This window comes from Melanerpes formicivorus, unplaced genomic scaffold, assembly GCF_026170545.1.
Source record: "Melanerpes formicivorus ecotype bairdi unplaced genomic scaffold, bMelFor1.0.p_v2 SCAF_12, whole genome shotgun sequence".
Lineage (NCBI taxonomy): Eukaryota > Metazoa > Chordata > Aves > Piciformes > Picidae > Melanerpes > Melanerpes formicivorus.
The window spans coordinates 8,322,205-8,579,690 of NW_027142364.1; the positions used below are offsets into that span (position 1 = coordinate 8,322,205).

At 55.2% G+C, this 257,486-nt stretch overlaps 20 protein-coding genes and 2 non-coding genes across 45 annotated transcripts; 8 read left to right on the plus strand and 14 right to left on the minus strand.

Annotated features, from left to right (window-relative positions):
- The first annotated feature begins 13,253 nt into the window (after nt 1-13,253).
- POLR2H (RNA polymerase II, I and III subunit H) lies at nt 13,254-15,603 on the plus strand. Its single transcript, XM_068145708.1, has 5 exons — nt 13,254-13,384; nt 13,851-13,934; nt 14,636-14,729; nt 14,870-14,953; nt 15,069-15,603. Exons 1-5 carry the CDS (start codon nt 13,312-13,314, stop codon nt 15,184-15,186), a joined length of 453 nt encoding a protein of 150 aa, XP_068001809.1. The 5' UTR covers nt 13,254-13,311; the 3' UTR covers nt 15,187-15,603.
- Nucleotides 15,604-15,841: 238 nt separating this feature from the next.
- Nucleotides 15,842-18,022, minus strand: THPO (thrombopoietin). The gene is made up of 5 exons (XM_068145709.1): nt 17,845-18,022; nt 16,993-17,120; nt 16,820-16,906; nt 16,445-16,609; nt 15,842-16,346 (listed from the first exon to the last, which is right to left on the minus strand). Exons 1-5 carry the CDS (start codon nt 17,882-17,884, stop codon nt 16,164-16,166), a joined length of 603 nt encoding a protein of 200 aa, XP_068001810.1. The 5' UTR covers nt 17,885-18,022; the 3' UTR covers nt 15,842-16,163.
- Nucleotides 18,023-25,202: 7,180 nt separating this feature from the next.
- On the plus strand, nt 25,203-33,061 carry CHRD (chordin). 3 transcript variants are annotated; one of them, XM_068145711.1, is made up of 23 exons: nt 25,203-25,371; nt 25,658-25,761; nt 26,298-26,421; nt 26,847-26,987; nt 27,069-27,186; nt 28,067-28,163; nt 28,264-28,405; nt 28,481-28,621; nt 29,157-29,239; nt 29,330-29,477; nt 29,577-29,683; nt 29,768-29,884; nt 29,973-30,129; nt 30,215-30,456; nt 30,543-30,656; nt 30,900-31,100; nt 31,198-31,291; nt 31,389-31,445; nt 31,543-31,646; nt 31,826-31,928; nt 32,058-32,212; nt 32,360-32,453; nt 32,620-33,061. In XM_068145711.1, exons 1-23 carry the CDS (start codon nt 25,236-25,238, stop codon nt 32,685-32,687), a joined length of 2,847 nt encoding a protein of 948 aa, XP_068001812.1. In that variant the 5' UTR covers nt 25,203-25,235; the 3' UTR covers nt 32,688-33,061. The 3 variants fall into 3 exon arrangements, with proteins under 3 accessions (XP_068001812.1, XP_068001811.1, XP_068001813.1); XM_068145710.1 differs by having other exon boundaries at nt 25,204-25,371; nt 26,295-26,421; XM_068145712.1 differs by lacking the exons at nt 29,973-30,129; nt 30,215-30,456 and having other exon boundaries at nt 25,204-25,371; nt 26,295-26,421.
- A 2,106-nt stretch (nt 33,062-35,167) lies between these two features.
- On the plus strand, nt 35,168-47,351 carry CLCN2 (chloride voltage-gated channel 2). Of its 3 annotated transcripts, XM_068145128.1 has the most exons (24): nt 35,168-35,253; nt 39,580-39,736; nt 40,223-40,354; nt 40,471-40,599; nt 41,064-41,197; nt 41,275-41,352; nt 41,479-41,557; nt 42,129-42,254; nt 42,324-42,408; nt 42,523-42,624; nt 42,705-42,789; nt 42,867-43,022; nt 43,486-43,555; nt 43,743-43,853; nt 44,111-44,324; nt 44,411-44,544; nt 44,663-44,814; nt 44,897-45,002; nt 45,071-45,144; nt 45,525-45,575; nt 46,108-46,146; nt 46,347-46,451; nt 46,525-46,611; nt 46,683-47,351. In XM_068145128.1, the coding sequence occupies exons 1-24, from the start codon at nt 35,203-35,205 to the stop codon at nt 46,884-46,886; spliced, it is 2,661 nt and encodes an 886-aa protein (XP_068001229.1). In that variant the 5' UTR covers nt 35,168-35,202; the 3' UTR covers nt 46,887-47,351. The 3 variants fall into 3 exon arrangements, with proteins under 3 accessions (XP_068001229.1, XP_068001227.1, XP_068001228.1); XM_068145126.1 differs by having other exon boundaries at nt 42,129-42,408; XM_068145127.1 differs by lacking the exon at nt 45,525-45,575 and having other exon boundaries at nt 42,129-42,408.
- LOC137444449 (heat shock protein beta-7-like) lies at nt 47,301-49,077 on the minus strand. Its single transcript, XM_068145129.1, has 3 exons — nt 48,886-49,077; nt 47,997-48,148; nt 47,301-47,659 (listed from the first exon to the last, which is right to left on the minus strand). The coding sequence occupies exons 1-3, from the start codon at nt 49,010-49,012 to the stop codon at nt 47,471-47,473; spliced, it is 468 nt and encodes a 155-aa protein (XP_068001230.1). The 5' UTR covers nt 49,013-49,077; the 3' UTR covers nt 47,301-47,470.
- Nucleotides 49,078-49,258: 181 nt separating this feature from the next.
- Nucleotides 49,259-55,376, minus strand: FAM131A (family with sequence similarity 131 member A). Its single transcript, XM_068145131.1, is given in 7 exon segments — nt 49,259-51,275; nt 51,664-51,792; nt 51,983-52,165; nt 52,410-52,503; nt 53,401-53,525; nt 55,187-55,230; nt 55,232-55,376. Coding segments are annotated over 7 exon segments (1,077 nt in total). The 5' UTR covers nt 55,288-55,376; the 3' UTR covers nt 49,259-50,829.
- Nucleotides 55,377-56,685: 1,309 nt separating this feature from the next.
- EIF4G1 (eukaryotic translation initiation factor 4 gamma 1) lies at nt 56,686-76,031 on the minus strand. 10 transcript variants are annotated; one of them, XM_068145136.1, is made up of 35 exons: nt 75,958-76,031; nt 74,794-74,854; nt 73,345-73,453; nt 73,157-73,243; nt 72,833-72,865; nt 72,201-72,221; nt 71,392-71,565; nt 70,930-71,029; nt 69,117-69,229; nt 67,963-68,055; nt 67,815-67,881; nt 66,578-67,456; nt 65,348-65,436; nt 64,957-65,143; nt 64,456-64,589; nt 64,068-64,187; nt 63,702-63,875; nt 63,426-63,623; nt 63,017-63,163; nt 62,681-62,917; nt 62,495-62,599; nt 61,962-62,115; nt 61,758-61,858; nt 61,555-61,657; nt 61,332-61,434; nt 60,586-60,842; nt 60,375-60,490; nt 60,052-60,224; nt 59,798-59,923; nt 59,626-59,707; nt 58,769-58,867; nt 58,513-58,647; nt 58,344-58,425; nt 58,129-58,269; nt 56,686-58,013 (listed from the first exon to the last, which is right to left on the minus strand). In XM_068145136.1, the coding sequence occupies exons 3-35, from the start codon at nt 73,417-73,419 to the stop codon at nt 57,832-57,834; spliced, it is 4,887 nt and encodes a 1,628-aa protein (XP_068001237.1). In that variant the 5' UTR covers nt 73,420-73,453; nt 74,794-74,854; nt 75,958-76,031; the 3' UTR covers nt 56,686-57,831. The 10 variants fall into 10 exon arrangements, with proteins under 10 accessions (XP_068001237.1, XP_068001236.1, XP_068001233.1 ...); XM_068145135.1 differs by having other exon boundaries at nt 61,332-61,422; nt 64,068-64,205; XM_068145132.1 differs by having other exon boundaries at nt 64,068-64,205.
- On the minus strand, nt 63,952-64,028 carry LOC137444754 (small nucleolar RNA SNORD66). Its single transcript, XR_010988263.1, has one exon. It is a non-coding gene; the product is annotated as a small nucleolar RNA SNORD66 (small nucleolar RNA).
- Nucleotides 65,226-65,302, minus strand: LOC137444755 (small nucleolar RNA SNORD66). The gene has a single exon (XR_010988264.1). It is a non-coding gene; the product is annotated as a small nucleolar RNA SNORD66 (small nucleolar RNA).
- Nucleotides 76,032-76,908: 877 nt separating the features above from the next.
- Nucleotides 76,909-84,595, minus strand: PSMD2 (proteasome 26S subunit ubiquitin receptor, non-ATPase 2). Its single transcript, XM_068145143.1, has 21 exons — nt 84,432-84,595; nt 83,719-83,775; nt 83,165-83,329; nt 82,799-82,920; nt 82,217-82,441; nt 81,976-82,134; nt 81,549-81,693; nt 81,288-81,348; nt 80,852-80,998; nt 80,568-80,674; nt 80,048-80,175; nt 79,880-79,967; nt 79,328-79,490; nt 78,792-78,893; nt 78,558-78,703; nt 78,286-78,369; nt 77,986-78,154; nt 77,792-77,886; nt 77,492-77,618; nt 77,285-77,403; nt 76,909-77,203 (listed from the first exon to the last, which is right to left on the minus strand). Exons 1-21 carry the CDS (start codon nt 84,564-84,566, stop codon nt 77,021-77,023), a joined length of 2,727 nt encoding a protein of 908 aa, XP_068001244.1. The 5' UTR covers nt 84,567-84,595; the 3' UTR covers nt 76,909-77,020.
- Nucleotides 84,596-86,029: 1,434 nt separating this feature from the next.
- Nucleotides 86,030-94,463, plus strand: ECE2 (endothelin converting enzyme 2). Of its 2 annotated transcripts, XM_068145144.1 has the most exons (19): nt 86,030-86,105; nt 87,802-87,888; nt 88,250-88,394; nt 88,585-88,800; nt 88,899-89,023; nt 89,168-89,314; nt 89,392-89,457; nt 89,643-89,831; nt 90,205-90,347; nt 90,496-90,610; nt 90,848-90,958; nt 91,153-91,251; nt 91,340-91,417; nt 91,626-91,729; nt 92,051-92,161; nt 92,519-92,586; nt 93,221-93,411; nt 93,493-93,588; nt 93,686-94,463. In XM_068145144.1, exons 1-19 carry the CDS (start codon nt 86,064-86,066, stop codon nt 93,860-93,862), a joined length of 2,310 nt encoding a protein of 769 aa, XP_068001245.1. In that variant the 5' UTR covers nt 86,030-86,063; the 3' UTR covers nt 93,863-94,463. The 2 variants fall into 2 exon arrangements, with proteins under 2 accessions (XP_068001245.1, XP_068001246.1); XM_068145145.1 differs by lacking the exons at nt 93,493-93,588; nt 93,686-94,463 and adding an exon at nt 92,761-92,819 and having other exon boundaries at nt 93,221-93,295.
- Nucleotides 94,464-95,121: 658 nt separating this feature from the next.
- On the plus strand, nt 95,122-102,694 carry LOC137444672 (uncharacterized). Its single transcript, XM_068145683.1, has 5 exons — nt 95,122-95,305; nt 95,675-95,814; nt 96,038-96,125; nt 96,207-96,327; nt 101,526-102,694. Exons 1-5 carry the CDS (start codon nt 95,122-95,124, stop codon nt 102,229-102,231), a joined length of 1,239 nt encoding a protein of 412 aa, XP_068001784.1. The 3' UTR covers nt 102,232-102,694.
- Nucleotides 102,695-103,225: 531 nt separating this feature from the next.
- CAMK2N2 (calcium/calmodulin dependent protein kinase II inhibitor 2) lies at nt 103,226-107,145 on the plus strand. The gene is made up of 2 exons (XM_068145159.1): nt 103,226-103,498; nt 105,742-107,145. The coding sequence occupies exons 1-2, from the start codon at nt 103,330-103,332 to the stop codon at nt 105,810-105,812; spliced, it is 240 nt and encodes a 79-aa protein (XP_068001260.1). The 5' UTR covers nt 103,226-103,329; the 3' UTR covers nt 105,813-107,145.
- Nucleotides 107,146-107,237: 92 nt separating this feature from the next.
- Nucleotides 107,238-112,346, minus strand: EEF1AKMT4 (EEF1A lysine methyltransferase 4). Its single transcript, XM_068145158.1, has 3 exons — nt 112,126-112,346; nt 110,971-111,257; nt 107,238-108,463 (listed from the first exon to the last, which is right to left on the minus strand). Exons 1-3 carry the CDS (start codon nt 112,295-112,297, stop codon nt 108,161-108,163), a joined length of 762 nt encoding a protein of 253 aa, XP_068001259.1. The 5' UTR covers nt 112,298-112,346; the 3' UTR covers nt 107,238-108,160.
- A 46-nt stretch (nt 112,347-112,392) lies between these two features.
- ALG3 (ALG3 alpha-1,3- mannosyltransferase) lies at nt 112,393-115,539 on the plus strand. The gene is made up of 9 exons (XM_068145151.1): nt 112,393-112,588; nt 112,942-113,041; nt 113,140-113,287; nt 113,475-113,635; nt 113,781-113,901; nt 114,187-114,392; nt 114,631-114,707; nt 114,907-115,051; nt 115,156-115,539. The coding sequence occupies exons 1-9, from the start codon at nt 112,438-112,440 to the stop codon at nt 115,334-115,336; spliced, it is 1,290 nt and encodes a 429-aa protein (XP_068001252.1). The 5' UTR covers nt 112,393-112,437; the 3' UTR covers nt 115,337-115,539.
- Nucleotides 115,540-115,892: 353 nt separating this feature from the next.
- Nucleotides 115,893-130,753, minus strand: VWA5B2 (von Willebrand factor A domain containing 5B2). Of its 5 annotated transcripts, none has more exons than XM_068145146.1 (24): nt 128,931-130,753; nt 128,432-128,505; nt 127,202-127,282; nt 124,243-124,401; nt 123,679-123,840; nt 123,167-123,392; nt 122,878-123,035; nt 122,318-122,449; nt 122,069-122,193; nt 121,753-121,929; nt 121,560-121,670; nt 121,235-121,437; nt 120,714-120,828; nt 120,447-120,632; nt 120,184-120,343; nt 119,811-120,100; nt 118,486-118,711; nt 118,055-118,399; nt 117,838-117,975; nt 117,650-117,760; nt 117,348-117,425; nt 117,077-117,146; nt 116,786-116,894; nt 115,893-116,524 (listed from the first exon to the last, which is right to left on the minus strand). In XM_068145146.1, exons 4-24 carry the CDS (start codon nt 124,379-124,381, stop codon nt 115,916-115,918), a joined length of 3,870 nt encoding a protein of 1,289 aa, XP_068001247.1. In that variant the 5' UTR covers nt 124,382-124,401; nt 127,202-127,282; nt 128,432-128,505; nt 128,931-130,753; the 3' UTR covers nt 115,893-115,915. The 5 variants fall into 5 exon arrangements, with proteins under 5 accessions (XP_068001247.1, XP_068001248.1, XP_068001250.1 ...); XM_068145147.1 differs by having other exon boundaries at nt 127,202-127,313; XM_068145149.1 differs by having other exon boundaries at nt 123,179-123,392; nt 128,931-130,752.
- LOC137444457 (uncharacterized) lies at nt 130,722-135,222 on the plus strand. 4 transcript variants are annotated; one of them, XM_068145155.1, is made up of 2 exons: nt 130,722-130,999; nt 133,270-135,222. In XM_068145155.1, exon 2 carries the CDS (start codon nt 133,294-133,296, stop codon nt 134,494-134,496), a length of 1,203 nt encoding a protein of 400 aa, XP_068001256.1. In that variant the 5' UTR covers nt 130,722-130,999; nt 133,270-133,293; the 3' UTR covers nt 134,497-135,222. The 4 variants fall into 4 exon arrangements, with proteins under 4 accessions (XP_068001256.1, XP_068001257.1, XP_068001253.1 ...); XM_068145156.1 differs by lacking the exon at nt 130,722-130,999 and adding an exon at nt 131,619-131,674; XM_068145152.1 differs by lacking the exon at nt 130,722-130,999 and adding an exon at nt 131,685-132,807.
- A 162-nt stretch (nt 135,223-135,384) lies between these two features.
- On the minus strand, nt 135,385-140,782 carry LOC137444458 (PHD finger protein 13-like). Its single transcript, XM_068145157.1, has 5 exons — nt 140,581-140,782; nt 138,522-138,614; nt 137,767-138,379; nt 137,409-137,447; nt 135,385-137,294 (listed from the first exon to the last, which is right to left on the minus strand). Exons 1-5 carry the CDS (start codon nt 140,719-140,721, stop codon nt 137,068-137,070), a joined length of 1,113 nt encoding a protein of 370 aa, XP_068001258.1. The 5' UTR covers nt 140,722-140,782; the 3' UTR covers nt 135,385-137,067.
- Nucleotides 140,783-141,370: 588 nt separating this feature from the next.
- On the minus strand, nt 141,371-152,598 carry ABCF3 (ATP binding cassette subfamily F member 3). Its single transcript, XM_068145160.1, has 21 exons — nt 152,450-152,598; nt 152,081-152,228; nt 151,927-152,006; nt 151,535-151,590; nt 149,686-149,783; nt 149,447-149,569; nt 148,662-148,928; nt 148,386-148,466; nt 147,777-147,836; nt 147,437-147,493; nt 147,240-147,262; nt 146,561-146,616; nt 146,212-146,412; nt 145,967-146,043; nt 145,684-145,728; nt 145,220-145,352; nt 144,555-144,643; nt 144,260-144,351; nt 143,543-143,675; nt 143,097-143,184; nt 141,371-142,289 (listed from the first exon to the last, which is right to left on the minus strand). The coding sequence occupies exons 1-21, from the start codon at nt 152,520-152,522 to the stop codon at nt 142,131-142,133; spliced, it is 2,139 nt and encodes a 712-aa protein (XP_068001261.1). The 5' UTR covers nt 152,523-152,598; the 3' UTR covers nt 141,371-142,130.
- A 1,839-nt stretch (nt 152,599-154,437) lies between these two features.
- On the minus strand, nt 154,438-184,051 carry AP2M1 (adaptor related protein complex 2 subunit mu 1). 2 transcript variants are annotated; one of them, XM_068145163.1, is made up of 12 exons: nt 183,949-183,965; nt 176,907-176,966; nt 171,337-171,449; nt 165,700-165,965; nt 163,968-164,050; nt 160,406-160,541; nt 160,168-160,309; nt 157,831-157,950; nt 156,919-157,054; nt 156,112-156,209; nt 155,865-155,976; nt 154,438-155,551 (listed from the first exon to the last, which is right to left on the minus strand). In XM_068145163.1, the coding sequence occupies exons 3-12, from the start codon at nt 171,408-171,410 to the stop codon at nt 155,417-155,419; spliced, it is 1,302 nt and encodes a 433-aa protein (XP_068001264.1). In that variant the 5' UTR covers nt 171,411-171,449; nt 176,907-176,966; nt 183,949-183,965; the 3' UTR covers nt 154,438-155,416. The 2 variants fall into 2 exon arrangements, with proteins under 2 accessions (XP_068001264.1, XP_068001262.1); XM_068145161.1 differs by lacking the exon at nt 176,907-176,966 and having other exon boundaries at nt 183,949-184,051.
- A 584-nt stretch (nt 184,052-184,635) lies between these two features.
- On the minus strand, nt 184,636-218,253 carry DVL3 (dishevelled segment polarity protein 3). Of its 2 annotated transcripts, XM_068145164.1 has the most exons (16): nt 218,009-218,253; nt 197,484-197,553; nt 193,682-193,803; nt 193,177-193,283; nt 192,469-192,604; nt 192,145-192,238; nt 191,674-191,743; nt 191,243-191,382; nt 190,987-191,063; nt 190,482-190,549; nt 190,077-190,127; nt 189,806-189,955; nt 188,835-188,966; nt 188,409-188,576; nt 187,325-187,537; nt 184,636-187,035 (listed from the first exon to the last, which is right to left on the minus strand). In XM_068145164.1, the coding sequence occupies exons 1-16, from the start codon at nt 218,173-218,175 to the stop codon at nt 186,611-186,613; spliced, it is 2,190 nt and encodes a 729-aa protein (XP_068001265.1). In that variant the 5' UTR covers nt 218,176-218,253; the 3' UTR covers nt 184,636-186,610. The 2 variants fall into 2 exon arrangements, with proteins under 2 accessions (XP_068001265.1, XP_068001266.1); XM_068145165.1 differs by lacking the exon at nt 190,077-190,127 and having other exon boundaries at nt 218,009-218,251.
- Nucleotides 218,254-221,926: 3,673 nt separating this feature from the next.
- Nucleotides 221,927-242,037, minus strand: EIF2B5 (eukaryotic translation initiation factor 2B subunit epsilon). Its single transcript, XM_068145166.1, has 16 exons — nt 241,853-242,037; nt 240,554-240,678; nt 239,279-239,464; nt 239,005-239,182; nt 237,948-238,028; nt 237,129-237,206; nt 236,737-237,049; nt 235,905-236,050; nt 235,258-235,396; nt 234,555-234,653; nt 233,196-233,303; nt 232,216-232,306; nt 231,339-231,462; nt 226,816-226,941; nt 225,231-225,341; nt 221,927-223,661 (listed from the first exon to the last, which is right to left on the minus strand). The coding sequence occupies exons 1-16, from the start codon at nt 242,003-242,005 to the stop codon at nt 223,596-223,598; spliced, it is 2,124 nt and encodes a 707-aa protein (XP_068001267.1). The 5' UTR covers nt 242,006-242,037; the 3' UTR covers nt 221,927-223,595.
- Nucleotides 242,038-257,486: the final 15,449 nt, after the last annotated feature.

Consider the following 257,486-nt stretch of genomic DNA (forward strand, 5'->3'; position numbering starts at 1 on the left):
GGCTGGGCACGCTTGAGGGGCTGGGTGCTGCGGTGCAGGGGCTACGGCAGTGAAAGGGTGTCTCTTAATCCGGCAGCAGCTGCGGGCCCTGGCTTGCTTGTTCAAGGGATATGGCAGCTCGGTCAACAATTCCCCAGCCCGTTTTGGGGGGATTAGCAGCCCCCCAGGGAGGGAAGGGGCCCACATGAATATTGGGCGGGTGGGAACACAGCCTCTTGGAAACAAAGCTGGTCGGGGAGGCAGCGGGAAACAGGCACCCGCTGTCCCAAAGCGTCCACGAGACAGGGGATGGGGGGTTTGGGGACCGTCCCTGTCCCCATCCTGCTCTCACACCCCACGGTGCTGACAGGCGGGAGCTCTGGTTATCATCCCACACTGCCCCAGTGTGATAACCTTCTGCCAGTGCCAGGGCAGACAGCAGCCTCAGCCCACTCCTCCCTTGACCCTTCCCCCCATCCATCCCCATGTCCCTCCACCTGGAGCCCTGAAAGGAGATGAAACAGAAGCACCCAAATGCCCACAGCTAGGAGCTCCCAGTAAACCATGGCAATTGTCTAATTAGTCCTTGTTTGTCACAGAGTGGCCAGCTGGGAGGAAATTTAGGCTGAAGGAGGCCATGGGGTGCAAGGTCAGCCTGACATGAGGGACTGAGGGAGATTTTTTTCAGCCTTTCCTGCCCTGGCCCCTGCAAAACACCCCTGAGTTCAAACTGGGAGGCCCTGTCTTCTGTTCAAGCAGCAGCTAGGGCCCCGTGGGAAAGATTTGCCTTGGTGGTCTCACATCCCATATTTTTTGTGTGCTCAGCACCCCTCCATCCCCTCCTGTGTCCCATTCTGGAATCCGGTCTGAGAACCCTCCAGCCTGTCTTTGCTTAGCACTTGAGGTTACCAGTGTGCACGGTTCCAGGGAGCGGCTTAGAGCCCAGCCCTTCGGCCATGCCTGCCCTGAGCTTATCTTCCCAGGGAACAGAATCCCTCTTCCAGGGCCGCTTCCCTCAGGGGCAGTGGGGTTCCCCGCGGTGGGTGTGTGCCCCTGGGGCTATGAAGGCAGGAAAAAAACAGGGCATGCACCCACGGAGGCGTTCTCAGTGTTTGAGGTGCTAGGGGAATGAGTTCTCACACAGGGGGTCATGTGTACGGGTATGTGTGTATATGCTTAACTGGGTGCTCCCGTGGGTTCCCCCCAGGGCCCCTCACCCTGCTCCCTGCGGGTGCTGAGCAGGGGCCGCTTTTCTGCTCGGTTAGCCATGGCTGTGCCGGCACATAATGACATGGTAATTGCGAACGGAGGCCTGGCCACACGCACTGCCCGGCTCACTGGCCAGCCCTTACCGCACCCGAGGTAAGCAACTGCCGGGGGGTCCCACCGTCTGCTCCCCTCACCCACCCGGGAGACCCCCGCATCCGGCTCCATCGGGGGTCTGCCTCAGTGACAGTGTAGGAGGGAAGCCCCCCCAGCAGGCTGCAGTCACCTCCTCGCCTGGGAGCTGGGAAACCTGTCCTTCCCTGTGGTGTTTACACGGGTAAGAGGGGTCCTCCGCTGCTGCACATCGCATTTTCTGCTTGGTCACTTCCATCTGTGTCCCCGCATAATGATTTTTTCTGGTACATTAATTTAACACACTGCGGCGAGCCGAGGCGCTGGGACCCCGGGCTGCTTAATTGTGTCAAAGGAAACGAAAGGCTCCCGGCTCCCGCTTTTATCAGCGGACAGGGCTGCTGCGGCGTAGGTGTCCCTGCAGGGGGGTGGGAAGGGACTCAGGGTGGCCGTGGGGTCTGCAGAGAGACAGTGGTTGAGGGGTGTGGGGTGTCACAGGGCTTAGCGTGAGCCGTGCATCCTGCGGCAGGTCCTGGCTCGGGGCATCCCCTGAGTGCTGCCGGGTGGGGCGTTCTGGGAAGCCTGAAATACCCCTTCCAGAAAACCTCGGCACTACGGGACATCCCACTTCATCCCTATGGATGCTGCAGAAGGATGGCAGTGGCATGCCCGGATGGGTGTCCGATGAGTTGCCTGGAGCCGGCCAGCCCCTGCACCCCAGGATGGTGAGAGCCAAAGGGTTAAGTGCTGTGTTTGTGTTTGCTGAATGCAGCAGGAGCCGAACAAGGCCCCCACAAATGGAGGTGAAGGGCTGCCCAGACGGGATGTGACAGCCCGATTTCAGGGCTGTCAGACCCGGCATGGTGGGCATTGAGCAGGGACATTCCTCCTCGATGCTCCCTGCTCCCCTGGCTCCCATGCTGGGGCTGCAGACAAAGGCAATGGGCAACTCCTGCCTGCTGCAGTTCCACCATCTGGGGTGCCATGGGGCATCTATGGGGCACTGCCAGAGCTGGGCTCCACGCCTGTCTTTGCCCCCCTGCTCCCAGCTGAAGGGAGATGCCAGGAGCCCCCCTCACTCTCCCCACCAGTGGCCCTCACCATAAGTGGCCTCCAGTATTTGCAAACATTGTGGCTAGGGGCTGGGAAGGTCTCGGCCCACCCCAGCGGGTGCCTTTGTGCCGCATGGACCCCTGGGGACTCATTTCCATCCTGCCCGGGCGCTTGCCCCGCTCCTTTCAGCCCCACTCCTTGCTTTTGCCGGCATGCTGGATCCTAGCAGAAGCAATGTCAAGCTCACAGCTGTGCCCCAGCCCAGCAGCTTTCTCATCCCTGGGGCTCGCACCCGCATCAACTGGCATGCTGTGCTGTTGTGTGCACTGCTGCTGAGCTTTCCTGGTCCCTCAAAACCCACCCAGGGTCTCTGTGTCCATGCATGCTAGCACAAGCATCTGTGCACACCTGTGCCTGAGCTGCCACGCCTAGAGGTATGGATGCACCCACTCAAGTACACCCACCACAGCTCCCTCTTCCCTTGCACATCCACCTGCCCCATATCCAGCCATGCACACTCACTGCCCTACCCTCAGGCTCCCACAGATCCCCCCATCCCAGCTGAGCAGGGTACACCGGGCTAGCAGGTGGCTCTGCCTGGCCTGGCACTGCCAGTCCTCCCAGCTCAGGGATACCATGAGCAGCTCTGGGCTCCCACAGCTCCCAGGTTCTCCAAGTGTACCCAATTGTGGGATCCCCACAGCCCCTATGAGACAGATTGAGAGTTCACCAAAGCCACATCCCCTATCCAACCACAAGCACTCGGCCCGGTGCCGTGCGGACGGAACTCGGGCAGCGTCGGTTGGCCATCGCCGGTGGTTTATGGCTGTGCTCAACGCCCGCAGATCGATGCCAAGCCCCATTTTATTTGCTTTTGGAGTGATAAAGGTGAATTAACCCAGCTGCACCTTCACAACCGCTCTCCTTCGCTGCCAGGTGCAGGTTGGAAGGGTGGGCCGGGGATACCAGGACCCTAAAATACGGTGCCTGCTCCTAGCCATGAGGGGAGTGCCCGAGGGAGCTGGGGTTGCTCTTTTCTCGCGCTTTTTGTGGATTGTAAATCTCCTCGGGGGCCCCCGGCGGTGACCTCTTCCTGGGCGCAGCCGCTAAACCCTTTGTAATGGGATTTTGTGGCAGAACCGGCAAATTAGGGGCGAAGTGAATGTGTTAAGCTGCTGATTTCTTTCTGGTGAATTCCTCCTCCCTGGCCCACGCCAGCCAGAGCCCGAACAAAGGCGACGAGTTCTGCTTTTATCTCCAGCTCTTAGAAGTCGGAGCTGTACAGGGCTGTGTCCTCTCCTCCAAAACGGGCAAGCTGGGACAGGGATGGGGACAGAGACAGGCAGAGCCTGGGGCTTTGGGAAAGGAGTGTGGAGGAACTAGCTGGGAGTGAGTTGTGCCAAATGGAGGACGTGGGGGCATTTTGGGGAAGATGGGGGGGAAAAGGGCCTATTTCCAGGCCAGGGGGTTGTGGCACCAAGGGGTCCCCCGTCATAGGACTCCTCAGCATTCAAGCCAAGGCATAGCACTGGGAGAGCAATTAAGACGGGGCAATAGCTGAGGCTGCCTTGGCATAGGGACAGTCCCCAGATGATGCTGGGGGGATGTAGTGGGAGAACCCTCCTCTGCTTCTGAGTTAATATTGTTCCAGTGCAAAGACTTCATTAACACTGGCAAATACAAGCCATAAATACTCATTAATTTTCCATATCACTGGTAACTTGAGAGCTGGTGTGTCCCCACTCTGCCTCATGTTCCCCAGCCATCCCAAGGAGATGGCAGGGGATACTGGCTGCCCCTCAGCAGAGAAGAGAGGGCATCACCCAGCTTGGGGCACTTCCCCTAGGCATGACCCTCCTGCCCAGCAGGTCTCCTTTTAGGAGTCTCTTGGCACCCACAAGAAGGAGAGAAACGCCTTGGGACTGGGTAGGGATGGGAGGGACCCCAAAACTCCCCAGCTGCAGGCAGGGGACAGTGTGCTGCCCCTGTGGCCCCCATAAGGGCCTGATTTATTGCTGTGAAGGACGTCATTTAGGGAGCCGCTAGAATGGGGAGCACAGCTGCAGGAGCAGATCAGCGCCTGATTAATGTTGGGCAACTTGTTATATTGTCAGATAATTATCCCCAAACTGTATGACTTTTCTGCTAAGTGGCAGCGCTTAATTGCATTTTTAATTACACCACCATCACCGCAGCCCCTCCATGGAGGAGGCAGGCATGCCAGGAGCTGGCCAGGAACTGGGTAGGGGGCCCAGGATGCCTTGCTAAGGGCATTTCGGGGGCATCCCGCTCCCACAGAGCCCCTGAGGTGTGAGGCACCAGCTGCAGCATCACCAAGCTGTAGCTGCCAGGGGCAGCGAGGTTTAGGCGTAACCGTTGTTGGCTATCACCAAGGCAGGAGGCACATGGGGTGCAGGAAAAGGGCAGCGAGGCAGGGTGCTCCCCCTTGCCTGTTGTGGTCTTTGAGGGCTTACCATTGCCCGTGGCCCCCCTGGCCCCATCTGGCTGGGGGCAGACCGGGCTCTGGCTTCCCCTGACAGGCAGGGGCAGGTCAAGGGTCAATGCATTTAAAATTCCTCCTAGCTCTTAAACTCCAGAGAGTGGCTAGGGAGGTGGGTGGGGGGCCACGGCTGCGTGGGGAGCACCCCCTGGCACCCCGGGCAGGCAGCACACGTGCGCGGGCAGGAATGTGCACGTGTGCGTGTGTGTGTCCTTATGTGTGCACATGTTGGGGGGGTATGCACTCAGGGGGCTCTTACATGAGCATACACAAGTGTGTGCAGGAGTGTGCACATGGGGGAGCGTGGAATCTGTGTGCACACCTGTGCATTTCCGTGTGTGCACTCACAGGGGACTGCGGATACGTGTGCCAGTGCACGTGTGCATGCTTACACTCCTGCTGCTGTGTCCATCCCCATGTTTGTGTGCACACAGAGGTGTGTGCAGGTGTGAGCACATGGAGATGTGTGCCCACAGAGGTGCCCATGGGAGCACCATGGGCACCTCTGTGTCCAAGCATGCAGCCCAGCCTGTGTTTGTTCCTGTGAGTGCCTGTGGATGTCAGCACTGCATTTCAGGGTCTGTACATGAGTGTGTCTGCTCGTGCAAATGTACACGGGCAGCTGCATGCCCATGTGGGGTGTGGGGATGCCCCTGTGCACCCACCTGGTCAGCTCTGGCACCTAGAGTGGTCAGGGCGGGTCCTGGCTCTAACCCCTCTGCCTCAGTGAGGATGACCTCCCAGGGAGCCCTCCCTGGATGACCCTGTAGGGGCCAGCCCTCGGTGAGAGGTGGCAATGGGGACAGGATGCCTGGGGCTTCAGGTGCAGGAAGCACCTGTCAGTCATAGCAGCCCCCCTTCCTTGTCCCTCCCTGGGACAGTAATTGTGAGAGGGGCATAGCCTGGGACCCACACACACTACCACAGTGCTAGACCACCGCAGTACCCCCTAGGTCCATGGGGACAGGGTACTGTGGCCAGGCAGCCCCCCCACAGCAAAGCCCTCCCTACCAGCAGGATGCTGGGCAGTACTAGGAGGAAATCCAGGCGTTATCAGGTGGCTGGCTGAATCCCTTGACCCTGTTGTGGCCTCTGGCCTGAAATTTCCTGGCATGGCCATCCCAAAAGCATTATCCTGGGCTTTTCTTTCTCCACTAAGGAGTGGGGCCCAAGCTAGCAGAAGACACAGCTTCTCCATGACCTGCAGGGGTGCGGGAAGGGTGTGGATCAGGCCTTCCAGGTTCCCATCACACCAGTTGCAGGGAAGAAAAGTAATTTTGATGGGAAAGGAGCCAGTTTTCAGCTTCCCACTTGGTGAGGGTCTGTGCCTCTCGCCAGCACAGGATGCATGGACTAGGGTGAGGATGGGCGCTTGAGGGGAAATAAGCCCCCTGCAAATATAGCCTGACCCTCACCAGCCCCTATCTTCATGGCAGCCAGATGGGGTGTCACCAGAGAGGCTGAAATTTCAAGGAAAAAATGTAAATAAAAGTCCCTGTCCCGCCTGTCAGCCTTATCTCAGGAATCCGGAGCGCCTCAGCCCCTGCTCCCAGCCGCATTTCATCTCAGCCATTGCCGCTGGCCACAAACCAAAGTGGTGACAATGGAGATGGAGAGAGGCTGTGACTCAGAGCCTGCCAGGACCCTGGGACATGCCAGACTGCAGCCACCTTCCTACCCATGGTGCCGAGGGCGTCATGGGATGGACAGTGGGGCTTGGTGCTTTGGACCTCCCCACATGCCACCCAGCCACAGGGACACCAGGATGGGGATGCTTTTGGTCCCTGTTGTCCACCTGGTGTCCCTGTGGGCAGCAGGATGGTGGCTAGACCACTTCCCCTCTCTGCTCCAAGATCAGCTGCTAATGATGTCTCAGGACCTGCTCAAAAAGAGTGTAAATTATTCAGCTCCTCATCAGGGCAATTAAATTAACTCATCATTGTGGGCCATGAATATTTCAGGGGAGCAGAGACCAGGGGGGCAGCAGCCAGGAGGTGCAGCAAGCATGTCCATTCTCAGCCCATGGGGGCCAGAGCAGACAGGCAGAGGGGTTGGGGATCTCCAAGCAGGGGGTTTGTGGATGGGTGCCCAGCAATCTGGGTCCCACATAGCCCCACCACCACTGGCCACGTAAGGAGGCCAGGTGCTGGCAGCCCCCATGCAGTTCACTGAGCACCTAGTGCACCTCCTATCTCCCCTTTTGTCTGGGAGAGGATCTGAGTTGGTGGCAGTGCAAGGGGCTGCCTCTACCCGAGGGACCTTAAATCCCCCCTGCCCTCCCCTTGCCCTGGGCTGTGCAAGTCCCTGCCCGCTGCCCTCCCCAGAGCCTGCAGGGTATCCGTCAGGATTTCTCTTTCCTTTCTTCCTCGCACTGAACAATTAATAATTTATCCCGTAATAAAAGAGGAAACAGTTAATGAGATGAAAACAAGCCAGAAACATCTGCTGGGGCTTCTTTCATCGCCTCCCTGGGCCGCCTGCACAGGAAGCAGTGGGAGGGGGCCAGGGGCGCCGGCGGGGGCCGCAGCAGCAGGAGGCCATCCCCCGCACCCAGCCTTCCTCACCTCGGCCCCGTCCTCCTCGGGGACCCCCTGGCTGCCCTGGCTTGGCACCCTCTTCCTGCTGCACCGTCAAAGCCTGGCTGAGACATGCTGGCCTTGAGTCACAAATAGTGCTGAGGTTCCTGCTGGGGAGATATAACCCCAAAACGGGCAGTGAAGCCTATTGATCTGGCACTGCATAGTGTTCCCAGAGAGGTGTCTGGCTGATGGAGGGGGACAGGGTTGTTCCATCCATTCCCTATGTCCCCAGCCCCCCGTCCCAGATGTTGTTCATTACTGGTGATTCAATTTCCAGTGAGTGGGGCTGCCCCAGGGTCCCAATGCTATCAGGGTGGCAATGCAGCCCCAAACCCTCCTGAGGGGATGTGGGGGGACATGAGGACTGGGCATGGCACCCTGCTAGCAAAGGGGGCTGCAGCACTGCCCCCTGAATTGGTGCTTTGCTGGGATTTACAGGGCCCCAGGAGGAAGTTTGTTTGGGGACAAGGGGATGTAGCTAGGATGTGTGCAGAGATGTGGGGTGCTGAGAAAGAGGTGGATGGGATGCAGGTGGGGATGAGAAGTGCTGGGGAAGGGAAGGGCAAGAAGAAGGGGCACAGAGAGCTGGAAAGGGACAGGTAGTGAAAGGGAAGGGTAAGGCAGCAACATATGGCCAAAACCCAGCCTGGAGGGAAGAGCCTGCCCTGACCACTGGCTTGGACACAGATGGCAACCATGGGGACCCCAAAAATGCTGGCAGGGTGTGGACAGGCCAGAAAGCTGCAGGGATGGGGTGAGGATTTGGGCAAGGGGGAGTAGGGTTTGGGCAGGATGCTGCTGCTCACCTCTGCTTCCAATTTAGCTGATCCTTGCCCCAATCCCCGTAGATCTCTAATCTGTTTGTCTTCCAAAGCCATTAAGTTAATTCAGAGCCTGGAAAAATCTCTCAATTCTAATCCCAGCCCACCCTCCAGCTCAGCTGGGTTCAGCTCAGTGGGTCTGGCCAGAGTATGGCCAGGTATGGCCAGGACAGCAGGCAGCTGCCAGATGCTGTCCATGCCCGATGCAGAGCCTGCCATCCTAGTAAAGGAGGAGGGACCAGGTCCTGCAGACTCCCAGCCCCAACTCTGTCAGCCCCCAGGTCCCTCCAGGGGCCGGGTGCCACTAAGGGCCATTGTGGGGACAGGCGGGTGTGATGACAGCTGGGAAGATGACCTGCCCTTCCCACAGCCCGGACAGGCACCTGGCCCAGCTCCAGAGAGGTGGCACGGAAAAAACGACGTCAGCATCAGCCCAGAGGAATGTGGCTATCCCGGCCCATCCCAGCCGGGGATAGGACTGGGACAGGGACAAGGCCCTCTGTATGCTTCACAACAGTATCGAGCAGGGCAATGGTGGGGGACCTACAAGCCCCATTCCTTGCTGTCCCCCTCTGCAGGGCTAGTAGCAGCATCCCTAGGGTAGAGCCATCTCCAGGCCCTGTGGGGAGGTGCCCCTTCATGCTCTGAGTGCAGAGAACAGTCAGCTCATGACACTGATGGCATTCCCTGTACCAGCCAGGGACAGTAGTTGTGGTTTATTTCCCCAGAAGCTCATTTCTTCCACCCAGGGCCTCAGTAGAGGGGGAAGGGGCTAATCGCTTCCTGAATCTTTCAGGGCTCCTGTCATGGCCGTGGCCCCCATCTCTTGTCCCCTCCATCCTCCACCCTACAGGATATAGCTGGCAGCCCCTCGGAGGGACAGTGGTGGAAAGTGATGGGGAAGCTATCCGGACATGATGACACCCACAGCTGCCCCCATACTGGAGACCCCGGCATCCTGCTCCCCTCCCCCAGCCACATCACCCTTCATCATCTCCTCAATCCCAGCCCTGGTAATTGGTGGCCTGGTGACAGACGGGCTCATTAACAGCTTAATTTCGGCTTTGTCTCTGCCTGCCCGACCCCCAGCCCAGGTGGGGACCAACTCAGCAGGGTGTAGGGATGGGCACCCCGAGGCCACCGCATCCCATCACTGCACCCCAGAGGGTGCCCCAGGGAGCTGAGGTGTGCACACACCTGCAACAATGCCCTAATGGGCAGCACTGCCCTGGGCGGCCCGTGGCCTTAACTCCCCAACATTGGGGTGCATGGCAGGGACCCCATCCCCGGCCATGGGGATGGTGCCACTTTGCCCCACAGACCTGATGGGAAACTGCCACTGGGGCAACTCCACCAGGCCAGGTGCCCACAGGTGCCGGCGGCTGCCCACCCTCCCGGCCTCACCCAGCCTGTGTTTGCTCCTGTAACGGTGGCAGCGCTTCGGCTCCTTTGTGCCGGCACATAACAGGGGCAGCCGCCTCTGAAGCACCGGCCAGCACCGCGGACATCCCAAAACGGGCAGCGGGCAGGAGTACGCGTGAGGGGGGTGGGCAAGGGGTGCAGGCAAGAGGTATGGGTAGGAACGCAGGCGGGAGGGGGTGGCGGAGCAGGCAGTGTGTACGGACACGAAGTGCAGGAAGGGTTTCCAGCTGCATTGCTGCTCGTGTCCACATGGCAGCACAGACGCCTGTCACCAGCAGCCCCTCACCAGGGCAATGCCCAAAACAATGTCTCTGTCCCCCCTCTCCAACGGAGGGAGCCCACAAATGGCTGATGTTTGGCCCCGGAAGGCCATCCTGCCGGATGGAGGCCTGGCTGCCTCTCAAAGGCACTTGTGTTGTATAATTTATCATCAGAAGATAACAGCCAAGCAGCTAATGACAGGGGGGAGGCTGCACCCTCACTCTGGGAGCCTGGCACTGTGGGCATCAGGGCTGCCAGGATCCACCATGCCCGGGCATGGTGGCTCCTCCCCAGCCATGGTGGGACAGGGGTACTCCCCTCCTCCCCCAGGGGTCTCATTTTGCACCGTGATGTTCTTGGGAGTGTCCCCAGGTGGGGACAAAGATGGTGACGCATCATGCCCTGCTTAGGGGGTACCAGCTTCCCCTGACTCAAGGTATGCCTGCCCCAGTCACCCCGATATGTAGAGTCCTGAGGGGCTATGCCATGACCAGAGTGAGGGGAGCTTGGGGTCCTCTTTTGGAGGGCTCTTCACTCCAGGGACTCTCTCCCAGTACCCACTCCAGGGTGCCCCTCACAGCCTAGAGGTGGTCAGTGGGCACAAAGGGGCTCTAGGGACGGCTGGTCTTATGGGCACAGGGGCAGTGCCTGGTGCCAGATCTGGGGAGGGTTTGTTTAATCCCAGATAAAGAGCTGACGCCAGGCACCTGGCTGGCAAACAGGCACTACCCCAGCAATGGCGCCAAAGGCAGTGCCGACCCCCCAGCACCCGCCAGTGCTCCAACACCCACCCCAGGACCATCTGCTCACCGCTTGGCAGTACAAGGTTGGCATTAGCCAGGCTAAGGCAGTACAAGGTTGGCATATCCCTCTGGCTACCCCACACACCTGTGGCACAGCATGGCATGGGGTCAGCAAGGCAGAGGGCACATGAGCAGAGCCAGGGCATATGGGGATGTAGTGCAGGAAAAATCAAGGTGCCACATCCTCTGCCAAACTCAGGTGGATTTATGCCAGAGCCATCTCCCCCAGCCCATCCTGCCCCATGGACTGCCTGGGCACAGGGCCAAGGAGGGGGCTTTGGGCTAAGGAAGAGGTTTGGCACTATGGCCTTGCCACACAGGCAGCACTCAGGGTTCAGGGCAAGCCAGGTTCCTGCTGCTACACTGGCCCTGTGGCATCTGGGGTGCAGCTGGAAACCTGCCCTCCCCTTTCCCCACCAGCTGGCCCTATGGGTGGCTGTGTGCCCATGACCTCCGTGTGGGGCCATGCCCGCCTGCACCCAAGGTCGGGGCTCAGGTGTGCCCTAGTCCCACAAGGGCAGGGAGACAGACGGCATGGCTGGCGGGACATGGGCAGCAGCATCTCTGGGGGGCTGTCTCAACGGCTGGTGAGTACAGTCCTGGCTGCCTGCTGGCCTGCACAAAGTGTGCCAGGTCTCAGCAGGAGTGAGAGGGAACAGTCGGGTGGAATAAGCCCTTTGTGTCACCCTGCAGTGGCCCTGAGAGCATCCAAGCAGGGGGCACAGCCATGCCAGGGCCCCCCAGCCTTAATTGTGCCATACCCATGAGCACAGTGATGGGGTGTGGAGTGTGAGGGCGTGGGGGGGTGAGCCGGCAAAAGAGGCCAGCTCTAAAATACAGCCATGGGCCCCATACCACCCTGGTCCACCCACCCAGCTGCAGCCTGGTGGGTCACAACCCTCCAGGTTGCTACCCTGGGGATGCTGCAGAGGACAGTGTGAGGCTGGCTGGGGTAGAGGGTCCCCACTTACCGAACACCCCCAGAGTACTCTGTCATGCTCAGTGTGCTGCTGCCACCCCCTGGCAATGTGCACCGCCCTGGGTGCCCCTACGCAGGGGTGCCCAGGTCCACCACGGTCCAGCCCCACTCTCCCCACAGCAGGCAGGAGCACCCTGGAGTGCAGGATGCCAGGGAGGGTGCTGGGAGCTCATGAGGGGCGTCCACACTAGGAAAGGAGCCTGGTCATGGCCCCTACACTTGAATCTCCCCCCCAGGTCTGGGAGTGGGCACAGGGCTAGGCAGGGGGAGGGGTAGTCCACTCACATGATGATGATGATGAGCTACAGTTACCTCCCAGCACATTAATACTGTCTCCTCTGAGCGCCGCCACTGCGAGATGACCCCGCCGTGAACTGCCTGCACGCTCACCCCCGCGGGCCACCAGCTCCTTCTCACCAGCCCACCCCATCACAGGGGACACACGCTGCGGAGAGGTCACACCTGCCCAGCGCCGGGTACCACAGACAACTCGTGACAGGCATCTCAGTACAGACGCTGGGGGCACCTGGGCTCTACATACCACCCAGGGCCACATCCCGGAGATCTCCAGGAGTATCTCCAGGGATGGGGCCTCAACTGAGCTGTCAGGCTCTCAGAGACAGCAGGGGCTATGTCCCCTCACAGCCTCCACACCACAGGCACGGGTGCCCCTGCTCATGGCCTTGTGGTCCCCAGTGGGCTGCTGGCACGTGCCAAACACACGGCCCACACCACTCATCCTCCTCAGTCCGCATCCAACCTGTCCCTGCCCTCCACCTCCATGCCAGTCCCCTCGGTGCTATGTCTGGGTAGGCGCTCTCTGTCCAGAGAGCACACAGGGTCCCCATTGCCACAGCTCGCACAGGCCAGGGAAAAATCGGTTAAGGCAGGGTGGCGGTGGCATTCGGGAGCCAAGGTAGGGAGGGTCAATGCTGAACTCTCGACCCCAAGTCAGTGGCTCCCGACCAGATGCCAGGTGTGTGGGCATCCTGTGGCGCCCCAATGTGTGAGCCAGCTCCTGCTGTGCCAGACCACCCCAACCCACCTCCCTCCACCCTCACGGTTCATCGGCAGGCCACAGGTGATGGCCGTCGCTTGTCCCTCCCCCACGTCGTTGGCGTGGGAGATGGAGAGGCGGTGGGGGCTGCATCTCCTCAGCTTCAGCCTTGGCTGAGTCAGCGCAGCTCATCACACTAATGTCCCGCTGCGGCCGGAGGTCGGATGCAGCCCCTCGGCCTCATGCCTCAGGGTTGTTGGGGAACCACAAAGCTCTCGTGGGGCATCTCGGCCCTTCCTACGTGGGAGCCGATGCCCGAGAGGGCCCCGATACGGGGACCGTCCATGGCCGTGGGCTGCGCGACCCCGCGCGGTGCCATCCACGGCCTCGCAGCTCCCCCTGCCGGCAACTGTGGCCGGCGGGCACTAGGGCCGCACGGAGTCCAGCCGCCGGTCAGCAGCGGTGCGCAGGCGCAGGAGTAGCCCCGCCCGAGCCCCGAGGCTACTTCCGTCCCGTGGCGTCAGGCAGTGGACGTCATCGGTGGGCGCCGGGGCGGGAGCTGGACGCAGCGCTGCCGCCATGGCGGGCATCCTGTTCGAGGATATCTTCGACGTGAAGGATATCGACCCCGAGGGCAAGAAGTTCGACCGTGGTGAGTGGGGACCCGCACCGCCTCTTCACTGGGCCTCAGCCCGGGCCTGCGCTGCCTGCGCCTCGGGGTCCTGTGCCCTCCCTCAGAGGGGCCTGTTCACCTCCGCCTCTCCCCCTTCCCTGTCTGCTTTCCGTCCGTGGTGGCCCCAAGTCCCCCTTTCCCTAGCCGTCATCTAGCACTGGCCTCGCCATGTGTTGCTGCACCCGGTGTGCCCGGCTTCTGTGCCCCTACACGCTCCCGCGCTCGCCGGTGCGCTTTGTTCCCCAGCATGTTCTTCCTGCCTGTGTGCGCCTCAGTCTGCTCTCAGGCTCCGGCATCCATCCCCAAGCGCTGTGCACCCCTTCTTCCCAAATAGCTCTGGTGCAGGCCTGCAGTGGGGTGCGGATAAAGACCTGGCCTGGGATGCTGCTCCCATCAAGCCCCTGGGACAGCTTCTCTTTGTCACTCACTCTGCCACTCTTTGCAGTGTCCCGCCTGCATTGTGAGAGCGAGTCCTTCAAAATGGACCTTATCCTGGATGTGAATATCCAGATCTATCCTGTGGACCTTGGTAAGTTATTTGACCGCTAATCTAGAGCGTGCTAGGATGGAGTGAGGTTAGAGGGGTCCTTGGAGAAGGATGACTGAGGTTGCTGCAAGCAAGGAATGAACAGTGTCAGCCTTCCTTGGGTGCCTGTCCTGTCCCTAAGTTCAAGGAGATAGTGGGCACTGTGTGCTGGGGCTGATTTGGATTCTGGTCCACCTTGCTGTATTTATGCTTATTTCCTGACAGCTCCCCAGAGGTGCTGTCTAGTGCAATTGCCTCAGGTGGTGGTAACCACACTTTAAGAGACCTTTTAAGGTGAGCTTTATGGACTAAATGTACTAAACAGGTGAGAAAGAGACTTTTACCTTCAGTGAAGTGCAGAAGGGCTGGAACTGCTGCTGCAGAGTCTTGTGTACTTGCCCAGGACTCAGACAAGCCTTCTGGAACTCTCCCTGTAAATCTCCTGCTGCATCCTATGAAAATAGCAGCAGTAATGTCCTGGTGACTCTGGGCTCCTTCTGATCTCCAGCATTGATCATTCTGGTGATCAATGTCTTATGGTGAGACAAGATCCAGTGTCATCTTTTCCTCATTCCTTGCAATCCTGTTGGAGGACTTCCTGTTGGAAGGGTAGTTCCTTGCCACTACCTCAGAATCTGTTTGGGCTGCTGCTGCTCTGGCTGTGTGCCTTGCCTTCTCACTGCTCTTCTGCCCTCTCCTTCCAGGGGACAAATTCCGCCTGGTTATTGCCAGCACCTTGTACGAAGATGGCACCCTAGACGATGGTGAATATAACCCCACAGATGACCGGCCATCCAGGTACAGGGGTCTACGTGGGGTGGATGAGGGAAAAGGTGAAGTGCTGAGGGGTTGTGAGGTACCTTCTGCCAAAGGGTGCTCAGCTTCTGGAGGAACACCCAGGTTTGATGCTTCTCTGAACTCCTGGCATCCTGTCGCAGGGCAGACCAATTCGAGTATGTGATGTACGGCAAAGTGTACAGGATTGAAGGGGATGAGACTTCCACAGAGGCAGCCACACGCCTGTGAGTGCCTGTCAGCAGGAGGGGGAGGTTCTCTGGCATGGGGGAGGCACCAGTATCTCATCCTGGGCCTCCCATGGGATTCCCCACACTCACTGCTTCTCTCCTTCTGCTCCAGCTCTGCTTACGCATCCTACGGGGGGCTGCTCATGCGGCTGCAGGGAGACGCAAACAACCTGCATGGGTTTGAAGTGGACTCTCGAGTTTACTTGCTGATGAAGAAGCTGGCCTTCTAGAAGACCTGCCTCTGTGGGCTGCCCCAGAGACATTCTGCTGGCAGAAAGGAGCGACCAGGAGCCCTCTGACCACAAATCCTGGCCCAGCACTCACGCTGTCTGGCCTCTTCAGAGCTGGGAGAGGAAGGTGCAAATTGCCTCCTCCTCATCCCAGCCTGTTCTGACTCCTGCTGGGATCTGCAGTCCTATCTCCTTTATGGAGAGAGTTGCCTGACAGCTGAGTAAACACCATGCTGGGTGCCCTGTGGTCCTGCGTGCTGGGCATCTCCTCAACCCTGCCTTCCTGTGCTTCAAAAGCATGTGCAGTCTCAGCTATGGTCCAGGACAGCTGCCTGTCTGCCTCAGGGATGGGAACCACTTCCTAAGGAACTGAGCTAGTCTGGGCTTGGTTTTGATTAAACTGGGATGTTTTTTCTATATCTGACTCTGCTGGCTGAGAGATGAGGTTGACAGGGAGTAAGTACACCTGCAGGGGAGGCAAAGGGGTCCCACACCACTTCCCAAAGAACAGGCAGTCCAAACCTTCTCTGGGTTCTCTCATGGTAGCTCCTGTGCCTGGCAGCAGCCACCTGGCCTGCAGAGCTGGCGACTGCCGCAGGAGGGAGCTGGGTGCTAGGCAGAGACCCGCAGCAGGTCTCCAAGGGGCTGCCTCTTGCCGAGGCCCCTGAGGGTGTTCGGTTGCCCTGCTAGGGGCACAGCAAGGGGGAAAGGATAATGCAAATCACCGTCTAGAAAAATACCTCTTTAATCATAAAGCATTCACAGTAGAGGGGCCTGCCTGGGTGGGAGCAGGGCCTGTGCTCACTGGCACATGAGTGTTGCTGCTCTCTGCCTTCGTGGCCTGCCCAGCTGTCGAAGGCTTGAGGAGAAGGAGCCAACCCTTTCCCTGCAGGTGCTTTTCCTGGGCACCAGAGCACAGCTCAGTGTCTGGCAGAATTGCTCTGACCTGGGACCAGGAGAGAACCCTGTGCACAGCCTCACCTGGCCCCACAAAGAGGCTCTCTACCACCCCCCTGGCCTTGCTTGCACAAGTCTTTGGCCAGATCATAGAAGAAGAAGCGCAGCTTGCCCTGCACAAGCTTCCGGTAGGTGAGGAAGATGCTGGGGACGTGGGTCTGCTCCATGGTGCGTGGGGAGCAGCCTGGCTCCTGGGGTCCTACCTGAGGGGCAAGAGTGGGACGAGAGATGTAACAAAGCTGTTGGGCTCAGCACAGCTGGCACCTGTGCTAGAGTGGCTTGGCTCATATGGCAGTCTTACCTCCCAGCTGAAGGTCTGCAGGAGTAGAAAGAAGAAGTTGGCATGTTGGTAAAGCTGGCTCAGCTGCCTGGCCCCACACTCATGTGCCACATGGCCCTGGGCCTCCACCACAGCACCCACCACCAGTGCCAGGTCACAGAGGATCTCCTGCCGCTTGGTCTCGTTCTAGGGGAGCAGGCAGTGAGTAAGCTGACTCTCAGGCCCACATTCATTCCTCTGCCCACCCTAGGTTTGGATGGGGTCCTCTACCCCTGTGCCACCAGATGTGCCCTATCCACAAGTTATCTCCTTCAGTACTCTTGGTGCCTGTGCCAACCCAAGCCTTCCCAGTCCTGCAGGCATCCTGGTGCCAGCACTCTTCCCAGCCCCTCTCACCGATTTGGATTTCCACTGCTGGAGGCTGACGTCCACCGAAGGCAGTACTGCAGGACAGTCAAGTGTAGGCAGTGCCTGGCACTGGCCCTGGTGGGGAGAGAAGATACTGAGCTGAACGACCAGGAGCTGTGTTTGTCCCTGGCCTTGGGTTTCGGCAGAGATTGTATGCTCACCATTCTTTTCTCCATGTCCTTGGCCTCCATAATGTACTTCTGGATGAGTCTGTTGTCACAGACCAGCCGTGTTGGGCTGGCATGGTTGTCTTCCACTTGGAGGAAGAAGGATGTGAGGAGAAGCAGTCCTGGGGAAGATGGGGTTACCTTTGGCAGCTCCAGCTGGGAGCCAGGCCTGCAGTAGTCATCACTCAACTCAGCTTATTGCTGGCCTTGATGACTGTGGGAGGGGTGGAGGGGGATGTCTAGGGCAGCTGAGAGGGCATGGTGCTGGTGGGGGGAGGCAGGGGTTTTGTGTAGGTGGTGTGTGCTGCGGGTCACACAGGCACATCTGTGCCAGGTTTTACAGCTCCACTGCAGGCAGGGAGCAGAGCAGGGCCAGCCCTTCCCATGTGTGCCAGAGGCAGCTCTGGGCGTCACGTGTGCTTTGGGGAATCCCTGCCTGGAGCATCCCGCAGCTAGAGTCTGCTCTGGCCAAGGGCTTGCCTGCTGGCATGCCACCACCCCAGATGCCTCTCGCTGCCCTTCCTGCCACCAGACATCTCTCCAAAGGCCCTCTGCAGCCACCTGCCTTGCTGCCCACCTTAGCACTACAGCTGATCCCAAAAACCCTTGGTGCAGCCTCTTTCCCGAGGCTGGGCACGGAATGATGCTCAACTGCTCTCGTTGTGTGCTGGTCGTGGCTAGGTCCAACCAAACCAGAGCCACCCCTAGGGTTTGCTGTCCACCTGTGGGGCTCATCTCTTGATGTGCCCATGTGGGGGGCCCTCTGGCTTTGTGGACGCAGTGCTTGCTGCTGATGCCGTGCCCCTTCCTGTGCACTCCCGTCCCCCCTTTTAGCCGTGCACTCACTGGTTAACTCCATGCTCAGCTGGGGGCTTCGGCCCTGCATCTTCCACCCTGGGGCCAGCGGCTGCTCCCCGGCTCCCGTCCCCCTTCCATGGAGGGCGGCGGTGATGTGGGCTCCCCGTGAGCCCCCCAGCCGGGACAGAGGGCCGGGAGCACCCCCGGACGGCACGGCTTGGCGCGGCTCTCTGGCTCCGGCACGGCTGCCCGGCCGAGGCAGCGCCGATTTCCTGTTGTGTCGCCGCTGACCTTCGAGCGAAATCGCAGCGGGGGCCCCGGGCCCGGGAGAGGCTTCCTGCCTCCGGCCGCTTCCTCCCTTGGCTCAGGGTGCGGGAAGGGCGTCCCCGGTCTGCTCACCTGCCCCCTGGCCTGAGCTCTCAGCTGTCAGGACCTGGGCGGTTAGTTCCTCGGCCGTGCCTGTCCAGGGGGTGACGGTGGCTCTGCAACCTGCAGAAGAGATGGCATTAGTGACTCTGACCATCAGCCCCGATGGGGTCCTGTTTCTGGCTGTGACAGTCAGGCATGAAAGCTACCAAAATCCCTCACCTAGAGGTAAGCTCCAACCCCTGTGCCCCTCATTCACAAGTGGACCTCATCCCTGGTCAACTTCACCCACAGTTGGAACCTGAGCACTATTATCTTCACCCAGAGGTGAAATCTGACCCCTGCATCTGTCACCCTTAGTTGCTACTCGGGGGGTGGTGATCCCCGTGTAGCTGATGCACTGGGAAACCCACCGTGCTGGAGAGTGTGATAGAGCACAGAAGTCTGGGCTGGTGTATGGTTTCCAGGGCTGTTTCACTGGGGGTATTGGTTGGGAGTGGGACAGATGAAGCACCCACAAATGCCTCCTTTTCTGGGTAGGAGAAGTACCAAGCATCAGCCCAGCACCAGGCCCTGGCATGATCATCACACACCCCAGCAAAACCAGCCTCTCCAGGGCACTCTGGCTGCTGAGGTAAGGGGTGCACATACCCCTACCTGTGCATACATGCACGTGTGTGTTCCTATGACACACGTGTGCCCTCCCTGCATGCACACACCTCCCATGTGCACCTCAGAGCAACCTGTGCACATGCATGCTTCCTGCAGCACACATCAGGGTGCACGCTCAGATAACCCCCACGGCTGAGCAGCCCCCCACATTCTTCCTCCTCACACCCCTGTTCTGGCACACTCCCTACCCTGTTCCCTGCAGCCGGCAGTTCCCGGCAGCGCCTGGCCGGATGACAACAGTCAGAGTAAACACCTCAGCCCTGCTCAGATTGCCCCGTGCCCTTTTCAGCCCCTGGCAGCCCACCTTGCAGGTCACGGGGTGCCTGGACATGGGGTCCAGCAGGTGTCACGGCTCTGGGGATGAGGCTGACAGCCTGGCAGCTGATGAGGCTTGAGGCAGCTGGAGCTGGGAGCAGCGGGGTCAAACACCGCCGGTCTTCCTCTGTGTGGCCGTGTCCCGTCTCTGCGGACGTGACAAGCTGCAAATGCGCCCACAAGCACCCTCGGCCCCTCTGCCAGCACTGGCCCTGCTCCCACCACCAGCCCCTTGCCAGTCCCTGCTAGGCTCCCACCATGCCTGGATCCTTGTTCCTCCGTGGGTGCAAAACCACTGAAGATGTCAGGCTGGAGATCTCTGGTGCCTTGCACTCCCTCATTGCCTTCATAACTAGGCAAAAGAACCTATCAGGGGAAAGCAGAGGGCAGATGGAAACTGGAGGTCTACTGGACCCCAGTGGCCACCAAGGCACCCCAAGGTGCCTACAAGAGTCCCTTCACTCCAAAATGCTCCTTTTCAGCTGTGTCAGAAGGTGGTGAGCAGAGCCTGTGACGGTGAGCAGCTGGGTATTATTGAACTGAAAAGGGCTATGGCTGGGGAGGTAGAAGGGGCCATGATGTTTCTCCCAGCCCAAAACCGGGGATGCTGCATGCTGTGGAGGAAGACGGTGTGGGGGCAGTGAGGAAGTCTCAGGGACCCTGGAGGGGCTTGGGGCTCTGGCTGAGATGAGCAGGGCTCTGGCAGGAAGGGGGGGAGCAGTGGGGCTGCACAGCTGGCCGGATCCTAGTGACAAGTTTCCCACCTTTCCTTACAGGGTGCAAAGTGCCAGGAATCCCACTGCGGGGGGCAGCCGTTCACACCCACTTCACCAAGGTGCTGAGGGCAGCTGGAGGTGCCAGGCAGTGGGGAGGGGAAGGGGGATAAGCGCGTGGATGGGTGGCACAGCTGTTGTCCCCACAGGCCGGCCAGATGTGCTCAGTGGGCACCCCCAGGATGTCGGTGCAAGGCAGGGGGGGCATGGGAAGCAAACCTGGGCTTCCAGGGACAGGGAGGGGGGGATCCCAGCCCTCTTTGAAGCCCCCATAAAAGGGTCCGGCATAAAGGGTGGAGAAAGTCAAAGGAACAAAGAGAGCAGCTAATCCTGGCGTGAGCAAACACCCGCGTTTGCTTAGGGCCCAGCTGGCTCCGGGGCCAGGGAAAGGAGAACAGCAGGGTTCTGGGGGTGCCAGGCAGCAGGGAACCCTCTGCCCAGGCTGGCCCCTGCCCCAAGGACAGGCAGCCTCTGGAGCTGGGTGCTCCCTGCCCCCTCCGGGCCTCTTTTTACATTTGCAAATTTCCAATAAACATCCGTGGGCAAATCCTGCTCCCCACACCCTCTGCACCCTGCACTGCTGCCCACAGCCTGGCCCAGAAAGGCACTGTGGTGCTGCTGGGCGAAGGGGCTTGCAAGAGGATGCTGCAGTGTGGGGGGTGAAGGCAGGCTTTGGCAGGCTTTTCACCACTGTTTCTGATTCCCAGCAGGCCACGCTGTCCAGCACCCCGGCACAAAACCCTGCGTGCTGACCAGAGGATGCCCATGGGCAAACTGTCCAGCCTTGCACCAGGACACCTTGTGCCAGTGATCCCACTGACATCTGCGGTAATCCCATCTCTTTCTCCATCCTCCTGTTTGGCCCATCTCCCCACCCCAAAAGCAGGGGCACAGGATGTGCCAAGGGGGCATTTCATTCCTCTCTCCATCTTGCAGGGCGATGAAGGGGTTAATGCCAGGCAGCCGAGCCGCAGGTGGGCGCAAGAATGAAATTCCTTCTCGCTGTCCTGCGAAGTCTGGGCACAAATATTTGCCTGCATGTCCGGTGTTGGGGAGGGGGGAGACCACCATCACTCTGGGAGCTTGCTAATCCCCATACCAAACACAGCCTCCCTATGCCCCACATGCCCCATGCCTTCCTCTTGCCAGGGTCACCCCACAAGGTCTTTAAGAAGGGGACATATGGGGTCAGGGGACACCGGCGCCTTTGGGTGCTCCTATAAGCAGGGTGCTCTACGCAGTTGACGGGGCACTGAGAGCAGGCACAGTGACCCAGAGCATGGCCAGGAACTACTTGTCATGGTGTACGAGGCTGCTTTTGGGTCTCCATCCTGGTCCCTGAGCTGTGCCTGCTGCAGTAGTCCAGGATGAAGGCAGGAGCCTCAGCCATCCTGCTATGCCAGAGTCCTCCATAATAAACTCCATGTGTTTGCAGATGGAAAGCAGCCACTTTTCCCCCGCTCCGTCCACCCCACCAAGCCGCATCCCCCTCTCTTACCTGTCACCCCCAAAACGCCCTCCATCCCCAGACCTCCCTGGCCTTTGTCTGGGGCTGCTCAGCCCTGCAAGCCGCCTACCAGTTGTGCAAATATTGCCGGAACGGCTGTAATCCCCGTGTCCAACGTGAATTATGAGATATTTCCACCCATTACGACAGCCCCCCCCTCCCTGCCGCGTGTCTGCGGGGCCGGGGGGATTAGTCATGGGGCAAACCGCGCTCAGCACAAAGCTTCAGGGAGCCTGGTGGCTCCCCCTGCCCCATGACAAGGCAGGGGGGTCAAGGGTGGGTTTTTTATGAAGAGAGAGGGTGCCTTCTGCACCTTCCTGGCTTTGGGCTCGTGCCTGGCATGGGGGCAAGGAGGGGTTGTTGGGGTGTCCAGAAGGCAGTGGGAGGCCATGGGGAGGAGGCTGGGGTATGTGGGTTTGCCTCAGTCTCATCCCTGGGGAGCGAAGTCTCCTTTCTGCTGCCCCAGGCCTGGCTCATTTTCAAAGCCATGAACAGGCAGCAGTTAATGAGGCCAGACAATAGGGAGCTGTGTGGGGCAGGAGCACTGGCATCTATGCCTGCCATAATGCCTTCATGCCAGGCATGCCACGACCCTGATATTGTGGCCCACCAGGACCCTCAATGGGACCCTTGCTGCCTGGCAGGGCACGTGCCCACGGAGGTGCAGAAGCACTGCAGGCTGTTCTGGAGGGTGTCATTGGGTCATCCCACCCACATTGTGCCAGGACAGCATCCCACAGGGCTACCACCTCCCTGCCTAGGGCCAAGCTGGACAACCACTCCTGGCAGAGGTACTGGAGGGGTGCCAATGTCAGACAGGGTGGCTGGGGATGCTGATGGACAGCTGACTCCATCCCAGTGCAGCTCCAGCTGTCTGCAGTGGGCAGCCCCACTGGGCAGCAGAGTGCCTCAGAACCACCTTTGTGCTGGGTGATGCCAGCACACATGTACAGGTGCTGGGAAACAGCTAGTGGAACTGGAACACTTTCCCAACACAGACCCCAGCTGGCACCAGCCCTTCCCCATGAGCACAGGGACCCCTGAGGCTCTGGTAAGCTATCTCCCTCACCTGGGGGTAACCCCTGGCATTTTCAGGAGCAGACAGGGTGGTGGATGAGGGATGCCCAGGCATGGCTGGGGCATTCCTTTCCTCCCTGCCTATGCTCCCCCACTGCAGCGATGCTGCCTCATCTCTGGGCAGGGATGCCTGGCACCCTCTTGCCCTGCCAGGCCCCAGTCCCAGCCTGATCGTGCCAGAGCACTTTCACAACCCCCCTCTCATTCACTGCCACAGTTTCCCCCATGCCAAGGGATGCAGCCAGGCATGTTTCCTCATCTCTCTTTCCTTTCCCTGGGAAAGGGGAGGGCGCTTCCCTCTTTGCTTCCCTGCTCCCATAGGCAAGCCAGGAGACTGTGACGAGCTCTGGGTTCCCAGAGCCAGCACTGGATTCCTGGCACTGGCGGGGCGGCTGGGAGCCATTGCCTGCCTCCTCCCTACTCAGCTCTGCTCGCATCCCACTGTCCTCCAGGGCTGCTGCTGTGCCACAGCAGGCTCCACACGACAACGCTGGCACAGCCACGTGAACCCCAGCCCTTCCCTACCCACCGCACTGCTGGATCCTGGACCAGCAGGGACGTCGGGACAGAAGAGAGGGGACAGGTCAGTGGCAGGGACGTCGGGACAGAAGAGATGGGACTGATCAGTGGCATTTCTGGGAACAGTGAGGAGGGCAATGGGACTGGGGATGCCGTGCTGCCCAGGGCCCTGGCAGTGTCCATCCCTCCAGGAAAAGCCCAGCTGTTCCTTGCTGCCTTGCACCAGTGCTAGTTCCTGCCACAGGGCAAGACCCCAGCATGGCTATGCCCCTGCACCCCACTGCCCTCCCTGGGAGAGCTGCTCACTGCATGGGGATGTCTGCCAAGCCATGATCAGGAATGGGATGAAACAGCTGCAGGCAAGCTGGGGACAGGCAGCTCTATGCAGTCTGGCATCGGGGGCATGGGGCAGTGGGCTGCAGCCCCCCAGGCTGCTCACGGGACTGCAGGACAGCCCAAGAGGAGCTTTCTGGGGAGGTCGGGGCCTGTTGTGCTCCAGCTGCGCCGTGTTTCCCTAGCTACACCGCACAGCTGGCCGGGTGTTTGTACCGCCCGGAGTTGATTTTGGCAGCCCTGTGCTTCCCCCTCCTCCCCTCCCCACTCTCCTTCCCCTGTCCGGGCGTCGGACGGCCACACACCCGCTATCTGCCCCCACTGCCTGCCACCCTTGGTGGGAATGGCAAGACAGGGACATGGGTGGCACATGCTGGTTCCCCCTTGCCCCCCTGCCCCACCCCACAGTGCGTGCCTCAGTTTCTCCAGCTGGATGACGCTCTCCCCAGGCTTTTCTGTGGTGCCCGCTCACTGCCCGCTGCTGCCGTTCACTATCCCAGGCACATGCAGGTGAAGAGTGGAACCAGTGCTGGGTGCTGCACTCTCAACCTCTTCCACAGCTGCCTACTCCCTTCCCTGGATAATGGAGCCCAGGTTCCTGTACTACCACAGCCACTGTCTGGTGTGGACCTGGGGTCCTGCTCCAGAGCCTTCCTCTGCCCAGGGAGGGCAGTAGCTGGAGGGATTTGGGGATGTTAAGGGCACAAGCTGTGGGGTACATGTGACTTTGCAGTGTTCACTGTAGATCTGGAGGGCTGCGCATGCTCTGGGGGCCCATGTTCAGGGCTGCTGAGTGGATGGAGGATCTGTATGTGCTGAGAAGGGGGGTCTGCAGCGGGTCCATGGGATACAGGGGACTCTGTGGATGGACAATGCCCTGCAGTGTCCCATGTCCTGGGATGCCGAGTGACCTGGAAGGGGGCTGAGTGGATGGAGGAGTCCCCAGGATGTCCTCATGCCTGGAGGGGCCCAATAAGCCCTGGGAGTGCTCATGGCAGAAAATGGGCTGTGTGGATGGAGAGCCACTAGTACACCTCATGCCCTCGAGGTGTCCCATGCAGGTGGAGAATACATGGATTGAGGAAGGAGGTATTTGAATGGGGTGCTCCACAAATGCCTTATTCCCAAGGGGCTTATGAGGGGTAGACTTATTCTGGGGGGCAAATGTAGATGGGAGCATACCCAGGATGTCCAGCGCCCAAAACCACTCCAGGTTCTGTGGAAGAGCTGTGGATAGTGGTGGTGATGTCTCCACAGTGTTCTATGTCCCAGTGGGTCTTGTGTGAATTGGGAGAGGTGATGTTCCCAAAACGTCCAGCCCCTGGCTGTGCTCCATGCTCTGAGGCAGGGTATGTGGATGGAAGCTTCCCTCAGGTACCCTGTGTCCGGGGGCTGGAATGTCAGCAGGGATGGTCTGCACCCTGAGGTGCCCCGTGCGCGGGGGAAGAGGGGACAGTGGATGGGGATGGTGTCCTGGGACGTCCCAAGTCCGGGGGTACCTCATGCCCAGCGGGGCAGCTGCGTGCCCCGGGAGTGCCGCAGGGACGGCCCGTGCCCGGTGGGGCCGGAGCACCGGGACGGGGGGTATCGGAGCACGGCTGGCGAGCGTCCCGTGTCCGTGTCCCAGTCCCAGTCTCTCCCGTCGTCCCGTTCCCCCCACCACCACCCCCACCCCCGGGCCGGCCGCTGCCTGCGCCTCATTAGCGGGGCCTTTGTTTGCACAGGGCTCACAGCTCCCGCTTGCCCATGCCGCCGCCTATAAAGCGGAGCCGGAGCCGACGGCCGGGCAGAGGAGGCGGCAGCAGCAGGCAGCAGCGGCCGCCCCCCCCTCCCCGCCCCCAGCCGCGGACGTCTGCCCGCCCCGGCCGGCCGGCACCATGCGCACCGCCCAGCTCTTGCTCCTCGCCCAGCTCCTGCTCCTTACCCAGCTCCTGCCTGGCCGCGCTGCCCGCCCCAAGCTGACCCTGCCCATCCGGCCCGACACGGACCCGCTGCCACCCGGGGGAGCGGCAGGTAGGAGACACCCACCCCTCTTCCTTCCCCTACGCTCCGGGCACCCCCTGTCCTATACGAGCCGCACCCTCACTTCGTGCATTCTGCTCCGTGCGCTGCCCTCCCTGCCGCCCTGCACCCCCGTCCTTGCACCGCACGCCTGCATCCCACTCCCCTTTTTGTTGCCACCCGTCCCAGGATGACCGAGAGCGGGACTGGCACCGGGAGCGGGATCGGCCGCTGGCCGGGTGTTCCTGTCCCAAAGGTGACCGGTGGTGGGGGTGGGGGTTTGGGGGGTTCTCTACAGGCTGTGCCTTCGGGGGTCGCTTCTATGCCCTGGACGAGACTTGGCACCCGGACCTGGGGGAGCCCTTTGGGGTGATGCGCTGTGTTATCTGCCACTGCGAGCCCGTGAGTGTCCCCGCACTTCCCAGTCCCCGGACTCCTCCTTCCCTCGGGAGATCCTCCTGCCGGGGAGGGGGTTGGCGGCGGTGGGGAAGTCGACCCCTTAATTCCATAAACCTCCACTCACGGCAAAGGGAAGCGGGATCTCTCCAGCCAGCCGGACACCTGGATGTCGTCCCCCTCCCCGCAGCAGCGGGAAGAAGGGGGGTTTAAAGGATCAGGCTTCATTCCTCTTCCCCCTCCTCAGGGATGGCCCCCGGCTCCCTCCCTCCCTCCAAGCAGCCCCTCGAGGCCGGGGCTGGCGGAGCTGTGCACATCTGGGCAGGGGGCTGGGGGCTGTGGGGAGGGGATGTGGGGCCGGGCTTGGCAGCTGTACAGGCAGCTGGGGGCTGTTCAAGGTGTCTGGGGGGCTCTGGATGGGCTGGGATGGGGGCAGCCAGACCTTGCCGGGGGAGCACACCTTAGAACGGTTTGGCACGCTTTACCATGGCTGTTCCGGGCTCTTTCCACCCCCCACCCCCTCATGCCCCCCCCCGCAGCAGAGGAACCGCCGAGGCAAGCCAGCAGGGAAAGTGAACTGCAAGAACATGAAGCAGGACTGCCCTGTGCCCACCTGCCCCCGGCCCACACTGCTGCCTGGGCACTGCTGCCACACCTGCCCTAAAGGTGAGGCCCGTGGCTGCCTCACTGCAGGGAGCCACTCTGCACCCATGGATCCCCCATGGGCGTGGGAAAGGGGGCACTGTGCACACACCCTCCAAACCAGCTGCTAGCTTTCTTGCAGAGATTGCTTGTGCCCTCTGGATACCTGGGAGGTTGTGGGAAGGAGGAAGCCCTGATGGGCAGAGCTGTCCCCAGATCACCCTGGGAGGGGTGCAGAGAGGGTGCACAGGGCTCAACACCTGGGCTAAATACCCTGCCTGTCCATCTACCTCCACCCAGCATGTCCCCCCCTGCCCCAGTGCGGAGCTCCACGATGATCCACAGGGCACATCTCAGTTTATCTTGGGAGACTTATTGCCCCCCACTCCAAGCTCTTGGACACAACCAACCTGGTGCAATGCTCTCCCCCTGTGCCCACCCCATGCCAGCTTTGATAGGTCCCCCAGAGAAGAGCCCTACACTTGACACCTTTGAGTACTTTCATGACAAGGAGGACAACCTGGACAAGCCCTACAACGACCGCTCCTACCTCAGCTCTGAGGGGCTGGCCCGTGACGACGCCCGCACAGGTAAGTCACCCATGTGGGTGGCCAGCAGCAATGTGGGGTACCCCTGCATTCTCCCCGCCATCACTGTCATCCCCTCCCCAGAGTTTGTGGCCTTGCTGACAAGCGGCCCAGAGCCCTGGCACCCCACGTCCAGTGCTGTGGCCAAGGCTCGCTTCACCCTGCTGCGCTCCTACCTGCTCTTCTCCATCAGCTACGAGAGGTGAGTCCTGTCCCCTGTCCTTTGCCCAGGCTGGCACAGTGGGCACCCTCCAGAAAAGGGAAGGATGCAGAGGTGTTTGTTGCTTGGTTTTCCTTTCAACCTCTCCCTGCAGTGCTGTAGCCTCTCATTGGCAAGGCAAGAGTTTTAGGGGGGGTGGACAGTGCACTGGGGGTCCAGCCCAGCAGCCGGAATTTCGGCACACCCATGGTGACAGGCCAGCCTCACCCCTTCGCCTCCAGCTCTGGAGTGGGAACAAACGGGAACAACTCCAGGGCTCGACAGAGGACGTGGGCCCAGCAGGACAGAGGTGCCATGCTGCCTTGCAGACACTGCCAGCAGGCACCACTGCCAGGGTCCCCCGTCTTCGCTCTGCCCTTCCCAGATGCCCACCAGCAGCAGAGCCTCTCCTCTCCCTCCCTTCTTCCCACTCCAGTTTCTTCTGTTCTTCCTCGCTTCCAGGCCCCTTTGCATAGTAAAGTGGTGACTAATTTCCAGCTCCGACCGGGAGAGCCAAACAGAGCCGAAAATGCTCCTAATTTACAGCTGGGCTGGAGTGCTCGGCCCTGCTGCCTTTCCCGGCAGGGATCCCCCTCCTGCTTGCTGCCAGTTTGGCACCACTCTGGGGCAGGAGAGCCCAAGGTACCTATGCCAAGCTGGCACCTAGCAGGATGCCAAAATTGGGACAGTCCCAGCATGGGTGGGCAGAGCACGGTGCTTGACACCCAGGGGAGGACATTGTCCTTCTCTTGCCCACCCCAAATCGCTGGATAGCCCCCTGTGCCCTCCTCAATGCATCCCTGTGCCTGCTGCCGAGCAAGGGTGTTACCAGGGCAGGAAGGTCTGGGCAGGGGGTCCTTTCTCACTCCCTGGGTGCCTGCAGGCTGGGCCAGCCAAGCCGAGTGCGTTTCAGCGATCCTGAGGGCAATGTGCTGTTTGAACACCCCGTGCAGAAGAGTGCTGCCCCTGCGGATGGCATGGTGAGAGGGGCCCAGAGGGCAGGGGGGCATAGCACCCCTCCTCCTCCTGCCTGGGTATGTGGTGCCCCCAGCCCCTGCACAGCCTTGCCCTTGCCTGCAGCTCTGTGGGATGTGGAGGACAGTGTCCAAGGCCAACGTCCAGCTGCTGCGGGGGGAGCAGCTCCGTGTGTCCCTTATCACCCGGGCACAACCCTCTGGAGAGGTCCATGGGCACATCCTCAAGCACCGGGCACTCTTCGCAGGTAAGTCCACCTTCTGCATGCCCACCCAGTGGGTGCCCATCAAGATGCCCACTCATGCCCTCTCTCCCTGCACAGAGACATTTGGTGCCATCCTGACCTCATCGGACCCCACACACCTGGGTGCTGGGGGCATGGCCATGCTGACACTGAGCGACACTGAGAACAACCTGCACTTCATTCTCATGGCCCGTGGGCTGCTGGAGCCTGGCGCTGGGGGTGAGAGGCCTGGGACTGCCCAGGGAGGCACTGTAGGGCTGGGTAGGACAGTTTAAGCACCTATGTGGCTTCTGTTGTGTAGCTGTCAGCATTGATGGAGTCAGGGTGGGTGCATGGGCTGGGATGCAGGGCTCAGAGTGGGTACAGGGGCTGTGTGTGGCATGAGTGGGGGTTAAGGTATGTGTAGGGGTCAATGCATAATCTGGAGTGTGGGTGGGTCGGGGGGGTATGTGGCACCTGTGGGGGAATGTGGGGCCATAGGGTGCTGGAGGGCATATGGGCTGTGAGGGTTGCTGCAGAAGGATGGATTTGGAATGTGGGTTGTGCAAGGATTTATGTGGATACATGGGAAACAGAGAGAGTCATAGTGCATGCAGAGGTCCTGGCACACAGCACAGGACAGACAGGTGTTGAGGAAGTGGAAAATAAGGTGCAGGGGTGTGGGGCCTTTGGGTACAGAGGTGTGGGTTTGGGAGAAAGGACAGTGATTATAAGCTCCCAGTTCAGCAAGTCCAACCCCCTCTGCCACGGCCAGAATCCCCCTGGGTCCCACTGCGGGTCCGCATCCTGCACCAAGGCCAGACACTGCGGGAGGTCCGTGCCAACATCACTGCAGAGGTAAAGCCATCTTCTTCCCCCAAGTGCCCCAGCAGCCACAGTGCCCACCATGCCAAGGCTAATCTGTGGTACCTTGCCCCTCCCTGGCAGGACCCTGACTTTGCAGAGGTGCTGAGTGAGCTGTCTGTCCAGGAGCTGCAGTGGTTGGTGCAGGGGCAGCTCCGCATCGTGGCTGAGACAGAGGGCAGGCATGTGCGGCAGCTGGCGGGCACCATCACCACCCGCCGCAGCTGTGACAGTGAGCACAGGGCGGGCAACCCGGGGTACAGGGGGATTGACCACGCTTTCTCCCATGCCAACCTCACCCCTGCTCTGTGCTTCTCTCTCTGGGCTGAAGCCATCCAAAGTGTGCTGTGTGGAGCAGACGCCTTGCTGCCAACCAAGACGGGGGCCGTGGGCTCAGCCAAGCTGGCGTTGCATGAAAATGGCACTCTGGAGTACCAGGTAAGCAGGGGACACCAGCCTCCCAACTGGGAGTCCCAGAAGGGTCTCTCCCCATGGAACTGCCCCTCAGCATCTTCCTTACAGGTGCAAGTGGTTGGCACTGCCAGTGAGGTGGTGGGCATTACACTGGAGACCAAACCCCGACGGAAGAGCAAGAGAAACGTTCTGTTTGACATGACACCCAGCTACAAGGATGGGCTGGTGAGTGCTGGGTTGCACTGGGAGGGAATGGCAAAGGGGTTTGGGGCATGTCCTTATCTCAACCCATGTGATCTCCTGCTGCTGGCAGGCCCAGGGCACCTGGCAGAGCCCCAGCGCCCGTGACGCCCACATGCTGCTACAGAACGAGCTTTTCCTCAATGTGGCTACCAAGGACTGGGCAGAGGGGGAGCTGCGGGGCCAGGTTATCTCTCTGCCCTACAGCGGGCTGCTTGCCCGCTACACAGGTACCTGGGGGGCACGAGGGGTGACGGCAGGAGCGGTGTGGCAGCCCCCTGCCCACCATCTCCCGTGACCCCTTTTTGTGTGCAGAGATGCCTGTGGCGCTGGCGGGGCAGCTGGTTTCACCTCCTGTGGGTAGCGGGGCTGGAGGGCACGCTTGGCTCTCGCTGGATGAGCACTGCCACCTGCACTATGAGATCACAGTGGCAGGGCTGGGCCGCCCGTCTGATGGCACCGTCAGTGCTCACCTCCATGGAGTGGCTGAGCTGGGCGAGATGGGTGCCCATCCCCACCAGCACAAGCGCCTGCTCAAGGGTTTCTACAGCACCGAGGTGAGACCGTCACCTACTTGGGGCACTGCACAGTGGAGACCAGCCCAGCCCTTATGCCCACCCCCGTGCCCTTCTCACCTTGACAGGCTCAGGGAGTGGTGAAGGACCTGGACACCGACCTGCTGCAGCACCTGGCCCAAGGCACTGCTTTCCTGCAAGTCAGCACCAAAGCGCACCCCCACGGGGAGATGCGGGGATGGGTAGGTCTCTGCCTGGGCAAGGTACCCCTACCCATCCCCAGCACTGCCCAGGGCCTCCAGCCAGGTAGCACTGCTCAGAGTTGGGTAGGAAGGGGCACAACATGGCATAATCCTAGCAGCAAAACATGGTCTGTATTGTGGTCATCAGCGGTTCCTCATCAGCCCTGACCATGGAGGGCAGCTGATCATTGGCATGGGAAGTGACTATTGGTGCCAACCCTCCTGCTCTGTGCCCACATCCAGGTGCACATCCCCAACCGGTGCCACACAGGAGGGACTCGCCTGTCTCCAGGGGAGGCTGAGGTCTCTGAGGGCACCAAGACCAGGGATCTGGAGGAACTGAAGAAGGACCCAAACTCCTGCTTCTTTGAAGGCCAGCACCGGGCACATGGCACTCGCTGGGCACCTGACTATGACAAGAAATGCTCCATCTGCAGCTGCCAGGTATGGGCCAGGGAGGAACAGGTTGGGGGACAATAGATCTCATGGTACCCCCTTGTAACGAGCCCCTTTTAACGAGCCCTGTACATCCTGCCCCCAGAAGCGCACAGTCATCTGTGACCCCATCCTGTGCCAGCCCCTCAACTGTACCCGCCAGGTGCACCCTGAGGATTTGTGCTGCCCCATCTGTGAAGGTATCTGGGGGCTGGGGAGGTCCTGGGTCGGGGCTGGGGCAGCAGCTGGGTCCCTCTGAGCCTCTGCCCTGCTCCATGCCCCCTTTCTTCCTTGCAGAAGAGAAGACAGGGCAGGAGGACATAAAGCTGGAGCGGGCACGGGACAGCAGTGAGGGTGAGTCTCAGTAAGCACAGGCTGAGGGCGTAGCTCTGCTTCTCTGGCCTCCTTGGCACCCTCTGCAGGCTGTGTCCACCTCTTCCTCCTCTCCCAGGCTGCTACTTTGACGGGGACAAGACCTGGCGAGGCTCTGGTACCCGCTGGCACCCTGTTGTGCCCCCGTTTGGTCTCATCAAATGTGCCATTTGCACCTGCAAGGTAAGGGTGGGTCCTAGTCCCCTCCAGACCCCATCCTGGCCTGTTGGCAGAGCTGCCCCTGCACCCATGGATGCCCTCAAGATAATGGGCACTGTAGAAGAGGCTCAAACCAAGAAGGGAGTTATGTGCCTTGTGCTGGCTGCTCTGTGCCCCCCTTGAGCCTACAATGCTCTCCACAGGGCACCACCGGTGAAGTGCACTGTGAGAAGGTGCAGTGTCCTCGCCTCACCTGTGCCAACCCTGTGCGCGCCAGTCCCTCTGACTGCTGCAAACAATGCCCAGGTACCTGCACCTCCCCTCCTGTCCTCCACTCTCCTAGCACCCCTGTCACAGCCCCTGCACTTCCCCATGCCACCATCAGTGGAGTGCCCTTTCCCAGTGCATGCCTCCTCCCCGTGCCCTTTCCTGCAGCCCCAGAGAAGAGTGTCCCTGCGCTGGCTGACAGCATGCAGGCAGATGGGCCGCGAGCCTGCCGCTTTGGGCGCCGCTGGTACCTCAACAACGAGAGCTGGCACCCCTCCGTGCCACCCTTTGGAGAAATGAAGTGTATCCTGTGCTGGTGTGTGGTGAGTGTGGCAGGCCTTGGGCAGGGGAGGCAAAAGGAGGCCCTGTGCCTGTCCTCAGTGCTGTGCCAATAGTTGGGAGAGCAGCCCAGGGTACCATCCTGGGGACCCACTGAGGAGCTCCCCCCAAACCTTCTTTCTGCCCTGTAGTCAGGGGAGACACACTGCCAGCGCCAGGAGTGCCCGCCAGCAGCTTGTGCCAGCCCTACCAGGAAGGATAACCCCTGCTGTGCCAAGTGCCACTGTGAGTGCCAGTGCTCACCTGTGGGCACTGCTCCCCCCGAATTCCCCCTGTGGCCCCCAAACCTCCCCATCTCTCTTGGGTGCTGAACCAGAGCAGCAAAAAACCCAAGCACCCTCCTGACACCTACTATACCCATCTCTCATCCCCACTTTCCCTCACCCTGCAGCCCCAGATGCCCCCTCAGATGTGCGGGAGAAGGTCCACGACAGCAGGGTGGAGGTGTGGAGCCGCTGAGCAATGACCACTGCCTGGAGCCGTGTGAGACCAGGCAGATGTAAGCAGGTCCTTGCCACTCATCACCCCCACACAGGGCTGGGGGCACAGAGGAGCATGGCACGGCGCACACAGTCAGGCACCCAGCCTGAGCACAGCCACAGTGATGGGGCTGCCCTGTCCGCTCATGCCAGTGAGCAGCGGCCAGGCTAACAGAGGCTGGAGCACCAGCTGCCCCTCCTCTCTGCATTCCCTCATCTGGCAAGCACAGCGGGCATCATGCCCACCTTGTACATAGTGTAAAATCCCTCTGGCCCTCGTCTTGGCCGAGCTTCTCAAATAATTTATGGTGCCCACTGACAGGGGTCCCGATGTATTTATTAAAAGCAGAGATATTGTCCATCCCGACGCCCGCCTCTTCCTAGCAGCAGCAGGCGCAGGGCTGTGACCCTGCACCCCATGACAGGCTCTCATGGAATTTGTGGGACCTGACTTTGCTGGGTTTAGGGATGTGTATGCTGGGGGGATTAGGGGCACACAAGGTGTGGGAGCCAGTGCTAGGCTGGAGGCACCCCAAGTGTGCTGTGGGGTAGGGCTTGTAGATTGGCAGTGTACAAGACTAGGGCAGAATCCCTTGGCCATGGCTGGGGCTGCTATGGTAGCCATTCCTGTGCCCATGGCAGGGGCTAAGGATGCAAAGCCTGGTGATAGTGCCCTATGGCACAAGGAGAGCAAGGCTTTGTCCCCAACACCTCCTCAGTGGCACAAAAAGCCCAGCCCAGGGCCACAAGCCAGCTGATGCCCATGGAAGTGCCTGCCCACAGCAAGCTGATTGCCTGTAGCTGGATATGCCACATGGCAACTCCCACCAGTGCCAGGACAGACCACATCACATGCTTTGGGGCAGCACTCCCCCAGTCACTCTGGTACAGCCACCCTGGGCTAAAACCTCACATGGCTCGTGGGGCCTATGGAAGCTCCAGTGCTGCCATTTGATTTTTTTTGTCCCCTAACACAAGGGACTGAGGCACCTCTGGTGACATCACTGTGCTGCGCTGGGACAGCACCAAGAGCCACACTGGAAGGCTGGACTCTGTGGGGACAACACTGAGGCATGGTGGCACACCACCACCAAAGTGGGACTGTATTAGCCTATACTGGGGCTGCACCAGAGGCAGCACTGGACTAGGGTGTGTCATGGTAGGACAACAGGAAAATGGCACTGCGCCATCCCAGGCTGGTACAGAGCCCTGAGTGCAGAGCCAGGTGTCTTGTCCCACGCATGCCCATGGCCCTATGAGTGTCTGTGCCAGCGGGGTGGCCCGGAGCTGTGCACACTGGTGGCAGCAGGCAGAGCGTACGTCCTGGCACAGGGCTGCCCCTCCGGATGAGTGTCCTGGCTGCTGTGGGGCAGTGCCAGGAGCTGACAAGTGAAGAGGGAGCTCCGTGCCCAGGGACACAATGAGCAGGCAGCTTATTTTATCACCACCCTGCCTCAACCCAGTTTGCGTCCGGCAATGAACCCTCCCAGCCTGGCACAGGACATATCCCAGCCCCTAGCTTGGCCATCATCACCCACCATTGGAGGTGCCAACGTCAAAGCAGAGGGTGGCACCCAGGCAGTGAGAACTAACCCATTCCCCATCCCACAACGCCAGCCCGACAGTGTCACAGCTCTGTCTCTCCCTGCACCCAGTTCTTGCCGCTAAGGTGCCCTGCGGTGCCCCGGGGAGAAGGGCGAGCTCAGCCCTGCCAGCTGCTCCTGAGCCAGCCATCCTGCCATGCCGGAGCACCTTGCCCAAGGATTGCTGGTGTCATGCTTTGCTCGTGTGCCCCTCTGGAGAGGGCTGAGCCACTGCTGCCCAGCGGGTTTGTCAGCGAAGAGCAGAACCCAACTTCCTTCCCTGGGGCTGGCAGTCCAGGGATACTGAGCAGCACCACGGTAAGGACAAACTCCCTGCCATCTTTGAGGTACCCCTGGCAAGTCCCCACCGTGCAGAGGTTCCCAGCCATCCATGGGCATCTGCAAATCTCCTTGTGCCATCAATGCCAAGACCTTAGGCACTCTGCCTCCCCAGATCCGACCCCTAGGCTGTGGGCTTGCTGCCTGCACTACCCTCATCGCCCTGCTGCCCACTTTCCACCGGGGCGAAACCACGGGTAAGCAGGGACCGGTGGCAGTGCCAGCAACTTGTGTCCGTGGGAAGAAGCAATGCGTCCCAATGGGAATTGTACCCGCGGGCACCCCACGCCAACTTTTACCCCCCACACTCGCGCACACCGGCTTCCCACGGGTGCCATCCTCAGCTGGGAAACCTACGGGTAAAGCCCATGGGTGAGCAGAGCAGAGTCCCCCAGCCCCATCCGGGCACCCCCTTGCCCCTGCCCGGTGCTGGATGCTCGGCGCTGCCGGCAGAGGCGGAGCACGACCGGTCCCTCCCCTGGGCAGTGCCCCGGGCCCGCCCTGTACGGCCCGGGAGGAGCCGCCGCGGGCACCGACACCGGCACGGCCAGGAGCGGAGACACCGGCGGCACCATGGCCTCCGAAAGCGAGGCGCAGCGGGCGCTGCAGTATGAGCAGACCCTGGTGAGTGTGGCCGGTACCGGGCCCCGGGGGGTACCGTGCACTGGAGGGACTCGGCTCACGACGGGGCGCCTGGGGCAGATGGGCGGTTTGGAGGGCTGCCCGGCTCAGGGTGGCGATGCTGCTGAGCTCTGCGATGTTCAGTTTGGGGTACCCATCTTCGGGCTGTGGCTGGGGATGGCTCCCGGGGCAGGAGTGCCACCCCATAGCCCCACCAGCAGTGGAAGTGCTCAGCTGAGCCCCCCACTCCCTGCGGCAGGACTCCTGACCGTACGTCATTCTCCCCCAAACCCCTCATCACTTGGGCAATGATGCCCACACTGTGTGGGCTCCCAGAGGCACCGCGAGGGCACCCTTCACTCCCTAGCCCTCTCCTCCCAAGATAGCATATCTCCTCCGCCTGCAACCTTAGCCCCATGTTTACAGCTCCTTCCCTTCTGGGGCCTCCCCACTGGCACCTGGATGCCCTTTCTGTCCCCGCTGTCCTCCCTCCCCTCTGCTGCCTAAGGCACTCAGACGTCCGGGCAAAGGTGCTTCCCCCTGGTCCCTGCTTGGGACTGTGCCTAGGGCAGCTCGGCAAATGGGTACTTTGCCCTGGCATTCCAACAGGCAGTGCCAAGAAGGTGGGCAGGGAAGCAGGGGCTGATCTGCTGCAGGCTACCCGTGCCCATGGCAGCCCAAGTCTGCCAAGAGTTTGAGCTAGTTGCTGTGAGTGATGCCTGCTTGGCAGGGCTGAGCCAAGGAGCAGCTGGGGCCACAAGCAGGCACCATCAAATGTGAGCCGTGGGGGTGCTACTCCTCCCTGACCCTGGCACCGGACTGCCCTCCTGGGTGCCGTATCTGTGGTGGGTGGGTACAGCCAGCCTGGCCAGGCACCACGGGGCGGAGGAGCCTGCGGGCAGTGCGTGAGGGGAAAGGCACGTTGGGCTGGCATCAGGGCAGCCTTGCATGGCGCCAGCAGACTTTGCCCTCCTTTCCTTCGGGCGGGGTAGCACCCGTGCCCCGGGTGCCCCAAGGCACCCATCCCCGTGGCCTCTGGCTGCAGCAAGGCTTGTGAAACCACCTGAGGCTGATGGGTGAGGCTGGGTGCGGGCTCCTGTCCCACAGCTTTACACCTGGATTTTGGGAGCTGCCTGGGCACGTGCCAGGCAGGAGGGGTGCCCAGCCCTCTGCAGTGCATCCAAGCTACCACCAGCTCCCGCTAGCACCTGCCAGGAGATTCAGGATCTAGTCAGAGCCTGGCACAGGTTGGTCTGAGCTAGATTGCCCTCAGGGCAGCCCAGGGAACAGATCTTGCCCATGCCCACAACCAGGGCATCAGAGCTGGGCTGCAGGGTTGTGCCTAGTTGTGCCCAAAGAGCCCTGTTTCCACCCTACGTCCTTAATCTCCTCCCCCCTAGATTTCACCAGCCCTGGGATGCTGTAGCCATAGTGCCACTTGGTGCTGGCACAACCCCACCCTTAAATATCTCCGACGTAATGGCATCCCTCCCTGTGGACCCCATGCTGAGCCGGTGCCCAGGAGAAACCCCAACCATGCTAACTGTGCCAGGATGCATGCCAGCCCAGGTGTCCCCAGCATGCCAGGCTGCTGTGATGGGAAGCAAGGGGCCTTCAGGAGGTGGGGGTGGGATTAAGCTTGACAAACTGCCCTTGTTCCCTGTGGAGCCGCTCAGGGTGATTAAAGCCCAGCTAAGACGGGCAGCGTGACACACTCCACAGCCTCTGCCTGCCTGCTGCCACCCCAGAGGACCCCCTGCCTTTAAAAAAATGTGCCCCAAGATCATGGTTTCAGGGAAAAGGTTGACTGGCATTGGGCATGAGGAGGTGGGCTCTGCTGCAAGGCAAGCTCAGTGCTATGGGACAGGGTGGCACAGGGACACAGCAGCGCCAGATGCCAGTACCCGCCCTAGGCACAACATCACCCGGGTGCAGTGGACATCATGGGCTGGCACTGCCCAGGGAGCTGTGGCACAGCTAGTGCCCCCAGTGCAGCAGCCCAGGACCGACATAGCAGCCTTGGCCCATGCCTGTGTCCCCGGGTGCCCCCCACCAGGCTCTTCCCCCGTGCCCGCTCCCTGCCTGCCCAGCACTGTGATTGTTCAGCTGTTTTGTGGCGGAGGCCGGAGTCCCAGGGCTGTTTGTGTTTCAAAAGGCCTTTGTGGAAAAATAACCCGAGCGGGAGGAGGAGGAGGAGGAGGAAAAGGAGGAGGAGGAGGAAGGAGAGAGCCCACCACTGGCCTTCACTGTGTCCTCACAGCCCTGCCAGGGCTGTGGACACACTGGCTGCACATCAAGGGGCACCCCTGGGGTCCCATGTCCTGCCTGCAAGGTCATGGCATGGGGTAGAGCAGTAACACAGGCTAGCACTGGGTGGCAGGTGGCAGTGGGCTGGCACAGTCCCTTCACTTAAATCGCTGTTGTTGCAAGTGGGGTTGGCTAAAAACAAAGGGAGGAGGAACAGAATCCCACCTCACCCACTCCCCTGCAAGCAGGCTGGACCCCTGCAAGCAGGCTGGACCCCTGCAGCTGGACATCCCATTGGGTGTCCCAACAAACGGAGGGCAGCATGGCAGCCCCTGCCACAGCCCCATGATTGGGCATGAAGCTATTTCATGGGGCTTTTAACCTGAGGTTACTCTGATCCCAGCCAGGGCTGACCATGGGCAGCAGTGAGGCTGGGGGAGGAGGGTTCTTGGCAGGGGGCCAGCACTTCCTGGGGCGTCCTCCCGTTTCATCTTCCAGAGGAAACAAGCTTCACCCGAAGGGAGCCTTTGAACTCAGGGACCCATGCAGGGCCAGGGTCCTCCTCTGACAGATGCCAGATCTGACCACCCGAGGTGGATGTGTCAGTTCCCTTCCTGCCCCCGGCACACTTCCACAGGGCAAGGGGTTTCTGAGCCCACACTGAGCAGGAGTATGGGGGAAAATCCATGCCAGGAGGGGCATCAGCAATGGAAATGAATGTGCCCCCCACTCCCTGCCTGCTTCCCCACCCTTCCACCTGCCACTGAACACAACCTGGTTATTAGACAGTGGAGAATCCACTCGGCGCCACTCTGGCTGCTTTCTGCTCCCTGCCAAAGGGACCTGGGCAGGAGTGATGCCCCGTGTGAAATGCACCTTCACACCGTGCCCCTGGGGGCTAGCACATGCCACCAGGCTGAGGGGTGCATACAGGACCCAGGTGTCCAGAGTGGGCATCTCTGTCAGCAGCCAGGGCTGGGCTGCCCACGTGCCACGCATGGTGCCCACCCATGGTGTTGCCCCTCCATCAAGCATCAACACAGGCTGTGCTGAGGAGGGTGACTGTGCCCCAGCCACGTGCTGCACTGGCATGGCATGGCGGGTGGGCACTCCATCGGCATGGGGCTCACGTCGCTCCGACGTGGGAGCCTGGCAGGGCCCCCACAGCCCTGAAGCCTCCCTTTGTGCCGGGCAAACCTCTGGCACTTGGCATTCAGGTCGTGCTGGAGGGAGTGAGTCGGAAACCAAGCAACCAAGTCCTTGGCAGTGCCCGCCAGCATGGGACAAATGCCCCCAGCTTGGTGGGGAGGACAGGCACAAAGAGCTCCTGGCCAGCACTAGGGGCACTGCCAGGGCCACCCCCCCACACCCTGGCCAGGCCACGTGCCACAGTCAGGCAGGAGGCACCCGAGGAGGAGGGGATGCCTCCTATGTGGGCACAAAGCCACTCACCTCCTTGCTCCCCAGATTTCCTCCTCACAGCTCAAGGAGCACCCTGTGCCTGATGCTATGCCCCCTCTCCCCTGGGCTGGGGATGTGCCCTGACCCTCACTGACCTTCTACCTCCCTGCTGCTGGCAGAGACTGGCCAGCTCATGTCACTTGTAGCGTGCCAACGCTGCCTCCCATGGGTCACCCCAGCCCTGCTCTTAGTGATGCTGAAGGGAGCGGTCCTGCAGAGCACCAGCACAACCCCAATACCAGCCCTCAGAATCTCCTGGCCAGGCTGGCTGTGTTCCCAACTGGAGCTCCTTCCCCACCTTTCCCCAGCCCAACACAGCGCCTGGAGCACCTGGGCAGGGCCGGTGACTGGCACCACACAGAGCTGCCTGCCTGTGCTGGGGTATTGGGTGAAACAATTGTCATTGATCCCCAAGCAACTTTTCTGCCCAGCCCCTTCCCACGCCCTCGATGGCAAGTAGGGACCCACAGAGCCATTAGGCACTCTTCCCCTGAGGGTGTCTGGCACTGCCCAGTGCTGGGAGGCCATGCCAGCATGCCCGTTGCTCCCTTGCCTCAGTTTCCCCACTCGAGCTGGTGTTCCAGCCTGCCGTGACAGCCCTGCCCGCTCCTTCTCCCACAGATGTATGGCCGCTACACGCAGGACCTGGGCACCTTCGCCAAGGATGAGGCAGCTCGGCTGCGGCTGCAGCAGAGGCACGGAGAAGAGGGCACCCACCGGCCCCGCCGGCCCTCTGAGCTGCTGGAGTACACCCAGGGGCGCTGTGCCCCCTGCCGTGGTAAGGGCCACCGGGGATGGGGACGCCGGAGGGCGCAGCCTCATGGCAGCAACCGGTCTGGGCAAGGCCGCCCACCCTCCTGCGGTGGCGGCGGGTAGGGTTTCTCTGGCTGTCATGGGACACCGGCGCCGAGGACAATGCCACCTGCCCGCCGGGCAGCAGGGACACAATGGCCCAAAATAGCCAGGCACGCCGCCGGGACTTGGGGCCCCCAGCCGCTCTGCCTGGGGCCGTGCCAGGGGGGCCGTGCTGGAGGGAGGTGCATGCCCAGCAGTGCCTTGTGCAGGTTTGCACGGCTGGAGCCCACCATTCCTGCCCATTCGTGGCTGTGGCATGGCTGTGGTGGTGCTCCTGTGCTGGACGGTGCCTGCAGGGCTGGGTCAGAGAAGCTGGTTGTGAGCACTTGTGTCCCTGCCAGCCTGAACCCACTGCCTGAGCAGCCCATCCTCGGGGTGCCTGGCACTGAGCCTGCCCTTGTGCCTGCAGTCTGTGCCTTGCAGTGTCAGCGGTTCCTCATCTCCAAGGTGGGTGAAGACTGGGTCTTCCTCATCCTTCTGGGGCTGGTCATGGCACTGGTCAGCTGGGCCATGGACTTCGCCATTGCCACCTGTCTCCAAGGTAAGTGGGCACCAGCGGGGTCCGGGGCCATGGCATGCCAGCACGGGGTGGTCATGCCACAGGGCCATGCCATGGTCCTCACTACCTGTGACCCACCTGGCTGGCTTTGCCCACAGCGCAGAAATGGATGTATGGGGGCCTGGACACCAATGTGCTGCTGCAGTACCTGGCTTGGGTCACCTACCCCACTGTTCTCATCACCTTCTCAGCTGGCTTCACTCAGATCCTCGCTCCTCAGGCTGTGGGTAGGGCACTGGAGGGGCTGGTTACATCCTAACAGAGTGTTCCCTACCTGGGGCTGTGTGCTGGGAGTTGTCTGGATGACCTCCTGAACTATGGGGTTGGGGATCCTGAAGGTCTTCCATGGGCTGTGGTCTGGTCTGGTCTTCAGAGGGTCTCCTACGAGCTATGGGGTGGACAGCCTTCTAGGATATAAGGTTGGGTGTCCTGGGGATCTTTCTAGGCTTAAGAGTTTGTCTTCAGAAGGTCTCCTGGGGGCTGTCACATTGGAGTACCCCCAGGGGTATGGGCTGAGCTGTTCCTACATGGCCATGGGGCTGCTCCTGCTGACTGTGATGCGGGCAGAGATGTTTCTGGGGTCACATTGAGATGTGGAAGAGTCAAGGATTCCCCCCAAGAACTATGGGGCAAGGGGTCCCCAGTGGACTCCCTCGATGGACTTGGGTCAAGACTGTCTCCTTGGTGTCAGGTTCAGGAATACCCGAGATGAAGACCATCCTGAGGGGTGTTGTGCTGAAGGAGTACCTCACCTTCAAGACATTTGTGGCCAAGGTCATTGGCCTGACATGTGCCCTGGGCAGTGGCATGCCCCTGGGCAAAGAGGTGAGAGCACTGCCTGGGTCAGGACAGGCAGAAGGCCAAGGAGGGCACCATCCTCAGCCTCCCCACTATCCCCACAGGGGCCCTTTGTCCACATTGCCAGCATGTGCGCAGCCCTGCTCAGCCGCTTCCTCTCCCTCTTTGGAGGCATCTATGAGGTGAGCAGGGCAGGTTGGCCCAGGGAGGGCTCTGCTTGTGCCCTCCATCAGGTTTGGCAGTGCCTAGGGGCACTAGGGGCCTAGGGGGAAGGGGGCAGTGCCCACTCACCCCTGGCTCGCCCACAGAACGAGGCAAGGAACATTGAAATGCTGGCAGCTGCCTGCGCTGTTGGTGTCGGCTGCTGCTTCGCCGCCCCAATCGGAGGTAGGGTCACCCTGGGCTCCCCCAGCCTCCATACACCTCCCACATGGGCACCAGGGTCTGCCTGGTGGGGCAAGAAGGACCCCAGGTCAGCTGGCATGGGAAGAGGGAGGAGCGAGCACCATCCCCCCAGAAGTGTAACGTCTGCTCTCATCCTTTTCCCTGTTGCCTTGCGCTCCAGGGAGCTCCTTGCTCCAGCCCCACTGAGCCCTTCCTGTAGGTTGGTGATGTGTCTGACTCCCTCCCTGTCCTCTGCCTGCTGTGCTGCCGCATCTGCCCCTCCGTACATCCGTGTGCACCCCACCCCAGTGCCACCCACCATGTTGTTGCTCACATTCCTGTGCTACCCTCTTGCTCCCGCTGACCATTTCTCCGCAGTGCCCGCTGCGGCCAGCTGGGAACCAGCCATGTGCTTTGCCAGGGAAGCCCTTGAACCACCTCATAGAGTGTCCATGGGGCTGTCCAGAATCTGCAGGCCATGCTTGAGGGTGGGCTTGGGGCAAGAAGCATGCCAGGTGCCAGGGGCCCACTTGGGTTTCGCCGCCTCCCTCGTGCACTTCCCCCCTGGTGCCAGGCGTCCTCTTCAGCATTGAGGTCACCTCTACCTTCTTCGCTGTCCGCAACTACTGGCGTGGCTTCTTCGCTGCCACCTTCAGTGCCTTCATCTTCCGTGTTCTTGCCGTCTGGAACAAGGATGAAGGTATTTCTGGCAGGGTGGGAGGCCCAGGGGCCCTCCTGCCCAGCCCTGCTGATCTCTGCCACCCCCCAGAGACGATCACTGCGCTGTTCAAAACCCGCTTCCGCCTTGACTTCCCGTTCGACCTACAGGAGTTGCCTGCCTTTGCCGTCATTGGGTGAGTGCAGCCACCCCAGTGCCCATCCCATGACCCCAGGGGTGAAGTGGAGGTGCTGGTGGTTGCAGTGGTGGAAGCAGGACATGTGTATGGTCAACCTTTTCCTCTGTCCAGGATCGCAAGTGGCTTCGGGGGTGCACTCTTTGTCTACCTCAACCGCAAGATTGTGCAGTTCATGCGCCGCCAGAAGACCATCAATCGCTTCCTCATGAAGAAGTAGGTGTCCAGTGGTTTGCAGCACTGGGCTAGTGGAGTCAGAGCTGCACCAGTCACCCCTTGCCCTTTGTCACCCGCAGGCGTCTGCTCTTTCCTGCCCTGGTGACACTGCTCATCTCCACGCTGACCTTCCCACCCGGCTTCGGGCAGTTCATGGCTGGCCAGGTACCCACCATGGGGTGGCACAATGGTCCCCACCACAGGGCCACCACCAGCTCCACCTGACTCCTGTCCATCCCCAGCTCACCCAGAAGGACACTCTGGTGACACTGTTTGACAATCAGACATGGGCCAAGCAGGGGCTCAGTGACGAATTTGAATATTTGGGCATCCTGGAAGCTTGGCGTCACCCTCGCTCCAATGTCTTTGTCACCCTCGTTGTCTTCATCCTCATGAAGGTGAGTAACTCCTGCCCCTGCTAGCCCTGGAGTGCCACCAGACAATTCTGGGACAGGGCTTCTGGATGCCACTGGGTATGTTTTGGATGGTTGCTAGAAAGGTGGCCCCAAGAGGCACTGTGTGGCTCCTCCCAGAGGCCACCAAAGTGTTGGCTGGTACTGCCAGCATGCCATCAAAGAGATCTTGGCTAGGATCCACTAAGGTGCCAGCAGGAGGTACTGGAGGGGTAGCCCAGGTGCCACCAGGGAGGTCTTGGCCAGGCGCCCTCAGGTGCCACCAGGGAGGTCCTGGCCGGATGCCATCAGGCACCACCAGGGAAGTTCTGGCAGAGTGCCCCCAGGGAGGAGTAGAGTGCCCATGCTCTGCTCCACAGCAGCTACCTGCTGTGGGGCACAGCAGGGATAGGAGGCAGGGCTGGGTTGGGGGTGGGGTAATTAACAGCTGTCTGTACCCCCCATGCAGTTCTGGATGTCAGCCCTGGCCACCACCATCCCAGTGCCTTGTGGAGCCTTCATGCCTGTCTTTGTCATTGGTGAGAGTCTGTACCCTGTCTAGGCATGGTGGAAGAAGGGAGATGTTTGTCAGTCCGCACTATGGCACTCATGACTGTCCTTAGCTGTCCCTTTCCCTGGCAGTATCAGGGCAGAGGGAAGGGTGCAAGGCTGGGTCAGGTTCTGGGAGAGCCCTTATACTCAGTCCCAGCCCCTCTCTGTGGACAGGGGCAGCTTTTGGACGCCTGGTTGGAGAGAGCATGGCAGCCTGGTTCCCTGATGGCATCCACACCAACAGCAACACGTACCGCATAGTGCCAGGTGGCTACGCTGTGGTGGGTGAGCACCGAGCCAGCACGGGCACACCATGGTGGGCATCACTTGGAGATGCTCCAAAGGAGCCAGCAGGCTCCCCGGGGCTGATGTGGTGTCACCAGGAACTTGAGGTGACACCACCAATGGGGATGTCTCCAGGAGGCCTCAAGGGTTCTGGGTGTAGTGGATGCCCTAGGGGTGGGGACCCAGGGGTAGGGACCCACGGGTGGGGACCCAGCCTGGTGGGTAGCAGCTGACATATTTTCCATGGATGGGCACAGGGGCAGCTGCACTGTCAGGAGCCGTCACCCACACAGTGTCCACTGCTGTCATCGTCTTCGAGCTGACAGGGCAGATCTCTCACATCCTGCCCGTCATGATCGCTGTGATCCTGGCCAACGCCGTGGCCCAGAGCCTCCAGCCATCCCTCTACGACAGCATCATCCGTATCAAGAAGCTGCCCTACCTCCCTGAGCTGGGCTGGGGCCACCACGAGTGAGTGTGTGTCCCCTGCTATATCCCCAAGCCCCCCCAACATGCAGAAGGGGAGGGGTAACATCACCATTTCCCTCCTGGCGCAGGAAATACAACGTGCGGGTAGAGGACATCATGCTGCGGGACATCCACTATGTCACCCCCAACTGCAAGTACCGCGACCTGCAGCACATTCTGCAGAGCACTAAAATGAAAAGCCTGCCGCTGGTGGAGTCTGCTGGTGAGATGTGGGCGGGGGGCTCTGCCGGCACCCACCCTAGCTGTGGCTGTGCCAGGATGGCAAGGGTGGGATGGAGAAAAGGGTGTCAGGAGCCAACGCAGCTCCCTGCTGCTGGCAGAGTCCATGATCCTGCTGGGCTCCATCGAGCGGGCACAGGTAGGGGCTTTGCTCAGCCAGCAGCTCAGCCCCCAGCGCCGGCTCCTGGCCCTGCGGCAGAAGGTGCTGGCTGAGAATGGACACCGGCCTTCCGATACCAGCATTCGCTTCCAGGTGAGTGAGATGGCTGCCTCAGGGGATGCCCCGACAGGCTGCCCCCCACCACCATCCCACCATCCCCTATCCCCCACTGCAGATCAGCACAGAGACCTCCTCAGGTGCCCCCACCCGTGTCTCCCCCCGCAAGCCCCTGAAGCCAGCACTGAAGCGGGTGCCCAGTGCCCCAGTCGAGAGCCTCACCAGTGAGTATGCACCCAGCCCCTCCAACCCCAATTGTGCCCCTCTGCTGACACCTACTCCCCATCTGCAGCTGGCATCACTGACCACTCTGGCATTGCCCTCAAGAACCTCTTCTGTGCCAACACCACCACAGAGCCCACCGAGGTGAGTGCCTGGCCCTACCTAGCCCTGTCCATCCCTGCCTGGCCCATTCTGACATCCTTTCCCATCACTCCCATCCCTTTTCACTTCACACTCCTGACCACTCCTGCTCACCTTTTCGCATTCCTACTTAGCCCTTTCCATTCTTTCTCATCCCTGTCCCATCCTGCCCATCCTTGCTCATACCTTTCCCTTCCCTTCCCTTCCCTTCCCTTCCCTTCCCTTCCCTTCCCTTCCCTTCCCTTCCCTTCCCTTCCCTTCCCTTCCCTTCCCTTCCCTTCCCTTCCCTTCCCTTCCCTTCCCCTTCCCTTCCCTTCCCCTTCCCCTTCCCCTGGCATCGCTGCCATGCCCTAACACAGCTGTCTCTCCCCATGTGGTGCTAGGCCCAGGGCATGGCCTATCGCAAGGCCAAACACGTCCGCATTTCCATCGTGGTAAGCTGCAGCCAATCACAGGCTGGGCACAGCTCCTCTCAGCCAATTGGAGGCCAGCATGGATTTTCTGAACCAATCAGGGGCCTGGCAAGATTCTGCTTGGCCAATCATGTTCAGCCTATGTCTGTGTGGCCAATCTCAGACTTCCTGATTCTGCTCAGCCAATCACGGTGTGCGTTCTCCCAATCTCAATCTTTTGTGGCCAATCATAGTGTGACCTGGGGGCCTTGGCCAGTCACAGCCATGGATTTACCCCACTTTTCTCAGCCTATCCTAGCCCAACCTGCATTCCACCCAGCAATCACAAGCTGGGCTTGCCCCATCTTGGCCAATCATGGTGTGGCCTTTGTCCTCTCAACCAGTCTTGTTACCTGACTGGTGCTCTCCCCACATGCTGCCTGCACCCTGCCTGCATGTGCTGCCTTTGTCCTGCCTGGGTACTGCTGCCTGCGCCTCGCTGCACACTCCCTGCCCCTCTCTGCCACCAGCTTGCTGTCCTGCCAGCCTGCCCATGTTCATCCATCTTTTGCAGGAGGAGATGGATCCAGGTGACAGGATGACCCCAGCGGAGGTGAGGGTTGGGCAGGTGCAGGCAGGACTCTCCTGCCCACAGGGACCTGGGAGATCCCAATGGGGTGCTGAGGTGTGAGGTGGAGGCAGCACTGATGGGTGACCTTAATGTACCCATAACAGTGGGTGTAGGGGCAGTGGTTTTCTGGCACCTTGCGGGGTACACACCCCCTCACCCTGCCACATGACATCCCCCATCAGATCCTGGAGTGGGAGGAACAGCAGTTGGACGAGCTGGTAGATTTCAGCAGTGCCAAGATTGACCCTGCACCCTTTCAGCTTGTGGAGCACACCTCACTGCACAAGGTGAGACCTTGCTTCTTTAGACCTCAGCCCAGTTTCCCCTCCAGGCCTCCAACTCAGCCTTTTCTCCCCGCAGACCCACACTATCTTCTCACTGCTGGGGCTGGACCACGCATACGTCACCAGCATCGGGCGCCTGGTGGGCATGGTGTCCCTCAAGGAGGTGAGCAGGGGCTGTGAGGCATGGGCCAGAGCACCCAGAGCCACCAGCTTATGGGTTTGGGGTTCTTGCAGCTGCGCAAGGCCATCGAGGGCTCGCTGACAGCCAAGGGGGTGAAGGTTCGCCCACCACTCGCCAGCTTCCGAGACAGCACCGCCAGCACCAGCGAGCCTGACACCACTGCCCTGCGCCAGCTCTGGGACCGCCACCAGCACCACGCCATGCCCCGCGAGGCCGGTCCCAGGGCTGATGAAGACGACAACACCCCCAAGGGCTAGCGGGATGGGGTGTCACCCATTGTGTCCCCAGGTGCTGCAGGGACCCTTGGCAGATGCCAGGGGATGCTCACCCTGTGCCCGGTCATACTGGGCTTGGCTTAAGGGTGGGAACTCTCAATCCAGTGCCTCTGACCCCTCTCTGTGCCAGGGGCTGGCCAGGTGCCCCCCAGCCTGCCCACGCTCCCCACCTCCCTGTCACCTCTTGGGGCTTCCCACTTCACTACCTCTTCCCACCTCAGCCCCTAGTGTCCTCTAGCACGGCCACCACCTTCACCCCCCCTGCCCACAGGCACCACAAGATCCCTGCTCAGGGTGGTGTGAACACATGGGTGGGCACTGCCCCCCTCCTCAGCGCCTTATGGCTGGGAAGTGGGGGAGGTCCTTCTGCCTCTCCCTTTCACACCTCTCTCCATGTAAATACAGAGATTTTTATATTAATTTAATAAAAGGACTTTATAAACAGAGCAGGCACAGAGGGTCTGGAGGTGGGCAGAGGCCACAGCCAGCGGGCACCAGCCAAGCCTCCACACAGTGCCAGGGTTGGCATCACTTGAGGCAAGAAGCCTTTTTTACCCAGGGCCAGCTCACAGCGTGGCCTCACTGCGGTACAGCAGCTGCGGGGGCTCGCCGGGGCGGGCACCAGCACGGCGCCGGGCAGTGATCACCAGCGTGCCAGCCTCGGTGAGGGCACAGCTCACCGACAGCGGGTCCGTGTCCTCAGGCAGCTGGCATTTGTGGGTGAAGGTGTCACAGATGGTGCCATCCTCGGCCACCTATTGGGAGGCAGCACATTCTGTTAGCCTGGTGTTATCAATGGGGCAGCTCCCAGCCACCACAGCTCCAGCAAGGGAAATCAAGAGGGCAGTGACTCAAAAGGGCCATTCCCAGTTTCCCTGCTGCCAGTAGGGAGCAGCTCACAGTTACCTCAGGCTTGCAGGGTGGGATAATTTCCACTTAGCTCCATGACAGCCTGTTCCAAATTGCCTCACCCCACAATGGGGCAGGTGCTACCCCAGTGCCATCAAGGGCAATTCCCAGTTACTATGGGGCAGGACCCTATCACTCTATGATGTTTGGGGCAGGGGATTCTGCCTCCCTAGGGGGCCTCACCTTCTCAGCCTGGATGGCGACGTGGCAGTTGGAGGTGGTCACCACGATATCAGGGGGCTCAAACTGGCTGACGTCAGCTACCACCTGGTAGGTGTCACCCTGGACACGCACCCAGGTGCCCAGGCTGCAGGGGTACATGGCACCTGGAGACCCTGCAAGCATTTGGGGGGATGATGGGGACAAGGGCATGGCACTTAGGGGCTGGGGCGCAGAAGGGGATGTGGAAAAGTCTGGTGATGCTGGGGAGGGCAGTTCAGGGTAGCAGTGGGGAATTGCAGGGAGAACTGGGTGCCCTGGGGATATGGGAGGTATTGAGTGGTCTGAGGTGGGGATCTAGGGGTAGTAGGAGGCAGTGGGAGGTCTGGAGGCACTGGACAATTTGGGAACAGGGAAATGGTGCAGGAGGCTGGAGACAGAGGGGACAGCCAGGAAAGGGAGTGGATTGGGGTGGGTTCTGGGATTACTGAGAGGTTCTGGGGGCGTACAAGGAAAGTGGCAGGCTAGCAGGGGACACTGAAGAGTCTGGGGCACAGGGGATGCTGAGGACATAAGGGCAGCTAGGAAGATTTGGAGAGGTGGGAAAGAACATGGAGGCGTCTGGGGACAAAAGGAGGCTGAGAAGGATTTGGAGAGAGGGAAGGTGGAGGCACAGTGGGCCTGGGGAAGGCAGGGACAGTGGGAGTACTGAGGAATTTTGGGGGAGGGCAGGGCTGGAGGACTGTCCAGAAAGCCAAGAGGCACCTCAGGCATAGCTGGGGCTCCCCTCCCAGCCCCCCCACTCTATGTTGGAGGGTGCCATGCTGCACCCAGGCACAGGGCAGCTGGATAACCCTTGGGGGAACACCCTCTGGGGTAGCGGGGACCCCCCACCCCCTCCAATCCCCAGTACCTGGGTACCCAAAGGCCTCGTGTGCCCGTGCCCCAAAAGGCCGACGCCGCAGGTCGCCCTCGAAGCAGGGCTCTCCATGCCCTTGGCTGAAGGCACGGTACGTGGAAGCTGAGCCAAGCGAGGCCATGGTGCCTGCTGCCTATGCTCCCCAAAGCCTCAGCCACGGGGAGGGGGCTGGCCGACTGTCACCACTGCCACCACGATGCCCATAATTAGGCACCCCGGCCCCAGGAATGTGAGATAAGGGCTGAAGCCTCACCGTCACCCTGTGGGGCCGTGAAAGGGGACATGTTGCTGCCGCCCACCTCAGCTCTCCAAGGAGAAAGGAGGAAGAAGTGCCCCCACCTGCAAGAAGAGGGGCCTGGCACGGTGCTCACACAATGGACTTTATTGGAGACCTGGCAGGACGGAGGAGGAGGGGTGCCAAGGTGTGGGCACCCCATGGGTACCCCACTGCAGCGGGGTGGGGGAGCTCAGGCACATGCATACCTGCTCCCAGGTGTGCCCTCATGCACACACACGCAGAGCAAAGCTCCCTCTGCGGGCACCTCAGATTCCCCAGCCCATCCCAGTGCCATGGGGTGCATCCACTGTCCCCAGAAAGGGGATGGTGGTGGGTGTCAGGGAGCCCATTGGGGTGGCCTGATGCCCCCTGAATCCCCTCACAGCTTGGCCATCCAGGGAGATGGGAGCCAACCTCACACCAGGCACCCCACAGCAGAGAAGGGGAACAGGTGCTGTACTCAGTGGGGGTTGATGGGGGGTACTGGAGAGGTGCAGGAGCACGGGCTTAGAGGATGTTGGGGGCACCTCGAGGGGTGGGTCTGGCAGGCTGTGGCTGGGCAAGGAGCAGCATGCAGCTGGAGAGTAGCCCCAAGAGAACACATGCCATGCAGGAAGGGGGGGGCAAGCGTTGGCAAAAACTGGCATTCCTCCCACAAACGACGTGCCCAGAACTCTGGCACAGCCCTAGGGAGCCCCCAAGCCAGGGTGCTACCCCCAGCCAGGATGGGGGGCTGGTCGCCCTCCACGTAGGCACTTGGTTCCCTGCTAGGGGTGAGTGACTCAGGGACGGAGGCATCAGTTCCACCACCTCCCCCTTCTCTCCACCCCGTGTTGCCCAACGGCAGACTTGGGGGACCCTGGTTGGACTGAGTCCCCTGACACAGGGCCGGCTTGGGGCTGTTGTTGCTGGTGGCCCAAAGTCCCCAGCCTGGGGGCTCGTGGCCACTCAGCCCCCACCTCACAGTCCCCCTGTGCCAGCCCCACATGAGTACAAAAGTATAGAAAGCCCTGGCACCATGGCACATCTGCAGACACACACACACCCCCAGCCCCCCTGGCACCCCCACCTGCCCCATGCCCTGAGGCAGCAGTTCACAGTTTAAAACTCGGTCCAATAAAAGCCGTCTGGTGAAAGAGGAGAAAAGCCCTCCTGCTCCCCTAATGCCCCCTACCACCCTGAGCTGTGGGTGCTGGGCACGGGGCGAGGGCACCCACAGGATGCTCAGAGAGGTTTAGCCATGCCAATGGCGGGGGGGGGGGGGGGGAGGGACACCCATGCCCAGAAGGGGAGCCCAGGGCAGTTGGAGGGGGGAACATGCGAAAAACCAGCCCCACTGATTCAGTCCCATTGATTTTAGGGGGCACATATGGGCATCAGGGCAGGGGTTGGACCCCCCCAAGCCCTTCCCTACGCCCCTTCCCCGCTTTCATGCAAAACTCCAGGAGGGCAACAATGTGGCCAAGCGGGGCTTGAGCATGGTGGGGGCATAATGCTGGGGGGGACTGTAGCAGCCCCCCCAACCTCCCCCACCCCCGTGCCCAGATAATGAGGGGGAGCAGCGGCAGGGCCCATCCCTTGCCCAGCAGGGAATCCAGCCGAAGGGCAGCAGTGGCAGGGCTGGACCCCCATCAGGAGATGCAGGGCACCCCAGTGGGGCATCAGGGCTCTTCAGCCTCCTCCTCTTCCTCCAGCGATGCCACCCCAGAGGACGCGACGTCAGAGACTTTCCGTCGGAGTGGGAAGTCCTTGCTCAGCACCACCTCGTCCTCAGCAGGCGAGAGGCAGGCTTCAGCATAGGACACGGAGTAGAGGGAGTCCTGGCACCGGAGCCGTGCCAGGCCCCGCAAGGCACTTTGGCTGGCCGGGGGGGGCAACTTGGGCAGCAGCAGGTCCTCGCCCCCAAGGGTGCCCAGCAGTTTGGCAGTGAGTTCAGAGGGGGACACCATCTCCAGGCTGCAGAGGCTGGAGCAGAGGGTCTCAGGGGAGAGGGTGTGTGAGGAGTCACTCTCAGGTTCACAGGAACCATGCCGCACACCCAGCTGGCACAGGTGGCCCTGCAGCAGGTCTCGGAGCAGCGCACTGGCAGGCACTGTGCTGGTCAGCTCTGCAGGAAAATTGGATGCCTGGTGTCAGTCCAGGGTTGATGGCACTGGGGCCTGCCAGCTTCCCCTCAGCCTGTATGCCCCAGGTTGGGAGCAGTGGGATGGGAGTAGCACTGTGCTCCCTTTGCCCAAATTGCTGCATGTGTGGCACTGGCAACCATCAAAGGAAAAGTAAAATGCACTCTGGCACCAGAGAGGGTGTCACAGTGAAGCTCTTCCCCATCTCTGACACAGGCATTGCTTGCCATTGTGTCAGGCATGAGCACTGTCCCATAAAGGGGTGTCCAGGCACCAGGCAGCCTGCTCCTCCAACTCTTGGCACTAGTAAGAGGGTTCTGACACCAGGACAACTTGCCCCCCTGGCAGGTGCCCAATCCCCATGGCACTCACCAGTGGGCTGGGAGCTCTCCGTGGAGGGCATGAAGTCCTCATCGTAAGACTCATCATTTGAATCGTCCCCATCCACTGAGGACCAGGCTCTCAGCTTGGCCTCGGCGATGGCAAACTGCTCTGCCACTCCTGACATGGGACAGACATGGGTCACTGAAAGGTGCCCCCAGAACCCCCCTGCCCCAGCACCTCTGTACCCACGGTGCTGTAGCATGCATGCATGGATGGATGGATGGATGGAAAGAACCCTCTCTGCCACCCCTGCCCTCAGCCATAGTGGAGAAGTGTGCCTGCCAGCCGTGCACCACAGAGTGCCCACCAGCAGCGAAGCGTGCCTCCTGCTCGCCCTCGCTCAGGTGGCAGTAGGAGCTGAAGGCGCTCTCCAGGGCAGTAGGCGACTCCACTGGTTTGCACCAGCCCTTCCACTCGATCAGGTGGGCGACCCGGCCCTGTGCCATGGCTGTTGGCTTTGTCACATGCTCCTTCACCACCTGTGAGATGCCTGCAAAATGCACCCCCACCATCAGCACCCCCTGGGCAGCCTAAGACACCTCCACAGAGCCCACAGACCCCCACCCCCACAGTCCCACACCCTCCTCTCGGGTGCCGCTAAGGAATCCATGGGAGCCTCCCAAATCCCACAGCGTCCTCCCCACAATGCCCAGTTCCCTCACCCAGAGGAGAGCCCCCCTCAACTTCCCTGCCTCTGCCAGGCCCCCCAGGCCCCGGGCTGGACAGGCAGTTACCGTGCAGTGAGGAGCGGGCCAGGGCAGCAATCTCCTGAATGGTCAGCGCGCGCCGCGATTTGGGCAGCATCTCAACAGTGTCCTCAACATTGACCTGTGGGAGCAGGCAGAGGCATCACAGCCTCCAGCCACCCTATCTGTCCCCTGCCACCCCCCTACCCCAGGAGGGGTCCCAGGGCATCTGTGCACACTCACATGTTACAGGCACACGTGTGTGGAGAGACGGTTACAGCCACTCCACCACACAGTGGTGTGCTGGACAGGCACACAGCCGTGCCCGTGTGCACTCTGCCTCACTGTCAGCACAACCACACACTGCTGCTGCACACAGAGCTGCTCAGCACACACTCACCTGCTCACGTAACCACGTGCACACAGCCGGGTGCTCGTGCACACACCCTGGCCACGCACACACACACGTGCACTCGCTGCACACATGAGCTGCAGGCAGGATCTTCCTCACACACATGCTGCAGGTAGGGTCTTCCTCACCATGCACACACAGAGTGCTCCCACACACACACACGCTTGCTGTACACACTGTGTGTGCACATACCCTCCCTAGACACCTGCAATGTGCACACACCCGCGTGCATAGCCTGTGCTAGTTGGTGGCACCAAGTGTGTTGTCCCCCAGCTTGCATGCACACACATGTGCATGTAAGGTCACAATGGCTAGGCTCCAGAACCTGCCATGCCATAACACCCTGCAGTGTGCCCCCATTGCCCATCCGGGCTACACCAGGCCCCAAGCCCACGGCCACGGGGGAAGTGATGTGGGATTTGGAGGCGCGCAACAAATTGCATTGCCATGGCAACGAGGCACCGTGGACTGATTTCTCCCAGGATACAGCCCTGCTCATGGCTGACGTCAGAGCAGCCCCAGAGCCGGCTGCAAGCTGGCAGGACCAGGCGGGCAGCAGAGCCCCGTGCAGCCCTAGCTGGGGCCGGTGCCCCACCATGGAACGTGGGCATGTGGGCACAGTGGTACCTGGAGGAAGTCCTGGCTGTCGAAGGAGGCCTGGCGCACCAAGCGGGGCAGCGGGCGGGCAACACTCAGCGGTGACAGCGCTTTCACCTCCTTCCACTCCACGCACAGCGTCGTGTCCACAGCCACTGTGGGAAGAGCCTGGGAGGTGTCAGCACCCTCATCCCCCTGGCAACCCCCTCAGGTCCCTCCATCCCGGGGCAGCAGCTTCTTGCCCAATCTGAGACTAGACACAACTCCTTGTGGGGACGCTCTGGAGCAGCCAGTGCTGCGGCACGGGTGACTCACGCCTGGGCAACTCTTCCACCTGTGTCAGCGGTAACGCGCAGCCCCAGCCTGGCACCAGGGACTGGGTGCCCATCCCGGCTTGGCAGCTATTTTGAGAGTGGTGGGGGCAGATGGACTAGGCTAGCAGGGAGCAGACTGGGACAGGCACTGCCTGCATGCAGGTATGTGGCACTGGGCCATGCTCTGGGGGGCTGGCACTCCTTCACCATCTCCAAAATCTCCCTCCCCACTTCTCCATCTCTGGGGCAGGAAGAAAAAAAGTAAAAAGCAATAGAGGCAATAAAAGCATCAGCACCCATCCTCCACCCCAACAGCCTGAGCTGCTAGCACTGGCACCCCGGACAGATGACTCCCCAGTCCCTTGGACTCTGACTCCCAAGCACTCTGGCCAGAGAGGGTCCCCTTCACTGCAGCTCCCACGCCATGCCAGCCCCTGAGAAGCCTTTTTCCCCATGCACCAAGACGGGCCCAGCTGATGAGGTAAAGCGGAATATGGGGCTGCTAAGCAGCGCTTCCCCAAACCTCTCTCTAGGGGTAGCTTCTGGCTCCTCAAGAAAATGCTTATAGCATCATGAATCACCCCTCACTCCTGGCTGTGGACAGGGGCACCCCATAGTGGTGTCCTGGCATTGACACCCCTACCCCTGTAGCAACATCCCCAGAGCTCCCCCAGCATGTCTGCACCACCCCCAGCACTGCCTGAGCCCTCACCAGGCCCAGCCCCCAAAACACCCCTGGATTATGGCTGCAGCCCCCATCATCCTCATCCCTCCTGCAGCACCCCCAAGACATATGCGACACCCCCATAGCACCCAATTGGCACCCTACAACACCCTCCTACAAGCCTCCATGGCTCCTCCAACAGCCCCTCAAGCACCTCTACCCCCTTTCATAGCATCCCCATACCCTCTTATACCTCTCTCACCAGCACCCCAGTCTCCCACCACCTTCCCAGTCCCCTGCACCACCCACCCACTCCTCCAAAGCTGCACCCCCATCTCCTCCCTCCCACCCCCTACCTGTCTTCACCTCCCATATCTTCCTCATACCTCCTGGGCCATGCAGCTGCCCCAGCATAGCACCCACAAGCCCCAAACCCCCACCTGCCTAATGCCCCCATTCCTCTCTATGTGCCTGGGACGCCAAAGACCCTCAAGCTCTCTCTATTCCCCTCTACTATATTTAGGCACCCTAACCCTCTGTGCCCACCTTCCTATCTCCATACTTCATCATATCCCCAACCCCCACAGCCTCAATAAACACCCACATACATACAACCTCAAGACCTCCTCAGCTCCCCCATAGCAGTCCCCCCACAGCCCTCAAAGCCCCCAATACCTTAATTGCACACCCCCCCATCTCCTCCCTCAGTAGCCTCCCCACAGCCCCCGCACTCTCCATTCCCAAAACCCTGTACTGCCCTCGACCCTAAACCCCTCTACGGATCCCAAACCCCCCAAGAACGCCCTTCCCTGCTCTCATCCCAGTGCCGCTCACCCACCGATGGTGGTTTTGGAGCCGATGCAGCCCATGCTCCCGGGGGGGCCCCGGTGCGAGCACTACCGTCGGCTCCGCGCAGCCCGCATCGCCCCCCGACCGCATGGGCGGCCCCAGGCAGCGGCCGCGCACCACCGGAGGCTGTTACCGGGTCGGGCCGCGATACCGGAGCCCCGAGAGGTGCCTGTGTCGGGCCGGAGATCAGCACGTCCAGAGACGTCACTGCTGAGGGAGGAAGAGGAGGGAGAGGGGAAGGCGGGAGGGGGGAGGGAGATGGGGAGGAAGAGGAGGAGGATAGAGAGACGGAGGGAGGAGAAGGGCTGAGGAAGAGGAGGGCAAGGGGAATGAAGGATGAGGGAGGAAGGAAAGGGAGGCTAGGTGAGAGGGAGGCTAGGAAGAAGAAGACAGAAGGGGAGGATGAAGGAAGAAGGGGACTAAAGGAAGAGGGGGTGGAGGAAGGAGGGAGTGAAGAGAGGAAAGATGGAGGAAGAGGGGGCTGAGGAGAAGAGGAAGGCCGGTCACCGCGGAGAGCGCCGTGCCAGCACCGCGGACAGCGCCGCCCCGCCCGGCCAGGGCCCCCCACCTGCGAGCCCCAGGCGAGACACGGGACCCTCAGCAGCGTGGCAGCCCCAGCACTGCTCACGAAAGGGGATCCATTCCGCCCTGCATCGAGGGGCTGCTGGTACGGACAGGGGCACACAGCCCGTGACAGAGCTGGGGGTCCTGCCTCGCTGTGGCTGGGTTTGGGGCAGGTGGGGGCAGGCTTTGGGACATCACATCTGACAGTACCACAGCGACCTCCGCTGCAGGAGATACAGGCCAGCAGGGATGCCAGGCTGCTGGGTTAACTTGCAGCCAGAGATCTGTTAATTCTGAAACCTAATGACGGCAATTAATGCTGCAGCACCTTTCCCTGGCACAAAGGAGCACAGGAGGGCACTGTCAGGGTGCCACCCCACTCCTTGGCAAGCAAAGTAGCAGAGCAGCCCCAGGACCTCCCTCTTTACTCACTCACTCCCAGGCAGAGAGCTCCTGGCCCGTACCCCACACAAACATACAGGCCCTGCTGGCCTTTCCCTGCCAACCACTTCCCAGCATTAGTGCTGCCAGGGCTGCGGCTCAGACGGATCAGCCTCTAATCTAGGGAACAGCCTCCTGTTAATTATTCTGTACCCTCTGGGCCATGGCCAGGGTGACTCAGCACGAGGCAGCCCAACACAAAGACCAGCCCTCCCCACCTTGATGGGGTCCAGCCTCTATTCCCAGACGAGACACCCCACCGGGGACCCCCAGAAGTAGGGCTACGGGCAGCCCAAGGTGGGTAGATCCAGCCTTCTTCCCAGCCCCAAGGTGGGGGAGGGACAACTACCATCTTGCCTTGGGGTACGAGGGCAGGCTGGGTCCCTGCCCCGGGGGCTGAAGGCTTGGCACACCCCCGCACCAGCCCAGGCGCAAGAAAGGTGGGAGGGAGAGGGTGGGCGGCAACAGCGGCACACGGGGGGCGTTATTTAGCAATGTTCTTTTATTTCCAGTTTTTAAGGTGAAAAGATGCCTTTTAAATCTTCAATTAAATACTCCATAAAGAAAAGAAAAAGAAAAAGGGGGAGGGGGGGGGGAAGAAAAAAAAAAAATTACAAAAAAAAAAAAAAATTGGGAGGGGGAAAAAAAAAAGTCAAAAAAAAAAAACAAAAACCAAACAAAAAGAGGAAAAAAAAATACTACTAATTATTTACAAATTCACGTGACCAGTAATTGAATCCTTGCTTTAATAATTACACGTGCGGCTCGTCACATCCGGCGCTCTATAAATACAGGGGACGCGGATGCGGGGGGGGCCGCCCCGTCACTTGCCCAATTGTGGCCTTAAACGTTTGGAAAGGAGGATCTGGGAAATGGGGGGGGAGGGGGGAAGGGGGGGGAGGGGAAGGGGGCTCTTTGGGAGGGAATTGGTGGTGGGGACAGCCTGGCCCAGAGAGAAGGGGTCATGCCCCCCTCTCCCCTCCCTCCACCCCGCCCCCCGCCTCCTCTCTTGCCCTGACAGCCTCTCCCCAGGTGTCAGAGCAGGAGCTGGGGTGGGAAAAGGTTTATATTTAAAATAAAAAACCGGGGGGGAGGGGTGGGGGGGAGGGGTGGGTGTCCAGGCAGTGATGGAGGAAGAGAGAGGACTGGGGAGAGGAAGAAATCAGGCTCCTGTCCCCAAACCAAATTTAATAAGTTTATATATATATAATCTCTCTATATTTCAGCAAGAAGTGGGGAGGAGGAAGAAGAGGGGGGAAAAGAGGGGAGATAATATCCCCATCCTATCCCCTCTCCCCATGACACGAGTCTGGGGGTGCTCTGACCCACTCCTGAAGACCTGGTGTGCCTGCGCTGGGAGGGAGGGGAGGACGGCAGCAGCCGCCTCCATCAGCATCCGTTTATTATCATCGTGACAAGCTAGTACAGGCCTCTCAAACAGAACCGGGACAGAGAAGAGAGGGAGTGGAGGAGAACCAAAGAGAGAGGCCTTTGTGGGGCACAGAAGTCCCTTGGCCCTGGCATCAGCAAGTCCAGGGATGGGGCCAGGGGTGGGAGAGGATGGAGTCACTCCCCCAGGTGTCCCACTCACTCTCCCCACTTCCTCCTCCTCCTCCTCCTCACAGCTGCTCAGTTGTTGTCGGACTCATCCTCTGCTTCCCGAAGCCAGGTGAAAAAGGCTGTCACTGATTTGAGAGCCACCCCTTTGCCCTGCTGCTCAGATGGGTCCTTGCTGGACTCCCACTTGTAGAAAGCTTCTTCCTTGATGACGTCCTCATCATAAAGGGCATCAAAGAACATCCGCAGCAGGTCTAGGTAGGGGGGAACAAAGGGGTACCCTGATAATCCCCAGCCACCAGCCACTCTGGCTCAGGTGGGGATGCATCTGCCACCCCTTCTTCAGCCCACCCATCCCACAATACTCACTGGGAGGCTGGTCCAACTTCAATACCAATGCCTGCAGGGCATAGAGCGCTTGGAGCTCCTTCTGTTCGTCCCTCAGGTACTTCTGCAGCAGCTTGGCCTGGTTGCGGATGACCATGGCATCCACACGGTAGGGGTTCTCAACTGTGGGAGATGGGATGTAAGACAGGAGGCATTGTGGGCCGGGGGATCCCTTCCCACCTCACCCTGGTACTCACAGATGATGGCTGAATGGCACACAGATGTCATCAGGGCCCTGATAAATGTGTTAGATGAGACCTGCTGCTCACTCAGGTTGGCCTAGAGGAGGGAAGGTTGAGGGGCTGTGAGGTTGGTAAGGGCACTGAGGAGTTCCCGGGCCCGCAGGTGCTGTGCCCACACACTCACCTCAATCCAGTCATGTATTCTTTGGTTGTTTGGGTTCTCCTTCAGCAGTTTATCCATTTGTTTGCACAGCTCCTCTGAGGTTAGCTCCTTGCGGCTCGGCATGTCCGAGCTGTCCCCCATTGTGTACTCCAATTTCTGGGGGGAGTGGGCAGAGATGTTAAAAGCAGCACAGGGGAACACCATGCTCCTGGCAGCAAGACCCCTCACGGTCCCCCTGCCACAGCTTGGTTTTGTCTTGCTACTACTGGGCTCCCACCTGTTCTGTGACAAATTTGTTGACATCCTGGTCTTCGGGCAGGAATTCCTTCCAGCTCAGACCCCCATCCCGCCACAGCTTTCCTACGGTCTTCTGGCTCTGCAGGACAGACAGACGGCATCAGCACTGCACGCCCTCTGTCTCCAGAGGCAGAGATACTGTGGCTTGGCTATGCCATCTCCACGACCCAGGCATTGCAAGACATCATAGAATCTCAGAATGTTTTGAACTGGAAGGAACCTTAAGTATCATCCAATTCCAATCCCCCTGCCATGGGCAGCAACATCTTCCACCAGCTCCATCCAGCTTGGTCTTGAACATTTCCATGGAGTGGGCATTCACAACTTCTCTAGGCAACCTGTTCCAGTGTCTCATCACCCTCACAGTAAAGAATTTCTTCCTTATCTTTAATCTAAATCTACTCTCCTTTAGTTTAAAACCATTACATTGTGTCCTGTTGCCACAATACCTTGGCTAAGAAATCCGTCCCCATCTTTCCTCTAGACTCCCCTTAAGTACTGGAAAGCTACTATAAAGTCTCCCTAGAAATTTCGCTTCTCCATGCTGAACAAACCCGAACTCTTCCACAGCTTGTTTTCATAGGGAACGTGCTCCAGCCTCCTGACCATCTTTTACAGCTCTCCTCTGCTGCTGCTTGAGCAGTCCCACACCCTTACACTGGGACCCCAGAACTGAACACAGTAATCAAGGTAATCCACAGCAATCCACCAGAGCAGAGAAGGATGCCCCCTGCCACCCCCTCTGATGGCAGAGGGGTTAAAGCCCTGTATTGTCCTGAACAAGCTGCCAGTTCCCCAAGGCAGCAGGCAGCAGCTATGTGTGCCCCATGCACTTACCATGGTCTTGCACAACAAGCCCAGCACCTCAACCAGCAGCGTGGTGGCCTTCCCAATGGGGACCAGAGGCTTTGTTATCTCTCTGTGGGGCACAACAGCACTGGTTGAACTATCTGCCCCAGGAGCCTCCCTGGGACCCCACAGCATCCCCACACAGGGGTACAGCCCCAACCTGAACAGCTCCTCCATGGGGATGCCTTCCTCTTGCAGAATGGGGGTGATGAGCTCAGCCAGGTACAGCCATATGTGTGGGATGTCAATTTCCATGTCTTCTGCAATCTCCAGGATCTCCCGCAGCCTGCAGAGGAGAGTAGGACCATTGGGATCCAGCAGCTCCCAAGCCCACATTGGTAAGGGACTTCAGGTCATCTCAGTGACAAGCCCTGGTCAAGGCAGCTCAGGGACCAGGTGGCTCCAGCCCCTCACCCTTTGTAGTACTGCTCCTTGGATAGTGTGCCTGCCTTCACCAGCTGGCATAGCAAGATCCCCATGTGTTCGCGGGAGATGGTGCTCCTCTCCAGCGTGGACTCAATGCCATTCTGCACGAAGATGTAGAGCAAGGAGGGACTGCCCAGCTCCTGCACACACTGCAGGGCCTCCTGCAGGGAAAAGAGGGGGTCAGTACTGTCCCATGGCCAGCCCCTCTCCTTCATCCAGGCACCACCTACACCCTGCCCAACCACCCAGGGAAGCAGATGGTGTGTTAAAGGGGGCATGTGATGCTGTGCCTGGCTGCTCCTTCCTCTCACCTTCATGTCATTGATATGCAGGTACTCCTCTATGATTGCCTTGGATTTCTTCTCCAGCTCCTCTTCTGACAGTGCAGGCTTGGAGGATGCTGCAGGAGGTGCTGGCTCTTGCTTAACTGCAAGAGAGAGAGCAAGGGTCAGGCACTGCCTGGGAGAGGCAGAGCCCCAGGCTACAGCCAGACCCCCAGGATACCACTCCTCCCCAGCTCACCAGTCTCTCGGCTCCTGTCCCGTTCCTCTGTCATGCTAGCAGCCTTGCGCACGGCCTCAGGGCCGCTCTGCTTCTCTCGTTCTCGGCTCCTGTCCTCTGTCTCTCTGCTGAAGCTCCTCTTGGTGAGGGCAGACCTGTTCCTGTCTGCTCGCTCCCCCCGGTCGGGACGCTCCAAGCGGTCACTGCCCTTCTCTAAACGTGATTCCCGGTCTCCTCTGTCCCCAGCCTTCTCTGATCTGTCACGGCTGGAGCTGCTCCTGGGTGGGAAGAGACAGATGCAATGTCAAGAACCTATCACCACCCTCCCTGACCACAGATGGCAGAGCTCTGTAAGGCAAAGCTGTCCCACTCCAGTGATCCCTTCTTACACCTGACCACCCTCAGAGGCAAACACTTAACCCTGTTTCTCCCCTGTTCCAGCTCACGCCCTTTACTTTTCACTCTCCAGCTTGGCATGGCTCAGACGATTCTGGCCAAGCACAGCCACTTCTCAGCAAACCCAACTGGACATGGTGCTCCAGTATCCACAGAACTCGCTCCAGTTCATCAAATGTCCACCTGGTCCTGAGACCTTCTTTAATGCAAAGACTCAGACAACGAGGTGCCCTAAAGACCAGTCTTGCCACATGGCATTATTCCAGCCCAGGTGCCGTAGATTTGCCTATGCACTGACTGACCACTGCCCATTTCAGGGGCTTCCTCCCTGAACTGCAGACCCACACATCAAAGCAGGGATGGCCTCTCACCTCTGCACCACGCGGCGGGACTCCATGCTCTCAGCTGGCGTCGACTGCTGGAGCGCTGAGAAGCGGTTCAAGGTGCTCGTGGCTGGTCGCCCTGAATCAGATGCTGGGCGTGAAAAGAGGGGAGTCTCAGAGTTCAGCACCTCCCCAATACAGGAATCACCAGGGAAAGGATCCCCTGCTCCCACCCTGTCCAACAGCACCCAGCCAGTCTGACACTGCCTACCTGAATCTGCAGGCTTCGTGCCAGATCCTCCACTGCTACCTTTGCCCCAGCTCAGTCGCCCACCTGGTGCAAAAAGCTGGTTGTTGGAGTCAATGGCTCCAGGCTGCAGGTGGAGAGACAAGAGTCAGCACTGAACCCTACACCAAGCTAGAATCTGGGCCAGGCAGCCAGCTCAGCCACCCACTCTGCACCCTCAGCCTCACCTTGGTGATCTTTGTTAACCGGCTGGTGTCAATGGGTCTGTTGCCCTTACTGATGGGCACTGTGTTCCAGCCATCATCTGCAACTAGGCTCCCACGTCCACCTGGACACAAGGGGGAGAGACATAAGGTGCAGTTTGGCTTCAGTGCCCAGCAATAGCAACCCACCCCTAGCAGCCTCAGGTGCCCCCAAGCTCAAGGACTTACTGCTGGAGGATGGCCCAGGGGGTCCTCTCCTCTTGTCCTTTGACATGAGCTGCTGCACTTTAATGTGTTCCCGATGCTCCTCCATTTCTGCTTCCTTGTGGATCTGGTCAATGGTTTTGGGGCCCTGGTCTCCTCGCCGTGGTACCCAACTATTCTGCAGTGGCCAAGGAAGAAAAGAGGGCACTGAGCTGGCTGGAAAACTGAGGCAGACACATTCGCCTTTCTCAGCCATCCCACCCTCAAAGCCTCAGGCCAGTCTCCTGCCTTGGCCATCACAGCTCCCTGTGTGCTGTGGCAGCTTTTGGCACAAAAGGACTCAGTTTCCAGAGCCCTCCTGCATTAAACAGCTGCCAATTACTGTGTGCCCAACTACCACTACCATGCTAGCCAAGGGTTGGGAGCTAGCATGGTGTCTCTGGGGCTGGCCATATCTTACAGTCACCTCTACCTTCCTGGAAATAAACAGACTGTTAGCACTCAGAGGACACAGGCCAGCAACTCCATGGGACAGAGGACAATCCCCAGGCACTTACCCGTCTGAGGTCAATCACATCCTGCAGCATGAAACGGATTCGGGATGATGTCTTCTTCTCTTTGATGATCTTCTCCATCTGATTGAAGTACTGGTCCATTCTAGGCTACAGAGGGACAGAGACACAGTCACCTCCCTTCCAAAGGCAAGGGCAGAGCAAGGCAAGGCAGAGCAGAGCAAGGAGTACCTTGGCCTTCTCAAAATCCAAGTCCTTGCCAATGGTGGTAAGCAGGCGGCAAAGGCACTCAAGAGACTCCTCATCATGGTTTTTGAGCAGCTTCACCACACAGTCATGCATGATGGCTTCTGTCAGCATCTTCAGTTTGAAGAGTTCTCCAATAAACTTGATGTTGCCCAGGGATCGCCGGCGGGCCTTGTCCCGCGCCTCCTCCAGCTCATCCTTCATGCGCGCCTTCTCCTCGGGCTATGGAGGGGGTGAGTGACACAGCAGGGCAGCTCAGAGCCTAAAGCTGCTCCAAGGACACCCACACCCCCTCAGCAACAGCCTCCCACCCCAACTTACAGCACTGGCATCGTCCATCTCCTTTTGCCGCTTCTCAAAGATCTCATCATCGTCCTTGTCCTTCTCAAACTCCTTCTGGCAGCGGTTGAGCAGCAGTTTGCGGAAGTTCACAGTCACTGTGGGCTTGTCTGTTGTGGGCACTTTGAGCTGCAGGGTGAGGTACAACCCAAGCAAGAAGCGTGAGTCACACACCTCCCAAAATCTGGTCAGCTAAGATCCAGGCACTCCTCAAACCAGGAAAACACCACCCTACACCCTTGAGATGCCCTGCTCTGGACTTAGATCTCCCATCCACACAGCCCAGTTTCCACATCCTGTACAGAAGGACCTGCACTCTGCTGAGCTCAGTCAAGGCCCCCCACATAAATTCCTGCCAACTCTGCAGGAGACTTCCCCAGGTCCTGCTCACCCCCATAAGGCAACGGCACATATTAGCATAGGCAACAGAGAAGTTTGGCTCCGAGATGGCCTTCTCGAAGACGAGGTCGATGACACCCTTGAGCCGCTCCTCCGTGTCGATGGACAACTCCATCACCTGCTTCATCAACTGCTGGAACATCTGGGGTGTCAGCTTGTTGAGGATGCTGCGGACACGGCGGAGCAGTTCCTGAGAGGATAGCAGAGTCAGCAGGAGCCGAGCACATACTCCCCTGCCCTCCCAACACCCACCTGTCCTGGCTCTAACCTGTGTCTTAATGTTCTCAGGATCCTCCTCCTCGGAAGCACGCTTGCTGCTGGGTTTCCAGGCCTTCTCGGCCTTGTTTAGCTTGACATCCTCATTGAGGGACACAGCAGCAATGATTTTACGGGGTTCCTTCCTCTGGCTCTGCTGGGAGCGGCGAGGACCCAACCCTGAGGGCTGACATGGTGAGAAAAAAGACTCAGCTCCTTGCTCTGTGACCAGCCAGGCCAGCTCCCAGAGTGTTTCCAACCGCCTGCTCAGATCCTCAGCTCCATCACAGATTATCAGTGGCCCAGACACAGTGGCTCAAAAGCTTGATCATCACAGAGGCGAAGGGGTACAGCATGGGTGGAGTAAGCAGATACTCACCAGGCCCCGGTTGCCCATGACAGGCCGGCCAAGGTTGGCAAAGGAAGGGGTGAAGTCAGGACTGCAGTTCATGCCACTGAGGCGGATGGGGTCTAGCGCCCGCAGTGGGGTCTTGTTGGCCTGCAAAGGTACACAGGGCTGAGGATGCCCGGGGGCAGAGGAGCGGGACGGATCCATCCCCCAGCCTCAGTGCCGGGACAAGGAACTGGAAAGAAGGCCCAGAGGTGCTCCCACACACCAACCCCCAACTCAAGGCTCATTGCAGAAGCTGCAACAGAACCCTGAGCACCAGCAGATGAATTCCTGCCCTGCCTTGACATGGCACAGAGGAGCCAGACTCCCACCTGGGTACCGCCCATGCTCCCCCAATTTCCAGGGCCGCACCGACCTTGTCCAACACCACATCTGTGATCTGGGGCAGCCCCTCAGGTTTCTGCATGCTTGCAAAGATGAACTGGAAGCCGAGCAGAAACTCCCGATCATATCGTTTCTTCTCCTCCGGGTTCAGTGGCTTCCATTGTTCTGAAGTGGAGGGCAAGAGAGAGATCCTGATGTGGCCCATCCCATAGCCTCCAACCCAAGCTATAGCAGGTCTGGACCCACCCAGGGACTAGCAAGGTGGAATGTAAACAATCACATTGCTTTTTCCAGCTCGGTACACCACAACCACAATTCTGCTTGCTTAGACAGAAAGCTCAACGTCACTCTGCCTCCTGCCAAGACCCTTGCCCTGAGGCCTCTTTCCCCCATCCCATGCCAGACTTAGGGACAAAAGAGGAGGGCAGCATGAAGTTTAGGACAGCTGGACCATGCCACCTCCACCCTTCCTACCACCAGGTCTGGAGGCAGTGTGGCTCCCAGTAGAAACCTGGGCCAAGGCATGGCTAACCTTCCTTGTAACGGTACTTCTGGTCAGCAGTCTTGCCCTTCTCTGGAGCCAGCTTGTCCTCCTTCTCCTCCCACGTCTCCTCTGACTCCTCCTGCAGACGGGCAGGGGCCGCATCCTCCACTTCACAGGCAGGGGCGGATGCTGGGGGCTTGTTCTCCGCCTCTGAGGCACTGTCACTGATCTGAGACTGCATCGGGAAGGACAAGGACAGCAGTCACCTCTCGAGCCAGGTCTTGCCCCCTCCACCTCAGAGCCAGGTGTCCACCCATTTCCTCAGATCCTCATTACCATCATGGAGCATCAGTGGCCCAGACACAACGTCATAAAGCAGAATGCATCACAGGAGGAGACGGGACACAGGGTGACCCCTAGACACCCCTGGGACACTCACCTCTTTAAAGGCATCCAGCAAATCGCCTACTGCCTCCTTCTTGTTCAGCTCCTTCATCCTTCGCTTCTTCTTTGGCACTGACACGGCGACTGGGAGGAGAAGCAGAGACGTGAAATGAAGGAACCCTCCCAGCTCCCAGTGTACTGCAGCATCAGCTCAGGGGCCACCAGCTATACCCCAGTAACACCACACAAGCTTCAGGATGGGGCCACAAGAAGCCACGGGGATGTGCCATGCCAGCACAGCCCGTCCCCACTGTGTACCCACTCAGGCATCTGCAGCCCTGCAGATCATACACACAGCCTACCAAGCTACCCCTGCCCCCCAGGCATGCACCCCAGAATACACCCCACACAGACACACCTCTCCCCATCTAGTCACTGCATCCCAGATTACCCTGTGCCTCTCCAAAGTGCTCCACACCTCTTTCCTAGTATAGAGCTCCCCATCCTCTTCAAGAGGATCCCCACAGGCACCAGCATCTCTCTGCAGGGCAACCCTTATAGGAAGGCCCCCAAACACATCTCTGCCTCCATACATGATCCCCTGTCACCCCTACACACCACTCCACACAGAGGTGCTTCCCAGAAGTACATCTGTCCCCAGGCTAACCTCCTATACCCCTCTGTATCCCTGCACAGGATACTCAGTACAAACATATCCTATGTACTCCCCTCCCTTATCCTCCCTCCAGCACCCCTACCTAACCCTCACCCTCCTGTGCAGGATGCTTCAAAAAGAAAAGCAAACAGCAAAACCCAATATATCATCACTTCAGCACATCCTCAGGACACTCCACTACACCAAATGCCCCATACAGCTAAAGCTCTGCATTGCCCCTGCCATCCCTTCACCTGCTGCACCTCCCTATGCCTCCAGACAGCTGGGGACAGCCCTCACCTACAACTGAAATATACCTGCCCAACACCCCCACAGAAGGCACCACATAAAACATACTTCTTCCAGAGCACCCCACAAACTGCACATATGCCCTATGGTCCTGCATACAGATGCATCCTGCAGGTACCTCCCTCCATGTCCCCAAACACAGGAACCATGGCCCCAGCAATCCAGCACTCCACACCCATGTCTCCTGGCTCATCTAACCTCACCCCTTCTCCAATACTCTCCCTGTAATCCATGCCAAGTACCACGCCTGGGTGACCCTTTCTACATCATCCAACACCCACCCTGGGGCACCCTGCTGCCCCACACCCCCCCAGCCCCAACCTTGCGTGGTCGCCTCCGAGGTCTGTGAAGGGGCAGGGGTCGGGCTTGAGCTCCGCTCCTGGGCCTCACAGGGGCCTTCGCTCTCCTCCTCTTCCTCCTCCTCCTCTGCTGGTGGGGAGGCAGGGGTGCCAGGCTGGGCTGGTTCCTCAGGCTCTGAGATGGGGGTGACATCTGACTCAGGCTGCTCCTCACTCGGCTCTGCTTTCCTGGTGCCCTCCACTCCATTGGGCAGGGACAGCTCTTCAGGCTGGGCAATGGGAGAGTCCAGGGTGGGCACAGGCACCGGTGTGGGCACCGGCTGGCACACGGGCACCTCGGGGACCGGCTCAGGCGCCTCTTCTGAAACTCCGTTGGCCTCGGTGGCGGGCTCGGCAGGAGGCTCGGGGCAGGGCTCTTCCCGGGGTGGCGGTGGGCTGGGGGAGGAGGGTTTGGCGGGCGCTTCGGGGGCCTGTGGTACAACAGGTGGTGGCGACGGCACGGCCGGCACCGGGGACACAGCTGGCATGGAGGGGACAATGGGCACCAGAGGCACCTCAGGGAGCACAGGTGCCTGTGGGGCAGGCTCTGGAAGGGAAATGGCAACTTCCTCCTCCTCCACAGCCACCGTGTCCATGACAGGCGTGGGTACAAGGGGCAACTCCACAGGCCCTGGCACTGTAGTGATGGCGCTAAACGTCTTGTGCGGGTCGGGCGGCGCCTCGCCCAGCTCCACTTTAGTGTCCACATCCACGGGGGGCTCCACTGCCATCACTGTCACTTCTGAAAGCACCACAGGCTCCACCTCGGGGATGAGGGGAGGAGGAGGTGATGGGGATGCCGACTTGCTGGGCTCCAGGGAGACAGGCTTGCTCACCACCAGCGCGGGTTTTGGGCGGTCATCTGCAAGGTAGGCAGCATTAATAGGCAGTTCTCCAAACCCCTGCTGACCATGCATCCTCCCCCAGATCCCTCTGTCTGTAGGAGAAGTGCCAACCCACATCACAAATGGGAGGAGGGACAGTGGGGGTTCTCCAGTGCCTAGGGGACAGCTGGAGTGAGCAGAAAGCCCCCATGAATTCTTCTGGGCCCAACATGAGGACAACAGTCCCCAGGTACATAGAGAATGCATCTGACCCCACAAAGCCCAGGAGAACCAAGGAACAGCAGTACTGGCATCTCGTACCCTGCAATGGCAACACAGAGACCCTGGCATTAACCATGCCAGCTGGCACACTCGCCCCCCAGCGCAGGCACTTACCGGGTCGGACAATAACAGCTACATGGGGGGTCTCTCCATTGGCCTGGGGCTCTAAACCGCTTCCAGCCTAGTGGGGACAAAGAGAGTGATCAACAGGGCCCTCTGCACATCCCACTGCCCCATCCAGGGAGGCAGAAGGTCCCCTTACCTGTGGAGGGGTGGGGGTAGATGAGGTCCTTGCTCCGGACATGATTTCTTCAGTGATGTCTTTGCCTCCTTGGTTGGGGTCTCGTATCCGGATCTGTCCAGAGGTCAGGGCACAGAGGGGAAAGTTGTCAGCAGGGTGAGGAACACAGCACACAGGACACTCTCCTCCCCTAGGCCAAACACCCCTAGGACACCCCTTTCTCCAAGGACAGAGACAAGAAGCTCATTCAGCACTGTGCCTGCTCTGGGTATACAGAGGAGGACCAGCAGGTGCCACCTCCCTCCAACAGGGCACAGCACCCCACAGACAACAACCTGTCCCAATGCTCACCACGAAGGGACAGTGTGGGGCAGGGAGAGTCTTGCAAGCCATCATGCCAGGCAGTTAGAGCCAGTGGCATGTCTCCAGGCCAGCAGTCATCTCTAGGGGTCAGGAGATCTCAAGGCATAACAACCACAGTGGCACAAGGCAGCAGTGACCACCCTCCTGCCTCAGACATAGCACAGAGGAACAGCCTTAGCATGACAAAGTCACAGTGAGCTCTATCTCGCAAAAGGCACAGCCCATACACCCACAGCCTCACTACCCCTGTACCCTGCTGAGGAGCGAGTGAGGGGTGCATGTGGATATGGGATCCCAGTGGCAGGGGACAGTGCAGCCCAGGATCCTGCTCTCCCCACCCTTAAGCATGACCTGCTCCCAGAGCAGCAAACAGAAGATACAGGGTACCAAGGCCCCTCTGTGAGGAAATGTCAGCACCTCCCACCCCCTAGTTTGGGGCCATGACAGCAGCTGCCTGGCTCCCCACTATAAATAGGCCCCACGCAAGGCCTCCAAGCAGCGGCATCTCCGGGAGCAGACAGCAGTTGGCAACCAGGCGCGGCACACACACACACACAGCCCTCTCCTCCCCCGCCAGCCCGACGCCGTGACTCAGCACAATGCTGCTCGCTGGGACAGCCAAGGTCGCGGCACCCACCACAAAACCTAGCCCCCCTGCCAAGCCCCCCTGCCGGGGGGTAGTATGGCTGCATGCTACCCTTCTTTCCTGCTGTAGCACAGCCCATCCCACATGCCACGGGCACTCAGGGCTGGCACCATCCCCTCCTGCACACGATCCCCCCACACACAGCTGAAGGCATTCGACTCCTTACCGTCTTGCGTTCTCGTTTTGGGGGTATCGGCGGCTGCTGGCTCACAATGACCTGAGCAGTGGGCACCCCCGCTGGAAACTGCTGCACCCCCTGTGCTGGGTAATAAGCACCCGCTGGAGGAGAGGAGAGAGCGTCAGACTGCTCAGCTCAGGTCCTCTGAGCTCGTTCTGGGGTCCCCCTGATCCAGGAGCCCGGGGAGCCCGTGCTGCTCTGCAGCGATCCCCCATCGCATCCGGCCCAGATCTTCCCAACTCGCCTGACTGGCCTGACCGAATTCCTTCCCCATGAAGCAGAGCGTCCCCGCGCCACCCCCACGCCCAGCCACAGCCCTGCAGGCGCCCGCCATGCCCACCGGCTCCACGCCACTGATGGCCTTGCTTGGACATTCTGCCATGCCCAATATGGGTGTTCATGCTCCACGGGCAGCTGCCTTCCAGTTGGTGTCCTTATCTCCCCACAGCCAGCACCAGCCTCAGGGCGGCACCAGCCAGCTCTGTCCACACCCTCCATTCACACCCAGGTCGAGGGGTTCCAGCTTCCTGAGCCCCTGGCAAACCCAGTCCAGAGGAGGGAGCTGTGCAGGGGCCAGAGGCAGAGCTGGATCCCATCCAGTGATGGCACAGACCCCAACTCCTCCCAGGGCATCCCCAAGCATTACCTCCAGAGCAGTACAACGAGAGCATGTAAGGGACTGGACAGGCACAGCTGAGCCCCAGGCCCTTCTGGCTCCAATGCCTTCCTGGCTGAACTGAGCCCTGAACTTGTCCCAGGTGCTCTGTGAGCCAGAGAATCCTCTGTCTGCCTAGCGCAGACAGGGTCACCATACAGACCTTATCTCAAGATGGGCTAGGCACAAGGAAATGGAGGGAGAGCCTGAGGTACCCAGCCTTGTGGACTGGGAAGGCCAGCCTGGGACATGACCTGCCAGGCAACCCACAGTCTTGTGGGCAAGAGGCACACCGCTGCCAGTTCCTCTGGGAACAGCTGCAGTCCCAAAGCAGAGGTTGGGAGCAAACTCATCCCAGGACCCTGCAGAGACACCCTGATGATGCCCCAACACTGGGCACAAAGAAGCAGCTTGCCTTGACCCAAGCACCAGAGACAGTCTGTCAGGGGCCACCTCCTTCCTTCAAGGGGCCAGGTGGGACCCAAAACAAGAGGGAGGGAAAACAGGCACGTACCTGGCTCAGAAAAGGCCCATCTCTACCCTGACTACACTTTGCTGCAACACTGGGGCTGGACCGGAGGCCTCCGCTCACATTTCTGTGTCTGCCAGGCCTCCCAGGAGCAACTAAGTCTAAATATAGTCACAGCCTGGGTAGCCAAATGCAACTGGAGGGAACACCAGGGGGCTGCCCATACCATAGCTCCCCAGCGCCAGGAGAGGGCAGCCACAGAGCATCCCAATGCCCCCAGCTCAGATCCTTGGGGAGCAGAGAGCTGAAGAGGGATCAGCAAGCACAAAACTGCTCACCAGCTTGACAGTGAGAGACAGGGAGTAGGGGATAAAGTCTGCCCTGGCCGTTGGCCAGGAGAGTTAAACATTAAATGGCCCAAATTTGGAAAAGGGTGGGGGTGGCTGCACCAGTGGGACAAAATGCACAGCCTTTAGTGCTGCTGGGAGACAGGCAACATCCCCTGCACCCCAGAATAGCCTGTAATGGAGTCACAGACACAGCCCCAACAAGCTGACAGAGGGGTCTGTGCTCAGCTCCTAAACAGAAGGGGCTGCAGGGAAACCAAGAGAGCAGAAAAACAGGGGAGTGCTGGGGCTGAAGAGCACTGGAGAGCAAAGCAACCCCCCGTTCTGTACCGTAAGTCCCAAACTCTGTAGGGCTGGCTCCAGGGTAAAAACTAGGGGCACCAGGCTGGACCGGGTACTGTTGGGTTGGGACGACGTACGTGGAGCGACCCTGCAATGGGGGAGAAGAAAAAAGGTCAGTTACCGATGCTGCAGGGCACGGATGGACCCCCCAGATCACTGACATACCCCCAGAGCTGCCTGTGAACCAGCTGGGCACCAGGGCAGGGAGTAAAATGCAGGCAAAGGCAGCACCAGGTGTCTCAAGGGCCTGCCAGGGAGGGTGACCAGCACTGCCTTGCTGTTTCTCCACAAAGCCAAGCAACACCCGGTTCTAATCACTGGGTGCCCAGAGAGCCTGGGAAACCCCTTCTGCCCTCCTAAAAAGAGACCTAGGCTACAGCCCCAGCCAACAACCCCCTCACCGGTGACCACCCCAGTCCCGTCCTGCAGCGTCCAGGGCACGGCCCTCACCTGTCCAGGAATGTAATAGGCTCCTTGAGAAGGTGTGTAGGATATCTGGGAGGGTATCATCATCACCTGGGAAGCAGCCGGATACACATGGGCAGGGGGGCCGGGGCGGGCCGTTGTGGTACTCGGCACACGGGAGGCGCTGGCGGGAGGCTGCGCCCTGTTCTGGTAGAAATGCTTGGGGAGAGATGGGGCACAGCGTCAGGCAGAGCACCAGCACGCCGACCCAGCACCAACACACCCAGGGTGGGACACCCCTGTCCTGCTCACACCAGGAGGAGCAGCCTAGCTGTGCACCTCACCCAAAAAGTCAGCCTAGGTAGGCACAAGGAATAGCTCCACAGGAAGAAGAGGGAAGGACATCCCACCCACCACCGGGAGAACACTCAGCTCCCCACCCCCCCGCCCCCAGCACTGTCCTGTGTCCACACACCTTGGGGACCACCTGGGTCCACCCGACCCAGCTTATGCCTGGTGTGGGCTCCTCCCAGCCTGATGGGGGCCGCCAGCTCCAGTGCCCGGAGCCGGCCACCGCCACACGCAACTCAGCGGCGGCAGGTCCCAGCGTGCTCCGCGACGGTCCCCGGAGCTCGCACGGAATGCTGGGACCTGTAGTCCCGTCGTGCCCGGCCACACCGCAACCGGACAGCCAGCCGGCCGGAGTCAGCTATTCCACCTTGGCCCACGTCCTTCATCCCAACCCAGCTTTTCCAATGGGGAGGCGCATCCCTGGGAGCGGCAGCTCAAAGCCCAGCAGCGAGCGGGCAAGAAAGGGTCCACGCACACACCCCAGAGCAAGGAGAAAGCTTTACCTGAAGAGACCTGAATCCTCCCTGTTAGCAAGCGCACATGTACGGAGGGAAAAGGGGAAAGAGAGACAGGAGTTACCCGCACTGGGACAGGGCTTGGGTGCAGGGTAGATGGCACAGGAGCAGAGAGAAGGCTGGGGAGCCCTTTGCCTGAGCTCCCACACCTGCCAGGGTCTCCTGTAGGGACCTCCAAGGGGCAGGGAAGGGGTTTGAGGGGCTGCCAGCTGGCACAGCTAAGAATGTCACTGGATCTGTCCCCAGCAACTCCTCCACCCAAGAGGGTTGATGGAGGTCTAGAGCCTTGCACAGCACCGCAAGACCTTGGGAAATCCCCTCTAATTAGTGAGGAAGAGAAGAACAAGGAGGGACACAGAGAGAAGCAGCAGCCCCAGCTGGGGTTAGCACAGGCACAGCCACATGCTGCAGGCTCCATGCAAGGAGAAAATTGGGGAAGACACTGCAGGGAAACTCCCCCAAAAAGTTGAGTGGGTGTCCCCTACTTTCCTCAGGCTAGCCCATCCCCCAGCCCTGGGGTTTCCATGTGCTCCCCAGCCCCTTCATGCCCAAGGTGGGTGTTCCTGTGCAGTGTCAGAGCAGGATGCTTGGCATGCAGGACTGGGGAGGTGGGTTAGTACCTGCTGGTGAATAGCCCGAGGCCCTGCTGGAAACTGAGAGAAGGAGGTTTGGGGCAGGGGAGGAAGGAGAGAAAAGCAGTCACTCGGTGGGCATCCCTGGCTGGAGGCATCTGCACCCCCACCCCAGAGGCAGGAGGTCCCTGGACAGTAGTCTTGGTCTGGATCGTGGCTGTGCTCCCCCTCACAGACTCATGCCAGCCCCAAGGGGCACCACAGGGCTCCTTGCACTCCTAGGCACCACAGCATCAGAGGCTGCTCAGCCAGGAGACAGAAAGCTGCTGGATCCACCCCGTAACCCCTTCCAAAAGGGAACAAAGCCCTTACCTGGCGTGGCTGAGAAGGCGTATTCATTTGTGAGGTCGGTGCCGGGTTAAAAACCACAGGTGCCGTCTGACCGGGTGGGAACGTCGGCTGGAGGGAGGTACAGAGGGAAGGAGATGGTACCACTGCCCCTGAACCAGGGATGCAAACTGGGTGCCCACCCCCCCACCCAACCCGAAGAGGCCAGTTACCTGCGGCAGTCCGGGAGAAGGGGCAGGGTGTGGGGCTGTTGGGGCTCCTCCTGTGGGCTGTGGAGCTTTGTTCATTTCATGGGGTTGTGCATAAGGATCCCCTCGCTATCTGTGGGGACAGGGACAGCAGGCATAAGCTGGAGATGGGTACCACCCTGGGCTTCTATCTCCTATCCATGTCAACCTCAAAACCAGGGGATCTTCAGCCCTTTAGCATAAAGCCAGATACCAGCCATGCCCCAGAGACTGCATCACACCAGAGCACAGTTCCCCAAGCCAACCACTCCTGCCCCACTGGGGCACAAGGAGAGGGTGGGCACCACTAGGACGTGGATCCTGAGCAAGTTCCCATGTCCTGCAGAGCAAAGGCCCCCATTGTGCTCTAAACCCAGCTGCACACACCAACAGGACCAAACCCCCTTGAGGCGACATCACAAAACCCAGCTAGGCACCCCAAACAAGCAGGCACCAGTGCCTGTGACCTGCTGCCAGCACACAGGCCACCACGAACTCCAGGGGGCAGGGTGAGCCGGCAGCACCCTAGCGTCACTTGTGCCCAGTCTCCACCCCAGCTGACCTACTAAGCGCTTCCCCTGGCCGGCCAAACCTGTTCCTGCCAGTGATGCCGGGTTCCCAGCACACACCACAAACGCCTACCAAGGATGGCAGGGAACAACTCCGGCATGTCCCCCCCAGCCCCCGACGCTGCCAACGCTCCTGCCAGGAAAACGCTGAAGCCCCTCAACACTGTCACCACCCAAGGCAGCCTGGGCACCTTCCTGGCTGTCCTGGGAGTGACTTGGCAGCCAGCGTTGCTCTCCCCGCCCCAGTGCAAAGGCCACTGGGGAAGAAAGAACAGGTGGTGCCACCCCAACCTTGCAGCCTGCCGGGGGTTCCCTACACCCCATGGCACCTGGCGAGCCCACCGTTGGCACAAGCGCTATAGGGAGAATCTGCAGTGCTTCCTGTAACCTGACCCCTGGCTGCATCGGCCCTGCTTCAGGGCACTGCCAGGCATGTCCCACGGACACGGGGCCCCACTGGCATCCCCGGGGGGGCCCAGGTGCCCTGATCAGTCCCCCCACCCCAGGGTTGTACCCTGGCATAAGGGGAGTGCCACCCCAACATAGGGATCCCCCAGCCACAACCTCAGTGGAGATGGGTCCTGCTGGACTTTCAGGAGATGGCAAAGACTGGGCTGCATCCCCTCGGTGCTCCCCCCAGCCCTCTACTCACCAGGGAACCGAGGATCCAGTACAGGCAGGCTGGTAGGGGCTACCTGGTACGCTCACTCTGCACAGCCCTGGGACAGGGCAGCCTGGGCCATCTTAGCTCGGCCTTAGCACCAATCTCCCCAAAAGAGAGGAGGGGAAGGGTGTCACACAGGGGATCGGGACACCCGGAGATACACCCACTACCAGTAAAACGGGAGGTGGAAAGAATACTCACCCCCCCGCGGGAAAAATCTGGGCCGGCTGAGCGGGCCTGCAGAGACCGTTCATCCGACTGACTTGGAAAGAGAAGGGAAGGGGAAAGAAAGATCAGCCCGGGGGCGGGGGGAGCCCAGACCGAGTCCCGCGCTGCCCCTTCCCCGGCCGGCCCAGCGGTGCCCCGGGTGCAGTCCCGTCCTGGGGGAAGAGGGGATCGCCGCCGCAGGGTTTTGCAATAGGAGGAGCCTCCGCGGCCGCTGCCTCCCCCGCGTCGGAAAAGGCCAGGCCCACGGCCTGCACTGGGCCCGCAGCCGAGGCGGGGGGGACCCTGCCGAAGGCCGGGTTCTGGTGGGGTACGGAACGGTCGGACCCAGTCCGAACAGGACTCCGAGGGGCTGGAAGGGTACAAGACGGGGGGTTCCACGGCGGCGGGGGCACGCCTGGCCGGGCCGCGGCGCCGGCCCAGGAGGAACTGGTCCAGCCAGGCCCGAGCCTGGCCTCGCCCCCAGGCCGAGGCGGCGGCCCAGCCGGCTGGCGCTGGCGGCTCCGTCCTGGGACTGGCGTGCAGGCCCAAGGCGCCAGCACCATCTTGACGGCGGGTGGGGAAGGCCGCGGGGGGAGAGGCCGCGGCGGCATCCGGCGGCACCAGTCCCCCTCTAAACAGCGCGCACACACACACACGCTGTCTCTCCCCCCCCCCTCCCCCCCCACCCGCGGCGGCCTCTGCCAAGGACACGTGTCACTGCCGGCCGCCGCCATGGCCCGCGGCCCCACCGGCACCGGCACGGACGAGTGGGGCGGGGGCGACGGGGCACACACCACGTGCGGCAGCGGCGGGCCTAGGCGGGCGCGGAGGCAGGAGCACGTGCGCGGCGGCGGCGGCGGAGCGCACACCGGCCGGCACGTGGGGGCACGGAGCCGACTGGCGCCTCGCGGGACCACCGGGGCAGCGGAGCCGGACCGGGCCCGACGGGGAGCGGAACTGAGGCAGGGCAAGGGAGGGTGCCGGCGGCGGGGCGGCGCCCACGTGGTGGTGGCGGTGCGGCGGACCCGGCGGCGCGAAGTCTGGAAAACGGGGGGGACGCGAGGCAGCCCGCGGCCCGGTACCGGTACCCCCCCACCCCCACCCCACCCCTCCACCCGCCCCCCCGCGGCGCGCGCCCGCCCCGCCCCCGCCCGTTACCTTCAGTCTCCTTCAGCGCGCGCGGCCCGACGCAGCCGCAGCGCAGCGCAGCACGACCATTTCCGGAGCCGCGCCGCGCGCAGGGGCGGGGCCGGGCCGAGCCGCCGCGGGGGAGGGGCGCGCGGGGGGCGGGGCGCCGCGCCTGAGGCCGCTGCGGGCAACTGTCCCGCGGCACGTGACGCCGGCGCCGCGCCCCGACAGCCGCTGTCACGTGCGGAGGGGCAGGGCTATGCGGGAAACGATCCCTGCGCGCGCGGCAGCCACGCCCAACGCTCCGGTATTGCCCGTGCGGCAGCACGTGGAGCGCCGCCGCAACTGGCATCCACGCGAGACCTGCACGCGCCCGAGACCCAGCATCTACCCGACCCACCCTGGACCCAGCATCACCCTTACCCGCACCCACGTGGGACACCGCATCTACCCAACCTGCACTCAGGCGAGATCAACACGCACCCATGATCTAGCATCACCCCGACCTGTACCCATCCATGACCTGGCACCCACAGCAACCAGCACCCCCGTGGGACTCAGCATTACCCTGACCCCCACCCACCAACAGACATTGCCAGTTTTAGGAACAGGACAGGCCAGTTTTCCTCTTTCTTAAAAATACTTCCCCCTTGAGCCCCTACCCCAAGCCCACATCTAACCTGATGCCAGCTCTGGAGCAGAGCTTTGTGCACCTGCAAGAGGGTCAGCTGAAGCTTGTGAGCCCCCACCCGAGACCATCTCTAGCTGGGGACAGGCAATGTGGTGCCAGTAATGCAGAGAAAGGAGTTGCATGGTGTGGGCACAGGACAGGGAGGGGTGGGAGCCAGACCCATTGGGTACCAGATAGACCTGTGTTCACCCAATTTCTCAGGGTCTGCCCTATGCCCAGCCAGGCCCCAAGAACAGGGACCCTTGAGGGGATCAGAGCCCAGCCCCAACACAAGAAGGGTACAGCATCACTAGAGTCTCTGCATACTTTATTTCCTTGACTCTCAGTAAGAAAACCAATAAACTAAGTCTTTTCTCCCTCCCTCTCAAACCACCTACCCACCCACCAACCCCCTTCCTTGACTCAAACATCATAGTTGGGGTTCTTGCGGAGGATCACAAATCCCTCCAGGATGGGTGTCACGGGTACATGTTCCTCCGTGGCCAGCTCTGCCCGTTCTCCATGTGCCAGCAGCACTGGTGTTGTGTGAGTCTGGAAGCCAGTGATGGTTTTGGGCTTGCCTGCCTGGCCCACCACATCCACAGCCTGCAAAACAGGAGCAACATAAATGTCAGGGACAGACAAGGACACCAAAGCAGTTCATGACCAGCTCTGGTTGCCCTTTACCTGTCCCACCCGAACCGACACAGGCAGAGGTCGCAGCTCCTCATCGAAGGTGACCAGCATGCGGGGCTGCATGGCAGCAACGAGACCATAGAGAACATAGTGGGACTTGCCTAAGATAACTGGAGAAGAAACAGGAGTAAAGGGGCTGAGCAGTGCCCACCCCACAGGGCAGAGGGGTGCCAGAGTGGTGAAGCCCACAGTACTTACTGTTGCGCACATCCAGGAAGGACACAAGGACAGTCAGCAGACCGGCCACAGCCACCTGGCTCATGAGCTGGCGATCACTGTGGTAGGGGCAGAGAGTGAGTGTACCCTTGCCCAGGTGGGTCAGACCCTGGTGTGACAGAGAAAAGACAAAGACATAGAGAGAGCAGTAGGCTATCACCCGAGACCCTCCATCAGCCTTGCCCTGAAGGAGGATGGCATCTCTAGGATACCACTCCCCTCCCACATCCAGGGCAGGGACCCCAACTTGCCCTTTCCTTGCCCTGAGGGCAAGATCATCACCTGGGCTAACCGCACCATGAAGAGGTTGTTGGGGTCCTTGGCATGATACTGGGCAAGCTGCCGCAGCATGGCTGCCAGCCGGGCATTGTTGGTACCTGGAGAAGAGGAGGTGCAGGCAGAGAGTAGGGTATATGGCTCAGGTCTCCCACCTTCCCCCTGCATGTGCCCCAGACTGAGCTGCGGCCCAGGCTTACCGCTGCCCACCATGCCCATGGCAAAGATGGAGTTGTAGGAGACCTCAGGGTCAGCATCATGGGAGAATTTGCTGAGGGTGTCGAGGATGTTGAGCCGTGGATTGGAGACTGAGATAAGAGCCAAGGCCAGGGGCACAGCACGGCGGAGGGTGGGCTCCCCATACCGCAGCTGCACAGAAGAGAGGAGGGGGTCAGACTCAGCTCACCAAGGGCAGCAAAGTCTACAGAGGTGTGAGGCAAGACCCAGTCTCTATTCCCAGGTCCCTTCCCAGCTCTGTACTGTCATCCAATGTCACTCACCAGGTGGCCAAATGTGCGCAGGGCCATCTCAGCACCAATCTCCTCACCCATGGCAATGAGTGCAATCCCCAGCACCGCTACACCCTGCAAGGACATGGGCACTGAGCACCAGGCAGGGAGTACCCAGCCTAAAGCCGAAGTTCTCACAGAACCTCCCCCCATCCTGAGCCCAGGGGTACATGGAGAGCAGTGATGTGGCTGGGGGCTCTGATGATTCCCCTCAAAACTACCTCCCACCTCAGGGACACAGGTCCCAACCTGGATTTCCCCACCTGATGAGCCCCCATGTCAGCTGAGCTCTCTTTCTTCTCTTTCTCTTTCTTGTCCTTTTTGTCCTTGTCCTCCTCCTTCTCCTTGGAGTCAAAGTGCTCACTGCAGATGTGCAGGAGCTGTTGCACCTTCAGGACATTCCCTGAGCCTGAAGGGAAAAAGCAGAGGACCAGGACCAGCAGGTAAAGGGCTCATGATCTGCTCCTGCCTCCCTCACCTCCATCAGCCCAACTCACCTGCATAGGCACAGATGTCTACCAGTGTGTTGGCAAAGCTGCGGAATGGCTCTGACACCACCTCCAGTGCTGCCAAGATGGCCTCAATTGCCTCTCCCTTCCCTGCACAGGAAGGTGTGGTGGTTAGAGGATATCAGTGGAGGGAGGATAATTTACACCAGGGGAGGTTTAGGCAAGGTATTAGGAAATACTTCTTCACTGAAAGGGTTATCAAACATTGGAATGATCTGCCCAGGGCAGTGGTGGACTCACTGTCCCTGAGGGTGTTCAAGCAGCATGTGGACCTGGTGCTTAGAGACATGGTTTAGTGTTGACCCTTCAGTGCTGGGTTTAAGGCTGCACTGAATGATCTTCCAGCCAGATATTTTCTGTGACATAGCACTTTGGGACACGGTTTAATGGCCATGGTGGTCTTAGGTTGATGGTTGGACTCCATGATCTTAAAGGTCTTTTCCAACTGAAACAATCCTATGAATCTGGTGTTCCCAGCCCCCTGTCCCCCAAGCCATGAGTTGCTTGGTACTGCCCAGTCCTACCCAAGTGGTTCAAGCCCAGGCCAAGAGGCAGCCACCGGGCGTATGTGTCCTTCAGCTCTGTCTCGGATTTCTCCATGATGGTCTGGAGGATGGTTGAAGTGACGTCACCGTTGCAAGAGCCCACTGATATCATCCCACAGGCCAGGGCAGTCACACCAGCCACCTGGTGAAGGAGGGGAGAGGACATGTTGTACACAGGGACACTGCAAAGTGAGCTGTCTCACAGCTCAGGGCCAAGTCTGCAGAGTGATGGGCACCCAGCCTGAAAGAGCACTGGGTACCCCTGGTCCCTGCTTTGTGCAGAAATTTGGGCTACTGGGAGACCTGACACCTTCCCACTCTCCCCATTCACTGCAATTCCACCATGGGAGCACCTCAGACAGGGAAAATAGGGTTTCAGCCTCTTCTAGCACAACACAGCACTGAGCAGGAACACATAGCCTTGCTCTTGAAGACCCCACTGGCTGCAGGACAGCTCCTGTATTCCCAGGAGCTGCTGGGGACTGGATGAGGCAGAAGGAAACCCCAGGTAAACCCTGCCTCACTACGTACCTCCATGCTGGACTTGGAGTCTCCCATCACAGGCAGCAGCAAAGTCAGGACATCCTCACGGTTGGAGCCTGCGTATGCCAGCCCCAGCCTGCAGAGAGTCCAATGGAGGATAAAGGGAGGAGCTTCACTGCCTTACACAGCATGGGGAGGCTGGGGCCAAACTCTTACCCAAAAATGGCTCCAATCCTCATGGTGTTGCTGTTATGGAGGACATAGTCGGACAGGAGGGCGAGAGCAGGGTCACACTCATTCCTCACTCCTGAGTTGACAATGCCACAGGCTAGGAGGGCCCCTGACTGCAAGGCAGAGGCACCATCATGTACTGGCCACCAACAGACAAAGTTCCTTACTAGCTAGTGACTAATGTCACTCCTCGTTACATCCACTGCTTGGGATGGGCAAGTTGGCACCAAGTGAGCAATGCCACTCTAGATCCAGTTGAGCAGCCTAAAGCTTGTAGCTCTGTGACAAGACAATCCCCCAAAGGTGCCTCAGGTGGTCCCCAGGAGCTCCCTGCCTTGCTGTGAGCTGCTCAAAAAGTTGCAACACAAGGTATCTGACCCCTTTCCAGGCAGGAGCTGAGCCACACACTGGAACAAGGTGAGGTCAATCATTCCCCAAGCCAAATGCACACCCAGCCTGCAACAGGGCTGCCCCACGCAGCCATAGAGGGATGGCTGTCACCAACCTTAATGTAATCCTCTGAGGAGTACAGGTACTTGTCGATCTGTGTGAGCCCCCCGTCCACGTCCCACAGCAGGATCGTGCCCAGAGAGGCTGCAGCACTCAGCATCCCTGCAGTTCCAGAGAAGAACCACCTACATCAGTCCTGGATAGATGTGACCTGCCTGAGGCAGGTGGTAGCCAGAGACAGGGCAGCCCAGTAGCAGCTGTGCCCTGTTTTCAGCAGGGACAGGACAGCAATCCCAAGCCTAGGGACACCTCCAGCCCCTGCCCAACTGACTCCCTCACCATGGTCCTTGTTCTTGTACAACCATTTATTGCCATCATCAGTCAGCAGCTTGTCTTGTCCAAACGCAGCATTCACAAAGCCATTCACAAAGGAGGAGGCCAAATTCATCCGAGCTGAGTCCACTTGGGAACCACTGCCCCCAAATCCTGGGGAATGATTTCAGGGTGTGTCAAGAAGCATGAGAAGCCCTGCCAGCCCTCCACTCCACAGCCATCCCACACCACAGGGGTACAAGGACCAATCCCACCACCACCAGGAAGGAAAAGCCCAAAACCACAGCAGGCAGCTCAGTCTGCTCCGTGCCAGATCAGATACTGCAGACAGGTCATCTACCCACCTCAGGACATAGAGCTGCCTCCCCCATCCCAGAGGAGCCTTGCAGCCCCAGGAACACCCTACAGGCAGGATTACAGAGGCTAAAACACAAGCCCTTACGGTTATTTTCCAGGTGTGTTTTGTAAATATCATCCGGTACTTTGGGCTCCATGATGTCCAGCTGCAGAGACAAGGAAGAAGGAGGTTATCTCCCAGTCAGCACACCCCAGAGCAGCTGCCCTACAATAGCAGTCTCTCCAGGAGCCTGTCCAAGCTTATGGGGATGAAAGATCTGTTCCCAGATCTTGCCACAGAGCCCAGCACTCAGGGCATCCCCTGCTGAAGGCAGCTCAGAGCTCTTTTCCCAGCTGAGACACCCACCTCTCTGGCCAAGGCCAGGAAGTTGCTGTTGAGCTGGACATTGGACATGATCTCAGTCAGGTCCTCATACTCCTCCACATCCTCATTCAGCTCCAGGAAAACCCCGTGGTGACCCAGCATAAAGGCCATCTGCTTCTGGACAACTCTGCACAGAGGACAGATGTTTCACAAGTGCCTGGAACCCACTCAGCCCCAGCACAAACACATGATCACCAAACGGTGAGTAAATCTACGCTGCTCTAGAAGCACACAAGAGTGGCCCCGAGATGACCTGCTCTTGCCCACCTTGACTTCAGGGACATGAGCCTTAGCTCAAACACCAAGATAACCTCCAGTGGTGGCAGGATGTGACCCAACTATTCCCAGATGGGGAACTCCTTCACTATGGGCAAAGAGCCCAGAGGGCAGGGAATGAGTCTCTGCTTACACATCTTTGCAGGAAGTGAAGATGTCCTCCACCAACTCCACATCATTGAGCATCAAAGCCAGGCGCAGGGCTTCAGGGTAGCGGTTGAACTTGCGGAAGATTCCCAGGGCACAGCGCAGGAGAGCAGAGTTCTCAGGCTCTGGGACATAGCTTACACAGCTTTGAGAAGGAGACAGATATGAGGGTGATGACCATCTCTAGGACCAGGGCCTCTCCAGTGTCACCAGCTAATCCCCCTCACCTGGTCAGGTAGAGGCACACTTTGGAGTAGGCATTATCATCAATGTACTTCTCCAGCATGTCCATCTGCTCGATCTCCATCAGCAGGTCACAGGCTTCATGTTCTGCATTGTGGGCCATGTTGTAGGGGACAATCTCCTTGACCAGTGTGAGAAGCGTGTCCCTCTGTGCCTTGTCAGCCTCATCAATCTCCTGCCACTCTTTGGCTACCTCCCCCGCCAAGTGCCTGAAGGGACAATGGGACATCACTGCCACAGAAATCAGCTTCACTGAGACCCAAGGATGGGGAGCAGCTGCTGACAGCTGGGGCTGCATATTCTTTACAACAACTCCACATTCCTGTGAGAAGTTATGGGGAAAGAATAGGGTCAAGAGCAGAGATTACAGACGCCACAGCAGATCTCTGCAGCTGGCAAATCACTGTGGAGAAAGGATGAGGTGACACATGTGCAGGTGTGACACAAGCAGCTAAGCAGAAGCCCAGCAAGTTAGGACAACTCTCAGACAGGCCAGAGCTGAAGCACTCAGGGGAATCCCCCTGAAACTTTGTCCTTCCCCAAGGCCATCTGTTACCCAGGCTTACCTGACGTATTCATGCCCCCAAGATGCCAGCTCCTCCTGGGAGCCCACCAGCCGGTACTTCAGACACTCACGCTCCCCACTCATGGTCATGGCCAGGACAGAAATAATGTCTGCTGCAAAGCGCTGGTGAAAGAACATAGAGGTCAACACAAGCCAGGCACAGGGAAGCAGAGGTATCAAGGGACACAACTTCCTTCCCTGCATCACAAGCCATCACAGGCAGGAAAGGCACGGTCCTGGCACATTATAACCCACCAGAGCAAGTCATGGAGGCTGACGTTAGACCACGGTGTCTGGATGGCTCTGCAATCACTTGCCCAGCCCTGCTTCCCAGCTACATTGGTTGGTGGGGACCAAGAATCTTTACCTTATTCTCCCCTGGAGCCATATTCTCATAGATCTCCTTCAGCTTGCTGTAATGAGGCCGTAGAAACTTGAGGGGTTTGGGAACGGAGGTCATGGAGGTGGTAGAAGAACGGATCTGCCTCCGCAGCTCCTCCAGGGCTGGGCGGTAGAGAGATGTATCTTTCTCCTGCAGAGGTAAAATGCCTGTCACAGAGCAGAGGGCTGGTTCCTGTGCCACCACCTTGTCAGCTCCCCTCAAACAATGACAAAGCTTTGAGCAGAGCAGCCCCCTTGCTGCTCCCTGGGCTCCCTCCTTCAGCCCAAACACTGGGGTACAGCAGGGTAAAAAGACACCTGCACTGGAGAACAGCAGAGGTGCCTCAGACATAGGTCAGACATGCAGCAAGGCTAGAGGACAGAGCACAGCAGACAAACAGGAGCCCCGCTCAAGGTGAAATGCCCTCCAGCTCTACTGTGCAACAAGCAACCAAAAGCAAGGGATGGATGGACTTAAGATCAGAGGCTCCACTGCTCTGCTCCTCCACATCTCCTTGCTGAGAGGCCTAGCACACTTACCCCCAGGCGCTCCACCAGCATCTCCAGCTCATCCTGCAGCTGCTTGTCCTCCTCTGACTGCCAAAATGCACCAGAGAAAGCACAGTTAAGGGCACCCAGCACAGACAACCCCAGTGTGACAGGTGTGGAGGTGTCACCCCAAACAGTAGAGGGACCACGACACCAACCTGTCTCTGTGCTGATGGGATTCAATGCCCCTATTACTGGGGATGCCCTGAAGAAACAGGGGCAAGAAGCACCCGTCTCATTGTCCCCATGGAGAGAGGTATGGTGGAGACCATAGACCCCTACTCAGAGACAGCCCTCCTGCAGCCCACCCCATGGGACGCTCAGCACCAAGGCCATCCCTATGCTGAAAGAGAGTATCCCTTCACAGTCCCCACTGTCACACGTGCACCCCAATTACATATCGGCTCTCCTCACCCCGCTCCAGCGACATCGCAGCCTGGAGCCCCCTGTCCCTCCGCACACCCCTTCCTCTAAGGCTGGAGCCTTCAGCTGTGTCACGCAGGCACCCCCGTGACGCCACGGCCTCCCTCTGAAGGAAGCCCTTCTCTGAGCACCTCCCGCCGGAGGAAGCCCCGATGACGTCACAGGCGCCCCCGGTGAGGTACCGGCCACCCCCGTGACGTGCGATGACGTCCCGACCCACCGGTGACGCGGGCCCGGCCCGGCCGTGACTCAGCTGCGTCCCGCAGCGCGGCGGCGCTTACCAGCTCCTGCTCCTTCTCGGGACCCGTGGGCGGCTCCCGGCGGTCCCGGCCCCAAGGTGGCGTGGGCTTCTCGTCGCCACCCGACCCGGGACCGCCTTGCACTCGGCTCTGCCCGCCGCCGCCGCCTGCGTCCATGGCCCCTCCGCCGCTCGCCCGCCGCTCTGCGCCTGCGCGACTGCCACCACCAATCGCCGCCCGGCGCCGCCGTAACGACACTGCGGCGCGCCGGGGGGCGGAGCGGGGGGTGGGGTAACTCCACGTGTGGCACCGGCGAGAACCGGCAGCGGGCAAGGTTTACAGTCCGTCTCGGGTGTCCACCGCAAATGGAGAGCCCTGACACATGGGCACACGGAGCTCCACCACCCTGGCACAAGGCACCAGTGCCTTTGGAGACAGGAAAAGGAGCCAGGGCAGGCGAGCTCAGTGGGGCCCCGATACGCCGCGGACACCCGTGGATACCGCCGTGCCCCCCGCCGGTGTGCAACATACACCCATCCCCGTCCTACGCACATGTGCCACTCTGTGCCCCCGGCTCCGCTGTTCCAGCGGGTGGTACGGCCTTGCCCGGGCACCCCGAGGAGCACCCCAGGCTGTGCCTGCTGGGGAGCCTCCCGACAGTGGGTGCGGCGTCAGGCGTCCCCTTACTGATGTTTTTCGAGTCATAACTTGTGCACACCTGGGCACCCATCCACACAGCAACTGTGCACCTTGCACCCAGCAGGGCAGAGGGGACCCTACCCGGTACCTGCACCCGGACGTCCCTGAACCGTCCCGACAGCACCCTGAGCACTGGGCGGGTGAGCTGTAGTGGCACTGTCCCGGGTAGGTAACCACATGGGGTTCAGGCGGAGGGGGGAACAGACATGAGCTCCCCTTTGCTCATCACCACGGCAGTGACTGTGGCTGTGCGCACCTGCCTATGTGCGACCATGTCACAGTATGCGCGGTGGCAGGAGTCCGCAGGTGACCTCGAGGTGCCTTAGGGTACCGGGGCGGGTATCAGTCACTGTGTGTCCCCCTGAGTGTGTGCCCGAGTACCACTGCGGGTGCCGGCACCCGGTGGCAAGGCACGTCCCCGGGTGCTGAATCCCAGTGCCGGTACGTGTACATCAATGCGCTGCGTGAGCCCCAGCGCTGCTCCCGGTACGGGTTCCGTACTAGTCTGTCAGTGCCACCGCACATAATTTGCTGACGAAGGTGTTGGTGCCGATACAGGGGCCGGTGACGGTGCTGGTGCGGCTCCCTGCGTAGGTGCCGGTAGGGGTGCGGGTAGCGGTACTAGTGCAGGTAGCGGTGTAGGTAGGTGCCAGTGCGGGTTTCATCCCGCGTGCACGGCGGTCACCTTGGCAGCGGGCCCGGGCCGTGCGGAGCAGTGCGCCTGGGCTGGGCATCGGTGCTCCTGCTTAAGCGACCCCCCAGGGCGCCGAACCCAGCCGCCCCCCCGCTCGGTGTCTGCGGGCCGCGCCCCTGCGGCCCCATCCCTGCCTGGGTCTCGATTCCGGTGCCAGTCCCGGCAGCGGCGCGGCGCTCGGTGCGGGCCATGGCGGTAGCGGAGGCAGGCGGCGCTGCGGCGGCGGCGGGGGCCCGGCGCGGCCCGGGCGGGGAGCGGAGCTAGGCGGGAGGCGGCCCGGGATGGCCAGGATGAACGTGGCCCTCCAGGAGCTCGGACACGCCGTGAGTGCCCGGGGCAGCTGCGAATCAGGGCGGGGGCAGTGGGCAGGGAGAGGGGCAGGAGGAGGTTGGTGACGGGAGGCACCGGCAAAGGGGGAAAGGAGGGACACGGGGCTGAAGAGAGCCCGGGAGCTCTCAAGGAGCTGGAAGGGCTGAAGGGGCTGTGAAAGAAAGGGCTGGGGGCCTGGGGGAGTCCGGAGGGTGAGAGCCTGGGGGTTGCGGGCAGCTGCATGGGGCCAAGGAAGCTCTGTGGCTGGGAGATCTCTGTCCTCTGTCTTCTGGGGGCAAGAAGCAGGAGGAAGGACCCTCCCAAATCCCTGCCTGGCATTGGGCAGAGGAAGCTGGGGTGATTTGGAGATGGCCCCACAGACTGTGCTTCATTGGGGCATGAAGCCGACCTGGGGGTACAGTGATATTGTTCATAGGGTGCGCCCAAAGTCAGCAGTCCTGGAGAGAACAGGGAGGGCTATCCCCATGGGTCTCAGCCCCACAGAGGTGTCAGGAGGAGCTCCAGGACCAGGTCCTCCATCCTCCTGCAACAAGGGTGCCAGGAAGTGCTGAGAAAGGGGTTCTGCCAGATGGTGCTCAGGAGGACAAGGACCACCCCAGAATGTAGAGGAGCATGTTGGGGGAGTCAAGGTGATGGTGGTGCCTGTCTGGATGAGTTCCCCCAGGATACAAAGCCATCCCTCCTGATTCCAGTAGCTCCCAGGAACCCACTCTGGTGAAGGCTCCTGCCAACTATCAATCCCAGCCTCACACCCTCCCACCATGACAGTCCTTGGTTAAGTTCCCCCTCACCCCAATGAGATGGCATTGGGCACAGCTGGGCATGGGGCATTTGCTCTGCTTCCTCTCTTGTCCATCACCCTTCCTGCCTTGCATCTTTCTAGCCCCACACACAAGCCCTGCAGGCAGGCCAAGGGCAACACTTTAGTTTGCTGCACAGATGGGAGGATGAGCCCCAACCCACCCATGCATTAACTCTGAAGCCTAAGGATGGCTCTCAACCAGCAGCATTGCTGATTATCTTTTACCAAAGACTCCAGCTTTTTCCTCCAGCTCATCCCCCACACCAAAGCTGCTGGCTCAGCTCCACTACCTCCCTCTTGGCTGAATCTCTGACAGCCCTGATGGCTGGGTTCCCTGCCAGGCTGCCCTGCAAGGACAGGAGAGAGGGGGTCCTGCCCTGCCAGCTGGCAGGAAGTGCCATAAGTGCTCCCTCTGCCCCTGCACAGACTTGACTCTGTGCCTTGGGCCCCCTAGGGGCCAGGATAGGACGGGAGGCACTTCCAGATGTTTTGGACTGGTGCACATCTGCATGGAAAGTTCCAGGCGGGGGAGGAGGGGTGAGGCAGCAGTACTAGGCAACTGTTGCCTGGCAACGAGGACCACATCTCCGTGGCGATGTGGCACCTGCAGGGCTGATGCCACGGCTGCCATGGCGACACAGAGGGATGCTCTGGTGTGAGCCCTGAGCCCTGCACCAGCAGCTCTCCCTGTGCTCCTCAGAGCCACTCAGGGCTGAGGACATCCCCTAGGGAAGGCCCAAGCACACTGAGGGGGCTCAAGCGCTTCCTCGGTGTCACTGTGCACCTGCTGAGTGGGCACTGGCCCTCACTGTAAGAGCCAGAGGACATAGCAGGGCAGGGGGCATCACTCCCATGCCCCTATCCCAGACTACTCCCTCTCTTGGCAGATGCCCGACTACAAGCGTGCCACGCTGCAGGATGACGAGGGGCTGGAGCCAGCCGGGGACGGCAGCGCCTCTCCCGACAGCGTGGAGGTGAGGTCTGCCCTTGCTTATCCGCCCCTCCCCTCTCCATCCTCCACAGCCTTCTCCTTGCCCTCAGTCGGGGCCTGCCCACAGCCGGGTGGGCAGCAGGAACAGGGCTGGGAGCCAAGGCAGCTCTGGCTGTCCCCAGGATGTGCTGGGAAGCAGCCAAAATGCGGCAGAGTGTGCCCAGGCCATCATCCTTCCTTGCAGCTCGGGGTGGGGGAGGGGACCACCAGCACCCACTGCCGGCTCACAGGGGCTGGTGGCCTGTGCCCCATCAAGCCAGACAGTGGAGAGCAATGGGGGAGGGAAGGGAGAGCGGCGAGGTTTGGTACTCCATGGTGTGATGGCAGGTCCTGCTCCTGCCCAGGTGGGGTTTCGGAAGGGCCCGGGGCCGCTGCTGAGCCGCCTGGCCGCACGCAGCCAGCTGGAGCTGGTGCTCTGTGCCGTTGCACTCTCCCTGGCCCTGCTGCTTGGCATCGCTGTTGTCGCCTTGGCCATCCAGTACCGCAGAGGTAGGGAGGGGCCCTGCAGCCCTTGCACCCCAGCACTTGTCGGGGCACAGCATAATGGGGAGGGATGGGTCAGCGTGGCACTGCTGCTCTGGGTGCTCTGCCCACCCCAGAGCGCAGGCAGGGCTTGGCCCCACTTTGTGCCTCAGTTTCCCTGGCGCGCGCACAGCCACAGACATTCCCTCCCTGCCAGATCCCTCCCACAGCACGTGCCTGACGGATGCCTGTGTCCGGGTGGCCAGCAAGATTCTGGAGGCTCTGGATGTGGAGACAGACCCATGCCAGGATTTCTACCAATATTCCTGTGGGGGATGGATCAAGAGGAACCCCCTGCCCAATGGGCGCTCCAAGTGGAGCACATTCAACAGCATCTGGGACCAGAACCAGGCCATCATGAAACATCTGTTAGGTAGGCTTTGGAGTTTCATGGCTACTGGGGATGTGACCTCTGGGTGCAGGTAGCCAGAGTCCCCAGCATCCCCAGGGCTGACCCACAGCATCCTGCAGAGAACAGCACCTTCAACTCCAGCAGTGAGGCAGAACGGAAGACACAGCGGTACTACCTGTCCTGCCTCAAGGAGCAAAGGATAGAGGAGCTGGGCTCCCAGCCCCTCATGGAGCTCATTGACAAGGTGAGGGGCCATCCACACGTGAGCTGAGCTGTTAAGGCTCAGCTCAACATGTCTCCCACTTGACTCTTCACAGAACCGGGGAGGGGGCACCCCTCGGGGATGGACCCCATCCCTCCTTGAGACACCAGGTCCATCTGCCAGCAGATTGGGGGGTGGAATGTCACTGGATCCTGGAACCAGACCAGCTTCATGGAAGTACTCAAGATGGTGTCAGGCACATACCGGGCGACCCCCTTCTTCACGGTGTATGTGGGTGCAGACTCCAAGAGCTCCAACAGCAATGTCATCCAGGTTGGCATCTTAGCACCCAGGGCAGCAGGGACCAGAACAGGCACCAGGATGACCATGTTGCCCCTCTCTCCATGCAGGTGGACCAGTCAGGGCTTTTCCTCCCATCTCGGGATTACTACCTGAACAAGACTGCCAATGAGAGGGTGAGACTGGGTGGCAAGCATGCTGCCAGCAGCAATCACCACGAGAAACCCACCACGATGGGGTGCAAGCAGCACTGGGGGGACGCCTAGAAACTGTGTTCTGCCCAGTGGGTGGCATAGTGCCCAGACAGCAGATTGGAACCCCCCAGGAAGGTAGGGTGAGCTGTACCTTGGCATTCCACCAGGTCCTTGCAGCATACCTGGACTACATGGTGGAGCTGGGCACACTTCTGGGGGGGGCCCCAGAGCCCACCCGCCTGCAGATGCAGCAGGTGCTGGACTTCGAAACCCAGCTGGCCAACATCACCGTGCCCCAGGCTGAGCGACGGGATGATGAGAAGATCTACCACAAGATGAGCATTGCTGAGCTGCAGGTGGGCACAGCCTGGGGAAACCCCCTGTGAACGTGAGATGTGGTGGGACACTGAGCAGCCTGCTGCTGCCCTCCCCACCCCAAAACACTCCAGGCAGCCCCATCTCTTCTGGGACACATGCTTGGATGCTCACCCCCTTGCTGCCACCATGCATGGAGGGGCTCACCAGGTCCCTTCCTTGTCCTGCAGCATTGAGAGCAGTGGGGAGCCATGGGACAGGTGTTTGGAGACAGGGAAGGAATCTGGGGTAGTGAAGGACCTTGGGACTTTCCTGAGGAGCACAGTTCCTGCATCAGGCAATCCCCCAGTTCCAGACAGGATGTGGCAGAACCATGCCAAGCACCCCAATGCCACATCTTCATGTCCCCTCCAGGCCCTGGCCCCTGCCATCGACTGGTTGGATTACCTGTCCTACTCCCTGGCCCCACTGGAGCTGGTGGACACGGAGCCTGTGGTGGTGTACGGGGATATTTACCTACAGCAGGTCTCTGACCTCATCAATGGCACTGACAGGAGGTGAGGTGCCTACGAACACATGGTCGTTCCCCATTTGGGGCTGCCCTCATGGTGTTTTGGGCTTGCCAATTTTGGGCTTGCCATGGGCTTCGAGGCTGGGACATCCCAATGCATCATGGTGAGCCACAGTGCCTCTCTGTCTACGCAGCATCCTGAACAACTACCTGATCTGGAATCTGGTGCAGAAGACAGCCTCCAGCCTGGACCAGCGCTTTGAGACAGCCCAGGAGAAGCTGTTGGAGACTCTCTATGGCACCAGGAAGGTAACAGTGGCCTCAGGACCAGTCCCCTCTGCCCCCAGTCTGGAAGCAGACAGGCCCACCTCTGTCCTTGGGATGCCCTTGGGATGCTGAGCCTCAGATGCTGCAGAGAGAACCTAGGGAACACCTTCTGGGAGCAAGGTTTAGCTGCTGGGGAGGGGACAGAGCTGGGCTGAGGGAAGGGAGAGGGGCAGGAAAGAGAGATGGGGATCTCACAGACACCCCCTCTCACTCCCACAGTCCTGCACACCCCGCTGGCAAACCTGCATCTCCAACACGGATGACACACTGGGCTTCGCCCTGGGCTCCCTCTTCGTCAAAGCCACCTTTGACCGGGACAGCAAAGCCATTGTGAGGACACTTCTGACCCTGTCCTGTCCCCATCACCATCTACTGAACCCTTCCTATGCCCCTAAACCCCAGGGTTGGAAGGCAGGGAGCAGAGCAATGGGCCCCTCAACCCCAGAGAGGTCACATCCTGCCCACCCTGTCCCTGCCCGAGGGGCTGGATGGGGCAAGGGAGGCTTCATTCCCTCTCCTGCCAGGCTGAGGAGATGATCAGCGAGATCCGGGAAGCCTTTCAGGTGTCCCTGGACCAGCTGGGCTGGATGGACGAAAAGACCAGGCAGGCTGCAAAGGAGAAGGTGACTTCAGGGAGAGCAGTGGGTGGGAGACTTCCCCCCATCCCAGTAAGCTCGCCCAGTCTCACTGCTGGGGTCTCTCCCCATGCAGGCTGATGCCATTTATGACATGATCGGCTTCCCTGACTTCATCCTGGACAACAAAGAGCTGGATGATGTCTATGATGGGGTAGGGGGGCACTCAGCTTGTGGGGAGGGTGTCTGGTCCCTGCTTACACCAAGCCCTAGGAGGCTGCATGGTAAGGTGATGTCCCTGTTCAGGGGACCGGTTTGGGATGGGGTGTTACATGGAGCCACCCTGGTACTGAGCACATCCTGGCCAGGGTAGGGGGAATGACCCCAGTGGACTCCTCCTCATCTCTCTTCTTCCTCACCAGTATGAAGTCTCAGAGGACTCCTTCTTCCAGAACATGCTCAACTTCTACAACTTCTCTGCCAAAGTGATGGCTGACCAGCTCCGGAAACCCCCCAACCGAGACCAGTAAGGGGGAGGGGGAGGGTGGTTGGGCAGAAGGATGTGATATTGGCACAGTGTCCCACCTGTCTCCTGTCACACCTTCCACACCAGCATGGTGTCACAGCACTGTCCCAGCGTGGCCTGGGTGCCACTCGGGGGAAGCTTCCACCATGGGGTGGTACAGCACTGTAGGTCCCCAGTGGTGACTCTGGTTTGTCCCTGGGAGGACAGCTGTCCCTTGGTCACAGAGCAAGGCATGGCAGGGGACCCGTGGTGGGAGACAGCACAAGAGGGTGCCTGGGTGGGGTGGAGAGGGAACACATCCCTTCTTGTCCCCTGCCCCAGGTGGAGCATGACCCCGCAGACCGTCAATGCCTACTACCTGCCCACCAAGAATGGGATCGTCTTCCCCGCCGGCATCCTGCAGGCCCCCTTCTACGCCCGCAACCATCCCAAGTGAGCCTGACACAGAGATGAGGGGAATCTTCTGGGGGTGGGGAGGGTGCCTGGAACAGAGCCAGCACTCCACAGAGCTCACCACAGTCACAAACCAAAGCCCTGATGGGCTTGAGGGTCCCTTAAGGGCGCAAAGACAGCCTGTAAAATCACTATGGGGCCATCAGTGTCCCCAACAAGACTCATTCTCAGCTGGTTGCCAACTGGAGCAGAGTCTTGCCAGGTGCCCCAGATACAGATGGGGTGCCTAGGCTCTGGAGGGGGTGCCCCAGCTGCAGAGAGAATGCCCAAGACATGGGCAGGCTGCAACAGCATCATCTCTTTGCGCTTACCTGTGCCTCCCCTGCGGTCCCACAGAGCCCTTAATTTTGGTGGCATTGGCGTGGTGATGGGACACGAGCTGACCCATGCATTTGATGATCAAGGTGAGAGCTTACAGACAGCACTAGCCCTGACCCCTGCACCTTCCTGCCCCCACCCTGGCCCTTGGTGTGGGAGGGGTGCTGTGGCAGCACAGGGGTCCTGCTTTGCCATCCATCGCATCATGCGTGCTCATGCCCCCCTGGCCGCCCCCCCCTTCTATCGTCCTGTCTCCCCAGGTGGCACCTGCTGATACCTCCCCCTGGCTTCTCTGTGCAGCTTTCGCTCCATCTGCTTGGTGAGGACACAGTGTCTGCAGTCTTGGTCCCCTCCTCATCCTCCTCCCCGAGGGGCACAGGATGGGTCCCTCTCACATCCACTCTGCTTTGCACGTTCACCACAGCCCTGGACCTGAGATGGGGTGAATGGGGAAATTTGGGGTGACAAATTGCTTGGGACAGCAGGGATGCACCAGAGATGGCTGGGGACCCAGGCCCATGGCTGAGCTCAAAGCCTGCCTGGAGCAGGAGCTGAGGGACACCATCTCTCCTGGGTGTGGGCCCAAAGCACAAGGTCCCCCAGTGTCCTCTGGTGCTGTTCCCACCACACCCCATCCTGCTTCAGGACCTCCTGCAGCAGAAGGTCTGCAGGGGGCTGGCATTCCCTGATTCCAGCCTACCCTATGACTCGGTTCCACAGGCCGGGAGTATGACAAAGAGGGCAACCTGCGGCCATGGTGGCAGAATTCCTCCCTGGAGGCCTTCAAGAACCGGACAGCATGCATGACAGAGCAGTATGGCCGCTACACCGTCCACCGTGAGAAGGTCAATGGCAGGCAGACACTGGGCGAAAACATCGCAGACAACGGCGGACTCAAAGCAGCCTACAACGTGAGTGCTGCTGTCTCAGGGGGACCTGGATCCCCCTGCCTGTCTGTCCCTTCCCGAGGATTCAGAGCCCCTCTCCCACAGGCATACAAGTCCTGGCTGCAGAAGAATGGGGAGGAGAAACGCCTGCCAGCCCTGGGGCTCACTAACCACCAGCTCTTCTTCGTGGGCTTTGCGCAGGTAGGGTGGAGTGGGATGGTGCGTTCCCCATCCCTCTCTGGCCCCTCAGAGCCGTTCCACAGCCCCCCAGTTCCTGAGGCTGGACTTGCTCTGATAGGTGTGGTGCTCTGTCCGGACACCCGAGAGCTCCCATGAAGGTCTGGTGACCGACCCCCACAGCCCTGACAAGTACCGTGTCATTGGCACCCTCAGCAACTCCCGGGACTTTGTTGAGCATTTTGGCTGCCCCCTGGGCTCCCCCATGAACCCTGGCAAGCACTGTGAGGTGTGGTAGTGATGGGGAGGGTGCTGGGGACAGAGAGGACAATACTGTACTGTGCCTCCCTTGCCCCCAGCCTTCACTGCCTGCCAGAGCTGGCCCACAGGCAGAGAGCGGGGCCACCTCGCAGGTCACCCTCTGTCACGGTTTCCCACTGTGCATACACCGCACACCTCTGCCTCCCTCCACAGCACCCATGGCCCCACACCGGGTACCCACCACAACCCCCATCCACAGCCTGGGGGACACCTCGGCCAGCAGAGAAGCCGTAGCAAACCCCAAAACGCAGCTCTGCCCCATAACCTTGACGTGCTACCGATGGGCACAGCTCAGCACACCCCCCTCCCCGTGCCACGTTCCCCACCCTGGCCAGGCAGGTCAGTAGAGTCCTGGGAATGCACTAGAGATGTGCTCCAACGCACTCCTGCTCCCTGAACTGCTGGAGATACAAGCTGGGGACCACCTGGCTCCGCCCATTCCTCTCCCACTCCCAGTCTGGCTTGGCTTCCCTATCCACCTCTGCAGGGACCAGTGGGCGGCGGCGGGGACTCTGGTGCCTTCAGCTGTGGGTGGCTGTCGCTGAATTTATTTAACGATTAAAAGCAGTTTCCACTTATTTTGGCGGCTCCGGGTGCTTCAGAGTGTCAGGGTGGGGGCAGAGCTGTGATCTGGAACAAGGGGTGACTCAAAAGCCGGGGGATATGTAGAGTATGAGACATCCCGACAAACAGGAGCAGGAGGTGAGAAATCCCGAGGGAGCAAGGGAGGGGAGTGGGCGATGAGGTGTCTTGAGGGACAGAGGGAGGGGAGCAGCCGGCAACGGAAGGAGAACGGCAGCCGCAGGGTCAACCTGCAGCCCTCGCAGACCAGGGTCGGAGCGGACAGCGCATCCTCGGTCAGAGTGCCGGGGGGGTCAGGGTGAGGCTGGGGCGACAGGAAGGCGGGATCCGGGCTGGGACGGATCCGGGCTGGGACAGCTCCGCAGCCCCGGCTCTGGGGATGGAGGGGCCCGCGCTGCCCCCAGGTGGGAGTGACGGAACGAGTGACCCCCATGCTGCCCTGGGGACAGGCCGTGGCCGAATTCCCTCCACAGAGCGCCTGGGGCACGGCCAAGCCCTCTGCCCACAGTGAGCCCTGAGCACCTTTTTGGGGTCCCCAATCACCCTCAGCCAAGTACGGTGGTGTTCAATCACCCCCACCCCTCTCTGCTCCCTATGGCCAGGGGCGGCTCGCAAAGGCCACCGGGAGCTGTAGTGATGGCAGGGACGGGCGCAATGCACGACGGGAACTGTAGTTCGGCGCGGGGGACGCCGCGAGTTGTAGTCCCGGACGCCGCTACCCTCACCACCGTGCCGCGAGATCGGACTCCATTTCCCAGCAGGCAGCGCGGCGAGGCCAGGGTCCGGGCCTGGGCGCTCGGGCTTCGAGGGGCAGCGGGGACAACGAGGGGAGGCCGGCGTGAGCGGCGGGACCGGGTGGGGCCGGGGGCTGAGTCCCGGTTGGAGGTACCAGGCGTAGGTGGGACCGTTTCTGCAGGGCCCGGTCTGGGCCACAGGTGCTGGGCCTCGGCCCTAGCCTGGGTGCAGGGCACCATGGGTGTTGGGTCGAGATAGGGCTGCCGGGCTGAGCAGCTGAAGCTGAACTGTACACGTCCCGGGCCACGGGCAAGCCTGGCCCTAGGGCGACAGTGCTGTGGGGACTGGGGTCTGTGGACTATCCCTGCCCCGTAGGCACAAAGCCAGTGGGACATCACCGTTCTAGGTACAGGGGCAGTGGCTGCCCCTAGGCTGGTATGACTGTCCTGCAGCCAGCATGCTCACCTTGCAGGCCTGCTGCCTGAACCTGAGATGATGGATGCGGTACCCATCACGCCTGGAGAGCTGCTGTGTCTGGGCTCCAGCCTCGCCTTCTCTGGACTCTTCTACTATCTGTACAGGAAGAAAGCCAAAGTCATGGCACGTATACAGGTAGCCTTGTCCCTCATGTACCTCAGATGTCCTCGTGTCCCCATTGTCCCTTTCCCACTGCCCTACACTACCCATCCCAGAGCCTTTGATTTGAATGCAACTCTACTGATGACCAAGCAGGTTACATTCTGCCAGAGATCCCCACAAAGCTATGCATGACCCACCCTCTGCCTGCCAGCCCATCAGTTCTTACCTTGTTTATACTCAGTCTCTGCTCTTCCAGGAGGCCCCAAAGCTCCAGGTTGATGATGATTTACCAGCACTGGTATCTGGAGCCGATGGGAGGTGCCTGCCTTACGTTGCCCTGGAAGGTAAGGACATTCTGCAGTTGCATACCAGGGACAGAGTCTGGGCTGTCCGCCTTTGCCCATGATGCATCTCTTGGTCCTTAGGCATAGTGCTGCCAGCCAAGGCAGTGCTGACCAGCCATTACCATGAAGGGCTGCAGGGTGTGATCCAGAAACTGCTTGTGAAAGAGCATCGGCTGATCTGGAACAGCTTGGCCCGAAACTGGTGAGTGATGGGAGGGGACAGCAGGGGTGGGCTTGCACTGGTAGGTCCCAACCCCCATCCTCTGGGGCCATGGAAAGTGGCTCAGTTAAAGGCCCTAGTCCCTACCCTGAGGTCAGCCTTAGGAGTACAGCGTTCCTCTGTGTTGTCTGCATCCCAGTGCTGCACTTTTCCACTTGCAGGAGCGAGAGCGAGCGGGTGCTGTCAGAGCAGGTCTACACCGTCCCCTTCTTGCTAGCCTCGGCAGACGCTGAGGCAGTGACACAAGTGAGTGTGGAGAGCCCACTCCGAGCTGTTTGCCTGCCACTGGAGACAGTGTATGAGCGGTTCCAGCAGCCAGTCCACGGCTTCCGTGACCTGCTGGGCCAGTACTTGAGCGGGGAGAAGCCCAAGGGCATCCTGGAGACAGAGGAGATGCTGCGGGTGGGGGCTGGGCTGACAGGCATCGGGAAGCTGGCCCTGCACCCCGATGGCTCCCTGCACCTTGAGCCACCAGCCCAGGCAGGTGAGTATTTCCTGTGCCTGGGTGACTGGCAGACGGTGCTGGCAGAGCTGGAGTCAGCCAGTGGGCTGTGGAAGGGGGTGGCCATGCTGTGTGCTGCAGCAGGCCTGGCCATCCTCCTGCATGTCCTGTGCCGTGCCTACCGCCGTGCCCGCCTCAAGCAGCAGCGTGAGGACAAGGAGCCAGACAATGAGGAAACTGGGGATGGGGGGCTCGAGGACTTCTGTGTTATCTGCCTGACCCGGCCCCGTGAATGTGTCCTCTTGAGTTGTGGCCACATCTGCTGCTGCTTCCGCTGCTTCCAGGCCTTGCCTGCCCGCCTCTGCCCCATCTGCCGTGGACCCATTGAACGTGTGGTGCCCCTCTACCAGGCCTGAAAGCACCTAGAGGGCACCCAAAGAGGGCAGCGCAAACCAAGCCAAACCTGGAGCCTGCAGAAATCTCAGCTGTCCCTTCACGTGCAGCTGTGTAGTTCCTGTTGGCAGGGAAGGGTCCTGGTGTGCCCCTTCATCTGTTTTTGAGAGTGGGAGGGAGTTATAACCTCCTCACCCTTCCATCATCTGCCAGAGTGACCCCACCTGAAAATGAAGTCTAGAGGGAAACATAGTGCTGGAGCCAGGAAGCTGAGTACTGTGCCCCACACTGAGGCATTCCTTTGACTGGTAGCTGTTTGACCTTTTCCTGGCCCTGACCACTTGTCAAAGCCACATGGGAATTTTCCCTTGTTTTGCTTTTCCAATGCATAGCTTTCTGGGAAGGACAACTGGGACAAGACCAGAGCTGGTGGGACACAGTGAGCATGGTGGGGTGATAGTGACGCAGCCTGTCCCCAAGCCACTGCAGTGCCACACCTTGGTGCCACTCTTGTCCTCCCTCCACAATCCATGTGCCTACAGCAACTGCCTAGACCACGCTAGGGCACCCAGGCACTGGTGGGAATGAAGTATGCCCTTTCACCAGCTGCTCTGCCAGATGGGAAGGGGGATGAGCATCCCTCTCTGCAGGGTCCCCACCCTCCTCCCAGAGCAAGAGGACAGCACTGGGGTGCCCTGGAGCCTGCCCGCACCTCTGGCCCCAGCTGCACCCAGCTTTCCTGCCTGGACCAGGAGCAGGAGCAGCTTGCAGTGGTGTGTGAGTGATAAAGCCAAGAAGCCAAGCTTGGCCTTGCCTCTTGCTTTGTGCCATGAAGTGCAGGCATGGGAAAATGTGCCAGGAGCTGAGTCTCCTCGGGGAGTCAGCCCAAGGGTGCAGTCACTGGTGGTGGGCAGTGGGCACAGGACCCCTGTCTGGGGTGCACCTCCTCAGATTACAGCTGGGGGGGGCAGGGGGTGCAGAAACAGGATTGTTTCCAATGCGATCCTGCTCCTCTGGTCTCCATGGCAATCGCTCCCCTGGACTGCTCCCCATCACTGCCTGGCTGCAGTTGCCCAGGCAACCCACGGGCTCTCCTGGCTCCTGCAGCTTTGGGGCACACAGGATTTGGAGGAGGGGGGTAGGCAGTGCTGGCACGCCATTGGCAGCCAGACAGCAGTGTTGGAGTCAGGGTGGGGATGATATGCTCCCTTGCCAGGGCAGCAGCCCCCATTGCTGCCATTTCGGGACTGAGGGCTTGCTTCAGGCAAAGGTGCTGCTGTGGTGGTGCCCTCAGGGCTTGCAGGCAGCCGTAATGCCCCGGCGCACCCTCTTGGGACCCACATGCATTTTTGTGGTGTGGGAGGGTCCTTTTCTCCAGTCTTGCAGCCTGGCCTCTTCCCCTTGCTAGCATGGTGACTGCCTCGCTGCAGAGTGAGCAATGGGGCCCAGGTGTCCCCCCCCCATAACCGGGCATCCCCCCGCAGCAGGAGGGATTTCGGGAAGGAGATAAATACCAGATGGGAGAGGGCTGGGCTGCCAGGAACACACTCCCCATGTGCCAAAAGCTGCTGGCACGAGTGGGTGCGTGGGCTGGGAAGGGTGGGGAGGTGCCTGTGCTCCTGCAGACTGCTCGTCTCGTTCTCCAGGGCCTGGCAGCCAGCTGGGGACAAGGAAAGGGACCTGCAGCCACCTACACCCCTCTGTCCCTGTGAATGCCAAGGGTTCCCTGGGCAGGGAACATCCTTGGTTGTGGAAGCACATGGGAAGGGTGCCAGAGCATGCACCCCTACTGCCAACCCTTGCTGGAGCATGATCCTAGCCTATCCCCCCACCTCCCTCTCAAGTCACTGTCACCTCTGGAAAGGCCAGCAGCTCCATGGTGGTCTGGGCACACAGACCTCCTTAAGCAGCCCTGCCTAGCATCACTGGGTGGCAGCGTGACTCAACTGCTCAGCTCACCACCAGCCAGAACCTCACTGTGCCAAAGCACTGTGCACAGGGTCTGCCCAGACTTGTCGCAGCACACGTGCCCCCAGATAAACCCACTGTCCCCCACCAGTGATTTTTGATCAGAAGCAGGAGAGTGGGCAGCTCACAGTGTACTGCCCAACTTCCTTCTGCACCACCAAGAAGGAGCATCCCAGGTATCCAGCCAGCTGCCACCCACCCCTCAGGGCCCATGTGGATGCCAGTCCATGTCCCCCTCCCCAACCCCCAGAGTTGCCAGTTTGCTTCTGCCTCCTTCCCTGTCTGTTGTCATGGTGACCAAAGATGTAGTGACAGACAAGGATGAAGCCTCAAACCCCAGCAGGGCTGTTCATCCACCCAGCAAGGTCGGCTTTCCACCCCCACCGAGCTCAGGCTGGGAACCTTCTGTGAAGCCCCTGCCGCAGGCAGTGTAGCTGGAGGTGCCTCATCTGGTCAAATGCAGTCCTGGCACCGCTGCTACCATGGCTGTGCCACGAGCAGCTCATGTGAGGGATGGAGACAGTGCCATCCATTTCCACTGGCCAGACTTACAATGAGAGCCCCACTGGGAGCACCCTCTTTCCGAAGACAGGTGGTGCACTGAAACTCATTGCACTGCTGACAACCTGCTGGCTGGCTGCCCTGGGCTCACACACAGCACAGTTACTGAGTGGGGTGGCTGTCCTCTGTCCCCCAACATCTCACTACTGTGACGGGGTCTACCACACCCATCACTAGGTGTGCCCAGCCCCGCTGTCTGCACCCAGCCCTGCTGTGTGTCTCCACTCCCCCAAAACAGCCATGCGGAGTTACTTGGCCCTGGCACAGGCAGCACACACAGCAGCATCCCCATCCAGGCTTTGGCTACCAGGAGCCAGTGGCAATAGCCAAGGATGGAGACATCCCTGACCTTTGCCAGTCCCCTGCACTGGGCTGTGGGTAGATGTTTGGAGAGGGTAGCAGTGCCAGCCCCTAGCATTCTGTGAAGCCCCGTGGGCCACAGGTGCCACCACCACAGAGCAGAAGTGCCATTTCACACTTGTTGGCAGGGCTAGAAGCAACACAGATGGAGGCACCCACGCCAGCCTACAGGCATGCCTCTGCAGCCCTCTGCCCTGTGACAGCAGCCCTGGGCAATGGCACTGATGGGATCTCAGGCCTGCAGCAGAGAAAGCTCCAGTTCTGGTGACTGATGCCTCCTGCCTCCACCAAGCCCCATGGCATCCAGCCACTGTCTGCCAGGCCACAAACTCTGTCCCTGCCAGGACTCGAGAACCACCAAGGTGCTCCCACCCAGCCCAGCTCCCAGTGTGTGAGGGTGCCTACATAGCCTGGACGAGACATGCCCCACCCCAAGCTGCTTGCACATACGCAGAGCATTTCTCCACTGTAAAACCACCTGAAGCACCAGTGACTTCAGGGAAACCACTCCGCTCCGTCACGACACCCAGAACCAGCACCCAAGTATCCCAACAAGGGTGCAGAACTCAGAGGCAGCATCCAGCTGTGGGATTGGATCACAGCAGATGCTGGTGGGCTCCTGGAGCATTGTCCAACACTCTTCCCCTCACCAACCCCACTGTGGCTACGAGGCTAGCTGCCCAGCCCCAGAACCACCCCAAGGGAGTCATGGTCAGGCTCCCGCTCTTGCATCACCTGCAAGATGTCCCAGCTCAGGGACTGTGGCCCAGGTTTAAGGAGCTGGGGCAAGAACTGCCTGCCTCCCACTTCCACAACCCCTTCATCCCACTGGAGCTGGCTTTGTATTGGACAGAAGGCCGTGAAGGATTTGAGAAAAGAGATTACCTGGCTGCCAAAAGGTGCATAACAAAGGTGGGATGAGAGCCAGGGGAAGGAGGGCATGTGGTCTGGCTCGCCATGGGAGAACTCCAGCTGCAAGAGCAAGGGATGAAGCTAGGGTCCGTCCTGCACCCCCCCGCCCTCAACCCCATTCAGATCCCTGGTACCCACCTCCTCAGGGATGCATGACCAGCAACATTCTTGGGGAGTCAAAGACTCCCAAGGAAATGCAGTGCCTGGAGCCCTAATGCTGCCCTGTCTCACCTACAGCCTAACTGTGCTAGCACTAATCCAGTTCTGCTTCTCCCTCATCTGGGCAGAGGGTCCTTCTTAACCCCCTAACCCCAGCCAGCTTCACAGCACTCCCCTCCACCCCATATGCTAGCCAAGCAGCTCTCCTTGGGTGCCAGGCACTGTACTGATACAGGTACATGATAAGTGAGGTCATTCCCAGGGTGACCTCTTTCAAGCCTCTCCCCAGGAGCCTGCCAGGCTGGAAACCCTCCTGGAGTGCAGCACCAGCCCTGCTCACATCCCACACAGCCCATCTGCTCCTCTTTTTCTCTCTCACCCCCAGCCCTGCTCGTGCCACGGCCTGCCTGTCCCTGCCCACGGGCAGTTGCACGTGGGCTTGGCAACAAGAAAAACAGGCCACATCTCAGCGTGGGCCTCTTGCCTATTTTCCTGGGCACTTTTTACAAGAGCAGAAGCCATCACATGAAAAAGTTCAAGCTGATTCCCCAGCAAAGGTAGGAATAAAGCCGTTGTCTTTCCTGGAGCATGGGCACCGCTGTAATGTCCGTGCTATGGGAGGACAGCAAGGACCAGGGTTCTACAGAGCTGGGCTTGAAGAGAAAGGCATGGCTGAGGCTTCCCAAAATAGAAATACCTGCTCTCTCCTCGACCGGCCCAGCCAATGCTCCTATGCAGCACCTTTCAACAGGATCTCAGGCCATGGAGATGCTGGCATGGAGGAATGGACCACAGAGCTGTCTGTAAAACCCCACTCTTGCCTCCTCAAAGCACCCAGAGGGAGATTCTCCTGCAGCTGCTATAGAGCCAGCAAATATAATTTCCATGCAGGGCTTTGCTGCAACACAGCACAACTGCATGAGCAGTGGGGCGTGGATGCACAGAGGCAGCAGGAGCAGGGCTGCTTTGTGACAAGGTGGTCCTCTCCAACTAGCTGTCACTACTATTATCATCATCATTCCCAGATCCAGAGGCCAGAGCTGCAACCACAGCTCAGGCAAGAAGCATCAACAAAGCCTGAGTTTAAATAGTATCCTTCAGCCCCAGGTGACTGGGATGAGGGACCCCAGGTGAGGCTGCTCAGGGCCAACAATGCCAATTAGTACAATCACTGTCCTGGCAGCAGAAAATGCAGGAGGACTAGGCCAAAGTGGGTCCAGAGCAGGAGTGGGCAGAGGGGCACAAATGGTGCTCTGAGGCCACTCTGATAGGTCTCTTCTTGTTGACCCATGGTGGATCCCTGTGGGGGATGGCCCTTGCTCTGGTCCACAGAGGGCTCCCAGGAAAGGGCCAAATGATAGAGCAAGAGGCATCCTGGGGCACACTCCCCATTCCCATGGACACCTGCAGAATCACACCTCTGTGCTTTCTGCAACCCTGTAAATACATGCTATGGGCACACGTGCACAAACACATGCTCATGGGGGTCCGAGAAGACTGGAAAAGGACCAGTGTGGTCTCAAGGGGGGATCTCAGCTCTGGGGGAGGCTAAGGAAGGAGGTACCTGGATGGGCTGCTGGGCAAGTAGGGGGCTGGGGACAACCTCTAAGGGGAGACCTCGGGTGGGAGTTCTGGGGAATTTGAGTCTGCTGGGCTGCAGGAGGCTGGGACCTGGGTGGGGGAATTCTTGGGGGACAGATAAGGGACCAGAGCAGGGTGTCGATGTCTGTTTGACACCACCTCGGTACATTGGGCAAGGCCCCGTCTGTGCCTGGTGGTCCTCAGCTGTCTGACCCGGAGTACCCGGCGGTGCCCAGGGCTCCCTGCTCCACAGGGACGTTCCATGTTTCAGGGACACTCCCGAGTTGGGGCGACCACTCCGGCAAGGCTGGGGTGGGGTGAAAGCCATACTGCGCTGAGGACGAGGCAGGGGCTGGAGTGTCGGGAGGGGATACCCCCGTCCTAACGAAGCGGGGACCGGCCACCACCCGTCACGGTCACGGTCCCTGTCCCGGCCGTGCCGGGCCGCGGCGCTCCGGAGCCGCCCCCCGCCGGGGGGGTCCCCGCTCCCCCCGGATGCATGACTTCATCCTTCCGCCCGGGTTTCCTCCCCGCCGCCGCTGCCGCCGCCGCAGACCGGCTCCCGGCTCGGCTCGGCGCGGCGCGGCTCGGCCCGCTCGGCCCCCGCCATGTCGCAGGTGCTGCCCTACGGCGAGGACAAGGTGGGTCGCTACGGCGCCGAGCCCGAGGCGGGGGAGCTGCCCTTCAGCTGTCGCCTGCAGGACACCAACGCCTTCTTCGGGGGCAACCAGAGCAAGCGGCCCCCCAAGCTGGGACAGATCGGCCGCGCCAAGAGAGGTACCGCCCGACACCCCCCCGCCCCCCCCCCCCCAGCCGCCTCAGCCCCACGGCATCCCCGGGGACCCCCTGCATCTGCCCTGTAGCATCCCCGACATCCCTGACACTGGTTCCCGCATCCCCTGCGCTAGCCCATGGCATCCCCAGGAGCCCCGGATTCTGTCTTTGAACCATCGGCTTTGCCCCGGGTCCCCTGGATCTGCCCTGCAGCATCACGGGCACTGGCCCCAGCATCCCCAGTGCCACCTCACAGCATCCCTGGGACCTTCCATTCTGCCCTTGCATCCCCGGCATTCCCGGCACTGGCCAGTGCATCCATGACACCTCCGGCATCGTCTCACAGCATCCCGGAGACCCCTGATTCTGCCTTTGTATCCCCAGCTCTGCCCCACAGCATGCCTGAGACTCCTGGCTCTGCCGCTGCACCTACGGCACTGCCCCACAGCATCCCCAGCCTCTTACATCCCTAGAACTGCCCCATAGCATCCTTGGGACTCCCAGCTCTGCCTTGCGTCTCCTGCACAGCCCCCCTGGAACCTCCGACGCTGCTCCCCAGTATCCCCAACACTGCCCCTCCAGCGTCCCCAGAATGTCCAGCTCTGCCCCACATCATCCCTGACACTGCTCCCTGGCATCCTTGGGACCCCCAGCTTTGTGACTAGCACTCGGCATTGCCCCAGAATCGCAGTCTCCCCCCATCCCCAGCTCCAGACGCCAGTACTGTTCCCCTGATGCTGCCCCCCACTCCCTGCACCCCGGAACTGCACCCCTGGGGCTGAGCCTGGGACTATCTCCAAGCATCCTGGGGGCTGCCTCCTGGCACCTCTGTGAATGCCCTCGAGGCCCTCTGGAACTTCTCGGCACCCTTGGGATTGCTCCTAAATTCCCTCAGACTGCCTCTCCCTCCCCCCATTCCCTAAAAACAAGCCCTTCCAGCATCGCCAGGAACAGCCCCCCCAGCCTCATAATCCTCTCCTTCCACATTGCTGCTTGATGCAGAGACCCCCATCAGCAGCTACCAGCAATGCTGATCAACAAACATCTCCCTCTCACCTTCCCCCCAACCCCAGTTTACTGTTGTACCCCCACCCAGGGATCCATGAACCTGTGTTGTTCCCCCTCTGTTTTACTTTCTGCCGCAGAGAACCCCCATCATCAGCTTCCATCAGAACCTAAATAAATGCCCCCTCCCTACCCTACTGTCACCACCCTGATCTGTCATCATCGATCTTTACTGATACCTTTGGGACCCCCAAGAAAGGACCCTGCCTTCCCTGCAGCCCCCACCCTACCAACTTGGGGGACCTCCATAGGCAAACCCTCCTTCTTGAGTTGCAGGGGCAAAAGCAGGGATCAGAATCCTCCAGCACAAATACACCTCAGCCCCGATGGGTAATGAGCCTCTGCCTGCTCCACTACCCCCCCTTTTTTGCGGTGGTGGTGGCTGAGTCCCCCCGGGGTGCTGAGGGGCCAGTTCTGCCTCAGTGGTGATGGGAGGGGGTGTCTGGCTGTTCTCCCAGTGATATTGGTGTTGGAGGGGGGTCCTGGCCAATCCACCCCCAGGGTGGCGATGAGAGGGTTGCTGACCACAGAAATAGTGTTGCTGGGGAGGGGGAATGTCTTCTCCGAGGGTGATGGCGATCGGGGAGGATCTGCCCAGCCGGTGATGTTGACTGGGGGAGGTGCAGTCTGTGTAGCCCCCTAATGCTGTTGCCGACGGGGGTCTGTCCAGCTTCCCACTGGTGCTGCTGATGGGGGGTGAGCTGCTCAGCGGGTGATGATGAGCGGGGGTTGCGGGGGGCTGTCCAGTCCCCCCCCCCGGCGATGCCGATGGTGCTGACAGGGGTCTGGCTGCCACCCCCCGCTGCGCTGGCGGTGCCCCCCCTCCCCCCCTCCCCGCTGGGTCATTACCCATTCCAGTCCTGTTGCTCTCATCAGCGCCTGCCGCAGAGAGGAGGGGGGGTCCTTCCTGGTCTATTCCTGCCCCCTCCCCTTCCCAAACCACCCATCTAGACTCTGGCTGCAGGGAGGATGCTGTTCCTATCCACTCTGGGCAGGGGCGGAGGGGCGATCGCTTCTCCTCATCCCCATCGCACCCATCTGAACCCCTTCGCCTTGCTCCCCAGCATCGGGGTGGGGGGGGGGGTAAAGCTAGGGGCGGTGAGGGGTGCCAGCCGGAGGGGGAGGGGCAGCGGCTGAGTGCGAGTCTCCTCGCCCACGCACCCCCCGCCTTGTCCCCGCAGTGGTGATCGAGGATGACCGGATAGACGAGGTGCTCAAGGGCATGACGGAGAAGTCGCCGCCGGGGGTGTAAGCCGGGCCCCCCCTGCCGCTGCCAGGACCCGCAGGCCGTGCCCTGCTCCCAGACCGCCCGGCCCTGCATGCTGGCTGGACCGCCGACCAGGACGGGGGGGGACACATGCCCATGCCCCCCCAACCCCGGCCCGGGGGGGGCTCTGCAGCCACCACCACACCCCCCCCCCCGAGCCATGCACTTTACCCCTCCGCCACCCCCGGGGCTGGGACAACCCGCCGAGCCCCTCAACCCTGGGCAAAGACCCCCATCCTTTCCAGGGAGGGGGGTCCCCCATCCTCCTTGGCGGGGGGGGTCCCCGAATCCCGGGCCGGATTCGGCCCCACGAGCAAGGGTGGGGAGCGCTGCTGTCCAGAGACATTTTTTGCTCCATCGTTTTTTGCATGAGCTTGGTGGCCCGGGCACCCGGTCCTGGGGCCGAGGGTCAGCCCCACCACTCCGGCACGCTTCTTTTTAAACAGAAACTCCTCATATTTGTATTTTTATATCCGAATCTTTGTTAAAAACGATCTGCTGACGTTGAGATGTCGAAGTAACTGCATCGAGAAAACAAACAAACAAAAATGGTTCATATTTTTTTCCATAAGAAAAAAAAAGACAAAAAAAGAAGAAAAAACCGAGGGGGGGGAAAGACAAAGGGGGGGGTGGTGAGAGTGATGAAGGAGCACAAGGAAAGCCAAAGGTGTGGGGAGGGAAGTGAGGACCCCCGGCCTGACTCCCTTCACGGGCCCCGCCGGAGGATTCGGCAGCACCATCGGCCGCTGCAGCCCTGCCCCCGACAGCCTGGGGGCAGAGCCCACCGGGACTAGCAGCGGGTGCCGGGGGGGAGGGGATGGGGACGGTCGCGGTGCTGCCCCTACGCTCAAGATTGGTGAGGCCGGGGTGGGAGTGGGGAGGACAGGGACCCGGCCTGAGTTGTTGTTGTTTTTAATTTTGTACTTTAATTTAATTTTATTTTTTAAGAAGCTTCTCGGGGGGGTGGGGGAGGGTGGTGGGGTGGTCAGACGTGCATGAGAAACTTGTCATCTTTTTCAATAACCTACGAGTGGCATTTACGGAGGCAACAACGCAAAAAAAAAACCCCACAAACAACAAAAAAAAAGAGAGAAAAAAAAAAAAAAAAGGAAAAAAAACCCACCACAACAAAAAAGCAAAACAAGGAAAAAAAACCAAACCCAAACCACACAACAACAACAACAAAAAAAATAACAGGAAAAAAAATATACTTGTGTCATGATGTCCTACGAATGATCCATTGTAAATTTAAATGCCATTTTTCACTGTACTGGTGAACAAAATGCAATGAATAAAATACATTCATGTACTGAGGTGAGGCCAGCAGCCTGCTCCTTTCTGTCCCTCCCGGGGGGGGGCAGCTGTTTTTTTGGGGTGCCTGTGAGATGTGGTGGCATGGCATGGCATGGCGGGGGGGGTGGGGGTGCAGGGGGCTGACCCTGGAGTCCTTCACTGACTTGCAGCATGGGGGGGAGCTACCGGCTGACCCACTTACGCCTTTCGCCAGAAATAGCAGCCCAGCGCCTGGCGCCTCGTCGGTATGTCACCGCCGGCCCTCTGAGGAGAGGTCCCCTCCATGTTCCCTCCTCCAGAGGGGCTTCGTGCCCAAACGGTCCCTGGGGACACCCCCCCGTGGCACCGGTGTACTTGCCATGTCGGTACGCAGTGACACGCTTGTCACCATGCCGCTGGCTCCAGGCACAAGGTGGACACAGGCTGAGGGTGCGTGGCACACTGAGGTTGTCACCGCAGCCAAGAGCAACGATGGGAGAGGACATGGACAGATAGGCCACCCTGCCTGAACACATGCTCCGATGTGCCCCCAGCCCCACGCTGGCACATCCCAGCCCAGATACTCCCCTGCCACCCAGCTGGGGCTGGGGGGGGTGCCAAGGACACAGTGCCCTTGCACACCTCCACAAGCCAAGGAGGCTGGTCCAGAGGTCCTGGTGCAGGATGGGGGCGAGTGGGGCAGCGAGCACCTGCCTCCCACACTCAGTGCCAGCACGCCTCATCCTGCCCATAGCCCAGCTGCCCATGACAGAATGCACAGTGGGATGGGGGAGGGCAGGGAGCCTCTCCCAGCAAGATGGATGGGTGGAATTAAACCTGATTTGGTTTTATTACTGGCCACAAAAGCCCAGAGCCCTGGCTGCTCTCCAGACAGGCAAGAGAAGAGCCCAACATTGCCCACTGTCCCCTTTTCTTCTCCCATTACTCCCACCACTGGTCATCTTGAGTGGAGGGATGCACTGGTTCCCTGTCCCCGACCCATGAGGATAGGGCAGCTTAAGGCTTTATTGGGTGGGAGGAGGCTGGAAGAGTCCCCCGGGTCACAGTTGGATGGCAAAGAGATAGTCCTCATCGTCGTCCAGGGGCACAGGGGTCAGCGGCGGGGCAGCGGGGAGAGGAGGCTGGTGCAGCTGGCGCCCCAGGGCCGCATCAGAGAGGTCCAGGGCCTGACCTTTGCGCATGATATAGAGGTAGTAGTGGAAGGTGCCGGTGTCCCTGTCCCCGCAGGTGACGTGGCGCAGGGACCAGCCGAAGGCCTCCTGGGCGTAGTGGGGTTTGCGGAAGTGGGGCTGGGCAAAGGTGATAGAGAGGAAGCAGCCCCCTGGGCGCAGCACCCGGCTCACCTGTGGTGGGAGAAACCCCGGAATGGGGGGGTGGGTGGGGTGAACACAGTGAGATTTGAGTCCTCTGGCAGGTATCGCCCCATCCTCAAGAGTCCCCATCACAATCTGCCAGAGATCGTCCTCCCCAGCCTCTCCCATCACACTCCCAAATCCACTGTCCTAACGTTGCCTCCTCCAGAGACACCCACCTTGGTTTTCACATGTCCCCAGACCACCTTCAGCCTAGTGGCAATGAGGAACGGGAGGTCCTTATGCAGCATCTCGACCCACACCCCAACACTCCTCTCCCTAATTTTAAGCAAACAGCAGATACCTAACTCTGGTGCTGGGCAAACCTTTAACTATCCTGGGCACAGGGCCCCCAGCCCCCCAAGCAGCACAGGACCCCCATCTCACCCACCCATTCCCAGATCACCCAGTCCCACCCCCTCCCTCCCCCACTCAGCATCCAAGGCAGGGGAGGACTGGATGAGAAATGATTCGACCCTTTTAATCATCATTTTCTCCCCACTGGAACTAAGCCCCTACTAACAGGATGGAAAAGAACATCAATTTTCTTGCTTGGCTTTATCCAACGTCAAAAGGCTTTTACTGCCAGCACTCACATGCTTGGCATGCAAAGGCAGTGCCTGGGGTGGGAGGGCGGGTGGCCAGCCCCTCAGCCTGGCCCCCAGCTGGGGACATCCCCAGATTGCTCCCTCCCAGCAAGGGCAGAGAGCTGCCACGGCAGAGGAGAGGGCTGGGGGCCAAAGTGGGGGATTCCCGAGCTCTGGCTTAATCCTGCTGGGAAGCCCCACAGCTCAGCGCTGGCTGGGGCCAGGGATGGAGAAAAAACAGGCAGGCTGCGTGTGTCTCCTCCCTGCTGCGGTAGTGGCTTTTCAACCAAACATTAGTGGTTTTGGCCAAGAGAAGGGGAAGGCAGGCCCCTGTGTATCCAGCTCAGCATGCCTTCTACAAAGTGCCGACGCACCCGTCCTGGGAAGACCCCAGTTGAGGAGCACTGGGGGGGCCCCGGGGGTGGCAACAGGCAGGGATCTCCGGCTGCAGCCGCGCAAAGCATCCTGCATCCCCGCATCCCATCCCTCGTTAATAGAGCACTAACGGCCGTTGCTTAGAGACGGGTGCAGGAAACCTTCCTGTCTGCCAGCCGCTGTGGGGGGGTGTGGGGGTGTGAGTGGAGCTGCTCCCTGCTCTTGCGTGTCCCCCCATTGCCCCCGGATCAGTGGAACGGGGGTGTCCCTGGGGCATCCCCGCAGGCAGGGCTGATTTTCAGGTCCTTATGCAACCCCTTGGCCCAAGGAGTGCAAGACAGAGACTGAAAATCCTGGCCCACCTGCCATGAGAAGAGGGAGTAGGGGTGAGCACAGGACTGCCAGCCAGAGCCAGACCCCTCCAAAGGGACCAGGAAAGCAGAACCTCTCTGGGGACAAGGACAGTGAAGACTGACCGCAGGCAGAAGCTGGTGCCCAGCAACAAGGGGGGGGGGGGGGGGGGGGGGGGGGGGCAGGGATTGAGCAGGGGATTAAAAAAAGAGAAAAAAAAAAAGGGAAAAGAACTAAATCCTCACTGTTTGGCCAAATGACAAGGACAGGCGGCAGTGCTGGCAGGGTAGGGCAGGGCGCAGATGATGAGGACAGCCTCACTGTCCCCAGCACCTGGGGTCCCTCCTGGGCTCAGAGGGCAAAGCTCAGGGGGACAAGAGAAGATGGAGGGGGGACAATGGCCACAAGCACTCTGCCAGCACCCCATGCCCGCACCAAGGGTGCCAGGCAGGCACAGCAATTAATTATCCTCACAATTATTCCTGTGGGGCAGCGGAAGGGCTGCCAGGACCCGCACCGGGGCAGGTTCAATCCGGTCTCTGCCTCCCTCACCACCAATTAATCGCCACAGCCAATTAATGGGAGCCCTGGAGGTATCACCCATCCCCGTGGCAACGCAAAGGCCCTGTCAATGCTGACGAGGGTTGCCATGGCAACCCTGGTCTGGATGATGGGGACCCCGGCTAACAAGATCGAAGCTGGGGCAGTGAGTAGGAGAGAGCCTGTCAGAGCTCTGTTGTCATCACCTTGCTCTGGGCAGGCAGAGCCACTTTGATGTGCCCCCCAACCCCTCCTCCCCTGCTCCCTCCATACACCCTTGTGTACCCCTACAGCCACCCACACCCAGATGGGGTGCACTTTTACTGCCATCCCTTTGTACTTAGGGTGCAAATAAGAAGGGCAGTCATACAGCACCCCAGCAGAACCTAGGGTCCCCTTACTCCATTCACCTCTTGGAAAGGAGATGGGGTGGGAGACAGGGAGGCCTCCTCCACCTGCCATGGGTGCTGGGAACTCTCCAGATGCCCCTTTGTAGGGTAGCAGAGAGGGCAGCACTAGCTAGGCGGGGAGAAGAGCTATGGACTGGGGTACCCCTACAGAAACAGGCTGACAAGAGGACATTCTGTCCCTTACCCACCCCAGATGGGGATGTTGTTCACTCTCCACCTTTCCCTCCCCCCATACCTCTGCTAGCACCCGGTGCATCGCAGCGACTGCCTGTGGCGAGACGTTCCAAGGGTCAGTCTCCTCCACCATGAACACATCGAGGGTGCCCTTCTCCAGCACAACATCGAAGGAGGCATCGGGGAAGGCGAGGGCACGGATGTCCATGACGGCCCAGCGCAGGCTGGGGCAGCAGTGGGCGTAGCGGGCACGCATGGCTGCGATGCAGGCAGGGGAGAAGTCGATGCTGGTGATGTCAGTGTAGCCCAGCTCGTGCAGGTCATGGCTTAGGGCACTGTTGCCGCAGCCTGTACGGGGATATAGATCAGATGGGGGTTGGGAAACCCATGGCAGGGGCTGCCTGCACACCAACCCTGCACGCTCAGACCCAGGGAAGGGGGAGGATGGACCAGGGCCAACAGCGAGGGAGCAGCAACCTTCCCACTAGTTCTTGATTCTCCCAAAGTGAGTGCTTTGGGGTTCTGCAGGACAATGAGGTTGAGAGCAGTCCCAGCATGTCCAGTTCCCCCCACCCCAGGAGGGATGCATGGCGGCCCTGGGTGTGCTGGAGGCCAGGAAGAGGTGGGGGGTCCCCAGAGTGTCACAGGGCAGGGGCCAGGTGTGTCTCCTGAGTGCCTGTGGTGAGGCTGGGGACAGTGTCAAATCAGGGCAGCATAGAGCATTTCGAAGGGGGTTAACCGTGAGGGACAGCGGGACAGAGAGATGAATGTAGAGAGCGACAAAGAGAGAGACGGAGGGCCAAGGGCAGCTGTCGCAGGGGACCGGCATCCTGCCCCGCCGGCCCTCGCAGGACATAGCCTCCCGCGATGCGGCGGGGTCGGGGCGCTCCCTCTCCCTTCTCTCGCTGCTTCACCACTCCCTGGGGGTATCCTGGGCCTGGGGGCGGATTTGGGGGCTATTAAGCGCAGCTGGCGGCGGCTGATCCGCTAACAGGATCGGTGATTACACCCGACTAATCCCGCCTGCTCGGCGGCGGATCAGACCTCAGGTGGGATTACGGGGCGGTTACACCGGCCCCCGTCCTCCTCCAGCGAGAGCAGGGCCACCCCCCGCCCTCGGTACGTCCCGGTGCCGCACCGCCCCCTCGCGGCTGATGCCAGAGCAGCCACTGGCGGGACCCCAAGAGTCCCGCCCGCCCATCTACCGGGCACGTACCGAGGACGAGGATACGGTCACCGGGGCGCAGCTCGGCCTCCAGCTGCGGGAGGAACCGGGAGAGCCCCCCCAGCCACTCGCGGGGCTCGGCGCCCTCCCGCCGGTACAGCGCGTCCCAGAAGCGGCGCTGTCCGTAGCGCCGGTTGGCGGCGGGCGCGCGCCGCCGCTCCATGCCCGGCGGGGCGGGGGGAGCACCGGGCGCCACGTGCCACCCGCGCCACCCCCACGTGCGACTTCCGGTCCCGGTGGTTGCACCGCCCTAAACGCTCCGTGCGGAAACACGGCTCGGAACGGAGCGAGCAGGGGCCGGCCATGGCGGCGGGTCGGGGGGCGGCGGCGCTGCGGCGAGTCTGGCGCGACCGGCGAGCGGTGCTGCTGGAGCCCAGCTACACCCCGCTGGTGGCCGCCTGCCTCTGCCTGGCCGAGGGCGGCGTCAACCTCTGGGTCATCCGCAGGGTCCCCTGTGAGTGACTGGGCCCGGCCTGGCTCGGGGCGGGGGGAGGGGCTGCCCCTGGGGGTGGCGGACCGGACCCGGGGCAGCGGGAACGGGGTCCTTCGGGCAGGGACAGCTTTTCTCTGGGCTGAGCAGTGGGGCCGGGGGGTGATCCCGCTGGCGGGGTGACAGGGCTGCCCCCGATCTGTGCGGCTGACAGCATCCCCCGGCCAGGGTAGGGGAGTGGGGACAGGCGTGGGCTGGGGGCCCTGGATGGAGGCCTGAGGCTTGGCTGACCGCGGGGGGGGAAGAGAGGCTGGAAGTGGGAGAGCCCTCCTGGCAGTGCCCTGCTTGCCCCACCTGAGCCCCGGCCACCCCTGCAGACACCGAGATTGACTGGAAGGCCTACATGGAGGAGGTTGAAGGATTTGCCAACGGGACCCTCGACTACACCCAGCTGAAGGGTGACACCGGACCACTAGTGTAAGTGATGGAGAAGGCTGAGCTCCCCGCGGCCTTCTGGGAGGGGTCCCAGGGGGCAGCACGGGCTGGCCTGGCCCCTTACTTGCATGTCTCCACAGCTACCCTGCCGGCTTTGTCTACATCTTCCTGGGCCTGTATTATGCCACAGGCCGTGGCACCAACATCCGCCTGGCGCAGTACCTCTTCGCCGCCCTCTACCTTCTCAACCTCCTCCTTGTCTTCCGCATCTACTGGCGAACCAACAAGGTAGCCTGGAGCCTGGGTCCTTACCCTCTGCCTCGTGGTGTCTCCTGCTCAGTGTAGTCCTCATGTGGGCAAAAGAGGTCGGGCAGGAGGTCAAGGTTGGGGTAGTGAGGTTCGGAGGGGCTCAGTGCAAGCAAGGGGTCCAGGACAAGCTGCTGACTGCCCTAATGTCTCTCTGTTCCCTGCCAAGGTCCCCCCCTATGTTTTCTTCTTCATGTGCTGTGCTTCCTACCGCATCCACTCCATCTTTGTCCTGCGGCTCTTTAACGACCCTGTTGCCATGGCCATCCTCTTCCTTGCTGTCAACCTCTTCCTGGAAGAGCACTGGTCCTGGGGCTGCCTCCTCTTCAGGTGAGAGTCTGAGGGCAGATGCTGCTCTCCATGGCATGCTGCATACATGGGTGAGCTTGGCCCTGGGGAAGAGGCTGTGCTTGACCAGGGGGATTCCTGGGTACCCATGTTGGGGGCCGTAGCTGTAACATGGCTTCCTGATCAGCCTGGCTGTGTCCGTGAAGATGAACATCCTCCTCTTTGCGCCTGGACTTCTCTTCCTGCTCCTCCAACGGTTCGGTCTCCTGGGCTGCATACCCAAGCTCTGCATCTGTGCCCTGCTCCAGGTGAGTGCTTGCTTGCATCAGCTACAGGGGCAGGCTGGCGGTCCCGTCGGTAGGGGGTTGTGGAATGCCTGCATCACAGCATCCTGCCTGGCTGTCCTGGGTGCCAGAGACCTTTGGCTGGATTTACAGCGGCATCAGAATAGGAGTTGGCCCCACATGACAAGCTGGATGGGGCTCCCATCTTTGGCTGACTGCCCCACGTGGCGCTGGGGCTCTCAGGAGGTGGCAAGGGTGACAGAGACCTGTTTTAGGACTGCTGAAAAGGTGCTTGTGTGTCTCTGGCAGGTGGTTCTGGGGCTGCCCTTCCTCCTGGTGAATCCTGTGGGGTACCTGACTCGCTCCTTCGACCTGGGCCGCCAGTTTCAGTTCAAGTGGACGGTGAACTGGCGCTTCCTCCCAGAAGAAGTTTTCCAGAGCCGGGCTTTCCACGCCATGCTGCTCCTCACTCACCTGGCTGCCCTGGGGCTCTTTGCACTGCACCGGTGGCACAGGTAAGGCCCAGGGTTCCTCATGGATGCTGGTTCCCATCAGCCTCCATGGTGCAGAATATGGGAACGTGGGTCCACATCTCTGCTGCCTTCATAACACTGTGGTTTTGGGGTTGCAGGCGGGAGTGGGGGTGAGTTACTCTTCTGTATTGGGACGCACACTGCATCATGGCTCACAGGGGAAGGCAGAGGTGGTAAAGACTTTCAGCAACTGAGATCTGTGTTTGTGCTTGCCCCTCAGGCCCAAAGAAAGCATCCTGGCCTTGCTGAAGGATCCTGCTAAAAGGAAACCTGCATCCCCTCCCTTGACAGCCAACAATATCCTTTGACAGGGTGGGCAGCAAGCATGGGGAGAAAAGGCAGGGTGGACTTCGGGCTCAGTATTCTCAGGCTTCTAGTCCTGTGATGCCATCCAGACTAGCCTGTCCCAGGGTAAGGAGCTGTCCTGCATGGCTGGGGAGCTTTTGCAGGATCGCAGCTCCAGCCTTCTGTGTTTGTCCCCTTAACACCAGTGCACAGATCATTTTCATCCTTTTCTCTTCCAACTTCTTGGGTGTCTGCTGCAGCCGCTCCCTGCACTACCAGTTCTATGTCTGGTACTTCCACACATTGCCCTACTTACTCTGGTGCACCCCAACCACCAAGCTTGCTCACATGCCCAAGTATGTGCTACCAGGTGGGAGTCCTGTCTGCAGGGGGCTCTATGGAGCAAGTGGGGAGGATGCATGTCCCCTCTGATGCTGATCCTAAGTTTTGTCTCCTGCAGGGTGCTGCTACTCGGTGTGATCGAGCTCTGCTGGAACACTTACCCCTCCACAGTCTGCAGCTCCCTCTCCCTCCACATCTGCCATGGACTCATCCTGCTCCAGCTCTGGTATGGCACAGCAGTGATGCACAGCCCTTCGCCAAGCAGAAGGCCTGCAGCCATCTCCAAGAAGGCCCAGTGAGAGCGGCTGAGTGGACAATGGAAACTGGCCCCTGGGACTGACCCTTCTTCCTGCTCTTTCCCCATCTGGTTTCCAAGCTGCCCCTCACATCCCAAGATGGGTGTGAGCCCTGGAACTGTGCAGTGAGGGCAGTGTGGGGACCCCTGACAGGCAGGACTTCCCCAATAAAGGGGGGCTTTATGTGCCCTTCCCTGGCTACAACATCCTCATATCATAACAGTGTTGGAACCGCCACAGCTTGGCCTGCCTTACCTCTGGGGAGGCAGAGGCTGAGCACTGCCCAGGGCAGGGCAGTAGCCTCTGCAGTGAGGTTAAGACAGATGATCTTAGAAACCACTTTGCCTCAAGGTCTGAATCGCCTTGATGCAGCCCAGGGATTCCTCTAGCTTGGCTTGTCGTAGTCCTCTGTCTGCTCCCTCCCATATGATATGGCTGGGAAGGGGGTGACCCCCCGACCTGCACAGGGCTCTGGAGAGCCCCAGCGTAGCCTGCATGGGGCCAGCATCTCCCTTCCTGTAACAGAGACGCCTGTGCAAGCAACATGGAGCCAGGCATCTTTATTGGCCCCTGCAGCGGCTGTCAGACATTGTTGGGGTTGTAGCACAGCATGTTCAGCTTGATGTTCTCGTTCCAGTGACGCAGCAGCAGGAACAAGTGCCTGGCTGCCCCTTTGAGGCAGCTCACGTCCACCCCTTCGGGCAGCCGCTGCGCTTGCAGCCACGCGTCCGCCTTGGCTGCCACCAGCTCCCACTCCTCGAAGAAGGCAGCACAGCGATGCTCCAGCCACGCCAAGGCCACTGCCGTGGCCCAGCTGGCACTCTCCAGGTCCTCTGGCCCCACATCCTGCCAGCTTACGCTGGCTTCAGAGGGGGCGGCTGAGTGGGGGCCGGTGTCAGACTCAGAGCCGTGCCCGCTGTCCGCCTGTGCCCACACCGCCGCGCTTGGCACCTCAGAGCAAGTGTTGCGGGACAGCGGTGAGCCAGGCTGCGGGGCTGTGGCAGACTCCTCGCCCTCCTCGCTGCTGGGCCCTGCCTCGGGGCTGCTCCTGGGCCCTGGGGATGTGGGGCTGAGGCTGGCTCTGTGGGAGGCGTAGGGCGAGGCCCGACACAGGCGGTCCAGGGGGATCTGCACCACTTCGGAGAAGCTCTCAGTGAGCTGGAATGGGCCCTGGGCTTGCTGCAGTTGCACCTGCAGTGATTGGAGCAGGTGACTAGGGGAGTCAGGCAGGAGCACAGACCCATCATGGCCCTCAGCACTCTGGTGTGGGCTACAGGAGTGTGCCTGTGGTACAGGGACTGCCCCAAAGCCAGCAAAGGCCCCCAGGGCCCTTCAAGGCTACCCCAGGGCTGAGCTGGCACCCACTGCCTTTCCATCCTCAAGTGGGTGCTACTGCAGGGCATCACCTGCTCAGCTCCCCCAGCCCAGCTGGCATGGGTAAAAGGTCCTTACCAGTGGAAGGTAGTCGTGGCTGGCATGGTTGCTGGAGCTCTTACTCTCCTGGCTGAGGCACTGTGGGCGCAATACCAGGCTGGGCCCCCTGTGCCTGCTGAGGCTAAACCTGTGGGACACAGGGAAGCTAATATGGGTGGGAAGTGTTTCTCAGCCTGCTGCAGAGAAGCGTCTGGAGCACCAAACCCTCACCTTTATGGCACAGGGGACATGAGGACCCAAGAAGTGGTACTGTCCTCTTTCCCTACAACATATCAATTCTTGGCATCCCCCCACAACAGGCAGCCTCACCTGGAGCCAGCAATGCTCTCTCTGGATTTCTGGGAGCCCAGGGAGGTGATAGAGGGGCTGTTTGGAGGTCCTGCAAGAGAGGAGAGCTGAGCAGGGGGCCATGATGCAATTAGAGGTGGGTCCTGCTCCCCAGCACCTGTGAGGGTGGCTTAGCCCCCATGGCCTGGACAGTGAGGGCAAGCATAGGTATTGCAGCTGCACCAGCTCTTGGCTGCCGGGGGCACCCTGTCCCCCTCCGTCCAGCCCTTGTTCCCCTCCAGCTGGGACGTACCGTTCAAGCAGCTCTGCTTTTCCGAGCCATAGGTAGGTGAAGAAGCACTGGCCAGAGATCCAAGGGTCTTGCCTCCCTCTGCAAAAGACCCAGAGCTGCTTCCAGGGACTGCTGTGCTGCTCCCTATTCCTCCCTCAGCCATGGTTCCCTCCCCACTGTCGAGTAGATGCCTTTCCCTGGGCAGCCACAGTACTCCAGATGGGATCAGCCTCATGCAGCCCTGAGCTAAGGGTCCTCATGGACCCTAGTGCTCAGACAGGTCCCTGGGGAGCATAAGCCAGTGTAAGGACTCAGGTTGGTACCTGCAGCAACAGGACTCTCATCCTGCTCCTCTGCATTCTGCTGTTGGTCCAGACCTGGTGAGGAGCCCCAGCTCCCTGCTGTGGTGGCCTGTGGCTGGCTGGTTGAGGTGGCTGCAAGGGACAGTGCCACCTCAGCCCTCAATCACCTTGTGCCCCCTCCCCAGCACACCAGCCCCGCCCAGCCATACCTGTGCCCCACACTTCAGGGGCTGCGGGCAGAGCTGTCTGGGTGGCACCATCCACGGGCACCAGGCGGGTGTAGAGAGAAGGCACATTGCAGGCTTTGCTGGTTTGCACAGCTTTCAGACGAAACCGGCGGGCAAAACCTACCCGGAGCGAGGTGGTTGGAGGTGAAGGGATGCTGGGGCTGCCCTGGGAAGAAGGGGGGCATGCAGCAGCACCCACCCTGCTGCAGCTCAGCTTCCCGCTGTGCTGCATTCTCGTTGTCCTGGATGACAGAGCGCGCTGCCAGGCGGTGCAAGGGCTTGTCCCAGCCCTTGGCCACCCGCCGCGGGGGGTCCTCCCTGCCCGGCTGCTCCCGGGGTTGCAGCAGTGACTCCAGCGAGGCCGTCACTTCCCAGGACACTGGCTTGCCAGCCTGCATGGCATGGATCACCACCTGGCAGCACCGGGGCAGGCTGGCATCGCCTGTGCTGGGCTCCCCTGGCTCAGGTACTGGCTCGGCACTGAAGAGGTAGGAGGGCTCCACCAGCATGTCCCAGTCCAGATGGGTGGGCGAGATGAGGTTATCTGGGCAACAGCAAGACATGGACTTAGCAACTGGGGGCACCTGTTTTATTCCTCACCACCCTCATCACTTTGGAACCAGCACTCACTCGATTCCACTGCACCGGGCTGCAGTCTCTGCGCCTGTGGTCCCAGCTCATCCAGTCGCCCCTCCAGGGACTGGTTCTTCTTCTGTGACACCTTCTCCAGGGCCAGGCGGAGCCTGTGAGCATCCAGCTCTCCATGTGGTGAGGAAAAGCTGCGGCTGGCCAGGGCAGTGCGTGCCAGCACCTTCTTCTGCCTCGCCAGCTCCTCTGTGCTCAGGGCCACCATCACCTGTGGTGGCAGGGAGGCTGACAGCAAGCCCAGCAAAGGCACCAGCACAGACTATGCCAAGCCACGATGGGGCACATGGAGCCACAGCCAGCTGTTGGCCAGAGCCACTGGCTGCTGCCCAGCGCTGCAGCACTGCAGACTAGCACTCGGGAACCTCCCAGGGCGATGGGCAACGCTCACCAGGCTCCTTATATGTGTGGGAAGGACAGCAACACCGAGACAGGAGTTTGCAAACATCCCTGGGGGCTGACTCAGCCTGACGCTGAGGCAGGAGAAGTTGGCAGAGATTGCAGTGTGTACAGGAGGGGGCTTAGTTCAGTGGCTTAGGCTGAATGATGCTACAGTGGGCTGTGATCTCCAGCACAGTTATGTCCTTGCTCTGAGATGCTTCACCTAAACACTATGGCATGGCAGTGACATCCATGCTGCCTCTCGCCTGGGCAGCTGAGGGTGAGGGGAGGATCATTTGCACTGCGGGGAAATCACTTACGCTTGACATTTCAGCAGCAAAGGCCACCAGCTGTGCCGTTGTACCAGGAAGGAGCAGAAGCGTGTCCTGGAGCTGGAGGACAGCTGGCCTCACCCAGCCTTGGGGCCAGCGTCCCTGGAGCTGCCTCTACCCATCCTAGTGACCTAGCTGTTTTTTAAACCCTGGTATGAAGCATCAGGGATGTGGCCCATCGCTAATCCAGTATTGGGCAGCATTAGCTGAGGGATGAAGGAACCAGGCAGGACCTTAGCCAGACCATAGCCCTTAGCCAGCCTGGCAGATTCATTACCTGATGCCAGCCCACTTGATTTCTGCAGCATCAACGAGGATATGAGCTGGCTAGAAGCTGACTACCAGCCCAGGAAGCTGGGCAATCAGCTATTTGGCCCCAATTATCCTGTTGCAGTAGGGCAAAACTAAGCAAGCAGCCTCCTTGCAGCATCCACAGCTGTTCCTTGCACAAAATCCAGGTGCGTCCCCTGTGCAGTGCTCTGGTTTCCAGCATGGCAGCCAAATGTTCAGGCACGAGGGGACAGCGAGACTCCAGCTAAACTAAGCTGGGAACAACCCTGCCATGTGTAAGCACTTGCACCTCACTGGTGTCCTTACCTTGGCACCAGATGGGGCAGAGGGCAGCGGGGCGGATTTGGTGGAGGACTCGCAGAGGGACAGGCTCTTCTGGCCCTGCTGGGAGGTGGCATCAGTGCCGGGAGCTGAGGAGCCAGCCTCAGGGGCCACATCGCGGGAGCCAGTGGACTCACTGCTGGTAGAGCTGTGGGACAGCAGCCCCCGGCTGCGGTCGGTGCTGACCGAGCAGTGTGTCAGGACGTACTGCTCCTGGATGTAGGAGGGCTGGTAAATCCGCTTCCAGATATCTCCTCCGGAAACGGGATCCGTACCTGCCCGGCGAGCACACCCCCATAAGCCACAGCTCCCATGCCGCCCCCACCCCTCCCCCGGCCCCAGCTTCGGCTCCGCTCACTCCGTTCCGATGTCTCCGTGCCCATGACAGAGAGGTCCAGGGAGGCGTCCCCGGATCCCAGGGTGCTGCGGGGTTGCCGGCGGCTCTCCCCAGGAGTACGCACCTCCTCCTGGGAGAGGAATGCTGAACCCTGGAAGCCCTGGCGAGCCCCCTCCTGGCCCTGGTAGAGAGAAGGCACTGGTGTCAACACCCCTGGCATGCAGAGAAGCCGGTGGCACCAGGAACATGCCATCTTTGCCATGCCATGGCGGTGCCAGTCATACCGGTGGGCGCCTGTTGCGGAAGCGGGCAATGCTGTAGAGGACACAGTAGCTGACAAGGCGGTCCCCGGGGTAGAGAGCCGGGAGCTCAGTAGGTGAGAGCAGAGCCTCCATGCTGTCAGGGACATACCAATCGATGGTGATGTCGCTGATGGCTGGTTCGATCGCCTTCTTCAGAGACTTGATCAGCTGGGGTGGGGAGAACAGTTGGTGTCAGACACCACAGTGTCTGTGTGCCACCTGTGCCTCCCGTCCCTGCCCAGGTATTACCTTGGGCTGCAGCCTCTCTGCTGGGCTCAGGAACTCGGCACGGCCCCGGCTCACCCTGGCCATGTTCTTCAGCAGCCGCCGGCACACCTGTGGGCCCATGCCAAAGCTGAAGCACCTGCAAGAGAGAGACAGGTGATGAAAAGCCACGGCTGAGCTGCTGCCGGTGGCTGGGCAGCCCAGGGGTGAGTCCTGTATCAGGATGATGGCCAGAGATGCCACCCTGGCTGCAAGTTGGGGCACCCCAGGAGAAGCTGAGCTGGTGGGGTTGGGGCACGTGATGGGTGAAGGACACCCTCAGGGCTGATTATGGTGAGATTTGGAGCTGCAGAAAGAGAATCACAGAATCACAAAATAGGATATGTTGGAAAAGACCTTCATGACCATGGAGTCCAACTGTTAACCCAGTACAGCCAAGTCCACCACTAAACCACGTCCCTAAGCACCACGTCTACACTGAGAAACTGTTGGAACAGAGGACACGGAGAGCCCCAGGTGCCCCTGCTGCAGTGCTGGTGCCATACCTGACAGTGCTGGCCTGCCTGCGCAGCAGGCGGAGAATCCTGCCCACGTTGCCTGCTGCTGCGTTGGTGAAGAGGAAGAGCTGGCGGGGGTAGCCGTGGTGGAGGGGCTGCATCAGCACCCAGCCCAGAGCTGCCAGCAGGTTGGTGCTGCCCATATCTGCCTGCAGCCCGCCGAGGTGCTCGCATGCACGCCGCAGTGTCTCCTGTCCACACAGACAGCCGACCTCGCAGCGGACCCCCAGCTTGCCAGCCCCATCCCCACGCCAGGGCGCTGGGGGTGGGGACAGAGAGCAGCTCGGGAGGGACTTTGCCCAGTGGCACTCACGTTGCTGCAGAGGCGGCTGGACGGGAAGAGTGGTTTCACGTCGGTGCCGAAGCTGGCAACGTTGAGCAGTGTCCCCGAGGGGAGGCTCTTCAGAGCCACGAGCAAAGCCTCCTGGGGTGACAGCGGGAACCGGGGAGGGCTGCTAAGGGCCGGCCACACAGGGAGAATCCCTGGCCCTGTGGCCGTGCCTCACCTTGACCTTGTTAAGTTCAGGGCCATTCATGGTGCTGCTCTGATCAATGAGGAAAAGGACCTCACGGGTGATGCTCTGCAGGTCCCCGGGGCCACCCTCTGTCTCCGGGCAGAAGTTCAGCATCAGCACGGGGTTGTGGAAGATGTCTTTGTGGAAACGCTTCTGCACAAAAGCCACCTGCGAGCCAAGCAGGCCAGGGTTTCTCTCACGAGCTCCAGCCCATGCTGAGGTCTTCCTGAACTCCATCCAATCACCTCCCCCTTTCCTCTTCCTCCTCCTCCCCCACTTAGGGCTGGTGGTGGCTTTGCCCTGTCACCTGTCTCTCGCCACTGCCGTCCTTCCTGGCAATCCGCATGTAATCCCGGCGGCTCCGGATGTGGGCTTCATACTCAGGGTATGTCATGATGCCATCCTCGATCACCAGGTGGGGGTGGTGGGGCTCTGGGAGGCACACGGCAGGGGGGTTGGAGCCGCCCTGTGCCGCAAAGAGCTGGGGGATGCTCTGGATGCTTTTGGGGTGGTGCCCGACCTCCCCAAACCTGCCAAGGGCACTGTCCGTCCTCACCGCAGGGATAAAGGATGATCTCCAGGTCCCTGTCGTAGCAGTGGGGCTCAGCCAGGGTGACACAGGTGGTGGTGGCAGAGCTGGCCCAGGGGTCAGCGTCAGCTCGCAGGGCATGGGATGGGCTCTCCAGTCCTGTGGGGAGGAGTAGGTGACAGAGCAACCTCTCATGTGCCCCAGCTCATCAAGCTCCATGTCTGTGCTGGACTCAGCACCATGGCAGTGGCTGCTTCCTACCAGCTATAATGGGACTAATTGGGTAAGCATCCCAGAGTGTTTCCCCACCAACCCCCATCATCCCATCCTCACCTGTCATCTCCCCATCCATCAGGGAAGGAGACTGCTTACCCAGGGCTTCCCAAAGTCACATGTAGGGTAACTTTGGGGGGATGCAATCCCAGCCCCAGAGGGTGGGATAGGAAAAGGGCTTCTTCATGTGTAGGGAGTACAAGAATGTGACAGGGGAAGAAAACTAATATTCTAGGAGCATTGAGAAACTTTGGGGACACCATCCTGAGGTAATATTGCCCAACCAACTGACACCACCTGAGCCACTCCCCTACCTGCCAGCAAGCAAGGACCCTTCACCAGCAGCTCAAAGGCAAACTCATAAGGAAAAGGGTTGCAGGGCCGGCCCTGAAAGATGTCCACACTCTCCCCAGGTACTGCAGGCTCCACAGGCTGGGTCCGGGCACCTGTCCCCCTAAAACAGCTGGTGGGGCTGCAAGGGGAAAGGTGGTGATGGCTCCTGCTCCTCTCCTCACTCACCCAACACCGGCATCTCCCCCCACCCCCCCCCACTCCCCCCTCCACCCCCTGAATGGCGGAGACTGAGGAAGCCATGAAAATCACCATAGGGCCAACCTGTCGTCACACAAGCTTGCCGGCTCGCTCTCGAGGGCAGCAGCGACACGGGGCGTGAGGACAGGGGGCAGGACAAGCCGCAGAGCCCCGTCAGGCAGCGTGACCAGCTCCTGTGCTGTGCTCAGAGTGACAGCCAGGCTCTCCGACGGGCACAGCATGCCTGTGATGATGATGAAGGTGGAGCGTTCTGCATCTTCATCCAGGACAAGGTGGCCTGAGCAGGAGAAGGATGGGGGGAGGGGACGGGGACAGGGAGCGGTGTCAGTTGGGTATGTAAAGCTGGGGAGCAGGACCATTAATTGCACCGATTGTTGTCAGGGGGAAAACAGAGTGCAGGTGTAAGGATGGCAACGCAAAGGGACAGATGAAGTCCTGGAAGAGGCGGAGGGAGGAGAAGAGGGAGGCTGAGATTTCCAGCCCTGCAGGGGCTCTCAGCCTCTTATATCCCCCCCCCAGTTCATCCCTGCTCGTTGTGAGCCTCCTAGCCATGGGGCACTTACCGCTGGCACAGCGGCGTGGATGGCTGAGGCTGTGGCCAACCTGGAGGCAGCAATCTTGCACCCGGTGCCGGTTCTGGACCTGGAACGTCACCCGCCGGCTGCCCGCCACTGCTTCGAAGCCAGCCACCACTTCCAACTCCTCCAGCGGGTAGATGAAGATGCCTATGGGTGGGAGAGAGCCTCAAGGCAGATCCTGGCACAGACACTGCCATAGCACAGTACAGCCCATGGCGGCACTGCTAGGAGCCTGTCTGACTTGCAGGGCAATTGAGATGCATGGGAGTGGGGCAGCATGCAGGAGGGACCCTGAGCTTCACCAGCCAGGAGGAGGGCAGGACAAAATCCCCCTCCTGATTAGTGATGGGAATGTTTTTGCTCAGTTTCACTCTGCTCCCACCCATGCTCTCACCACCACTGGCCTCTGCCTGTGCTCCCCAAACTGAGCAAGGTTTGGAGGCTGGGACACAGGTGGGCTCAAGCCAGAGATGACCTCCAGCATGGGTGATTTTAGGGGGGGTGTGCAGGCAGCATGGGTCCCTGCCAGCCCTGATAGCTCCCCCTTACCTTCCACAGGCTCCTCATGAGGGTTGGTGTACACAAGGTGAGCAGTGATGCTCAAGGAGTACCCGTTGGCACAAGCCTTCACCCTGGAGCTCTTCAAGGGCAGAGCTTCCCAAGAGGAGAGAGCGTACAGTCCTGGCATAGTCCCTCAGCTGTGGGCAGCTGCAGCAAAGGGGGGGCAGGTGGTGGGTGCTTGAGGGCAGACTCCACTAGGAAGGGGCTTGGGGACACAAGCCACTTCCAACAGACCAGTCTGTAAGGGAGGAGCAGGTCCCTAGCCCTTCCTGCCCACAACACACGTGAACCCAGCTCTGCTCAGACACCAGCCCACCTGTGAATTTGGTCTGGAGACACAAGAGCCTACTGAGAACTTTTTCACCTCATAGGTGAATAAATGTAGCTGCTGAGCAGGAAAGTCACTTCTCCCAGGGACATCAGCAAGTACATGCAAGCTCCAAGCCCTGGCAGACAAGCAGGTACTCTTGGACAGGCCAGACAACAGCCAGCCACATGTGGTCCAGTTCTCAGCCACTCTACCGCAGCCCAGTGGCTTTAGAGCCTCCCCCAACCATCTCCTACACTGGAAGGAGAGGAATGTCTGCTGCTCCCATCTCCATCCACCCACAGAGGTTTCCAGGGTAATTTGGTTTAAAAAAAAAAAGAAGTGAGAAGCCCACAGTGTATCTAGGGCACAACAGCCAGCAGTGTTTGCTGGGGGTTTAATAATTAACAACAAGGTCAGCACTGCACTGAAGAGCAGCACAAAGGGGAAGGCACTGCAGGAGGGGGGAACCCAGCCTGAGGGACAATGCTCTGTCTCTGGGCGAGCAGTGCTCTGCTCAGAGATGGATGTGTCTGGCATCCCCCCTTCAGCAGCAGCTTTGGGAAGTGGCTGGGGATGCCTTCCAGCTAGGGCACCAACCCACTCCACATTACTCTTCACGTTGAAAAAAACACTTTGGAGTGGAATCCCAAATGATTGCCTGGAGCCAGGGCATCTCTCTACCAGCACTCCACCTTGTGCCTTCAAAGCCCACGGAAGAATTCCAGTTAGGCTTAGTGCTGCCTCCGTGCATAACATGCATGGGGCCTGCTCCAGGCAAGGGTCTGCTGCTCCACACTGTGTCCCCTGCCTGTCCCAAGCACCTGCAACCCAACTGTAGCAAGGTCCCTGCATCAGGCCATGTGCCACTGCTTCAGCATGCAACGTGCCCAGGGCAAGGACAAGGCCAGGTACAAGTGAACCATATGGGTCCCTCACTTCAGTGGCCTTCAGCCCAGGAACCGCTTGTGTGACCATCAGTAATGGGAGGGTCAGGGTGCCCTTAGCATATGGTCACAGGTTGCTTCTCCTACAGCATGCTTGAAAGCTGAGCAGGGCTGCATCCTTGGAGGTAGTGCCAGAACTGAACCCATGGCTGGCACAAAGCAGGAGAGCCCCTGAGAAGTGCAGAAGTGCATTAGCAATGTGGCTGCCACCCAGGAAAATCGCACTGTTACACCAGAAGGAAGCTGTTTACCTGCTCAGTCAGCATCACGGGGTTATAATGGCAAGTCCTGGCCAACCAATTACCTCCTGCCATTGCCAACCTTCTACCCTGATGCTAAGCCCCCCAGACTGCTCTTCCAGCATACAAAGTGGCATTGGGTTCCTGCACAGCTCACTTTTTCCCCACAGTAGCCATGCCACCAGTAAGAACATCAGCAGCTGGGTCCTGCTCTGACCACAGCATCCAGCCAGGCTCTAGGACTTGCCCAGCCACATCAAGCCATTAAAGATGGATTTCACCCCAAAACCCTTCCATTTGTTCCCAAGGCAGCTGACTTAATGCTCAGTAACGCACCTGCTATCTGCTGCGCTGCCCATTGGCCAGGGCACTGCCAGCTTGTTTACCAGGGATTAGTGGAGAAGCTGTCCCGGCTGCTTTTTATCACTTCTCTTTACATTTACACTCACAGAGTAAACAGGTCCCATCTGGTCCTGCCACACTTTGTGCTGGCTGCTCTAAGCCCTGTGGTAATGAATAAAACCAGACTCGATGGTTCTTGCACCAGCCTCTTCATCCTTTTTCCCCTGGGGCAGCAAATTGTACCCAGGTGCCAACGTGGCATCACCCACAGGTCCCTGGGCCCCCTCTCCACCCTCAGCATGGTCATCAATGCCTCTGCAGCCCACTCCTCTTCCTTCCTTCCCACTGGCTTCCTGCAGGAACTGATTTAACCAGCAATATCCCCAGCAGGACTGGGGCTGGCTCTCTAAGTTGGTGGCAAAAAGCCCTCAACGAAGGCAAGAAGGAGTTAACTCCTCTCTAGGTCAGAATAACTTAAAGTTTCTCTTCTCACTCGTGGACATGTTGAGTTTTCCAGCAGAGCTGCTGCAGTGAGCCTGAGCCCAGTGGACCCTCCTCAGCTGCCAGCAAAGTTGTTGGAGTTTCACCTGCTGAAGCAACAGCTGCCTGCATTGGGGTGCAGTGCGGTCCAGGGAAAGCCTGAGACGAGCCCCAGCACAGGCAAACCCTGCAGAAATGTCCAATGGTGACAGATACACAGGCTGGTACAAGAGAAGGATAGAAAGAGAGGGAACCCAAGCCTCTGTGTGACCATTCCTCCTGCTTGCCCATGTTGCTCCCTGCTTTCCTAGCCTCCCCTCCTTGTAGGGCAGCCCTACACTACTATTCTGGGACAGGGTCAGAAAGCATGATCTGTCCCAGCTTCTGGAGCAGGGAGGAGCCCACAGATGCAGAAAGTGATGGCACTGCTGCCCACAGTATGCCACTTTATAGAGAGCCCAAAGAGGAGGAAAAAAGGGGCAGATGCAGGCAAAGAGAACAGAGTGAAGGGCTGTCCCCAGCCTAAGCCTCCAGCCTGGGGTGCTCTTCCCTGCCTGGCATCTGCTGGGAAGTCAAAACGGAGCAGAGCCCTCTGTACACACACAGACATGCATGTGTGCATGCACACACACCTTGACACACACGCTGTACCCAGGACCACCTTGTCCAGGACCTCTGCTGCTGCTCTCACCTCCCCAGAGCTGCTAAAGCCCCTGGAAAACAAACAAACCAACCAACCCCCAGCTCCATGCCAGGGAACAGTAGTTACTTGCTCTCAATGAACCCCAATACAGGCACATCCCCCAAAACAAACGTCCCAGCCCCACAGATTTCCCCTGACACAGGCAGAGCAGCCTTGCAAAAGGGTCCCACTGTTCCTCCAAGCAAGGGACATTTGTAGTGTGTAGCAGGGGCTGGCTGCTGATCCCCTTGGGATTGTTCCCAGCAGTTATTCAAGCCAGCCCTGTCGGGTCCATGCTGGATGGTGATTTCAGCACTTTCATGGCCCTGCTGCCTCATCTCCCACCTCTCACCTCTGCTGCGATTGGGGCTGCCCTGGCAGTAGGTGTGTGACCCTGGGGCACCCAGGAATTGCAGGATACCAGCAGGGATCCCGAGTCACCGCGGTCCCAGCCTCCCCCCAGCCCTGGCCCTTACCTGGAGGAGGATGACACAGGGGCTGCAGGCTCAGCTCAGCACTGCTGGATCCCTACCCTTCACAAAGCCCTCTGCCCTGTCAGTGGGTCTCCCTGCCCCTCTGGCAGGGGGCTGTGGTTCCTGGTGGGGATGAACGGTCCTTCCCTGCCTCTCCCTGCTGCAGGCTCCCTCTCTGGCACTGGCTCCTTCACCGCCCTCGCTCCATCCCTCACTCCCTGTGCCAGCAGCAGAGCTGCTCCAAGCCCAGCCTCATTAAAGAGACACACTCCCTGGTACTGCTGCCCTGGGGATGCTGGGGGATGCTCTCACAGTTGGCACCAGGGGGGTCTCAGGGGACACCCAACACACCCAGAGGGTGACAGGAACCAATCAAGAGCAGAGCCAAGTGCTGTGGGCTGTGATGCACCCACAGTGTGGCAATGTCCAGCCAAACTTGGATGCTGGTGATACCCGAGGGTGATGCTGTGGCACCCACAAATACACAGTTTAATTTCCTGGGACAGGTAGCTGCCCTTCCTGTATTCTCCTAAAAATAGTACAATGCAAAATACAACCCCTCATCAGCCAACTGAACTCCCCAGTACAAGTATAGTGGGTCACAAGTATCACAACCAGCTTAGCTAGGAAAGGTCTCAGCCACCTTGAGACCACCACCAAAGAGCTCGGCACAGGCAGATGCTGACCATACATACATGCACACTCACCCCACAACTCAGATGCTCTGGGGTTGCACTGGGGCCATCCTCATCAGCCTCTGTGCAACAGCAAGATCCCAGTCCTGAAGAACAGGAAGGGGTGGGGGGTGGGAGCGGGGGGATTTGGAGAGAGACCAATCCTTGGGTGACAAGTATGACAACAAGCCCCTTGGGGAGGGTGCAGACAGTCAGGAAATCCCAGCAAAGCCAGGACACATCTGCTGACAGGGAGATCTCCCAGCCTGAGACTTGCTGGGAATCCCTCCACTGCCACTGCTAGCCTGATATTCCCAAGCGGGACCAGAGAAAACCATCAGATTTAGGGCTAATCCCTGCCCTGCCTCCCAGGCAGCTCCCTTGCTGTGTTATAGTTAGGGCTGTGCTATAGATAGGGCTGTGCTGCCACAGCTCTTTTTATAGAGCATGCAGAGGGGAGCCACCCACCTCCCATACACCACAAACCCACTGTTACAGCCATGCCAAACCTGGAGCCAGCCCAGACACATACTGGGGCAGAAAGAGCAGGCAGTGGCCTCCAGTCTTCAGCAGGTGATACTGGAGCAGCACTGGAGCAAGGCCTGGCAGAGCTGCATCTTCCCATCAGATCTCACCTCTAAAGTGACCCACGCACCACTATGGCTTCAGGTCCTCAGCACAGGCAGGAATAAAGGAAGAAAACCTCATCAGAAGATGCCCTTTGTAGTAGCACAGGGCATGCTCCCCCTTCTTGACCTCTTACCCTGCGTTTCAGCCAACATGATTATCTTGCATAGAAGCACTCTGCATGTCCCTGGGGTGCTTGCAAGAGCGTGCTAAGCCATTCTCTTTCCCTGTGTGAGATGCCCCACGGCACACCACTTCCCTTCCTGTGCTGCATGGGGAGAGAGAAGTGCTGAAGTGTGCAGCTGCTCCCCTTCCCTGTTGTCTCTGACCACAGGAGAAGGATACTCACCCATGCACTCTGCCCCCCACACGCCAGGCGCCAGCTCTGCGAGCTGCCGGAGGCACAGCGCATGCCGCAGCACATCCCCGCAGCCTGCGGCGTGCGCGGGGCTCCCGCTCCCATCGTCACGGCAAAGTGCCGCAGCTGCTCCAGCCCGGGGAAAGAAAAAAACACCGCCACCAAAAAACAACCAAACACAAGCTTTGATTTTTCTCTGAGATACTGTTTCTAGGCCAAGCTGAGGCGAAGAAAAGCGTCCAAATGCGAGTGCTGGGTTGGTGCCACCAGCCGGGGCGACTTGGCCAGCCTATGGCGTCAGACACTGTCTGCGGCCCCGGTGCTACGGCAGGTGAATAACCACGGCACGCGCAGCACCGGGGACACAGCCAAGCCCAACGCTACCCTTCCCCCCCATCAGCGATTCGCAGCAGCCCCGAGGAGACGCAAGTGGGCTCCATCCTGCTCTGTACAGCACTGACACCAGTATCAGACAGCAGGCTCTCCTGTCCCCGCTCTGCACTGTCACAGCTTCCCTACAACAGCTCTTTGCAGGCACAAACAGCCCCCCGGGGAGCTTGGCATTGCTTTTCGGCAGAGTGCTGAGCTAAGGCGTGCGTTAAGCCTTGAGAACACAGGCCCGGCTCAGCACATTCGGCACCCTTGTGCTCCAGTGATCCCATGCAGCCCTCACCAGTGCGCTGTCCTGCCCGAGGGACCTGTCATTATCTGGGTATTTATCCTCAGATCACCTGTACCTTGTCCTGGGTTTACTGAACTGAATTATCATCCAGAGATAAGGCTGGCTGGAGGGAGCACAGGCTACAAAGCTCTTACAGATGCTCTCAGGTCCTGAGTCACTGATAAGCCCTGCGAATTTAGTGCTAAAGGAGGAAATAACCTGAGGAGATATCAGCTGGTGTCAGGCTGGGAGTGGCTGTGCTCAACCTAACTACAGCTTCTCAGACCCAGCCAAGAGCTGCTGGAGCAGAGAATCTGGGCAGGAGGGGATCATCTTCAGCTGTCTGCTGCTTGTTAAATCAGTGCAAATTAAGCCAGATCCTCAGAAGAGAAAGGCTGCTGATGTTTCTGGTCAAAATCAGATGCCCTTTGATGTAACCTGTGCCTTAGTGACCTGCCCAAGTTACAGAGAGGCTGGAGAGAGAGAACAGTTGGAAATGAAACAACAGCAGAGATTAAGATGGCTCATGGAGACACCAGAGGCCCTTGGGAAGAGCTGCTGGGAAAGCTGCCAGAGCTCACCCTGCTCAGGCTTAACTGAAACCCTCCCAGGATGCTGACACTACAGCGGTGGCTGCTGGGTTAGGAAACCACGGCCAAAATCAGAGGGGGTCTCACAGCCATGGGGCGGACATGGGAGTCTCACAGTGCCCCCCCGCCACGGGGCGGCTGCGCTGACTCAGCGGCTGCCTCGCCGCGGCTCCTACCAAGGCGCCCAACCCGCTGCTGAAAACGAAAGTCCGTGGGTTCGGAGAACCCGAAACTCGCTGTGCTGCTACCACCCCCATCCCCCCCGCTTCCGGCTCGGCAGCCAAACCCTTTGTCAGGACTCCGAGGTGGGCTGGCGAGGCCGTGTCCGAAGGACCCTCTGTGTACGGGTAGCAGCGTGACACAGGGTTTGTATTTTTGCTCCAGCTTCTTGCCACTGTCCTTTTTCCAAGGGTGGGTCTGGTGGTGGTGGTTGTGGGCTGTGACAGTTCAGACCAGCCTGGGCCAGCACAGCGCCAACGGGAACTGAGGCTTATCGGGAACAGGGGCGCAGCAGCACGGCAGGGTTCCGCCAGATCATCCTGTCCCTTCACACAGCGCAAAGCTGGGGTGCTAGGTGCCAGGTAGGGCTATGTGCCAGCTGCATCCTTTCCCTGCCAGGCTCGGACCAGGCAGCGAGGGGGTAGATGGGTCTGGGGTCCCCTCCCTACAGCGGCCATTGAGGATAGACAGAGCCGAGAGAAAGGAGAGGGTTCTGGAGAAGAGGATATGCAAAAAACAATTCAAAATCTTGGGGTGGAGTGCAACGAAAGCGCCGCGGGAGCTGCAGGGATCTGTCCGCAGCAGCCGGGGTGGGGGAGTGGCGGCAAGGAGACCCAGCAGGGGCTGGGGCGGGCCTGGGCAAACCCCGCCGCGGGCAGGGATGGTCGAGCAACTGCTTCCCTCTAGCGGGGAGCGGGCCGGGCTGGGCCAGGCCAGCTGCGCCCAGCGTCGTCACCCAGTCGTCCTCGCTCCGCCTTCCGCGTTCCGGGCCTCGGGTGCGTGGTGCGGGCGGCGCGCGCTTCCGGAGCCGCGGCGGAGCGGTGAGACCGGGCGGCGGCAGCGGGGCAGCTCCAGGCCCCGAGCACGCGTGGGGTACCCAGGGGTGGCGCTGGGTGGGGCGCCTCGATGCGTGTCCGCGGGTGATGGGACCTGGAGGAGCCCTCCCAGTCCCAGTTCGGCATTCATGGGCACCGCTGCTGTGGACCTGGCACCGGAGACGCCCTGTTAGCACCCTCCCCGGTCTTTGGGCCGGTAGGGCCACCCCAGGCCGGGAGCGCAGGCTCCACGCAGGGCTGGGTTTCGGGTGGAAGCGGTGCAGAAACACCCCAGGACTGCTAAACTAGCCGGCATGCCACAGTGGTCTGTCACCCGAGGAAGGGCGTGGGGACGGAGCCATGCTGGGAGTTTGGGCAGGCAGGGGACACTAGTGCTCTGGAGTTGACCCTGGGTGGATGCCAGGGGCCCACCGAAGCTGTTCTGTCAGTCCCCACTCCTCAGCTGGACAGGGAAGAGAAAATATAACAAAAGGCTCGTGGGTGGAGGTAAGGACAAGAAGACCACGTGGAGATCACCCACCAGTTACCGTCACAAATGGGAACAGGCAAAACAGAATTGACCTGGGGAAATTAGCTTAATTTATTACCCATCAAGTTTGAGTAGGATAACAACAAATAATACCTAAAAACACCTTCACCCCACCTCTCCTTTCTTCCTGGGCTAAATGTTACTCTTGAGTTCTCTACCTCCTCCCTGCCAGCAGCATAGGGGGCTAGGGAATGACGGTTGCAGTTAGTTCATCTCATGCTGCTTCTGCTGCTCTTTCCTCCTCAAAGGGAGGACTTCTCACACTCTCTCCCGGCTTCAGCGTGTGGTCCCTCCCATGGGCTGTAGTTCTTCGTGAACTGCTCCAACATGAGTCCTTGCCCCAGGCTGTAGTTCTTCACCCACTGTTCCAGTGTAGGTCCTCTCCATGGTGTGGAGTCCTTCAGGAACAGACTGCTCAAGTGGGAGTGCCTCATGGGGTCACAAGTCCTGCCAGCAAACCTGCTCCAGAGTGGGCTTCTCTCACCATGGGAGTACACATCCTGCCAGGAGCCTGCTCCAGCAGAGGCTTCCCATGGGGTCACAGCCTCCTTTGGGCATTGGGTGGATATTTGCCTCCTTTGGGTTTCAGGTGGGTATCTGCTCTGCAGTTAATTTCCATGGGCTGCAGGGGAACAGCCTGCTTTACTGTGGTCTTCACCCTGAGGTGCAGGGGAGTCTCTTCTCAGGCACCTAGAGCTCCTTCTTGCTCCTTCACTGACCTTGGTGTCTGTAGAGTTGTTTTTCCTCTCCTGCTGCAGTTGCTGTTGTGCAGGTTTCCCCCCACCCCGCCTTCTTAGATATGCTATCACGGAGGGACTGTCACTGATGGCGTTGGCCTTACCAGCAGCAGGTCCATCTTGCTGCTGGCTGGCATTGGCTCCATCTGACACAGGAGAAGCTTCTAGCAGCTTCTGATAGAAGCCACCCCTGTAGCCCCTTCTGCTACGTAAACCTTGCCACACAAACCCAGTCATGGCAGGCGCACGGAGTGCCAAAGAAAGGGAAATCTGTGGTTTGAGGGTGTGGACTTAACTTTGTTCCATACCCACAGCACAAGACCATCTGATACGTAGCAATGGGGAGACCCAGGAAGGAGACCAGTGGCACATCATCCCCTCGGCCAGCTACAGCTGCCTCTAAAACCACCCCTGCTGCACCACCACCTTCTGCCTCAGCCACCCGGGCCAAGGCCGCGGCTGTGGGCAGCCGATCCAAGAGCACTCCAGCTGCTGGAGTCCCCAGCCAGGGGCACGGTGCCAAAACAGGATCCTCTCAGCCTAGATCTAGCACTCCAGCTGCTGGGGTCACCAGCTCTAGCCAGGGGAGGGGTGCAAAGCCAGATTCTTCACAGCCTAGACCTGCAGCATCCCACAGAGCCCGAGGAGATGCCAGAGACCAGCACAAACCAACTGCTGGCAGTTGCTCTGCAACCCATAAGAAGTCACCTGATGCCATAGGAGCCAGCAGTTTGGCCAGACTTGACCCACGTCCACAGAAGAAGCAGCCTGGGACTGACTGGAGCAGGTCCTGTGAGCGGTTCCTGCCCCCGCTGGAAAGCCAGGACATCCCACAGGTGGAGAAAGAGACCCGGGGCCAACGGAGCAACCCCAAGTGGTACGAGTGGCGGGAGAACCGCATCACTGCCTCCGTGGCCCCCAGGATCGCCAACAGCAAGTTTGCCAATGGCAAGACAGATGAGGTCCCCAAGTCCTACCTGAAAGCAGTGGTGAGCTCCAGTCCTGGGATACAGACACCAGCCATGTCCTGGGGGCTCCGCAATGAGAAGGCAGCCGTGCAGGCCTATGAGCAGCTGAAGTCACAGGCGGTGGGCAAGCCAGTACGGGTGGAGGACTGTGGCCTCTTCATTAACCAAGAGAAGAAGTGGATTGCTGCCAGCCCAGATGGCATCATCAAGGAGGCAGCCACAGGGAAGGCCCTGGGGCTGCTGGAGGTGAAGTGTCCCTACAAGCACAGGAACAGGACCGTGCAGGAGGCCTGCAAGGATAAGGACTTCTGCCTTAAGGTAGATGGGGACTCCTATGCCCTGAAGAAGGATCATCCCTACTTCACCCAGGTCCAGTGCCAGCTAGCTTCTGCTGGCTTCCAGCAGGCTGACTTCGTGGTGCACACCAACAAGGAGACAGCTGTGATCCCTGTGGAGTTTGATGCTGATTTCTGGGGGCAGACAGTGCCCAAGTTAGAGAAGTTTTACACCGAGGCAGTGATTCCCTACCTAGAGAAAAAGGCAGGTGGCTCTGTCTGCAGCAAGGAGGAGTAGACCCCTGCACATCTTGCTTGGTTGCAGAAATCCAGCTTTGGCCCCTAGCGTAGAAGTTATGCATGGTTTTGCTGCTGTGCTTGGACCATTCGCTGCCTCTGCCCCAGTGCAGCTGCCTCGGGTCTGAAGTGTACCAGCAGGACCATGGTTTGGTAAGGGTCCCTACAAATGGTGATTTCTTCTCACCCCAGCCAGGTCAGTTTGTGGCCCCCCCCACCCAGTGCCTTCTCATCCTGTCCCCCTGTTGACTCCCTCTTTGGTCCAGTGGCACTGCCTGACGGAAGCTGGCACACCTTGGGCGGTGCAGCAGAAGGCAGTAGTACCTCTGTGCTGGAATAACAGACTTCTGTTGTGGAGAAAACTGGATCCTTTAGCACCTTAGCTGCTGTCAGGAGTAAATTTTAACTCTCTGGAGGAGAGAGCGAGCCAGGGAAGGTTTGTCAAGAGCCCAAGAGTTTGAGCTACATTGTGAAGTGCCTTAAGAGTCACACCAAGAGCATGTGCACCACCACCCCCCCCCAGCCATCTGATCTGCTGCTTCTTTGGAGTGACCTGTGATGCTCACCATGAATTGGCTGCAGCCTTGCAGCCTCAAGAAAATGGTGCCCCTCAAAGAGGTTGTCCTCCAGCCCATGCACCATCATAGGACCTTCCTGTGGAGCATCCCTATGTGCCACAGCAGGGTGGGGTGATGGTTGTAGTTCTATTAAAACACAGATGCATTCACCTGCTTGTTCACTTTTGTTTGGTGTTTACCTGGGCAGGGAGAAGTAGTACTTAGGTAGGATTCCAACATGAGGTCCCCTCTGAACCACAGCAGAAGAGGAACAGGGGAGCACTTAGGTCCCCACAGCCACCAAATTATGTCAAAACCCACCACCATTATGGAGAAAGTAACTTTATTATATACATAAGACTCCAGCCACACTCCACAGGGCAAGGACCAGAATTTGCTATTTTACATATCAATACAAAGTAACTATAAAAACATAAAGCACTTTTGGGGCCCAGGCTTTCCACGGGAGGAGAGAGGCACAGGGACAAGCCTGGGGCTGCTGAGTGACAGGGGGCTGCCCCACACCCTCCTCCAGTTGTGGTCCCACAGTAACCAGACGTGCAAGTAGGAAAGAACCTAGTTAAGAAATATGGGCACAGGCAAGTGGGGGCTGTCCCCTACCTGCTGTGAGCAGTGGTGCGACAGAGGCCGAGCCGAGTGTCACTGGGACAGGAGCAGGGTCTGTGCCTCCCAGGGAAAGTGCAGAAGGCACATGGGCCAGGCTCTTTGGAGGGGCTGAGGAGCAAGTGGGATCCAACAGTTAGTGCACACAGGGCCCTGGGAGATCACACACACTGCACACAGGGGACATGGAAGGGGAAAGGCTTTCCACTGCCAAACTTAACTGTGGGCCTGGAGGGGGCATGTCCTGTGTCTCCAGAGCAGCAGTTGCATAGCAGAAGGGGCTCAGGGCCCACTCTTGACGAGTCATTAGATTTCACTCTGTGTGTCCAGGGAAAAAACTTCTGTGACAGAGTACTGGAAAGCAAGGCTCTCCCAGCTCCTGGCTCCACCTGAGCTCAGGTCTCAGCACCCAGATGGTGTTGAAGCAGATGTTCCCTCAGACAGCCCTGCAAGCAGGAGATGCCCACAGGGTATGAGCTTCATTTGATTTGAAGTGGAAAATATTGAAAGCTAACCAGAACATTCTCCTGCCCTACTACAATCGTCTCTCCTGCTGGGAATCCCCCCTTCCCTTCATGAAGAGGGACTCAGTGCAACTGCAAAACATGAACCACAGAGAGCTGCTCAGCAAGAACAGCCTTTATAATCATCTATGAGAGGATGTCTCTGCTGCTTCTGACCCAACAGGACTATCCTGGGGCCACAGGCACAGCAAATGAAACCAGAAGCACCATGGACTAGGGGAAGGACTTCCCCTGTGCAGCCTGCAAGGCTGATGAGCCAGAGATGGATTGCTCCACCAATACCCCCAAGATGCAGAGCCCCGGTCTCCTTCAGGCATCAATGGGATGGATGTTCCTTCCCAGCCTGGAAAGCAGCGTATTACACAGAAGGAGCTTGCCTGGGCTACACCTACTTGCTGGAGGAGAACTTGGGTCACTGGGCCTTTGCCATTGCAGCCCACCCCAAGGTCTGAGACAGGGAAAGGAAGAGTGAGGAAAAAGTAGGAAGGGGTCACATCTTGGGATAAGTGTAAGCTTCCACCACACCACAGAAAAACTACTTGGACTAGGTTCTCCTTGGCTGCCCTAGGGGAAAGGCACTGAGCCAGCTTCATGCAAAGACATAGATGTTTCTGAGTAACCTAGTGCATGGCTGGACCACCCTCCTCTTCTCCCCACACCTCTAGGGGTAACTGAGCTCCATGGCCAGCACGATCCCCAGGGAGGACACACGTGGCAGTTTCCAGAAGTCAGAAGTGCAAGGGGAACAGTCCAGCCCTGCAGCCCAGTCCCTCCCCTGCCATTACTGTGCATTGATTGTCTAGCCAGATCAGGCTACAGTCTCCAGTTTATAAAGGGGACCCCTGTCCTCCCTGCTCTGGAGGAGTTTCAGTCACAGAAGCGCTTGCGGGGCACCGTCCGAGCTCTGTTGGAGCGCCGAATCTCCTGCTTGGCATCGCGGCATCGCTGGCAGATGAAGACCTCAGGCACGTTGGATTTGCGGATCTTGGCACAAGAGAGGTGGATCCAGGTAGCACACTCATTACATTCAATCATAGGCCTCCCTGCAAAGGGCTTCAGGCAGAAGCAGGTGATCAGATCCCAGGCATCGTCATCTGGCCAGGGAGAGAGACACTGATCAGAAGCCACCCTACCAGCTGCACATCTGGCTGCGGCCAGACTAGCCAGTTCCACTGGTGTTCAGTGGCACAGCACCCCCTCCAACTCACCTTCTGCTTTGGTGTTGGGAGCTGCTGCAAATTCAACTGCTAAAATTGCAAAAGGGGAGAAGAAAAGAGAAAAAAAAGTAAAGACCAAGTGAGCAAGGTGACCCTAGGCCCTACCTGAGACTCATTTCAGGTCTGTATTACTTGCTCTACAGAACACTGACACCAAAGGGCAGGCCAGCTCCCCGCTCTCTGCTCTTCAGTGCCCCCGGGTTCCCAAAGGCACTCTGCTTGCTGGGAGAGGCTTGGGCCGTCAGCAAGCCCTCCCTGCAGCCAGTATAGGTGGCTCCAGCTGAGGGAGAGGCAATACTCAGCACTGGCTGCAGCACAACAGAGCCCTCTGCACTCTCAAGACACTTACCACTAGGCTGGGAACTGCCTCTGCTTGCATCTTCCCCTTCACTTTGGTCCAAGGTACTACATGAGCTGGGGCTTTTTGTCCCTCCAGAGCACAGGTCATGCTCCTTCAGCTGAGGATCATCTACTGGCTTCTCAGTCCCCTGTGCTCCATGCATGCAGTCCTTCTCCTTTTTCATGAGCTCTTCCAGCAGGGACTTGGGCTGGGGGTCCCCATCTGGGTTGAGGGAAGGCTCTGAAAGCTGTTCTTTCACAGGAGGCAACTGTCCCTCCAGCACAGCCAGCTCCTTCACTTCATCCTGCTCTGCCTCCAAGCCCTTTCCAGCATTCAGTGGCACACTCTTCTCCATCTCCTGCTCCAAAATGAGTTTCTTTGCAGGTGGTTTCTTCCGCTTGGTTTGCTGGGGCCGGACATCATAGAAGCTGGGAGGGAAGGCAGGGCAGCTCAGGAGCAGGCTGTTGTCCACAGCCCCCCTGGCCACAGCATTCCTGCTCCTCCCCTCATCCATCAGGATGTGGCAGTCAGAAGAGTGGGATGAAGCCCAGCTATCGCTGTCCTGAGTGCTCCCTGTGCTGTTCTGGGGACTCATGCTGCCTCCATGGGTCCAGGGCTCATTCTGCAAAAGAAGATCCAAGACTAGCAAAGAAGACTGCAGCACAGGCATTCAGGGTAAGGAGAAAGGGAGCTAGGTCTGCACCTAGCAGGGAGCCCAGAGGAATCAGCCTTTCTGTAGATAAACACCCTGCAAGCCTACTTACCTCTTCAGGGTAGGGGATGTAGCCTGCATAGGCCAAAACAAAGGTACAGAACTGGTTGAAATCCTCCACAGTTCTCTGTCGTTTCTGCAATGGCTACAACAAATGCCACGCATCAGTTAACCCCCCCAAACATCCCGACCTGAGCTGAGCATCACAGCCCATCCCAGCTGGTAGCCCCGGACCACCCGGCAATGACACAAACATTTAGGTCACCCGAACATCCCTCCTTCCTGTAACCCATCCACATCATTCGGCTCGGCAGATGCAGCCCTTCCCTTTGAAAACTCAATCACAGGCGAGTGGGGACACACAGAGTGACAACACGAGGGGACACCCAGAAAGTACAGCAGCCGCCGTGAGCCAGAGGCTCGGGAGCCCCCGCGCCGGGGGGTGTCCGCCCACAGCCGCCCGACTCCAGGCCGGAGAGAGGAGGCGCTGGGGCTGGGAGGGCGCACGGCGATTTGGGCTTCCCCAGCTGCTCCTGGGAGAGCCCGGTGCCACTCGGGCCAAGGTCCCAGCGACGGAACCGCCAGCAGCCCGCGGCAGTCAGCCCCGCGCCGGCGCCCCCTCAGCCAGGGCCGGAAAAGCAGATGGGGACAGACACTCACCCGCCGGCTCTGGGGACCGAGGGGAGACCCTGGGAGCGATCCACATGGCACTACCCACGGTAAGGTGGCCGGGGCGGCCAGGACGGGAGGTGGCTGCCTCTCCCCCCCTCCTCCTGTCCCCGCTCCGGGCACCTGATGGCTCCCAAGATGGCGCCGCTCTCCCGGTCCTGCCCCGACGGGGGGGTTTGGGGGGGGCGACCCCACCCCCGCACCCCGACAGCCGCTGCATGAGCGACACCGGCATGGGACCCCCACCACCCTCCCCCAAAAAACAGAGCACACAGCAGCGTCCTCCGTTCACATCTCACCACCACCACCCCGACCCCCTGAAGCTCCCCGCCCCAGCAGGCACACGGCGCGACACGGCTCGGCCACGCAGGCTCCCGCACCGCCACGGACCCGCGTGCTGCCGCTGCCCCCCCCCCCCCGGGCGCACCCTAGGCACCGGTCCGCCGCCCCCGCGAGGGCTCCTCGGACACACAGCTCTCCCCGCGCGTACACAGAGCCCACCCTCCTCCCGCACACACGCAGGGACACATTGCCCCCCAGGCCTTCCTCAGGCACACCCCCCCCAGAAAAGACCCCCCCCCCCCCCCAAAGGCGCCCTCGAGACAAGGCACCCCCCCCGCGCGCACACAGAGGGAACGCAGGAGTCCACCCTCCCCCCGCTCAGACACACGAGTCTTCCCCGCACAGAGGAACACGAAACACCCCCCTCCTCCAGACACACACAGGGACACGGTCGTCCCCCCCACCTCCTCCCCGGTGGGCTTCCCGCATTCTCCGGCACCCGCACACAACAACCTTCCCTCCCTTCCCCCCCAAGGTACACGACCCCCCCCCCGTTCGGCACACACACAGGGACACAAGAGGCCCAACACCCCCCCGCACGCACACAGAGGCACAGAGCAACCCCCTCCCCACTCACAGGGGTACACAGCAACAACCCCCGGCCCCACACACAGAGGGAACAGAGCACCCACCCCACCCCCCGCACACACACATACGAGTGGCACACAGCACCCCTCCCAGCCACCCCCTCAGGGCAAACACCGCCCCCCCCCCCCGCACATACAGACACAGAGGGGCACACAGCACCCTCCCCCCTACAAACAGAGGGGCACACAGCACCCTTCCCCCCCAACCAGGGCACACAGCACCATCCCCCCCCCTCCCCACAGAGCACACTGCAATCCCTCCCCCCGCCCCGCACACACAGAACATACGGCAACCCCACTACCCACCACGCACAGGACACCGGAGCCCTCCCTCCCGCCCGGGGACACAGGAGCACCCCCACGCCCCCCGCACACAGAGGGACAGGAGCCCTCCCACTCAGAGACGACCCCCGACCCCCCACCCCCCCCCATCGGCACCTCTCACACAGCCCCCACTCCCCCAAGACACACCCGCATCCCGCGGCGGCCCCGGGGACCCCCACCCTCGCTCACCTCCTCGGGCCCAGGGGATCCGGGGCTGGGCACGGGGCTGCTCCCCGCCGAGCCCGGCCCGCCGCGGGGGAACGATCCTTCTCCGAGGTGGAGGTCGGCGGCTCCGCGCCCCTCACCTGCCACTTCCCCACCGGCGCTCATGCCGTTCGCTGGGCCCACCCTACTCTGCCCACCCTGCCCTGCCCGGTGCGATGGGTGCCCGCCGCCGGTAGAAGCGAGGCTCGAGCACCGCCCCGGCTGCAGGGGCGGGACCACCTGGTGGCGGGGAAGGCCGGGGCGGGGCCTCGCCTCGGCCGCCCCGGCTCGGGGGGAGGTGTGGGGGCATCCTCCCTCTACCGGCGCGGGATGGAGCCACGGACAGGGCCGACCTGCCTCGCACAGCCACCGGAACACCGCCGTGCACCGGGGTGGCCACATCAATGCCCAGCTCCCGCTGCTCCCGCCCACCCTCAACCCCGGTTTCTCGCACTCCAAACCACAACTGGATCCAGCGCCCCAAAGTCCCGGCCTCGATCCCTCTCCAAATCCCCCAGAAATGCAGAGCTGACACCCAGCCCCGGCCTCACCCCTACTCCGTGTCCCTGCGAGGTGGCCTGCGGTACACGGGCACAGCTCAGCAAAACTTACCCCGAGTACCACCTTCCCTCTAACCCCGCAGAGGGTCCATTTAATTTGATGAAGCATCCCTCCCCTTGAGCAGCTCTGTGCTCAGGCTGCAGGACACACCTCTGCCGACACCCCTCCTCCCCTTCCCTCTCCCCCCCCAAGTCATGACCCAAAAAAAGGAAAGTACTGCACCCACTGCATCCTGGGTTTATTTACACTGCAATTGCTGGGTGGGCAGGGAGGCAGGGAGCAGGCCCTTCCAACCTACCCCAGGGCAACCCACCCTAGCCCAGGGCCAGTTGGAGAGACAGGGTAGGCAGTGAGGCAAGGTGGCACCAACGCAGGGGAGAGATCAGAGTGAAGCCCAGCTCTCCTCCGCACTACAGATGTGAGGCCTTGGGGATAACAGAGCAAGCGAACTTCAGAGGCTGGGAAGAAGAGGCAGGGGGGTCACTTTTAGCAGCAAAGGCCTCATTTCCCTCTGGGATGGCAGAGGGGACAGTGGCGTGTGATGGAGCCAGGCTAGTGTTCAGCCAGTTAAGAAAAAGGCAGAAGGAGAAGAAAAGAAACATGGAAAACAGCTTCTCTCCTGCCCCCCAGAGCACGGAGTTAACCAGGGGAGTCGGGAGGTGACAGCTCCTTTCCTCCTCTCGGCAGAGCAGCAGCTCCAGGCACCACCTTTCCAGTGTGCCCAGTGCCAGGCATAGCCTTGGCCCGTGGCAGAGCCTCCGGCATGACCCTGGCCACACACAGCACCAGGCTTCTGCTCCCTCTCTGTCTGGCCCCGGGAAGGGAAAGCAGTTCAGGTGGCAGTTGGATGGCATGGTTGACGGTCCATGCAGGCAGCAGCATCCTTGGTGCTCTGCCAGGCACAGGTGGGATGGATGCCCAGGTGGCCGAGCTTCACACTCATGTCCCCCAGCACAGTCCAGCTCCCGCCTCCCTTATAGGAAACCCTCCTTCCGGAACTGCTCCTTCAGGATGTCTCTGTATTGGTCAAAGCCGCCCTCAATGCGGGTCACGGTGGCATTCTCACACACCCACAGCTCCTGGCACACCAAGCGGATGAAGCGCTCGTCGTGGGACACCAGAATTATACCACCCTGCCAACACATGAGGGGGTGGGAGAAAAGGCAACTTAATGAAGTACAACCCAGGGCCCAGAGCTGGTGGTATGAAGATTCTGTGCCCCTGTCCAGCCTGTGCCCACGACTTCAGGTTTCCATCTCACTCAAAGAAAAAGTGAACAATATTTCACAGGCAGGGACCTAGTCCCAACCTTTTCTTCCTGCAGGGGACAGAGGGAGGGACACATAGGGAGGAGATATGTGCTTCAGTAACATGTTCAGCCTCTCCTCTCGGAAGGCAAGTGAAGGCTTTGTTACTGGCTCTCCAGGTCTCCGACAACTTCAGGGATGGACATTTCAGGTGGAGTTAATGACAGTCAAAAGGCAGCTGGGCAAGGCCCTGAGCAACCCCAGTTAAGTTTTTCTTTCACAGGAAAACTGCCCCAACCAAGCAACTATAAACCAGTGAGAACCAGGATGACCACAGCAGTATCTGGAGGCTGAGACTTTGGAGGTCAGCCATAAAATATGCCTAAGGAAGATCTCAGTGGCCCCAAAGCAGGGCTGAGTGGCACATTCAGCAGTAGGTGACTGGTCAAGATGGGGGACAAGATGCTCACTGGTCTGCTGTTGCCTCTCACAGTCTCCCCTAGCCAAAGCCACCAATTTAAAAAGAAATCTACCAGCTAAGGCAGAGATATGACTGACCCTCCAAGTTCTGTTCCAGGCTTGAAGCCACCACTGGCATTCAACCACCCACCTCTGGCTGAGATAGCAAGTAGCTGGAGCTGGAGACTAGAGGAAGCATAAGGAAAATGAGAGGTCTTGCTGAGGGAACCTTACCCGGAACTTATTCAGTGCCTTTGCCAGCGCCTCAATGGTCTCCATGTCCAAGTGATTTGTAGGCTCATCCAGGATGTAGAAGTTTGGACTGGAATAGAAGACAGTTCTGAGCATGCAGTGGAAGAGGCTCAGGCTGGCTCACCCATTGCACTGCAGTGCCCTCCACCAGGCTGCTGCTTTAGCCACTTAGAGCAACAGCCGTTGGCATGGGCCTTGTCCCAAGACAAGTGTTGCCCAGCTCCAAGGACATCTCTTATCTCTGGGAGCCCAAAGCAGTAGAGAAAGCCTTCTGCCTCCTCCCACACAGTCACTCCAGGGTGACAACTCCCTTCCCACAAAAATCCCAAGGACAAGGCTTTTGCAGGGTAGCAGTTAAGTCCCTTCCAATGAAACAGGCTCCAGGGATGGAGCCACACCAAAATTAACAGCATCTGGGAGAAAATTACCAGGACATAGTCATCTGGGCAAAGGCCACACGACTCTTCTGCCCTCCAGACAGGCTGGCCACAGGACGCACGGCCAGCTCTCCTGAGACGCCATAGCTCCCCAGATGATGCCGGTACTCCTCCTCCGTCTTCCCTGCAGGAGTGTGCCACAAGACAGCTATAGCACAGAGGGTGTGACACAGGGCCCTTGGCACCATGAACTTGGTGGGTCCCATGGCCAGGCAGCCTGTACCAGACTGGCAGCGTGAGTTGGAATTTGGCTGCTGCTTGCAGGCAACTGCCTCATGAGCAGGGGGTTTGCAAGGAAAACCCAACGGACACAACCAGAACAGGACCTGCAGGACTGGTGACTGACTCCCAGTGATGCTGCACCCAACTCCCTGTCACCACATAACCTAACGTCAAGAGGTGAAGAAAGGAGCTAGAGCTATTGGCAGCTGGGAAAGAAGGTGCTCATCACGTACCCAACAGGAAAAGGGATCTCTGCCCCTGGCCACAGTGGAGCACCAGCCTGAGGTCAGCAGACTGCTGGCTATCCCTGCTTCTCATGGTTGGTGTCCTGAACTTGGCTGGATGTGGGGAGTTCATTCAGAGCAGGTGGTATCACTTAAGCATGGATGTGACAGAGCCTTCTGCCCAGGGCCACAGACCAAATCTATACTGGTCTGTGCTTGGCATGTGCAATGGCCCAGATTTTCTGGGATCTCCAAAACTCACCTGGGAACTTTCTTGCCAGCAACTCTACAGCACTGATGTTCAAGTCCAATTGATCTACATGGTGCTGGCTGAAATAACCAATCTTCAGGTTTCTGTAGAATGTGAAGAGAGATCAGGAGCTGGCACCAAGCCCTGCAACCATGGCACTCACAGCTGCAGCTACAGAAGGGGAGTACATGCATGGGTGTGCAGGACCCATCCCCATCACTTGGGCGGCCATCACTCCAAAGCACAGCCCACAAGCCCTCCATGCTGCACCATTCCTCCCAGTCCCTCAGCCCTTCCTACCAGGTACCTGTGAGCATGTCTGATCCCTCTGACTGGTGCCAGCTCTCCCATTAAGATCTTTAGCATGGTTGACTTGCCAGCTCCATTCTCCCCAACCTAGAGAAGCAGCAGCAACATTGGAGAATGTGAAATCCATGAAAGTACTTTGGAGAGGGGAAAAGTGATCAGAGAATTTCAGGGGAACAGGATGAGTCTAACCAGTGACTAAATACCTGGAACTGCATTTCTACCACTGATGATCAGCACAGGCAAACCTTTGAGCCTAAGGATGATGTGGTCCCAGCCTTATTTACAAGCAGAAAGTGTCTTTCTGCTGCCCCATCTAATCTAGCAGGAGCCCCCACTACATATGGCTGTTGTCAGCTAAGAGGGAGTTAAGAGAGAAGTTGGCCCAAGCCTCCTCTCAGAGGCACTTGGTGAAAGGATGAAGGGTAACAGGCCAGAAATTCGAACTGGAATTAGGAGAAATGCTCTAATGTTCATCAAAATGAGGATGATCAAATGCTGCAATGGGGCCCACAGGAATGGGAGAAATAGTCCCCTCTGGATGTATCCAGAATTCAGCTAGACAAGGAATTGAGCAACCTGAACTATCACCAAAGCTCACCCTGCTTTGAGCAGAGACCTGCTAAGGTCTCTCACAGCAAAGTTTATTCTTCAGTCTCCACGTACCACACAGATGCGGGACTCCAGGTCAGCAGACACGGAGAGGGAACAGAAGATGTAGTGACCTGGGTCATAGTAGAAGTCTACTTCATCTAGCTGCAGGATTGGGGGAGAGAGCTTCTCAAAGCCGTCAGGGAACCTAGGAAAGCAGAAAGAGTTGAGAGACGGCCAGGAGCTTCACAGACCCTCTTCCTGGCCCCTTGGGACTACCTCTACAACCCTCAAGTTGGCAAGTGGGGCCCTCTACCATACAGGACCTCTGGGACAGATCATCACAAGAAGAGGACACAGATCTGCCTTGGCCCCAGAAGGGAACCCAGACTGAACATGGGGGCCTGTTTGGGTTCCCTGTCAGAGTAAGGCTGGCTCACAGGAATGGGTTTTTGTCCCAGCTGGAACAGGACCCAGGAGAAGCTCCTATCAGAAATAGAGCCAGGCACCCTCTAAGTAAGGGCCCAAAGGACACTTACTTCATGATCACCTCAGACTCCTTGTCCACAGGTTTCAGCTTTGGCCTGCAAGAAGAAGAGACACATAACCAAAGGTGCCTGGTAGTGGGGGTTGGTTCCCACACCAGAAGCCCAGACTGAGTTTTAAGCTCTGTGACCTCATCATAGCTAAAGCCTCTGGACCAGGAAACAGAGCGTCCCAAGCCCAAACGACACCTTTATCTCCCAGACACCCTGGGAACCTCTGTTTCTTCTCAAGAACAGTCCCACTTCCCACTTCCCAGGCAGTAGGACAGACACTTACAGCTTCTCCAACAGCTTGATCTTGCTCTGCACTTGGGATGCCCGGTTGGCATTGTACCGAAAGCGGTCGATGAAAACCTACAAGAGAAAAACTTCAGAGAGAACTTGGTCTCCTTCAGCCCCAGGCACCCCACTCTACTGTCCAACCTCCTGCAGCAATACAGCCACACCCGTGGGCACAGAAGCATGAAGAAAGGGACAAGGCTGGGAGAAGAGTGCCCCTGCTCTGCTGGTTTCTTCCAGTACCTGGATGTGCTCACGGTACTGCTGCTGGGCTTCGTACTCTCGCTGCTGGTTCTTTAGACGCTCCTCTTTGGTCTTCATGAAGTTCTCAAAGTCCCCACGGTATGTGTCCAGCCGCTGTGAGTGTAGGTGGATGATGTCTGTGGCCACTGCGTTGAGGAAGTTTCTGTCATGGGACACCACAAGGATGGTCGACTGCCAAGTCTGAAGGAGACAGGGAGAGGGAGGCCTGAGCATCGTCATGGCAGAGCACAGGGTTTGGTCCCACCACCCACTGAGGACAGGCACCAGCTTGGAGGACATCTCCATCCCTTGCCCTCACTCTGTCTCCAGGCCTCCTGCAACCACCTACCTGCAGGTAGGTTTCCAGCCATAAAATGGCCCTCACGTCCAGCATGTTTGTTGGCTCTGAGGGAAGGAGAGAGTCAAGAGGGATGAGGGTGGCTGGGTTACACTGTTTGACATCAGATCAGAAAGGCTGGAGATCAGTGCTGAGCAGGAGAAGACCCTGCATGGGGACCTCCACCCCCAGCTCAGAGGACTCATGTGTAGGTTCAATGGGGTGTGGGCAAAGGAGCTGAGGGTCAGCCAGGGATGCTTTCTTCACTCCATACGAGTACTCAGACCCCGATGCCCAGCAGCAGCATCTCACCCAGACCCCCCACCCAACATGGCCACCTCCTAGCCCAAGGACCCCCCTCTGTGGTGAAGGGCACCCCCAGGGCACATCACAGTGACAGGTGAGGGAATGGGACTACTTGGGGCAGGATAACAGACAGACCATTTCCAGATGGGGCACAGGGCAGAGCTCTGCTAAGTGCAGAGAAAGCAATCACCCAAGGAGACTTTTCCTGCACTAGCACCAGCTCTGCCCACCATGCCAAGGAAACACTGTGAGCCCTGCCAGTCCAGCCCCATCATGCAGGGCTATTTTCAGCAGGCAGCTAAAGGCCATGGCACATTCCCAACCCCAGCAAGGGCACACACAGGCCCAGCAGCTGTGTCAGAGGGGACTAGCAGTATCGACTTACCATCCAGCAGAAGGAGATCTGGCCTGGGAAAAGAAAAAGATATGGGTATGAGAAGCAAAACACAGAGCTGTGATGCCTCCAACACTCCCCTACCCTGAGAGCCCAATTTGAGAGGATCCCCAGGCAGCACCCCTGCACCTCATAGCACAAGCAGCAAGGAAGGTTAACTCCATAGCATGAAGGCCTGGACAACTAACCTGGCAAATAGGGCTCTGGCCAAGGCCAATCTCATTCTCCAGCCTCCAGAAAACTCTCTGTGGAGAGAAGAGGTTGCAGAGAGGGGTTATTGTTCAACACAGGACATCACTGCATTTGCCCGTCTGCTCCCCCTGGCCCTTCTGGCTTTGCTGTCACCCAGAGGCAGCTTGTCCCTGCAGAGATCCCAGACACAGCAGAAGATCCATGGTCCATCAGACAGGTGGCTTGGCACCCCCAGGACAAGAGACCACATTGGATGGGCATGAATCCCATCCAGTTGCTCCCCTCAGGGCTCCCCTGACTCATTTCTGACTCAATGCCCAGAGCTCAGAGACTTACTTGGTTGTCTGTTCTTGCATCTTTGCATTAAAGCCCAGCCCAGCGAGAATGACAGACGCCCTGGGGAAAACAGGAGAGAACTGGAAACCAGACACAGCATGACAGCAAAGTACAGCCTGACATCGTGGACCTACAGCCACTGAGGGGCCCCTGGTGCATGGTTTAAAGCCATTCTGGCACAGGAAAACTTCTCTGCACACCAAAGAGCAGCACTTGGCTGGGAAATGCAGCCCAGAGAGGCACCACATCCAGCATCCACATAAAGTTCCAGGAGATTTGCAAGAAGCTTTTAGCTTTTGGGCCAGTAGAAGAGTTACTACTATCAACATGCCAGAAACATTCCCCAGACACCAGGAACCTGGGGAGGACTGAGAGGATCAGCAACAACTATGCAAGACACTTGGGGAAAAAAAACTCCCTCCAATTTTGGGGTGAAGTTTCACTACTCCTAACCCAGCAAAGCTGTGATAGGAGACAAGAAAAGCAGTAGGGAGAGACCCCCATCCCCTTGTGCTGGTTCCCAGGGCCACAGCATCACCCTTCTGTGCCCAAACCACTGCCCATCTCTGACCATGCCAACAGACAGTGATGCCCACAGGGCTGTCTCACCTTGCTGGGGCCTTGTCTGCTTCAATCTCCTCCAGCTTTGCGTAGATCTCTGATAACCTGGCACCTTCTGTCCCTTCTCCCCTGGGGCAGGACAAAGAGTATGTGGGACTGAGTAGGGTCAGAGTTTGAGTGCTTGAGGAAGCTGATCTCCCCAAGCAGGATTAAGGTGGGCAAGATGCAGCTCAGCCCTACCAGAGTCAAAGGGAGAGATCTCACACTAAGACCTCATGGTCAAGAGGCTATAGAAGGGCTGGAAACCCAGCGACAACATCTCACCTGCCAGCATTAATCTTGGCTGTCAGATCCTTCTCCTCCTGCAGCAGGCTCTCACGAGTGGTGTCACATTCCAGCACACTCTGCAGCGCTGGTGTGTCATCCCCTGCCACCTCCTGCTCCACATGGAGGATGCTGATGTGTGAGGGGATGCGCAGGCTGCGGTTGGCAATCATCTTCAGCAGTGTAGTCTTCCCCAGCCCATTCCTGCCCACCAGCCCATAGCGCCGGCCAAATGCCAGGTTCAGGTCTGCTCCTGTCAGGAGGACACTGAAATAGGAAAATGTGTCAGATGGTCCCACAGAGAGGTAGATACCTAGCAGCTACCTGCCCCCAGCATTATGCCAGGCTGTGCCGGAACTAACCAACCATCATGGACTTCTACCCAAACACAAGAGAGTCAGCAACAGAGTTGCTTTCTCGTGTTTCCACAGAACCACAGAATCAACCAGGTTGGAAGAGACCTCCAATATCATCAAGTCCAACTGATCACCCAACCTATCTAATCAACTAGACCATGGCACTAAGTGCCTCATCCACACTTTTCTTAAACACCTTCAGGGACGTCAACCTCACCACCTTCCTGGGCAGCCCATTCCAATGGGCAATCTCTCTTCCTGTAAAGAACTTCTTTCTAAGGTCAAGCCTAAACTTCCCCCCTGCACAGCTTGAGACTGTGTCCTCTTCTTTTGTCATCTCATGCCCTCTGTAATATCTTAGTCACTCTCCAATTCCTTGTAGTCCGAAACCCCAGCCAGGATCTGTCCCACCTCCCCACCTGCACTCACCGCTCACCGAAGGACACATCAAAGTTCTCGATGCGCACATCGTATGACTTGTTCTTGCCTGATGACTCCATGCGAGTCTCCTTCTTGCTGGCAGCCTGGCTAGCAGAAGCCTCCTCAAGGACCCTGCAGGAAGGCAGACGACAGAAAAGGGAGATCAACAGGAAAGCTCTGGTACAGCCAGATCACAGCTGTGCTCAGCAGAATGGGATGGGGATATTCAAGGTGTTCTCCACACTCACGGAGGGCCAGATGACTTCAGGGAATCCCGCTCCATCCTCTTGTCCTGCTTAGCTTTCAGCTTGGCTTCTGCCTTCTCCAATTTCTTGGCATTCACCATCTGGGGCACAAAACAGACAGGTTAAAGAATGCAGAGCATCTTCAACAGAAGCCCCAAAAGCCTAGCTCCAGGAGAAAAAAAGATCAATCAACACTTCGTGCACAGAAAGAAGGGAGGTAGGACAGAGAACTGGGACAGATTCAAGCACATTTTGAAGCAGCCAATCAGGCCAGGAAATCAGGAATGATGTCCTAAATCGAGTGCTCATACACAACAGTTCTGTCTCAGCAAGGCAAAGGGTTTGGCTGACCCTAATGTATGCTCAGTTTCTGTAGCTACAGGGATGTGAGTCAGCCAAGCCACTTCAACAGCAGCAGCCTGCTATCCCAATGCCTCCTCTGCTACACCCTGCACCCACCCTCACCCTGTCCCATAAGGTGCTTCCCTTCCTGACACGTTAAACTTTAGCCAGTTTGGAACAAACCCAGCTTATGCAGCAGATCAGTCACGACAGAGACAAGCAGCATATAATTAAACCCGAAGGCAAGAAGCAGCCAAGTGTTTTAACCTGCCCTCTGGTCTTAGCCAGGCTCTCAGCCCACTCCAACTTATTCCTGCATCAAGTTAAATATTTGTGGCTGACCAAGAATGCTCCTGGATATTTCTAGGCAACTCAGAAGCGACTGGAGCATGTTACAGACCTGCATGCTAGACTGAAGAGTGTCTTGTAACTGGAGCTGTGACCTCATACCTAGACAGATTTGAGTCACTCTGTAAACTATACCGAGCTCTCTCAATCTCTCAGTAAGACATGTCCTCCAACGTGTCCTTCTCTGAATCGTCTCCAACTTTTCTTAAGATCCTTCTGCGTTGCAGACATGAAAGCCAGAGAGTGAATCCAGCAGCAGCTCCAGTGCCAAAATCAGCAACAGCTGCCAGCTTTCACTAAAGGCTCCCATTCAGACGCACAAGGATCACGCTAGGTGTCAGCCTCCAAAGGAGGAGTTCTTGTCCTCAACATTACCCCAAGAGGAAAGAGCTCTTCCAAGAGACCAGCCTGGTAGGGAGATTGTCCACCTTGTACGGTTGCAGCTGTCTTTGCTTTGCAGTTCCACAACTGCACCTCACTCATACTCAAACTTCGTCACGCCCAATGCAGCGAGCAAGTCAGGTCAATCCCGAGAAGCTCTGCATTTCATCGGTAAAGATGTTCTGACCTCCTCCAAGCCACAGGGTGTAACTGCTTCCAAACTTCTCTGCTTCTGCTCTAATTTCTCAAACTCTAACAACCCACAGCCATCTCTAAAAATGGGCTTACAACCTTGCCACAGGGGCTCTCTGGGAAACAGCTGCTCCCTCATAACTTCCCACCTGTAACATCCAAACATCCAGCCGTTACCCAGGAGTTTATCTCTTGCTGAAAGGGGCAAGATATAATCCTAGCACATCCTATTTTTTCAAAGCTCTTGTTGTAAAAGCCAAAGTTTCTTGTGAAACTCAGAGAAGCTGCAGTTTAAGCACCACTACAGTATCAACTATGCTTTGAAGCTCATTAAGAAATTACAGACAAACAGATCTTATCGAATCAATAAGCCTATATACCAAAACAAAGTCAAGAGTTTTCCAAATTACAGTGACTCTGACAAGGAGGAGCAGTGCCCCTGCAGCTGTGCCACTCACTATCATGGCAGGCTGTCCCAGCTGCTCTCCAAGGGCAAGGTGACCAGAGCAGAGCAGGATACCTGCAGCCTCACATGTTCCCTCCTTCCAGGTATCCTGGCTTATGAACAAGGGCATGCCCCCCCACTTACCGAGGTTTGGCCCCTCTTGAGCAACAGCCCCGGCAGCAGGTCCACACTGGCATCGGCTGCAACAAGATGGTCAGGTTGGTGAGCACATACTCCAGTGAGGGTCCACAACCTGCCTTAACCGAGCACGACTGCTACCTCTCCCAACAGGATGAGGGGGTCAAAAGGTGTTTCTGCAACTTTCACCCCAACTCACCCTGCAGGCAGCTGGGTACTGCTATCCCCAGCTCAGCAGCTGGGAGAGGAAAAAGGGTGCACCCATAAACGGGAGGAACTGGTCCCCAAGGTCAGGCATAGCCACACTCAACACCCCACACCTATCCTCATTGCTGACACCCTGACATCAGGGTGAGAATGATGCACCTGCCTGTGCGTCCCCTGCAGGCACCACTCACCATATCCATCGGTGATCTGGGAGAGCTGGATGGGGGTGTCCAGTAGCACCTGGCTGCATCGCTGAGCCCGGTCCTCATCCCTGACACAGAGGAAGAGACGGGTGAGAAGGAGGAGAATGTGGAGAAAGAGTGAGGAGTGCGGGGTGACCCTTACAGCTGCAGGGTATTGAAGAGCCGCTGGCAGATCTCCCGGATGGCGCCCTCGTCCTTGGCGTCCTGCGACACCTCCCGCAGCAGCTCCCCCACCGCCTCCATCAGCTCGTCTACCGACTCGAACTCTGCCCCGCCGTCGTGCAGGATCCCTGCGGGCACACGGCGCCGGGCGCTGCACACCCCTCCGTTCGCGCTGTCGCGACGGACGGCCGCGTGTCGCGATGCGGCCGACAGGTGGCATTCACCCGCTCCCCTAACCCCAACCGCCTGTCGCGACTCGGGCGCGGCCCGCCTGTCGCAACAGCGGGGAAGAGTCGCGATACACAGCGGGGCGGGAGGCCGAACCGCGGGGAAGGCGGGTACCGCTCACCCGTCACGTAGGCAAAGACCTCGCCGTCCAGGTCGGGGAACTCGCTGCGGAGGATATCGGCGCACGACGCCATGACGGAAGCAGAGCAGGGGCCCGACCGCGGTGCGGTCCGGCGCCGCCTCCGCCGCTCGAGCCCGGCGCGGCGGCACAGGCGGAAGTGGCCGGGAAGCGCGGGGGCTGCCGGGAAGGAGGCAGGCGGCCGCCATGCGCGCGGGGGCCGCCGGGAAGCGGAGTCTGCGTGCGTGGAGAGGGGCCGTGAGCGCGGGGCCGCGTGCTGCCGCCGTGGGCGGGGCGGGCAGAGCGGCGGAAGCGGCAGGGGGTCCCTGTCGGACTTACCGCGGAGGAGCTGGCGCTGGGCTGGGCAGGACGCTGCTCCCGCCTCGCTCCCCTTGCCCGGCAGGGGGCGGCGGTGCGGCCGTCTGCGCCTTCCCCTTCTTCCTTCAAACTACAAGAGGAGTTTCAGCTCCCAGCCCGCACTCGCTGCTCCGAGCTTGGGTGGTTTTGTTTAAGGCACACGCTACAAGCAGAGGGGAAGTCACTGTGGCAAGGCTGCGCCCAGGCACGGCCCTCTGTTCACAGACGAAAGGCAGAAGGGGGCCTGACAGCCGGGCCGCTCACAGCTGTTCCAGCATCTTGCTTGTACCTTCAGCTACCAGGCACAGCGCTCCCCTTGCTCCCAGAGCTCTAAAAGCTGAGTCAAAATGAAACCCAACGCCCCTGCTCGGACGGATGCGGGATAACACTTCCACTAAACCACGTTTCTCAAAGACCCATCCAACCTGGCGTTGTGCGGAAAAGGCACCTGCCTTGCTCTGGGACAAGAAGGCAAGTCGATTCAGTAGCCGCAGGACCAAGGTCATCTACAATCAGCAGGTATTTGTGTTAAATGCAGATCTGTCAAAGAGCTGAAGAAACAAAGACTTAAAGCAGACTCTGAGGGCCAAGGGGTGCTCAAGCAAAGACCTTTGCTTAATTAACTGCAGTTTTAAGGTGGACACTCCTTAACATGCTAATGAGGAAAATTAAGTAGACGCTAAACGTTTGAGATTATGTTACTCAGATTTCCTCCCAAATCATGCTAAATGTCACCTAGAAGGGAGGGAGAAGCTGGGCTGGGGTATAACCTGCCCACAAAGAGGGGCATTGGTGTGTGCAGCATGGCCAGTACCATCACCAGCCGCAGGAGCAGCTGCAAGGTGGGAGAAGACAGAGACAAGGATGGTGGATGGGCTGTGCTCCTTTTCCTCCACCCAAGTCAGGACCACCTTTCTTGGTGAGAATTGCACCTTCACTGTACAGCTGAATTTTAGCTGCATTTCTATTACATATATTAGAGCTATGGCAAAGCCTTGTACCTGATTTAGTCAGATGTTACCAGGATTTATTAACCCGAGATCATCTTGCAGTTTGTGCATTTACCACCAGCAATCTCAGATCTGTATCTGTCACTTTAAGCAATCAAACCCTTTAATTACTTTAACTTGTGCCTGAGAGAGGCAGACACTGGGATCTTACCCTTAATGCAACACCTTGGAACACTTCCAGTGACAGGGCATCCACAACACTGGGCAACCTGTTCCAGTGAATCACCACTTTCACCACAAACGTCTGATTTATTTTTTTTTCAGCTGCTCACAAGGAAAAGCCACCAAAGTGCAAGAACAGGCAGAGAATCTGGGCTTTCAGGAGGCTGGACACACTTTACCAAGAAGGCAGCAAGTGTCAGAGCAGTCCAGCCATAGGTTTTGTTTAGTAAGCCCTGGAATGAAAGCCCAGAGCACTCTCATTTCCCCAGGGAGCTGCAGCAGTAGCAGCAGGGGCTGAAATGGAGTACTGGCACTGCTTGGAAAGAAGCTCATCACTTCTTTTTCACCTACTAACCCCCTGACAGACCGGAGTTAGGGAAGCCACATGAGCAAGCCCCAAGACACTGCAGCCCAGAGCACAGAATTTTGCAGCACAAGCCCAGAACAGCAGCACAGGCAGCCTTCTCCATTCTACATACTTTATTAGATTCAGAGCTGGACAAATCACAAAGTGTACAAAATGGAGACCACACTACCAGAAGCAGGATTGTGGGTAGCAGCAGCATTTCTATGGCCCAGAAGTGTTTGGTAGAAGTGTGGAGAGGGCAGGCTGGGCCAGCGGGGTCTCACTGCCAACTGCATTTTTAGATTCCCCAAGGACAGACACTGCTCACATCCTGACAGAGCTCAGCTGATCCACACTCCCTAGGACAGAGGGCGTTTGGAAAGGACAGACTGGCTCAAGCCAACAGTGGGGGTGTGGTAAATGCTCTAAGGACCAGAAATGCTGTGCCACCCACATACACACACCAGCAAGAGCCTAAACCCTCATCCTTTTTGGTCACAAACCTTCCCACAGCAGGGCTCTATACTGACGACTTTGCAAGAAATAAAAAGGTGATGGTGAGATCTGGTGAGCCCACCACCTCTCCTCTGGAGGAGGCCCCACAAACTCACCACCCCAGGCATCTCAGACTGGCCAGCAACATCTACCACAACAGCAATAGCTAGTACAGAAGCCAGGGTAACTTCAACTCAGATTTGTCCAGTCTATGCTTAGGTCTATTCTACGAGTACATATGCACAAGAACTTCAAAAATACTAGGATATGATGCAAGTAGTGAGACACCAACAGAAGAGGAGTTTAATGGTGGACGTTCCCTAGAAAGATCACAAGAGGATGGGAGTTAGACTAGCCCTTCCCCACCCTGGGACGGGGAGCAGGAGGCTGACTGCACCCCTGCATGCCACTGCATTCTGAATTTCAGCGGCACTGTGGATGGTAACTGAGCACAGGCAGGGGACTCCACTCCCAAGGTGAGCCACAGGGTCTTTCAATCTGCGTAGAGGGGCCAAGCAGATGCTTTCTCTGAATGTAGCTGAAGACTGAGGAGAGGTGGAGGATGGCTTGGAGAAAAGGGAGCCTGCCAGCCTACTAGGGCTAGCATCTGGTCTCGTAGATCCCACTCCTGCCGATGTACCTCACCCATTTTATCACATCATGGTCACTGTAGTTCAGCTTTGGCTCGAAGACTTTCAGGTAGCGCACCTTCAGCCCAGAGGGTGCAAATGGGACCTGGTGAGAAAGGGGAAAATGACACAGGGCATTGGAACAGAGAAGTAAGATGCTCTTCGTATACAAATGCCAGAGCACCCCTAGGCTACGCATCTAGAAACAGACACCAAGAGACACTGTTCCCTTCTCCTTGCATACATGACAGACTCCAGTGGCTTTAAGGGCAATTTCCATCCATTAGCTTTGCCACCTGGCTGGCCTGGTGTTGGGAAGTCAGATGTCAGCTTGGGACCAGCATTCCAGCATGTATAAGATTGGGCTGACAAAGCTTCCTTAAACTCGGCTGCACCCTGGGAGGCAGACAGGAACTTACCTCAAAGTTCATGGAGATTGGGGGCCGAGCCCACTTCTTCTTGTCATTGGTGGGCAGCAGCTCAATCTCTGCACTGATCTGGGATTCCTTCATTCCAGCCATACGTTTTATCCTACCAGAGAAAGCCCAGAAGTGAGAAGGTGCCTAAGGTTACTTTGCTATACATGCCCAGGGCAGAGAGGAGCACCAAATAGAGTCTTCCCCTGCAAGCCCTGCCCCTCTAGTACCCCAGACCCAACACACTTACTTCCAGACAATGGCATTCTCACTGGCCTTGTACTTTGCCTTCCCTTTCATACAGATGACTTGCACTCCACTGGTGTTGAGGGGTGTTGGGATACGGACCTGTAAAGCAGGGTGAGCAGGATCAGAGAATCTGCACAGTTTCAGGGGACCACCTGTCCTGGACCTCTTGTCCTTCTCTCTCCCACCCCAGGGCCCAGAAAACATCAGCTACCACAAGGTATTCTAAGCTCTCTTTTGTATGTGTGTTTTGCTTTGAAGGTTTTGAACATTTTCAGATTCCACAATAGTCAAGTGAGGAACAGGGCAGAGCTCTCCAGCTCAAGCTGCAGAAAATGAGCGTCAGGCAGGTGAGCTCAGGAAGGATGCCTGGCTGGCTGGCCAGGCAGGCCTGGTTGTACCAAGCTCTGCACAGCCTGGCTTTGTGGCATTCTCTCCCAGAAGGGGACTAAGCTGCTAAACCACCTTTAGGTTGTCTCACAGAGCTTGTAGCCTGCTAGCTGCCTGACATACAGTCAGACCATGCACACAGAAGAAAATGAACTTTTCAGTGGTCAAGATACTAAGCAAATGCTGCAAGGAATGAGGCTACAGGATGCTACAGGAACGTCTGTGCAACTGTAAACTTCCACCTCCCTACTACATGGCAGTTCCCTTTCACAGCACAGCAGCACCACACATCTGAGGCATGCAGTTCACTCCTAGCCCTGCAAAAGCTTGAGGACTCATCTCTGAGGGCTCTGCAGCAAGGGACATGAAGTAGAGGTATAATTCCCAGGCACAAGAGACCATAAGGTTTTTATTCTCTCACCTCTATCTTCTGGGCCAGCAAGGAAGGTTTAAAATTTGATTTGATCACCACCTTAACTTCCAGCTTGGTCCGACCCACCTCCCGCACCAGCGGGATCACACGGAAGGGCAGGATAATGTCCTTAGTGGTTCGGTATCTGCAAGGATGGAAGCAACTATGAGCCTGAGGAGGAATAACTCTTACACTCCCCAGTGGTGCCACTTTCCTAGAGACACAACCTCCACACACAGGGAGCAGCTTAGAAACACCAGCCAGAAAGAGCCATTGCAGAAGCTCTGTGCTACCACAGGACACTGATATAAAACTTGGGACTCAAGAAACTCACAGTATCACAGTACATTAGAGGTTGGAAGAGACCTCAAGAGATCATCCAGTCCAACCCCGCTGCCAAAGCAGAATCACTTAGGGTAGTCCACACAGGAATGCATCCAGGTGGGTTTTAAAATTCTCCAGAGAAGGAGATTCTACAACCTTTCTAGGCAGCCTGTTCCAGTGCTCTGTCACCCTCACTGTAAAGAAGTTTCTCCTCATCTTGAGGTGAAATTTTCTTTGTTCAAGCTTGAACCTGTTGGTTTTGGTCTTATTAGTGCACACCACTAAAAAGAGCTTGGCCCCCTCGACACCCACCCCTCATATCTATACACATTGCCAAAGGACATCACTTTTAACTCTTAAAAAACACAGGTACAGCAGACTAAAGGGTAAGGAAACCCACATCTAACTCTACAGTTGTGGCAAAGAAAACCATGAAGTTTGGCTTCATTTACAACAGAAGGATTTGTGGGATGTCTTACAGATGCCACCCTGAAAACAAAGCAGCAAGTGAGTATTTGTAAGGTACTCAAGAGCAGCAACATAACTGTGGCAGCAAGCAGATGTCAACATCATCCCCTTCATCCCCCACCACAGTACCTCATGAGCTCAAACTCTCCATCTGGTGGAATGAAGCTGATGCTCCTCTCGGAATCAAACTTGCTGAGCCTGACGCACTGGTGGAAAGTGCAGTCGTCGATGGCGATCGACTGTTTGCCACTACAAACACAAGCCACAGTTAAACAAGTGCGAGCTGCAGCCCTGGCACCTCGGTGCAAGTCACAGTCTGCACAGACAGAAACTACTCTACAGAGCACGTTGCCATCACAAGTCTCCAGGAAATGGGGAGGCAGGGAGAGATTATGGGGACAGCAGCCTCTTGACTCAGACTTTCCTTGTTTCACCACCACCAAAAAAACAAAAAATCAATCATCTTATTTCAGGAAGCGTGTTTGAAAGAATTCTCTCCCTCTTCTCCCCAAAGGAGGGAGAGATTAGAGGAACATCCTTCTGTCATTGCCAGCAACACAGAACTTGGGTTTGCCTGACAGCAGCACCTCAGTATGGCAAAGGCAGCTCTGCTAGCCCAAGTCTTCCTGCAGCACAGTTCAAAGGAGAGAAAACACTTTCCTGTCCACAAAGCTATCCCACTGCCACACAGCCAGGAGATGCCAAGTTCAGGGTCTTCACAGCTCTTGTTTCCACAAAAAGTTTCTATCTTTCATTTCCCCAAATCTACATAGCTGCATCTGTCCATCCAGGTGCACTGGCCTAACCCATCAGCACTGAGCTTGTGCTGGGTTCCTGTCTCTAGGAATCCTTGCCACAGGTCCTGAGGCCAGCCAACAACTCTAAGGTACCAAGAGGGACCAGAAAACAGAAAGACAGTACCAACAGCAGCGTAGAGAAGGTTCAGCACTGTAGCACTGTGATAGGTAAGCTGCCTCAACTGCTGGGAGCAATAGGACAACCATGTAAACGTGCTGAGATCATATCAGCACTAAAGGCAGATTTCAGCTGTCCTGGGAACCACCGTTACCTATACAAATGAGAGGCAGACTGACCCTGGGCTAAGTGGCTGTTTAGTTACACAACCCAGGGGTTTAGCTCATGCTTCATAAATGGGTTCTGCTCTTTCCTCATCTGCTGTGCAGATGACAGCCAACATCAGCTAACTAGCTCCTGTTTCTTTGGAAAACTGCTGGGAAAGCCCTGCTACCTAGCACTGTTCCAGGCCTCTAGCAACATTAGTCACAGTTTGGTGTTGCCACAAGCCAGATGCCCAAAAGCAGTTGGCAGCAGCTGTCCCTTTTGGTGCCCTTCATAACATCCAAGCTCTTGCCTGCTGCAGAAGCACAGCTAGGGAGAACCACCTAGCAAAACTCTGTCCATTCTGCTTCTGTAACAAAAAACCAGCACATTTACAGGCAAAGGCATTCATGGCAGAGAAACTTTGGGCCATTACTGACTCTCCAGAGGCCTCCACAGACGATGTTTTCACTACCTTATACCCTCACTGGGCACACTCCTGAGGCTCATCCACATTACTAGTTAGATTCAGGTACAGCAAAGATGGCTTAAAAGTGACAGTGAATTGATAGCTCTGGGCTTGGTTCTGAGAGAAAAGGCAAATAGCAGCTCAGCTCCATTTACAGGAACCATTATGGAAAGTGTCTGAGATCCAAGTTACATGCACAAACCACACAAAGCAAGAGACAGGGTAAGAGCAGAGTGCACACAGAGCTGAAGCAGATTATCTACCTTCCCAATTCACTGGGGGTCAGCAAAAAACAAACAAACAACAAAACAACCAAGAGAAACACAGTTGAGTTGCACATAGTGAGAGAAAAGTGGCAGTCCCTTTGTTTTTATCTCTTCACCCCAAGCAAGAAGGCTGGAAAAGGCTTAAGACCTGTTTTCAGCCATGGTGCAGGTACTGACTGAGGTGCAGCTGGGAAGGAAGGAAGGAAACTGGGGTCCCAGCAGGGATGAGCCTCCAATCCACACAGGCACTGACTACCCGTCAGCAGGAGGGGCTTACCCAAGTAAGCTGTTCTGTTTTGTGGGACAAAGACTGTGCAGTCAGAGAGGTTCCTCCTGTGTTCCCTGGGAGCACTACAACTGCTCCCCATGAGTCAGAGTCTGTGTACTGACTAGAATGGCTAGAGAGACAAATTCTGGGAAAATCCAGCTTGTGGAAGTATTTCCAGCTGCAGTCACTCCACACTTAACACTTTGAATCTTAATACTTGAAGAGCTGTAGAGAGCCCTCTGTACTAAGGCACTCAGGCTGATAGCCTGCATGGCAACTGACCTACAGAAAGAACAGCAGTAATATCTGAAGGGAAGAAATAATCAGCTGTCTGTCAAATCACAAAAGCTGTTGAGTCATAAGAGCCCCTGGTGGCCAGCGTCTTTTACCCCAACGCCTCTTACCTTTTCCCCGTCTCATCCGCAGTCCCTTTGCCCTGTTTTTCAATGACAATCTTGTCATTCATGCCAAACTTGCACTCTGGCATTCCACTCAGGTAACTCTTCATCACCACTCTGCCAGAGACATGAGCACTCAACACCTGACCTGGTACAGACAAAAGTGTGGTACAGGACACTTCAGCCAAGTCCCCACTCACAAATCCCCAAAGGGAGAAATGCCAGCTCAACATCTCCTACTTACCCTGGGGGGACATCAAGAGATTCACACTCTCCAGCACATCAAGAAAGAGTTCATTGCGACGATATTTGATCCCTTCCCGTCTCCATCCAATCTGTCCAGTCACCTGGCTGGTGATCTGGGACTGCTCTTCCTTAGTCTGAAGGGAAGAAATTACATCTTAGATATCTGGATAAATTCAATGACAAATAAACCTTGCTCTAAATCAAAGAGCAAGCACTCGCCATTTATTACATGCGACTGCTTTTGACTCTTCGGATATGGGTGCCGTCACCCCCACCACGACTTGGGCATTCCCCAATACAGCAAATTCTGTGCCTAAGTAAAAGCTGGTCATAACAGCAGGAAAGGTTCTTCCATTTGGTTAGCTAGTCCATTAGGCTACATCTAGGTGCAGGGAGGCATGGGCCCCAACACAGTGGTCAAATCTTGTGTCAGACTGTCACATCAATCCATGTTAAGCAGAAAAGCAGCTGACATGCCAGTTCACAATCCTTATTGACCATGAATCCCTGGGGCCATAAGTCAGCCAGTCCCCAAGGACTGCTGCTTAATCACTTCAGTCATTAGTTACAAACCAACACTAACCTAACAAGCATGTAACAGCACCAGGGCTCTAAGCCTCCTGAAAGCACCAAGGATTCTGTTGAAACGCACAGAGGGATTTCCTACCTGATGCTACAGGCGGGGTCCAGTCACACGCAGAAAGTCAGTAAGTAGATGTGGTGGTAGTAGTAGCAGTAGCAGCAAGTAGGAAATGTGGTGCACACAAGGTTAACAGGCAAGCAGGTCAATAGTGAGAAAGGGGAGGAAGGGAGAAAGAGGCAGGTTAGGTTTAAGGCTACCTCAGCACAGGAACAAAGCAAGCCAACTAATCATTAATTAGTAGCTAATTAGCACAAACAAGATGAGGGGTTTGACCTTTAGCTCTCCTCAGGAAACCCAGCACTCCTATCAGTGAAATGGCTTTTCAGAGCTGGCCCATCATGCACCACCCAAACACAAGGCAGAGCAGAAAGACTGACAGACAGGCCAAACACCACTTCAGCTGTGTTCCTAGGAAGGGCAGACTCATGCTGCTGTTCCTAAAGCAAGCCCTGAATGTTCACCATTGCACAGATGCCCAGACCATGGGAAGTAGCAGGCACCCAGAACTGCAGGCACCTTAAGCCTAGGTCCTGTATAAAGCTAAATACTTGCTAATTCTGTCTAGTCCACAACTGCACAACATGGAAGTGGGTGCTGCTGCAGCAGCCTTACACTGGGCCCACAGGGTGGCAGTGCATGATCTCAGCTTTAAAGCAGCAGCGGTTTAGTTTCACACATGCTCTTGCCATGGACAGTCACTCCTGGAACAAGCAGAGCCATTGTAACATCTAAGAGATAGAGTGTTTTATGTTCCTCTGCGAGTTACCCAGGTAAGTGCTCAAGGAAGTACAAAGCACCTCCCTTGTCCATCCTGCAGAAAAAGCTTCCTTATCTGCCTTGTTCAATGCTTTGAGACTTATGAGGCACAAGTAGGTATAACACTGAGTTCTGTGGCTTCCAAAGGCACACTGATAATGCGCTGATGTTCCCAAGTCCCGCAATCACATCTCTTCTACAAATCTCTACTAGTCAGTAAAGAAACTGACTGGCTGGATCTGGAAGAAGATGCCTGGGACGTGCTGATGCTGAGATCAGCCAGTAGCACAACCTTCCCTAAGGGAAAAGACTAAAGTCCGAGGTCTGAAATGTCTCAGTATGCCTCAAAACTTCCACGGAGAAAAGTCAGAAAGTTGATTTTGGCAAGTTTGTTATAACTGTGGATTTTGCTCTTTAATTTCAGCAGGACACAAGCCCAAGGAAAGCACCACTGGGAACAAAGCAGGTATGAGGGAATACAGGTAGCAGGTTACCCAGTCTCAGGTACCTGCCAGAAATTTGCTGTAAGTGAAGGAGTCTGAGGCTAGACATACCACAGAAGGTAACAGATAAATAAATATGTCAAGTAGTGTTTCAATTGTTGCCCTTGGTGTACTGTGCCTGGAAAGGATTACTTCTGCTTTCTGCTCTGGGCTGCAGAGTAACTGCTTACTTATGTGAAGTTGAACTCTCAGTTTTATGTATTTGTAAAGGAAGGACTAAACCTGCTGTTGGAAGCAAGATGCTGTGACAGTAGTTTGCACACGAACAGCCTAAGAGTTCACCAGAGCAAGCAAAAGCAGAGAGAGATAGGGAAGGAAGTGAGGGTGGTGGTTAGAGTTTTCCTAGGAACAGGAGCTGACTCAGCTATCTTGAGTGCTGACTGCCCAAAACAGACTGCAGAAGGCCAGAGAGATTTGCAGTGGGGCTCAGTATGGGAGACTGAGATCGGATGCACTCGCATCTGGCCACTGATACTGGCATGTCCTCTTGCAAAACACTGTTTGCTCTTCTAGCAGGAAACATGTTGCTCAGGGACAGCTTCCCTCCCACCTCTGAGAGATGCAGCTAGCCTTGCTACTAGTAGATTAGAGGTTTTTAAAAAAAGTTTTTAGGAAGTCAGTGCTGATGAATGGAATTGACAGAGCCTCCAAAGACTCTGACCTCTGCCTATCCTAAACAACAGGGAGGCTCCTGTTGAACACTGCTGCCGTTTGAACCTTGGGGGGGTGAAGCTTCATCCAGATCTCTGCTGCAGACAGCTGTAGTACAGAGTCCCAGCTTTTTTCCCCAGTTTACTTGCTCTGCAGAGAAGAGGACTGTGTTCTGGGCTAAATCCTCATCATGAATTGCATGGCTGTGTTGGATTGACAAGGAGAGAAATACTCCTTGAGGTCATAAGAAACAGTGACTAGCAGTCCTTCAGTTTCAGAGGCTGAGTATGAGCTGTCCAAAACAGAAGACCTGGTTTTCAGGGCTGTAGCCTGTTTAAAACACATTCCTCAACCCAGCCCAATTTAAGTGTCCTTTATCCCTGCTGTCCTTTATCTTCCACTTCCATGTAAGCTTTGATGCAAGGGTTAACACTGCCAAACACACAGCTCAGATTCTCATCTCTAACATGAGAAAGTTCAGACTGTACTGACACTAAGCTGCAAAGATGCTACAGACAGTGAGAGAGTAACATCAGCTTCCTGACAGATTCATGAAGCTGAAGAATGCTTCACTACAAGGCAGGCATGAGAGCCTGACAGCTCAAAGCACTGAAGATTGGTGGAACACAGACCTGCTTAGTGAGATTCATACACAGACAAACTGCTTCTCATTCAGCAGGTAAATTTGTTTATCTGCTGTTGAAAGATGACACAAAACGGAGCCTGAATCCAGGAATCATTTACATATGAGGTATTGGCATTGTCCTAGCTCAGGGCCCTCCCTCCTGCATCTTACCATGTGCCAGGGAACATGAGGTGTCACAAATGCAGAGACACCTAGAACAGAATGCTACCAAGCTACATCCCAGCCAGGGTGATCTATTCGAGCACCTGCACTCAGCACAGATCAAATGCTCAGGTGGTAATTTCAGATGATACTTTCTTGAACAGACATACAGAAAGCTAATCAGCAAAGCAGTAATGCACCCCTAAATTCCTCTGGTTACCTGACTCTTGATGCCTTGCTGAGTGATGAAGGTCTTCAGGGCCCCCGTTTCAGAGTTCTGAGGATAGCCAAAGTCCAGGATTTCTACAGAAGGGTAAAAGAAATTTAGTTCAGTGCGGTAAGATATAAACATCTTTGTCAGCAATACGGACTGTGCGATGGAGTGCAGCCAAGTGGATGACTCCAAGCTGTGGGCAATGGCTTTAAGCTAGTGGAGGTTGATTTAGACAAATTCTTTACAGGGAGGCTGATGAGACACCAGAACTGGTTGCCCTGGAGATGTTCAAGGCCAGGTTGGATGAGCCCTTGAGCAACCTGGTGTAGTGGAACATGTCCCTATCTACAGCTGGGGGGGTTGGAAGTAGATGATCTTTAAGGTCCCTTCCAACCTGAACCACCATTCTATGAATCTATGAAGCTGTCAAGCATGCCAACACATTACACTTCTGGATGGGTTGCTGGAGAATTCTTCAGCTAGAGAAAACCAGCAGCCTTGCTAAATTGACTTCCCAGTGCAGTGTTTTGGAGACAAGAGGTGATGGAAATCAGTCCAACTGATGAATTTTCTGGCTTTTAAAAACAACAGCATTTCCAGACCCTAATTCTATTCTATTCTAAGCCATGTGCATAGGGCACAGCAAAGAGTTATTCCAAAAACATCCAATGGGACAATAAAGAGGTTTTATCCAACAGCAGAACTATCTGGCTTTGTGGCATTTTCTTTAGGTTTTATTTATGAAGATGTAATAAAAAAGATAAAATCAAAATCTAAAAAAAAAAAGGAGGCCCAAAACAACAGCAGAACAATGACACTGCAGGATGGTCGGAGTTGGAGAGAAAAAGATGTTAGCTATGGATGGCACACTTGACACCGAGACTCCTCAGAGGAGGGCAACAACCTGCAAGAGATCTAGAGAGGTGTGAAGACCACTGGTAGGAATATGCTGAGTAACTGGCAGTTTTTGATCTCTCAGTGCCTACCAGCAGACAGCAGGGACTGACCAAAACAGAGAAACAGAAGTCTCCTGATGTGCCCAGAGGAAAGAGAGAAACTATCACTGACTGTGACACCTCACTAAGAATCCCAGGACAGACATGAGTGGTGCCTTGTCTGGAAAGCAAGGTGAAACGTAACTAATACAAAGGGCTCACATCATGCAAAACAGGGACAGCAATCTCCACAGGCAGGCTGACATCAGAAGCAGCTGAAGGGACACTATGTTGTTATGCTGTGGCAAAATTTAGAGCTGTATCACTGGGGGAGGTAGGAATGGGACAAACCTGGTTGGGTTTTACTGATTTCCTTGCCTCAGAATTGCCCCAAAGAGACAAGCCAAAAATGGGGACCAACTGCAGCCTGGACCATACAGTGCCAGAGCCACCTGGGCACCAGGTGGGGTGGCTGGCCTTAGAGGTGCTAATGACAACCCTCTTTACAGGCCTCAGGATAACGACGGTGCTATGCCTACAGGGGCTCCAATCAGAGCTGGGGTCCAGTACCAGCTGCCTCATTTATAAGTTTCACAGCTCCAGTAAAGTGAGCCAGGATCAGCACAAGGATGTGGGCTCAAGATGTTATCCATGCTTCCAGTACAGGTGGCATTAGAAAGCAGAAAAAGTAATTCTGAACACTGTGACAGAAGATAGAAATATTTCAAGGCTTATCACTACAAACTGAGGGGTTTAGAAGGACCAAATGTACTATCACATAACAGGTAAGGGAAACATCTCACCATCCAGCAGCTCATAGATCAGCACAAAGTTGTTCTTTATGTTCTCCTCGCTGATCTTCCCAAAGTAGGCGGTCATCACGTCACACATCTTGTAAAGAAACTCGAATACCATGGCAGCGTTGACATTCTGCTTGGTGACAGCAGCCAGCCAGATGTTGGAACGTTTGACATGGAAGAAACTGGTGCGGGCGATGTTGGTGACGGGCGAGCGTACCTGCTGCCGTGCGTGGATGACATTGACGCGGAAGGCGTCCACAGCGTTCCGCCTGCGAGACCATCACCAGAGACCAGTTAGCGCAGCCTGGCTGAGCACCAGCTGGCTGCACAATTCTGCTTATGCCACTGCAGTCAGACACTGAACTACAGATACCAAGCTCACTGAGGACAGGTGCCTGGGGATGTCTCTAAGGACAAGTGAAGGCTCTGAGCAGAGAGATATTAAATTCTGTGCAAACTACAGCAGAGACGCAGTGCTTACAGTCTCTAAGGAGCTTTGGACTACAGTGCAACAGTAGTCACAAGAAGAAGCTGACCTCCATCTGGAGTCAGATGGAGAAGGAACTCTCCCTTCAATTAACTTTGCTAAAACTCCCAGCTATCTGCTGTAGCTGGGAACACACACAATAGCAGACTATAGCTCAAAGAAGACCCCAGCTTCGAACAAACATCTCATTACTGTCTACTCTGCATGCCCAGGCCTTCATATTCTTGCCCAAAGCAAGCTTTGAGCTCCAGAAATATTTGTCAGTGGCAGCTCCTCCCAGACATACCAGAGGAAAACACACCAAAACCTACCCAGGTCAACTGACACAGGTCACTGCCCAGGTACACTGTAAAGGGGAGCTTTAGTTCTCAGATCCACCTCACCTCTGTACCCCCAGGCACCATGGAGGGCAGACTCAAAGCAGCAAGCAGGATTAGGAACACTTTTGCCTTTCCAGTTACATGTCCTCTCAAGCCTGCCAGGCTTCAGAACAGGTCTCTTGCACAGGGACTTAAGAGTCCTCACAGAGCAATGTGCTGGTAGCACTGCATTACATGTACTAGATGCTCCAGTACCATTTATGGTAGAGGTTCTGCACAGCGCTGAAAAGGTGCTGAGCAAGCTTCCCCCAGTTGCTGCCATCTTGTCTGAACCACCTATATACTGGTGACAGGGAACAGATCCCTCCTAGGCAAACACAGATGTCTGAGCGGCATTCTGGATGCCAACTCTTCCACACAAGTTTCCTTATCCCATAGCTACAAGTCAGGATAATGCTCCCAAATGAAGTTAATGTCCACCAATCCTAAGAACAGAGAAAGGCATTACAAGAGTTTTATGTGACAAGACCAAGACTCAAAGCAATAGTCTACACACCAAGCTAAGACTCACCTAGGTTTGCCTTATTACTTGTACTCTCAGACACTCTGTAGAATGGGAGGTAGTCTGACTGCAGACTCAAGGCCATGGTATTGATAATGCAGAACCATGTTTGAGAGCAGACAGTAACAACCTCCTCACAAACAAGAACACAGGGATATAAATGCTTGTAAGCATCGAGGATTGTCAGCAACCCAGCAGACAGTTCCAAGTTTGAAAACAAAGGATATTCAAAAGAAGCATAAGCTACCACAGCAGCTGTTTGTTCTTTGGAGGTCTGGGTACACATGTAGAAGCTTCATCAGTAAACATGCTCCCCCATCAGCAAAATTCTGGCCTGCAAATGCTTCTTAGGCTTTATTGCTCCAGTGGGTTTGCAAGCTTGAGTTAATATTTCATTTCTACCTTAGTTTTTCCATAAGTAAGTAATTAAATCTACTATAAAATAGTATCTAAAAGCCCACTCCTCCCCATCAATAAGCCTTGCAAGGAAAACTCAGCTTGTTCTGGAGCGTTAGCCCTCCCAGCCTCAAGTTCTAACCCACTAGAACTAGTATGAGAACCAGCAGACTGGTGGATGCTAGAAGAGAAGCCTCAGGCTGCTGAAGCTTTTCTAGCACACCAGTTGCCCACTGTGAAGTGCCAGTCGTGGCCTACCACGCGTCTCTTACCTATTGCTACAGCAGCCAATGAGATGGGATGGACAGAAATGGCGCCAGCGGAGAAAGGAGGAGTGACAGCAACAAGAGAAAGGGTTAGAAACACACACACACAAGGCACAATGAATCCAAAGAGATAAGGAGAGACCAAACAGCACCCCCTCCCCCTGTTCCTGGGCACAAAAGGCCAAGGTGGTATTGGATGGACAGTTAACAAGCTATGGCAGCATTGGAGCCCTCACAAGGCACAACACTGACATGTTGTGGCCAGCCTGCCAGTGTAGGCAGATTTGTGTTTGGCAGAATTTTAGGGGTAACTGAGTATTTAGTCCAGATGAGCTGCACCTGTACCACATCAGTGATACAGTCTGCTCTGCTAATACATGTAGCAGGTCTTGGAGGGGAAAAACCCCAAAGCCTCTATTGAGGCATTGACTGGGGTATTGAGGCATTGACTGGGGACCATGGAGTATCAGGCATCTTCTTCCCAGTCTGCCTCAGAGTGTGGCTGCAAGTCTGGGGGAGCATTTCTGTGACAGTACTCATTTGAAGCTGTTTGGGTTGATGCTTTCTGGCTCGGTCCAGCCAACAAGAGACGCAGCAAGTTTGGAAGAGCTGGAGCACATCTGGAGAGATACAGCACATCCTGCAGACTGAGGACACTGCTCTATCCAGCTTGCACTTTTTTCCTTAAGGATCAAGAACCATGAAGCCAAAGGGATGTATTAGAAGCTCAGAAACCAAATGCCTATTAAGTTTAAATTGCATGCAGTTTGTCACGTAAGCTGCCCAGTTCCAAATAGCTTAATTTTATTAAATAGCTACATTCTTAAACGCAGGTAGGTTCTATGTCACTGAAGAACAAGGCACTTGAAGATCACAGTAGAGCCCTCCATGGTATGCTGAATTAAACACATAGTACTTAGCCTTTTATTTGTTTTTTTTTTTGAGAAGGCTGCTTATGCATGCAGCTAGCTGCTGTATGGACAGATGCACTACATGCACTGAAGCCATTCTAGCTAGCAAGCAAAGGAAGTCCAGCCTTTGTGGTACTTCTGCCCTTACCAATGTCAAGGGAATTGTTCCTTCATTGACCATCATTTTGCTCATTAACATTTGAGCTAGTATGTGCTCATTTAGAGCCCTAAAAACTGCAAGGGTAGGGGTTTTCATAACCACAGATAACCTTTAATCTCCCCCAGTGCTAGGTTGGAGGCTTCAGAATGTAAAGGCAAGTGCAAAGACCAAGGAGTCTTATAGGTAAATCATTCAGAGGCCACATGAAGACAGGAAGCAGTTATGTTCATTTCCCATCCAGTCTACCTCCCAATAAGCTGGATAGGCTCAGCCCTCAGCATAAGAACTGCATAGTGTCCTAGAAACCTGACTGATTGGTTAGAGACACACCTCCTACAGAGCTGAATCCAAGCTACAGTGTCATGGCTGTTCCTTCCCCTATCTCACTCTGAAGGTTACTGAAAGTTCTTAAGTAGACCTGGTATTGATGCTAGTGTTCAGAATGGGAAATGGCAGATATTCAACCCCACTTTCTTGCTACAGAGATGAAGATTATTGGTTACCTGATCTTCCACAAGATGAGACATAGCCAAGACAATCTGTTTTATAAGGTTACCAGTCTTAAAAAAAACAAACAGGCTTGAAGGTCTGTTTCAGAAGGAATCCAACACCTTGGGGACCCAGCCTGGTTAACAGCCAGCACCAGCTGCACATAAGTCACAAGAATGACACTTTCACAGGAACTGACTAGAAGATTTCACTCAAGGGAACACCAGCTTCTGAAGTCCTGGAGACCTAAATCTTTCTGGCATCTTTTGCTCAATGAAAAAAAAGACAGGATCAAGCAGGAAATTGCATTTTCATAGCTTTGTGTGGCCAGGCAGCAGGAAGTACTTTATCACGTACTGAACACAAGCCACTCGCCTTGTAAGAGGAATGAGCCAAGATAAAAAGCAACAGAAGATCACTAAGTTAAAAATAGCTACTTCACATCCCAGCTTGTATCTTCACAGTCGAAATGCCCTTTAAATTAAAAGGCTTTCTTGAATAAACATCAGCTTGAGCACAACCTTGTCTATAAGTGCTTTAAGTTTGCAACTCAAACAGTAACAGAGTCCCTAGGCCCTTCCCCACACGTTCGCAAAGCCTATCTCTAATCCAGATGGGCTTGGCTCAGTCACTGTTCATCTCGGAAACATTACAAAGTCAGATTTGGCATATGAAATGCTCTAAAGAACTTCAGCTAGGAAGTATTCAAGACAGAAAAGAATCAGTACAGCAGAGGAAAGGCAAAACTTCGTAGCCAGTAAGTAGTTTTCTGCATCAGAAACACAACCTGCGTCAACCTTAGAACAACTACTTTGCCTTAGCTGACTTAGAACACACCAAGAGATTTAACACTCCTCAGGTGAAGCCTTCCCACAGACACTGTGTCCACTCCTATTCAGTCTAGGAGACAGTGCGAACCTTGACTAGCTACTAGGGCTACCCTGATTTCTAACTTCCCCTGGACAATCCATAACCAGAAAGGACACACTCTTCAGACATGAGGAGTCTGAAGGCAAACTACCTTGACAATTTTTTCTAAGTTTTGGCCATAGGTTATTTCACAGCACATTCTCCCACTACCCATTGTGGAGACCTGGTACAAACTATTTTTTCTTAAATTAACCAGAAGCAGCTCTCTTGCTCAACTTTCAATGAACACCTACCACAATCCTGCTTTCCATTAGCTATTTTGACTCTGTTAACGTCAGTTGCTAACTTCCACCTAACGCCTACAACTGGTGCAAACCCACTTTAAAGAGAAGTGTTGTGCAAGAAAACCACTTTAATGTTTTCAGTCCAAGCATCATCATCATCATCTGCTATCAGGTTCCTTATAGTACTATCCACTGTCTGTAAGACACCAAATTTTTAGTTAGGTCCCTTCTGGGAACTAACAGACTAAGGACTGTACAGATCCTAAGTGAGCATCTTAACACTTGTGTGAAGTGCAAAGAGACACCTACCTTTAATCTACTGAAGGCCTTCAGTGCTTCCCACAACTTTAATTACCCAATGAATGTAAGCTTTTCATACACAAGGCTGCCATACAAAGCTGGAGGACAAGATGCCAGCTTTAAGTATACAGCTGTGGTTACTATGAAACTGCTTGGAGACACAACTTTCTAAGACCAAAGTGTCTTCTGCATGCCTGCACTTGATGCCAGTTGTCCATGTTTGAAACTAGTTCAGAGTCCTGGCTACAGTGTGTGGCAGAGTTCCCACATTACTGATCCTGTAAAGTTTTAATGATGCAGTGCAGCTGGTGGACTCCTACAGTGGCAAAGTTACTGAAGCATTTGGAGTAACAGCCAGATCTGTACTATCCAAAAGAGTCCCAGGTTTGCCTGCAAGTCATCCTTTTCTACCATCTGTAGGTGACCAGGGCTTAAGCAGCTTTTCTTTTTCTCTCTGAACTACGATTAGAGCAGCAAGTTGAGTTGCAGTTTTACATGCATGCACAGCTAATGCAGGACAAAGCAGCTCTGGGTTGTTGTCCACACCAATGAGAGACAGAAATGCAAAGACCAGGGATGCAACAGAAGCACTTACCCAATGTCATCCCGGTAGACTCGAGAGATTAAAACCTCTCCTTTGTGATTATAGATGAATAAGCCTCCAATCATGATGGAATTTTAGTCTTCTCTTCCCATGTTGCTTAAGACCTGAAGCAAAAGAGGGCATGTATCAATAGGCAGCATCACAACAAGCAATACATAAGGCACAGACCTTGACATCTGTTGGCTACTAGCAGACACCTTTTGTCACCAACACCCTCATCTAGAAGATGATTCTTACACCACCTGTGTGGCACTAAGGACTTCACAGCACACATCCTGATGCCATGGGAGAAATGAACTCCAGATGACTGAAGGAAGGTACAAGTGGAGGTTACGCTCAGAGATATTCCTGAAAGTCTGATGCAGTATTTCATTCATCTTATTAGATCTGTCCAGGCTAGCACATGGCCAAGGCCCAAGTGGGCAGCTACACACTTGTGAGCAGCTCAGATGCTGGAAGCAATAGTTTGCCTCATGCTTACACCTTGAACAGGAGAATACAGAGCTCTTTACTTATAAAGGTCTACTAGAAAGTGTTTTACTTCAGAAAGGAAGTAACCTCATTGCTGCAGTTACAGATCATACTTTTTGATCTGCTGGGATTTCATATGGAAAAGCGTTCCCAGCGCACAGTACAGACTGCATGTACCAGGACAGACCCACACCCCTAACTACACACCAGGCTCTCCAGATCAGCATTCTGTCCCTTATGTTTGCTGCAGAACTGTCCCTCAAGGGCACATGGTAACAAGGACTCAGAGAGGAAGCCCACTGGGAACCAACTGCTTTACTCCAGACCAAAAGAGTCCAGGGATCCCAACAATGGCCCAGCTAAGTGACTGTCTGAACTACCCTGAAGCTGCTCAGGAGCTTAGATCTAGGTGAGTACATACAGCTACCCGACATCCTGCCACACAAGGCTCTGAATATGACTGCACTTTGTAGCCTGGACTGAAGCTTAAAATTAGCACTGGAATAGATGAAGGCTTACTTCTCATTGCATGCAGCAGCATGGATGGATCAAGCCTCAAACAGTCATAGTACCTGCTCTATTTCTTGAATGTGAGAACACACAGGCCTGGAACTACAAGCAAATCAAAGACTCTTTAGTTCTACTGTAAGAAGTGCCTATCTCCCTAGTGACCAGGGTCCAAATCAGATGCAATTAGTGGTTAAGTCTTTTTGCACAAAAGTCCATACAAGTGTTTGAGATGTCACCAAGTCCATTACTAGGATCTGAACAGGTTGGATTGATGGGCCAAGGTCAACTGTATGAGGTTCAACAAGGTCAAGTGCCAAATTCTGCATTTGGTTAATAACAACTCCATGCAACACTACAGACTTGCGGAAGAGTGGCTGAAAAGCTGTCTGGCAGAGAAAGACCTGGGGTGTTGGTGAACAGTCAGCTGAATATGGGCCAGCAATGTGCCCAGGTGGCCAAAAATGCCACTACCATCCTGGCTTGTATAAGAAACAGTGTGACCAGCAGGACCAGGGAGGTCATCACCCTCTACTTGGCCCTGGTGAGGCTTCACCTCAAATACTGTGTTCAGTTTTGGGTCACTCCCTACAAGAAGGGCATCACAGTCCCAGGAGTGGGTCCAGAGAAGGGCAATGAAGCTGGTGAAAGGTCTAGAGCACAAATCTTATGAGAAGCAGATGAAGGAACTAGGATTGTTTAGCCTAGAGAAAAGGAGACTCAGGGAAGACCACCTCACCTCACTCCCTGAAAGGGGGTTGTAGTGAGATGGTGGTTGGTCTCTTCTCCCGAGTAACAAGTGATAGGACAAGAGCAAACAGCCTCAAGTCTTAACAGGGGGGGTTTAGGGTGGAAAGATTTGCTCACAGAAAGGGTTATCTAGCCCTGAAACACACTGCCCAGCAAAGTGGTGGGGTCAACCTCCCTGACAGTATTGAAAAGATATGTAGGCGTAGTGCCAAGGGACATTGTTTAGTGGTGGAGTTGGCTGTTCTGGGTTAACAGTTGGACTCAATGATTTTACAGAATAGTTCAGGTTGGAAAAGACCTCTGATTCAATGACTGCATGACAAGGGGTTCTCAGAAACAAGTAAGCCCTGACAAACTACCACTTTTACACAGTATTTATATGGCAAGGCTGTAGCCTTTTCTGATCTCTGCAGTAGCACTGATTAACACTTCAGAGTCCAAATTGAGAGCAATGTGGCCACAAGGCACCATTAGGGTGGGAGACCACCACCATAACCCACTGTAATTTGGGGCTAGTGCCTCAGAAGTTACCCTTTTAAACTGATGTCTTTTTTCAAAGGGAGGTTGTTTGGAAGTGAGCTACAAAGCAGGTAGACATTACTAATGCAGAATACTTTTTAATAAAAGCACACAACTATTTCACCAGATCCCATCCCAGTCATACATACCCCTAATCACTGAGGTTCAAGTCATAGTACTCACTCAAGCAACTGCTTGATTGGCTTAGTTTAGAGAAGAACACTACAAATGCAACAGGGCAAGACTCATGACTAATTCTTGGGACGAACATACAAGTATTTCTCAGCATGGGCACTGCAGAGCATTAGATAACCAGCCATCTCCAGACTACTGTTGGGGCGGGTTAGCCTACACCCAGTTGTCTGGGGTAGGTGGAAAGGATAGGGAGAGGCTGACCTAGACACAAATGCTGCCAGTGAAGTGATATGTGTTTGCTCAAGGAACACAGCAAAATTAATTTTAATGTGACCTATTCTCAGATCATCTCAGAGGTCAGGGAAAGAAAAAAAACCAAACACAACACACACAAAAAAGCAAAGGGACAAACAGACTTCCAGGGCAGAACATTAAGAGTAATGCATCCTCTACAAGTTGTGTTCAAGAAACTAGAGTAGCTGCCTGTTTGAAGGAACTACTGAAGACATGAGTTCTGTGCTAAAACAATCTTCATGGTGCAGCCACTATTTTTAATTTTGTAAAGACAAAAGGGAAACTTTAAATTTCATAAGCCTTTTTACCAATATTTTTAGCTATACCTAATGAGTCCCCAGAGACTAACGTTACACATACTTCTCTGCTATGACTCTTCAGCTGCCAGATGGCTGCTTGGGCTCATTAAAAGGAAAAAAGAAAAATAAAATAATAATAAAAATAATTTTCAACTCATTTAAGTCAAAATAGTGAGAAACAGGCAGAGGAACAGTTTTTCAAAGCTCAGTGGAGAGCTTCCTGGCTTTTACTCCCACATTCTGCTGGTCTCTGGCTATTAACAGCCTGCCTCCTGACACTCTTCAGTGGCTTCATGTGGCACTGTCACCAACAAGTTCTGATGTTTGTGACTCCATCTAGCAGAGAAGAGGCTTTCAAATATGTTTTTCTTCTACTCCCAGCAATGAGACATGATAACTTCAGGATACAAGGATTTAGTTGACTTCCATGATAAGTCTGCCATCAAACCTATGAAGGAAAAGGCAGCACACAATCCAAGATTTCCCAGGTAGAGTCACTCACTGTCCCCTGGAAGGGGAGACCAAGGCTACCCAGTGTGGCTAGTGGCAAACCCAACAGTGCCATGTCAGAAGACAGAGACAGTCCTGTCAGTTTACAGAACAAACCCAGGTTCTCAAATTCAAGGACTATTACTACCAAAGGTGAAGAAGAGTTCCTGCATCCTCTTTAAGACTTAACATTGTATAGAATAGTTTCCTGGAAGCTTATGCAACTGCTAAAAGCTGGATCACATGAATCCTACAAAACCTTTCCAGAAGATTCTTAGAAAGCACATCCTAGTCTTAAAAAAAAATAATAATCTCCCCCTTGGGTTTTAATGCTGCTTAAGTTATTTGTTCCACTATTTTTAGCATAAAGGAAATGTCTGCTTTAACGAGCAACAGAATCAGACACAGCCTATACAAGGCAGACTCTTGCTAGCATGACAAGCCAATCCCTTTCTCAAAAAGGCTTCATTTGCATATTTACTACATTATTATAAAACATGTAGAAGACTACTGATTAAGTTCTGTGATGGAAATTAAAAGCCTTCTTTCAAGATGCAGAAACTTGAAATGTTGATAGTAAGGCTATGCTTTCTCATGTTAGGTTAGAACATGTTCTACAATAGTGTCACTTAAGTTACATAAAAAACCACCAGCATTCTTAACTGTTTCACAGAACAAGGCAGCACAGTCAAGTGCCTTTTTATATTATATGTTAATAGAAACACTAGATGGAGAGTACATACAGTGTGATTCAACTGCATTTAGTCTCTTAAAAGAAAAGAGTCTTTGTCAAAGAAACCCCAGGCTACTTCTTATGCAAGTATACAGGGAGCTGAGTTCAGACTTCACACTTTCCAGGTATGGTTTGCTCCTAACCTGAACAGTTTCATTTGCATGTTGAAGAGCTGCATTGGATCATTCTGCAGATGTGTTGGCCCAATGTTTTATCTCTGGCCTTGACAATGTAGGGACAGTCAGATAACAGAACAGATCAAGAAAACACTCCCCAGCAGATCCTTCTGCAATGGCTTACTTCAGAACTCTCAATAGATCTTTTTAAATTATTTGCCCAGCTTCCTCTTGAATCTCTGCCTCAGCAGAATTCCAGGGGAAAAAAAGCCCAGTTTTCTAACCACTGTATAAAACACCCTCCTTTTAGTTTTAAGCCTGCTTTTTCTTCCTTCCCCCAGCTTTGTTTAATGGCCTCCAGTTCCAGTGCAGGAAGAGGCAATTAAGAACTAGCTCACATACTCTGTCTCCTGGCCACTCAGGATTTTGCACATCTGTCCTGTCTTCACTGCCCCTTTCTCAGAATGAGATACCACCCCCGCCTTCCTCAGCTGCTCTACACAAGGAAACTGATGTATGCTTTGGTCTTTTTCAGTCCCCTCCTTTAAATGTTTTCCTTCAGGAAGTGAGCACAAAGCTGCATGAGTTATTCAAGATGTAAACAAACCATGATATAGACAATATGACACTCATACATATCTTGCTTTGATCTTTCCCTAGTGGTTCTTGATATTTAACTTACGTTTTTAAGCCACCATTCTGCAAAAAGCTTGAGGATTTCATCATCTGTCCTAACTCAAATATTACTCTGAATTTGGTCTTCAAAGACATCACAGGTGAAGCTAGAAATGCCTTTGCTCCCTACCCACTATATCCACCACTGTAGATCTATATACCTTGAATCTGGCATGCCACTTTAACATCCCATCACTGCACCTCTGTGCCATTTTTGACATACTTTGCCCACGCTACACTGACCACCCTCATATCTACACACACACCCCCCACGCTCCCCCTCATGACTACTGATCAGGACTGCTCTCATTTGCTACAAACTAGGAGCACGCAGAGAGATTTTCCACCAACCGGCTGATGCACACAAGCTGTGCTACACTGATTAACACAACTCAGTATGGAACAACTTGCCTGAAGTCAGAAAGAGATGGGTTCTGTGCCATGTGAACCCCTGGTTAATACCCGAGGTGGTAGTTTCACTTACTACAGATTTAACCCAAGAATCAGGACCACTCTGCCAGCTGTTTTTACAATGGGAGCCTACCCACATAAATAGACTGAAGAGATATCTACCAGAATTATTTCACACGCAGCAGCAGCTTGTCTCCACACCAGTTACCATTCAACGCAAGCCTGAAAAAAAAAAAAACCCACACAAATCTACAGCTCTGCAGATTAAATCTGAATTTACATTTAAATGTAGATTACCCAACTCAATTTCTGACAGACAGTTGATAAAGTGTTTCCAGGTACCCAGCAAAATCATGTGAGCCAAGAACAGAGAATACAAGGGGACAGTTTTAGATGACTAACTCAACTGTACAGGTTATTGGTCAGTTTTCTGAAGTAGTTGAAGGACACACACTATAAACCTCCTTCTGCACTCCTATCTAATTACATCAGGGACCAAACAGGTCTCGAGTGCACAAGGTATTTAACACAATTAATTAGAAGCTTGACTTCTGCAGTCCAACATCTCAAAGAGTTCCAAGCATCACAAATACAGGTAGCACATGGCCATCAACACAACTTACAGCAAGCTCGGTATGGTGCAGTGTCATTCTCTCAGTCAACCTTCACCTAGTTTGGTCATGATGGAACACTGACAACAACCCAGTCTTCTGCTAAAGTCTTGTATTACATCCTTCCCAGACACAAGATCAGAGTGACTGTACTCCCTCCTCACTACAGTTACTTCCACCAGCTAGTGGGAGCATGTTCTTGCAGCTGGAAACTCAAGAGTTGGAATGACTAGCCCAGAGATACATGAACAGATGAGAAGAAAGCTATACAAAGGGCAGTATGCAAAAGAAAGCTTCTTAAAGCTCAGCAAGAAGAATGGCTCTTTAAGACAATGGCTCTCCTTGAAGTGGCTGCAGTGAAAATAAGCCTGCTTTATTTTGATCCTCATTTGTGTTTCAGTACAAGTTTCACAGATACTCGCTTCAACTCAAGGTTTCAAGGTTACAGTGCAACTAGAATGAGGTTCAGCAGCGCAGTTCAGACTTGTATGATCTTCCACGTGTTTTTAAATAATGAATAGTTTTCTTTTCAGATCAGCTTTGAAAATGAAAAGATCCTAGTGCTTGCACTGGTTAAGAACTGCAGTGAACAGGGCTCAAATTAATTTGAAAGTGACATTCAGTGACTCACAACTTGCTGGCATCAGAAGGCCCCAGAATAAGAGACCCACCACAGGAGATGGGTTCATCTGCTCACTGTGCATAAGAGCTGTGACTCAGAAAGCTTCCCAGCATTGCTCAATCAGCTTTCAGTGACTCATTCTGCTCCTCTCCAGTGTCAGCCTTTTCTAGGGAGCCTGCACTACACCATTTTTGAGATTCCTCTAATAGCTCAGTGCAAGACACAGTTCAAGAGCAAAGCCTATTGCTTCTTCAACTGTTTATCACTGAGTTCTTGGAAACCAGGATGACTCTGGCTAAAGCCTCTGGGTTCATGGTCCATCAGCTGCACTTTCAGAGCTTTGTAGCTCCACTCCTTGTTTCACCAGCTTGAACATATGGTAACCTGCTCCACACTGCTAGCTACAGCCCTGTTTTCTAGCTATAGTATGGATGGGTTTATTCTAGTTCAGGTACAAAGGCGGCCCACATGCGTGCTGCATTTACACCAGCTGGTGACTAATCACCTTAAATTAGGAACAGCCATCTCCCAATACACTCCACATTTTTTTTTTAAGGGGATAGCTGCTGGGGAAAGAGTAAGATCTAACATCTGAATGTAGGTCCTAAATACCTATAGCAAGTTCATTTCCTGCTCTCTATATTCCCATATATTTCTATGTCAATCCACAAAGGAAAAAGACCACGAAGAGCATCATAGGCAGACCACATACTTATACACACAAACCCACTAAAGAGTTGGGGCTACTTCCAGTGAAAATGACAGCATTTAGATACAGCTTTATAGTGACCATGGCAAAGGCAGAACATGGAGAGAGGCAGCTACAGAACAGAATTCATATATAAATGAAGTGCAAGGATGCAGATCTGAATGCATTTCAGCAGCTACATAACCAAATGGCTGCAGGATTAGCTGGACCTACAATGACTGACAGGGTAGCATGCACCTCATAAAAAGAATTGGGCACACTCATCTCAAAGTTGCTGGATACACTGTGCAAGAGAGATTCATTGGGGAGCATCCCTCTCTCAAACCATCACAGCATCTTAAATGAAGCTCCAAAAGCCACTCTTGCAGCAGGGTAGCTGCACACCATAACCAAGGGCTTTCAGAGACAGATAAAGACGCAGTAAAACACAGTATCTCAAATTTTGCTTTTGTTCACCAGTTCTATCACAGATGGAAACGCTCTGTTTACTAGGTCTGACTTAAAGATGGGTAGTTCTCCAAAAGCCATCAGACTTTGCCCTTTCAGACCTCCATAGTGCCACAGACTGGATAGGTGTAGGTGCAGTCAGGACCACAGGTTCAGGCAGCAGGATCCTGTTGCGGGGCTGTCAACAGCTTCACATATTCTGGGATGCAACAAGTGGCTGAACTAGGAGCTACCTTGTGAGATGATGAACTAAACCTGCATTCAGAAGTGGATTTTAGCAGCTCCTTCCAGCAACCTGTAAAAGCTCAGTCTTCCTCTTCCACTGATTCTGACCTAGAAAAGCTGTAGAAAAACAAACATCCAGCATGGAGCTTTTATAGACTATACAAGGCAGTGGTAAAGAACAGACTAACAAGCCTCTGTGGGGTTTGTTTGTATCTGCAGCAGCTCTTCCAGAAACATCACAACAAACAGTACCAATCTTCCTGTCTTTGTCCAGTTTCATTAGCCTCCCAGTCTCTCTACTTGAGAGGACACAGCATCACACCTGTAAGAAGACACTGTAGTACCAGCCATCTGTTCATTAGGGTATGAAAGACAAAGCTGAACCAGCCTAAATCCCAGATATACAGACATTCAAAGGAGTGATTTTTTATTCCACTGTATTTGTCTTGCAACCTGAAGTCTTTCAGGTGGCACCATAAAGACCATTAATCTTTCCCTGCACCAGCAAGAATAGTATTAGCTTCAACCTACACCAAACTCTGGAACATAGTTTTCTGCCTTTTGTCTTTGCACAAATGAAAACAAACGAACAGGTGATCTGGTCAAATCCATTGCTTAGGAAAAATAGTGAATCTGCAGTGGACAAGGCAACATGGCTGCAGTAACTGCAACTTCACATCCGGGCAAGAGATGCTTGTTCTAGCTCTGAAAGAATAAAGTACTGTCTGGAGGAAACAAGGCACTAGCAATGTGCCTACAGCCGACCAGTACTGGAACCACAATAACTCTGGGCCTCTGTTGGTATTCCTGCCTCAGGAAAATGCAAGTGAAGTTGTCTATATCCTCCCACGTCATTTTCCCTGAGCCTGTGAGCCATGCCTGGCTGTTATCATGGCAGGTCTGCACAGCAAATCCTCTGTCTCCTCTCTTCAGAGGAGACAGTGCAGCGGTTAACATGGCAGCTTAAGAGTAAATGCTCACGAGGAGACTGACAGCAGGGACAGGCATTCCTATGCTGCCCCAACAATGTAACTGCAGTTTCACATGACCACTCAAGCACCAAGAGCCTCAGGATGTGATGAGCACTGAGTGCATTTGTCCATTTGTTTCAGAATGCAATGCTGGGATCAGCTGTGTTTTACTGAGCCAGCTGGATAGGTGCTACATTCACTACAGAGACACTCTCCAGAAGAAAGTCCAGCACTACAGGAGGTGAAAAATAAGTGTGACAGTCTGCCAGTTACCTTAAACTCAGCCACTGACAGGGCAAGCCAGAAGCTTGATCAGCAGAGCTGAGAGGACTCCAGCTCATCTGGAAAGTCATTTTGGCCACAGCCCCACTGAGAGACAAGCTGTTAGCTTCATCAGGTTTCCTGTGCCATTAAGCACAAGGTACAAATAAACACAAGGTGAGTAGCGAGCCCAACACCCAGTTACTCTGGGATTTGTCACTCTTGTCAAGGGGACAGAGGTCCAGAGAATTAGTCACAGCACAGATATCACTTATTTTGAATGAAAACAGAAATACTTATTTCTCTAATCTACACAGCACATCTAGGAAACAGCAATCCTAAGTCAGTCAATAAGCTGGTGTAAAACAACCAACCCATTTAGTAGTCTATTAAAAGAAAGTTTGGATTCTGACTTAACAGTAAGAAAGACTTCTGTCCATTAATAAGCTTATCCAACTAAGCAGTTCAAGGTGCATTAGCTGCTAAAGTTCTCATCCAGGAAAAAACCTGGATAGGTATTGCACCTCTCACCCAGAGGGCTGAAGGTAAATCACCAACTGTAACAATGTCTGCATTCCAGAAATTAGCATGATCTTGGACAAGTGACAGCACCTGAATCAGGAGGGGGATTAGTCAAGCTGCTCTGGCAAACTGGCTAGTCAGAAAAGCAGTCCCTTCAGGCTATCCCTAGCCATTATCAAACCAAAAGGCTTGAGGCTTGCAGCAATGTCATCGTCTCACCAGCTAATCCAAGCATATAAGCTTTGCTTACAGGGCTGCATTAGCCACCTTCCAGGCGGCCAGGGGGTGCACTTGTTTTTAAGCAAGAGTATTTGAAATCACTTCATCCTGGGGAAGACAGCCTGCATAATTTAATTAAGAATACTGTGAGCTAAAGAGCTACTGAGATAAACCCATCAGTTTCAGAGAAACTGTTCCTATTTTAAACCAAATCCCATAAATCCCCATAACCGGTGGGCAGGAAGAGAAGCACATTCAATTCTTAGCAGGCTCTCCTCCTACAGTCTGCTTCTGTGTGCCATACTGCACACAGTCAGTCTAAAGAGCAACAGGAGATAAATACCAACAAGAGAAAAACACAAGAAGCTCCCTCACTCTGGTAAAACATCACAGGGTCACCATTTAACACTCCCCTCCATGCTGTTATGAGTCCAACCTTATCTGAACAGCTTCAATGCTGCCTTCCATTTCTACCAGCTCTTTCAAGGCAGCATTAAAGCCAGTCTGAAGCAACTTCTGATTACTGTTCACTCTTAAAGCAAGGAACTTTAACAGTGGCTTGCTTTCCATTAAGCTAACAGAACAGGTTAGACATGGACTACAGTTTCAGTAAAAGGTTACATGCTGCAAATTAGTAATGCTCTAGGTGCCCTGATTTACCAGCATTGCTCTTTCTACTACCACTGTGGAGCAGATTAATTTCACATTCTGTGCCTCAGCCTGCAAGCTTTCAGCTGAGCTGTGAACCTCCTGCTGAGAACAAAATACTATATGGCTTGCTAGTAACTTCTGACTCTGTAGATCATTCACTGAAGATCCCTACTTTGTCATACAGGCCAATTACATCTGGGCACCCTAGGCTGTACTTCTGTCCATCCTCCCATTCACCCTAAGAACAGTTATTAGGTGCTCTAACCGCCTTCAGTAATATAAGCTTAGAAAACCAGTGTAAGGCACTGTGCTGCAAAAGACAATTTTGGCTTTAGTATTTCTCAGTATAGGGATGAGACAAGAAAAATTCCACTAGGGTCACAGGAAGTTTCTTCATGAAGTCCATTTGTTCAGTTATTGTTCCCATTTCATTAAAGAAAAAAAAAAGGGAGGAAAAAAATATTACCAACTGCAGTGCGTTTCTAGTTATCTGTGCATCAAAGAGCTCAAAATGGAACCCTTCACAGCCTCAAGACTCAAAGGCCAGAATTGTGTTCCTTTGGAAGAAGGCAGCCATAATACCCTTCAAGGACCTCTCACACACTCTCCCTGAAAAAAAAAACCACTACAGCCAGTTTGCAGCTCAAAGGGCACCAGGTACCTCTGTCACTAGATGTCAGTAACATGGCACTTCCAACAGAAAAGATGTGATGCCTCCCTTCTGACAGGGAAAATATGGAAGCAGGCAGATTGTCAGTATGTGGTCAGACTAGGGATTGTCGCCGCAAGCAAACCTCACAGGGACAAGCACAGCTTTTTAGTACATGAAAAACCAATAAAATAGCAGCTTCAGCTCTGACAGCATTCAAGTAAATGCTGCCCAACAAGGCACCACAGGAGCTTGTATGCAATTATAAACTTACAACACTTATTTTTCTAGGTGCAATAGCTAGACTTATGAGCCACAGAAGCCATCCAGGCTCACCTATCTGGGAAAGTTTTAGGCTCAGAGGCTAACACTCGATAGCAGCTTTGTCATAACAAGGCAAGCAGAAAACAGATCACAGAATCACACAATTTATGTGGGAAAAACAAGATCCAAAGCGAGTCATTTTCTACTGGGGAGAGAAATCAGCTGCGCTGGATGATGAACAGAGCCTGCATTTCCTGCAGTTTTGCTGAATCCAAAAGCCCAGCCCAAGGAAGAATGGAACTGGAAGTGCATTTAGAAGAGCCGTTGGATGAGAGCCCATTTCGAGCCTCAGAACAGACACCGTTTAGCATCAGCAGCGCTGCATTCTGCCTCAGCAGGTTTTCTAAGACGGAAGCTAGAGGTACAAGCCATGACCTAGCTAATTCACATTTCTCTCAGTAGTACAAGCAAATAATTTTAGGGGAAGTTCCTGCCCGATCCGACTCCAAGACCTTTGCTCAGGCTGACCCAGCACTCCGGTGCAGGCCTTCCCTTGGTGTCCTGTGCCACACAGAGCTCCATTCTGTCCCCACCCTCACCCAGTTCAGCACCGCAGGGCTGCCACCCCAGCTATTCTAGACAGGTAGTGAACTCACAACCCCTCCTCAACCCCAACCAACACACCAGCAAAAAAGGCAGATCCGGCGGGACTGGGGTCGCCCAGCGGCCCCTCACAGCTGCGGAAAACCCCTCCGGAGGAGCAGCCCGGCTCCAAGACGTACCCCTACGTCCTTCCCCGAGGGCAGCCGGCAGAGGAACCGCTCCTCGCAGGACCATCCCCCTCCAAAGCTGTCAGGACTGAACCGCGCCCCGCAGGGTAGGCCCACGGACCCCCACCTCCGGCGAGAGCCAAAGAGAGCTGCTACCCATGGCAGCTCGGCCACCACCCAGGCGCGGGCGCAAAGCGAGTCCCGCCGCAAGACACCACCCAGAGAAGAGAAGCGGTGCCGCGCACTCCACCGTAAAGCCAGAGGACAGCCCTGGGCACCTCACCTGCTGCTGCCCGCCGCCACTCACTGCCCAGCGCCCAAGATGGCGGACACCGCCCCCCCCTTCGCTCCGCGCCCCCCCTATCACTGCAGAGCCGCCGGCGCGCATGCCCCGCCCGCACCCCACGGACTTCGCGCATGCGCAAACGCGGGAGGCGGGGCGGGAAGGGCGGTTCCGCGCGGGGCCTGCCGAGAGCTGTAGGCGCGGGCCGTGGGGTGCTCAGGGAGCTGTAGTTCGGGAGGGGAGGCGACATCCGCCTCAGGCCTCATCTCCTCCCCGGGCCGGGCGCGCGCCACCTGAAGGACATACGCGTGTGCCCAAGCTGTGAGACTGCTCAGCCCCGCGCAGACCACCCCCGCGACTGCTGCCTCCCACGGCCCCACGCACGGGCATCCCCGGGACTCCCCCACCTCGCCGCACCGATTGGGAGGCCCGCTATTAAGCGTGCCTCCGACCTTCCCCAGGGTATGCTCGCTGGAAGCGGGAGAGCCAGAGACACCCGAGACCCCGCATCGGGTGGAGCGGCAGCGGGACGCCCGGCCTAGGTTCAGCGTGCAGCAGCCCGTGGCGCGCCGGGATTAGGCAGCTGCAGAACACACAAGGGCCTCGTCCCGCTGGGATCTCACCGCAGACCAAAAGGCAGGAGAGAAAAAGGAGGCTGGGAAAAAAAATACCAACACACTGCAGCAGTCCAATAAAACTATGTTTATAAATAAAAACAAGGAGATTGGTTTTGTTTTTATAAAACCCAGGAGGTAGGGGAAAGGAAAGGGTGTGAGCAGTGGCTGGAGGGAGGCTGCTGGGACGCATCAGGACAGGGTGGGGGGAAACAGGCAGCAGCTTGCCAGTGATGAAATGAGGGGACAGAAGGAGGGCAGAGAGCAGGCACTGGGCAGGCTGACTCCAGCAGGCAGTGGGAAAGGAAAGGCTTTGGGGAGTCAGGGGAAGCTGAACTGATGGCACGTGAGAGCTGGCAGAGGGGTTGCAGGGGTAATGCAGGTCCCCGAGGAAATAATACATTTCATCTCCAGCATATAAAACTGCAAACACAAGAAAAACAAAAGGAGGCAATGCTTGCAGAGAAAGCCACGGCACAGCAGGAGAGGGCACCAGGGTGCCAGCACCAATGGAAGCAGGGTTGAACATATCTGTACTGTACCGTGTTTAGCCCTGGGCACAGGGAAGGGGGCTGCCCCCAGCCCCAGGCATGTCTCCACGTACCCGGAAGAGGAAGGGAAAAGGGTAGGGAGTGCCAAAGCAGAAAGCCAACTGTCTTGGCACATATGCAAGCACCAAGCCCTGAAGCCATGGCTCAGGCTGCAGCCTCCCTTTCCAGAAAGCTGCTGTTAGAGGAAGCAGGGACAACCCAGCACCTCATCCCTCTGAGCAGCCAGGCCAGCAGCACTGGGCAGAAAGAGAGGCAGACTCAGGCCTGCTGTTGGGTAAATACAGGGAATATCCATGTTTCTTCAGAGTACCAAAGGGACCCGTTTGTGCCCCTCCCTCACCTTCTAACTTTGTCCAGGCCCTTGATGTCATCACATGACTGAGCAGGAGCATGACAGCAGGGGGAGGCGGCCACAGCTGCCAGCACCAGCCTCAAGCATGAGACAACCCCTACAAAGAGGACAAGCAGCAACATGTCATAGGCAGAGGGGCAAAGAATGGGACAAGGGGAGCAGAATTCTGCCCTTTAATTTCCCCAGAGCACCCAAGGGCAGGTGCAGTGCCTCAAGTAGTACAAGACTGCACAGGCACCCACCACTGCTCCGGGCTGAATGCAGAGGTACAGCCCCAGCCCCAAGACTTGTGGCCCAGGCAAGGTGAAGGAGGGTCCTGCCACAGTGCAGTGCCAAGCTCAGGCCTGGCCCAATATGTGAGCAAGAGGAGGGAGACATGAGGTAACTGCCAGCATCTCTCCGCTCCCAAGAGGCACTGAAGCCCTGGAACATTCATGCATCAGCCAAAAGGCAACTAGAATGGGATTTTAAATGTGTATCTATAAGGCTGGTCCCTGCTCCCCTCTCAGGGCTGCAGTAAGGGCAGGGTGTCTTCCACAAGGGGGAGGAAAGAAGCACCATCTTCAGCGCCATGCGTGCCCAGCGCCCTTGGAGCTCCGTGTCCTCCTGTCGGGCCACGCCATGCTCCAGCTCTCCCCCCCACAGGCGGCAGGCTCAGAGAAAGTCAAACACCCCGTAATTCTTTGCTGCTTGATAGAAGAAACACAAAAGGGTGAAAAGAAAGAAGAGATGTTTAAGGTGGAAGGACTGAAGCAGCAGTGACACACGGGCAAGCAGCACAGGGTGCTGGGACGGGTGCGGATTAATGGGGTTAGAGAGGACGGCAGGAGGGAATTACCATCGGCAATACACAAGTCTGGTGGCAGGATGGGCTGGCAGCACCCAGCAGGCCTGCCAGGCCTGCCCACCCCACTCGAGGAGGGATTAGAATCAAGGTTTAGTTCCATTTATTTTTTTTCCCTTTTTTTTTTTTTTTCTTTTCGTTATCAAGACCAAAAAAAAAACAACCCCAAAAAATGAAAAACCAAAAAACAAAACCCCAAAAAAAAAACCCCAAGAGGTTGAAGCCAGGGCTGGTCCTAGGAGACAAACGACGGGGATGGAGAGGGGAAGGAGGGGCAGCAGACAGACAGGGGACGGGCGCTTCACATTACATCCACAAAGAACTCACTGGGGTTGCCCATGGCCATTCGGAAGGACTGTCTACTGGCTGTCAGTTCGGGGGGCACAGAGGCCAGGTCACGGCCTGGCGGTGCCCCAGGGGGGCCCATGGCTGATGGTGGTGGAGGCATCAGCAACATGGGGGGGCTGAAGAGAGGGGGGAGGCCGGGTGGCCCATATGACTGCTGGCTGTGGTGGCTGCGGATGCTGTGAGCCAGGGAGTGCTGGCTCCGCTGGCTGTGCTGGCTGGCCGGCACCGAGCGCTCGCTGGCTGCGCGCTCGCGCCGCATGCTGCTCCTCGTGGTGTGGTCTGACTCGCTCCCACTGCCACCTGACTTGGACTCTCCGGTCTTCTCTCTCTCCTTCCTCCTCTCACTGCCACTGCGATTAGAACCGCTGCTCCGGCTCCCTGCAAAGCGCACAAGGAAAGGTCAGGTCGCAGCTGGGATAAGACAGGAAGGAAGGATGCTCCTCTAGCCAAGAGTTGGCCAAAGCATGCTGCAGCACAGCCATCTACCAGCACACTCGGTGCTCTCAGTCTCCTTTCAACTCCAAGTCCCACAGCCCTTCCAAGATGGCTTTATGCCTTGGCATTCCACACACACGGGGCTTTGCCCAAGCAGCTTTTTCCTACTGCTTCCCCATACTGAAGGGGGCACATGCCTGCTTGCAGGCACACTTTAGTCTTTTTCACTCACCTTCACTGTGCTGGCTGCCTGCACTGCCGCCTCCGTAGCTGTAGCTTGGGTCAGGGAAGCCGGGGTGGGGGTTGTATGGATGAGGTGGTGGATACTGATATGGGAAAGCTATAGGCCAGGGTGCAGCTCCCGGGTGGGGGAGTGGAGCCAAAGTGTCCTGATCTGAGGCACCACTGGAGCCATCGTGATCATGAAGGGAGAGATTAGCCATGTCTGCAAGAAAGCAGAACAAGGAGGTTAATCCAATCAAAAAGACAACAACATCTAATGAAGAACCTCCCCATCCACCCCTACTGATGGACAGGGTACACATGGTGGATACACAAGGAGACACAAGAAGTTGGCATTCTCCCTGCTAGTCAATGCAACCATTTTGTGCTTCCTGGCTGGACAACAGCCAGGCTGTGAGAGTCCAAGCTGCCACTTTAATACAGAGACCAGCTTGGTGGAAAAGGAACATATTGGAGCTACAGCTCACCCTGCCAATTACTTTCCCCATTCCTCTTATTTGAATCATGGAATGGTTTAGGGTTGGAAAGGACCTCAAAGGTCACCTAGTTCCAACCTGCCTGCTGTGGGCAGGGACACCTTCCACTAGACCAGGTTGCTTAAGGCCCTGTGCAACCTGGTCTTGAACACTTCCAGGGACGGGGCATCCAGAGTTTCCCTCAGCAACCTGTTCCAGTGTCTCAGCATTCTCACTGTAAAGGATTTCTTCCTAATATCCAGTCTAACTCAACCTCCTTCCAGCTTCCATCCTGCCTCATCCTATCACTAGAACCCAAATTGTCTAAGCACCACCCCTTGCCAGCATTGGCAGTTCAGAGCCTGGAAACAGTAAAGACTAAGGCTCCACTATGGCTGCTTAGGAGAAAAGATCACAGTAGGTGACACTATTATGCTTTCACATTCACCACTTCAGCAACATGACCAGGGAGCTGGGATAGTCTTCATCACTGTCTGTTAACAGGATCTGTGGAACAAGGATCCCAACCTAATGGCAATGGTCCCTATGGTTTTAGCAGGGCTCTTTGGGACCTCAACCCCATCACCCTCTCCCTCCCACCCACACCAAGTGCCATACTTCCACAGAGGTCTCCAAAGATGTAATAGCACTGCTCCGAGAAGGTGATCTTGTTCACGGTATGTCGGATGTAGCCAGCCTTCAGCAGATTGCTGGCATATTTGCGGGACTCACGACGGTCTGTGAAGCCTTCCACATGGTGATAGAGCCAGTCCACCACATCTGAACCTGCCACCAAACATCAGAGTTAGATACGGCAAGAGAGAGGAAAACATTGGCCTTTTGAGGCAGTGGATCTCACTGATGCCAAGGCAAAGTGGGCCAAAAGGAGAACAGGGACTGCCAAGCCAAAAGTTCAGTTTGTGACTTTGGCCTGGTCAACAGTTAGTTTAACATGACTGAAATGCTCCCTTGGGCATCTGCTTGGTAAAAAAGGCCATACATTCTGCAGTCCCTGCCTCTGCTATGGGCAGCGTAGTCTCTTACCAATGAAGGCATTTGGGATGGTGATCTTCAGCCACATACGGTCACGGACCTCCAGGCCTGACTCTGGTGAGGCCATGGCTTTGACAATGGTGGCCATGTCACTGTGGATGGACAGGTGAAAGTCATCGAGGCCTGTGGTATGGACGAAGGGAGGCAAAGATGAGAGAGCACAGAAAAGACAACAAGGCCATATGGAAGCATCACAAACAAGAGAAATGGGCCAGGGAACAATACATCACAGACAGCCTTGGGGAGCACGCTGTGTAATCCCCCTTCCAGCCTTCGGATGGTTATCCTGTACACATCAGCCACTTCTTGTGCAAAATCCAGGCTAGAATCAACTTCCTTCAAGTCAGTCCCAAGCAGCTGAGTTCCAAAAGCTGCCAACTGAGCCTGGGGAGCCCATTAAGACAATTCTTTGGTACTGTCAAACTGACAATGAACTCCTGGCTTTCTGCCCTTTTTGAGCTCTCCAGACCCTTGCTTCAAGGCTTTGGATAAGAGAATCACTCCAAATCGTCGGAACGCAACCAGAAGAGCCTTGTGCTCAGCAGGACCCTGTCTCACTACAAGGGTCTTTGCTCCCAGCTGCCTCCTCCATCCTGCCCTAGCCACCCTCTGGGAGAGCAATGGCTCCAGGTACAAGCTGACTCCCTCTGGTCTGACATTCTCAGCCACTAAGCCCTGACCGCTCTGAGCCTTTCCTCTGCGCCTGCCACAGCTCCTGAATTTCACCCAGGCTCCTCCAGTGTCCTTCCATAGAAGGATGAAAACTGTGGTATTAATTCACCCAGCCAGAACTCCCACTGATCCAAGCACCTGCCTGGTGAAAGCTGCCTCCCTCCTAGTCCCCTAGCAGGGCAGACTGTGTCCCTCCCAGCTGTCCCCAGGCAGATGTATTGCTCCCTTTACTGCACAGTGGAGGCGAGAAAGCTGTGCAGTGGGTGGAGCACGGAGGCACAAGGACTTACGTTCGGTCTCTGGGATGGAGCTGGTGATGGAGGAGCTGGTGGAAGTGATTGTGCTCATGGATGGACTCATACCGTACGCTGGGTAGGTGCCAGTCATCGCTGCTGTGTGAGACACCCAGGCTGCCGGGTCGATGGGCCGGATAGGCTCACCTGCATTGAAGAAAGGGTTGGTCAGTAGCTGTAAGAAATCATTCACTCATCAAATGAACCTCTAGGGAGGGACAGGGACTCAGCACGGCCCATTCCATCCCCAACATCTGCCGGGACTCACCCGGATCGGAGCATGGAGAATCAGGCCCAGCCCAGATCCGCTGGGGAGCAACTGGGAGAGAAAGAAGAGAGGGAGGGTCAGCAGGAGAGGTGCAGAGGGAGAGATCCCCCTATAGCTCAAGGAGGGGTTTCTCTTTCCTCTGGCGCCCCGAGCAAGTGACCTCCCTGCCCCAGTGAAACGCGTCCCCAGCGTGATGTGGGAAAGAGGGCTGGGCTCATGGGCATTTTGGCCTGGGAATAGGACAAAGCAGCCTCCTAAGGGGAGAGCTGAAACCCCATCAAACCCTAATTCAGTGTCATGTGGAGTCACACACACAGGGAAGGAGCAAGACAATAACCAAGTGCTTAAGGCAGGGCTCACATGAGCTGGGTACCAGCATTAAGGGTGGGTCAGCTATCCACTTACTCCTGGGTAACGAGAAGCAGCCCCGAGGGCTGGGGTCCCAGCACTTGGCCACTGTCAGAGTAATGGGCCTGCAACAAAAAGGAAAAAGTTAGAACACAAGCCAAACACCACAACCCCTCCCATGGTGGGCAAATACTGTATGCTGGGCCCCTCCTGAAAGACAGAAAGAAGCTGCCAATAAAGTGTCCTTATCCATCGCCTGCTATGGATTTCCTTAGTGGCGTGGAAAAAACCTCTGTGACACTGATGAGGATTGCTGATGACTCTCATGACACAGCATCTCCACAACAAGGTGGCAAAGACCCCAGTTAATCACCATTCTGTTCCCTGCAGTTCTTGTTTTGGGCATGAAAACCCAGGAACCAAAGCAACATCAAAATAAAAAGATACAAATGTTTGGAGCTTCTACAGATCCACAAGCAGAGGTGGCTGAAGACAAAACTCCCACACCCCAAGCACACACTGTCAGCAGCCCACGGTGATGAGGAACAATCCAAGTACTTACCCTGGCTTGTGCACGATCTCCCTCAGCACCCGCACAGCATCATCATTGCTCATGTTCTCAAAGTTGATGTCATTTACCTGCAAACCACGGAGAGAGGTGAGTTCCAGAGATGTGACCAGAGGCAGAGCTCCCCACTCAGCTCAGCAGTGACTCAGCTTCCCTCTTCCAAGCACAGCTTCCTGGGTTTAGCCAGGGAGGCTTCTGGGTCTTATTGCCTTCCCAAGCCCAAAGATGGAGGTATGTGGGTGGGAAGTACCTGCAAGAGCATGTCTCCGGGCTCAATCCTGCCATCAGCTGCCACAGCGCCGCCCTTCATGATAGAGCCAATGTAAATGCCTCCATCCCCACGCTCATTGCTCTGTCCCACAATAGAAATGCCCAGGAAGTTGTATTTCTCTGCAGGGATGGCAAGAGAAAAGAGTGAGACACCACAAAGCACCAGACATAAACAGCCCTAACCTCAGACAAACTATGTGCTAATCCTGGTCTCTTGTACCTGCCCCAGAGACACCCTGGGATACAGAGAAACTATAGAGTGACCAGGGCTTCAAGACAAACCACTTTTCTACAGAATCCATCTCCTCACTCCTCCCCACACGTGTTCTCTTTGCGCCCTCCCCAGTTCCCTCTCAAACACCCAGTCTTGCTCTGGAAGGACTGCAGGCTCCATGCACACCTCCCACTCACCCATGTTCAGCGTGACTGTGATGATGTTCAGGGACATAGTGGAGTCTGTGATGCTGCTGAAGGACGATGACTGCAACATAAGTGAAACATGAAATGTCCTTCTGTGCCTCAGTAACATTTCCAGCCCCAGCCCCCTCCACTTTTGCTCCCCACCACTCTCTGTGGTACTGCAGCCACCACCCACAACTCCAGCCTTATGCCGAGAGCTTTGCAGAGCCAGATGGCATCATCCACGAGCTTTATGACCTCTCCACTGCCAGGACAAGCTCTGAGGTCTCAGATCTTGAGGCTACATTGGCTTGGGAAAGTTTTGCAGCATTTTATGAAGCCTCAGTAATTGGACACCACCTATCCCCAGACCAAAGAGCCAAATCCTCAATCAGCCCTGAGCCCAGCACTGGGTAGAAAGATCTACCAGGCAGCCCACCTTGCCCTGCATTGCCCTCCCCAGGACACATGGCCCCTGCGTACCCGCTCAATGCGTGGAGCCTTCTGTTTCCGCCGGCGTCGCTTGTGCCTCCTCATGAGACGGGAGGCACTGCTTTGCTCTGTTGAACTACTAAACCTAGAGGCAAAAGTGAGAGTCAGCTCTGCTGCTGCCAAGGTGGTGGCTTGCAGGGGCAGAACATATATGATGGGGGGCCAACAATAGCAAAGGGGGGTGCTGGGTAAGACTTGACCCAAAGGCAGGTCTGATCATGGACCCTGGAGCCCAGGATTACTGTGCCCTGCAAAGGCATCTCTCTGTGTTGTGAGGGGGAAGCCAGTGTTCCTCCAGGACCCAAGATTTCCTACCTGCTGGTAGAGTCATCTTCATCTGAATCGAAGAAGCTGGTGGTCTCCAGCTCACTGCTCATGAGCGTGGAGGAGCTCTCATATCCACCAAGGTCTCGGCGCCGCTCTCCCTTCACAGTACCATTCACCCTGGGTGCTGTGGAAAAGATAAGGCTTGGTACACTTCAGACAGCCCACAGGTAAATACCTCTCATCCCTATGCAGGGCTCACAACCACCTCTCCAAATGAATTTGGCCATCACACAACCCCATCTAGTGTTGACCAGCTCTGAGTCCACCCTAGGATCAGCATCACCTTCTGTGGGATCCCTCTTCTACCATTCTAGAGGATGGGGAAGAGGCTGATGGACCACTAGGAAAAGAGCTGCTAAAGTTGTGGAAGACTGTTGCAGTTGGTTTCCTAGCAGACCAAGGGGCAGCACACTGCTTTTCAACTAAGGGCTGAAGCACTGCTGCCTTTCTCTCCTGCTCTCGAGGCTTCTACATTAGACATCTCCTTTGCTACCAAAGGCCTCCTCACCAAACTCTGATGCAACACAGAGGTTAGCTCCTTCCTTGAACACAAGGCTATGACCTCAGGCCACTGAACAGCCCTTCTGAGCCAGGAAGGTTCCACAGAGCAGACAGATCTGCCCATGTCTGGAGCTGGTGCCCAGACTGTGCCCCAGTCACACCCTGCCAAGCTCTTGGCACGTTCTCACCACTCACCATGCTCAGGCCCATCTTTCCGACGAGGTCGTTCCCTTTGCGATGACACCACCGAGTCTGTCTCTGTCTCATTGTCCAAGTTTTCCCGGCTCCCCCCAGTGTTAGGGCTGTGATGAGATAAAAGAGACAAGTAGGTCCAACAGAATAATCTAAGCAGGTTCTCTCTACCACTGTGCTGGCCAGCATGAGTCTCCAGCCATCAGCTGTCTGTCCTTGAGGGACAGCAGCAGAGGCAGTGGAGAACAACCATAGCACATCTATGGGTACAGGGCAGAGGACTGGGGGAAGATGTGACAACTCTTTGCCGACTTCCCTCACTATTTCCAGCATGTCCTTGCTTGCTGAATAATGCAGCTCTATTTCAAGTTTACCCCCAGCCCCAGCCTCCTCCTCTTTGACTGTGATCCCTGCCAGTTTGGGTAGAAGTGTCACAGCCCTGATCTGGATTTACAACAAAATCACTACAGATTCCTCAGAAACCAGGATGGGAACCCAGGTCACTTACTGAAAAGAGGGGGGCCTGGAGTCTCCAATTCCCCCTGTGCGCTCCATGGAGGGTGGCAGCTCTGTTTGGTTATCGGCACAGACTGAGCCAGCATCTGAATGGGAACCCTCTGCAGACACCAGCTAGAGGGACAAGAGAGAGAATGAGACGGCTGAGGCACTGAGAAAACCTTTACAAGAGTGGCCAAATGAGCTAGCCAAAAGCCTGCCTGGCCCAGGATGTCATCACTGATGGCAGACAACAGCAGATGCCCAGAAGCGAGTATGGAACAGGCCAAGCACGGAGCAACATTCCCACTTCAAGCCTTCCCAGACACTGGCTATTTGTGGCCTGGGAATTCCTGACTCAGCAGTGAAGTCGAGGTGGCGGACAGCCCTGCCTCGGGACTCTGACACCATCTGCACACCCACATCACACAGTTTTCACACTCAGGTAACCTTTGACACATCTCCTCTAGCAAGGACTGGATTCCCTTGGTTCTTACATCAGAAGAGGCAGCTGCCAGGCATTTCTCTTCTCCATTTCACCAGTCTCTACACCTCTGCCTTCAAGCAGTGGGACCCAGCAGGACTTACCCCACAGGAGCTGGGGGTAACAGAGCTCAGAGCTGAGGCTGGCTTTGAAATAGACCCCAACACACTCTTTTCTAGCTTCCACATGTACACTGCAAACTTCACGTTGTGCCCAGCTAACTGGCTTGGGCACAGCCTCTGTGAGGCAAAACAGTTTCCCCAGAGCAGGAATTCAAGAAATGGTCAAACTCCAGGAACTCTCTATACCACCCATACTTTGGGGCAGCCCAGGCACACCTGCATCTGTGCCTCTGGCCCTAACATAAACCACCAATTTCAGGGCTCAGAAAAAGGTGGAGCCTCTCCAGAGAGGAACAGACTCACCAGTGGGACGAAACAGAGGACAGCTCAGTTGAGCTCAGTGTAAAGTGGTTTTCCCAACATCATTCCCAGTCCAGGTTTGTGCTCTCCCCACTTTCAAGCTGCTGATCCCAACAGGGCCAGGCAGAAAAACAACAAAAAGTCTTTTCTTTGCAGGAGACATTCAGAGACTCCCAGAGCAGATGTGACAGGGCCCCAAAAGAAGCCCCCCTTGGACAGAGAGCAAGTACCCAGGGACAGGCTAGAGCTGGACCAATTTCCATCTTTAAAGAACTTCCAGTGTGCTTTTCCTGTCAGCCCCATGCCTGTCCCTTGCATGTTATAGACAAGCAAGGAAGGTGGCTCTTTTCCAGTGCCAGGGAGGGACTCTAAGTCCCAGCACCTTGATCTGCTCCAAAAAAAAACCATAGTCTGTGGGTCAGCCTGTAGCTAGTCCAGGGAGGTATGGAGAACAGAGGTCAAGCCATCACAGGAGAGGTGTAACATAACAGAGGTGAGGGATGCCTCACTGTGGGTCAAGACAGAAGGATCACAAAACACAGGCTGGAAAGGAGGTGGCACCTGCTGCCCAAACTATGCTGCATGTTGGCAAGAGGAGCATGTCTGCATGGAGGCAGGAACAGATGGCAACCTAGGTGCTGGAGGCAGAGCCCATTTACAAAAGTCTTGAGCACTTCCCAGCACCACTGATAAAACACAGAGCTGTGCCCTGCCCACCTTTGAGAATTAAGGCAATCATAGTAACTGGGGGGATGGACCCCACAGATTATCATTAGGGCAGGGGAAGAGAGGTCTGCTGCTGGGGAGGCACTGGGAACAGAGGCAGGGATGCAGACAGGGGAAGAAAAACAGAGCAGCACTGAAAAAGCTGCAGCCAAGGCAGCAGACAGGGCAGAGAGCACCCTGGGGTGTGAAAAGCTGCCGAGCCTGCCCCACAAGCCCCAGGACAAGCCCAACGGCTCCTGCTCTACCAACTGTCTAACCAGCTCTCCTCTCACACTCATCTCAGTTCCACTCCCTCCAGCAAGCCCCAGGCACATGCCCAGCTCTTCTCCTGGCACCTTCCCTGTGACTTGCCTTCCCAGGACACATCCCACTCCCTGAGGGCCACATCCCTGCTCTGGTAGCCACTGCCCTGGAACACAGGGGTGAAAAGATGCTAGAAGTGGCCAGTATTGCCTAAGGAAAAGTCATGTAACACACTGTCCTTGAAAATCTCAAGGCAAGACCAGGCAAGCAGATCTGGACAGAGAGAAATAGCCACAGACAGCTATCAAACAGCAGTGAGGAGGAGAGGAGAGGGGTTGTTCCCAGCAGGGGAACTGATACTGCCTTCCTCTAACACTCCTGGGACTGGGATTTCCTCCAGGGAAGCTTTTGATAACCACTCTGCACTTTTCCTATGTCTTGCACTGTCAGGAAATCTTCACTTGGATCCAAGTCCCTGTCTTTCCCTCTAGCTAAAATTTGTACCAAGCTCCTAAAATAGCCTCAACCTGGTCTGTCTTGCAGAAGCAGCAAAGCAAGTGCTCCTTCCCCAGCCTCCAAACCACCCATGAGCAAAGGGCCTCTCAGCAGAGATAGAAAAAGGGATCATCAGCTGTGCCCTCACCCTTGGTGCACAAGAGCCAGTAGCAGAGCTAACTGTGGGCACAAATTCCCGTGAGAAACCAGCGTACCAGAGCTGCAGCATGGTGCCCTGGTCACACCAGATCCATGCCACTCACACTGAGCAGCCAGACAGCCCCTAGAAGGAAAGCCAGCAGCTGTGTGGATGTGTGAATGACAAGGAAAAGCATCCCAAGGGAAAAAAGAGCAATGGAAAGGGCTCAGAGACACAGACTCCCCATAGAGCAGGTGAAAACAAAAGGCAGCTGGAAAGGGAGGGGTAGGGAGATGTTTCAGGGCAGATGCAGCAGCAGCAGGCTGGTGGCCAGGAGCTGGCCGGGCTGTTTACCGAAGGGCTGGCTAACCACTAGAGGGAGGACGGTGGGCATATCCGGCTGCCGGCTCTTTGTGTGGGAGGCCGGCACACCCTCTTCTCCCACAGGACTCCACCCTGCACCCTGCTCCCCTGGCCAGCATCCCAGCAGGAGCCAGTCTGGCAGCCTGCTTGCCCGGTCCTATCACCTCCGTCCTCCCTCCCCAAACACAGGCTCTTCGTGGCCCCTCGGCCAAAGCCCAGCTGTTTGGTGCGGGGATGGAACAAGCAGTAGGCCGGACCTAGTCTGATCTGCTGAGCATTTTCACTGTTCAGGGGCTAGATGATGGCCTCTGGAAAAAGGCACTTCGGCCTTGGTTCTGCTCCTGGGGTAGATCCATGCATTCCAGTCAGCACAAATTGCAGCTCAGCAGAGGGGAAAAAGGGATGATGGGCTATGGGAGTGAAAACACTGTCCTCTCCCCACAAAAGAGTCCCTTTGGGGACACAGGGAGGCATGCGGGCAGGGGACAGAGCATGTGCTTGGCATGGCATGAAGGGAGAAGCTTGCCCTGCAGCTGCCCAGGCAGTACCTTTAGTCTTCAGGGCAGTCAAATCCAGTCCACTTCACCAGCACTAAAGTGACTTAAGCCTTTTGCACCAGTCACCAGAGCAGGACTTTTCCTTGGGAAGCTGACCCTGCCATAGGGGCACACAGGTTACACTGTGGACAGGTTCTGCCAGGCATCAGCTCCTGTGAGCTCTCCACAGGGGCATCCCACATCTTCCTTGGCACAGGGAGCCCAGTACCATGCAACCCCCTTTCCATCTGAGGGACCAGAATGTGGTAATCCAGATCATCAGCCTCATTAGCAGTCAGCACACCAGCAGCAGAACGCTGTCCTTGTGTCTTTCTTAACAACCAAATGGTGGTTTTCAGAGAGGGCAGAAACTGGCAGTGAGGTACCAAAGCAAGGTGCTTGCTTACCCATGACACCACCCGGCCGTTGAAGCAGGGAAGCTTGGCATTGTCATCTGAGATCTCTTCTTTCACCACCCTGGAGAGGGGAGAAGAGGCAGTTAGAGCTGGGTCCAGGATTTCAGAGAAGCTGAGTGCACCCAGCAACAAGCAGCCCAGGCTTGGAGATGGGGCAAGGAGAAGACTGGCAGCTCCCTCCAGCTGCCAACCTACAGCCTCCTATTGCCCACAGCCATGACTGGCAGGTTGGAGCGGAGAAGACAAGCACAGAACGGGCTCTCCTCCCATGTGCATCCAGACATTTCAACCCTTGATTCACTTTTTAATCAATTAAAAAAAATAAATAATCATCCCTAACAACCCAGACAGATGCACAGTCCTACCAGATTGCTCATTTCTACAGAAACAGTCAGTTTAAACCTCTTTATAACGATCTGAAAGAATCCCAACCAGTGCCAGAGATTTCTGACAGATGAAAGTGAAATACATGAAACGTGCTGCCTCCCAAATGTTACTGCTGCTTTTTAATTATGTACACAGCATTTCAACATCCCTTCAAGCTTTATAGTTGTGCCACAATGTCATGTTCCAACATTACACAAACAGCTACATTATCATCAGGCTTCGGCGCGGACGAAGTACCGATAATATCTTTTTCTTTTCCCTCCAACAGTAAAAACCTCCACTGACTTTGGGGAGAAAAAATTCTATTTTAAATATCAGCCAGCACCCAAATACTTTTCCCACAGTGAGTCTGCAAATCAAAACAACTTGTAAATTCACCATATTAAATTAATACTGGCTTTGAGAAATCAAATTTAATGGAAAAATAGGCTTTAATAGGCTCACTTCCTTTCTTAACAGGCTCATTTTCTCTTCTACTCAATGACAACATTTTGAGGGCACTTATCTAATACAAAGATATCTTACAAGTAGTTGGTGATATCCATTTCCCCTTCCAAGCTATATCTAAGGTAGCTTGACACACTGTGCTTTAAAAAAGAATGCAGTAACTAAACAGTAAATAAATTATGCTTGGGAAACAAAAGTATCCAATAGAAAAAGAACAAAAGAATGAATGTGAAACCAAGGGAAGTTATGTATTGAAAATAAGTAGCTTATAAGTAACTAAAAAAAAAAAATACACAGAGGTGGGATTCCATCAACAGCCTCTAAAGGGTCCCCAAGCCAGTCCCCAACTCACAGAGAATTGAAGGGGATGCAAGTGTGGGATGCAAAGCTGTGACCTATTGCCCTGGACTGCCACAGAGCCAAGGCACACTGGGGCTCAGAAAATGGAGAAATATGTACTCTGGGCTCCCAGCTGTGCTCCAGCTGCGTGCCAACAGCTACACAAACTGCCACGAAAAACAGGATGGCAAAACTTGCCAGCAAAGCACCAGCAAAAGGCAAATGAACAGTGCATAAAGACCAAAACCTGGAGAGCAGGCTCACTCCACCCTGTCAGCTGCACTGGTTACTCCAGTGTCACGCATGTTCAGCAGAGGGCTGTCCCCCAGGGTGAAAGGCAGCACCAAAGCTTTGCTGGCAGCTGACAATCCCTGCCTGAATTGGACAGCCAGCAAAGGGACTGCACAAATGCTACCCATACCCAGAAGGCACAGATGACGAGGTCACGATTTGAGCAGCCTAATCCACTCTCAGGATGTGTGTTAATTCCTCTTGCACAGATGGAGAAGCAAGAAGAAACAGAGAAGGAGCAGTGATGCTGGATTAGAACCCTGCTGGTTTAATGCTTTTTTAGTATGCCCTGTGCCAGCCTCTGCCCAAAGACCCCGCAGCCCAGGGTAGGTGTCAAACACAGGCAGCCTTCCCCAGGACCCGTGCCCCTGTGCTGTCCAAGACAATCCTTTCTAGTGCAGGCAAGCTGTCGTCTCCTCACTTCCAAGCACGCACGCACCCTGGCCTGGATGCACTAGCATCCATTTATACTGTCGCCAGCAGCCTGGACTTCATCCAATTCCTAGAGAGAACTTCAGGCAGAGCCAATTTTCAGTGCTGCGTGCTGCCTGCTCAGAGACACAGAGCCCTGCCTGTGGGTGAAGGGACAGGGTGATATATTTTCGGGGCCAAGGTGACCAACCGCTAAGCACAAATGAACTATTCCACTTTGGGTGGGGGACAGAGGAAACCAGCCCCAAAACCCTCCACCCACTCTCAGCTGCAATGCCTGTTGGAGAACAAACTCTCTCTGTCCCGAGGGCTATCCGTCCTCATTCCTATTACCCTGCTGCTGCCCCAGACATCCCAGGGGTCAGCTCCACCCCAGAGCACAATGGATTATATATTTAGACTCTCTGGAGCAAAAGCTGATAGTGCTGGAGTCAACACATGCCGAGCAGGAGTATCTCTGCAGTTCTGCTTGCGTCTGTCACCCCTCACACCGTCCCAGCCATTCATGCCTTGCATTCCTCTCCAGCCTCAGCTCCGAGCTGTAGCCTTCCTACCCCCACTTCTCACCACTCTCTTCAAATCACACTTCTCACACGAACAAGACCGCAGGTTCACGTCAGAAGCCACCAGCCGAGCAGCCTCTGGGGGAGCTGTGAGCAGTGCCACGTTTCTCCTCCGCGGCCGCGTGGGGAGGCAGCCAGGAGATGAAACTGCCCTGTGGATGTGAGGAGAGGGACAAACTCCCTGTGAATGTGCTGGGAAGAGCCTCCAGCTGACAGGGTCTGAACCCAGCAATCACAGAAGTGCAGACCCAGAAGGAGCAGAGGCACTCTCGATTCTCTAAAAGCCTTTCCTTTTGGCAGGAGCCACCACAGCCCAGGGAAAACATCTGCCCAAGGTTGATTTCAGCAGGACTACTTTTAGTTTACTGTCCACCAGGGCAACCCGGGTTCACATTTTCCCCTGTTTAAAAGGCTGGGTACAACGCGGCTGAGAATGGTGGCCAGGAAACTCCCTTCTGTGGAGAGGCAGCCCCGAGCCTTGCCCGGGAGAATGTGGGTCCGTTCCCCACACAGTATGTCCCTGCAGACTGAGTACTTGGCGGCTCCTATCCCGTCCCCAAGGCCAGCAGCCGTGCTGCGGCCAAGCTGCGGGTTCGGTGCCTGGCCTGCAGGCTCCGCGCTCCCAGGCCCTCATCTGCCTCGAATTTCCCAACAAAGAGATCTGCGGGAGGGAGGGAGGAGAGGAGGAGGGAGGGTTACAGGGGAGGCAGGCCGAGTGGGCGGATGATTCAGCCGCCATCCCCAGCAACACGACACGGGGCCAAGCCGGGGGGGAGGAGGAGGGGACGAGGCTCTGGCTGCCGCAGGAGCCCGGCTGGGGTGTGCAAAGGGGCTGCCAGGGCTAACACAAGCAGCACATCTGCTCCCATCCAGTTGGGGGAGGGGAAGGGCCAGCCCCGGCAGCAGGAAAGGAAGCGAGGAAACCCAGCTCCAGCTCTGGCTCCATCCCTGCCCTCCTGCCAGCCTCTCCGGAAGAGCTGGCAGACCCTCTGCCCAGGGCCTGGGAAGGTGCCACGCTCCCAGCTTCGCTCCTGCTCCCGGTGGGAGCAGTTGGCAGCCTGCAATATGGATGCAGAGGCGGGTGAGGGACAGGCAGGCAGACGCTGCCTTCTCCAGGGAGCCCCTGCCCGGCTCAGGAAATTGGAGGGTATTTTATATCACAGAGTCATGTCCTAGGAATGAAGGGAAGGTGGAGAAAAGAGAGCATGCACAGGAGAGAAAGGAGGCCATAAACCCCAAGCCTCGGAGACGGCTGTGCCGTGTCAAAGCACCCGTGCAGACGTTACCAGTGCAGCTGCTGCGCTCCAGCCTTCCCGTTTCCCCTCGGTGGCCTCCAGCCCGGCCGAGGCTGCGGATACAAGGGAGTTTCTAGCTTCAGCCAGCTCTAGTCCCTCCCTAGTGGGACCCACTAGTTACAGTGAGATCCCAGTGAAGAACTCTGACGGAGTAACACAGTCTCGGTAAAAAAAGAAACCCCAGAGGCACAGATAAAGGATGTGGCAGGAAGATTTGAAACCTCAGATATGCATGTTTCCTCAGCAGCAATCAATGCTTGTCTCTGGTACTCCTGTCCCCCCACTTGTCTAAGAGCTCACAATGGGGAGAATACTCAGAGAGAAGCCATCATGGGACATGGCAGCGACCAGAAAAGCTGAGTCTGGACTTGGGGGAGTCAGTACTGAGCAGGGAGGTGTGGGAAGGGGAGCCCTCAAGCGTATCAGACAGCTTGATTACCAGGATTAAAAGGAGCCTGTTACTAGGGGAAGTGCTAAGATTGAGAAAGCAACTGAGCAGTGACAATTTCACACTAAAAAGATGCAAATCTAGTACAGTAGATGAAAGTAAGATCTTTTCTTTCATTTAAGTTCAATTAAGAGGAAAGACCTTTACAGAACAGTGACAATTTTTCCAACATTACAAAGACCACTGGGTAGGTCACCCCCCTGTCTTTAACAGCCCCCATTCTCTACAGCCTGCAAACAAACAAAACCCATCAGGAACTATTTCTACCCAACATCACAAGCTTCAGGGATTTACACACCAGAAATATGATCTCATTTTTAAGGGCTGTAGTACACACAAGGGATGTCTTGCCTCCAAATTACTGTATAGATCAATAATGCTGCATAGCAAAAGGAAGCACCTTCACATGTTGCTATCCAAATACTGCTCCTAGCTCTAGAGCAAAATCCTCCTCTCTTTTGCAAGATCAAATGCCAGGGCCACAAGGATGTGCTCTGTGGTCATTTCACCAGAAGAGAACGTTGGACAGGGAGATTCTCCAACAGAGTTGGGCTCTCAGGTGGGAAATAATCACCTGTTAGACTAAGGTCAGACATGACACATGATTTCTGTGAGGGTACAATCCCAAGTGCTGCAGGCCCAACCAAAGAGTGTATATGTGTACTGGTGAGACCTTGGGCTTTGCAGCCCAGCAGTACACATCAAACAGGATTAGAGGATTTGAGTTGTCCATCTTTGTAAACCAGGGCATTCTTCAGGTCTTCCTCACAGTATTTTTTACCTCCTGTGTGAGGAGGAGTACATGGGTATAAATTGCATGGTGCACTGGGGTGAGAAGGGTTCTCTGAGCATAAAAAGAGACCATCACTCTCCCATTTAAGTTCCCTCCAGAGCCCACAGACAGGGTAAAAAGGGAAACCCTCCTCACCAGAGGAGCTGCTGTCCTCCTGTCTGTTCCTGCCCCCCACGTGAACATGAGCTCCCTTGCGGCCCTGCCTTCACCTGGGGTGGTTTTTAACAATCAAGAAGCACAAGCCAGCTGTCCTGCTAACACAGAGATAACAGCTCTGCCTCCCAGCAGGAGAGGCTGCCTCTGCTCTCCTAACAAATAAAGGGAACTTTAAAAGGATTCTTAATCAGGCACATCATTCATTTTAAGCTACTACCCACCCTCCTCAGGAGTGGGGACACAGCGTCTGTGAGTGAAAGCACAGCAACTAAAAACTTCATTTTCAGCCTCATCCAACCATTGCTGCCCCAGAGCCTCCCTGCGCTTTCCCCCCATGGTCACTCAGTCAAGAACTGAACAGACACCTATGATGGCAACTGTTCTCCTCCAGAACCCCCGAACAACATATTTGCAATCACTCCACCAGACACACACCAGGAAAACCACAGCTTCCCCGCCCAGGGCATGACAGAGGGCAGACCTTCTGTTCATCTACTCCAAAGACCAGGAAAGGAATGGCACTTAGGAACAAGCCACCCAACCTCACAGCCCTGCCCAGGAACAGCACCTGAAGAAAAGCTACAGATTTTGATTTCAAAGTGAGACCAAGAACCATGGTGGCCCCTCTTGCCTTGATCTCCAGAGTGACCATCTGGCTGCAGCACTGCTCTTGCAAACAAGCCCAACAGGCCTGTCCTCCAACCAGGAGGAGGAGGAGGCTGCATGGGGACTGAAGGAGGCACCTCTGCACTAATTAATGCTGCCCTGCCCAAGCAATGTTTCCAACCCCTAGAAGGACTTTTAGAGACATCATCAAAGCCTCAAAGGTTCAGTGACACTTTCAGTCTCTTTGAATTGGAAATCAGGACAAATGGGAACTCCTAGCAGAAGTCCAGTCAGGCTCCTTACCCTGGTAGCTCAATTTTAGCTTCTTGACAACTCTAAAATATTGCACAGCTCCACACAATGATAGAAGACAAGTGCATAGAGAAAGAAAGATTTGGGTTTAAACATCTGCAGAAATGACTTTCAGGGAACCAAGACAAATCCACAGATAAAACAGTGACCAAAAGCTGGGCTTGTATTCAAGATGGGATAGGAAACAGGCCCAAAGAGGCCCCAGCTGAATGGAGACATGCATAGGGAGATAGGGTAAAATCCTGATGCAGTTGCTATGGTTCATATTAATGTTGAGACAGCAAGGAAACCGGAGGAGGCTTGGTCTGCTGTGCCACTTAGCTCCATCTGGACACAGACAGCTGGAAGAGCCTACAATGCAGAGCTGCAACACAGCAATTCCCACTGACAGAGAGAAAGGGACTGTGCAGAGAGGTGGAAACCCAGCTACTGCAGGTAGCAAAACACAAAGGGTACATCACCACCTTACCGAGAAGGTTAAAGATGTCTGGGCCCCACATGGAACTCTGCAACTCTCCATAGAAGGTGCTCACCCCTTTGCAGGCTGTTTAGCCTCCTTTGTAATGCCCAGGGACTTCACACCAGTTAAGAGGGCAGTGAGGAGCTGTAAAGGGCTCAAAGGGCTGCTGGGGGGATGGTATGACATTAGCATGTACACAACAGCCAAGGAAGAAGGCTTAATGTCCCAGAAGGCTCTGCATGAATGGTGAAGAAGGTAGCACCAGGCCTTCCTTTTCTGGCCCTCAGCAGAGGGACGCCAAGTCAGTCCTGCTTTTTCTTAACAGCAAGCGAGGTTCCTGCCAAGAAAGTGCTGCTGCTGTGGAATGTGCTGGGCCAGCAGTACAGCTCATTCCTGGAAAAGCATCAACTCAGCAGGAGAGCAAGGAGAGAAGAGGGAGAAAATGGGAAGAGGGGGAGGGTGGGAAACAAAGTCTGAAAGCTTGGCCTTCCACACCTGGGGAAGCAAGGAGCTGCCACAGAGCAGTCTGCTCACCAGCACCCCCTTGTCCCAGGCTGCAAGCACAGCAGCCCTGCCCAGTACCAGCCCTCTGCACTTGGAGCACCTTTCTGCTGGCCACCACCTCCAGAGCAGGTCTGGGAAGGCACACACCAAAGCAGATGTCTGTGGCAAGGAGGAATGAGGTTTGCTTCCCCCATCATGTTAACAATTAATTTGTATTTAATGACAGGTCTCCACCAGGAGATGACAAATCTGCCTTCACACGTGTCCTACCCTCAAGACACTGACTAGCTCACATTACTCTCTCCTGGCACAAAAAACATTGCACGAGTCCCCCAAGGAAACCAGCCCAACCTCCTACCAGGTGGGAAGGGGCCTGGAAGGGTAACAGGCTCTAGAGGACTGCATCTATTCTTCGCATCCGACTGGGCTACCATCAGCAGCATTGCTGTTAACCAGGTCTATAAGACATAGAGAGAACCCCTACAAAACCAACAGGGAGTTAATAAAGCTCAAAACTAATTTCTACCACAAAACATCTGCCAAAGACAATGGGAAGGACTCACGCAAAGAAGAGCCTGTAAGAGCCACAACAGCTGCATGGTGGCGAAGAAAGAACTTTGTCCCCAACCCCAGGCTATTACAGCACTTTGAGAAAAGGGCAAACTGGTATTATGTTCCTCTGGCCCTCACAAGCAGGAGGCAGCAGACAGCATGAAGGGTCTGATGCACATAAGAACCACCTCTGAGAGGGGGACACATTTCTTTTCTTCCTTACCTTTGAGCCCTGGATCATTTTTGATGCAACTTTAACTATTCACTTTGCTCTCAGAAAGTTGTCAACAAGCCAGAAAGATCTTGGACAAAACCAAAGGTTTAAACAATCAGCTCCTACATAGGCCTACTAGCAGACAAAAACAATCAAAGGTAGAGGAAGGCTAGCTGTTTCACTTGGTCTCCCCTACTTTTCATTGTCAGAGCAGAGCACAGTGTAAGAAATTCCCTGTACAGAGACACAGCAAATAAAGAATATTTTAGTAGACTTTTACTTATTTATTATTAATTTATTTCAGCTAATACCAGCTATCTGCAAACTCCTTTCATGATACAGGCACATCCCCTTGACCGATATAACAAGCACTCTCCTACAAAGCATCCTTTGCCAGCTTGCCCTCCAGCAAACAGGCAAATACTGTTTAACTGCTGGTAGAAAGAAACAAGAAGGATGCTCCAGTCCTAACCAAATTAATCATGTGCTGATACACAACTCATTCAACCAGAGGTCCAGAAAGAAGATGAGAATCATAAAGTAGGAGCCAATCCATTACTGTAAGTTAAAAGGCATATGACTAACCAAAAACCAGGGCAAGTGTGAGCTCTCCCCACCCTGCTGATGGTTTACTCTCAGAAACAAAAATAATCACTTTTCTCCTTCTTTTATGAGAGCCTTGGCCCATACGACTCCTGCTGATATCTGGTGGATGTTCCACTGGACAAAGCAGTATTTAGGCAGTTAGGAGACCATCATCTGCCTAGGACTGCTCCAACAGAATGTCAGACAGTTACTGAAACAGGGTGCAGGCCATAGGCTCAATCTGGAAGGAAGACAGTTTCTGCAAGCAGCCAGGCTTCTCTGTTTCAGCAGCCCAGCTGTAAGCAATGACTGGCTTTAGTCTATAGTCTGCACTAGGTGCCATGTACAGAACTCAGTCCAGATCTTGTTGGGACTCACTTCAGGGATCAGTAGCCTTTTCATCAAGGAGTAGTTTCCCCATGATTTAGAAGGGAGTAGGGGTTTGTATCACTGTAACAACATACCCCACCTCTGCAGGGCCAAGTCCAACGCAGAGCTGCTGTTTTGCTGTGACACTGAGCTCCTGGGCCTGACCCTGTCACATACCATTCAAAACCTTCCCACCTGCCACCTCTGACAACTGCACCAACAGCTGTATAACTCTCAGAAGTCACTATCACAAATGACTTGAAGTGTTTCTCTTTTGGAGGGTCTCAAAAGAACAGCTGCCAAGTCCCAGGTCCTCCAAGGATGGAGAAGTGCAGTGGAAGGCAGCAGAAGCTGCTGGCAGTCTGTAAATATCCCATGAGCTCAGTACCTGTGTGGAGCTAGTCACTTTACAAATTAACTGTTCCAAACAGCAGCCTAGAAAGACTTGCCACAAGCTATCAATGCAGTCAGGCCATTTCCCTTGTCTGGGCATCTGCTGATAAGCCAAGTTACAAAAAGATCCTGATTTTGAGCTTCCTAATTATCTCTGATACTGGTATCAAATTCCCATTCCATTTAAGTCACACAAAGTCACCATGAACACTTTGTGCCAGCACCATGTGTTAACTGACCAGGAGCTCACCTGGTCCCTGTGGGCCAGACAGTCTCCACCTCAAGTCTACCCACCTTGCTACATAAGAGAGCATGTGTGTCATGATGCATCAACTCAACTGCACCAAAGGCAAGGTCCTAAGAAGGCATCAAAAGATTTTTAAAGTATCCTAGACTGGAACACTGCTACAGTAGGCTCCTGTCTTCCTGCATGGGGGATTTGGAAGCACAGACACACACTGTGTGAGTCTGACCCAGCTCAGACAACAGACTCAACATGCACACTCTACTCTGTGTGGATGTTACATAGCTCTGCAGTTAAGTTGGAGCTGCCCCAAGGAAACCTAGGGCACAACATAAGCTGAAGCAGATGTTGCCACCCCCAAAATTCCTCTGCTGCTTCCAGGATTCCTGGGCAAGGAATAATCTTAAGAGCTTTCACAAACTAACCCACCTTTTGACCCCAGCTGAAATGAAACACTTTCACTCTGGAAGGAAAATCCATCTCACAGGGCTGCTTTCAGAACCTAAAAGTCCCTTCACCAGCTCTAGATCTAAGGCATCTGGGAGGTCTGATACAGGAGACTCCACTGTGCAGCTAGAGCCATGAAAATCCACCCTTCTCAGAGCTACAAAAGCCAGTAAGAAAAAATTCAAATCACCACAGTGCTATGGCAAGACTTCCTGCATTAAGCCCCTATATGGGCTTCCAGCATAGCATAGCTTTAGCTGAGCCCACAGGTAAATCCCTCTGTGAATAGCACTAAAATACTGGTTGAGCTAGGCAAGGCTGAATGAACTGGGGCAGCTCATTAGCCATATGCAAACACAAGTATGGAGTTTGCATATCCATCACAGCTTCTGAAAAAGAGATCCAATTTGAGAAGCTGCTGCACCCTGAGGCCAACCCGGCTGACAGCCATCAGCACAGCAGCAGCCTCCTCCCTACTCCTGCCCTGCCGATCAGGTCAGGCCACAACGCCAGGTTTGTCACCACACTTCTGACACTGCTGTGGCTGTCAACAATGGTGGCATGGCACAGTGCAGTGTAGACAGGACAACCTGTTTGCACACTGATGATGGGACACAAAAAGATCATCAATCTCAAGCAGGTCAGAGGAAGTCAGAGCGACAATGAGAGGGAAAGCTGAAGGTCAGTGAGCAGGCAGGGTCACATGCTGGCACCAGCTTCCCCACTATGCAAATCCATGCACAACCAGAGCCCCCAAAACCTCACAGTGTCTGCAGAACCAGTCTGAGCATGGCAGGAGCTGCCAGCCATCAGAAAATAAGGAAAAGCCCACAGCCTCTGTTACTCAGAACCCTGAAATCTCAGCCTATCGGAGAGACAGCTGCCAGCAATCAGAGAGGCCACACAGCAAATAAATTCCTCTCCAAACCATAGGGGTAGGTCAAAAACCAGCAAAGACTTTCTCACACCGCATCCAGTGCCAAGTCTCCTAGAAATGGATCTCTGCTCCAAGTCATGCGAGGAAGCCTTCCCCACTTCAGCTCACATCCTCAGCTAGGACCAGAAGGACAGGCTGCCTCTCCAGCAGCTCAGTCACCACTGACTGTATCTTCTTTTTCCCCAGTTCTCACAAGATAGCAAATTTTATCCAACAAGGCACATGGAGAGATGCCCCAGTGAGGGGATAATCAACACAGAGGATTTAATGGAACAGGGTATCCACATCCTGCTTCTGTTGCCTTCAATAGCTATGTGACTGGAAAAACAATGCCTCTGGTATGTCTCCTTTAATAAATAACTGATACACAACCACAACAGTCCCAACACTCCACTGCAATGCAGGATTACACGGCACAGGAAGGTCAGCACCAGGCATCTCTGCTTGCCAAAGCCCCCAGAGGATTCCAGCACATTGCTAGTTGGGCTCACTCTTAGTGCTACAGCAGTAATACATCAATGGAAACAAGTGAAATCAAGAGCTGCAGAGCAGTGGCTCAGGGAGATACCAGTATTTTCAGCTCTGCAAGCTGAAATCCCTTGGAAACAGTAACATTCACGGCCCAAGAGCTCACATACTCTCCTATGGACACTATGGCATTACACAGATAAGCACATGGACAAAGCAAAGTCACAGTGATTAGACTAAATCCCAAATTTATACCTTATTTCAATGTCTTTCACAAAGGGAATCTGCCCAAAAAAATTCCCAACAGCAGCTACCAGCAGGATTAAGTTTTAACTTGCCAGCTGCTGCCACTGGGACAAACAGTAACATAGCCACGTGGTGCCACATCCCCCTTCTGGAAAACCACCATCCAGCCAGCACAGGTCAGAAGGCCAAGCTCTGAATAACAAACAAGGGATGGAGAGAGGAGGAAATCAATAGGAAACACCAAAAACACACAGCCCTGGCTGCTGCCTCATCAGATGTGCAGCACGATGCAAAGCTGGGGCAACAACGTGAAGGCAATTTCCTGCAGGCTCAGTCTCTGCTGTGCAAGCCCAGCTCCCCTTCACGGGCTTTTACACAGATCAAATATCCTAAACCACAACATTGTTGTATCTATTTGGATGCAGTGGAGGGTGGAGTAGCACTTCATTACAGCAGATACCCTCAGAAGAGTTTAGCAACTGCTACACACACGTGCAAGATGCTTCCCACCACTTTAAGTGCCATGAGCTCAAAAAGGACTTCAGGAATTTTAACTATGCTGCCTACACCTCTGTATATACAGCTTCGAGTCTAAATGGAGGGCCTGACACCCACCCTGAGACAGGACCAAAGACAAACATCTGTGCAGCTGAAAAGCTGCAGGGGAAAGCAGATTTTCTTTGCTTATACTTGCAGTGTCCTTCTTCCCTGAGCATCCCCAAATGGAGGGTGGTGACCACCCTCCAGCTTCAAGAGTTCAGACCACATAGGCTGCAGACCCAGGTGCATGTCTGTGCCTAGTGGGAGACCAGCTTGGGAAATCACAGGTGAAGGAGGCCAGGGCTGTCTGCCTCCATCCCTACAAGCCAGAATACTTTTTCTCAGAGTCCATTAAAACATGCTGCCTCCCCAGCTGCCTGTCCTGCTCTCACCATAGCTGTGCAGGAAGGAACATCACTCCTTACGCCACCACCCAGAAGACCCAGCACCTACTCTGTAGGTAAACCAAGGTCTGGGATTCGGGAATGGCCAAGTTCTATATGAAACTCTCAAAAGTTGTATTTCAGCATGAACCAGAAGGCTGAGCAGCAGGGCCAACAATGTCATCCCATAACAACAAATGACGTTCAGGTCACAACCCAGATTATTGTGGTTTATGAGCCAGTTTTAATGGTGTTTGGCCTTGACCTCAGAGCCTGAACCATACTGGAGCACAGCTGCACCAGACAGAGCACAGAGATTTACTTCATGGCACTTTCCAAGATGTAGAGGTAGGTTCTTGCTCTGTGCAGGAATTTGGGGGACCTCCAGATGATTTCAAAACACAGAACTGCATCAAAACAGCTGCATTCCCATGGAGGGACAAAGGTTTCTTGACATTTCTTTCTATTTTTTTTTCCCCTAGAGATGACAAGAGAGTCTTAACATTAAGAAACATTCCATCAAAAACATCACTGAAAACAATCTGTCTCTCAAAAAAATAAATATATATATATACATAATGCTGGCTTCAAGGTATGACCACATTTGGGGAGAAAAATACATTAAGTCAGAAAATATTTCTGACCAGCTCTAGTTGCAAACAAGTTCAAGAGCTGTTGTAAAGCTTCATTGTTTGCGTAGTACAGACAAGGCCCTAGGGAAATTGGTCTGCAGCCCAATTTGGCCAACTTGGCTTTCCGAACACCACCTCTGGGCAAAGAAACCAGGCTGTGACTGCCATCCAATGTGGCCTTCAGAGCGCAGCTCCAACCACAACACAGAAAGCCAAGCACCTACAGAGTCCATAATAGCTGGGTCTGAACAGCAGGACACACACTGCCAGGCGCAGACAATGCAACCCAGGCAAGGAGCAAATACCATCAACGAAACCTCTCCCTCCGTGCCCCAGCCCTGGCACTGCTGCAGACCACCAGGACCACTGCCGCCGCGACACTCGGAACAGCCTCCGGCAGCAGCTCCAGCCGGGATCAGCTCCAGCGTTGAAGGGCCACCCCCAGCACAGGCAGCATTACAGGAACTTCCCACCACAAGCACAGACAGTGGTTAGCAGCTCTGCCAAATCCTCAGCAGTTCAGGAGACAGAGGCACAGGCTGCAATAATATCCAAAAAATAACCTCACACGAGCAGGCAGGGAACCACACATCCTCTGGAACAAGGAGCACAAGAGACAGGGTGCTGAGGCATCTCACACAGCTGAATGCTGCCCTCCACACAGAAGGGACAGGGACTGGCCAGAAGATGAAGTAATGGTCACTTCACAGCCAGGCCAATGCTGTCTCTTGAACAGAGCAGCACAAAGGATGTGAGCATGCAAGGGAGTCACATTCAGTTTTGGCAGCCCCTTTTTGCTCACAGACCTCTTGCCAACATGTCCCTGCATGAAATCCATGCTGACATGGAAGCACTCTGCCCCAGGAGCATGGGACAGGTAAAGGCCTTCTGCAGACAGCAGAGTTTACAATTCAAAATTAAAACCCAAAAATACAGTTTGAAAAATCAAAATAAAGCAATTCCCCCAACTCAATGCTACAAAGAGCTGGCAGGAAAGGCAGGGGCACCATGCCAGCAGCTCACCACTGCTCAGGGACTGACACTGTTTATTAAGTTTAGGATGCCTTCCCTGGCTCCAAACACTTCCAGCCAGAAGGACAGTCACTGCTGGCATCAATTTCAAAAAGACCCTGCAATAAAAATAAATCACTCAGCCTTTCAGTGAGCATCAACGCATTCTCCATGCACATGTGCAGGAGATGAGGTCGCCAAATACCAACGGCATCTGACCCCTGCACTGGGAATTCCAGCAGCGCCTGCTTTGTTCTGCCTCCAGAGTGTTGCCCTAATCTCTGCCTTGTACCCGCCTCTGGAGAGCAGGTGATAATTAAGCAGGTCTGGATTAGATACTGGGGTAGTGATTAGTTGATTACCAATTTTCACTTGACAGTTGAGACCTAGGAATCACTCACCACAGCTCTGAAGTTAAAATTGGAATTGAGACCTGGAAGAGAGAGAAACCAGCAGCGGTGGGAGGAGCAGCACCACAGGACCACAGGATGTTAGAGGTTGGAAGGGACCTCCAAAGATTGAGTCCAACCCCACTGCCAGAGCAGGGCCACAGAATCTAGCACAGGTCACAGGAATGCATCCAGATGGGTCTTGAAAGTCTTCAGAGAAGGAGACTCCACAACCTCTATGGGAGCCTGTTCCAGTGCTCTGTGACCCTAAGAGTGAAGAAGTTCCTCCTCATGTTGAGGTGAACCTCCTGTGCTGTAGTTTATATCCATTACCCCTTGTCCTATCACAGGGTGCGTAACTGTACCTCGAATCGCTGGTGTCCTCCCAGCAGTGCAGCACCAATAGGTGAGAGATGGAGAGGGAGGAGTGGTCCCCTCACAGAAGCCTTTCTGCTCTCCATCCTGGAAGAGGACAGGTGGCCATGTGAAGTGGAGGCAAACCAAAGGACCACCTGAGTACTTTCTCCACATGCAGCAGAAATTCAGATTTTCAGATACTCCAGAATTTAGGAAAAGATGAAATGAAGCTTCAGGCAGGTGCTGAGGACTTACCTGGATGCACAAACTGTACTCCTTTAACTGGAATGGCTTTGAAAAGTTTGTATTAAACTTTATCATGCTCCTGGGGGAACACCTTTTAACTGACAGAGAGAGCAGTGTCAAATACAAGCCAAGTGAAACCACATTTCAATTGATGTTACAATATCCTCAGAGTTGTACCAGTAACTTGGGCAGAGCAAAAGCCAAACCTGCAGCTCAGATGGGGCAAGCATGCACCCAACCTGGCTGGCAAGAAGATCCATGCTGCCCAGGGGCAGGTACACATCTCACTATGGACTCAGGCAGGAGGAAACACCTGGCACATCACTGAAGCCCATGCCCCAGCATACTACAAGCTACCACAGATCATCAGCACAAACATTCCCTTCCAAACTGCCCTGAAGAATTTACAGTACTGTTCTTGCAGCACCTCTGTGGAACTGAGAGCTCTGCCATGCTAAGATCCACATGAACATTGCCCACAAAGCTCACAGTGTCGAGTGGATAAGACAAGGCACAGGAGAACAGGTAGAATTTCCCTTTTAGATTAGGAATAAAAAAAGACCAGAAATGAAAAAGTCTGTTCCAAATCCTGCAGGTGGCTTCATGGGGAACATGGATCTCAAGCAGTCATGGCACTGCACTGATCTAAGGCTCTCCTGCTGACCAGCACACAGACCTTACCTGTAGAATATTGAACAAAGACTCAAGATGCAGTACGAAACAACCCCTCCTTCTCTAATGAGGGTGAGGTTAGCAGGCTGAAGGTAATTCCACGCTTCACAGCGAGGCAGATCCACACAAAGTATCTCAGGTCCCAGAAGAGTGTACCACATCTATGCACTGCCATGCTTCCACCATCAGTCTGCTTAGCTCCTCCACACATATCCAGTTCTGGGATTAGCAATGCACAAAGCCAACAAACACCTGCACATTGTGCCACCGATCCACACCACTGGGCTCAGGCTGGATTCTCTATTTGTATGTAGCCCACTATGTGCTGGGTAGACCAAGCAACAAAACCCTGCAGCCTTCCTGCTGCTCACAGCTGCTCTCCCCAGGACCAAGTGCATGAAATCTCATTTCTTCTCCTTCCCACCTAGAGGTGACACCATTCTGGGTCTTCTTATTAATTTGAGGCTAAAAACTTTGACTAGGATTAGCTCCTGGCAGAGCCCACAGACACCCAGGGGAGCCTCAGTTCCAATTTCCAAGGAGATGTAAACACTGAAGCTGCTCCATTGCTGCCCTGATTCTCAGAGCAAACAAATATTAACAAGATAAACAAAAGACGGAAAAATCCCACACACCAAGACTGCAGCTCAAATATTGCCTTGGGGATGGGGTGAGCTGAAGGGAATGCTAGGCTGGAGATCCGCAGCCTCAAAAGTGGAAGAGGAGGGAGAAACAAATTTCAGTCTGGGAAACAGGGATGAAAGGAAATGCTGAACCATGTCTTGCTTCAGCTGACCCTGGAACAACAACAAGAGATGAGAGAACTTGCTCTTTTGCCATAAGAATCCAAGAAAAGGTCCAATAGCTCATGAAAAGCATAAGCTATCATATTTGCAGGTCTCCTCTTGGTTGATCAGTTGCCATGAGGCCATCCACTGTTAACAGCTTGTCCTCTTCACAAAGAGGCTTTACCCTGGGTACTACTTCTGGACACTACCCAACTGACAAAAACCAGCCCAGCTCAGAAACTCTCAGCCCAAGCCAGGCCATCCCCCCCAAGCTGGGCAGAGGGTATCTTGAGAGAAGGGAACCAGAGGGAGACACATGTGAGAGTGCAATACCCTTCCTTGGCACACAGCATCTAATTACAGCCATTGTTAATCTCCTCCTGATTTTCATTAATTGCCCAAGCATTTACAGTCAAGCAACTAAGGTGCCTCCTGTCCTTTCCTCTGCCTCTCCCTGCAGACCAATGGCTTGCTCTCTCCTGGATACCAGTTAACAGGGATCATGAAATATTTTGGTTGACTCAGTGATTTTAAAGGTCTTTTCCAACCTAAATGATTCCACAACTCTTATCAATTCTATGTCTATTTCAAGTGGTGCCTGGGCTTCCATGGCTTCTCAGAGAAATGGCTGAAGGTGGACTGCCCTGATTGTTCCCTCACATGCTCTACCCAGCCATCAAGAACATTTTCCTGCAGCCTTACCATCAGCCTTCCTGATGGGACATTCACAGTAGCACCATGAGGTTTTCTCCCCTCTGTTCTACATAAGGCCTTGCCACATGATGCTCCAACTCATCACACAGGACTTGGCCAAGAAACAGGCTGCCCATATGCAGCCTCTCACCCTCTAGGTGCACTCTAGGCAGCACCTTCCTTTCCAGAGATGTTCACTCTTCCCAGAAGAGTTAGCTGAACTGATCCAAACAAAAATCTCATCCCATGCATTTCCTAAGGCAACTAAACACAGGAGTTCCTGAGAGATTTTCCCCTCTCCCTAGCAGCATCTGCAACAATTCCCTATGTTACTTTATCACTGAGTTCCATTAATCTATCATCTGCCTCCTCTTGTGGAGCCTTAAAGAAACAGAGGAGGATAAAAACACACAGCACAGAACTTTGCTGCCACCAGACCCCTCTTCTCAATGCTGCTATTTATTACTAAACTTTGTTTATAGTTACACAGACACTCTCACACCCACATGGCAATGTTTCATTTAAGACAAGTTTGAATTCTCTTCAAGAACATTTCAAAGGATCCCAAAGCATTTGTTTACAAACAGCATACATGGAGAATTCATCTCTCCCACCAATGAAGATGGTCTCCTCCAAGACAGAGAGTGGCAGCTGTTTCATAGCACCCACACTGCTCAACAGCTGAGGGACAGGAAACGATCCACAGACAACTGATATTGCTGAGGAAATTTTATGGAAGATGAGGGCTGGAGAATTCTATTTGCCTGGAGAGAACGGGGAAGCTTCTGAAGACTAAAGCTCTCCACTGGGTCAGGAGGAATTTAGGGAGGCAAAGCGTCCCAGACTGTGGTCAAAGGAGTGACTCCAAATTTCAAGCCTCATCTGAAAGCTGGCACCTCCCAAGCTAACGGGAACCTGGGCACTGGGATAACTTAGCTGCAGAGGGCAGAGCACCCCTGCTGAGACAGCCACATGGATCTCCATCCAAGCCCTGAACAGGCCCAGCCCTGTTCCACACAGAGTACAAGCCAAGATCGCAGCCTAGGGAGGTATTTGGCACAATAAGACGACACTAGGAAGACTAAAAGACTGAAAGCTTTTTGCAGTCCCAGTCTCCATATGCAAGACCTACTGTAAACACTGAATCTTCAGGGAGGGGTAAAAAACCCAGGGCATGCAACTCTTTCTATCATCGAGGTGCCAGGAATGGTGAAGGGTCACATGACCATAGAATCATAGAATCAGTCAGGGTTGGAAGGGACCACAAGGATCATCCAGTTCCAACCCCACCTCACACTAGATCAGGCTGGCCAGAGCCTCATCCAGCCTGGTCTTAAATACCTCCAGGGACAGGGCCTCAACCACCTCCCTGGACAAACCATTCCAGGGCTTCACCACTCTCATGGTAAAGAACTTCTTCCTCACATCCAGCCTGAATCTCCCCACCTCCAGCTTCATTCCATTCCCCCTAGTCCTATCACTGCCTCAGATCCTGAGAAGTCCTTCCCCAGCCTTCCTGTAGGCCTCCTTCAGATACTGGAAGGCCACAATTAGGTCACCACGGAGCCTTCTATTCTCCAGACTGAACAGCCCCAACTCCTTCAGTCTGTCCTCATAGGAGAGGTGCTCCAGCCCTCTGATCATCCTCGTGGCCCTTCTCTGGACATTGTTCCAGCACGTCCATATCCCTCTAGTAATAGAGGCTCCAGAACTGGACGCAGTACTCCAGGTGGGGTCTCACCAGAGCTGAGTAGAGGGGGAAAATCACCTCCCTTGACCTGCTAGCCACACTTCTCTTGATGCAGCCCAGGATCCGATTGGCCTTCTGGACTGCAAATGCACATGATGTAGAAGACAAGGGAAGCTACATCCCCAAAATAGAAATGGAGGTCCTCAAAAGGCTAGAGGGGAATCAGAGGTAGGACAACTCGACAAAACAGCGGGGACAAAGGGTCTTACAGAGATTTGGCTTCACACGGTATGTACTTACATGAACAGTCACTAGTTTTACAAAGCTAGGAGCCAGCAGAAGCTCCCCAGAAGATTATGGGGGTACAATCATCCAAACAAGAAACTGAACATACCTCCTCACCTCCTACCAGCCAAACATGATGAAAGGAACCAAAGGGTATCACAAAAGTAGTGATGAAAATACCGGTGTCAGAAGAGAGTTGCTTCACAGGAGATAGGATGCACTCCTCTCCTATACAAACCCATCCCAGAGACTGAGCACAGGATATCTTACATTATGAATGGGATGTGTACATGGGTACAGGTCTTGTCCACATCCCTTGTTCAGAGACAGGCAGCACATGCAGAGGTCTCACTCCCTTCTCCATGGAGGCAGAAGAGAAGAAAGCTGGACCCCTTCACCCATTCTTCTCAAAGATGTGGAAGACAAAGATACCAAAATGGATGGCCCTCCCCAAAATGGATGGTAGGAGAATGAAACTGTCCCTGGATCCACTCCCTGGGAAGGACTGATGGAGGGGGAACTGATCCCGCACCATCTTGGCACAAAGAACAAGGGGCACCTGCCCCAGGCAGGTACAGTTGGAGATGCCCTGGCCTTTTAAATGGGGGCTGACAATCCTGAGTAGGAGAGCAGGGAGGTGCCACTTCTACACAGCCTCATGGTGGGTTGGACTGGGAGACAGCCTCTCAGGTGAGTGAGACTGGGTTCTCCTCAGATGGTGTGAAGGTCCCTTCCAAGGTGCCTCTGGCAGACACAAGGGTGCCACATTAGAGAAGGAGCATGGAGAATACCACCAACTCCCCCCACAAAGGAATTAGCAGGGGGCAGCTTCCCCCAGAGCTAAATGGGGGAAGGGAAGCTGTCCCCAGAGGCAACACATGGGGACCACCAGTCCCAGGGAAGGTGCATGAAAGCTCTCACCACCTTCCCCCGCCACAGCTGAGATAAGTGGGGGTGCATACGCCCTTGGACTGGGTGCATGCTAGAGTATGTGTACCACTCGACAGATTACAAGAGGATCACCATCCTTGGCCCCCCCCGCAGGGCAACAGTGGTGGAGAATGGATGCGCTGTCGTCGTGGTCGTCCCGGTCCCCCCCGTCCGTCCCCCCCCGACCGGGCACGAGGGGAGCCGCCCGTCCCAAAGGACACCCCCACACCCCGGGGGTCCCGGCGCCCCGCAGTGCAAGGGGACGGATGTCGCCAGGCTGGACCGCGCAGCCCGCCCGCCCCGCGGGGACCTCCCAGCTGCCCGCAGAGGCCCACGCGAGGCCGCTCGCCACGCACGGACACGGGGGCTCCCCGCACCGTCCCCGGCAGGCCGGGCCCGGGTCCGCGCTCACCCGAAGTCGTCGTCCATGGACTTGAAGTAGAACTTGTAGTTGGGGCGGTTGAGGAGGCCCTTGAAGTCGCCGAGGGTGACGCGCTCGGCTGGGATCGGCAGCTTCACCAGGTACGGTGTCTCCTGCTCGTCCAGGTGGTAAATGATCTTCGTCTCGGCCGCCGCCATGGCGCCCCTGCCCAGCCACCAGGCCTTCGCCTCCTCCGCCGCCTCCTCCTCCTCCGCCCCCGGCCCGCCGCGGCCCGCGACCCCCGGCGGTCGCCGCCTCGGCCCTGGGCTCGGCCCTCGCCCGGCCTGGCCCCCGCCCGCGCCCCAGCCCTGGCCCGGCTGCGGCCTCCCGGCTGCGGCCTCCCCGCGCCCGGTCCCCCCGCGCCCCTTGTTCTCCGGGTCCCAGCGCCGCCCGGCTTCAGAGCGCAAGCTCGGACTCCGGCGGCTCCTCCCCCGCCGCCCGCCCGCCGCCCCGGCCCCGCCGGAAGCGGAACCGGCGCCTCGCGGGGCCGCGCCGAGGATCGGCACCGAACCCGCGCCCGAAGCCGGTCCCGCGGGACGGACCGAGACCGGGACTCAGCGATCACCCCGTGAGCACGGGCCAGTCTTCCTCGACCCAAACCCCTGACGCTATCCGGACCCGCACCCTGCCAGCTCGATCTCGCACTAATAGGAGCCCCCCGACAGCTGGAACTGACCCCCTCAGGGCCCCACAGCTTCCTTTGCTCCTGCTGCCCCCCCTCGGGGTGCATGCCCGCACCGCGACTGCATCCCTCGTCACCTCTTCGGCCCTGCACAGCCCCACTCGCCACGGATGGGTTTGGATCTTTACTTATGTTCACATGATCTTGCACACAGCCTGGTACTCCCCATGCACCCACGTTCCCAATCCTAGCTAGTGTTCATCCCTATATCCCTCCTCCCCCCCCCCCCCCCCCCCCCGGCTTCCATCTTTCATCCCCTCCCTCTTAAACCCACGGATGCTGCTTCACGCGGGGTCATTTCTGTGCCACATGTGTTCATTCCTGCATCCCACAGCCTCCACTGCTTCTCATGTACACACCTTAGGCCTCCCCATATACCTCTACAGCTCTGGTGCTTTTTCAAGCACCCCTCAGCTTTCCTCATGTTCCTCATATGCTTATGTACCCCTCAAGTACAGCTTGCAGAACATGAGGCATATCCTGCTCTATACCCTGTTCTCTTATGTCCAGAGCCCTTTGAACTCCATGTATTCCATCTCTGATGGCAACACCACACAGGGAGTCTACTCCACTAGGGGAGCATAGTTCATCCTACCCCAGTTCTTCATCCATGGCTCCCCTCTAAACCTTTTGTTACCATCCAACAATCATCCCTGATACTCAGACACTGGACACTGCAGTGTCCCTTCATGTTACCCAGCTTAATTTCCTCACCGAGCGTCCTCTTTCCCACATGCATGGCCTCTTTAGCTGCACACATAGCAACTCAAATAGCCCCTGGGCTCTGTGGTTTCTTTCCCATCCTCTCTCTCTCTCCAGACCTTACCACTCTCTTACCTACAGTCACCAGCACCATGACCTCAGCCCCTAAGACTTGCCTCTGCCACAGCAGCCTTACCAGCACCCAAGGAACCGTCTCTGTCAGCAGTTACCTGGAGCTGTAGCTGAGAGCAAAGCTAGGATGGATGGAGCTTGGGCCACACCCATGACGAGGAAGGGCAAAAACTGCCTTGCACCATCCTGGATTAGAAAGAACAAATGCAAAGGAAGAACTGCACTATGGGCCCTGCATGGGGTGTGAGAAAAGATCACCAGCCCTCAACACCAGACTTACCTGCTGTAGGAGAGGAGCCAGAAAGATCTTAAAGGAAACAGAGCCAAGCTCCTAGAGGTGATGGACAGCCATGAGCTAAAAAGCCTCCTCCAGCACGAAAGAGTTCTGTAGGTGTTGTTAGCAATTATCAGGGCAGCACTGGTGGACTGGGTGAAGAACCTGACATTGCATTAAAAAAATAAAACATCAAGACCTCAGGTAAGTTGTAAGAGGCATGAGGCTCTCCCATGTTTCCACATCAGCTCTTGGAAGATGGTCACTTCCTCATGCTCGGAGCTCTGTGGTAAAAGCCAGCATACCTGGAATGAAGAATCTAGGTCAGGAATGGAAAAGTTTAGTAGCTGAAGCTACTTCTTACTGTGTCAACTCTGACTGAGATAACCTAGCTAGATGAAAGCATTATAGTCCTCCCCTGATTGGCCACTGTCATGTGTACCTCCCAGCACAGTTGTGGATGCACCTCAGAGTCTGCATTAAGACACCTTTGTTACCAGGAGGACAATTTTTCTGAAGTGCTGAGATCCTAAGGCAGCATATGCAGCCCTGAGGAGGGGTGCCACACCCCCCAGGGTGGTAGGGGATGAAATCTCATTGCTAGAGCTGCCTTTTCTCATAGAACTGGCCAAGTGATTGAAGAGACCCAGTTGATAGACTGATTTAACTGCTTGCAGAGATCTTGTGAAGTATGACTCACTCTTAACGAATGGGGGTTAAGAACAGAGCCAAATACATTAGCAGTAGGGGACTGTGCTGAGCTCTCCGAGTCCACAAAGAAGAGTTTCTGAACAGCTTACTGGTTTATGTCTACATACTAAAATCACACCATTGATAGCACTGCTTTGCCTTACAGAGTAAACAGGCTCCCTGCATTTTAGTGCATCTCAGAGCAGACCAAAGCAGAGGTGGAGGTACTTGGCTTCCACCTTTAAGAAACACAAAGCTCTTATGTTTTCCTACCTGAAAGGTGCATTATCCTTAACTGAACTTACGGGTTTGATACAGGAACATTAGATGACATTTGTCCATCCATGTCAGGTGGGAAGCAAAACAAGTTGATTTACTATGGCCTTAGAAAAATTACAAGTACATTACTGTTTCCATGGCTCAAGAGATGGATAGCAAGGATTGTGCAGTCAAGGTTCTCTCCAAAGCATTTCTAGTCTTTCAACCAAATAAAAATCTTGATTGAAACCATCAAGCCTGTCCTATACTTAAGCAATGCAATGAATGCTCCTTTAAAAAGTATATACTTAACCTGCCCATAAAGATGTTGCACCATGCCAGAACTCCACCTTGGAGAACTTCAAGCTTTGCCTCCTTTTTGCTGCTCCCTTCTCAGTGCCTATAAAACCACCCCACCATACACACCACTGAGACTTAAAAGATACTTGGCCAGAGAGCAAGTGTCTCCCCTTGGGTCTTAATCTCTAGATAAAAAGAAGAACCAGCTCACACCATGCAGAAGTTGGCTACTATGGAGCAAAGAAAGGAGGAGAATGGAAAAAACAAAAGTGGAATTGTTTCTTGGAAAGAAGAATAAGAGCCTCTGGCAAAGCTGAGCCTCCAACAGAACTATGTTAAATGAACTTTTAAAGTCATCTTTGTATTGTAAAAGAAAAATCTTCACCTGTCCAAGATTTTTAAATCACCAGAAGTCTTGCAACTGGTTTGTAAATCGTTTCACCAAGAGCTCTGTAGCTGCCTTTCCCCCTCCCTACCAGTTCTTACTTCCCAACATCACCAGGGCATGATGCAGTCCCTAACTGCCAACATCCCCACTAATTCTCATGGTGGCAAAGGATAGCAGGTTTCATGGGATTTAATGATGATCTTTGCTAGGGAATCCCATACAAAACCAAACCTCACCTATTCCAGATTCCAAGTTCACAAGTTTTAGTAAGTGTTCTCTGCTTGTAACAGTGAGGTCATGAGTTATCACTGAACATTCAAACCAATTCAATGCTCTGCTGATTTCCTACCTGCCTATTACGTGCTTAAAAGTCTCCTGAGGAAAAAGCAGCGAGGCACTCTTTAGCTTAGCCATTAACTCAGCTCAGCCATGAGCAACAACTGGAGACATGCAGTCCAAAGTCAAACAAAGTGAACACACTGGTAACACCAGGGTAGTTTTTATTTGCTCCCTGAATTAAATATTGGCAGATACAGAAAATTCAGATACCCACTACTTCCCCAACATTTACAAGACTGAGTTTGCAGTGTCAGAAAACAAGCACGTTTATGCACAACCCTGGCAACTGATAGTGTGAGTGCACAAGATTGCCCGGCCTGAACTTCACTTTTATGTAAGAGGCAGTATCCTTGGTCTCCAGCATCCCACGTTATCCCCTCACTGACAATTGTGGCACCATAGAATGGCCAAGTAAACATCCTGAGTGGGCAGCTCCAGTGCATTTCCCCCCAAAAAAGGATTAAATCTATCCTCCTGAAGTGGCAGAGGCAAGGTCAGCACATCCAACAAATAACCCACCCATGAACACAAGTTGATTCTTGCTGTGCCTTTTGCTCTGTTCTTTGAGGGCAGGGATGAACACAGGGCGGTGACACTTTCAAGAAAGCCGTTTTTGGAGGCCTTGCTGCTGCCACACATTGTCTGTGCTGGCAACAAAGTGCCAGAGGCACGCTTGTTCTCCACCGCATGCTGAGTTGTGCTGTGGCTGCTGAACTTCACAGTGGGTTTGCAGCACTTTCCCTGCTGTCTGAGGGAAAGGAAGCTTTCAAATAAAAGGACATGAAGTAAGCTTGTATAACTGAAGTCACGTGGAAACACAAAGCACGTGGTGTTGAAGGAAATACCATTCACTTTTTCTCACACTGAGAGCAGAACCTAGGAACTTGCATCCTCCTTGAAGCAGCTGGTGCAGTGCCTGCTGCCAGTGCAAAACATCAGTGTAGCTGGTGCAGGAGGAGGAGCCAGGCACCTCTGCTCCCTTTTTGTACAAACAGAAAGAAACAGACACTTTCCCAAAACACGTCTGTTAAACAGACCACATCTGAGATGTAGTGATTCATACAGCACTTCACTGGCCACTGCACATCCACTATAAGCTAACCCCCTGCAGGGGAACCAAGCACATATTATCCTCTGCTCTACAGGAGGGGGAAACACATGGTTTCACCAACTCTGCTGTGCAACCTTGTGTTAGATCCTAGCACAGCAGATGGCAAGAGATTTTCCCTTTTGGAAAGATCACAGAAGTGCCTTCTAGGCTGCAAAATGCCTTGGGCATCCTCAGACAAACGCATCTTCTCCAGGCACAGGAACTCCTGAATTCCAGTCTTGCACTCCAGATCCTAATCCACATGCTCCTACTCACCAACCTTGCCAGTGTCTCTTCAGCAGGATTTCTTTTAGCTCCAGAAGCAACAACTCTGAATAACTTAGCTGTATGACCACCTTGCACAACCCCCATGGTTATATCTACTGTATGCATTTGCATCCATTTGCTCCCTTTGTGTTAGTAACAAGGACCTCCCAAGAGATAGTTTATAGCTTATAGTATATCACATCCAGGCTCCAGAGGGATTCTAGGTATTACCACCTTATGGTTTTACACTGGGCTGCAACCATCCAACATAAGGTGCCACTGGGCAAATGAGGGAGGGAGGAAAGTGGCAAAGTTGGGAACACAATGTAATGAACAATGGGATTGTCACTTTGCTGTCAGGCCCCACATCTACACCATGCACTGGCACCGATCTCGCCCTGCCCACTTGGTCCAGAAAGACAGTGAGAGTGCCTCTTCTCATCCTGAGCCACCATGTCAGTCTTGGTCGCCATCAGACGACTCTTCCTCTGCTTCTTCCAGCCACTGGATAAACTTCTGGAGCTGCAGAAACAATGAAATGTCAGCAGGTAACAAGTGACACGTGACAGACTCTGGGAATGCTCAACAACTACACTGTGTCAGTGAGCACCACTATCCTGCACAAGAAAGAAAAGGTGTTTGTAAGAGATATGGAAACAGAGGCAGATTGAGGGAGATAGAGACAAGTTTAGATGAAAAACAACTAGGATGCCATGGACAAATCCAGACTGATTAGCTTCCCAAGGGAGATTCCTCCAGTCATACAATCCACACAACACTCAGAGACAAAGGTCTGAGAGTTTTCCAAAGCTTGAGGGAGAAGAGAGGACAGCTGCACCTCAGCTAAGACGCCTTGAGTACTGTGTCCAGTTCTGGGCTCCTCAGTTTAGGAAGGATGTTGACTTGCTGGAGCATGTCCAGAGAAGGGTAGCAAAGTTGGTGAGGGGCTTGGAACACAAGCCCTATGAGGAGAGGCTGAGGGAGCTGGGGTTGCTTACCCTGGAGAAGAGGAGACTCAGGGGTGACCTTATTGCTGTCTACAACTACCTGAAGGGAGGTTGTAGACAGGCAGAGGTTGGTCTCTTCTCCCAGGCAGCCAGTACCAGAACAAGAGGACACAGTCTCAGGCTGCGCCAGGGGAGGTTTAGGCTGGAGGTTAGGAGGAAGTTTTACACAGAGAGAGTGATTGCCCATTGGAATGGGCTGCCCGGGGAGGTGGTGGAGTCACCATCATTGGAGGTGTTTAGGAGGAGACTTGATAGGGTGCTTGGTTGCATGGTTTAGTTGATTAAGTGGTGTTGGATGATAGGTTGGACACAATGATCTTGAAGGTCTCTTCCAACCTGGTTTATTCTATTCTGTTCTAAGACATAGGAGAAAATCTCTACTGGGAAAACACCACTCCCTGAGAAACTGCTATAAAGAAGGTTCAAATCACCAGCTAAAAGCACTGCTGACCTACAGAAAGAGCTGACTTTGCAAAGGTTTTAAACAAAGTTGGAGTTCTTTAGAGATGGCTTTCTTCCCCTGCTCCTCTTCCAGATCCAGAGAGGACTGGAACAGGGCTCAGCCAAACTGCAACACAAAGTTCTGCCTGATGGAGGAGAGAAGTTTATATGCTCCTTGAAACACAAGCCAAACGAAACCACTCAGTACAGCAAAGGCTTAAAAATATATGCGAAGGGACTGGTGAGCCAGGAATGAAAGCTTCAAAGGAACTGCATGGGGCCAGCACACAGGGCATTGGCCTAAAGCCCATTTCAAATGGGTGTTGGCTTCGAGAAGTTGTGCTGCTACTCCAGAAAGTGCTGGCCTCGTGCTACAGAGCCCAGTAACAACACTCTCCCTCTCCTACTACCTCCATTTCTCATCCAAACAAGATGATTATGGCAGAACACACACAAACGTCTGTTCTGGAGAACAAAGTTGTGTTGCTCAGTGTTCAATGCACTGGTGCATTATTGGCCTACCATGTAATGGCAGCTGCTCCACAGAGGTGACAGTGGCAGCAAGCTTCGTGCCAAGTTTCTCTTAGCAGCTGTTGTCTCTCTCATTCTCCCCCTGCCCTCTTCAAACACCTTTGAGCCTTACCTGCTGGTTTTTACGGAGCTGCTTTCCCTTGTCAGATGTGTCCCGCAAAGAGAACCATTTGAGAATTGCATCTTCTTCCAGAATTTCCAGCTGGTAAAATGTCATCAACACCTGCATCAATTAGGAAAGAGCAACAGGACTCTCTATAAAAGTTTTTTGGGGCTAGCTCACGTCCAAGCACAAAGTTCGCACATAGTCCGTGTCTCCCAGCTCCGTCTTCAACAGAAGGCACTCAGTCTGCTACATTTTGCTTTTACTGTTAAAAGTAAGTGTGCTTCTCCTACTAAGCCTTATATTCCTGACTGTTAGATGCTATGATGAACTTAAAAAGTTCAAGCCCCAGCAGCTTCAGCTCTGGGGATGCAGGGTAGAACTGAGAACTGTGGGCAACAAAGGGCCACAGAGGACAACAGTTCAAGAAGTTACTTAAGTTCTTTTTTTAAAGGGTCCCAACCCCCATCCTCAAAGCAACTCTTATGCAAGCCCACATGTGCAGAGAAGAGCATAAACCTATCCAGCCCTACCCTATGCTCCCTCATCCTGCCAATTCTCTCTTAAAAGTCTTATGGCAGGTGTCAAAGCAATTGGTCATCCATCAGCTCAAACTCCTGCCCAGTGCAGCAAGGGTAAGATGCAATCATGCTTCCTCAGGGTGCCTTTGTGCTCAGGCAGAGCAGGCATTTTGCAGGCGGTCTCCTTGCAGCAGAACACTGACAAAGCTGGCTGCCAACTCCAAGTATAATGTGTCACTTCAATTCCCAGCCTCCAGGGAGACCCAGGCCCCTAGAACAATGGACACATGCCAAACAATTGCTGTAATTCAAGGACGTTTTTGCTCACCCAACTGAAGGCTTCTGGCTCCAGTCCTAAGTTCTTTGCCATGAGCCAGAAGGACTGGTAGCAGAAGTTAGGATTACTCGTTCTTGAGGAACCAAGAGTTAAGCTCTTCCAAAAGTGACAGGGGCTTTCTGAGGCACTGCTAAAGGAAAGACTTGTGGTCTAAGCCAAATGCTCTCAGTGTGACAAGGCAGAAAGAAAGCAGGGACAAAATATTTGTGAAGGAGGGTGAGGAGAAATATACTGAAAATTCTTTGGAAAGAGGGAGATAAGTAGTAAGGCACAAAGCAGCTCCCCTTTCCTTCCATTTCATATATAGCTCTGCCCAAAGGAGAAGTCCCACCTTATTCCCAGCTTTGTCTATTTTGTACTCTGAACTAGGATAAACCATTTGGCAGTTCAATCCCAGGGACTGTGGAGAGACACATGAAGTAAAGCTCTTTCCTAAAGCAAGCCTCTGGCTTCACCTCTTCCAGCATCACACAACAAGGGCATCTGGGTTAGGAGCTGAAAATAATAGCTCCCTTAAGGCTGCAAGCTGGTAACTAATACTCACCCTCAGCTGTGCTCCCTCCCAGGCACACAAGCAGACAGAGTTGTGGGTTTTTTTTAAGTAGTTGTTAGAGATGGATTTTTCTACACACCCTCTCCACTGAGACCCCCAGATTCTCTCCTCTAAAGCAGACAAGATGCATTTCACCATTAATTCAGCAAAAGCAGGTCCTCAGGGTTGTGAGCAGATACTTACTTTAGCTATGGATGTGCAGAGAATGTCATGTTCCAGGAAGAATTCCTCAATGGCAAATAAGGCATTCAAGTGATCTGACACCCGTTTTATGTAGTTCTTAAACAACGGGGTCCAGTTCTTCAACAGCTGCAGGGGAGAAAACACACAAGAGCTCCTCAGCTATGATATGGATGTGTGCTCTCAGCCCTGCTTCTCAGATGCATTGCACTACAAAACTGACCCAGGGAAGCATTTTAAGAAACCATTCAGCTGGCCCCTTAATATTTGTCCCACTTTGTCCACAAAACAGATGCTGCACCAGAGGAGGTTTAGGCTGGATGTTAGGAAGAAATTACTCACAGCAAGAGTGATTGCCCATTGGAATGGGCTGCCCAGGGAGGTGGTGGAGTCACCATCACTGGAGGTGCTTAAAAAGGGATTGGATGAGGCACTTAGTGCCATGGTTTAGTTGATCAGATGGTGTTGGGTGTTAGGTTGGACTCAATCTCGAAGGTCTTTTCCAACCTGGTTAATTCTGCATTCTATTAAGTCTCACATATGCAGACAGGATGTGGTTTGACTAAGCAGCTTTCTTGGTTTTGCCTCTCTGGATGGAATACTAGATTATCACAATAAATGTGTTTAATGGAGTCTGGTACTCAAAGAAAATCACTTCACAGCAAATGAATAAGGAGAGGTACACAAACCTTCCTAGAGCAGCTGACATTCCAGTGGAACTTTTCTTTCCAAGCCAAAGAGAAAATGAGAGAAAAAAGGTAGTGCCAGGATAATTACCAGCTGAGTAGGGGTGGCTATTTTGCACCGTCCACCCCTGACAGGAGTGCAGTGGAGCAGCCCTTAAGTGCAAGTCACACCTCTGCTGTGTGCCTACAAGCTTGTTTGAATCTGACAGTGTGCTGCAGGGAGTGGGAAGGATGAAGGGCAAGAAGCTGATCTCAGTTTCCTCCTTCAAAGCTTATTTTTTAACAAAGTCTTTAGGTTAGTGATTTTGGTGCTGCCTCTTCAAACTGCCTTTGCCAGAGTCCCTCACAGCTCTCTCACTTGTATGTATCTGGAAAGCAAATGGCAGGGAAAGCTCTGCAAACCAGCACAGCCTGACTCAAAGCTGGGACAGAGGTAATAAAGATAGACCCCTGTCCTTAACAGGTATCAGAACTAGGATGAGGTAGAAAAATTCCTCATTGGCTACATCATGGCTATACTATCCTACAAAAACACTGCAGGAAATTAAATCAGAGTTCTACATCTTTTTAAATTTATTAATTCAACAGCAGGCATTCCTGCAGCTACACCCCTGGCACACCCATACAGAGACTGTGTTTACTGTGCCTTCAACACTGCCTCTTTACAAAGCACATCTGGTCTGTTTTGAAGGGAAACATAATTCTCAGGGGCTTGGGGAGTGATGAAGAAGCTCTGAGTCACCTACACTTAGAGTTAATCAACATTATTCTGTCCAGGACAACTGTTAATAGCTCTGCCAGAGGGAGAATTCCAGGACACACAGTGAAGCTAGAACCCAGACTAGTGTGGACTACCAAAGATAGCCTGGTACTAGGAAAGAGTGCTCAGCTTTTCCACAGTACTACACTCCATCACCTCTTCAGACACATTTGCTATGCAACCACACTGGAATTTGCATGCCTCAAGAAAAAACAAAGAAGGGGATTAGAACAAACATCTGTATAATAGTACATGGACTAGCTTAGGGAGCAACAGTAACAGTGCAGAATGGTCCTAATCATCATGGTATCACAACAAAAATACTGAGGGTTGCATGGGCATATTTCCAGAAAGCATTTTAGCCCTTAGCAAAATGCTTAATCCTAAACTCTTCCCTCTTCTACAACCATCTCCTGCATTCTTATTATCCATTGGAATTATTCACCTCAAATGTAATAAAGCTACTAGCAAGTTCCTTCCAGGCTAAGAAATATTTTGTAATACCTTTCAGTGAATGCCTTTAAATCATAAGCAGGCATAAGAAAACAAAACATACCATCTCAGGTCAAGAACATGCACTGTACTGCAGGTAACTGGTGCTAATGGGGAAAGCAGAGCTCAGTCCCACATGAAGGCCCTCTCAAAAATAAGTCTATGAGCCTGTATAAAGAGAGAGGCTGTTTTGGGAGTTTGATCAAAGTATAAACGGGGCAATGAGAAGCTTGCAAGCTTCCAATTAGTTTATACTAAACAGAAAACTGAAAAAACATGAAAAACACTTGACAAAGAGCCCTACAGACAAAACTGTAACTTTTCAGGCTTTGACTAAACCTGGGCAACTCCTCGAAACAATCTGCAGTCTGGAGAAAGCAATTCCTCTGACAGGTTGATTTATTTTCCATCAGATATGGCCAGCTTAGCCTTAAAAGAGCTTTGTGATCTGCTTTTCTTTTGACAGAAGGTCAGTCTGGACGCCAGGCCTATTTTACCCTTACTTTCAGCACTGAAAACCATCTGAAGCAAGCGCAGAGCACAACGGAAAAAGCTCTAATTCCAGCCCGTTACATTGTAACAGCAGCTGGCCTGACCACTCTAAATTGTTTCAGTGAACGCAGAGACCCAATTGGTCCCTGAGTAAGGGAATCCACGTGGTGTTCACTTGCCTTGGAAAGAGTACAGCTCCCTAACAAAAACCTACAGAGATGTAGCACACTAGGCAGCAGTGCAGACCCTGGCCAGCTCAGCAAACTGAACTGCTATACTGCCTCCCTCAACTCTCTCCAGACATCCTCACCTACATAACCTTGTTTGATGCTGCTTCAGTGACAACAGACACACAGTGTTCAGTTTATCAGGAGCTTCGGCCATGTTTGTTCAAGTCGTGTCTGCAGTCCTAGGAAAGGTCTGCTTTTCTACCCCATCTCTGCTTTACAACTTGTACAAGAGCCATACAAGACATTGGACATTCATTGAACTGGGTAACTGTTTCTCAAGCCTCTGTGTTTCATCTGAAAAATACCCATGGGCATATCCTTTTCTGAATGCTTGTTTCCAAAAATTGCTGCAACACTTCAGAGCCTCATGCTCACAGGCCAGCACTTCAGAGCACATACCGTGGTTTCAAGTCAAACCATACATCATAACTAAGGCATTTTCACAGTTCCCCCTCTTGAGCTGTCTGGGACCACTCTACCAACACTCCTACACAAGTAACTGATCTCCCTCAGCATCTTTTTGTCAGAATTGAGCCACGAAGAGAGTGAGAAACAAAAAACAGTTCTATAAAGTTCAGTGGGCTCGTGCTAGTCACCACCCTCAGAACACAAGTATCCCCATCTCCTACAAAATAACAGTTTGCCATACATAAAGCAGCAGCAGCTCCTCTCAGCCTAATACAGCTACTGATTGAGGCAGCTTCAGCTGCACAGCCCACACATTTCAGCCACACACTGCTTCAAGTCCAACACCTGCTCTAATGTTCTCTTCAGTCTTCCTTTTTCAATTCTCTTCTCCTAGGACATGACATACTATTCAAGAAAAATATTCTGGAAACAGGAACAAAAGTAAGCAGAATTTGAACAGAGTGAACAGCAAAATCTCACTAAGCCATCTGATGAGCTGAGCAGTTCACATGGATGTTTCCTACAGAAGACATCTCCACGCATCCAGGAGATTAATTAAGTGCCATGCTTACACTGACATAAAGAAGAGTTAGTTTTCCATCACTCCCCATCAACTGAAAGCACATACTGCCTCAGAGACACGATTATGAGGGTGCCTGGTGTTCCTCTTCAGCTCCACCTCCTAAAAACCCCAAACTAGTCTTTCCCAAACCTGTGAGACCCGTTCATTCTGAAAAAGCACCTTCAACCTGTAGAGTTTGCAAACTCAAACGCAAGAATGGGCTACAGCAAAGAGTCAAAGATACAACAGTATCTTCAGCTTGGCTTAACAAACCATTAATGACTGCTTTTTAAAGCAGATCCTACCCTATTTTGTCTCTCTGAAGCCAGGAAATCATTCTCACTCAGTTATCCATCCCCTCTCTTTAGAGAGACAGTGGGACCCTGTCTCTTCCCTCAGAGGACAACAGCATCATGCCCTTGCATCTGGCTGAAAAAAAACTGGCACAAATTACAGTATGCAGATAAATAAGACCTTGGAAAGGACCTCACTGGGAGAGGAATGCTCCCTGCTGCTGCAGAGACAGGGCTTATGATGGGTTGGTACTGGGTTCTTGGAATGCAAGCCTGCAAAGATGTCTCTAACAGTTATCCTCTTTTGTTTTTACCCTTTTCCCTACAAGTGATGCATTCCTACTCTCACAGACAGAAAACAGAAACAACCATAGGTACTTAGATAAAGCTCCTCACATCTATAGACTCAGCTGAGTTTCATCAAGCAGGTACAATAGTTTCAGTCCATTTTTACTTCTACAGAAGACAAAGACCCTAAAAGACAATGTCTGGAGTGGCTTCAGGCTTAACCAAAATGAATTCTCAGCCAAGAACTACCTGGGGCATCCAGATCTACACTCTAGGAGAGAAGCCCAAAGAAGAACTAAACAGAGCAGGACTCACAGGAAGTAACGCTGAGAAATAGCTCTGGGAGTCCAAGTTTGCATCCAGCTGCTGTAGAGGGAACTCCAGGATCACTTTACTGAGCACCTGCATCATCTCCTTCAGGCCAATGTTATATGCATACCTGTGAGGGAAAAGGCAAACCCCCCAGAATGTCACACTATCTGATCTCTGCAGACTGCAGCTCTTCAGAGACAGAGCAGAAATTTTGATTTTCATCTTCCAGACTTCTTGGTTTGGGTTTTGGAATACACAGGCAATAAAACCACTTTACATTGCAGCAGGCCCTGCAGAAGGTTACAAATCTTGAAAATCTGCTGCCACAGTGGAACAAGTGACTGCAGGGACAGCACACTCGCTGTTACTAGAGTGCTGCAGGAACACTGCCGTGCAAAAGGGAAACAGCTTTGTATGTGAGAAACAGCAGGTAAAAGCCACTTTGATTATGTGTTCCAGACTCGCTGCTGTAGAAACCCAGTAGACAAGCCCCGGCACAGCACAGCCCCAGCTGCAGGCAGCTGGCTGAATGTTGCAATGCACAGAGCAGCAGCCCCTGCAGGAACTTACAGGCAGCCTGTGCCAAGAACTGGCTTGCTCGCTTCAGTCCACAGTTACTTAATAGCAATTCAATCTCTTGTTGCGGAATTGGGGCAGGAAAAGCCTAAACGCCCAGGATGCTACAGATGCAGCTGGTGCTCTCCATCAACTCCTGTCATCATTCAGTCACGACCTCTAGCCTGCATTTCTCATGCTCTGTACTGTAAAGGCTAATTAAAAAGCAAACATGGGTATTCACATGTCTGTTCTTTTCTTTCTAGATCTGCTGACAAACTCAACTATTTAGCATAAGGGACAGGACCCCTACGGGAACACTCACTTGAGGGAGTTGATTTCCAGAACCAAGTTGTCACAGGAAATGTTTTCTTCTTCACCCCTCTGTAATGTACCCAGAACCTCATTCTGGAAAACTAAGAAAAGAAAGGACAAGTAGTTAAACACGAGAAGGAAAAGCACAGACTCTTCAAACTGTTCCTTACTGAAGAAACTATGCCCTTAACAAAGGAAGCATTCTGACACAGATATCTGTCTGTTCTCTGTCAGATGTCACAAACCCACATCAACTGTATGTATAAAGAGTGGAATGTAATTCAAATAAAGGAGACAACCTGCTAGGTATCAGTTGATCTATCCACACAAACCAGTATAAAGCTGTTTACCTCTGCAACCTTTCAGAGCAGAGTTTCTATTATACTTTCATAATGCAGCCTTTTCTATTCACAAATTTCATCTCCCCCTAACTAAAGGTGTGAATTCAAACCTCAAATTCCTTGTTGTAATTTCCTTTGGATAGATATTTTCATGTGAAGAAGTTTTTGTTTGTTGTTGTTTTTTCCCCATTTCATCTTGAGCCCCTTTCAAATCCAGGTTAGTTTAACAGAACAAAAAAGAACACCAAAATGCATCTGGCAAACAAGGCAGCTCCTACTATGACATTTAATTCTCCAGCACAATTACAGCAGTAAGCTGTCCATGCAGGGAAACTCTGCTGGACCTTCACCCAATCTCTGAGGCAACGTCACTGCCATTTAAACAGATAACTTGGGAAGGTCACTTTCATAAAGGCCCAGTGATCAAGAGCGACAAAGATGATCTTTGTCTAGCTTCTAATCCTTGGGTGCCTTGAGTTAACACAACAGCAATTCAAGGAACAGTCTATAGAAAATGAAGGAAGTGAGGTCAGGAAACATATTCTAGACATCCACAAATTTTTCAATATCCTTAGAGAAAGCAACATGAATTTCACACTCACTGCATTATTGACAGACTCCCCATACCTCTTAACAGCCCATCTCTCACCTTTGATGTCATCCAGCTGAGGGGATGCTGCCCGACTGTCTGGCTCCTCAGAGCCCATGCTCAGGTCGCTGTCTGACTCGCTCTCTTCTTCTGAATGTATAGCTGGGCCTGACACAGAAGGGAAGATGCAGATTCAGCACTCAAAAGCTGCAGATGTCTTATGCTTGAGGAACTAGGTGCTCCAGGGACTTCCCAGCTGAGTCAGCAACTATCTGTCCTTGCAAGGAAATTTCCACTTGTACATCCATATGACTAGATTCCCCCCTCTACTCTGCCCTAGTGAGACCTCACCTGAAATATTACATCCAGTTTTGGGCTCCCCAGTTCAGGAGGGACATGGATCTATTCAAGAGAGTCCAACAGTGGGCTATGAGGATGGTTAAGGGACTGGAGCACCGCCTTATGAGGAAATGTTGAGAGACCTGAGGCTTTTTAGCCTGGAGAAGACTGAGAGGGGATTTAATACATGTGTATAAATACGGTCTAGTTGATTAGTGTTGGATGATAGGTTGGACTTGACGATCTTGAAGGTCTTTTCCAACCTGGTTAATTCTGTTCTATTCTGTCTGAGGGCTGCATGTCAAGAGGGACAGGACAGACTCTTCTTCCTTGCACCCTATGGTAGGACAAAGGGCAATGGATATAAACTACAGCACAGGAATTTCTACCTCAGCATGAGAAGGAACTTCTTTCCTGTAAATGTCACAGAGCACTGGAACAGGCTCCCCAGAGAGGTTGTGGAGTCTCCCTCTCTGGAGACTTTCAAGCCCTATCTGGATGTGTTCTCATGTGACCTGCACTAGATTATAAGGTCTTGCTCTGGCAGGGGGTTTGGACTCGATCTCCAGAGGACCCTTCCAACCCCTACCATCCTGTGATCTGCTGCAGAGGGAATGCTGCAGCTGGCACTAGGATAATGGGGCTTTAAGAGTCCGCAGGCAGACAACAAAGGACAGGGACAGAAGGAAATGCATTTCGCGCAGGCTGCTGACTCATGATGGAGCAACGTCAGCAGAAGCTGGCACTGTCAGGAAGAAAGCCTGAGGAGTAGCCAAAGCATATTCCCTCTAAGGGAGGGCCTACTACTCTGTACTGCACCACTTGCAGCACAGACAGCTGTGTGTGTGAGCGTAAGTCAAAGTAACATAAATGTCTTCCAGAGAGCACAGGAAGAGAGAATTTGGTCCACCACCTGCTCTCACCTCTCACCTTGCCTCCACACACTGTTTCCTGGAGCCAATCTGCTTCATGAAACCCAGGTGTTACTCTAGACATAATTATCAGTGTCCCACTCAGCCAGTTTCTCTGACATGGGTCTGTCTGCCCACCCTCAGGTGACTACACTAAACTCTTCCTCACCCCATAGGCTTTGTCTCTGCTCTTCATCCTCTTCATTCTTGTCATCTGCTTTCCAGAGGTAGCCTCTGCCCTCTGAGCCTACATCCTTTTTATTGTAACCTGAAAAAGAAGCAGCAATTAGGAGGTAGACGTACTGGACCTGTTTACAGGCAAACCTGAAACAGACTGGTATAACTTGCTTATTACTGCCCCCAAATATCCTTCACCAAGAGCTGGGATTCCTGCAGGTTTCAGCTCTTATAACTTGCCTTTTCAAGTGAATTACTTGCCCCTAGAGCAGCAACACTCAGCTGACCATGTTTAGATGCCTCAACAAAATCAGACTGGTAGAAACAGCATTTCACAAGGACAAAGTCCTTGGATGCAGTCCAGGTACAAGGACATGGATCTTGCAACCTGCCTGGTACTGCACATCTCTCCCACCTTCAGCTTATCACTTCCTGCAAGGCTCCTACACTAAGAAAAATTAAAAATAGCCTAGTCTCTGAAAATTTTAATACTGGAGTACTAAGGTATACCTCAATGTCCAACCAGCACCAAACATCCTTGCTTGCCTTACTGAAAACACACGTTACAAGCTGAATGCAGCACTAAGCTCCAGCCCGGCACTGCAGTCTAGAATAAGGGAGAGAAAGACCTCAAAAGATCATGGAAGGCAAAACCCTTTCATAGCCTGAGTGCACAGAGCTAGAGACTCTCATACCTTTCAGCTTCACTTTGCTTTCCTCCTTGTTCACACCAGAATCATCACTGAACTGGTCATCATCCTCTTCCTCCTCATCTGGTGGGTGCAGAGAGATCACTGTGCCCTCAGAAAGAGTGATGTCAGGACCCACTACCACCTGCAAATATATACAACATTTCTTACTACAGAAATACCCTGATTGCCTCCTTGTACCTCCAGGCACAGCTGCTTCACACAAGCTTTCTACTAACAAGGAAGGAAAGAAATGTTTTACAATGAGGGTGGTGAAACACTGGAGCAAGCTGCCCAGAGAGGAGACAGATGCCTCATTCCTGGAAAATATTCAAGGATGAGTTGGACAGGGCTCTAAGCAGCCTGATCTAGTTAAAGATGTTCACAGCTCACTGCAGGGAGACTGGACTGCATGACCTCTAAAGGTACTTTCCAATCCAAACCATTCTACAATTCTTATTACAACTGAAGACATAGCACTGCTGGATCCCATCCCAGACTACTCCAGCCAAACAAAAGAAAGAAAAATGTGGGAGCAACAGCACATCCTCCAGCTCTGCAAAAAGCTTTGAAGCATCCCTGGCATGATCTAGTCTAAGCCTAGCAACCTGTCAAGAAAGGCAGAAAGCAGAATAGATATAAATACAGCTCACCTGTGAAGAGAGGACACAGTGGGGACTTAGCTTTACTTCCTCCTTCACTTCAGCTTCATCACAGACAACAGAATGGCAGATCTCCACGTTATCTGCTATGTGTACTCTGTCCCAGAGAAAAGCTCCATCCAAATTCACTTTATCACCTGTTACACATTATCAAGCACAAATATGTTGAACAAGGCAGTTTGTTGCTTTCTCATAATGCTGAGTCCAACAAAAAGCATCTTGCTTAATCCCAATGCCCTTAATGCATGATGAAAGCTAGATTAAAGGTAAAAACAGGACTTAAAGTCCTATGGCCACTCCTTACTAAAAGTTAAAAGGGAAGTTTGCTCTCTACAGAGACTTAAGTTGACAGTACCCACTGACACCTTGGCTTTACATAAGTACAGCCAAACTGCAGAAAAATTCCAGCCAAGACTAGGAAGGGGGAGTACCAGGCAGCTCACAAAAGCAGGGACAGATGTCCCTCATTAGTAGGATGTTGGTGGGCAATATAGACCTGTCCTTTGTTTATAAAGCATCCAGCCACAGTACTGTCCCTTTCTTAAAGGCACAGCCTCAAACAGTCACAACCTCTATGTCAGTAATGGTCATGCATTCTCCACTGCTGAAACAACTTACTCACATGAAGTACCTTCTACCTTTCAGCATCATTATGGTACCCTGAACATTGATCTATTTCCAAGCTTTTCTCCTTTCTTCCCATCAGAAGTGAACTGGTACTCATCTATCATCTTCTCTAAGAGCCAAATACTTTAAAAACTAAACCCCCAACAACCTGTGCCCTTGCCTGGCTAGACTTGTTCGTCCCCAGGCCTGCACTCACCTATCCGGCAGTTCTGCCCAATGATGCTGTTGGTTATGGAGCAGTTGCTGCCGATGACGGTGCCCTGCCCGATGAGCACGTTCTCCCGCAGCACACTGCCGTGGCCAAGGCTGACGTCCACCCCTCGGTAGATGTTGTGTTTAGAGTGGGTGTAACTCTGATTCTTGTCATCAGTGAAGTTCATCTCTGGAGTCAGAGGGTAAACCCAGCGCCGGATGATGTCGGAGCACACAGCTTCGTACATGAGCAGGTTGCATATGTGGGCACCATACTCTTCTGTCGTTACGTGCATGTGGATCTGGTTCCCCAGGACCTGGAGACAGGCAGGAGTGTGTCAGGAGATTCTCTAATGCAATGGGCTAGTATCTCCCTTGTAGCAACCCACTCCTCACCTCTTCATTTACCAAGAGGCCACGCACAAAGTCATCCCGTGTCTGGTAGTCAAAATTGTCTGTGAACAGCTCAGCCACCTGCCAGGAATAAAATACAAGGAAATAATCTAGTTAGCAGAAAACATTGCCAGGGAAGCCAGACAACTGATGGCTGTTCAGTAGTTCTCAGGAGCAAAGTTATGCAGTACAGGATAGTGATGCTCTTGCCTGGAATATGAATTTGATTCCTTCTGCTGGGAGTGTTGGCCTTCCCAGTTCCTTCTTCTAATAGAGACTATGAACTCATTCTGGTTTGCAGGAAGGGCTAAGCTTTGCTTTAGCATCTCCAAGCAATCACTCTGTAGTTTCACTCCCTCAAAAAAGTTGCAGAGCAGCTTTTTCAGATGTGGAAGAAAAGTTAATAAACCTAGGCTGGAACAACTGCAAAGGTTACCCTAACATGGTAGCAGCTTGCAAGAACTAATACTTTTCCATAGCACAGCCATCACCTCTGCTCCATAGATGTTACTGTACTTTAAGTGAAATTGCTTATTTTTCAGCATTGTTTCATCCTGTGCCACATCAGCCAGCCTACCAAAGCATCCACTGTCTAGTTTAGCTGGGGCTTGAGCAGCAGATGGCAGATGCAGACTGAGCACCCACACAGTCCACAGAGCAACATCACATGATGACCGAGGCTCTCATTTCAGTCATTAAGTACAGCTGGGAGTTCTGCCTTCCAAACCCAGTATATTCAAGCCCCATGCAGCTCCTGCACACCAAGAGGGAAAAAGGAGTGGTGAAAATTGAATTTTGGACCCTCAGAAGGTCAGAGCTCACCTGAGGAGAGCAGATGCTGATATGACAATCCAGCAAGTCATGGCGCACCTCAACGTTCTCGATGTTGCTCTGGAACAAACTCTGAAAGAGGGAAAAATTCAGATGCTACAAGTGCTTCATGTAGTGCTGAGCCCCACAAGCCCTCTGCAAGTCAGGGACAGTATCAACTGAATTATTAAACTGGCTGAAATTCTGAGTATCAGAGAAATCTACACTGAGACACAAGCTTAGCAGGCACAGCCTGGTGACACACACTGCTGCATGTCAGTCAGCAGAGGCTGCTCTCATCCCTATGCAGTGCAGCTCTCCAAGCTTGTATTTCTAACAATCACTCTTCTTCCAGGAAGCTCCTTACCTTAGTCACAGGGAGTTACTGTACAAAGAACACTAATATAGCAAAATACTATGTTCATAGCTTCCATACTCCCTGTAGATTTTTACAGCTGTAGCTTTTTCCTGTTTGGCTTCCTACAGTGATTTGTGCTTTCAGTTGAATGTAAAAAATAATCTGATGATTAGGGGATGAAAATGCCATATGATCACAGTTCTGAGTTGAAAACAGGAAAGGGACCATCTATAGGACTAAAGAAAGTACCTCTACAGGCACTGAGCATTTACCACATTACCAGGTGCAGAGTACAAGCAGAGGTGATGGGAATTACTACCCCCTTCCACATTCTGTTATTTCACCCCGTGCCACTTCAAAATGGTTTGTGTACCACAGCGGCATATGAATCCCAAATTCTGAACCCCCTTGTTTCACGTGGAGAAAAGGAATTCAGTACATGCAAAAGCTGAACTGCCAGAAGTACATCTGCCCCAGCCTCAGACTCTGAAATAAATCCCAAACTTGTGTCCCAGCACAATTCCACCAAGCCCCCAACAATGATTAAAGTGGAAAAAGAGGTAGTTTACCAAGTTATTTCCTATCATCATCTGTTCCTCTAAAAGAAGCAGCAATCACAGTTCCCCAGCCCTTACTGAAGGAGGACCTCCTCCTCGACACGGGCTACATCACGACCTCTGCCCTTTTCTACTTGTCAGGTACCAGACGCACCATAGGAAAGCGGAAGCGTTTCAGCCCCTGGGTTCTCTGGTAGTGAAGGACACGGTTTGTGGCACTGTCCATAGCAATAATAATGTCATCCTCTTTGCACCTGGCATGGTGACCAGGGGAGGACTCCTTGAATATCATTGTCATCACAGAAACATTCTTCTCCATCTTACGACGCAACCTGAAAAAGAGAGGCAGAACATGAAAATCACTCTTCAGAGAGGTAAAGCCCAGAGTCTCTGCGCATCTGGCAAGCATACACTCTGTCAACACCTACTTGTGCTCTTCCAGGGCTCTGGAAATATTGAAATTGGACACAACATCTCCAGTGACGAGAATGAAGTCAGAACGAACAAGGGACTTGGCATCAACATCTCGCAGCACGTCACCAAGGGAGCGGTACAGGTCAGAAGTCACAAAGCGCACCGTGTTGGGAGAGGTGTGGCGGCACCACTTGGACTTTCTGGAAGGAGGAAAACACATCAGGGAGAAACCCCTCTCCTATGAAGAAAGACTGAGAGAACTGGGGCTGTTTGCCTGGAGAAGAGAAGGCTGAGAGGGGATCTTAACAACATCTATCAATACGTGATTGGTGGGTGTCAAGATGAATGTGCCAGTCGCTTTTTGGTGGTGCCTAGTGGTAGAACAAGGAACAATGGGTAGAAACTAGAACATAGGAGGTTCCACCTCAACACAAAGAAACACTTCTTTACAGTGAGGGTGACAGCACTGGAACAGGCAGCTCAGAGAGGTTATAGAGACTCCTTTTCTGGAGACTTTCAAAACCAGGCTGCATGCATTCCTATTTGGCCTGCCCTAGATGATCCTGCTTTGGCAGGGGGGCTGGACTCAATCTCTGGAGGTCCCTTCCAACCCCTAACATTCTGTGATATTCCTACAAGGAACACACTAAGACACAGTGCCTCAGCACACATCCCATCTGTAAGTGATCACAAGGGGAATCCTACCACAATGAGGCCACTATTGATAGGCAGAACTGTGCACACATACACAGCAGGTGAGCCACAGAGGGACAGATTTTGAAACCACAGCTTATGGAAACTTAGGAAACCCAACTTCACTACAAGCCAACTTTTGATAAAGAAGGGAAAGTTACATAAAACCTCAGCTTTTGTTTCTTTTTCTCAGAAAGCAGTACCTCCTGCAGGGAAAAGACTGCATGCTTCACTTTAGCTTGCAAACCTGCAGCATGCAGAGGCAAAGGTGTTGAGAGAGCTGTTTGGGTGCTGCACAGCACACCAGGGCAGGGCACAACGCAAAGGGCAGTACTCTAGTTTACATGGCTACCCACAGGAAAGCCTTGCTTTTTACATAGGAAAAGTTAAATGCCAGCATAGATGTAGTCTCAAGGCACTAAACCCTCCTACTCCTTCACAAGAATGGTGTTTTTAGAGATGTGCTAGGAGTCAACTGAGCAAAGTCATCTCTTGCACACAGTTTTCGTCAAAAGGATCAGTGAGACCTTTGAGGCTTGGTGGAAGACAGAAGGCTCCTTCCATGACAAAGCTTAAAAAGAAGAAGAGATTCTTACTGTAAATGCTCTTTTATTTCAGCTGACTTCCAACAGCAGAAGACAAAGGTTTCCTCCACTCCAGTTGCTGTTAGGAACTCCAAGGTGTAGTCAATCATGGCCACATTCGCCATAGGTAAAAGAGCCTAAAAAAACCCAACATGAGAAAACAGAGAAGTTGAACAAACACTCTGTACTTCAACATCAGCAACAGCCTCAACCAACCCGAGGATATAACAGCATGGCTAGTACTAGAAAAATAACACCTTTTATCAAAACATTTAGAGTTCATCTAAACAGCAAGAGCTAGGTTCTGGTCACCTGTAGGGGTAGATGCTAATTCAGAGAGGAAGGCATGAAAAACCAAATCCAAAAGAATCCATAAAGTTATCTCACACAAAACTCTTCTAGAAGACTCAGCTAAATGAAAGACTGGGGGGAAAAAAAAAATAAATGCCAGAGTGCTGATTCCCTGACTCAGGCTTTAACTGTTTCAAGAAAAACCTGTCAGACATGAATGATGAAGCCACAGGAATATGAGTGTTCAGAATTAAACAAGGGGGTAAAACACAACCTAAAATGAAGCCAAGTCTGTTGACTTGGGAGTCAAGTCACATTTTTATTCCAAGTTACTGATTTACAACTGAGTGATCTCATACTATTCTTTAATTCATTTTCTGTGCTGTTTTGTTTCAGGCCTGAGCTTGCATGTGTAACTATGGCCATCACAAACATTTAACCAGCAAATGAAGTAAGGTAATTGTTCAGACCTAAGTTCTCCATAAATTCTCTTTCCTTTAACATACAGCCTTCAGTTAATTAAAGTGCTTTCCCCTCATCCCTTTTTCTGGCCATATTATTTTACCCATTGCTGCTGGCACGAATAAAGACTTCGTTTCTTTATTCTATCAGACACAAGCCTGCCCCAAACCGCTGCTGTTCCTGCATCAGCGACAGACAGAAAGCAAACAGCGCTGTTTGCCCTGCCATATGGAAAAGCGAGTGGCACCAGCGCAGCAATTAGAGCCTCCCTGCCTCTGCAGCGGGGAATATAAACTCTCATAAGCAAGAACCGGTCAAAGGTGGGGCTGCCCGAGCCCGGGGTGGATGGGCCGAGCGGCACCTGCCAGGGGCGGCTGGGGGGACTCGTCGCCTCCTGAGTCTGTCCAGGTCTCTACTGGCGGGGCACGCCGCGACCCCAAGCTCGACCATCACCTTCCGTCAGAGGGCTGCTCGCTCCATCCCTCCAGGGAGTCGGGGCAGGTGGCCCCAGAAGTACCAGCCTGGGACAGGGGGCAGCAGGCAGGGCCAATTTCTTACCCGTGGTCGGTCCTTGGAAATAGGGAAGAAGCGGCGGTTGAAGCTATCGGCGACCAGCACGGCCTGCAGCGGGGGCGGCGGCTCCTCCTGCGGGTCGGACCCGCGGGCAGCCCCCGCGCCAGCCCCCCGCCTCGCGGTACCGCGGGCCGCCATCTCCTCACGCTGCCTCAGCTCCCGCCTTCCGCTTCCGGGACAGCGCCGGAAGCAGCGACGGGAACGCGGCGGGGCCAGAAGAGCGCGGGGCAGGGGCGCGCCCGCGGAATCCTAGCGTCGTCTTGGTTGGAAAGCACCTTTACGATCATCGAGTCCAATCGTTAACCCAGCACAGCCAAGCCTACAACTAGCCGTATCTCGAAGCATCACATCTACACAGCTTTTCAATCCCTCTGGTGACAGTGGCAGCAGCACTTCCCTGGCCAGCCCGCTCCGCAGCTTGACAGCTCTTCTGGCAAAGACCTTTTAGCAAATGCACAACGCAGACCTCCCCTGGTGCAAACTGAGGCTATTTCCTCTCGTCCTGTTGCTTGGGAGAAGAGACCAATCCCAACCTGACTCTTGCCACCTTTCAGGGAGTTGTGGAGAGTGAGGTCTCCCTCAGCCTCCTTTTCCCCAGGCCAAACAACCCCAGTTCCCTCAGCTGCTCCTCGTAAGACTTGTGCTCTAGATGCACCAGCTTCACTGCCCTTCTTTAGACACATTCCATCAAAAAGCATGAGCCATCAGTCCAGCAGACACAGGGCAGCTCCAGGCCAGCTGCACGAGCTCCTCATTGCCTCCTCAGGCTTCCTCCCCATCCCTCAGCAGCTGAATGGAGGAGATCTACCATTGCCAAATGGATCTCCCTCAAGCAAAGTTGTGGGAATAAGTCACTTGCACAGGCTGTGGCAGTGCTTCTTGCCTGTGCCTCAGGAGCAGGGGAGAGGTGCTTTGACCAGCATCCCCCAAGCAGGGAGATGGTGGAGAGCAGAGCAGCGTTCCCCACCATTACAGGACATGGCCAGGATCCAGTGGAGGCACGTGGAAAGCCTCTGTATCCTACATACAGGCATTTCCAAGATGACCTCAGGGTATGTGTAGTACTTTGATGCAAGCCTAAGTATTTGCAGTTCAGGAAAAAATTGTCTTTTCTTGCTATGTTTCCTATCTGTGATGTGCTTCTGTTGGGTTTCTAGATGTCCATCCATTGCTTCTGCAAAGATCAGCCTTGCCATGCACCATCCCTTCAGCATTCACACTTTTCATCCAGGAGTGACCATCAAAACCCACAGTTCCCAAGAGACCTCTTGAAACCTGTCCAGAGACCCTTCCAGAGAGGAGGAGAGGAGAGAATACCTGTTTTATGGGGATAGGGGTGGCATTTGTTGTCCCCCAGCTTGGAGAAGCCGATGCAGCTTGGGTGATGCAGGTGAAGGTGTTTGGCTGTGCCCTCTGCTCAGACACTCTCATCTTTATGCATCCTGATCTCCCTAGCCATCCTTGCCCCAGCCCAGGCTCTGCCCTCATGCAGGTCTGGTGGTTGGTCCTAATGTGCTTCACTATTAGCCTGGCCCTCAAAGAGGGATTGGCCACATATAGGCCTTAGCACAGAAAGTGTGCCCTCAACTGAATCCTTCCTCTGCTGCCTGTCACAGGTGCTGCAGACCCTCTTACCTGGTGTAGCTCAGGCAGCACTGCTGCTTGCTCGCTTTTCACTGAGAGAAAACTGTATTCAAAACCAGGAAAACAAGTTGAGCTATTTCCTCAGGTTGCTCCAAGCAGGCTGGCAGCAGGAGAGAAGTGGAGACCCCTGAGCTTGATAGCAAGAGAGCCTTCACCAGGGCTGAGTGCTTGAAGCGGGACATGGTGCTTACTGCCCTGCCCTGTCGTCATGCGTCTTCCCTCTGCACACGGGGACAGGCATTCACAACCCCTGGCTTGTCACCTCCTGAGCCTTTGTAGTCCCTCACTCCCCATAACTGGATCCACTCTGATATCTTGCTCTGGTCCTTGCTACTTTCATCTGCTAGCAGCAATACACCTATGCACTACCAACCAGCCAGAGACTGACAAAGCCCTGAGACGCAATTCAGCTGTGATCTGAGGTCCCTTCCCCAGGGTGGAAGGTGGCACACACTTAGCAGTCCAAGGTATACAGTATGGTCTTTCCATCCTGTTGATGGGGGAAATTAAGGGAGGTACAACTCGACCATAGATGTACAGTAGTGTCCCAGTGTCGTGGGCAGCCTGTATAGCTCCCATGGCACTTGGCTGGGGTGTGAACAGGAGAGTGGTGTAATAGGAAGCATGCAGCAGCTCTTTTAATTGGCTGAATTGCAGTTTCAGGACTGACTTAGTAGAAAACAGTTCTTCTCTGTCTCCTGAAGGACTCTGCAGCACTGGGTATTCCCTGAAATTTCCCTTATCAGTTAAAATGTTCGGGCACCATGCATCTGTGCCCTGTAGCTTGTGACTGAGCACTTGCTGTGCTGCACCTTGTGGCTGAGAAGCTTGACCTTAGCTAGTGATTTGGAAAACAGCAGCAAGGATGGACACAGTGAGAAAATAGAAACGAGCTGCCCTAGGGAAGTAAATCATCCCCATCCTTTTTAAAAATAGGTATCTGCATACCCTTGGGAATCCTGTTGCCTTGGCAAAGAAGATAAACCCGGAACAAAAGCTCCCAGATGGTTTCAGCCCAGGGGTTACAGCTTGAGGAGTGATCTGAGATGTGGATTTGTCATTGCCTCAGGGCAGGACAGCATCTTCTTTCTTGCTTACATAGCACTAAGGACACAAACAGCACCAGAAGTCTAGTCTGATCCAGCCAGCACAGCCACTGCCCGAGTCAGGACCGGGCACACCAGAGCTCGACAGGAGAATCAGCAGATTATCTGGCTAATTACATCCTGCTCTCTCCAAATGAGGTGGGTTTCCAAGACATTGCCCTGGTAAATTGGCAAGAGCAGGGGAAGGCAAATCAAGGTAATTGCTAATGAACTGAACTCCAAATGAGCCTGATAAATATTCCTTAGGCTCTGCAGACATGTTTCCCTCTGGCTTCACCAAGGACTTGCAAGCCAGTAGCACCCAGGCCAAACATTTCCTCAAGGAAATGGAATTCCAGGGGAGCTTTTAAAATTGAAATTAGCTCACAAAAAAATGAAATGAGGCTGCACAAGGTTAGTCTGGAGGTCTGTCTAGCCCAGTATCCCACAGTGGCTGGGCTGAGGAGTGGGAAGACCTATGTACTGTGGGGCTTTTCCTTACTTTCTCATCCTTGGCTACCCCTGGACAGAGCATCATGGGGCATGGTGAGGAAACTCTGCTTTCTGGGGCATCCTCCCAGTCCCTGTTCCTGCATTTTTACCCCTTCTCTCTTTCTGTTTGTTGTCCTCTCTGAGCATTTGGTTGCTTTCTGGCTCTTCCCTCTGCATAGATGATGGCCTGTAAGGCATTGACAGACAGCCCCAGATTTGGTCCTGTTTCAGACAGCTTTGGGACTCCATGTTCATCACAGTTGAGCGGGACCTGTGTCAGAGGATCCTCTGGGAGGTGAAACTCTCAGTGAGGAGGATCATAGGAGTTCTGCAGAGAGGAACTATGCACCTAGCATGAGGCTGATTTCCCCTCACATGTCCTTCTTTGTGGCGAGAAGCTCTGATGCCTTTGGAGCATCCTTAGACGCAGAGCTATGGGATGTGTGTCATCTCGGCTCTAGGTCAGGGAAGCAATTAGTGCCTAAACTCAGCTCTTCCTGGCCCATGGCACACTGGCAGGGAGCCTGGTTTGGCTGAGGCTATCCTCACATAGTGTCAGAGGTGACAGATACAGGCCATGAACTCTGGCACAGGGTGTCTGGGATCAGGGGGCTGTTCCGAGCTTACCCAGAATGGCTGATGCTCACTTGCCAGGTGTAGAAAAGGGTCTGATCCAAGCACTCTTAGAGATGCTCCTGCCCCTGGGAGGAGGGGTAGGCAACAACCAGGATGTGCTTATGTTATCCAGCCCTCCTGAATGCCTGAATGGCTCTGTGCCTAACAGAAGATTTACCCGAGCACCAAACCTAGTCATGCAAGTAAAAAGAAGACTGCAGACCACAAGTAAGTCAGCAAACATGAAAGCCAGATGGACTCTGCATCCTGACCTTTCCATTTCACTCCGTCCTTCCCACACTATGGGCTCCAGCCAAGCTGACAGCAGGGACACTGACTCACAGGCTATTCCTCCAGTCCTTGCTCTGGGCCTCTCTTGTGCTTCTCAGCAGAGGATTTCTTCTAGATGAGCTACTGGTCCACCTCTGCTCTTGGCATCCTACTGCTCCTGGGTTGGCAGCCTTGAGAAGCACAGTCAAAGACACAGGGCTACCCTGTTTGCATCTCTCTGGTTTTCCACCTGCCCTGGGGTGCCATTTGCAAGAACTTCCTGGTGGCCTTTTCCACCAGTGAGATGCTGGGCACAGCAACCATTCACCTGCTGACAGGGAGGATGCATTACTGCTGCCTGAGCTCTGGGCTGTCACAGCACCCTGTAGCTCAGCTGCCCTGTGGTTCATGTTGCCCCCATGACAGATGGGATGTGCAGCAATAAAGGTGGCTGCTGCACCAGTGTCTCCCCAGCTGCCAGAATATGGAGATAGGGCTGGAGATGGGCATTACAAGGAGCAGAACATTCATGGTAGGCAGAGTGCAACAGCAAAGTGCTGCTGCTGGATGCTTATCTCATGCTGTTTGGTATCACACAGATATGCCATGCACAGGTACCCCTGGAGGGACAGAAGACAGCAAAAATGCCCCACTGCTTGAAGAAGGGATACCCATGTGACAGTCTGTCTGCCACTGACCAGCTCTGGCCAGAGCTCAGGAATGTGAAATGATAGGAGAGGCAGGAAAAACACAGTTAAGCCCCGGAGTAAACTCTCTAATGTACTTCTTCCCCTGAGCTTCTCCTGCACTCAGGCCCTCCCCTCACAGACACAGACTGGGCTGTAGGCTATATTGCTCTGGATGTGTTCACTGAGTTTCCAGCCCTTTGCAAGCCTTGCTCCAGTTTCTGCCCCCTGCAATGGTTTTGCTCTCTCCCCATGGCCTTAGCTAACATCAGCTACTTCCAGACTCCCTAGGTAGCTCTTGGATGAAGTTTGTGTGATGGGGTGTATCTTTGAAGGCACTCCTTCCATAATCCCTCACAAGCTGCTTTCCTGAGGAGAAACACCAGCCCCAGACCTACGGTGCTCATGTCCAGCTAACAGACATGGTCTTGCCCAGGTAACCATGAGGCAGATGCAGGGCTGAGGGTGCTCACATGCTGGCTCCATCCTTTGCCAATCCATCTCTCTGGTCACTCTCAGAGAATGATGAGGCTTCAGATACAGCAGGCACAAGGCTGGGGTCAGTGGCCATCTGGGCTTGACACATACTCCAGCCCCTAGAGGCAGCTGCCCTTCATGACTTGAAGCTGCTCAAGCCCAAAAGGCAAACTACCTTTCTTTTTGGACACAGTGCTGGAGCAGTTACAGGAACCAGCACTCCTGATCACATGAAGATTACCTAAGCATAAACACCCAGGAGATCACTTTCTCCCTGAGCAAGGCTCATAAATCTACAGACCAATACTTCCCCTGACCTTTCTATGTCCCTGATTCAAACACCACTTTTTTGCACTGCTGCTCACTGGTAACATCTCCTTCCCTGCAGTCCCTGTCCTTCAGAGCCTACATTAGTTCAGGGTTTATCCCCTGCTTTGTGCTCCCATTTGGCTCTGTACTGAGCCATGTCAAATGCAGCAGCAGCCCACCAGCAGGTCCTTTTCCCCAGTTCACTAGTACACAAATGGGGAAGTAGCAGAGCTGCCTCCTGATGTCCCAGCTAGCCCTTTTCCAGCTCTGATCCATGTGCTTTCCTGGAGCAGGAGAAGCTGTGAGCAGCCTTTCTCCATCAGGGGTGCAAGAACAGCCCAGAGAGGTTCACACTTCGATCATAACCATGCCTGCTAGGAAGGGGTTCATGGGCCTAGACAGAGAGAAAAAAACATCTCTTTTGGAAAGACAAAGGCTGAGAAAGACATGGAGCTGTGTAATCACAATCTTGGGACTGTGGGGATGGTCAGTGCCAGATTACAAGGACAAGACCTGGTGTATCATGCATCATGAAAAGGTAACCCACAAGTCAGCGCTGAACAGGGCCATGAAGGGAATTCCCTGGCTCTAAACAGCCAAGGCAAATACCCAGGAGAAGGCTGGCCAGCCACTCTGTGGCCAAGAGTGTAGTTTCAAGATCTTCCCAGTTGGCTTCAGGTTTTCCCCCACCACTGCTCCCTCCCATCCAGGGCCCTTTTGCCACTGGCACAGAAGCCACCAGTAGGAACTGTTGCTCTGTTCCTGCTCCCTTGTTCCAAGACGGGGCTGCTCCACTCTCCTGTGTGAGGGCAGAGTTATTCTTCATCTTGCCCAGGGCAGGAAGAGAGCTCTTTCAGCATTCCCTCCTGGCACAGTCATAGCCCTGCCTGAAAGAGGAGTTCTCCATCCTGCCTTCTCCCTGCTGCCAGCTCCAGATGCATCATTTCAGGAAGGAGGCAGCCCTGATTCCCACCGCTTGATCTGCCAGAAGCGAGGGGGAGCTTTGATCCAGACACAGCTATCTGTGCTCTGATCGCTGCCTTTTCTGCAACTGCCCTGTTCAGAGGAGAGGGCACATTTTCTTTAACCCTTTCATCCCTTCGAGCCTGGAGCTCCACAGCAAAGGTACTTTTATCAAAGTGCTCAGTCCAAGAGGCTTCACATTTCCAGGGAGGGCTGGGAAATGTGTGATAGTCAGTAGCTCTGCCATTTCAAGGATCCATTCAGTTGCTCATGCTCTGAGTTTTGGTTTAGAAAAACATTGTCTTGGGGCTGCCTTAAGATCTAATTAATAGAGAAGGGGAGCTTTCCCAGGGGAACTCAGCAGCCCCCTTCCATCACATCAAAGCCGGTGAGAGATCACATTATCTTGACAGATGTTGCACTCTACAGATCTGGTTACTGAACTTATGTTTCCCATGCACTCACTCCAACACTTCTTTCAATTTGTCAGGGATAGATTTCAAACTGTAGTATGCACATGGCTGCAGAAAAGTAGAAAGATGCAGCCTTTCCTGGTAGTGTAGATGTGCTGGTTCCAGCTGTAATAGATTAAAACAACAACGACAAAGTAGTGTATTGGAAACCAGAAAAAAAAATACCTTGGATTGGAGGTTCCTTTTTTTTCCCTGTTTCTTCCAAGTCAAAGCAATTAATAATTCTATACTGCAATGTGCTAATCCATGTGATGAGAGTCTACACCTAAGATGTGCTGAGGAATTCATTGTGGTGCTCCCAGCCTTTTGCTGTCACATTAATGGGTATATGTGGCACAGGCAGTTGAGATACCTTTTCTCTGGGAACAGCATTCCAGACTCATTTGTCTGCAGCACTCTCATTTGAGTGATGGCTTGGGTGCCATAAACAGATGTATTATTTCTACTTCTTTTCATACTTTGGCAATCAACCACAGTCTGAAGCACTGCTGATGCCACCAATCACAAGGTTTTCACTTGCCACCTTTTAGTTATCAAACTTGTTTCTTGCTTGATGCAGCCATCTAACATGAAATGGAATTGTTACCTCCATGGGGCAGGAATATGCCCCCTCCTTGGCACTCAGATAGCCCAGCCAGCCTAGATGCACACTGTCAGAGATGGCTGGAACGCCTCTAGGGTTGTCTGCCACCATCACAGGGATACTACTTCCAAAGAGGGATCCCAGGCATGGCTTCAGTGCCAATTTATGGGAATAAACACCCTTAGAAGGATTGTAACACTCAGCTTTGATCCATGGCTCTTAGAGATAACCCCACAGCTCTGATCCCTGTAGTGCAAATACCCTAATAATCTCTTGGGCAGAGGCATGCATAACGACCTGGCTTTGACCTTGAAAGGGTGTCCACAGTGATGTGAAGTACAAAATAGGGCAAAGGTAAGCTCAAAGGCACCATGACTGTAGTTACTCAGAGCTGATGCAAGAAGAGAGTCCAGAGCACACAGCTCTAAATGCCCACAGGTGGATGACAAAGGGATCATCCCTGCACAGAAACATCACCCAGGCCTGCTCTGACCTATAAATGATCAGGTGTTCAGCAATATACTTGATCCAAATTGTATCTCTGCCTGCAATTACAGGACATCAGTGTCATCTGATAAATGCCTGCAGTTAAATGTGTTTTAAATCACTTTGGTGCATTCCTCTGTGCAAACCACTGCAAACACACCAAAGAAATAGAAAAGCAACAATCCAACACTAAAAGTTGGACTTAATTCCTGTCAGACTGTAGCCATATTAAGTGCACTGCAGAGAGCAGGCCCTGGTTTTTTTAAAGACAGAGGAGGCAGGAACAGGATTCACAAAGGCTGTGCAAAGTGTGAGCTCATTTTTCCCACCCACATGAAGAGTTGCTGCATTTTCAAAGCAGGAGCAGCTGGTGATTGATGTTACATGTGCCTCACTCCGACAAGGAGCTGGGAATGAACAGGGTATTTTCCATTAGTTCAGACTGTTCAATCTTCTGTCTTTAAGAGGAAGGCTGATGCTGCTCACTGATGGGGAAGATCTCTTGCACAGCAGTGATTTGAGACTTTGCTCTGGTTTTCATGCAGAGACTCTCCTTTGCCTCTGCCACACACTTTCCAGCAGCTGCACTTTTTTTAGCAGGAGGAACTGAGCCACAAGTTGGAGATGTGGTACAGTTGTGGTCAAAGAACAAGCTGCTGACCACCCCAGGAATTAAGCACTACCCTCATGCTCCCACCCTGTAACCACATGCTGGATGAGGTGGTTCTGGTGCTTCTAGTCTTTACATCCCCTATCTCCCATGAGAGAGAGAGGCCACAGGGGTTCTGGAGGTTGGGCTGTGCTTTGGTTATCAGTTTCAGGCTGTTTGTTATTCTAAGCATTATGGGGCTGTGATTTGTGTTAACCAGGCTACAGACCCTAGAGCTGCTTCCCACTCCTCAAACACCAGCCTCATCTCTGCAGCCATAGCTGGGAAGGTTGCTGTCCTTCATCATGATGGGGAGCAGCACACAGCAGCTGAAGTGCTTTGTTCCTGGGTGACCTGGCTAAGCCATGATTACACGAGGGCCTTTTCCTATTAGTGGCTCAGAAACAGCTGGGGGACTCTCCACCCCCCCTCCCCTGGCCCCAGTCTTCAGAGCATGGGACAGGCACGTGACATGGCTCTGTCTGGCAAAGCAAACCTGCTGCAGACATACACTTTCCTCTTTGGGGATTTCTGTAGCCTTAACAAAGAGCCTGAAGATTTCAGTATGATCAGTATTGCCTTTTGGGCTTCATCTTCACTGCAAGCTTTGCCTTGGCTTTGCCCCAGATGTTTTGCTGTCTCACAGAGGAGGTGCACGTGGTTCCACTAGTTGATACAAAGAGGTGAGATATGAGCAAGTGCTGTGGTCACCCAGCCTGAGACCCATCCTCCTTGCACTGTGGCTCTAGTCCGTCACTTGGGGGCTATTCATTGTGCCAGTCCCACACATAGCCCTGGAAGGAGGTAGTTAGCAATTCAGGGAGGGGAGCATGGGGCTCCCAAGGACATGAGTGCCTGGGTGTTGTGGCACTGCAGCATGTCTGTTGGTGCTCAGGCAGAGCTTCCCAAGGAAGCAAAGTAATTAGCTCAGCAAAACAAGATGCACACAGGGGTTGTTTCAGGAAACTGGTCTCGCTCTTCCTTGCAGGTTGAAAGCAGGGGTCAACTGTCTTGACTTCTTTCACAGTATCACAGTATAACTTAGGTTGGAAAGGACCTCGAGGATCATCGAGTCCAACCTATCAACACAGACCCCATGACTAGACCATGGCACCAAGTGCCACGTCCAATCTCCCCTTGAATGCCTCCAGGGATGGTGACTCAAGCACCTCCCTGGGCAGCACATTCCAATGACTTGGTGAAGAACTTCCTCCTCACCTCGAGTCTAAACCTCCCCTGGCGCAGCTTAAGACTGTGTCCCCTTGTTCTGGTGCTGGTTGCCTGGGAGAAGAGACCAGCAATAGAGCAGAGTAACTCCCCAAGCTGTGCTGATTACTCACTGCTGCCCTGAGTTCCCACCACCTGTCTGTCTGCAGACAGAGCTGTTTGTGACCTCAAGCAGGAGTCTCCATAAACCAGCTCTTTGACCCCATCGACCTGTTGTTAGCAGGGCTGGCCCCTGGGACCTGGACACCCAGGGGACCAGGAGAGCCCCAGCAGCAAGGGCACAGCTCTGTTTGGCTTGAAGCTTCCTCCTTTTCACAGTTTTCAGCTGCATGGTGACAGTCCCAGAGGCCTAAGACTCTCTGACCTTGGCTGTCCTCATTTGCTTCTAAAACTGGCACATCACACTGGCGAGCTCCAAACTTGGCATCCCAGCTGCCACCTGGGATTCCAGGCCCCACGAGGGGCACCCAGAATTTTTAATTATTTTTCCCCTTTTTTTAATTTTTTTTTTTTTCTCTCCAAGCTCTCTTCATTCATGTGACTTTTGGTGTTTGCAATGGGACAGGAAAGTCCTCTCCCTCCAAACTGCTTGCTGTGTGGTTGCTGTGTGGTTGCTGAGGCTGGCGCATCCTTCTCATGAACCTTGGAGAGATCCTTGGGAGCACAGGGGAATATGCAGTCTGCTGGTTCCCTGGTAGCATGAGCTGTTGTCAACAAGCATCTCCAGAGGGGATGAGAGCAGGTGGTAAGAGAGCTAGTGGCACCCACAAAGGTATCCTGGGGGAGGAGAGAGCAGCAGAGGAAGGCACTGAATGCCACTGTTATGCAGCATTCCTGAGGCCTTGGATGCATGCGGAGAGGATCAGTTCACAATGGGTGTAGAAAATGGAGAGGACTTGGGGGAATGGGAGAAAACCACATCCCAATATAGGCCAGCTGAGAGACCTTGCTGCTGTGTCTAGCTGTGCTGTTTGCACACAGCTGGAAGCAGTGACACCTTCACCTCAGCAAATCAACAGCTCTGCTTTCACAAAGGCAGAGGAGTGGACAGAGCGTGCCTGTGTGACCGTGTCCCTGGGAGCCGAGGGCAACCTTGAGCTGTGTCATGTCCTGGCCACCAGCTCTGGGTTTCATAAGGTTTAAACCAGGTCCCCCACACCATTGACTCCAGCCATGGCTGGTTGGCCAGCCCAAAACCGGCTCCAAAAAAGCAGCCTGAACTGAAAACACCACCCTTGATGTGGCCATTGTCTCCTTCGTGTGCTCTCACTTGTGGACAGTCCTGGATTGCTCTCAGAGAGGGCTTAGAGGAGTTTGTCCTCACATTCTTAATGCTCCAAACCAATCAAAGCCACTACTGTACATCTGCACATCTGAGGTCAGAGTGGCTGGGGAGTGGCCAGGCAGAGAGGGACCAGGGGGTACTGGTTGATAGTAGGCTGAACATGAGCCTCCAGTGTGCCCAGGTGGCCAAGAAGGACAATGGTATCCTGGCTTGTATCAGGAACAGTGTGGCCAGCAGGAGCAGGGAGGTCATTCTGCCCCTGTACACTGCACTGATTAGGCCACACCTTGAGTACTGTGTCTGGTTCTGGGCCCCTCAGTTTAGGAAAGATGTTGACTTGCTGGAGCGTGTCCAGAGAAGGGCAACAAAGTTGGTGAGGGGTTTGGAACACAAGCCCTATGAGGAGAGGCTGAGGGAGCTGGAGTTGTTTAGCCTGGAGAGGAGGAGACTCAGGGGTGACCTTATTGCTCTCTACAACTACCTTAAGGGAGGCTATAGACAGGTGGCGGCTGGTCTCTTCTCCCAGGCAACCAGCACCAGAACAAGAGGACACAGTCGCAAACTGTGCCAGGGGAGGTTCAGACTGGATGTTAGGAAGAAATTCTTCATAGAGAGAGTGATTGCCCATTGGAATGGGATGCCCAGGGAGGTGCTGGAGTTGCCATCACTTGGAGGTGTTTAGGAGGAGACTCGATGGGGTGCTTGGTGCCATGGTTTAGTTGATTAGATGGTGTTGGATGATGGGTTGGATGTGATGATCTTGAAGGTCTTTTCCAACCTGGTCTGGTCTATTCTATTCTATTCTATTCTATTCTATTCTATTCTATTCTATTCTATTCTATTCTCACTATGAATAATAGCTGAAAAGAGGTAACTCTCCAAGCCAGAGAGGTATAGCTAGGATTCATTCCAGCCTATTCAAGCTCATCTAGACACATCTGCAGGTTTTTTATTATAGCATTGTTTGGCCTTTCCCTTAACTTCATCAAATACCAGCCGTACAACACAGCCAAGACTCAGCCTGCTCTGCCTGTCAGAGTAGGGAGGCTCCAGCTTGACCCATGCTGCAGATTCCTATCCAATTACTCATTAACCGTGGGTGTGGTGCAAGCTGTAGCAACCACACAACTTACTACTGTGCTAGGTCTGCATCAGCAGCGCTTTGCCCTTGTTCTCTGAATCATCAGCTTTATAGAAGAAAGGTCAAACAATCAGTCCAGAGATGAACTACCTTGAACTGGTTTTCTGTGCTGGATTACACTTTGTTGCAACAGCTTTGAGAGCTTCTGCCTTTTCCCTGTCAGGAAGAAACAGTTTCGAATTAGTTGCTGCTAATTGCGTTGAGAGGGTGTTATTTGTATCGCTCTCTCCTGAAGACGGTAGCCTGTGAAATCAGATCACGCATTTTTTTCCCATGCTCTCTCCTTCCTACCTGAATGATGAATTACGAAGTAAATGTAATCTGTGTGCTACGGTGCAGTATTGCACCTCTTACTTCGGCACTCTGACAAGCATAAACACTGCAGAAACAGGGCACAAATATATCCCTTAACATCGAAAGGCATCTGTTGCAAAACCCCTCCTGTTTGTAGAAGGTTCAGAGAACAAGGATAAAACACTGTTAGCTTGGCTGCGAAGGTTCACCCTCCCACAGGAACGGAAGGGAAGGTGATGGGTGGAATTGCTGTAGCCTGGAGCAGTATCTCTGCCCGGATCAGCCTGGCAGCCTTACCCTTTGCAACGCAGTCACAGTGTGAACGCCCACACCGCTAACGGGCTTGCACAAACATCAAGTGAGTACAGCTCCTTTCCAGAAAAGCTGAATGCACAGGTGTATTAAGGTATTAATGAAGTCCTCCCGCCCAGAGCAGGTCAGGAGGAAAGGGGAAGATTTTTTTTCTTTTTTTTTCCCCTCAAGGTTCAAATTCTTTGTATCCCTCTTCTGTATTTTCCAGGGGAAGGGTGGGGAAATCATGGCTCCCTACTGTGCGTTGTGAGCTGGCCTCCACTCTCCCCAGTTTCTGATCGGCAACACAGATTGCTCAGCACTGAAGCAACATAAAGCACATGGACTTGAATGTCTGAATGAGTCATCTGCAGAGCTGCAAGCACAATGAGAATGCAGTAATGAAAAGGAGAGAGCTCAGAGAGGTTCTGTGCTGCAAAGTGAGGGCATCCTATAAGGTCCAGTGCTCCACATAGCCTGAAAATCAGAGCAGCCGCATGGAAAAGTGGCAGCCACAGGATGAGTTCCAGGAAACAGCCGGCTCATGGAACTGGGTCTTTCACATTCTGACCTTGCTAACCCCTTTCTATGCATCTATGACTAGGATGGGGAAAAGTGTTTTGGTACCACAGCCATATGCTCTTGGTTTGAATGGTGCTAGGTAGGCATGAAGCATGTTCAGTGGTTTGTGCAGTCTAGTGGACAAGCATAGGTGGTCCAGCAGGCAAAGAGATGCCCAGCACATCATGAACACGAGTGTCTAAGCATGCAGCTTGGAGGGCAGTGGTCACATGCCTGCTCAGACCCTGCACATGGCAGTGGGAGTTTTAGGAAAACCTGGACACTAGCAGCACTAAATATGTGCAGGGAGTATTTGTAACTCTTCTTGTTCTTTAACTGGAGCCATTGGTCTTCATCACAGTGCTGCAAAACTGAACTCACACTGCAATGCTCCTCAAGCTCAGAAGATCTCCTGAAAGGCCCTAACATCCTGTGACCCTGTGTGACATCTATTTTTTCTGGCTGAGGTTCAGCTCAGTTAAGGTTCCTGGGCATCATGTGCTCCATGTTCCTTGTGAGGCAGAAGCAGATCCTGAGATCCTATAGGGAAAGGTGTGGCAGGAGAGTTGGATAAATAAAGGCCATCACTCCCACAAACTGAGCCTTGATTTTCCTGGTTAATACTGGGAAGCTTGGTCATCAGCTCCAAAGGCTGATACTGGCCAAGCATTCAGTTTGTATCAGGCATTGCTTTTTTTAAAAACCAATTATTTAGTTAGTTATATTTTTTTTTAGTTTGTTTTTGGGGTGTGGAGGAGCAGATTCTGGACATCTTTAACAAAACTAACTGTTGGGTGTTGCTTCCTTGCCCACACACTCTGAAGGCCTTGGCTTTGGAGCTGCCTTTGGCTCTTTGTTCTGGCTGTGCTTTTCTGGCTGCAGTCAAGGCTGATTATGATAAATCTCAGATCTTGAATCAGGGCAAGTTTTAATACTGTACAGGCCGTGTTTATGTAACAGCTGCCATCCCGCAGGGATGAATCCAGGACTCGCAGCACTAAAAGCATTAGCTGCTGCCACTGGAGCTAAAGATGTCACTCTTCTGGTTGTAGCACCAGTACATTTATACCCTTCAGAACAAATGCTGGAGGATACTGATGACACACTTAAAAGGTGGCTGTGCCTACCTAAGCAGTTTCCTCCCACTGCCACATGAAGGGAGTACATACACTCGCAGGACCACAGGTGTGGAAACACTGCTGATGCTGCCATCGGCCCACTGCCCACAGCTACTCAAAGTGTACCCACTACTGTTTAACAGCACAGTTTTCTACTAGCACTCGCACCCTCCCTTTTACTCTCAGAAACACTCCAGCAGTGGAGAAAGAGGACATACATTTTGCAAACACTCTGGAATAACGAAGGGTCATGTTCTTCCTTCCCTCTAGGCACATGATGCAGAGCCTTTGGGCTTCAGCATATCACGAGCTCAAAACCGGCCATCCCCCTCTGAAAAGCAGCTCTGGTTGCTTCCACAGCCAAGAGGCCAAAGACACACCGATCATGCTTCGAACAATTTCAGGTCAACACCCCAAAATACAGTACAAGCGATTCAACACAGTTTAATTTGCTTAAAGCTTCATCACGGCTAAATTCCTTCCAGTATTCATATTCTGCCCCTCTTGTCAATGCTGTTTAACTACACCGCTCAGTAACCACATGCCTATTTACCCCCACACTCCAGTGTGTGACGCAGACTAAGGCCTCTTTAATGATTGTTCAAAGACTGACTCAAAGTTGCCTCCTGGTTTTTGTCTTAATATCCACCTGTTGCTGGGACATAGCATTTATAGAACATCAAGAGCATCTTGCAGCTTCTTCCCTGTAACATCTCAGTCAGCCCAATCTGAAACTGCCTGACTGTGAGTCCTGAGGAACAGACTGCAGGGAAATGTAGCAGCCACGTGTACTCCCAGCTGCCATATGATAGAAAAAGCTCTGCTTCTGTGCATCTGTCAGTGCTGTCCTAAAGTATCAGAGCACCTGAAGTGAAACAGATTCTCATTTTTGTCTGAAATGGAGTAGGAGCCCTGTAGGATGCATAACCTTGCATCAGAGAGCTCTGAAGGGATTCCTTGGTACCCGGAC

What these genes read in the sequence shown, in the direction of transcription:
- ABCF3 (XM_068145160.1), bottom strand. Translation starts at nt 152,522, where the DNA reads ATGGCGTCGTGCGCCGATATCCTCCGCAGCGAGTTCCCCGACCTGGAC. An exon ending in GCAGACAAGGCCCCAGCAAG is followed by an intron (nt 147,837 to 148,385) that starts GTGAGACAGCCC and finishes TGTTTTCCCCAG; the next exon opens with GGCGTCTGTCATTCTCGCTG. An exon ending in TGGAGTCCCGCATCTGTGTG is followed by an intron (nt 144,644 to 145,219) that starts GTACGTGGAGAC and finishes CTGCTTCTCTAG; the next exon opens with GTTGGGGAGAATGGAGCTGG.
- EEF1AKMT4 (XM_068145158.1), bottom strand. Translation starts at nt 112,297, where the DNA reads ATGGAGCGGCGGCGCGCGCCCGCCGCCAACCGGCGCTACGGACAGCGC. An exon ending in TGACCGTATCCTCGTCCTCG is followed by an intron (nt 111,258 to 112,125) that starts GTACGTGCCCGG and finishes ATCCCCGTACAG; the next exon opens with GCTGCGGCAACAGTGCCCTA. An exon ending in TGCACCGGGTGCTAGCAGAG is followed by an intron (nt 108,464 to 110,970) that starts GTATGGGGGGAG and finishes CTCCCACCACAG; the next exon opens with GTGAGCCGGGTGCTGCGCCC.
- LOC137444458 (XM_068145157.1), bottom strand. Translation starts at nt 140,721, where the DNA reads ATGAGCGCCGGTGGGGAAGTGGCAGGTGAGGGGCGCGGAGCCGCCGAC. An exon ending in AGGCAGTTCCCAGCCTAGTG is followed by an intron (nt 137,448 to 137,766) that starts GTAAGTGTCTTG and finishes TTGCAATTTTAG; the next exon opens with CAGTTGAATTTGCAGCAGCT. An exon ending in TCCCAACACCAAAGCAGAAG is followed by an intron (nt 137,295 to 137,408) that starts GTGAGTTGGAGG and finishes CTCCCTGGCCAG; the next exon opens with ATGACGATGCCTGGGATCTG.
- LOC137444672 (XM_068145683.1), top strand. Translation starts at nt 95,122, where the DNA reads ATGCACGACGGGAACTGTAGTTCGGCGCGGGGGACGCCGCGAGTTGTA. An exon ending in AAGTCATGGCACGTATACAG is followed by an intron (nt 95,815 to 96,037) that starts GTAGCCTTGTCC and finishes CTGCTCTTCCAG; the next exon opens with GAGGCCCCAAAGCTCCAGGT. An exon ending in AACAGCTTGGCCCGAAACTG is followed by an intron (nt 96,328 to 101,525) that starts GTGAGTGATGGG and finishes TCTCACCCCCAG; the next exon opens with CCCTGCTCGTGCCACGGCCT.
- POLR2H (XM_068145708.1), top strand. Translation starts at nt 13,312, where the DNA reads ATGGCGGGCATCCTGTTCGAGGATATCTTCGACGTGAAGGATATCGAC. An exon ending in GATCTATCCTGTGGACCTTG is followed by an intron (nt 13,935 to 14,635) that starts GTAAGTTATTTG and finishes CTCTCCTTCCAG; the next exon opens with GGGACAAATTCCGCCTGGTT. An exon ending in ACAGAGGCAGCCACACGCCT is followed by an intron (nt 14,954 to 15,068) that starts GTGAGTGCCTGT and finishes CTTCTGCTCCAG; the next exon opens with CTCTGCTTACGCATCCTACG.
- VWA5B2 (XM_068145148.1), bottom strand. Translation starts at nt 124,381, where the DNA reads ATGCCAGGACTGTACGCTCTCTCCTCTTGGGAAGCTCTGCCCTTGAAG. An exon ending in GACGACAGGTTGGCCCTATG is followed by an intron (nt 123,036 to 123,166) that starts GTGATTTTCATG and finishes TTCCCCTTGCAG; the next exon opens with CCCCACCAGCTGTTTTAGGG. An exon ending in AGGCAGGCCAGCACTGTCAG is followed by an intron (nt 120,829 to 121,234) that starts GTATGGCACCAG and finishes TCTCTCTTGCAG; the next exon opens with GTGCTTCAGCTTTGGCATGG.
- ALG3 (XM_068145151.1), top strand. Translation starts at nt 112,438, where the DNA reads ATGGCGGCGGGTCGGGGGGCGGCGGCGCTGCGGCGAGTCTGGCGCGAC. An exon ending in GGTGACACCGGACCACTAGT is followed by an intron (nt 113,042 to 113,139) that starts GTAAGTGATGGA and finishes ATGTCTCCACAG; the next exon opens with CTACCCTGCCGGCTTTGTCT. An exon ending in GCACTGCACCGGTGGCACAG is followed by an intron (nt 114,393 to 114,630) that starts GTAAGGCCCAGG and finishes CTTGCCCCTCAG; the next exon opens with GCCCAAAGAAAGCATCCTGG.
- ECE2 (XM_068145144.1), top strand. Translation starts at nt 86,064, where the DNA reads ATGGCCAGGATGAACGTGGCCCTCCAGGAGCTCGGACACGCC. An exon ending in CCTCTCCCGACAGCGTGGAG is followed by an intron (nt 87,889 to 88,249) that starts GTGAGGTCTGCC and finishes GCTCCTGCCCAG; the next exon opens with GTGGGGTTTCGGAAGGGCCC. An exon ending in ATCAATGGCACTGACAGGAG is followed by an intron (nt 90,348 to 90,495) that starts GTGAGGTGCCTA and finishes CTGTCTACGCAG; the next exon opens with CATCCTGAACAACTACCTGA.
- CAMK2N2 (XM_068145159.1), top strand. Translation starts at nt 103,330, where the DNA reads ATGTCGCAGGTGCTGCCCTACGGCGAGGACAAGGTGGGTCGCTACGGC. An exon ending in GATCGGCCGCGCCAAGAGAG is followed by an intron (nt 103,499 to 105,741) that starts GTACCGCCCGAC and finishes TTGTCCCCGCAG; the next exon opens with TGGTGATCGAGGATGACCGG.
- THPO (XM_068145709.1), bottom strand. Translation starts at nt 17,884, where the DNA reads ATGCAGGGCCGAAGCCCCCAGCTGAGCATGGAGTTAACCA. An exon ending in AGGACATGGAGAAAAGAATG is followed by an intron (nt 16,907 to 16,992) that starts GTGAGCATACAA and finishes TCTCCCCACCAG; the next exon opens with GGCCAGTGCCAGGCACTGCC. An exon ending in TGCAGACCTTCAGCTGGGAG is followed by an intron (nt 16,347 to 16,444) that starts GTAAGACTGCCA and finishes CTTGCCCCTCAG; the next exon opens with GTAGGACCCCAGGAGCCAGG.
- EIF2B5 (XM_068145166.1), bottom strand. Translation starts at nt 242,005, where the DNA reads ATGGCGGCCCGCGGTACCGCGAGGCGGGGGGCTGGCGCGGGGGCTGCC. An exon ending in GCCTCTTGGTAAATGAAGAG is followed by an intron (nt 237,050 to 237,128) that starts GTGAGGAGTGGG and finishes GCCTGTCTCCAG; the next exon opens with GTCCTGGGGAACCAGATCCA. An exon ending in GCAGAGACAAAGCCTATGGG is followed by an intron (nt 233,304 to 234,554) that starts GTGAGGAAGAGT and finishes CTTCTGTGTCAG; the next exon opens with GCCCAGCTATACATTCAGAA.
- CLCN2 (XM_068145126.1), top strand. Translation starts at nt 35,203, where the DNA reads ATGGCCTCCGAAAGCGAGGCGCAGCGGGCGCTGCAGTATGAGCAGACC. An exon ending in TCTTTGGAGGCATCTATGAG is followed by an intron (nt 41,353 to 41,478) that starts GTGAGCAGGGCA and finishes GCTCGCCCACAG; the next exon opens with AACGAGGCAAGGAACATTGA. An exon ending in GCCGCTGGTGGAGTCTGCTG is followed by an intron (nt 44,545 to 44,662) that starts GTGAGATGTGGG and finishes TGCTGCTGGCAG; the next exon opens with AGTCCATGATCCTGCTGGGC.
- LOC137444457 (XM_068145155.1), top strand. Translation starts at nt 133,294, where the DNA reads ATGGGGAGACCCAGGAAGGAGACCAGTGGCACATCATCCCCTCGGCCA.
- DVL3 (XM_068145164.1), bottom strand. Translation starts at nt 218,175, where the DNA reads ATGGCGGCGGCCGAGACGAAGATCATTTACCACCTGGACGAGCAGGAG. An exon ending in TTCTCCATGCTCCGATCCGG is followed by an intron (nt 189,956 to 190,076) that starts GTGAGTCCCGGC and finishes TCTTCAATGCAG; the next exon opens with GTGAGCCTATCCGGCCCATC. An exon ending in CATCCCAAATGCCTTCATTG is followed by an intron (nt 188,577 to 188,834) that starts GTAAGAGACTAC and finishes GTTTGGTGGCAG; the next exon opens with GTTCAGATGTGGTGGACTGG.
- CHRD (XM_068145710.1), top strand. Translation starts at nt 25,236, where the DNA reads ATGCGCACCGCCCAGCTCTTGCTCCTCGCCCAGCTCCTGCTCCTTACC. An exon ending in GCACCGGGCACTCTTCGCAG is followed by an intron (nt 28,406 to 28,480) that starts GTAAGTCCACCT and finishes CTCCCTGCACAG; the next exon opens with AGACATTTGGTGCCATCCTG. An exon ending in GGCACGGGACAGCAGTGAGG is followed by an intron (nt 31,446 to 31,542) that starts GTGAGTCTCAGT and finishes CTCCTCTCCCAG; the next exon opens with GCTGCTACTTTGACGGGGAC.
- LOC137444449 (XM_068145129.1), bottom strand. Translation starts at nt 49,012, where the DNA reads ATGGCCTCGCTTGGCTCAGCTTCCACGTACCGTGCCTTCAGCCAAGGG. An exon ending in CGAGGCCTTTGGGTACCCAG is followed by an intron (nt 48,149 to 48,885) that starts GTACTGGGGATT and finishes AAATGCTTGCAG; the next exon opens with GGTCTCCAGGTGCCATGTAC. An exon ending in TCGCCATCCAGGCTGAGAAG is followed by an intron (nt 47,660 to 47,996) that starts GTGAGGCCCCCT and finishes GCCTCCCAATAG; the next exon opens with GTGGCCGAGGATGGCACCAT.
- AP2M1 (XM_068145161.1), bottom strand. Translation starts at nt 171,410, where the DNA reads ATGATTGGAGGCTTATTCATCTATAATCACAAAGGAGAGGTTTTAATC. An exon ending in GCGGATGAGACGGGGAAAAG is followed by an intron (nt 157,951 to 160,167) that starts GTAAGAGGCGTT and finishes TTGTGTTTGTAG; the next exon opens with TGGCAAACAGTCGATCGCCA. An exon ending in GGAGAGTTTGAGCTCATGAG is followed by an intron (nt 157,055 to 157,830) that starts GTACTGTGGTGG and finishes CCATCCTTGCAG; the next exon opens with ATACCGAACCACTAAGGACA.
- PSMD2 (XM_068145143.1), bottom strand. Translation starts at nt 84,566, where the DNA reads ATGGACGCAGGCGGCGGCGGCGGGCAGAGCCGAGTGCAAGGCGGTCCC. An exon ending in AACACACCTGGAAAATAACC is followed by an intron (nt 80,999 to 81,287) that starts GTAAGGGCTTGT and finishes ATCATTCCCCAG; the next exon opens with GATTTGGGGGCAGTGGTTCC. An exon ending in TGTCGGTTCGGGTGGGACAG is followed by an intron (nt 77,204 to 77,284) that starts GTAAAGGGCAAC and finishes CCTGTTTTGCAG; the next exon opens with GCTGTGGATGTGGTGGGCCA.
- EIF4G1 (XM_068145132.1), bottom strand. Translation starts at nt 73,419, where the DNA reads ATGAACAAAGCTCCACAGCCCACAGGAGGAGCCCCAACAGCCCCACAC. An exon ending in TCATGGGCAACCGGGGCCTG is followed by an intron (nt 63,876 to 64,067) that starts GTGAGTATCTGC and finishes TCACCATGTCAG; the next exon opens with CCCTCAGGGTTGGGTCCTCG. An exon ending in GAAGTTGGACCAGCCTCCCA is followed by an intron (nt 58,014 to 58,128) that starts GTGAGTATTGTG and finishes CCCCCTACCTAG; the next exon opens with ACCTGCTGCGGATGTTCTTT.